General features: G+C 42.5%; 4 protein-coding genes, 2 long non-coding RNA genes and 2 pseudogenes across 18 annotated transcripts; 3 read left to right on the top strand and 5 right to left on the bottom strand.

The window, feature by feature from the left end:
- Positions 1–1,789: 1,789 nt before the first annotated feature.
- DNASE2B (deoxyribonuclease 2 beta) lies at positions 1,790–28,423 on the bottom strand. Of its 2 annotated transcripts, XM_045028116.1 has the most exons (8): positions 27,985–28,423; positions 25,414–25,534; positions 16,676–16,741; positions 12,835–13,012; positions 8,836–8,917; positions 7,078–7,239; positions 4,968–5,165; positions 1,790–2,288 (listed from the first exon to the last, which is right to left on the bottom strand). In XM_045028116.1, exons 2-8 carry the CDS (start codon positions 25,422–25,424, stop codon positions 1,933–1,935), a joined length of 1,053 nt encoding a protein of 350 aa, XP_044884051.1. In that variant the 5' UTR covers positions 25,425–25,534; positions 27,985–28,423; the 3' UTR covers positions 1,790–1,932. The 2 variants fall into 2 exon arrangements, with proteins under 2 accessions (XP_044884051.1, XP_044884049.1); XM_045028114.1 differs by lacking the exons at positions 25,414–25,534; positions 27,985–28,423 and having other exon boundaries at positions 16,676–16,805.
- A 2,618-nt stretch (positions 28,424–31,041) lies between these two features.
- LOC123375785 lies at positions 31,042–44,225 on the bottom strand (annotated as a pseudogene).
- A 7,930-nt stretch (positions 44,226–52,155) lies between these two features.
- On the top strand, positions 52,156–52,626 carry LOC123376259 (annotated as a pseudogene).
- A 7,107-nt stretch (positions 52,627–59,733) lies between these two features.
- On the top strand, positions 59,734–93,287 carry LOC123375445 (uricase-like). Its single transcript, XM_045026327.1, has 8 exons — positions 59,734–59,774; positions 76,343–76,561; positions 77,800–77,916; positions 79,842–79,920; positions 89,347–89,533; positions 90,136–90,259; positions 90,662–90,745; positions 91,516–93,287. Exons 1-8 carry the CDS (start codon positions 59,745–59,747, stop codon positions 91,594–91,596), a joined length of 921 nt encoding a protein of 306 aa, XP_044882262.1. The 5' UTR covers positions 59,734–59,744; the 3' UTR covers positions 91,597–93,287.
- LOC123375447 lies at positions 66,756–95,629 on the bottom strand. The gene is made up of 5 exons (XR_006581453.1): positions 95,531–95,629; positions 84,438–84,542; positions 79,821–79,974; positions 77,449–77,556; positions 66,756–67,270 (listed from the first exon to the last, which is right to left on the bottom strand). It is a non-coding gene; the product is annotated as an uncharacterized LOC123375447 (long non-coding RNA).
- Positions 95,630–105,089: 9,460 nt separating this feature from the next.
- On the bottom strand, positions 105,090–131,486 carry SAMD13 (sterile alpha motif domain containing 13). 6 transcript variants are annotated; one of them, XM_045028655.1, is made up of 5 exons: positions 131,037–131,174; positions 126,000–126,084; positions 114,453–114,564; positions 107,952–109,513; positions 106,093–106,228 (listed from the first exon to the last, which is right to left on the bottom strand). In XM_045028655.1, the coding sequence occupies exon 4, from the start codon at positions 108,645–108,647 to the stop codon at positions 107,967–107,969; it is 681 nt and encodes a 226-aa protein (XP_044884590.1). In that variant the 5' UTR covers positions 108,648–109,513; positions 114,453–114,564; positions 126,000–126,084; positions 131,037–131,174; the 3' UTR covers positions 106,093–106,228; positions 107,952–107,966. The 6 variants fall into 6 exon arrangements, with proteins under 6 accessions (XP_044884597.1, XP_044884590.1, XP_044884591.1 ...); XM_045028656.1 differs by lacking the exon at positions 131,037–131,174 and adding an exon at positions 127,483–127,602; XM_045028662.1 differs by lacking the exons at positions 107,952–109,513; positions 131,037–131,174 and adding an exon at positions 130,041–130,077 and having other exon boundaries at positions 105,090–106,228.
- Positions 131,487–157,553: 26,067 nt separating this feature from the next.
- PRKACB (protein kinase cAMP-activated catalytic subunit beta) lies at positions 157,554–283,366 on the bottom strand. Of its 7 annotated transcripts, XM_045027405.1 has the most exons (12): positions 217,848–217,940; positions 217,554–217,747; positions 209,972–210,042; positions 198,089–198,150; positions 196,970–197,098; positions 190,161–190,259; positions 183,503–183,585; positions 182,762–182,888; positions 172,244–172,339; positions 170,440–170,562; positions 167,396–167,560; positions 157,554–159,788 (listed from the first exon to the last, which is right to left on the bottom strand). In XM_045027405.1, exons 3-12 carry the CDS (start codon positions 209,997–209,999, stop codon positions 159,663–159,665), a joined length of 1,038 nt encoding a protein of 345 aa, XP_044883340.1. In that variant the 5' UTR covers positions 210,000–210,042; positions 217,554–217,747; positions 217,848–217,940; the 3' UTR covers positions 157,554–159,662. The 7 variants fall into 7 exon arrangements, with proteins under 7 accessions (XP_044883340.1, XP_044883342.1, XP_044883341.1 ...); XM_045027407.1 differs by lacking the exon at positions 209,972–210,042 and having other exon boundaries at positions 217,848–217,939; XM_045027406.1 differs by lacking the exons at positions 217,554–217,747; positions 217,848–217,940 and adding an exon at positions 212,358–212,417.
- On the top strand, positions 213,098–246,971 carry LOC123375952. The gene is made up of 5 exons (XR_006581641.1): positions 213,098–213,127; positions 219,108–219,215; positions 238,347–238,456; positions 246,417–246,492; positions 246,838–246,971. It is a non-coding gene; the product is annotated as an uncharacterized LOC123375952 (long non-coding RNA).
- Positions 283,367–288,358: the final 4,992 nt, after the last annotated feature.

Here is a 288,358-nt window from a genome sequence, read left to right as displayed (position 1 = left end):
AATTACCTTGGCTAGAAGAATAGGGGAGATAGCAGCTTTCATAGGCACTGACTCTATTTTCTTCCAGGGCTGGAGCTCCCACAGGGAACAAATGTTGGGTGCTGAGCACTCACCGATGGCCAGCTCCCCGCCTTCCCCCCCGAGTGCCTCCTTCCTGCCAGTGACCCTGCCAATAAGCACCTCCACCTCCCTCCCAGTGCCTCCAGCCCATGTGAATCAGCTGTTACGTGGTGTGCAGAAGGTGCTGGAGGGAGGGAGAGGAGCAAGGGCAGGAAGAGACGGGGGTGGAGCAGGGCAGGAAGAGGCAGGGTGGAGCAGTGTTGGGATGTGGGCAGGAGGAGGTGGGGGCAGGGTGGGGGCTTCAGGGAAAAGGGTGCAGTGGAGGCGGGGGCAGAGCTGGAGGGTTGAGCACCCCCCAGGCAGATTAGAAAGTCAGTGCCACTTGCAGCTTTGATGGCGCATCCCCCCTATACAGCATTCTTTCCAGACAAGGTTACACTCAGGCCGCATCCACGGTTCATCCCTAAGGTAACCTCCCCTTTTCACATGAGTCAGTCAATCCACCTTCCCATTTTCTACCCCAAGCCTCTCCAAGACAATAGGGATGCTATATGCACACGGTAGGGGAGCCCTAGCATTCTACCTCAATAGGACAAAAGCCTTTAGGAAGTCCCTTAGACTTTTCCTCTCTATGCCCGAAATATCCAAAGGCTCAGCAATATCAGCCCAAAGACTCTCTAAATGGGTCTTGAATTGCATCAGACAGTGCTACCAAATTCGTAACGTGACTCCTCCTGCCTCGATCCGTACACATTCCACAAGATCGATCTCTTCATCTGTTACCTTCCTTAAGGATGTCCCTATCTCAGAGATCTGCAGGGTGGCGACATGAGCATCAGTCCACATCTTCGCTGGGGACTCTGCTTCTGATGCCATCTTCAGCTCCACAGTACTGTCATCTGTAACAGACTCGACTCCAAAGCCTAGCCCTCCAGGAGGGGTACTGCTCGGGAGTCACCTATTGTGGAACACCCATAAGGACACTACTTGAAGAAGAGGTACTCACCTTGTGCAGTAGCGATGGTTGTTCAAGATGCGTGAGAGCTCCACAACCTACTCTCCTCCCTTCTACTTTGGAGTTCTCGTTTATGACTCGGTGGTAGAGAAGGAATTGAGGGCTGTTAGCCTGGATGAGCTGACTAGCCTCGTGGTACAGCACAAGGAGAGACAACGCATGTGCGGGCCCAATGGATACTGCTACCGAAGTTCTCCAATCAGCAGTGCAGGGACACAGACACACCTGGAGTAGAGCACCCATAAAAAGTAAGCGTAAAACTAGCACCTTCTTACTCCACAGGTCTGCTTGCCTTCCTGTCTGTATTCAGTCATGTTTGTTAACTGTAGGACATGATCCAGGTCTCACTGAAGTCAATGAAAAGACTCCCATTGACTTCAGTGACTTCTCATTAACTTCACCTGAGCAGGCCACAGGTGACAAATATATACAGCAGTGTTTATTACGACCATTAATCCTGTACAACCAAAATAGTTTATGGAGAGTGAGCTGGATTCTGTTCCTTCTGATGCCTCATCAACAGCATTGCTTACTAAGCACCAATCAGTTACATCTATGCAATGGCAACCAAAGGCAATGGGGTTGTGTACGTGTGACAAGCAGAACCTATTGTTGAAAAGGTCAGAGAAGGAAACACCAGAGCTTGACTCTCAGAGTCCTGATTGAGCTTACTGGGCTAGAAGCTAGAAAAAAATCCAAATTTTTTACTTGTAAAAAGCTGAGCACTTTTATTGTAGAAATGATTCAAGAGGCAAAAAACACAGAACTTTACAATGCCATTTTTCAGAGCAGAATTGGAGGGGAATCTTCATACTCTATGTAATAAGTGCATACAGTGTTTGAGAACTGTGGTTCATTCATATCCATCTTCGGGAGTTATTACAGCTATGGTAATGGAAGATCGTGTGTCTGAAAGCTTTGTAAATGTACGGATTCTGGGTACAAATGAACCCACCGCTTCTCCAAGCCTGTTGAGGAGCACGGTTTAAGTCTCCAATGCATGTCCACTGATCTTCATATCTCCAGGAAACACACCATTTAGAGTGATCATAATAGGAACTGAAAGTGGAATTCCATGGTGTCTTAATGAGGTTTATGTTGTAGACATGGTGTTGGAGAGAGCAGTTTGACGGAAGCTCCTGTCCATCATGCTGCCAGGATTCTGCTAACAAATCTGTCTGCAACTGTTGAGCCATCCAGGCTACGTAGATATCTGTGTAATTTTAGGAGATGTGGGAAAATAATCTTTAACAAAGACTTTCTTTCTCCAAGACATTAAATTAGTTATAAGAGCTAAATAAGCGTTAAGAAAACTGAACAAAAGTACAGTTTGAAACAGTCTGACTAATATTTCCTTCCCTCTCATTTGCTCAGCTCTCAATCTCTTAGTTTTTGTGATGTCATTAGTCCTCCAGCCACCTTACAGTCTTCCAGAGAAGAGACAACCTGAATCTCTAATGCAGGCCTGCACAACTCGTAAAGCAGTGAGGGCCACATTACTCCAAAGAAAACAGCCGAGGGCCGAAACCTCCCGGCCCCGCAGAAACACCCCGCCCAAGGGCCGTCCAGCCCTGCAGAAACAAACCCTCCTTCTCCAGTGCCGCCCCACCAAAACAGCTGTGGGCCAAAAAGGAAGGTTGGGGGTGGGGAGGTGATACTTTATTTTAAATCAGCCGGGGGCTCCCAGCTGAAGAGGTGGCTGGGAGCCCTCAGGGTCAAATTAAAGGGCTCGGGGCTCCGGCGGCTGGGGGAACCAGGCAGGGCCGGCTCTAGGTTTTTTGCTGTACCAAGCAAAAAAATATTTGGCTGCCCCCCGTCCCAGCCCTGGGCTCCCCCCACCAGTGCCTCCCCCCCACACACACCTCCTGCCTCCCCAGCCCTGGGTCACTGGTAACGCTCCCAGGGCAGGTCATTCAGCAGGAATTTTGGATGTGCACAAAACACAGACAGGATTGGTTCCCATATGGTTACAGAGCTCCAGTAAAGTGGAACAATTTTCAGCTTGTGTGATTGGAGGATATCTGGATGCATATTATAAGACTGTCCTCCATAAATGAGGAAAAGTTGAGGTGCCTTTATTATTCTTTTGTTCCACTCTTTCTTTCTATGGGGAATTTGCCAATGCAATATCACTGGTTTCCTTTTAAACAAACAAAAAGGCAATGGCTGTTGAAAATAGCAATTCCAGTGCTAATAAGCATTTCTTGCTCAATTTTATCCTACTTTTTCTACAGCAAGTTACAGTGGATCAGTATATTTGATTTGGGAGAAATGAAGTAACAGCTGCCCAAACTGAGCTTGAGCACTCCTGAATTTTGAGGTGTTCAAATCTGGAAGGCAGGTGCTGGGGGTGGGGGCCCTGTGGGCTCCACGGGGGAGCATGGCAGCAATGTGCCTGGAGCTGCATGGAGCCAGACACGCTGGTCTGAGTGGCACGGTAAGGGGGCTGGGGGTTGGAGAAGGGGTAGGGGGTTCCAGGGGGCAGTCAAGGGACAGGGAGCAGGGGTGGTTGGATGGGGCAGAGGTTCAGGGGGGAAGTCAGGGGACAGGCAGCAGTAGGATAGGCATGGGAGTCCCAGGGGTTTATCAGGGGACAGGTAGGGGGTGGGGTCCTGGAGGAAAGTTGGGGGGGTCTCAGGAGGGGGCAGTTGGGGACAAGCAGAAGGGAGGCTTAGATAGGGGCTGGGGTCCCAAGGGGCAGTTGGGGCAGGGGTCTTGGGAGGGGGCAATCAGGGGACAAGGAGCAGCGGCATTTAGATAGGGGGTGGGGTCCTGCGGGGCAGTTAGGGGCAGGAGTCCCGGGAGAGGGGTATCAGGGGACAAGGACCAGCGGTGTTAGATAGGGGGTGGGAGCCCTGGGGGGCAGTTGGGGCAGGGGTCTGGGGAGGGGACAAACAGTGGCGGCGTGCCGGGATTCAAACGTCTCTGGGCTGCCCGCAGCCGTGGGGAGCCCTGAGCCCTTTAAATCCCAGCCGCGGCTGGGAATCTCTGTGGGCAGCCCAGAGCCCTCTGACTTCCCCCGGCTGAGATTTAAAGGGCTCAGGGCTCCCCGCGGCTGCCGGCAGCCCAGAGCCCTCTGACTCCCAGCCGCGGCTGGGATTTAAAGGGCTCTGCGCTCCTTGCGGCTGCAGGCAGCCCAGAGCCCTCTGACTCCTGGCCGTGGCTGGGATTTAAAGGGCTCTGGGCTCCCCGCCGCTGCGGGCAACCCAGTGCCCTCTGACTCCCAGCCGCGGCTGAGATTTAACGGGCTCTGGGCTCCCCGCCACTGCGGACAGCCCAGAGCCTTTTGATTCCCTGCCGCGGCTGGGATTTAAAGGGCTCTGTGCTCCCCGCGGCTGCGGGCAGCCCAGAGCCCTCTGATTCCCAGCCGCGGCTGAGATTCAAAAGGCTCTGGGGTGCCCGCATAGCGCCGTGTGCGGGGGATTTAGAATCCCTTCGTGGGCTGAACAGTGAGGGTCCGCGGGCCGTATGTTGTGCGGGCCTGCTCTAATGCAAGGAATAAGCAGGAAAAAGCAAGCAACCAACCAAACACTGAAAAATAAATCTTTCATACCTTCTTTTTACATGCTGAAGCAGCAAAAGAGAAATACACAAGCCCATTTTTTCCTATGAGTAGTAAAAGTAGAGTCGTTTTTAGAAGATCCCTATACTGAACACCTTACAATACAAAGTGCTATGCAGCTTTTATCTTTGCTCTGAATATCTTGCTACTAGTATATCTCCTATTTTGTGTATTTGTTAGTGGTTTCCAAAAGTGTCAGTATTATGATGTAACAATGTTCCCTACCGTCTGTTATGTTCCTGTCTGTGGTTGTACTTCTCTGTTTCCCTTCAAGAAAATGCTTTGTTCATTTCCCAAGAGCGTGTATTTGATAAGGATAGTTTTTCTTACCATCAACAAAAAAGCGTGATTTAGCAAAGTGGAGGAAGTTTTCTCCCTGGGCTGACTGGAGTTTGGAGAGGTGGCGCCAAGGGATTAGAGGCAGTGCAGAACCTACACAAAGCTTTTGCAGATTTGGGAGGTCAGGGTGAAAGATGTCAGGGATGGAACAGCTGTAGATGTTTGGATTGTAGCATAACAACTGTTTGTCTGAACAAAACCAAAGACATTAACAAGTACAAGATTAGGACTTATTAAAGATAAGCAATTAAGTTCCTAAAGTAGGTTCTCATCTGACAAGTAATTATATAAATGTGGTGCCTTTTCACTCCTCACATCCTCTCTCTTTAATATGTTCAAGGTCAGATTTACTGACTTTAGTGAAAAAACTATTTCTACTGCTTTTTATTCCTATGAACCCTGCCAATTCAACACAGCTGATAGTGTAAGCTGGGTTCTATTTCCTCTTGTGCATCACTGACAGAATGGTGAGTGAAGGCCTCAGTCCTGCAGACACTTCACACACACACAGTCCCATTGGAAGCAAGTCACATGTGTAAGCACAGGCATGTCTGCGGGATTAGGATCTAAGTTCCAATCAGTTACACCTGTGAAACCCCTTTCCCAGCAATAGGGCTGCAGAAGGGTCACTGAGGGTAGATCCACAAAAAGATGTAGGTGTCTAACTAAGATATAGGTGTCTAACATGCTGGCCGCTGCTTCCCACAGCTCCCATTGGCCAGAAACGGTGAACTGTGGCCACTAGGAGCTGCAGGTGGCCGTGCCTGAGGATGGTCAGTGTAAACAAACTGTCTTGAGGCCTGTCAGTGGATTACCCTGACAGGCCGTGTGCAGCCTGCAGCTGCAGGTTGCCCACCATCGCTATGGGTATCTGGGCTAGATGTTTCTTAGACCCTCCTGTTGAAGTTTGTACAAAATACTTACATATACATTGGGCCAGAGAAAAAGTGAGAATGACTCTATGGCCCAGTGGTTAGGGCACTCACTTGGGAGATTGAGGTTCCAGTCCCTGCTTCGGTGACACTGGGCTTAAGGGCACCATCAGTGGTTTTTGAAAGAAAAGACTAACCTGGTTTAGGCACCTAACTCTAGGAGAGTGAATCCCATGTAGCAGGATGCGCCTCCTGTTAGCTGCCTAGCTCTCTTTGAGGAACAGGGCATAAGCCCCGCCCATGTCCTCAGCGTTTCCTATTTGCTAATTTAGATGTGAATCCCATTCTTAGGTGCCTCTCTCTCTCCCAGGCATTGTACAGGGGCACCTAACTCAGGGCCGTGGATTCCAATAACTGGCAGGGCACCTAAAATTCAGGGCATTGGGACACTGAGTTTCTGTCCACCTTTGTGGACCCTTCTGCAGTCCTATTGCTGGGGAAAGGGTTTCACAGGTGTAACTGATTGGAACTTATACTGTGATCCAGGGATGTAAAGTGGCATGCAGGATCTTTATCACTGAAGATGTGTGAGCAGGAAAGAACAGAACTTGACTTTCAGAGTCCAGGTTGAGTTTGCAGGGCTAGTAATTCAGTGAGACATCTCTTGACTCATAAACTGTGCACACATGATATGAAAAGCATTGAGGGACAATGAACATTGCATCCCACAATGCTTTTTACAGTCACTTTTCAGAGCAGAATTATATTCTGAGGTGCATGCCAGTATTTCTGAATCAGGTGTTCAAGAGATTTATTTCCATTTGTTTTTAGTATTGATATTTTATGTGACAAAAGATACTTGTATAAATTTCTATCTACCCACCCCTGCTATTACTACATGCCATATTTTACCCGAAGAAGAGCTCGATGTAGGTCGAAAGCTTGTCTCTTTCATCAACAGAAGTTGGTTCAATAAAAGAAATTACCTCACCCACCTTGTTTCTCTAATACCTTGCAACCAACACGACTACAACAACATTGCAAACATACTTCTGATGTGTCAGTGCTATTACTCCAACTCCAGCAATGCCCATTTGATGTTATCAGAGTATTTTAAATCATGAAGAAAGTTTAAATTATTATTAATAATGACAATTATGCACTTTTACAAAGCTTTACATTTTCAAAGTCCTTTACACACAAACTGATTAAGGAAGAGCTTGCCATACCTATTTCTGCAAACTGGTTATATCTGAATGTTATACAGATGGCCATCTGTGCATTTTGCTTTCCGGTTGGTGGATATCCATAACCCTCCTCAGGAAATGGAGGGAACAGAGGGATGCTGTGAATCCCCCAGAGACCTTGTGATTTGTCCAAGAGCAGAAATCCTGTCAAAGTACAGTTATTGCAGATAAATTAAGAAACCCATCCAGGAAATACATAAGAACATTGTACTATTCTAATACCAGAGGGCAATACAATTCAAACTGGATGGTACTGTCCTATTTTAACTTTCTTTATGCTAATATTATATATTACCTTAATAGATAATAAATCAACAACAACGACACTTTTCACACCTAAGGTGCCTCCCATTCAAAGATCTGTAAATTTTTCACAAATATTAATGCATTCATCCTCATACCTCTTTTTGATGTAAGTATTAGACTCATTTTATAAATGTGGACTCTGAGGCATAGAGAGGGTAAATGACTTGACCATGGTGTCCCAGAAAGTTTATGGCTAAGCTAGAAATACAACCCAGCTATTTTAGTTTTCTTTGTATTGTCTTTCTACAGCATATTGTTTTCAAAGGATCCCAAAGCATTTTACAAACTATAAATACAGGAATCAGTTTGTCTACCACCAAAGTGCAGCCATCTCTATGGAACAGAATCACCGATTCATGACAATGCTACATGACATGCTAGGAAAGAAAGTGATTAATAAACTCTCCAGTGGAACCTGACTGGAGCTGACCCCCTACTTTGGGAAAAGTACCATGGGATCTTTAATGAGCGCAAAGGCCAACACCTCCTTTTTACTTCCCATCTAAATTATATTTAGAAATCTAACAGCATAAGAATAATGGCTTTGACTCTGTCTCCACACCATAGCACCTGATCCTCAGCCAGCCTGATAGGGATTCATCATGTAAGAGAAAACTCACCCTGTCAACATGGTGTCCACCACCACTGAGCAAATCCCCTCCCAAGCGTGGCTTAGAGGAGGCAGCAGGTGGGGGGAAATGGCTCTCACAGCAGGCATACTGCCATGGAGGTAGAGAAGAGACAAGGTTTCCAGGGACCTTATCACATCTGCAATCCAAAGATTTAGGGGGTCAAAGACTCTGCTCATTCTACAGGGACTCTGGCCAGATCTGGCCCCCTCCCCCTTGGAACAATTAGAAATTCACTGAGTCCCCAATTCAGAAACCACATAAGCATGTTTAACTTTAAGCATGTGCTTAAGTCCCAGTGACTTCAGTGGGACTTAAGCACATGCTTAAGTCATTTCCTGAATTGTAGGCTCAGTTCCTTACCCGCTATGTAATTTTCTATCTGTAGAGCAGAATTTGGGGGTTTGTATTTCTCATTCTGTCAGGTAGGATAGTTGAAAAGCTGTTGCTGTCCCAGCCAGTGTTTCTGGCAACACTGGCTGCAACTGGGCACAGGGCAGAGTGTGGCTTTCTACTTGCAAAAAAGTGAGGAATGTTAATTTCAGTGCCAGTGAGAAGGGTGTAAGAGCACTGAAGACGTGGAGCTGCTCTATAGCACAGATGCCATGAAGGGAAATCCAAAAAATGTAGATACAGCATTGGCATGTGTTAATATTACCTACACGACAAACCTTTCCACTCAAACTGCTCTTTCGCTTTGGCTCAAACAGGGGTTCCATTTTCAATATATAGAGATAGATAAAGACAGAAATTCTCATCCATAAAGAAAAAAGCAAAGAACAGTACTATAGGACTATCTCTGTACCTTTAGTGTGTCCTTGTTTCCAGCTGTAATGCTTTGAGTGAGGAACATCATCATTGTATATCACATAGGCAGTGCTGTCATTCTGCAGAGAAATATCCAATTAGTGAAACATTAAATTCAAAGAAAGGAAAGTACTTTTATTTGTAACAGAATAAAGAACTTCAGAGATGGAAAACTTCGGGACAAATTCTCCTCTCACCTGGCTGCAACTGCATTGATTTGAATGGGGTTAGCACTGGAGTAAATTAGAACAGAATACAGTTTTGAGATTTCAATTCTTTCACGTAATATGAAGTGCAACGAAAAATGCATGTTCTCCTGAACAATAGAAGAGGCCTTCCCAGAGAGATGGCTAGGTGAGATATGTGCAATAACACGATTTGTAAGGGCTTTATTGGGCAACAACCTGCAGTGCACTTTTTCTTTTGCAGTCTGTTGTTGATTTACAACCACATGTTGAGAAAATGTTTGTCAAATGCTTGTTTAGGAAATGCAGACGTGCCAACTGTTCTTCTTTAGGAGGACCAGTTCCTAATGTTATATTATATTAGTCGCATGCATATTCCAGCCTGTCCTTCCTAAAAGCGCTCTTTGCCTAATCCAGTGGTTCTCAAATGACGGCCCACAGTCCGTTTGCGGCACAATCAGCACATAGCTGCAGCCCATGTGACATCCTCAGGGCTATACAGGTAGTATATACTATGCAGATGTGGCCCATATAACACATAGAGAATTCCATATGCAGACCACAATGGTAAATAGATTGAGAACCACTGGCCTAATCATTTTCAGTAGAGTTTAGAGTTCTCCCCAAGTCTTGGCACACTGAAAGATTAGCTACTATTGGCTACAGTGTGGGATTGTAAACAGCATCTTCCACTTACTGAGCACAAGGATAATGCAAATATTTGATTAGCTTCTTGAAATCTCTCCCATACACAAATTCAAATAAACTAAATATGTTAAAATAATGTTACAGTTCTAACCTGAACCCACAAGGAAAATGAAAAGACATAGCCAAGATTAACATTCAACGTCTAATTCACCTCTTTGTGACCCAAGATAGGGGAAAGTGATGGTACATTCTCTAGATTATGTACAGTTGTGAAGTTACTCAGAACTGTAGAGCTAAGAACCACTGTGCTCAGAACAGTAAGGAGGAAAATTTACATATTAGATTATATGGACAGCAAAGAATAGTTACACACATAAAGCTCAATTCTGCCAACTGTATTCAGGCTGATCTTGATTCTCCACTTCCTTGTATAGTCATTTATATCTGTGTATAGTGGGTGTAAAATGTTTGGCTCTAATACCATTTTCAACCACTTTGCACAAGTCTAAATGACTATGCAATGTGCGGAGTGGAATACCAGGCCCATCAAATAGTATGTTGTATTGTGGGTAGTCATATTGATTTCAGTGGAAGTACATGAAGATTCAAATACTGCTCAGCATGAGTAAGGATGACAAGACAGGGCCCATAGGGACAATGTAAAAATCTGACTTTTGAATATTTTTTCTATTGGCAATATATTATTTAGCATAATACTTTATTATTTGTATTGCGGTAGCACCTAGGAGCCCATCATGGACAAGGAATCCATTGCACTAGATGCTGTACAAATACATGTCAAAAAGACTTTTCCTGCCTGGGACTGAGGTCCCAGGGGAGCCAGCTGAGGTCACTCAATTAGGGTTAACTGCAAAGAATGGGGCAAACAATCCTCAAAGCTGGTGGATATTCCAATACTTAGATCATAGAATTATAGAATATCAGGGTTGGAAGGGACCTCAGGAGGTCATCTAGTCCAACCCCCTGCTCAAAGCAGGACCAATTTCCAACTAAATCATCCCAGCCAGGGCTTTGTCAAGCCTGACCTAAAAAACCTCTAAGGAAGGAGATTCCACCACCTCCCTAGGTAACCCATTCCAGTGCTTCACTACCCTCCTAGTGAAAAAGTTTTTCCTTATATCCAACCTAACCCTCCCTCAATGCAACTTGAGACCTTTACTCCTGATCTGTCATCTGCTACCACTGAGAACAGTCTAGGTCCATCCTCTTTGGAACTCCCTTCCAGGTAGTTGAAAGCAGCTATCAAATCCCCCCTCATTCTTCTCTTCTGCAGACTAAACAATCCCAGTTCCCTCAGCCTCTCCTCATAAGTCATGTGCTCCTGTCCCCTAATCATTTTTTTACCCTCCGCTGGACTCTCTTCAATTTTTCCACATCCTTCTTGCAGTGTGGGGCCCAAAACTGGACACAGTACTCCAGATGAGGCCTCACCAATGTCAAATAGAGGGGAATGATCACGTCCCTTGATCTGCTGGCAATGCCCCTACTTATACAGCCCAAAATGCCGTTAGCCTTCTTGGCAATAAGGGCACACTGTTGACTCATATCCAGCTTCTTGTCCACTGTAACCCCTAGGTCCGTTTCTGCAGAACTGCCTAGCCATTCGATCCCTAGTCTGTAGCAGTGCATGGGATTCTTCCGTCCTAAGTGCAGGACTCTGCACTTGTCCTTGTTGAAGCTCATCAGGTTTCTTTTGGCCCAATCCTCTAATTTGTCTAGATTTACCAAGCCAGCTCAAATTAGCTTCTGCTATACCTCACTGGTTACTCAGAAATCCATAACACAGTTCCCTTATAGTAACCCAGCCTCAGGCCTCCACCTAGTTTCCCAAGTCAGATATAATGAAGATTAATAAAAATCTTATTTAATCATATAGAAGGAAAGGTTCTACCAATCCCAAAGGATCAGACACATTACCTCCCAGGTTAATGAATATTCCAGATATTACCCAAATACACATTTACAGCCAATTCTTATTAACTAAACTAAAATGTATTAAAAAAGAAAAGAGAGAGAGTATGGTTAAAAGATCAATATACATACAGACATGAGTTCAATTCTTGAGGTTCAGATTCATAGCAGAGATGGTGAACTTTGTAGCTGCAAAGAGTTCTTTTAGAATTTAGTCCATAGGTTATTGTCCAATGTCCAATATCATATTCAGGGTGTACCAGCTTAACCGGGATCTCAATCTTGTGACTCAAACTTCCCCTGATGAAGCTTAACCAGATCTGAGATAAAAAGGACTGGGACCTTTTATACAGTTTTCTAGCAGCCACTTGACCATACAGTCCTGGGTAAACAATAGGCTTTTGATGCAACTTTCTGTTCCCTAAGCACCACCAGTAATTAGTTACACAAATTAACATAGAGCAATTTATCCATTAGTCAGTCTATCACAGACTTCAAAGACACATATAGACAATGACATTATTTCACCCAAGATTCATCTAAATGTTAATATTCCCTTTTAATCTCTGAATTAATAATTATAGTGACAGACAGGAACTGTCTGTTTACATGGCTAATGTTTATGAGTACACACAGACAATTAGTATCATGTCTAACTTCTAACAATATAGGTTTGCATTTCAAAGTTCTAGCCAATCTAACATTGAATGGCCCTCATTACCATTTGCATACTTTCTAACGTGACTTTAAAGGTTGGCTTTGAGTCATTCAGCCTGCAAGATGTTTAATCCTTTCTGGCCATCTTTGTAGAAGATTTGTTGCAATTATATAACAGTGGTAGCAATAATGATTTGCATGATTATATTTTAATTAAACAACATCACACTGCCCCAAAGCTTACAGTCTAAGGAATCCTTAGCAATTTTTAAACTGTGTGAAAGGTTTTACAACTGAGAACTCACTCAAATACATAGGGCCTTCCAGTAAACCTGCAAGCAATCTGCCCTCCTCCATGAACGTTTGCAGACCTATGTTGGTGCAGATCAGTCAGTGTATTCCTCTTTTTATTAAAATAAGATGTTTTAGTTGAACCTCATCAATCAGGTCACACGATGGTTATATACACTTATTTTGGCTCAGTCACTGGTTTCATTTCATTTACATTTTAGAAGTATTTTTAAAACTAAAATATAAAGAAAATGTGTTACAAATGATAATGAAATATGCCTTGCCTTGGATTTATAAGCTTCATAAAGTTGGTTTAATGTTTGCCCCAGGGCACTTTGTGTCATATTGATCAGGAATTTACTCAATTGCCAAGCTTGCGTCAAAGAATCCATGTACATGTACTCCAGCCCAGTCCCGGGACTCGCTTTTCTTATATACTTTGGTAACTTGTAAAGAAGAAACCTGCAACAATGAAGGATTATTAGTAATTATAAATCATTCTGTTGGGATGGATAAGCCATAGCCCCTTCTGCCTTGTGCCACATGAGAGCTTTGAGTCAGCAGGGCCTCCCACAGAGAGAACTGTATCCATGAAAATAAACTTCAACTGAAAACATTTTAAAAGTATGTTCCAAAAATATATAAGATAGAAACATATCCACAGCATGAGTCAGTGTTCCGGGATTGCCATTGTGGATGGCAGCCCTACGCAGCTTTGTTTCAGAGGAAACAAAAGTCTTAGGCAACACTCAGCTCTAATGTAAGTGGGTGTAATTCCATTGAAATTAAGGGAGTTAAATCCACTTACAGTGGTGGGCCTGACTTTGGCCCTTAGTATTCTAGACACCCTGAAGCACGTCCATTGCTATGTAGAATACTTTGCAGTGCAATTCTACACTGAAAAATGACACTGTCTTATTCAACAATTCTGCTGTCTGTGTCACAGCTGCTGACAGAAAATCTTTTTTATTGCTTTTTACATCTGTTAGCCCTTCAGAGCCCTAACACAGCTAAAACAGAATGAGCTAGATTCTATTCCTCCTTGTGGTTCAGCAACAGAATCGTTCAGTAAGTTTCAATCAGTTACACCTCTGAAAACGTGCAGAAGGCAATAGGGGTTTCACAGATGTTGCTAGGAGTCTAGGGCTATGTCTACACTTGCAGAGTTTTTGCGCTGTAAATTTCACCAGTGACAGGGACCCAGTGAAAGTAAAGCGCTGGTTTGTGTACTCACTTAATTCCTCAGGTGTCAGGGAGTGTTTACATTAGCAGCACTTCCATTGCTGATGAGAGCAGCGCTGTAGGGCAGCTATCCCAAAGTGCAGCTCTCTCCAGTTTTGTGGGAAGGAGATGTGTGTGATCGCAGGGCATCCTGGGTCCCTGCACAGCCTCCTCTCCCCAAACACTGATCAGCTCCAGTAGCTCAGCATTGCGCCAAGCAGGGGATCATTTGGTCTCTGGAGCAGGCATTGTCACCTGGCCAGATAAGTGAGCACTTGCCAAGAAAACAGGAAGGGGAGTTTCAAAGTTCCCGGGGCTTTACAGCGGGAGGAGTGGACATCTGTTTACCTGGCATCAGAGCTGCTGGCCAGAGTGATCACCTAGGCACTGTGGGATATCCTCCGGAGGCTAAAAGCTGTGTAAACAGGATGAACGTGTCCTCACTTGCACATCACCACAAAAGCATCACCAGTAAGGGCTGTACACCTCTCGTGGAGGTGGTTTTCTTTTTTGTGGTAAAACTTCCGAGTTCATTCAAATGAATGAAGATGAGGCACATTCTGCCCTCATAAAAGATTACTGATTCTACAATCCTTTGCGCAGATTAAACTCTTACTGAGTACAGGGCGAGTTTTACATGAGTAAAGATTACAAGATGAGTTCCTAAATGTAATGTAAATACCTGGAGTCATTTGACAACTTATTCCCTTGATACAGAGTTTATTCCAGATGAGTTTTGGGAATATAATTGTTGCCATAGTAAATCAGACAAGTAATCAATCTAGTTTAGTATGAAATGCTGCAGAGGAAGCTGCAAGAATGCCAATAATAAGCAACTATGGAATATTGTAGAATGAAACCAAAGAATATTAAGTACTCAGTTCAGCCTGCTGCTAACTGAATACTGTAATTAGAATTCAGTGCAATCTGTTTTATAGCATGCAATTGTCTTTTGTGCAATAGGAAGTTTTATGCAACAGTTTCACTTCTGCTCCTCATTGCTACTTCAGACCACAGAAAATCGGAATCAAGTAACCCTTGAATATTTTTTTAGCAACAGGCCTGAATTACCAAAAAAGTGAAGCATGTGGCCTTCTTGATCAAGTAGCCGTACTTTGAAAGATATTTCCCACTTTTTACCCCTTAAAAACTTGATTCTATGTATCTTGGGAACCAATCTTATAAACTGATCTACATGGTTCACATCGAAGCAGGAGTCCACCTGCACAGGTCATTTTGCAGGGTTGGGGCCTTAGCTACCTGTCTCTGAACATTTGAAATGTCTTAAATAGTCATAGACTCATTGCATTGCCAATGCCCATGATTGTGTAATATAAACAATATAATTGAACAGCAAAAATGTACAGGCCTAAGGGATATGATGTCTCATAAATCTTTCATAACAAGCAGAGTAGAGGAATTTCCCTGAGCATTAGTGATCAGTAAGTTCATGTGTTTTGCCATTATATTATGATGAAATATGTTCTTCTTTTAGCCCTAAGACATGTACAAATTCTACGCTGAAGGGATTGAAAAGTGATGTGGTCTTTACCCCGTCGACAGGCTGTGCTAAGGATCTGACCCAGCAAACATTCATTATTATTTTTATTATTGTAGCACCTAGGACAAGATCCTATTGTGCTAAGCAGTGTGCAGTCACAGAACAAAGACAGTCTTACGAACTATAAAGTATTGACTTCAATGGCACTAGTCACGTGACTAAAGTAAAGCATGCGCTCAACGAGTGTTCGCAGAATCAGGGCCTAATTTTCCAAGTATGTAACTTGTATCCAGATTGATCATTGGGATAATCTGTAAGAAATGACTGTTTTCTTTTTAAAATTGGTTGATGTTTATCTTTGGTGATCAGTGTTTCTAACAGCACCTGTTCCATTGCTAAAACCTGTGATTAGATTTACGAATAATAATAATAATAGTTAACACTTTTCATGGTCAAGGTGCATTATCTGATCAATCAGTTTAGTGATTTAATACTGTAAGCACACTGCTGCCAGTTCTAGTGCTGGCATTTCTGGAGACTGACAGCCCCACATGACCTACAGACCCAGAAGATGATACCCTCTCTTTAATCACAGAACAGCACTTTCCCACACTCTGCTTGCCAATACGCTCAGTCTGGACCCATCTGGAGCGGGTTCAGTTTTATTTTTCAAACAATTCAAGGAAGGGGGTCAATTCACGCCAATGTTTTGTTATGATACCGACACCTTATGAGGACTGGCCTAAGACTGAGATAATAACAAAGACTCCCAACTTTTCAACCATGCTTCCTAGCCGGAGCCAGCTCCAGCTTTTTTGCTGCCCCAAGCGGTGAAGAGAAACAAACAAACAAAAAGGCCGCAATCGGCAGCACTTCAGCGGCAGCTCTACCGTGCCGCTTCATTCTTCGGAGGCAATTCAGCGTCTAGTCCTTCCCTCCGAGAGGGTCTGAGGGACCTGCCGCCAAATTACCACCGAAGACCCGGCCGTGCCACCCCGTTGCTGCGCTGGTGCCTGGAGCTGGCCCTGTTCCTAGCAGTGAAAAGTCACTTTCGCAACAACTCACTGTAACCTGGATGCTACCAATGCTGATTTAAATGCACCTACCTCCTGGAGGTTTGCCATAAGAACACAGCTTGCATGCTCACTTTGATCACAGGAAATTAGGGGGTTTTTTTGTCAACCAACGATCATTTTGCAGTTAGTCATAATGCAATGATGGATTAGTTACAATGAAATTCAATTAGATTTCAGTAATCTACATTTCACTCACCAGCCATGGTTCAATGGCTACCTCCAAAGTAGAAGAGACTGAGACACAAATTCATATGCATTACAGTTCTCTGATCCATCTACTTAATGATTTTACATTCCAAAACTTCTCCATACATGTTCTTTACCTACCAATCAACCGGGTCACCATCTTCACTTTTGCAGGAAATTTCAGCTGCCCACAGGGACCTGATGGAACTAAATAACAGCAAAAAAACACAACTCCATAAAGGTCCTGCAGTCATTTCTGGTCTCAGCTCTACAGAATGAGCAAACATCAGATTTTAAAAGGAGAAGTTGTTTTGTGAAGTGCATTTCTCTTGTCTGATTTAGTTTCCACCTCATCAGCTCTCAACACAATGTTTCACAGCCATAAAAACGCATTTCCCGACCAGCTGCAGTGCTGCAAAGCACGGAGTGTTCTTGTGAGATGCTAAGCTACTGGGTCATTCTCTTTTCAAGTACTGTTTCTTCATACAGAACATTGGCTCTCTCATCTGGTACACAAATGTGGATAATCTATTTAATATTTTGAAGAAATTGTTAGGTTTGGCTGATCTTTCCTATTGTGAATCTTTTTTGCATTTGATTGGACTGGACCCCTTGGATTTTGTAGCCCTGAACTTTGGTAAAAGTATGAATTCAGTTCTGGATCTGAACTTTGGAACTTGGGCCCTTCTTAAATTTTCTGGTGGAGTCTTTTGTATGACAAAGCCAACACTGTTCTCATACCTGTCTGAAAGTACCTTTGTGGTGGGACAGCTGTGCACTTTTTCGGAATATGGTAAATAATAATAATACTTAGCTCTTATATAGTTCTTTTAATCAGTAGATCTCAAAGAGCTTTAAAAAGAAATATTGTTACAGCCCTTTTACTTTCATCAGCTATCCTTTTGCTCTACCAATTTCATATAGTCTAATTATGCCACACTGTGGACCAAATTCTCAGTCTCATTAATGAAACCTCATCTTTAGCCTTCTTCAGATCTTATTGTTCAATCAGACCAGCCACCAGTAGTGTTTTGACATTATATCTTCTAACAGTCAAGTTCTAGTAGTGGATTTTTTCAGTCCATTGATTCTTGCTTGCCCTGCCCTTTTCTTGGGGTGAGTGTTACTATACTACAACACAGGAACTACACCACCATTGCTATGCTGGCATAAACCCATAGTGTAGATGCAGCCTAGACCAATGGAAGGGGTTTTTCCATCCCTGTAGGAACACTACTCTCAGAACAAAGTCTAAATCAATAGAAGCACTTTTCTTTAGACAAAGCTGCTAATTGGGGGTTAGTTGTGCTTACAGTGGTCAAGGGTGTGGTATTGTCAACCTAACTTTTAAATATAGATCAAGCCTCAAGGATAAGAGTCCCTGATAAATGCAACTCTTTAGTTATTGTCACCTACTGTGCATGCTGATTAGGTGTATAGAATGACATAGTCAGAATTCAGTGACATCCTCATCATCCACAAAATCCATTTTCATCCAAAACATTTACAGTAATCAGGACAAACTGTGCATGTTGTATTCTGTATGCCAGTGTACATTATCATGTTATTTATCTTCTTAGATCAAAACTAGAGAACAATGTATCCTGGGTATCTGCAAACACTTTATTTCATCATTTTGTTATGTGGTAAATGTCAAGAAATATCATGTCAGCGTCTAGAAAAGGTATATAAAAAGACTAGTATAATGCAGCATATTTATTCTGGATAAATTTGTTTCTTTCTCAGTTTATTTTTTAAAAGTCACACTACAATGCACTGCAGTTTTATTTACAAATGTATATTTAATTTATAGAATGCTGTTCCCCATCTCCATTAATTTATCTTTGTTCCTGAAGGAATTAACTTTTGTGAAGTCAAACAGAGTCAGTATGTTGAGCAAATTATAAATCATTTTCCAGCAGCATCATTACTACTTCCTTAATGTCTCTACTGATTAAAGACAAAGACGGGTTTAGAATGGTTACAGGAGTTAAAGCATTTAGAACACAATCTTAGGTTCACCAGAGCTCTAAAACAAAGTAGGAGCACTCAACGTTTTTCATACAAGTCTGATTTTGCATTCTTGACTACTAGATTATGAGTGAACAAGTAATGCGGGATCCAGCTTTTATATTTGTATAGTTTTCCGAAACACAAAACAATTACAATTGTACACAAAGCACTACTACTATAGATACACAAAATGTAACTGTCTTCTGAAAATGACCTGCTCAGATTAATACATTGTAGTATAGCCTATGATTATTAGTATTACTGTAACAGTAATTACACTTCCAAAGACATTTAAGTCCAACTGCCCAGTTTACACCAATACTGCAAAACCCAGGGGCATGCCTGGGCTTTATTTCTAACAAGATGCAATTTCAATATTACAAATCAGGCCAGAAGGACCTCATCCTAACCTCTAAAATTTCACCCATATCTTCATGCAAGCAATTTTTTGTGTGTAAACACTCAAATGTGTTTGTGTAAATTCTGCATTCCTTGCATAACCAAAACTCACATTGACTTCAGTGAGAGTTTTGGGGTGCTCAAGAAATGCAGAATTTCAGGCTACATTTACATATGTAAATTAGGGTGTTAATTGTCTAGCTACCAATTTAAAAATATATATTCCAATTAGGGCTGTCAAGCGATTAAAAAAATTAGTCGCGATTAATCATGCGATTAAAAAATTAATCGTGATTAACTGAGCTTTTAAACAATAATACAAAGTGTACAGTGCTCACTTTATATTATTATGTCCCTTTATCACTCACCATTCCAGAGGACATGCGTCCATGCTGCTGATGGGTTCTGCTCGATAATGATCCAAAGCAGTGCAGACTGATGCATGTTCATTTTCATCGTCTGAGTCAGATGCCACCAGCAGAAGGTTGATTTTCTTTTTTGGTGGTTTAGGTTCTGTAGTTTCCACATTGGAGTGTTGCTCTTTTAAGATTTCTGAAAGCATGTTCCACACCTCATCCCTCGGATTTTGTACTGCACTTCTGATTCTTGAACCTTGAGTTGAATGCAGTAGCTATTTTTAGAAATCTCACATTGGTACCTTTTTTTCCATTTTGTCAAATCTGCTGTGAAAGTGTTCTTAAAATGAACATGTTCTGGGTTATCATCCAAATATTTGTGCTAACACATGAAACATATGGCAGAATGCGGGTAAAACAGAGCAGGTGATATACAATTCTCCCTCAAGGAGTTCAGTCATAATTTTAATTAATTCATTATCTTTTTAACGAGCATCATATTCATGGAAGAATGTCCTCTGGAATGGTGGCCGAAGCATGAAGGGGCTTACGAATATTTAGCATCTCTGGCACGTAAATACCTTGCAACGCCGGCTACAAAAGTGCCATGTGAATGCCTGTTCTCACTTTCTCACATTATAAATAAGAAGCAGGCAGCAGTATCGCCTGTAAATGTAAACAGACTTTTTTGTCTTAGCAATTGGCCGAACAAAAAGTAGGACCGAGTGACCTTGTAGTCTACAGTTTTACATTGTTTCATATTTGAGTGCAGCTATGTAACAAAAAATATCTACATTTGTAAGTTACACTTTCACAGTAATGAGATTGTACTACAATACTTGTATGAGGTGAATTGAAAAATACTATTTCTTTTATCATTTTTTACAGTGCAAATATTTGTAATAAAAATAATAATATAAAGTGAGCACTGTACACTTTGTACTCTGTGTTGTACAGTAACTCCTCACTTAAGGTCGTCCCAGTTAACGTTGTTTCGTTGTTTCATGGCTGATCAATTACAGAACATGCTCGTTTCAAGTTGTGTAATGCTCCCTTCTAACGTTGTTTGGCAGCTGCCCGCTTTGTCTACTGTTTGCAAGAAGAGCAGCCCATTGCAGCTAGCTGGTGGGGGCTTCGAACTAGGGTGGACCAGCAGCCCCCCCATCAGCTCCCCGCTCCTCTAAGTTCCCTGTGCAGCAGCTGCCCAGCAGGCTACCAATTGCAGCTATCCCTCCCCCTACTGCCATGTGCTGCTCCTGCCCTCTGCCTTGGAGCTGCTCCCCAAGACTCCTGCTTGCTGTGCGGGGGGGGGAGGGAAGGAAGAGGGGGGCTAATGTCAGGGTGTCCCCCTCCCCCCTGCTCCTGCACCCCGCTTACCATACCCCATCTTCCATAGAGCAGGGAGGACACACCAGGGCTCAGAAGGGAGGGAGCTTGCAGTAGCTGAGGTCTCAGCAAGCTGATCTAATTAACAAGGCAGTGTACTTAAAGGGGAAATGCGCATATCTCCCTCCATTCTGCTGCCTTGTAGAGTGAGAGAGTTAACCCTTGAGGGCTCAGCCAATTGCTAGTTCATCATTTAGCAGTAAGGGAAATATCCCACCCTCTGACTTCTCCACCTCAACCAAGCTTCAAAATCATCATCACTGTAAATATTAAATTGTTTGTTTAAAACTTATACTGTGTGTGTGTGTATATATATAATATAGTCTTTTGTGTGGTGAAAAAAATTTCCCTGGAACCTAACCCCCTCATTTACATTAATTCTTATGGGGAAATTGGATTAGCTTAACATCGTTTTGCTTAAAGTCACATTTTTCAGGAACATAACTACAACGTTAAGTGAGGAGTTACTGTAATAGAAATCAATGTATTTGAAAATGTAGAAAAACATCCAAAATGTTTAATACATTTCAACTGGTATTCTATTTTTTTAACAGTGTGATTAATCATGATTAATTTTTTTGAGTTAATCATGTGAGTTAACTATGATTAATCGACAGCCCTAATTACAATTCATTGCTGTGACTGCCAACAAGAGTGCCCGTTAGATCCAAATGTGTTGGTGTTTTATGTGACGGGGTATGTAACTATTGGGAATTGGACTGAGATCACTACAGTGTTAAGCACAATGGGACTAGAAGTCCTAGGCAATGCTGCCATGCAAACAACAACAAAAAACTCATTAGCTACTGAACAGCCAACAGATAGTAACAACTTTTAATTGCTACTGATTAAGTCTGGGTTCAAACTCATAACCTAAAGATTAAAGACTTTATAGTGAATTACTAATCCTATTATGCATCCAGTCTATTGCCTCATTTGCAGTCTTCTTAGAACTGGAAGGGACCTCTTTGGGTTATCTAGCATGTCCCCTTGTATCTTAACAGGATCAGTTTCATTTGTGGACAGCTCTAAAAGGCTCATTCGGATTGTGTTTCTCATATTTCTACCAGTAGAAAAGGCAGAATCAGATAAAAATTTCTAGTGAATCTTGGCCTTGATTTTCTATAGAAAGAGATGTTTAAAATTCATAAAGACATTTAACTATTGCCACAAAGGAATCCTACAAAAAGTGGAAAGATGGACAAATTGCTAAGGATGAGTACAAAAGATTTGAATAGCAAGGAAGGCAGAAAGTCTAGGGCACAAAGTGAGTTACTCATAGCAAGGAATATAAAGGGCAATAAAAAGAGGTTCTGTAAATAACTTTTGAGCAAGAGAAAGATGAAGGAAAGTGTAAGTCCTCTACTTAATGGGGACAGAAGAACTAATAATGGATAACATCAAGAAGGCTTCAGTCTTCACTCTTTTGCTCCAGTCTCCAATAAAAAAGTAAATTGTAACAATATACTTAACACAGTTAATATTAACAACAAGAAGGAAGCCATACAAGTCAAAATAGGGAAAAAAGAGGTTAAAGACTGTTTAGAAATTAGATGTATTATAGTCATCAGGTCCTGATGACATTCATCGTAGGGTACTTAAGGAACTAATCAAAGTACTCTTGGAACTGTTAGCAATTACTGTTGAGAACTCATGGAGGACAGATGAAGCCCCAATGGACTGGAGGAGGGCAAATATAGAACCAGTCTTTAATAAGGGGAATAAAGAGAACCGTAGGGAACTACAGACAAGTCAGCTTAACTTCAATACCTGGAAAGATACGGAACAAATGACTAAACAATTGATTTGTAAGCATCTAGAAGATAATAGAGTTATAAGTAATAGCCAACATTGCTTTGTCAAGATGAATAATGCCAAACCAACCTAATTTCCATTTTTGACAGGGTTACTGGCCTAGTGGATAGGAGGGAAGTTGTAGATATGATATATCTTGATTTTAGCAAGGCTTTTGGCACAGTTCCATGGGACATTCTCATAAACAAACTAGGGAAATGTGGTCTAGATGAAATGATTATAAGGAGGATGCAAAACTGATTGAAAGACCATATTCAAAGAGTAGTTATCAATGGTTCACTGTCAAACTGGGAGGAGATATCTAGTCGGGCCTGTCTTGGGACCAATACTATTCAATATTTTCATTAATTACTCGGATAATGTAGAGGAAAGTATATTTATAAAATTTGTGGATGACACCAAACTGGGAGGGATTTCTGGCACTTTGGAGGACAGGATTAGGGTTCAAAATGACCTTGACAAATTGGAAAATTAGTCTGAAATCAATAAGTTGAAATTCATTAAAGACTAGTGCAAAGTACTACCACTCAGGAAGGAAAAGTCAAATGCACAACTAGAAACTGGGGAATAACTTGCTAAGCAGCAATACTGCAAAAAAGGGTTATAGTGGATCACAAATTGAATATGAGTCAAAAATATGATGCAATTGTGGAAAAGGCTAATGTCATATGGAGATATATCATTTTGCATGTAAGACACAGGAGGTAATTCTCTCAGTCTACTTGGCACAGGTGAGACCTCAGCTGGAGTACTGTGTTCAGTTCTGGGCACTGGACTTTAAGAAAATTGTGGAGAAACTGGAGAGCGTTCACAGAAGAGCAACAAAAATGATAAAAAGTTTAGAAAACTTGACCTATGAAGAAAGGTTAAAAAAAACTGGGAATTTTTAGTCTTGAGAAAAGAAGACTGAGGGAGGAACGTGCAAACAATCTTAATATATGCTAAGGGCTGTTATAAAGAGAACAGTGATCCATTGTTCCCAATGTCCACTGAAAGTGGAACAAGAAGTAAGGGGCTTAATCTGCAATAAGGTAGATGTAGGTTAGATATTAGGAAACAATTTTTTAACTATAGGGATAGTTAGGCACTGGAATAGGCTTCCAAGGGAGGTTGTGGAATCCACATCATTGGACGTGTTTAAGAATAGGTCAGAAAAATACCTGTCATGGATGGTCCAGGTATATGTGGTACAGGGGTGTGGACTAGATGACCTCTTGAAGTCCTTTCTAACACTACGATTTTGATTTTAATTTTTGGCGGCATGAACAGCATTGACTTTGGGTTCCTCGTCCTTCTGGGAAAATTCCTTTTTGAACTTCCTGGCAAAAGCTAAGAAAGAAACCTGAATGAAATTAAAGAAGATATATCATTTTCTGGAAAAGCTCCTGGTTTTAATACACTGATAGGATCTCACTTTTTCAATGTCTAAAGACTCATTACCACATGTATAAAAGCTAAAAATGTTAGCAAGCAAAACACATTTATCACAAGTCACCAGAATGCCGTACCTTTTATTGCCAGTCTCGCTATCATATAGCCCTTTAATAGTTCTTTGGGGCTTACTGCATAGGTGAGGAGTAACGCTAGAAAAGGTTTATAACGACTTCCTTTTTTTCTTGCAAGATAATTCTATCAAAATGTTCCTCCTACACAGCTTTGAAATTTACCTCTCAGTCAATGCTACATTTTACCTTTTCACTCTGCTAGTAAAAAAAGAGCTCTGTGAAAATTAATATAATCATAAGTTTATTTCATTGCCAACACATCAAATGTTAAAACGCACAAAGCTTTCATGAGCCAAAGGAAAGTCATGATTAAGTTAATTGATTCAACATTTAACAACTGATGGCATAAAATAGGGGATTTAATCTTTTAATAAACATTTCATAGATGCTGAGACAGCACTGTAATAAGTTTAAGACAATAGATAAGAAGATACGATAAGATAAGATAAAAGATAAAATAAAGAAATGCCCTGGGTAGCAAAGGAGCTGCTTAAAATCGAGGCAGTGATACTTGACAGTCAGGAACATAAACTAAAAGAATGGCCATACTGTGTCAAACCAAAGGTCAATCTAGCCCAGTATCCTGTCTTCCAGCAGTGGCCAATGCTAGGTGCCCCAGAGGGAATTAACGGAACAGGTAATCACCAAGTGATCCATCCCCTGACTCCCATTCCCAGTTTCTGGCAAACAGAGGCTAAGGACACCATCCCTGACTATTCTGGCTAATATCCATTGATGGGCCTATCCTCCATGAATTTATCTAGTTCTTTTTTTAACCTTGTTTTAGTCTTTGCCTTCAGCACATCCTCTGGCAAGAAGTTCCACAGGTTGACTGTGGGTTGTGTGAAGAAATGCTTCCTTTTGTTTGTTTTAAACCTGCTGACAATTAATTTCATTTGGTGACCCCTAGCTCTTGTGTTATGAGAAGGAGTAAATAACACTTCCTTATTTACTTTCTCCACGAGTCATGATTTTATAGACCTCTATCAGATCCCGCTTAAGTCGTCTCTTTTCCAAGCTGAAAAGTCCCAGTCTTATTAATCTCTCCTCATACAGAAGTCCTTCCATACCCCTATTCATTTTTGGTTGCCCTTTTCTGAATCTTTTCCAATTCCAATATATCTTTTTTGAGATGGGGGGACCACATCTGTACACACTATTCAAGATGTGGGCATACCATGGATTTATATAGAGGCAATATGATATTTTCTGTCTTATTATTTATCTCTTTCTTAATGATTCCCAACATTGTTTGCTTTTTTGACTGCCACTGCACACTGAGTGGATGTTTTCAGCGAACTATCCACAATGACTCCAAGATCTCTTTCTTGAGTGGTAAAAGCCAATTTAGACCCCATCATTTTATATGCTAGGAGTATGAAACTAGGAGTTTCATTGCTCATACCTGCAATGCATGACTATTTACATAGCACTGACTAAACTCCTTCAGTCCTGCCCATGCATTCACAAGGCTCTCCTTGGAAATATTATCCGAGGGCAGTCTTTTCTTTAGTTGCTCTGAAGTCCTGGTAAGAAATGAAGTAAATTATAGGAAATTATAGTTACAACTCCATAGACAAGTCTAAAACAGTAACAAAAATAATGCAAAGAATAAAAATTAGAATGTTATATGCAATATAAAATATGATTATTTCAGACGAGATAATCTGTTTTAATATACACAAAGTGGCCAATATTTCAAAAGTAAAAAATTCCATTACAGTCTTTTAAAAAAAAATTAATCTTACAAAGGCAAGAGCTACAACAGCTAAGAGATAGTGATTCGCACACAGGTTGACTTTCAGAGTCTATACAGAGCTGGAGTTAGGACTGTCCAAATACAGTTTTGAAAATCAATGACAGAATAAATATGAAACCTCATGATTAGAGCTAGTCAGGAAATTGGTTTTCTTCTAAAAAAAAAGTCAGATTTTTCTAAAAAAATGTATTTGGTTTTCTGCAAAAAAATTTCAACAAAAACAACATTTTATGTGGAAAGCAGACTTTTTTCATGAAAAATTTTGTTTTGTCAAAAATCCAATTTTCTATCAAAAAACAGTTTTGATGGAAAACCTTAAACCATCCCTATTCATGATGCCATTTTTACACAATCATTTTTCAGAATATAAGCTCCCTGGAAAGATTATATTCTGATTACCAGTCCCTTGAGCCATCCAGTCCCTACCAGCAGAAAGAAGTTTATCCGTGTCCGGTTTAGAAGAGTAAACTCCTTTTTGGACCTGTAGCGTCTCAGTTTTTGAGACATCTGGGTGTAGTTACATGGCTGATTCCACATGCTGTACATACATCGTATGGATATGTATGTGGGGCATGTGTTTCTCCAGTGCTTAGAAAATGAAATACTTCTCAATTGTCACTAGTGATAACTCTTAAGTATCTTAATAGAAAGATTTGTGACACATCAACCACCCATGCACCTGAAAGTTGCTGTCACCTGGGACCAAACGAAAAACTACCTTCTCTTGCTCAGAGAATAATCTTATTTCCATAGTGAAACAAAAGTTAATTTTCAGTTATCAGTGTAATCAAAAGGATTAGACATATGAAACTTCCCAGTGTGATCATCCAAAAAAGCTTCTCAAATAAAAAGTCCAGAAATCTCCTGGGTGATATTCATAGAATATCAGGGTTAGAAGGGACCTTAGGAGGTCATCTAGTCCAACCCGCTGCTCAAAGCAGGACCAATCCCCACACAGATTTTTACCCCAGTTCTCTAAATCGCCCCCTCAAGGATTGAACTCACAACCCTATGTCTAGCAGGCCAATGCGCAAACCACTGAGTTATCCCTCCCCTCAGAATACTATGATCCTCACAACACTACAGGGATCTGCAGTAGTAAGTTTTAGCTGTAGCACTAGAGGTGACGACTGAAAGTACCTACTGTCAACTTGAAGCTGTGGGTACAAAAACCAATATCTGCAAGTAGTCCAAATTGCAAGTGTTCATGTTGGCTACTTGCCATCCAAATGTAACACATGAGAACTCATACTGGAATAGATGTGAAAGAGGAACTTTTGACAGGGTTCTAGTCTATGTATAGTGTATTTCCTACAATACTACTTTCCATTCATAGGTAGGAAAAGCCCTCCTAATCACCCTCTTATGCCACATCACTAATGGCCAATTCAATTCCCATTGAAGTCAATGGGAGTCCTTCCACTGATTTCAGTGAGAGCTGAAACAAGTCCTAGCTCTTTCTAACAGGCTGATCTAAAAAGGTAAGGTGTGGAGTGCTCTCAACTTCCATTGACTTTAATAGGAGCTGGATTGGGAGTTTGCCACTCCTTAAAGGAGGGCTCAGCACCTTTTTAGGATTCAACTCTAACTTCTAATGTATAGAATTTGGTTCTCAATCACATATGTCTGTGTGCTTAATTTTTAAAAATACCTAGATATCACACAAATGCATAAAATTGCACCTTGGAGTGAATGCTCTATGGCTGGGCAATTGACATCAGCTTGCTTTTTGTTATGATTAAAACTGCCTTATTTAAATTCTCTGGGCCTAATTTTCACAGCTGCTGAGCACCCACAGCTCCCATTGACTTCAGCTGAAGTTGTGAATGTTCAAGCGTTTCTGAAAATAAGGCTCTGAGTGGTAGATTGTCAGTTGGTGTAAACTGGCGTAGCTCCAATGTGGAGTTGTGCCAATTTACACCAGCTGATGATCTGGACTGAGCAGTTTGTATTTGAATACAGAGCACCTCTGCAAAATATGAAGTTGCATCAGAATTGCTAAATGCTTTAAATAAATGCTTATTTGCAATATTATAGGGTTGGGAGATTGTCTGGGCAGGAAGGCAGGGGAAAGGGCTTAGTACCAACCCTGTGTACAATAAAATGTTTCGTCGGTAATTTTAGATCTTTAGTTTCAAACAATATTTTTAAGGGACACTGTTCACAAGAGTGTCCTTGAGGCATTTTCTGGGCCACCAGACTCTGGGGAATACTCACCCTCTCACCAGAAAACTGTCAATGATATTCAGATGCTCACTCTGGCGAGAGTTCCACAGGTATCTTTTTCACCATTTAATATTTAGCTCATGAAGCAAGTACAGTCGTGGGATCCATTGAGAAGTTCAGGCTGAGCCTATTTGTCTAGATAACCTAAGTAAAATATGAAACGGCCTGAAGAGGCAGCTAGCTGTTTGGGAAAAATGAGAATGCAGAGAAAATGCAAAACACTTCCTACAAAGATAATGGGAGTGAAGGGCATTCAGCACTTCACAGGAGTAGACTCAGAAACGAAAGGGAAGAATGCCACAGAATAATGTTCAAGTGTTTCTAAAACGGGTCTATTTTATCCTCTGCTGCACTCCCCTTCCTTTTGTGACCTTTCCATTGTTTTTCTTTACAACTGATGGAAACTTTATCAGACTGTCATGCTGGAAAGTAGTGGCACACCTATTTTATGGTTTCAGATACAGGAGACTGAAGTCATCTTGAACAACTTTTATTATGACATCATAGACCTGAAAAAACAGGGACTGACTAACAACAAGATGGTGAGGGAATTTTTAAAATATTAAATGCATGGGGTCATCTACAAAACACGACCCACTAGAAAAGGAACTGTAGCCAGGTAATTTAAATAGAGTAGACATAAAGGATTAATACTCACATTATGAGGGGAAGGGTGGGGAAAATGGAGTCTCTCTGTCTCTGTCCCACAAGGTTCAATCTTGCATGTAAGGGAGTTTGCCCGCATATAGAGGGCAGGATCACGCTCTTCATCTTCAAGGTGCTGTTGATAAGGGCTCATATAGATTATTGTAGAATGGAATCCACTGTAGATCAAAGCACATTTTTCTAATTGCCACTAAGGAAAGCATTACTGAAATAGAATTAAATTACTCTTCTCTCTATTGAATTTGATTCTTAATGAGGATGTTGACCTGCAGGTGCTTTGCTCATAACAAATCCTAAATAGGTCCTACACATTATAATTATTGTTAATTAATGTTCATACATGAATGTATTCTTCCTGTTAACATTAACATTAATTTATAAGCATGAAACCAAATCCTTAGGTGATGTAAACTGGCATAACTTCAATGGACTACACTGATTTACATAGCTTAGGATGTGACACAATGTTTGTAAATTTAATAAGAGAGAATTATTACTTGCATTTCCAATGTAAATTCAATTGGACACTGATTTCTTCATGAAGCAAATGATTAAATAAAACCAAATTTACCTACCTATATATTATATATTCTTTACAATATTAATAGTACAAACTGTGATGGGTTTCCACGTAAGTGTTCTGATTACACAGCTGTTGCATTATTGCTAATCAAACCACCAGTTATGGGGATTATGCAGCTATACAATTGTTTCTGTGTTAATCACTGAAATGCTTAAAGGTATTGGGCTATCTCTGTAGGGTTCTTCAGACCTTTTTTAATTTCATAATATTGTCATGATTTTTGAGCAGGCAGGAGTCAACCGAAGAAGCGAGCTAGTGCATTTTTTTTGTGGGGGGAGGGGAGGCAAATAGGTAGACAGTCTTATTTACTACTCAGTTAAAATGTTTAGTTACACCAGCACATACCTTTGTGCAGAGATATTAAATAGGAAGATAATCCCTTTTACACCTACGTTCTCACGATATGCAGCTGACACATCCACAAGCTAAACTGCGCTCAACTCCCATCAGCTTGTAATTGCTGCCTTTAGTTTCCAAGGGCAGGATTTTCAAAAACGCCTCAGTGACACAGGTGCTTAAATCCAATGTGACTTCTGCGTAAGTCACTTAAAAGTGCTTTGGAAAATCCGAACCCCAAAGCCTTTGCACGTTAAATTCCTCACACAATACATTTAGACTTGTTTTCTCTACTGTGCAGGATCACATGCAACGGGTGACACTGGAAATTGGGGAACACATCCTGAATGGATGCTTGGGAAACTGAGGTTGCTTTGATGTTACACACCTGTCATAAACAGTTAGTTAAGGGTTAAGGTTTTTGTCTACCTGTAAAGGGTTAACAAGCAGTACCTGTGGACACCTGACCAGAGGACCAATGAGGGACAAGATATTTTCAAATCCCGGTGGAGGGAAGTTTTTTTTTCCTGTTCTTTGTTTCTTAGAGAGTCTCTCTTGGGAGTTGAGGGAGTCCAGACATCTTAATCAAGTCCTCCCAGGTTTCTGCAATAAATTCTTCTATTCAAGCTAGTGAGTATTAGCAAGGAACTAGTATTCTTATACTTTTATTTCTGTATTTGCAATTCTGTGTTTGTTATTGAATATTCTTTAATTCTGCTGTGATTGGTTTTACTGAGAAAGAAAGGAGGGGGAATTCTCTCCAGAGATTGATAAGTTTATACCCTGTATATTGTTCCAGCTTGGTTACAGAGACAGTGACTTTCTTTTTTATTCTTTAATAAATTCTTTTCTATTAAGGACTTGGTTGGTCTTTCCTTGGGTGGATTCTCAGGGAAAGAGGAGGAGGGAGGCTACTTCCCTGTGTAGTTGGATCCCGGTGTCGCTCCTAGGAAAAGGGAGGGGGGAGGAAGAGGGGGGAATGGTTTATTCCTCCTGGGTGTAAGAACTCCATGGATTTGGGGCTCTTGGGATCCCCAAGGGGGGAAGGACTGTGTCCCAAACCACGTACCTGATTGGGTGGTGGCAGCTTTTACTAAATCTAAACTAGGATTTTAGTTTAGAAGAAGGATTCATGCAGGTCCCCATTTTGGAACCCAACAGCTCTAAGTGGGGGTGAGACCTATGACAACACCCCTCCCAGGTCTGTTGCATGGGCAGCACAATTATGCTACATGCAAAGATGGGCCTGCAGGGCCCTGAAGGTTAACTAATCCAGACTGCTGTGACTGGGGGAGGGAAGCTCATAAATCAAAGATACGGTATCTCATGAAGAACACACCCATTGTCATCAGCGTGCATTCTTTAATATTGAGGGTGTGTCAGATGATCTCCATTGATCTCAAATGCAGTAGGATGGCATGGGGAGTTGGTGATATCTTACAAGTCCTAAACTGTTTAGGACCTTATAGGTTAAAGTCAACAACCTGGATGCCATTTGAAAGCTTATAGGAAGCCACAGCAATGGTGTAATACTTTCTCTTCAGTTCATATAAATCTTTTGCTCCTGATGTAAAACCGCATTTGATAAGCACAGTATCGACAACCTGAGAGATCAAAATTTAGAAGTCGGACCCCTCAAGAGATCAAAAATAATGAATTATGGAATCCTTCCCCTTAAATTTCATTCCTGAATATATTCCAGATACCTAAAGATTTCCTGGCAACAAGGCAGCTTTGGTTGCTAAAACACTGATTCTGCAAAAATGGAAAAGTCAATCCCCATCAAATGTTGATTCCTGACCCAATGATATGGCTGACCACACAGCTAATGCACAACTGGCATTCCACAGAAAGGGAATGCCTGAAAAATTCAAAGGGATTTGGGCTGACATTTTAGGGGTCTGTGTTTAATGTGACCCTGAAGATAGATATGTTGCTTCCCCTTCCCTTCCTTTATCCTAATTCTCTTCATTTACTTTGTGTACGATGAATAAACTGGTATTTTGGTATATATTGTAGTAGTTGAAAAAAAATAAAAAAATCAGAAATCCAGAAATTAAGAAAGATTCAATTGTGTGTTTTTGGTGTGTCTTGATTTTTGAATTCGCGCTGCTCATTCCCAGTGTGGCTGTGCCAATTACTGATGCCCACTCTACCAAATATATTAAAGTGACTGTGCCCCCTGTTGCAGGAGTTCTCAACACCACATCTGCTCATCCCCAGCTCAGCAATTAATATCAACCTCAATTTCATAAATTCAGTTCCCCCACTCTGTTCGCCCTGGGCATCCTTCACTCCCCTCCCAGGCTTGGAGGGGCTACAGTGGGATTCCCTCTCCCTTTTCCCAGGCAGAGAGAGGCAGCTCCATGGGCATTTCACCTTTGAAATGCAAAAAACCTGGCACCCCCCAGTTCTGATCAGCGCATTTTGCCAGACAGTTTTTGCAGTTGGTTTTGTTTAGCCAATTGTCACTGAATATGCAGTTTCTGATGTGAGCTCCACCCCGCCATCCCGGGGTGTAGTAGAATCACTTGCACCATCACCGTGAACTTCAATTATTTAATATTCCTCGCACGTCTCCTCACTCTGTCAGGGGCAGCTCTAGCAATTTCGCCGCCCCAAGCAGGGCGGCACGCCGCGGGGGGGGGGGGGGGGGGGGGGGGGGGGGGGGGGGGGGGGGGGCTCTCTGCCGGTCACCGGTCCCACAGCTCCAGTGGACCTCCCGCAGGCGTGCCTGCAGATGCTCCACCCCAGCCGCGGGACCAGCGGACCCTCCGCTGGCACGCCTGCGGGAGGTCCACCGGAGCCGCCTGCCACCCTCCCGGCGACCGGCAGAGCACCCCCTGCAGCATGCCGCCCCAAGCACACACTTGGCATGCTGGAGTCTGGAGCCGCCCCTGCACTCTGTGATATCAAACTCTCTCTCTCACACACACGTGATATGCTTGCATGTTGCTGGGCACTACAGCCGCTATATTTTCAACAGTTTTGATCTGTTATTGCTTAATCTCTGCAATTGGGAACACTGCAGCATCTTTAGCTGGACACAGAAGCTTTTAACATTAGAAAATTAAAATCCCAGTGTATTGTGATGATCATGCAAATCTTTAGAGAGATTAAATTATTTTTCTGGCAACTGGCAAATCCATAAAAAAATGGACAAGCCTGTCAAATACCAGCCAGGTAGTAACCCCACTTCACCACCCTCTGTCCCTTCCCAGGCTGGGTGCTGCAGGAAGGGAGAAAGGAGGAGAGAGGAGGAGCAGAGGCCCCATCCCATTACCATTGCTCACAGGAGGAGAGGGGGTGGATGGAGTGAAGCCATGCTGAGCTACTGGCTCTTTAGTTCCCTCCTCCCTTCCTGTGAGGATCCTGGGGCAGAAAGAGCTCTTCCTGTTGCTGCTTTGTTTGGTTGCTCAGCACCAGGAGGCAGCAAGTGGGCAGGCAGGCAATCAGAAGGCTCCAATTTACAAGAGGGCTGGAGCATCTGTCATCACCAGACTGGCTCCAGCCTCAGCCAAAATCATGTCACAGGTGAAAAATCATGAGAGCTGGCAGCACTATAAGCATGCAGCTGCTCTTGCTTCTGTTTCTGAGTCACTCACCATGCAGCCCCTTGTAGAGCACCCTGCAGCAACATAATCACGTGAGAAAAGCATGGGAAATGATGGCAAGGTCAGTGAGAGAAGTTCACGTTTGCCCCACCAAGCACAGATGGAAAAAAGTGCTCTTGGCTTCCTCTTCTACTTGGATGACCAGCCCCAGAGCTAATAAAACACCTTAGCAGGAAGCACCTTTGTCACATCTGGCAGTTCTACACCCTCCAATACAGGCACTGATACAAGTTCGGCCAACTCTTCTGGTTAGTTCCCCCAGTCCACTAACATCTCTGTCTTGTCTGAATTGAGTTGCAGCCAGGTAGGCTTCATCCAATCTCCAACCTCATCCAGGCACTGGCATAATAATTCCACTGCATCAGCCAAATCAGACCCTGATGAAGACGTACAGCTAGGGATTAAACTCTGAGGGCGAGTAAGAAAGCAGGCATCCCCTTTGTCTGCTAGCAGCAGAGGGAGAGCTGATGAAATGAGGACTCACTGGGCAGGGAGATTTAAAGCAGAAGCAGCAGAAAGTGAGGGTGCCTGCTCTGGATTTTCTGGTGCTCCCAACCGTTCTGCCAGTAGATGGAGCAGAAGTACCCGATGAAAGGTGACCCAGCCAGGTTCCCTATCCATCTCTTCTTCTCCACAGGAAAAATATCAGTCTTCCCCCTCTCCATGGTGGAGATGGGGAAGTGAGAAGAATTCCTTTCTTTAAGGGGGCAGATGATGAGCAGTGAACTCCTTGTTCCCTCTGGGGAGCAGCTATTTGCAAGAGTAGTGACAGTCAGGGCCGGCTCTAGACCCCAGCGCGCCAAGCGCGCGCTTGGGGCGGCATTTTGCCGGTAGGGCGGCAGGCGGCTGCAAGAGGTCGCCCGGAGCCACGGGACCAGCGTGCTTGGGGCAGCCAAATTCCTAGAGCCGCCCCTGGTGACAGTTAAATCAATAATAGAACTGTCTCTGCAACTCATTGCTCACAATAGGCGTGTGGCACTAGATGGGGAGGTAGGCAGAAGGGCATGAGGTTGGAGTAGGAGAATAAAAAGGAATGGAGGGAGGAGGAGGAAAGAAAAGAGACAACTCCCACTTCTATAACTATCTGGGTTTGTCCTTTATGTTTTATCCCCCAGCCAGGCTTGGCTTTGGCATTCACATAGCAACAGATGACCATTAGCCCATGACAACAGTTGATTCCACTGATGATCTTTGTTAAGTAAATTTGAGTGGGCCACAATTCATTTGTGAAATTCATAGTTGAGTGAGTTGGATCTGGAAGTTGTGGACCAGTGTAAACAGTACCACATCAGTTCACGCTGGGTGAATGGGGAAATACACATAAAGATCTTAAAAGTACAGTCTGGGGTAAATAGCACTAGTGTCTTTCATCCAGTGCTAAGGTGGGAGAACTATACTATGGAAGACCTCATAACAGCTGAGCAGGGGAGTAAATAATGGCATATCACAATGTACATGGCCAGAATCCACACTAAGATCCAAAGGCTGTGAACCACAAGCATGGGGAGGTGGGATCCACAAAGATCTCAGGGGTTCAGGTGGGGGTAAATAGGGCTACATCATGAGATGCAGGGATATGGGCATCCAAAGTCCTCCAAACTGGATGGAGGCATAAAAAACTCAAACAAAGCCTCTGTCTTACTACATATTTTGCAATCACCAAAAGACACAGGAAAAAAAAAAACTGGAAGAGGAGGGGAAAGAATAGCTCATGCCAGGGGGAGAGAAATGACTGAACATTGAAAGGCAAGGAAGAGGCGAAGGGGGCTCTGATGTGTGTCAGGGTGGGGCATTGGGGGTTTCCATGTTTCTCCTCTTGAGCAGGATAGCAGACAGCATAGAGTTCCCTCCACCCATGACTCTCTGTGTGCTTATGGGGGTTGCATTTGCTGACAGGAGCACTGTATCTAATTCCTATAGAAAGAAAGAAAATTAAATAAACCCACTCAACTCTAGTACTAACATGTTCTGACATCTTGTGTCAAGTTACTTAAGGGATACTGTTTACGTTTAAAATTTAAAATTTTAATATATATTCTTATTTTGTTACTAACTCTTGAATACAACAATTAAAACAACTGCAGAAAGATCTAAATAACTTTCTATCACTTTTTTTTGCAGTTAACCAAGCTTGGAATAGATCATTTGACTTTTGGAAAGAATCTATTACAGCAAGGCCCCATGAATTTAATACTGCACTTGCCTGGGATCTAGCGGTGTTACCCCACTGCAAATAATAGACTAGAAACTGACTTTAAACAGGAGTGAAAGTGACACTTTGAAGTCACAGTATTGCCAATCCCAAATGTTCAAAAATCATGAATCAGGCTCACCAAAAATCATGGGATTGGCTTTAAAATCATGAGTTTATGTAAAAATAATAGATTTGGTGTTCTTTTTATTTGCCTTCTGCTTTTTGAGCCTTGAGGGTGCACTGGGATGACATTTTGAAGCTTTCTCCACAGGCATGAAGGCTCGAAATTTCATTTTTCTTTAAGAATTAAGGCTGAAATCATCACATATCCACTTAACTCCAGGAACTGGGCTTTAATTAGAACAATAATTATCATGAGACGCATGACAAAATCACGAGAGTTGGCATCACTGCTTTTACTTCTGTTTCAGGCTAGTTACTTTCCAGAAGGCCCTTAAAAACAACACTACAGTGATTGAGTTACAGGAGAATATTTAAAACCAAAACTCAAGAAAATTACTCAGTTTAAAGTTGAGAAAAAAATTGAGCCAGCTGTCGGTGAGATATATCAGGGCCACTGCAGGCAGGAAAGGAAAATGAACAGGCACAGGAGCTCTGGGCAGCTCTTCCTCTTGAAAGACAGTTGGAGGGTCAAATCTTCTAATCCTTAGTCAAGTAAAACTTCTATTGCCATCAACACCTCCACTAATAGATATTAACATCACAGTGAACATGTGGTAATATGCTCTATACACTTTAACTTTACACTTTGTAAAGTATGAAGTGTATTTAACTATACACTTCATACTTAAATATCTGAGCCAACTTATCCAGGACTACACATCGTATACACGTTGGCTCAGGAACTACATTTTCTGGCACATTTTAAACAGTACTGAGCACACAGATGGTGCCCCAGTGAATAATACAACTCATGACAATACTCGTTGACTTTATGGATGAAATTTCTGTTCTTTGCTCTGGAATTGGTCTGGATACAGCTGAAACCCTAAGAATTTGAGGCATAAACACATCTGATACTCATATGACACTTTCTCATTCCTTCCTTTTCTCAAACTCAGAACAAAAAATGACAAAACAAAATGGTTTTCAGTTAAAATCTAAAACTGCACAGCAGGCATTGCTCTACAACACAGCCTGGGGCAGAACCTGCCACCCCTTGTGAGTTAAGTGATCTCCTCTCATCTGACTCTCATTCTCCATCCTTCCTGACCTCTGTGCTGCTTTTCATGCTATCAAACATGGCATCCTTCCTAATTGCCTGGAACAGATTGCTAGAGTCTCAGAAAACTGGCCTTCTTGGTTTTGCTCCCATCTGTCAGTGTTCTCTTTTTTTGCAGCAGGCTGGTCCAGTGGATAGGGAGCTAACCCTGAGAAACCTGGGTTCTGCTTTCCCCATGGACTTCCTGTATGACCTCAGGCCAGTCACAGTGCCTTAGGGACCAGGGCCGGCGCTTCCATTTAGGTGACTTAGGCAGTCGCCTAGGGTGTCAGGATTTGGGGGGGGGGGGCATTTTGCCAGGAGGGCGGCAGGCAGCTCCAGTGGACCTCTCGCAGGCGTGCCTGCGGAGGGTCCGCTGGTCCCGCGGCTCCAGTGGAGCATCCGCAGGCACACCTGCAGCAGGTCCACCGGAGCCCCGGGACCAGCGGATCCTCTGCAGGAACACCTGCGGGAGGTCCACCAGAGCCGCAGGACCGGCGGCGAAATGGGTAGAGCCGGCCCTGCACCTAGGGCGCCAAAAACCCTGGCACCACTCCTGTTAAGGACAGAGTTTCAAAGGTTTTTAGGCATCCAGAGATGCAGCTAGGCATCAAGTGGGGTTTACAAAGCACCTAACCTTCTAGGCACTTTTGAAAATCTAGGTGCCTAGATACCTTTGGAAAACTGGTCTCTAGTCTGTGTGTGCCTCAGTGCCCCATCTGTACAATGGGGATACCAGCACTGCTCTACCTCACAGAGGGGCTGTGAGGAGAAATAGGTAAGACATTGTGAGGCACTCAGATACTGTGGTGATGAGGCCACATAAGTACCACAGGTAGAGTGGGAACCTCTCTTTACCAGTGCTAGCCCTTCCCTGGGTTTTGGCCCCTTCTTTTCACTTGTACAACATCCCTCCCTCTTTTCAGAATATAAACTTGGCTCATAGGGCTTGGTTGTATTTCTTCTGAGGGCTTGGCTACACTTGCAAGTTGCAGCGCTGGTAGAGGCTTTCCAGCGCTGCAATTAGTAACTGTCCACACCTGCAAGGCACATCCAGCGCTGCAACTCCCTGGCTGCAGCGCTGGCTGTACACCTGATCAGGTTGGGGTGTAGCGATTGCAGCGCTGGTGATCCAGCGCTGCTCATCAAGTGTGGACACACACCAGCGCTTTTATTGGCCTCCAGGGAATAAGGAGATATCCCAGAATGCTTTAAACTAAATTACTCCCTTTGTTTTGTTATGCAGCCTCTCTTTGTTTTGTTGTGAACCTCCGGGAGCTGCTTATCAGCTCCTGTTTGCTGTGATCAATCTGTGAACAATCAAATGAGATCCTCCTCCCTGTTGTGAATGAGCTCTGTGGAGCTCCTCCGTTGCTGCTGCTATCTAAAAAACAAACACAGCTCCTGTTTGCTGTGATCATCTGTACCTGGCTGTAAACAATCAAATGAGAGGCAGGCAGGGAAACAGTGGGGAGTCGTGTTGCCTGCATGCTGTTTGCAATTAAGAGTTAAGACTAAGGGGTCGGAAAAATGTTCTGATTTTTCAAGTCAGGAAGCTAACACACAGTGTTGGCTCCAAAAATCCACTCTCTCTTTCCCCCCGCTCCCTGTCACACTAGACCCCACTCCACCCCCCTCTTTTGAAAAGCACGTTGCGGCCACTTGAATGCTGGGATAGCTGCCCATAATGCATCACTCCCAACAGCGCTGGAAATGCTGCAAATGTGGCCACACACCAGCGCTGGTAGCTGTGAGTGTGGCCACACACCAGCGCTGCTCCTACACAGCTGGATGACCAGCGCTGCAAACTACCAGCGCTGCAAACTGTAAGTGTAGCCAAGCCCTGAGTCTTTCTTCAACACCCATATCCCTGCAGAGGGATTCCTGTTTTACAGGCTTATCTAAGGACTTCCAGATCCTTAACTTAATTACCAGCCCTTTCTTATCTTAATCACCCTGCACCTCTTTGTAAACGAAATACTGACTCCCTGCCCCAGGGGCACAAAGTGGTGCAGCAGGTCTCCTTTGCAGAAATCACATTCCACATTAATGCTGTGCAGTCAAGAGCTCTACCTGGGAGCCCACCTCCTGTACGAAATTCAGAGTGGGGCAGAAGCCGCCCCTGCCCTCCCAAATGGCACGTCTGGCTGTTGCCTGTGTCCTTGCAGCTCAGCTCGGGATCAGGGTGGTAGGATTCCAGCTGACAGTGGGCATTCTTGCACAGCTTGGGGCTGGAGGAGACGCAGCAGGCAGTGTTCCCCATCTTCCTTCACCGCTTAGCTCCAGCTACCCGTGCCTGGGAGGATGCAGGGGAGCCCATCACCAGTGGCGGCAAGAAGCCATGGGCAGTAGTGAAGAAAACAACAAGTAGGAGAGGAAAAGGCAGCTGCTGCTTCCTCCAGCCACACTCACCAACTGATCCCCCCACTGGCTCATCCAAGAAGCCTTGCCCCAAACACGGCCAGCAGAGCAGAGGGTGCAGCAGCTAAACCGTCCTGCCCTAGCATCATGAGATTTTTTTCTGGCGTCCCCCAAATTGGCCAGGGAACTGTGCCATTAATTTTCCACTAAAATATATATTAAATCTATATAAATCTATACTACTAATAAATTGATACTAATATGCACTTGTCAACAATTATTTTGGGCTATTTTCAATGATATGTCCCTAAAAATGAAAAACTGGTCTGTACTGTGGTTTTCAGCTAATACAATAACTGATACTTTAAATAACACCTGTGAGTGACAGGGCCAAGGGGGTGAAAAGACGGTGGGGTGGAATGTGAAAGGAGAGGGAAAAAAGACCAAGTTAAACAAGCTGATACCGTAGAGAGGAGAGGAGAGGGATGGGGGGGGATGGGACTGACTGGGGAAATGAAAATGGTCAAAGATGCAATGGAATGTGAGGAATTGTTCATTTAAAATTGTGATGATTCACAGTGAGGCCCCGGTTTTATATTTTGATCTAAGCCCTGTAATCCTTGTGTGACACATAAACTACATTCCCTTCCACATCACCTCTGAATGAAAGGAGAGAAATGCATCAATTAGGGCAGTGAACCATTTTTAAAGTGAATAATAAAATATATGGGCTGGGGAATGTAGTGTATATAAAAAACACATTGTCCTGTAGGTTGACAGAGTGACCCCCAGTGAGTAATTATGGCCATAGCTGGCAGCTTTTGACATTATATCCTACTGCTGGTTGCCTTTTAAAATCATGGGGCAATAGTTTTCTACTGTGAACCTAAATTCTAGCCAATATTTGTAGGTACACAACACAGCATCTATCTACATATACACACAGAGAATATGTAGGGTGTTCAAGAGCACACGCATGCACAGAAGATTAAATGGTCTGTGCCAGTCTGTATGAATGCGTGTTTGTAACTAGAGAGAGGTAAATAGAATTTATTTGTACAGTATCTTCCTCAGCATTACATCAATTACATTGTTGGTGAGGGGACTAGGAGGAGCAGTTAGCTGAAAAACATCTGGCTTTGGCTTCCTCTTTCAAAACACTCCCAATCCGTTGCTAAGTGGATTTTTTCAAAGGCACCAACAAGTGTTTATCAAATCAAGCACAGAATGTAGAATCTGTGACTGCACAAGAAACACTATTGCTAAACAGGAAGAAAAAGATACACAATAAAATAATGGACAGTAGCAAACTTGCTTCTATACTGTACATTCTCCCTCCGAATTTTCTTCCATGCTGCTAGTGTGCTTTCCGTTATGTTTCTGCTTGTATGAGCTAGTTAGCAGTACGGATCAAAAGAGGAACAGAAATTAAATGAAGCTGGGTTCTTCTGAATCCAATTCATTTCCGGTGGCCTTTGGAAAGTCTGCATGCCTTATTATAAAAGCCGTACAAAGACAGGGATTTATTTGCTTGAAAACATGGCAACAGCTACTGCAAAACAATTTATGAGCAAACCAATGTGATTGCATTGTGGACATTTTCACTTCCCATTTTGGAGTTTTTTGTACTTTTCCCACAAAAATAACAGCATTTATTGATTTAGAGTTGGCTAGCAAACTAAGACTCAGTCCATTGCCTTTACTCATTGCTATTTGCCCATGATTATAGTGGACTAAGCTGCCAGCATTTATTTGAAACAAAAAAATCATCCCACCAGAAATGCATTCTTGTTTTTTATTTACATCGTCTAATGCTACATTTTTCTTTACAAATTGTCCTGGGAATGTTAACTTCGCAGCACATTAGCCATTTCACAATTCAAACATAAAGAAAAGCATAAGATTCATGGTAGTTTACGTATTGATTGGCCTGAACTCTGATCATTGTTCACGTTGAATAAATCTTAATAAATACAAAGTGCACAAAGAATTCACAACAGTTTTAAAGATAAAATATAAGCATTAATGATAGTCCAAGAATTAACTGAAAAGTCAGTGGCACCCATATGTATTGACTTTGGAAGAACTATTTATTTATAAATACTTTCAATTAGGCCACAGTAAGTCGAAAGCAGATTTTGGTTGAAATCTCCCCCATAGCCCCAATATTCCTGTTAGTCCCTCAAATGGAGCTCATCATAGCTTAACATTTCTGGTAAACATGTGTTATCCAAGTATAGCAGCTGCTTCTTACCAATTGTTGTTGAGAACTTGAATGGTCAATAATGGCTTCTACTCTCTCTTCTCCATTCATCACAATTCTTTTTGTCGTGATTTTGATGCCATTAACTATTTTGTTGGTCGTTATGACTGATCTGAAGTTGCCTTCCCACTGTTGTTCAATGAGGTGATGGAGGATGAAGAATAGCCCCTAGCTCACTAGGAACCAAATGAAGTAAATCCAATACCTGACATGTCTCAAAAATACAGAGAACATCCTTTGCAACCTTTGCTTCTTCTTCTATGGAGTCCTCTCTAAAAGCCAGAAATGCTACCAAGTAGATCATCCCAGAGTTTCCCTGAAAAAGAGTCCATTCCTCTCAACACATCTGTGTTGGGGCTACTGAATGGGAATTCAGAATCAAGGTGACTTCCATCCCTGCCTTTACCTTTCCCTCCACCTCTTCTTTTCTATTTACCCTCTTTCCTAAACATGTCATAGATATTGCTTTTTTGGGCATCAAATAAAACCTAGTCCAGGAGAGCTGGCTGTATTTTAAAGAAGGCTTATGGAGGGCGCAGGAACAAACCATCCCAATGTGCAGAAAGAATAGCAAATATAGCAGGTGACCAGCTTGGCTTAACAGTGAAATCTTCAGTGAACTTAAACTCAAAAAGGAAGCTTACAAGAAGTGGAAACTTGGACAGATGGCTAGGAGGAGTATAAAAATAGTGCTAGAGCATCCAGGAGTGTAATCAAGAAGGCCAAGGCACAACTGGAGTTGCAGCTAGCAAGGGTTGTGAAGGGTAACAAAAAGGGTTTATACAGGTATGTTAGCAACAAGAAGGTGGTCAGGGAAAGTGTGGGACCCTTACTGAATGGGGGAGGCAACATAGTGACAGATGATGTGGAAAAAGCTGAAGTACTCAATGCTTTTTTTGCATCGATTTTCACAGACTAGGTCAGCTCCCGATTGCTGCACTGGGCAACACAGTATGGGGAGGAGGTGAGAAGCCCTTAGGCCTGGTCTACACTAAAAAGGGGGTTCGAATTAGGGTACACAAATTCAGCTACGGGAATAGCGTAGCTGAATTCGAAGTACCCTAATTCGAACTACTCACCCGTCCAGACGCGGCGGGGTCGAACTCCGCGGCTCCCCCGTTGACTCCACCACCGCCGTTTGCAGTGGTGGAGTACCGGAGTCGACCGCGGCGCTTCCGGAGTTCGAACTATCGCGTCTAGATCAGACACGATAGTTCGAACTCCGAGAAGTCGAACTCACCGCGTCGACCCGGACGGTAAGTGTAGACTAGCCCTTAGTGGTGAAAGAACAGATTAAGGACTGTTTAGAAAACCTGGACATGCACAAGTCCATGGGTCCAGATCTAATGCATCCAAAGGTGCTGAGGGAGTTGGCTGATGTGATTGCAGAGCCACCGGCCATTATCTTTGAAAATTCATGGTGATTGGAGGAGGTCTGGATGTTTGGAAAACATATAGTGCCCATATTTAGTGCCCATAGGGAAGAAAGAGAACCTGGGGAACTACAGACCGGTTAGCCTCACTTCAGTCCCCAGCAAAATCACGGAACAGGTCCTCAATGAATCCATTTTGAAACACTTGGAGGAGAGGAAGGTGATCAGGAACAGTCAACATGGATTCATCAAGGGCAAATCATGACTGACCAACCTGATTCCCTTCTATGATGAGATAATTGACTCTATGGATATGGGGAAAGCAGTGGATGTGATATATCTTGACTTTAGCAAAGCCTTTGATACAGTCTCCCACAGTATTCTTGCCAGCAAGTTCAAGAAGTATGGAGTGGATGAATGGACTATAAGGTGGATAGAAATCTGGCTAGATTGTCGGGCTCAACAGGTAGTGATCATTGACTCAATGTCTAGTTGGCAGCCAGTATCAAGCGGAGTGCCCCAGTGGTCAGTCCTGGGGCCGGTTTTGTTCAACATCTTTATTAATGATCTGGATGATGAGATGAATTGCACCCTCAGGAAGTTCACAGATGACACTATGCTGGGGGTAGGGGTAGGGTCCAGAGTGCGCTAGACAAATTGGAGGATTGGGCCAAAAGAAATCTGATGAGGTTCAACAAGGACAAGTGCAGAGTCCTGCACTTAGGAAGAAAGAATCCCATGCACTGCTACAGGCTGGAGACCGACTGGCTAAGCAGCAGTTCTGCAGAAAAGGACCTAGGGGTTACAGTGGACGAGAAGCTGGATATGAGTCAACAGTGTGCCCTTATTGCTAAGAAGGCCAATGGCATATTGGGCTGTATTAGTATGAGGATTGCCAGCAGATTGAAGGAAATGATTATTCCTTTCTATTTGGCACTGGTGAGGTCACTTCTGGAGTATTGTGTCCAGTTTTGGTCCCCACACTACAGAAGGGATGTGGCAAATTGGAGAGAGTCCAGCAGAGGGCAACAAAAATGATTAGGGGTCTGGGGCGCATGACTTATGAGGTGAGGCTGAGGGAACTGAGGTTATTTAGTCTGCAGAAGAGAGGAGCGAGAGGGGATTTGACAGCAGCCTTCAACCACCTGAACGGGGGTTCCAAACAGGATGGAGCTAGGCTGTTCTCAGTGATGGCAGATGAAAGAACAAGAAGCAATAGTCTCAAGTTGCAGTGGGGGAGGTCTAGATTGGATATTAGGAAACACTTTTTCACTAAGAGGGGGGTGATGCACTGGAATGGGTTACCTAGGGAGGTGGTGGAATCTCCTTCCTTAGAGGCTTTTAAGGTCAGGCTTGACAAAGCCCTGGCTGGGATTATTTAGTTGGTGTTGGTCCTGCTTTGAGCAGGGGGTTGGACTAGATGACCTCCTGAGGTCTCTTCCAACCCTAATATTCTATGATTCATATGCCTTAGAGACTTGTATGAATTTCCTCTCTGATGCCTCTGTTCTTTGGGTTTTTATCAGGGTGCACCTTCAATGCCAGTTTTCGGTATGCCTTTTTTAAGTCATCTGCAGAGGCATTTCTTTGCACTCCTAGAATGTCCTAATAATTTACCATCTTGTCAGAGGTCTCAGCAGCAACATTCAGTCTCTGTCCTCAGAGAGCATTGGCGATCCAGTGAAACTCCTATTTCTCTCAGCACGCTCTATTCTCAAGTTGTATACGGCTGAGAAATATCACAAGTTTTTTAAAAGAAAACAGGTTTGTGTTAAAGTTATCTACACCGTGTCCCTCTGTGCTTCTCCATGTTTTTGTTAAGGTATATTTGACAGAGAGGCACACATGGCGAGGAGAGGGTCATGCGCACCGACCGGCCCCTGTGGGGAGGACCTGTTGGGTTCTGGGCTGTGTTCTATGTCCCTCAATGGCCCCACACTGATGGGGACTCCTGTAGAATAGGGCTGGGTGTGAGAGTGGGCTCTCAGTGGAATTGTGTAAAAATCCAGAGGCAGGCTGGAGTGGTTGGGAAAAACTGGCAGGGGTTAAAATAAAGTGGGGGCTGGGGTAGAAATCCTAGAAGGGAAGGTCTGTTTACAAATATAGGGAGCAAAGAAGCAGTGTGTATATATGTTTAAGAGAGGGGAAATTTTGTCTGTCTAAAAGGCCCATTCAAGTAGGGAAGGAATGAATCTGGGTGAGAGGGGAGCAGAGAAAGGCCTAGATAGCTTATATATAATGTACTGGGCTGGCTGGAAAAGTCTTTAAAAAAACCAACAAAAAACCAGCTATTTACAGAAGACAACAAAGGAACCATATACAGCTGCTGCATTTATTTTACTGCCTTTATTGCTTCAAATGAGTTAGAACTGCCTGTCTTATTGCAACTTGTTTAATAAAGAAAAACACAATGATTTAAAATACTTCAATTATTCCTGTTTAACATAGCTACTATATGTAAATTGTCCTTTTTAAGTGGTTTGAGAAGCTGATGTAATCAGAGCGTCTGAGCACAGGCTGTAGAGCCAGAAAAATTAGTTATCTTCCTCGCTAAGGGATCTTGGCTTGTTGCATAACTTCGCATTGCCTGAGTTTCCACATCATAAAATGATTTTTACTTACTTACTCACCTCCCTGCAGGGGATTAGGATTAATTATTTAGCTTTTATAAAGCATCTTGAAGTTTAAAACCACTACATATAACTAAGTATTTATTGGAAAAATACTAGATTGTAAACTGCTCAGCATGGGAACATTGGATCTTTACATGTCAAAGAATCGAAAACACTAATATAAAATAGGCAACATAGAAATAAATATGAATGAAAATAAACGGTTCAATACACTAAAAATGTGGCTGTATTAAAGTTGTCATCTTGTTAATAAATTGTTTGGTTTTGAATTAATAACCCTGCTAATACTTGTGACAGTAGTTGTGGAGCCAGGTGAGTGAATGTGGACAGCTACAGCTGTCTGTACACAAAGTACAGCATTTTTGACAGAGAACTCGGTCTACGTGCCAAATATTGTAATAGATGTGAAAGGAGGTTTATTATTAAAAGAGTCTGGTCTCTTGGTAAGTGTTGGAGACTAGGAGTTGGGACTCTTGAGTTTTCTAACCAGCCGTGAAACTTGATTCTCTTTGTGCTTGACTGTAGGGAATTTACTTAATCTCTGTGTGTTTCACTATACCCATCTGTAAAATAGGGATATTAATAGTTATTCTTCTGGCAAAGAACACTGTGATCATCAGATGAAAGGCAGTTTCTGAATGCAAAATATGTCATTTTTAACAATGCCGCCATCATAATCACAGGTCTATTCCACACTGTCTTATAATTTTCAAAGCTTTTTATTTTGATAATGTTCACCCAGCTGTGACATGTTCCTCAAATGGAAGCCAGAGGCATGTGTTTCCCTTCTCCTTCCAATATTTTCTAGAATGTGCTCACTGTTTCATGTTATTTTCTTACAGCACAACTCACCTTGTAGTGTTTGGATTTTTTTAATGAACTGTAGAACACTGTGGACATAATCTTGCAAAAAAAAAAAAAAAAAGACTGAGACCCCCCATATTCTCAAATCACTTAAGTGGTATTTATTTGTGTCAATGTATAAAAATCCATATTATAGATCAGTGGTTTTCAACCCTTTTTTCATTTGTGGACCCCTCAAAATTTCAAATGGAGGTGCGGACCCCTTTGGACATCTTAGACATAGTCTACAGCCCCCCAGGGGTCCACGGACCACAGGTTGAAAACCACTGTTCTAGATGAATTAGCATATATTTTAAATCATTATTTTTATCTGCAAGGAACGAAATTGTGCCAAGATGCTTAATTACTATGACAATGAAACAAGAGAACTCCCAGAACTAGAGATACTTCACAGCTTTATTAAAATCATGGGTGGTTTGATGTTCAAAAGGAAACCAAATATACTTGCAGGTCATCTTGGAATGTTTGTTCAGCAAGCCTTTTTGAAAATGTTAAAGGTTACAGATGAAGTCTATTTCACCATTACAACCGTACCATGGCTGCTGTGATGACCCCAAATCTTTTTACTTAGATTTATTTGGGCTGGTAAATCTTAGGGCCTACACATGCAGCTCTCATCATATTTGCACATAGATGCAATTAACTATTAGTTTTGAGGGTCTTGGGTTGGCCCTCCATACCACTTACATCCCTCATAGCAGTTGTTCTGGGCATTGGTTGGCTGAGCAGCCAGGCAGGAGTGTCTGCACACCCACATGTCATGGAACTAGTCTCCATACTAACCAATCTGAGGCCAGGACAGAACTGAGGTGGCTGCAGATCTGTGTTTGTGCAGATCCAATGCCCAAGGCAGCTAGAATAGGGAGGCTGAAACTGCTTTTCCTGTCCAAAGCAGCTTTAAGGGTCACTGCACAGCAGCAATCTCAGACTCTGGTGCTGGTTTGGGGAAGGTGAATTTTACCTTTCCACATTCCATCTGCATAGAACCTGAACTTTTAAGCTTCATGCTGTTGGAGAGAATTTCACCCTGAGAGTTCTCTTCTTTAATCTCAAACTCCAGAATAAGTTGAGGACAAATTCTGAGACAGGGTCGGACCATATAATTGCTCTCTTCAGGCCACTCAAGAATTGCTGCTCAGCCAGGGCTGCCTCCTACCTGCAGGCAGGCTTCTTGAGATGATCCAGTGAGTGATGGGGGTGGGGCATTAGGGGAAGACGGGGAGCACGGGCAGGACCTTTGGTGAAGAAGCAGCACAAGGCATGGGCCTTGGGGATCCAGTAACCAGAAATTATAAATATGGCAACCCTATATGGGGCTAGTGGAAAAAGGGTGCAGGCCAGAGTTCTCAGGCCTGTTTTTCCTGTCATGTGACCTGTTTTTACAGTGGTGTAACTCATATGATTTCAGTGGAGTTACTCCTAATTACTGCAGCTGTAAATGAGAAAAAAATTAAACAGGGGTTGCTTTTAAAAAAACAAAAATGCAGATTATTCTGGTGCAATGCCAGCTAATTTTGGTCCTGACACAGATTCTGCAACTGTTGAGCCCCATGAAAATCTTTATGGGCTTCACAACCAGAAGTGGCAAGGGGAATGGCTAACTAAAAGCCTTTAAGCAATGATATGTAGAAAAATAAATCATGTTTAACACAAACTATGTTTCCAATAATACTTGAAACTTATCAATAAAGGAAAGGTTGTTTTCTTCATTGTTGTATTATACAAAGCTATAAGGATGAACAAAATGATCATCTTAAAAGGAAATCCTGAAAGAAGCAATTGTGTTAATTTACACTGATAAATCATCTGATATAAAATTACAAAAAAGAAAAGAATTGGGAGTGCTTCTAGGAATCCAGAAACCATTTCACGTGGCTTAATAAGTATTGCCATCAGTAAAGGTGTTAGGCCAAAAATGCACAGATTTACTTGACTTGTGATGCCTTTCTTGTTGGAACAGGGGCTCTGATTACACATTGCAAGATGACAGGTAAGAAGCGCATTGCATGCTTGTGAAAAGACATCTGTACCCTGCTCAGCAAAACAGAAGGGTGGGCTACTAATGTCCCCAGGCTTTTCTTCCAAAAATTGCACCAAGCAACAACGATGTATATAAATGCTAAAACTTTCTGGAGCAGAGAAGAGGCCGTTAAAATAATTACAAAAACAAGAAAACGACACTGAACCTGGTAAGAATATGATCAGCTCGCTAACGAGGGTACAATACTTTAGTAAACGCCCTAACTAATGAATTAAAACAAACTACTGCTAAACAAACATTTCTTAAAAGAGACACTGTGAGCATGTCTACACTATAAAACTAAGTCGATATAATGTACGTCAGCATACAGCCGCCGCAGTAATTACATCTCTTGTCCATGTCTACACTTTACTCCTTGTGTTGGCGGTGTGCATCCTCACCAGGAGCGCTTGTATCGATTTTACTGTTAGTGCAGGGCTTTGTGGTATGGCTTTTGAAAGCTGGTAACAATGGATGAAAGCAACGCAGTGTCTACACTGACACTGCATCAACCTAACCACATCGACACTGATTCTATGCCTTTTGTGGAGGTGGAGTTATGAAGTCGGCATAATGGGGCAGTTACATCAGCAAGAGCAAAATTTTAATGTAAACACTTACATAGGTTGATGTAAGCTGCCTTGCGTCGACCTACCTCTAGTGTAGACCAGGCCAAGGTCTCCAATAAGCTTGTTGGGTCCTATGGTCTTGTGCTAATCCTAGTTACAAATGCAAAATAGCACTTATCCTAGAGTTGTAACTGTCAGATTTAGCTGATCCTATGGGAGAAGCTGCTTCTGGTCATGTAATAAGGACAGACACTGGGACTTTCATTTTGGGTTAACTGACCAGTGGCTGGTCCAGTTCTGCGTCATTTATGGAATAAACTGACCTTTAGACAGTGTCTACACATAAGAATGTTTTGGGGAAAAATCCCATAAATGCTACCTGTGGTTAAGCTGCATCAGTGGTAACACAAATTGGCACTGTAGCATAGATAAGGTTCTGATGGCTTCTGGTGTTTTTACCACAATGTAGGTTAAAGTACTTGGAAGTGAGTTAGGGTCAGGTTGAAAAAGAATGGGTTCAGCAGGGAAAAAAATATGACATTGCAAAATAATTTACAGAGGAAGTACAAGAAAATGAAAAAATGAAGGTTAATAGGGAAGGTAAGGCTTTGAAATAGCAACCACTATTTAGTGGTTAATAGATATGGAGAACTATAGTTAAAAGGGAATTAAAGTAGAACCTCAAAGATATGAGCACCAGAGTTACAGACTGATCAGTAAACCAGATACCATGCGAAACCAAAAGTAACCAATCAGGCGGCAACGGAGACAAAAAAAAGGAAATATTGTACTGTGCCTGTATTGCATCTTAAAGGTAGGCACATCTGGGCTGCCTGTCCCCACCTCTATCCCGCCCCCGCCCCCCCCCCCCACGTACGGGGCATCCACTTATAGCTAGGAGGAGTTGAAGACACTGAGATTCACAGGCAAAGCTGTGAGCCCCCACTGCCAGCTGGAGCAGGAGCACCACTGGGGTCTCCACTGCTTTCCTGTAAGCTGTGAGTGCGGTTATCGCTCCCCAGACCAGGAGGGGGCGCTCTTTTCACACACACACATGGATGGGGACAAACTATTTTCACCACCATCCCCCTCACCCCAGTTGGGAGGGGGACAAGCTTGCCCTGGAAAGAAGCTGTCTGCAAGGAAGCTGCCTAGCTGCCTCAGGAACTAGGCCCGGAGTGTTAACTGCTGGAGCCAGAGCTGTGTTTTGTTCAGAGTTACGAACATTTCCGAGTTACAGACACCCCCATTCTCGCGGTGTCCTTAACTCAGAGGTTCTACTGTACAGCTTTAACAAGGATTACAGCAATGAACCAAGAATTTGATTTTTTTTGTTTATTCTTTTTTATTTAATTACCTTGAAATAGATAGGTTAGGAATGAAATATAAATGCAAAGTGCCCTGGATCAGCAACAATCCAAAATACCAATTTCAAGAGGAACGTAAGGAGAGAATTCTGAGCCGAGGAATTGATCATTCACACAGAACATTGATCCTTATCCTCAAATGAACAATTAAGACAAAAATGTCTGTGCATATTAATAAAAATTTAAAAAACGGATTAGCTTTGTATGTACCTTTTTGTTGGTGATGTTGGCTTTTGGCTATTTTTCCTAGAATAACAGTTCCCAAACTGCGCTCCATGGGTATTTAGTGGTTGGTTGTAGTACAGACGATTACTACAAATAAAACAAAACACATGGAAGTTCATAATAATAGTCTAACCAGCATGATTTCTGTAATGGGAAATTCTTACTAAACTCTTAAATTTTGTTGAATGTTTCAGTTAAGTAGTACCAGTTGACCTTATTTAGATTTTCCAAAGGCCTTTGACAAGGTCCCTCACAAAAGGCTGCAAAAAAAGTCAAGTAGAGATGGGGTGAGAAGTTAAGTATTGTCATGGATTAAAAAAAAACCAGCTAGGAGAAAGAAAAAGTAGGATTAAAAGGTCAATTTTCTTCATAACAAAAACAATACAGAGGGATGCCTCAAATTTCCATGTTAGTTCCTGTGCTGTTTAATATATTTAGTAATGATTTGTAAAGGGAAATGAGTAGAGAACTAGCAAAATTCTCAAGTGACACAAACTTATTTAGGTTAGCCAGGACAAGAGAGGATTATGAGGAACTTCAGAGAGACCTAAGCACACTAGGCAAACATGATAACACGATGGCAAATGGTGCCCTGGGTCAATACATGCAAAGTAGTGCACACTTGAGAAAAAACCTCATATATTTTACAAGGTCCTAAAGTAACTGTATTGTTGTCTCTTTGGGTGGAATGGTTAGCCAATATTTGGAGCCTTGTTAGGTTGTTCTGGTGAGAATGCGAAATTACAGTAGAAGCCAATTATTTCTTTGGTCCAATCCTACTTATTTACAAAGATTGTTCACCAAGTCCAGTGTCATTGAACACAGTAGAAATAAACAGCAGCAGACGCTTCCTTGATCATAGTTTCCAAGCCTGCTTCTGCAGCAGCACTCAGGTGGTGCCAGAACACAATGGTGTTTAGCACTTTTTTCCAGAGCTGGAACAGCATTCTGGTACTTCTGACAGAGATGCACTGCAGTGAAGGGGAGAGTGTGGGGAGACCAAGGAGCCCAGCCCCTCACCGCAGCTGGCTCTGAGTGGAAACTCAGAAGTCATTGCCTCCCCTCCCAGTCATGCTTGACACAGCAGTATGGGGTGGCTCCACTGAGAGGGACCTTCTGCCCACTGTAGCAGAGCTCCAGCTTTGTCTCAGGGGGTTCTGCGCTTCTAGGTGGTTTGGGCTTGCCTCTGAGGTTTTCTGGGACCCTCAGTGTAGCTGCTCTCCCCTCCTAGAGGCAAGGTTTACAGCTTACTGATCCATCATCAGCCAGTCAATGGGTCTGGTGTAAGAGCCCTCTTTAGTCCCTGTCAGGGAGCATTTTTGTAGAGGTGTGAGGAGGGTTGGGGGAACCCAGGCCTGCCCTCTTCTCCGGGTTCCAGTCCAGGAACCCTAATGGCACCGACAACAGGTAGTTTTCCTATACTATCTGAGCTATTGCCCTTCCCCAGGCTACTTCCCCAAACAGACCCTTGTCCTCCCGGCTCTTTCACTGCACACCGTCTTTCTTCCAGTCTTCCCACAACATACCTTCTTACTCCCAGCTCCTACCAGCTAACCTCTCTGAAGGAGCTTCCTTTTAAACTAGTCCCAGCCAGTTCTAAATGGACTTCAGGTGATCTGATTAGCCTGTTTCCCTGGATTCCCTCTATTTCATTCTTAATTGGTTCCAGGTGTCTTATGGAGTCTCCCTGACTTAATTGCTTCTATAGCATCTTCAACTTAACAGAGTTTCTTTAACTATGTTAAAGTTTTCTGTGGGGGAATTATAGGTGAAGATGGCAGTGCCTCCTAGAGTTAAGATTGTCTATATTTCCCATTATAAGATCTCGTTTTCAGTTGCTCATAACTTTCTCAAACTGTAACTGTTCACAAGATGGTGGAAGTCGAACAGAAGAAGAAACGTACCTTTAGGAAATTCACCTAGAGAGGTGTCGATCTGGATCAGCTCCTCGATATGTCCTATGAGCAGCTGATGCAGCTGTACAGCGCTCGCCAGCGCAGGCGTCTGAACCGCGGCCTGCGTCGTAAGCAGCATTCCCTCCTGAAGCGCCTTCGCAAGGCCAAGAAGGAGGCCCCTCCCATGGAGAAGCCAGAGGTAGTCAAAACTCACCTGCGCGACATGATCATCCTCCCCGAGATGGTGGGCAGCATGGTCGGCGTATACAACGGCAAAACCTTCAACCAGGTGGAAATCAAGCCCGAGATGATTGGCCACTACCTGGGCGAGTTTTCCATCACTTACAAGCCAGTGAAACACGGCAGACCTGGTATCGGTGCCACCCACTCATCTACGTTCATTCCTCTGAAGTAAATGATGCTTCAGGAAAATGTTTTCTATATGTAAATAAAGAAAATGCTCCTGCCCCAAAAAAACAAAAACAAAAACTCTTCACACTGAAATTTTCCCTGTTGGGTGTTTGCATCAGGCTGATTATGAGGGTCAAGGGGTGGGGGCAGGGAAGGGACAGGTGTGAAGTAAACATCAATTTTTGGAAATGGTTACAAATAAACTGACAATAAAAAGGCAAAGGTTAATAAAAACAAATGGACAAACTAGGCAGGGGAAAACAGTTTTAAAAACAAAACAATATTGGGGTGAAAACTCTAGGTGTATAACCCATTGCTTTTCTCTGTGTAGTTTGTGTGTTGTCTATTTAAAGTGTAAACTCATTGTGGCAGGACCTTTCTTATGTGTCTGTAAAGTCCCAGGTACACTTTTTGACATTAATACTAATACTGAAATAACGAAAGGTAGTAAACGGTGTAAAACATTTATGGAAACATGTAATGCTCCTAGTGTGCACATGTAATGCACATGTATTTATTAATAAAGCTCAAGCTATACCTAATTACTACTAACAGAAAGTTACTGGCATTTACCTCCCACATATAAAGCCACACCTGCCCTTCAGGAAATCCAGGACCTGTTAGGAGAACAAGAAGCTGCCACATGAGCAAAAAGCCACAGAAAATCAGATGGTAGTTATTGACAGATGTTCAATGCCCAGACCGCCAGTCTAGACATCTGTATTTGTGAATTTTATGAAGTATCCATATTAGTTTGTGGCTGTTATTTTTAGTAGATATTATGTTTTATTTGGATTTGGTTTTCAAAAATAGGGCATATGTAAGAGGAACCACTGGAGGCAGTGAATGGTGACCCCTGCTATGTGATAGTGGTATCAACCTTATGTAACCAAGAATCATTTTGAGACTGAGGCCATGAAATAAATGTGTTTCTTAGCGACACTTGTGTATCTCACACCTTTATTGCTTTAATATTGTTATCTATTTCACTAACAATTTATTTTAGGCAAAACATTTAGCTGACCATGCAAACCCAAACTGCTTCACACACCTTTCAATGCACCAGAAATATCCAGCTGTTCCCTAACCAGCAGTCCAACTCTTCCTCGCCTCAATTCTCAGCATACAATTATGCATATTCAATACAATCCTGCAACACACTGAAAATTAAACATTTAAAGTCCATGAAACAAATGAAATCTAATATCAAATTAAATAACCAAAGGGATGAGGCACTGATATTAGTGTTCATTCCCTTATTTATTTCATTAATAGTCTCCATTTTAATGTATCTAAAGATGCCACTGAATCTGCAGGAGCCCCCATGGAAACTTGGAGGCCTTGTCAAATAATTTAGGTCAAGCTTGCTATGGAGCACATAGGGGCTTTGAATGTAGCCAAGTTAGCAAGCAGCAGCACTTGGCAAACTCATTCTGGAGATGTTTGTACTTTCCCCCTGAAAACGCTACTGAGTGGATTGATAGTGCAGCACCGTATGAAACACGTCTCATTTGAAAGGAGTGTAGGGGAGACAGATGAGGTGTACTCTGCCCTAAGCATTTTTTATAAATACTGCCAGAGTGGAGTCAAGCTCATTCTAAGGAAATAGAACTAGCTCTTCAGAAGTATTTTATGAGCAAGAGACACAAATCTCTCTGGAAAAGCTTTAGTAGTATCCAGGGAAGAGAGAACTCCTTAAAGGGCCTGGAAATCGTCCCAGTCCTCACGCAATTTGGTGGCAGAATTTTAACAAGGGCCTTCTGGGTGCCCCAAAGAGTCCCCTCCTGTACTGCACTGACAGACGAGGTCACGCAGGGACTCTGTACCGAGTGGTTAAAGTAAAGCCCAATAGAAGGGGGAGCTCAACAGTTCTACTGGCTGTAAGTAGTTGTGGGTGTTGCCATCATGTGGTGATGACATTGTATCATCTTGCATGACATAGGGAGGAGAATGGGACAAGGGGGAGCCCAGGATGGGGTGGATGGGGGATTTTAACTTTGCTTTTAGCAGAGGAGGGAGAGCCGGGCTCCTCCACATTTCTCCTTGCTGTCCAGGCCTGCTGCATGATGGGACCCACAGAGATGCTCAGGAAGGTGGGGAGCTCTTTCAAATGAGCTCCATGCCCTTGAATTTTTCCCAAGGACCCCTCCACAGATCTTCATTCCCATTTATCCTTGCACAGCTCCTGGGAACAAGGCCTGCAGAAGAACTGGGTGAGAAGAAAAGTGGATGAGGATGGTTCCCGAAAAGGGAGGAAGTGCCAGTGGGGAGCATTGGATGGAGGTGTTGTGTGGGGTGTCCTGGGCAAGTCATTTAGCTGCTCTGTGCCTCCGTTCTCCATCTGCAAAATAGGTTTCATAATTCCTTCCTTCCTCCCTGGGGTGTTGTGAGGGTAAATACAATTAATGTTTGTGGAATGCTCAGATACTATGGTAATGGGGGCAGATAAGGGACATGCACCCCTCTGAACTTCATCATGGCTCAGCATCAGAGTAACCTGCCCCTCTCCAGAACCAAGGAAACCGCACGTGCATAGGGCCTTTCTTGATGTCATTCCTAGCAGCCAGCAGGGCAGAGCCAGATACCTTCCGCCAACCTAACTCACCTCTAATGTTAACTTAATTACTCCACCTCTGTGAGAGACAGAACACTTAATTTGATGTTGATGAGCTGACAGAGAGGTGGTGTAGATGCAGCCTGGCGTAAATCAACTGAATTGGCCTCCAAGCTGTGTCTCTCAGTGCTCTGCTGTGACAGCTCTGGAGATAGTTTTCAACTCTGCTGCTTAGCAGCCAGGTACACAGGACACAGCCCTTCCCCTATTAAAGCCCCGGGAACTTTTGAATTTCCATTTTCTGTTTGAGCAGTGTGGAGAGCTTGCCAGCCCAGCTGATCATGGTGACTCAACACCCCAAAAATGCGCCAGCCTGGAAGCGGACTTTACTGGTCTGTGGGGAGAACAGTCTGTGTAGACACAGCTCCAATCCAGCAGACGAAATGTAGACATCTATGAAAAGATCACATGGGGCATGGAGGAGAAGGGATACAGCAGATACGTCCAGCAGGGCTGTGTGAAAATCAAAGTACTTTGGCAGGTGCACTCGATGACAAGGGAGGCGAACAGTCATTCTGGTTCTGCATCACAGACATGCTGCTTCTACAATGAGCTGCATTTGACTCTCGGCAGCAACCCCACCACTACCCCCAAAGGCAGCATGTACATCTCCCAGGAGTCTGAGTCCCGAGTTACCTCAGGCAAGAACAAGGAAGACATTATGGATGAGGAAGAGGAGAATGGGAGACAGGCGAGTGGTGGATCCATTCTACCCGAGAGCCAGGAGCTGTTTTTAACCCCGGAGCCCAGCCGGTCACAGGACAGCATGGTGGCCGAGCGTGATGCTAGGGAAGACACCTCTGGTGAGTATGCAATTCCAGTCAAACTGTAGGGGTTCCATGCTCTTATAGTTTATGTATAATCTGAAGAAAAAGTGAAGTGCAGTGGGTATCTGCTTCACAGTGGCCATTCCAGCTACGCAGAGGGTGCCCCTCGGAAAAGACTGTTTATGTGCACGGGGATGGCCTGGGAATCCTCCATGGAGATTTCTAGGAAACTTTAATGGAGGCACTCTACAATCCTTTGCAGAAGGTTTCTGGGGAGGGTTGCCTTATTTTCTTCCACCATGGTAGGGCACTTTCCCACACCACTCCAGTATTAGCTCTGCTGGCATCATTGCAGTACACAGCATAGCAGCATAAGGACCAGGTCTGCTCCCAAATGCTCACAGCATCTGCTCTTTCACCCTCAGGAGCCTGAGATCACATAGGGTCACCTAGCGGAAATGGGGGAAGTTTTCATTATGAGTGCTTGGACCACAAATAATAGAGCATGTGACCCACTACCCATGGTGACTTCTGGGTTCCTCAACCATGCTTTCACTGAGGCCTAACCTAGTGAGCAAACTGCACCAGCAACCCTTTAAATGCCCAAAGGCACATTCCACCACCATTCTCACCTGCTCAGCCTATTGTTGAACTGCTTCTTACTGCTGACCAGATGGGCAGCATATGGCTTCGTGAGCCATGAGAGCAAGGGGTAGACTGGGTCTCCCAGGATCGCTATTGGCATTTCAACATTATCAGTGGTTATTTTGCGGTCTGGAAAGAAAGTTCTTGATTGCAGCTTTCTGAACAGATCTGTTTTACTAAAGATGTGCACGTCATGCACCTTTCCTGACCATCCCACCTTGATGTCAGTGAAACACCACCTGGGATTCACCAGTGCCCATAGTAATCCTGGGAGACCCAGCTTACCCCTTACAGCCCTGGCTCATGAAACCTTACGCAGGACAACTGCACAGCAGCAAGGAGCATTTTAACAACAGGCTGAGTAGGTGCTGCATGTCAGTCGAATGTGCCTTTGGCCGATTGAAAGTCTGCTGGAGGTGTTTAAATGCAGGCTAGACCTTACCAAGGATAATATTCCCATGGTCATAGCCATGTGCTGCACTTTGCATAATCTGTGTGAATCTAAGAGTGAAATGTTTGCTCAGGTGTGAAGCACTGAGGCAGTTTGAACAGCCAGATGCTAGGGCTGTCAGAGGAGCCCAGAGGGCTGTTATTAACATCAGGGAGGCTTTGAGGAACCACTTTGACAATGAGGGGCAGTAACACATGTCTGCTTTGGAGTTGCATTCATGTACAATTTTGGGGCCCAAGATGCGTGCAACACAATGCTTTAGGAACCTGTTCCTGAGAGTGAATTGATTGCTCTATGCTTTTGTAGAACACAGAATAAAAATGCTGTACCATTAAATAACTTAGCATTTATTTATTGTTAAAAGGGGTAAAACCTCACAACTGTGGGTAGCTCCAGCTATCATTGTGCAAGCTGTGAGAGGGGGTGGAGTATTGGGGAAACTCAGGAGTGCTGTGAAGTGAAAAGGAATGTGTTGGCATAGAGGGGGGTGGAGACGGCAAAGAATTGTGCATCTGCTGCAGTGCCATTAAAACTCAGTCTTACAGCTGTATCAGAGACTTGAGCATCTTTGTCTAATCCTCCATAACTTTTATCATCCGCTCTGTCGCTTGCCTAGCAAAAGCAGCACTCTCTTTTCTGTCCCGCCTTTAGGCTTCCCAGCACTCTTTCCATTCCCTGGTCTGTCTCTCATCCTGCTGTATAACCTCGCGGAACAAGTCTTCTTCACTGCGCCAAGGGTTTTTTCTTATCTGCCGCAGCCGGTCCGGGGTGTGGTGTGTTCTTCCAGGTCTGTGCTGAACAGAAGAAGGATTCTTACATTCCAGCAAACAACTGAAATATTTTAGTAAAAAGGGTATTTTCCTAGTAGAAACCACATTCTCTCTGGTGAGACTCTAGGCAGGCACACAGCTCTGCAAGCACCCCAATCATGGCGAGTTTTGGGAATGCGGGGAAGGCAGTCGTGCATACGAACAAAAAGGTCACGGCTTGCAGGGGACTCATCCTAAAATTATCCCACACTTTTTCACAGGCGGCTAACCTGCTGGCTGACATCTCACTGCTGAGGGTGACCAGGGTTCAGCTGCTGAATGCTTGTGGCTTTTACCTTGGTCTATATGCAGCTCAGCTATGTGCCACTTTGGTCCCAGCTCCAGTGATTGTTAAATGGCATGGTGCAGTTTCCTACAATGGGGGCACTAACAAGGCTGCAATCCCTTGGAATCTGCAGCAGAAGATTAACAAGTACCTCTTGGAAACTTTCCAGAGCCTCTCTCTGGAGGATTCCCTGCAGGTCTCGATGTCCATCGACACCCTGCTTGGCCATGCAGATTAGCTGCACAGGGCAATGTCCAGCTCACAGAAAAGCCTACCTGCCTCCCACTTTTTGATTCCCTACACAAGCCACAGCAACTTACCCAGAGTCTCATCTGCTTCCTGCTCCTTGTTGAGCACTTCTGGAGTGGAGAAAAGTTCCTGGCTGCCTGCTCCACCAGGTGACCCGGCTTGAAGCACCACCTCCTCTTCTAGCTCGACATCTTCATCCACAATTTCTGCCTCTGGGTTAACCCCTCTTTCAGTTGCATGTGAAGTATGCATGTGGCAATTGGCAATGGAGGTGGGGTCACCACTGAGGATAGCATTCAGCTCCTTATAGAAGCAGCAGATCTTAGGTGCACCACCGGAGCGACGGTTTGCCTCCCGTGCCTTATGGTACACCCGCCTCAGCTCCTTTATCTTCACTCTGCACTGCTGCATGTCCCAATCAGAGCCCTTTTCACACAAGCGCAGAGAAATTTTCCCATATGTGTCCTGATTCCAATGGGTCACTCGCAGCTGTGACTGAACAGACTCCTTTCCCCATATACTGATCAAATTCAACAACTCAGAGGTGGTCCAAGCAGGAGTGTGTTTGGGGCGATGGCCAGCCATGCTCACCTGGGAAACTCCTCTGGGAAGCCAGCAAACAGGAAATGAGATTTAAAATTCCCCAGGCTTGCAAGGGGGAGGGGCGGGTTGGCTGCAGGGCAGCGCAGTTCAAACCACTGACCAGAGCGGCAGCATGAGAATTGTGGGATACTTTCTGGAGACCAATAAAATTGAAAAAAAAACCCTGTGGTGTCTACACTGGCTGTTGTTGACATAAAGGGAGGGGAAAAGACAAAAGTCTCTCGCAGGGATGAAAGTTTTTTGTCACCAAATCTAGGCCTTTTTTGTTCGGAAAAAGGGACCTTGCAGCATGTACGCTATTGCTGGTTTGTCGCCTAAAGGCAATTTTTGGCAACAAAACTTGCCAGTGTAGACAAGCCCTTAGCTTGTGTCACAGACCACAACAGAGTTAGGATTTCATCCTTGGAATTTTTAATAGTGATTGCATTGTCTTTGAAGTGTTGCTCCCGTTTAAATGGAGGGTAAATTCCCATTTACTTTAATTAGATTAGATCAGCTCCCTTGTCTCTATATTTGGCTTTAGCTTTCTTTTTTTGTCATAGATATTTTCTTTCATTAAAGTTTCTGCCCAGGGCAGAAAAAAATGCTGTGTTGCTGAATAAATTGTGAAATATTTGCATTTGTGAAGCCAACTCCTCCATCATTGCTCCTCCTCTGACATTAAGATGCCACTTCTTATAGTGCAGCAGCTGCTGTAGCTCTTACTCTTCTCAGCCGTCCAAGAGCTAACAATGCAGCAGCCTGCAGTGTGTCACCTGCCAGTAAGTTTGTAGAAGTTTTACAAATGTTCTCTCAATGCAGTGAGAAGCAGTGATGTTAAATGTTAAGGTATATTTTTGTGATCACCTATTTATTTTAAAGCTGTCAAATCAGTTTAGCAACACAGTTCATTGGCAATTAAACTTGACCTATTTAGCATCTAAAATTGAATGGAAAAGAATGTGTTAGGGGGCTAAGATGAAATAAGGTAAAACTTCTGAACAGCAGTGTTTATAACCTGACTTTGATTTTTATCTGTAACCTAAAAAGCTACCGGTTGTAAACAAAGGCATTTACTAACAACACCCACATGAAAGAATGTAAAGAACCCAGCTTGCTTATCATTATTTGTGCTCTTTATTTAATTTGTGCATTTCTCTCAGCCAGGGCAGTGCAAATGAATGAAGTTACTTTCATTTTCAGATTCTCTGCTGTAACGTTTGAGTTGCAAAACACTGCAGGGGAGTTGCAAAACCTACTGCTGTCACTGGAATGTTTATAAAACGGATCTGTTGGGTTTAAGCTTATTATTACAAGATTTTACTTTTGGGTCAATCTAAGTTCACACTAATGAATTGGTTTGTGTCACTATTTAAGTCATGGACTTTTCCTTCTTATTTTTAGCAAATTCAATTATCACTGGTGCTTGCAGATATAAAAAGGAGGATTTGGGGTTCTAGACAATTTTATCTATATCTCAGTTGATTTTTTTTCCTGTTTCTTGATGTCATCCCGCCCCGCACATTTAGCTTTTTCTGATCTTATATTCTTTTCAGGTGTTTATTTCTGTATTTATTTCTTAATGTGAAACCTTTTCTCTCTTTCTCCAAGATGTTTATGTGGAGACGTCTGGGTTCTACCCCTGAATCTGCCACTGAGCAGCACAAGTTACTTTAGTTTGTCTTTCATTGTCATCTCTTCTCTGCCTGAGCTTCTCCATCATTAAAATGGGGTGAATGATGCTTAACCATTTTTGTTAAGTGCAGTGAGTTATAGAGAAGGAAAGTGCAATAAACAGCAAGTGCTAATTGTTTCTCCTTCTCCTGGTTCTTTGCTATCCTGCCCCATGGCCTCTAACCTCTCCCATTCCCCGCCACCTGGGGGATTCTCTGTACATCTCCTTCATTTTTCTTTTCTTCAGGTTGCCTTCTCCCCTTCTGAGTCTGCTCTCCCCAGCCCTAAGAGCACTTTCTCTCCCCAGGTCCAGTTCCTTTCACTCCTTCCTTGGATTCTCTGTTACATTTTCCCCACCCTTCAGGGAGGCCTCCCCTTTCCATCTTGTTCTCTTCCCCCCTCTCTTGGGTTTTTTATTTCCCACATTGTCCGTCTACCCTCTGTATCTCTCTCACCCTCATTCCCCACCTCCACTGCTATTGGCCCTTCACCTCTCATGCCTGCTGCAACCTCACTCCCATCCTCTTGTTTCTCTCTCTCCATCAGTTGTCTTCTCCTCTCTTGTTTTTGTTTCCCTGACTTGCTCTCTCCTCCTCCAGTTCTCATCTCCTGAGTTCTCCTCTTCATTCTACTCTCCTCTTCACTCTCATTTCCCCAATCCCTTGCCTTCTTGTGTAACCCACACACCTCCTGGGTGTGGTGTTCTGTCCCATCTAGTGGCACCAAGACCACTTAGAGAGATAAATGAGTCTGCTCTAGAATTGGCTTTTAGCTCATGCGGTAGAGGCTCATGCACTAAGCTCCCGAGGTCCCCAGTTCAATCCTGCCTGCCGGCAACCGAGGTCTGTCAGTGTTACACTTGCACAGGTGACTGCAGAGCAGAAGGGAAGGCAGGGCACTTGGGCAACTGGGAACAATTGTAATAACTGCTCTCTCCTGCACACAGTGACCTCAGCAGAAGTTAGTGGTTTCCTGATCCTGATTCTGCCGTGCTACCCTTAAAAGCCAAAGAGGAAAGCAGGGAGAAGAAAATCCTTCCAGATTCAGGGCTGCTAAGTCAGTATCGAGAATGACCTGCCTCCTTCAGAGACTGGGGAACAGATAATATTGCAGCACCAAGGGAAGGGAGATCATTCATTAAGTCTATATGTTTTATAGAACCCTATTACATTTATATAGAACCATGCTGGTTTCATCTCTATTATATTCTATAGGACTGTTCTATAATGGGGATGTTCTTAAGCTGCTGCTTTCTGAGTTTTAGAGCATATCACAGGCAGTTCAGAGTATTCAACACCTCTCAGTCGCCAAAGCCCAAATCTGGGATACATTGTAGGACAATGACCCAAAACAAGGGATGCGAGAATCAAAAGAACACAAGAATCTTTAAACATTGAAGGACTTTTAAAAATATATAAATAACATTGTCTATCACTCCACTGTCATGAGTCAACTTTTCTGATGCCGCCAAATTACAGAAGGCAAGTTTTCCAGTATCAGCCTGGGATGGAGGCCAATCTGGGTTTTAAGAGAGGGGTGTCCCTTCTAATGACTTGCATCAGACTCCAGTGAAGTTTCAATACTGTAAAATGTATCCTACATGACTTAAAACACACACCCCACCACCATCCCCCTCACATCTCTGTTCACTTCTCCAATGAACAGCGGGTAGGAATCTGAATTACAGTTGCCTCCTTTCACATCCAGCTTTGAATGGTCCTGGGTAGCAGTGAGGACAATATTCTGCTCTTAGAAGCCTGCACTGTTTTAACTTTGTCCCAGCACTGCAAACTGGCCCGTTGGATGGGAGCACATTCCTTACTTTTACTTATCTTTCAAGAAACTCATAATTGTCCCCAAACATCTCATGTGCAAATCTAAGATCAGCAAAATTGTAAAAACAATGAAGTAAGGCTAAAATCAACAGGCATCACTGACATCACTTACACTGTACATTAACCTTTTGTCAACAACAAGCTGGATAATTTTTTTCCTTATACTCATTTTTATTATTTTACAATTTCATTAAAAAAATATTTAACACATCAAATATACCTTATAAAACATACCTCATATATCTAATATAAATATAGAAGGTGCTTTACACTTAGGTAAATGGATTAAAAACCCTATGGAAAAGTATATACTCAACAATTTAACCTACTTAAAATAGAAATGATCAAATTTAACTCATATATAGATCTCAAGTCTTAAATGTCTTTGGTGGATCCCTGAGCTGATAAGTAATATGTTCTATAGGGTACAAGTATACATGCCCTCAGGGAAAGGCCAGAAAGGTTCTGAGGACTTCCTGCTCAGAGCCTGGAAGAACTGGTCTTTTAATCCATTCTGACCTTGAAGATACAGGTTTCTTTGTCCAATAACTCAGTATAAAACTATCTAATCTAAACTGGTATTTATAAAGTACCTAATCACTTCATACCTAATCAAGGTATGAAGTTCCAGTTTGGGATCATAGAATATTGAATGGTCTCTACTGCTAGATATTCCCCCACACATTTCCTTGTGTTTTTAATTTCTTTTTCCCTTCTCTCTGTCATTTTCTATCTGTATCTATGGAGTCTGGTCTTTCTGTAGCCTTGTCATTGTAGGAAGGATGTTGTGAAAAAGCAAGTCTTGCATCATGTACTATGCACAGTTAGGCTTGGGCTGTTCTTGATCTCCTGTGGTGAGAAATCACACAGACTAGGCAGACTGCTGACAATGCTGTACTACCAACTCCTGGGTACTGATAGCTTCATGCCTTTTAATAAAATTAGGGGCTGAGTAATTCAGTGAGGTATTTTTCTCAGAACCTAAAAAGGAAAGGTATAATCAGAGCCACACAACAATTAATAGAAATTAATATGCGGGTGGAGTTGTTTCTGGGGATAATTATGGAGCGTGGTGATGTCTCTGGGAATGTGCTGCTAATATTCAAACAAGGGGCTCCCACTAAGTTGTTCTTCCTTCTCCCTGGCTAAATGGGCCAAGGGTGTATACGCTTGGAGAGAATAGACTGGCCAAGAATCCATTCATTGCTCACTTCAGGAATAACCCTCTGTCATTGTAACCGCAGCCAGAGCAGAATCACTGCTTAGCAAACAAGCTTACATGACATGCAGTTCACTAGAAATGTTTCTGCTTTGGTCCTGAGAATTGCACTAAGTGAACCGATAGTGAAGTGGAGCGTTCAGCTCGTGTAGTTTGAAATGGGGGAGGGAGCCCATAAGGGGGGTCCACACTGTCCTTCCCTAGATTTTTTGCTTTTTTAAATGCCTGAAAGTTGGTACAATCATCAGTGGAGAGGGGTTGACCCCATCTAAAGCAGGGGAAATTTCCTCATAACTCCTTTCCATTTGATGACAGAATTTTAGCAAGGAGCCCCTGTGAGCCCTCCAGCTCATCACTGAATGCTTCCATTGTTAAAGCTGCAATATCGTTTCTGTTATTCTGGAGGCACCTGGTAGCAAATCAGGAGTTAGGATTATGTTTTAAAATGGGCTTAAAAGGGGAAATAAATTCCTGCTTCTCTTTAAAAGTAGGTGGCCAATAGGTGTGAAATTTCATGCACTTTTAGTTTTTTTTCTGTGTGTTGAATTTGCTTAACTCTCCCTTCCCCAGCAAAGGATGGCAATCGTCCATCACCCCCATTTAACTGCCCCTTTGCCAAACTACCCTCTCCCAACACAATTAACTACTACACCAAACATCCACAACCACCAGTGCAGGGGAAAATAATCTGGTAAAGGCATGTGTGCAGAAAGGGTAGGGGGGCAGTGCTCAAGTTGTGGTGTGTGATCAGTGGTGTCCAGTAGTGGGGACGATGGTAAGGTGTGTGCTTATGAGAAGACAAGTAGAAGGTATGTACTGTGAGGTGGCTTAACTTTACATTTCCTTGCTTTTGTGAGTTTGTGTCAGACATGTTGGGACAGATCCTCAAGCAGTGTAAATTGTCATAGCACAGTTTATTCCAACTAAAGGATCTGCCCTCTTGTGTCTGATTTTGACACTGCCAGCTTTACTTTGTTTTCATATTCTCATTTTGTCTGAGGGGGACAGTGCCCCCCTGCCAGAACAGCCATGTTCACCTGGGCACTGAGGAGAAGTAGACTCCAGGGTTCCTAGAAAAGAAGCCAGGCAACCAGCTCTCCCCCATCTCCAGACAACGGGTCTGAGGCATCAGCCTTCTTGAAGCAGCAGCCTCATCTCAACAGGCTCCTCTCAGAGGCAGCCGAAAGAGGATGCTACTGGGTTTCTCCTCCAGCAGCAGAACCTTCACTCCATGGCAGAGGATGAGGTGGGCGGCAGAGGGAGAACAAAAGTTGGGATATTTTTTAAATCACCAGAACAGAAGATATTGTTGTGTTCAGTGTTTAACTGCTTGACAACAGAGTGGCAGATTTAAAAAGAAAAATGTACATGTATGTATTTAAAAAAAATGTAGATATTTAAAGTCTAGGTGACTGAATATAACATGTACTGGCTTTCTGAATCAACGAAGTACAATCTGAGCTTCACTTAGGTTGCCTGAGGTCCTATCCCTTTAAAAGATCTATTCAGTTTATCTCATTGATCCTAGAATTCTTCACAGAGTTCTGTTCTTTCTTAACATTTGTCTATGTTGACACTAGATACTTTCCATTTATCATGCAAATATACACAATGAAAGCAAAAATAGTCAAAGCTGTTTAAAATCGAAAAGAACCGGCATTGCAGCTACACCTGTTTCTACCCCCCCAAATGTGTGATTCATAAACCAAGCATCCACTTCTTCAGTGAAGCACTTTGTACACTTTTGAGTGCCGTGTAATAGTTTGGTTCTTATTTCTGAGGAGGAAAAGGGAAGGAAATCTATGCCTAGTTACAGATGGTGGGCATTGGCGTTTGCAATATCAGCTTCCTTTGCAGACATTCTCATGGGGGAATCAGTGGTTCAGACTGAGTGGACCCATATGAAGGCACAGAAACATTAGCAGTGGTGACAGCCCCTATGCCAGTAACTAATAGTGACAACTCAAATAGTGTATAACCCTGCAACTGAGATATCAGCCTGCACCTAAACCTAAGGTCTAAAGACTGCTGGATTTCTGAAATCGGAATCCAAATCTGTATCTAAATTTTGCAAATGATCCCAAACCTTCAGATTCAAATAACCCCTAAATTTGAAGTGCTGAAAACCCAGATCCAAACTGTGTGGGTTAGGACAATCTCTACTGAAATTGCAAATGAACTGACACATGCCTTTAAATAGATACCTATTTTTGCATTTCCCCATTTTTTTCTCTAGCATACACAGAACATTTCTGCCTGCTGCTTGGCTACAGTGTGAGACTGTAAACAGCATCTTCCCTTTATAGAGCACAAGGATAATGAAAATAGAAGAGATGAACAGATTGCCAGTACTTGATTGGTTTCTTGAAATCTCTCCCACACACATGTTCAAATACAGTAAACACATATGAAAAAAGTTACAGTTCTAACCCGAACCCACAGGAAAAATGCCAAGACACAGCGTAAATTAACAGTCTCTAACTCACTTCTTTATGGTCAGAGATGTGGGGAGGGAAGGAAGTGACAGTACAGTCTGTAGATTATGGACAGTTGAAGTTGCTTAGAAATGTAGGGGCTAAGAACAATTATGCTCAGAAGAATAAGGAGGAAGCCTTACATACTCAAATGTATGGATGGCACAAAACAGCTGTACACATAAGGCTCAGTTGTGCCACCCATACTCAGGTTGGGTGTAATGGGGGGGACTGTGCTGTACTCTACTGATTGACGTACGTAGCTATAATGAGAATTTCTGTTTGGATACAGCTTGCCACTAGTGCTGTATCCTGTGTTTATGTGTATTATTCAAAACGCACACTAGAAGATGATACAGTGACAGTAATAAAATTTCTTAATAAAATAAAAGCCTTTACTTGTATTACAAATACACTATCACAGCATTGCCAGGCAAACCAGCTTCACTAGAGCACCAAAACAACAATAATAATAAGCTACGATCACAACCAGTGACAAAGCAAACTGCATAAACCAAACATTGAACAGTGCAAACAGTGCCATCAAAAAAAATCCCCTAATTCTGTGTGTCCTCTAGCACGTTCTCCTTTCCTTTTCTTGTGTGTTTAGCATGTGCTTGCCACAACTGTACAGCTGTGGAGACCTGCAGGAGTGTTTGCGTAGAGGGGGAGGAATGCAGTGAGGAGGGGATCAGCATGAGGTTGGAAGTATGCTGGGCATAGATTTGCCCTGTCCAGCTTCTGCTAAGTACTGGTTGCATGAGCCATCCAACCACCGAATGGTCCATAGTGTTCCTGGCATGCAGCACATGGTAACATGGAGGGAACTTAGGCCCTGGTGAAGGCACAGCAGGAGTCTGCACTCTGCAGCCTGCCTGTGCCTTTCCACTTGCTCTGAATCCTCTCTCTGTGGTATTGCACCTGCTTATTGGCCCTGTCCAGAATGTCAACTGTAAGTTCTTCACAGAAATGATTCTTCCTGTATCAGTCCATGACAGTACAGAGACCCAGGCTTCTGCTGGAGAGCATGTGAACTGCCGAGGTACAATGGCCAGACGAGGTAGAGGTAGGAGTGCCTGCAAGCAAACATGAAGCAGAACTAAGCACGTTCTGAGTGATTCACAAAAGGTTCAGTGCATGAGTAAAAAAAAAAAAAATCTTTGCTGAATCACAAGGACAAAAAAAAGAATACTTTGTAAAACTGAGTCTGCCTTCAGAGGAACTTTTCAGATCCTAGAAGCTCTGTGGACATAAGAAATTAATACTTTGTAAACCAATGATAATTTTACAGTTAGTCATAATGCAGTGATGGGTAATTTACAAAGAAATTCAATCAGGTTTCAGTAATCTACATTTCACTCTGACATACAGCTCAAAGGTTACCTACAAAGTAGAAAAGATGAAAACACTGATTGATGTGCAGTACAGTTCTGTAAACCAGCTATTTAATAATTTCACATTCCCAAACGTCTCTGCATATGTTCTTTACTTACCGTCATCCTGGTTGCCATCTTCACTTCTGCAGGAAATTTCAGCGGCCCACAGGGACAATGGAGGAACTAAGGGTACGTCTACACTACGGGACTATTCCGAATTTGCATAAACCGGTTTTGTAAAACAGATTGTATAAAATCGAGTGCGCGCGGCCACACTAAACACATTAAATCGGTGGTGTGCGTCCACGGTCCGAGGCTAGCATCGACTTCTGGAGCGTTGCACTGTGGGTAGCTATTCCGTAGCTATCCCATAGTTCCCGCAGCCTCCCCCGTCCCTTGGAATTTCCGGGTTGAGATCCCAGTGCCTGATGGGGCAAAAATCATTGTCACGGGTGGTTCTGGGTAAATGTCGTCAGTCACTCCTTCCTCTGGGAAAGCAACGGCAGACAAGCATTTCGCGCCTTTTTTCCCTGGATTGCCCTGGCAGATGCCATAGCATGGCAATCATGGAGCCTGTTTTGCCTTGTGTGTGTGTGTACTAGATGCCGCTGACAGAGGCGATTCAGCAGCGCTACACAGCAGCATGCTTTTGCTTTTGCATGACAGCAGAGATGGTACCAGCCATACTGTACCATCTACCAATCCATAAATTGGTAAAAAGATGTTCATGGTTACCAGTCCTTTTGCACTGCACCATCTGTTGCTGTCATAAGTGCCCCTGGCTGCTCTTAGCCAGGGGTGCAAAATCCAAAATTGGGAATGACTCCCTGAGTCAATCCCTCCTTTTTGGTATCTAAAAATAGAATCAGTCCTGCCTAGAATATGGGCAAGTGTACTAGAGAACCACTGTATATCATAACCAGAGAGCACAGCTGCTCTGTGTCAGATCCTGCAGAAATTATGAGCTGTATGCTATTCACAGGGGGTGCTCCTGCAACAACCCCACCTGTTCATTCTGTTCTTCCCCCAGCCTTCCTGGGCTACCATAGCATTGTCCCCCCACTTGTGTGATGACACAGTGACTTGTTAGTGAGAAATGAGTGGAAGGCAGCCTCCAGCTGCTATGATAGTCCAGACAGGACATTAAGCAGTGTGTAGGAGAGGAGCCCAGCATCCCACTCCTAGTCCAGGGGCAACTGAATCTTTTCTTTACACATGAAGGGTGGGGGCTGATGGAGCTCAGCCCCCTGTTGCTATGATGAGGATGGTAACCAGCCATATTGCACCATCTACCAGAAAAAATTAGGGGCAGGGACCCTTGATCGACCTAACGGATGCTAGTCTGCATGGTTACCAGTCCTTTTGCACTGCCCCATGTGCCAATAGGCTGATGATGACAATGGATATCAGCCATATTGTACCATCAGACACCCATGGCAGGGGGGGAGCAAGGATGTTGGTGTTGAGTGCTGCAGCATCGTGTCTATCTGCAGCATTCAGTAAAGATAGGGAGACATGTAAAAGAGTCAAGAGAGGATTGTTTTCCCTTTCACTTCTGGGGGTGGGTGGGGGGGTGCGTAGATTGCCGAGCTATGCCCTGACCCACCGCGGACACTGTGTTTGACTCTAGAAGCATTTGGAGCTCAGCCAAGAATGCAAATACTTTTCAGAGACTGCAGGAACTGTGGGATAGCTTGAGTCCTCCAGTCCATGAGCGTCCATTTGATTCTTTGGCTTTCCGTTACGCTTGTCACGCAGCAGTGCGCTGAGCCCCTGCTATGGCGTCTAGAGATTTTTTTTAAATGATTTTGAATTTCGTCTTCTGTAATGGAGCGCTGATAGAACAGATTTGCCTGCCCTTACTGCGATCACATCCGCATGGTCCATGCGGGAGCTCTTTCTTTATTTTGATTTTTAACTGCATCACCACACGTGCTGATCGGAGCTCCACGCTGGGCAAACAGGAAATATTCAAAAGTTCGCGGGGCTTTTCCTGTCTACCTGGCCACTGCATCCGAGTTCAGATTGCTGTCCAGAGCGGTCAGTGGTGCACTGTGGGATACCACCCGGAGGCCAATACCGTCGATCTGCGGCCACACTAACCCTAATCCGATATGGTAATACCGATATTAGCGCTACTCCTCTCGTTAGGGAGGAGTACAGAAACCGGTTTAAAGTGCCCTTTATACCGATATAAAGGGCCTCTCAGTGTGGACGGGTGTGGCGTTAAATCGGTTTTACGCTCCTAAAACCGGTTTAAACGCCTAGTGTAGACCAGGCCTAAATAACAGCAAAGCAAAGCGACTCTCTAAAGAGTCTCTCTGTCAGCTGCACAGAATGAGCAAATACCAGATTTTAAAGGAGCTGTTTTCTGAAGTGCATTTCTCTTATTTGATTCAGTTTCATCCCCTGTCAGCTATCACCACAATGCAGTGAGTCGGCTATAACTGTCTGTGATACCACAGAGCAAGTCAAAGTAATCATGACAGAGCTACACAATTTGAACAGATGAAATTGAAATTGTTCAACAGATGTTGATGGAATGAGGAATGTTTCATATACACTCAAAGCGATTGCCAGTCGCTTCCCTGAGAGCTCAATGTGCTGAACAGAGTTGCTTGAATTTTTTTAATTAATTTTTTTGGCAATAAAAATTTTACTTTTGACAAAATGGAAATTTTTGTGGGAAATTTTTAGTTTTCATCAATTTTTTCCGGTTTTCATTAATGAACAAAAACAACCAACCCCGGAAGCTAGATTTTTATTTACACATACACTCTGATTGTTTCTCTTTGTTTTTGACCACTGGGAACTTTAGTTTTCTGACAGAAACCTGAAAGACTCCATGAAAAGTGCTGACGCAGCCAAAATGTTTTCATTTTTGTTGAATTTACTTGCAGAATTAAAAACACATTGCCTGAGCAGCTCTAGTGCTAAGCAGCTTCAACTACCTTTGGGTCTAATCCAGCAAACTGATGAATGTCCCTCATGAGGTGTTAAAGACCCTCAGCCTCCTGTAACAGGGTTCCCTTACAGTTTGGGCACCTCCTGGTAGCCGCATCTGGGGATTAGCTCCATTCAAGTCAGACGCCGCTTCCGGCAGTTGTTCGCACCATGTCCCTCTGCAATAACTCACCATACAAAGAATATGTAGGAAAGCAAATGGTACTATGACAACTGGAAGTTTGAACTTCATCTTCAAGTTCACATTGATCTTAGTAATTAATCTCAATAATAAAACAATTTGATTGATAGGTTTTAAAATATAAATATAAAATTATAATTATAAAATATAAAATTAGTACCAGCTGTGCTCAGCATTACACTTAATGTAATGCATCTGTTGCAAAATCTATGGAAATAGCCTATTTTCTCATTATCATATTGTATTCTATATTGAAGAAATAGGATGAATATACCATATAAAGTATATCGTATGAACAGCATGATCAGTAGTACAGAAAAAATTGCAATCTTATATTGGAGCTTGCAACCTTTTTTGTCCATGTTGTTGTACAGATAAAGCATTTACAGTCAAAACTGTTTTAAAGCAACCAACAAAAATTGGCTCATTATTAGAGGTTTTCCTTTTTATTAAAGGTGGGGCAGAATTGTACTGCAAACAGTTTGCAGTAGTTTAGGGTAATTTACTGAGGCAGGAAGTTGCCTGTTTGAGGTAGTCTCTTGTAGTGGTATCATTGTCCTATACCATGCTACCTCAAAGACACTGAATATGTATCTTTAGCATTTCTTCATCATCTTCTACTTCTTACTGAATACACTACAATATAGCACTTACATCTTATGCTATAGTACAAAGAAAGCAATGTAATACAGAGTGAACCTGCTGTAGACTTTTATAAATGGAGTATTTTCCTCCCACACTATTTCCATTACCTCTTCTCTCCATCAAGACTGATACCACCACTAGCCTCCCTACCACTCAGCTGAAACCTCCTTATCCTTCACTCCCCTTATCCAGCACCTCTGATCAGCTACTGCTGCTTCTTTCTGGATATTATTGAAAATAATCATTTTTTTGCTTTCTTTCATGATGCTCTAATCACTGTCCCACCCCCTTATCACCTCCTCCTAACCTCATCCCCTACAGATCCCCATTGTGCTGCTGACCATCAAGCTCAAACTTTTTGTCCTTACTTTCAAGATTGTACATCATACAGCCCCTTGTGACATCCCCCAGGGTACAATCTGGACTGTTGAACCACCGTGTCCCTTTAACGCTCCAGACCAGGGTGCCTTTTACACTGCTTTGCTAATGACAAGTGGCCTCTCCAAGCTCTGCTCATGCACAGCCATTAGCATTTAAAATCATTCCTAGCAAAGTTAGATGAATGTTCTCCCAGCCATTCATGAACTACATACAGGGCAACACCTGCAAATTCCACAACCCCAGCTTTGCCTCCCAGGAATGTGCGTCTTATACTGCTCAGTAGACCCCAGAGCATGAACTCATATTGGTCTGACATTCCAACAAAGGGTAATGTTTATATGCTCAAGTCTTATTGGCTGAAGTGGAGTCCCAAAGCACTTCAATCCAAATATACACTGGATTAGGTAAAAGAATAAAAAGTTTATGAACTAGAGAAAAATGTATTTGAAATGATTATAAGTGATGAAGGCATAAAAGTCAGAAGTGGTTACACAAGGGATAAAACTGCAAACTAATTCCTAAACTTTACCAAGCTAAACAAGATTTGAAATAAAAAAGGTTTCTCTCCCCCCAAAAAAAAACTTTCAGCAGTCCATACTAACTGGAAAGATTACCAATTAGGACCACTCCCCCTGATCCAATGATGCTGCTATCATCTTTCAAGTGATCTCACTGCCGTGAGTAGAGATGGGGGAGGAGAGGTAATGGGGTGGTCACTGTCTCTCTTTTTTTATACTCTGACCCTTTGTACTGGAAAAGTCTTTGCTGGGTCATGGGATCAGCAGTTCCATTGCATATGTGATCTGCCAGCTGTCCTTCAGATTAATTGTAAATACTTTGTTTACAACATCGCTGCTGGGGAATCTCCAGTTAAACAGGTAGTGACTAAGGCCCTACTTAATTTCCAATATTGCGGAAATTGCCGATCCCGCAATATTAGGCTTCCACCGCAATTTTGATTTTAATTAGCTTACTTTTCACAGTCCACTATTTTGCGTACATTTTGGCATTTGCAACACACACTTTTTCCCCCATTAGTGCAGTAAAACCTAATTTATCTGAACTGCCAGCAGCTGGGGCTCAGGCTGCCAGCCCTGTGCATGCGGTGCTCGAGCTGTTAGCCCTGCACATTAATGACTACAATATGGTTGCAGCAAAATGTCTGGTTATCAAAAAAATGATCAGGCATAACATAATACTTGAGTGTTTATATTGTTCCAGAAAACTTTTCTTATACAAGTAAAGTCTTCTCTGGCTTTTCCAAATTACCGCAATTAATAAAGGCCCTTTATTACTTTTCTGCAATTTTCCATATCTTGTCCGCAGCTCAGCTGCAATTATTTGACAACCATCCCATGATTCAAGAAGGACCTTAGTAATGACTCTTTAGCATTCTGCTGACCTGCAAGTGTCTTTGTCTCTGAAAAACTAGTTTGAGCCTTCTTTTCTAACTTTGTAACATGTTACTGTAAAATCTTTCCTATACAGTAGTCTCATAACTTTACATGCAAAGTTGCCACACACATTTTACCAAGATAATAATGGTCAGCAGATTATGAGTTTTCACATGATACCACACAAGGCATACTTTGTATAGGATATATCAAAATCATATAAAAGCTTTTGACACGGTCTCCCACAGTATTCTTTCCAGCAAGTTAAAGAAGTATGGGCTGGATGATTGGACTATAAGGTGGATAGAAAGCTGACTAGATTTTGGGCTCAACGGGTAGTGATCAATGGCTCCATGTCTAGTTGGCAGCCGGTTTCAAGTGGAGTGCCCCAAGGGTCGGTCCTGGGGCCGGTTTTGTTCAATATCTTCATTAATGATCTGGAGGATGGCATGGACTGCACTCTCAGCAAGTTTGCAGATGACACTAAACTTGGAGGAGTGGTAGATATGCTGGAGGGTAGGGATAGGATACAGAGGGACCTAGACAAATTAGAGGACTGGGCCAAAAGAAACCTGATGAGGTTCAACAAGGACAAGTGCAGAGTCCTGCACTTAGGATGGAAGAATCCCATTCACTGTTACAGACTAGGGGCCGAATGGCTAGGAAACAGTTCTGCAGAAAAGGACCTAAGGGTTACAGTGGACAAGAAGCAGGATATGAGTCAACCGTGTGCCCTTGTTGCCAAGAAGGCTAATGGCATTTTGGGCTGTATAAGTAGGGGCACTGCCAGCAGATCGAGGGATGTGATCATTCCCATCTATTCGACATTGGTGAGGCCTCATCTGGAGTACTGTGTCCAGTTTTGGGCCCCACACTACAAGAAGGATGTGGAAAAATTGTAAAGAGTCCAGCAGAGGGCAACAAAAATGATTAGGGGTCTGGAACACATGACTTATGAGGAGAGGCTGAGGGAACTGGGATTGTTTAGTCTGCAGAAGAGAAGGATGAGGTGGGATTTGATAGCTGTTTTCAACTACCTGAAAGGGGGTTCCAAAGAGGATGAATCTAGACTGTTCTCAGTGGTACCCGATGACAGAACAAGGAGTAATGGTCTCAAGTTGCAGTGGGGGAGGTTTAGGTTGGATATTAGGAAAAACTTTTTCACTCAGAGAGTGATGAAGCACTGGAATGGGTTACCTAGGGAGGTGGTGGAATCTCCTTCCTTAGAGGTTTTTAAGGTCAGGCTTGACAAAGCCCTGGCTGGGATGATTTAGTTGGGAATTGGTCCTGCTTTGAGCAGGGGGTTGGACTAGATGACCTCCTGAGGTCCCTTCCAACCCTGAGATTCTATGATTCTATGGTAAACATGGAGCACAGAGTGTCACATAGGGCACAGTGTGTCACAAACCTGCCTAAATATCTCACCTGATCTTCTTCTGCATTCTTGCCATACCCTCTGCTTTGCCAATCTGATACCTCTTTTGCCTTTTTTTTCCACAAGTGCTTCCACCCCTTCCTCCATCCTGCCCCATAGCTTGGCATACCTTTTTGAAATCCATTTGTCAAACCTCTGTCCTTGATCCATTCAAATCACTACTTAGGACCCTATGATCTCCCAAAATCCCACCCACCCACCCCACCATTTTTGGACCAGTACATATTTGTGTGCCTAACTGGACTAACAATATCCTCATATATTGATAACATGAGTCTTTTCTGACCACCTCTTTTCTTGGTGTATGTTATAGTCTCATTTGTGTAACAGATCTACCATTTATACAGCAAGGACTTTGGAGTAAAGACTTGTCATTTACATCTTTTCTGTGAAGTACTCAGCAGGCTGTAGATGCTTTGAAGTAATAACTAATAATGATTATAATATGTTCTTTTAAATACTTAGTTGGATTGTTACTAGAAGCCTCGGCAGTAACTGAAAACCATAAATATATTTTTAAAGGTAATAGGGAAAAAATGCCAACCAGAAAAATAAACCAAGTTAATATGTAGAAAGAAAACCTTAGTCTGAGAAATAAGTGTGTTCCAGGGCATTAGTAGCTTTGAAATAATGCAAGACCCTACTGCTTCTGCTTACATTTTGTTGCTGTTACAAATTTGGGGAGAGGTTTAAAAGGAGTTTGACACCTTTTGGCTGGTTGCATTCATTATTTCCAGGAGAAAGCCAGAAAATGAGTGTGTAGATCTGAGCCAATGGCATGGCTTGACGCTCCAGAGTGATCTCAGCTACAGGAAGATAAATCCAGAGTCACTCCATCAAATATTCTGTAGTCACTTAGAGTTACAGCCTGGGGTGTTTGTTACTCAAACATCTGAGCAATGTGCAGAAAGAGACATAATATCTCATCTCATTTTTTCCTTTTCCTCTCCTATTTGTTGTATTCATGGATTGTCTCTTGTCTTATACTCAGACTGTAAACTCCTTAGGACAGGGACTGTCTGTTTTTATGTGTTTGCAAAGTGTGTAGCACAGTGGGGTCCTGTTTCATGAGTAGGGTCCCTTGGTACTACCACACTATGAGGGATAGCTCAGTGGTTTGAGCATTGGCCTGCTAAACCCAGGGTTGTGAGTTCAATCCTTGAGGAGGCCACTTAGGGATTTGGGGCAAAAATTGGTCCTGCTAGTGAAGGCAGGGGGCTGAACTTGATGACCTTTCAAGGTCCCTTCCAGTTCTAGGAGATTGGTATATCTCCAATTATTACCCTTTCATCATCATCATAATGGGCCTCATTCAGCAGTGTATAATTTCTGTTTTAAGCTGATGTAACTCCATTGATTTCAGCCTAACATGTGACACTCCATATAAACCAAAAGTAACACAGTGGTGAATCAAGTCTAATAGCCATAATGGCATATTATATCTCTCCTTGTTCAGACAACAGACAGATTACATGGAGTACTTGTCCAGAGCAACAGGGCCTATAACAGTTGAGGCTTTTACAATAAAAACATTAAATATCACTACTACTATTAATAATAGTATCTCCTTAAAATGGTTTCTTTCTTCTTGCCAGAACCTCACACCTTCTTCTGGGTGTGACCTTACTGATTGTAGTATTCCAGGGTAAACACAAAAATAAAATGATCGCCATTGATAAAGAAACAGCTTTTTAATCCAGCTGAGCCTGGCTCTGGCTTCCTTTATAATTGTGTTCTCCATTGAATAAGAAATGCCTGTGTTTTCACTGCAGAATGAAGATGTGGAAGTCCTGAATTCCGAGTATGGAAAGAACGTGATTAAACTCCTTCGCATTAGAAGAGAGGACAAGAAACACTGCATTAAAGAAGTGGAAGCTTGTGTACATATTAGACTGGATTCTGTCAATGAGTACTTGCATGGAGACAATTCTGCAGTTATCCCTACTGACACCATGAAGAACATTGTCTTAGCTTTGGCAAAATGCAAAGGGGTATTTTTAAACGATTCTATTTAATATTGTACTGACTGGTATTTATGATGCTGCCCCAGATTTGTTTGGAAGTGATCGTTGTTCTTACTTTTCTATTGTCAACCTATTTCAAAAGATCCTCTCTCCTCTTGCATTGCCCTGTCCTATTCCCTTCAAAGCTCACCCAGGTCGAGACGCTCGTGTCTAGGCAAAAGTTGAAGAGAGTTTGGCTAATGCAAAATTCCTACTCTCTTTCATATGTTTTTCTTGCTTCCTGCTTTCTAGTTTGGCACTGAAGCTCCCTTCAAGATTTTGAACTGGATCTTTCCTTTTTCCAGTACTAAATTCTTCATACACAACATTGACTTTCTCATCTGGTATTTGGTGCATAAGTGTGGATAATCGTCATTTTATATGTGGAAGACATTTTTAGGTGTGGTTGACAACCCTGCCCTCCATCATGAATCTTTTTTTGCATTTGGACCCCTACGATCTTTTACCCCTGAACTTTGAAAAAGTATGAATCCAATTCTGAATCTTAAACTTGGAAATTTGGGCCTCCCTTCAGTTTTCTGTGTAGTCTTTTGTCTGACAAAGGCAGCACTGTTCTCACACCTGTCTTCAGGTACCTTTTGTAGTAGGAGAGCTGTGCACTCTTTCATAATAAATAATAAGAATAATAATACCTAGCTCTTATATAGTGCTTTCCATCAGCAGATCTCAAAAAGCTTTTCAAAGAATATAAGTATAATTACCCCCAGTTCAGTGGCTTCAGCTGTTCTTTTAATCTGCTTATTCCATATAGCCTAATTATACCACACTATGGACCAAATTCTCAGTCTCATTATGAAATCCCATCTTTACCCTTTAGCCTTCTGCAGTTTTTATTGTTCAATGAGACCACCTACCAGGAATGTTCTGATATTACATTTTCTAAGGATCAGGTACCAGGTGGCTTCTCTCAATCCAGTTATTCTACCTGCCCTCTCCTTTCCTTTGTGTGGATGATACTTTACCTAAGGAAAAAGGGATCGCTGATGAATGTGAATCTTTAGCTCCCATTGTAGTTTACAGTGCTGACTAGATGGGTAGAAAGACAGTCTTTATAAACCCAGAATTGAATGGCATCCATATCAACAACAAAATCCATTTTCACTCAAAATATTTACAGCGATCCAGACAAACTGTGCATGTTGTATTCTGCATGCCAATATACATTAGATAATTGGTGCTCTCTAATGTGTTATTTGTTTTCTTAGATCCAAACTGTAGAACAATTTGCCCTGGATATCTGCAATCACTTAATTTCATCATATTGTCATGTGGTGTACGTCAAGACCTATGTTCAAGAGGTACCCTGGCGGCGTCTAGAAAAGGTATTTAAAAGTACTAGGGCTGTCAAGCGATTAAAAAAATTAATCAAGATTAATGGAGTGATAAAAAAATTAATCATGATTAATTGCACAGTTAAACAATATAATACCATTTATTTAAATAATAATAAAATATAATAATAATTGGAGATATACCTATCTCCAAGAACTGGAAGGGACCTTGAAAGGTCATCAAGTCCAGCCCCCTGCCTTCACTAGCAGGACTAGGTACTGATTTTTGCCCCAGATGCCTAAGTGGCCCCCTCAAGGATTGAACTCACAACCCTGGGTTTAGCAGGCCAATGCTCAAACCACTGAGCTATTCTACATTTTCAAATATATTAACTTCAATTACAACACAGAACACAGAGCGTGCAGTGCTCACTTTATATTTATTTCGATTACAAGTATTTGCACTGTAAAAAAACCAAAATAGTATTTTTCAATTAACCCAATACAAGTACTGAAGTGCAATCTCTTTATAATGAAAGTTGAACTTACCAACATAGAATTATGTACAAAAAACAGCATTAAAAATAAAACAAAGTAAAATTGTAGAGCCTGCTAGTCCACTCAGTTTGTTTACATTTGGAGGAGATAATGCTGCCCACTTCTTGTTTACAATGTCACCTGAAAGTGAGAACAGGCAGTCTCATGGCACTGTTGTACAAGATATGTATGTGTCAGATGCGCTAAAGATTCATATGTCCCTTCATGCTTCAACCACCATTCCAGAGGACATGCGTCCATGCTGATGATGGGTTCTGCTCAATAACAATCCAAAGCAGTGTGGACTGACGCATGTTCATTTTCATAATCTGAGTCAGATGCCACCAGCAGAAAGTTGGTTTTCTTTTTTGGTGGTTCGGGTTCTGTAGTTTCCGCATCACAGTGTTGCTCTTTTAAGACTTCTGAAACCATGCTCCACACTTCGTCCCTCTCAGATTTTGGAAGGCACTTCAGATTCTTAAACCTTGGGTCAAATGCTGTAACTATCTTTAGAAATCTCACATTGGTACCTTCTTGGCGTTTTTGTCAAATCTGCAGTGAAAGTGTTCTTAAAATGAACAACATGTGCTGGGTCATCATCCAAGACTGCTATAACATGAAATATATGGCAGAATGGGGGAAAACAGAAATGGGGACATGCAATTCTCCCTCAAGGAGTTCAGTCACAAATTTAATTAACACACTTTTTTTTTTAAATGAGCATCATTAGCATGGAAGCATGTCCTCTGGAATGGTGGCCAAAGCATGAAGGGGCAAACAAATGTTTAGCATATCTGACAAGTAAATACCTTGCAATGCCAGCTACAAAAGTGCCACACAAATGCCTGTTCGCACTTTCAGGTGACATTGTAAACAAGAAGTGGGCAGCTTTATCGCCTGCAAATGTAAACAAACTTGTTTGTCTACTTGGTTGAACAAGTAGGAGGACTGAGCGGACTTGCAGGCTCTGAAGTTTTATATTTTGTTTTTGAGTGCAGTTATATAACAAAAAAAATCTACTTCGTAAGTTGCATTTTCATGACAAAGAGATTGCACTATAGTATTTGTATGAGGTGAACTGAAAAATACTATTTCTTTTGTTTATCATTTTTACAGTGCAAATATTTGTAATAAAAATAATGTACACTGATTTCAATTGCAACACAGAATACAATATATATAAAAACGTAGAAAAGCATCCAAAATATTTAATAAATTTCAATTGGTATTCTATTGTTTAAAAGTGTGATTAATTGAGATTAATTTTTTTAATCATGATTCTTTTTTTTGAGTTAATCACGTGATTTAACTGCAATTACTCGACAGCTCTAAAAAATACGAATGTGTTTTTCTGGATGTTTCTTTCTCAGTTCATTTTTTTTAAAAGTTATATTACACTGCATTACAGTTTTACTTACAAGTGTGTTTTAAATCTGTAGAATGGAATTCCCCATGTCCATTCCTTTATCTGTGTTCCTGAAGGAATTCGCTTTTGTGAAGCCGAACAGTGTCGGAATGGTGAGAAAATAATTGCTAATTTTCCTTCAGCATCATTACTCTTCCTTAATGTCTCTATTGATTAAAAACAAACACAGGTTTAGAGATAGTTGCAGGAGTTAAAGGCTTAGAACATGATCAAAAATTCTCCACAGTGCTAAAACAAAGAAAGGGGAACCCTCAAAGTTTTAAAGATAGGTTTGACCCTTTGTCCTTGCTCACTGAACCATGGGTGAGCAGAATCCAGCCTTATATTAATAGAGTTCTCCTAAACACATAATAATTGCAATTGTTCACAAAGCATTACTATTATATAAACTCACAGGACTGAACTGGCTTCTGAATGTGACCTGCTTCAACTAATACGTCGTAGTGTAGCCTATAGTCTGAATATTAGTGCTACTCTAACAGTCAATACGCTCCCAAAGACATAGTATTTTAGTCCAACTGACTAATTTAGAGTAACACTGCAAAACCCCATGAATATGGCTTGGCTTTGCTTCTAAAAAGATTCAGTTTCTGCATTACAAATTAGGTCAGGCTGTTAGAGGACCTCAGCCTAACCTCTAAAATGGCACCCATATCTCTCTGCAAGCCATTTTTCATGTGTAAACACTAAAATGTGTGTGCACAAATTCTGAATTCCTTGCATCACCAAAACTCCCACTGAGTTCAGTGAGAGTTTTGGAGTGCTCAAGTAATGTAGGATTTAAAGCTGCACCTACATATGTAAACTAGCGTGTTAGATACCTAGCTACCAATTTGAATCTACAAATTCCACCTCATTGCTGTGACTGCCAACAAGAATGCCAGTTAGATCCAAATTTTGTTTTATGTAACATGAGGATGTAATGCCAGGAACTGGACTGAGATGACTACAGTGTTAAGCACAATGGGACTAGAGTTTCTAGGCACTGCTGAGATAGAAATAGTAACAATAGGCTCCTTAGTACTGAACAATCATCAGATAGTAACAACTTTTAATTGCTACTGACTGAGGCTGTATTCAAATTCATAATCTAGAGATGAAAGGCTCTGTAGCTCATTATCAGTCTTATGACCCATCAAGTCCCCTTTCTGGTTCACAGGGTTGTTAGAATGGGAAGGCACCTCTATGGGTTAGCTAGCATGTCTCCTTGTATCTTGGCACAACTCATTTCCTTTGTGAACAGCAAAGAGCTCTGAAAGGCTCATTTTGAGTGTTTTTTCTAGTATTTCTACCAGTAGAACGGGCAGCAATAGACACAAATTTCCAGTGAATTTTGGCCTCAGTTTTCTATAGGAAGAGATGTTTTATGATCCTGAGGACATTTAACCAATGCCACATTTTTGGCAGCATGAGCAATTCTGACTTGGGTTTCCACATCCTTTCTTAACTTCTACAAGGAAATGAAAAAGAAACCTGAATGAAATTAAAGAGTTTATATCATTTTCTGGAAAAGCTCCTGCTTTCAATACACTGATAGTATTGCATATTTTTCAGTGTCTAAAGACTCATCATCAGACCTTGTACACCACATGCATAAAAACTGTGAATGTTTGTGTGAGGGAGCAGTCTGTCCCTTAAGGATCGTGGCGCCTACGGGGTCAGTCCATCCCTGTGACGTGGCATTGCCTTTTAAGATTTTGAATGGTCCAATGTATATACAAGGACCTAGGAGACATTGATAGAGCAGAAGCAGTGCCAGGAATAAATGGTGCTTGGGAGGAAATGCCATCACACTGTTTTTAAGGGCACAGGAGCCTTGCAGAGTGGGTGGGGCAAAGTTATCATTTCGCACAACCAATTGGGGATGAACTGGGAGAAGAGGACCAGCATCAATTCTGCCTCCTCCCTCAGAGTAGGGCAGATAGCAGATGGAGAGGGCTGACCTGCTGAACACATTGAGCCTGAGGACTAATTGGGGAAAAAGAGGCCAGCTGATGGAGAACCTAGCTAAAGTACAACCCAGCTCCAAGGACGAGAGTGGGAACTCCTATTTAAGGAGAGATGGAGGGACTGGCTACCTACTGTGAGCCAGGGCCTGAGTGAGCTCTCTCCCCTGTCATCTACTGATGAACTGGGGGAAAGTACTTCAGAAGCAGATGGCATTTGCACAGACACATCTATTGTGCCTAGGTGATCAGCAGACATACTGGCTTTGCCAAAGTGATCAATTCCAGCTGTTCTGAGTTAAAATGCACTGTCATCTTGAGTGAAGGGGTAATGGAATGTTTTCCTTATTGTAAAGGGCAGCAGAACTGAACCCAATATGCCTCAGCTGAGAGGGCCACCCTTACTTGCACTTCATGGCCAAGCAGGAGGTAGTGATGCCAAATCCATGTGAACGTGAGCGGGGATGGCATAACCGGTGGTGGTGCAGACTTTGTTTAAAGAATCCTAGATACCATTTGATCCTTTCCCTCCAGTGTTTAAAGACAGAGCTGATCAGACTCAAATTAGAGACTGTGTTTCTGTTCAATGATCACTAGAGTTGAAATCACTGATGAGCAGTTTTGGGGGCTGAGCCTTAGACCTGGTGTGGGGATAGTGTTGTGATGAAAGATAACACAGAGGACGCAGCAGAAGTGAGGTTCCCCACTACCCACTGATACCGCTAAGCAGTGTAACCTCAGAACACTACATCACAGCTAGAGGAAGAGGTGACAGTGAGCAGCAAGCAGAAGCAGGGACTGCGGTGGTGGCCATCAGCAGCAGCACTGGTGAGCAGTGGCAGCAGCAGAGGTGTTGCTTGACACCCACACCCTTTCTGGAGTGGGAGGTGAATCCTTGTGAATGCACCCCTGAATTTGGGGATGTCACTGATTTTGGACAACCAACCATGAGCAGGGTGCAGCAGAGGGAAAGGGGAGTAGTGTGTTAAAGTTATTAAGTTCCCTGTTCCTTTTAATAAACGTTTCCTTTTGCTATAGACAGACTTAGCGCTTGCGAGTGGGGAAGTATTATCTCTTAGCAGAACCCAGGTATGGCGTTTAGTTTTCCCAGATTTCTGGGTGAGGGCTCGAGACAGTTGTGTTTTGTAATGTTAACAGATATTGAAACTGGCCCTTGTTGCTGTTGCCGGGCAGAAGGGTTACATTTACAACCCAGCTCCAAGGAGGAGAGCTGAGGATTCCTGTTTTGAGAAAGTCACCATCTGAAGCACAACCCCAGGTCCTCAAAGGGGAGTAGGGATGGAGGTTGGGTGGGAACTCTTGAACAAGAACAAGAGCTGACCAGGACTCTTATATGAACCCAGAGTGGGGTGACTTATGGTCACTAGTGAAGTAAGTTCCCGTCCATAGAAAGACTTCATAAATTAGATCCCATAAAGGGGGTACATGTTTTGAACCAACCCAAGTCTGGATAATTGACTGAAAGAACCTGAGGGGGTGCTGAATGCACTGCATCTGCAGGGCCCACAAAAGGTCATGCTGGAGGGAGCACCCTATGAGAGTTTGCAAACAAAAAGCATGTACCAGAACTCGCCAAAATGACTTACCTTCAGTTTTCAGTCTTGCTATCATGCAGCCCTTTAATAGTTTTCTCTGGATTTCCTGCATAGGTGAGGAGTAACACCAGAGATGGTTTTCAACTATTTCCTTTTTAATTTCTTGCAAGATAATTGTCTCCATCTTTAATGTTCCTCCTACACACCTATTAACTAGACTTCGAAATTTACCTCTGGCAACCCTTGCATTTCACCCTTTCACTCTGCTAGTAAAAAGAGCTCTGTGAGAATTAATATAATCATAAGCATATTTCATTATCAACATATCAAATGTTAACAAGCACAGAGCTATTGTGAGTCAATAAAGGTCTTGGTTAATTTAATTGATTCAATATCTGGCAACTGAAAAGAAAACATAAAACCTATATAAACTGATAGCATAAAATGAGGTATTTTATCTTTCAATAAACATTGCATAGGTGCTCAGTCACCCACTGTAATGAGCTTAAGACAGTGGTCCCCAAACTTTTGAGGGTTCCACCCTGCTTACTCCATCAGTGCCCACTACCCCGACCCCTCTGAGCCAGGGCTTGGGGGGGATCAGGGACAGGGATACGGGGTCCGAGGCTGGGGCCGTGGCAGGGGCGGAGCCGCAGCTGGGCTGTGGTGGGGTCCGGCATCTGGGCCCGTGGCCAGGTGCAGCTCCACTCGTGGTCTTGGCCTAGTCTTGGCCTGGAACAGAGCTGCGGCCAGCGGCCGAGGCTGGGGGCTGGCACAGGGCTGGGAGCAGAGCTGCACTGAGGCTGGAGACAGGGCCAGGAGCCGGGGACGCAGTTGGGGCAGGACCAGAGCAGAGGTACAGGTGGGGAGGGTCTGGGTGCTCCCTCCCCGCCCCTTGTGGGAGCTGGTTTGGGCCCCGCAAGGTCCCCCCAATGTTCCTCCATGCCCCCTAGATTTTGGGACCTCTGGCTTAAAACGAAAGATATATCAAATATCTATATCCCAGGTTATAGGGGAGCTCCTTAAACTGAGGCAGTGATACTTGACAGTAAAATATATAAATTAGGAGTTTCATTGCTCATGCGCCTGCAGTGCATGACTACTTACGCAGCACTGACTAAACTCCTCAAGTCCTGTCCCAGCACTCAAGGCTCTGTATGAAACCTGGGAAGTATTACTGAGGGCCGTCTTTTCTTTAATTGCTCCAATATCCTGGTATGAAAAAGAGGGGAATCCCCTGGAAATTAGAGATACAACTCCTTAGACAAGTTTAAGACAACAACAAAAAAAATGCAAAGAATAAAAATGAGAGGAGGTCTGTATCTGCAAAATAAAATATGATTTTTATTTCAGATGGGGCAATCCATTTTAAATATCTCCTGTATCAAGTGGCCATTTTTTAAAAATTAAGAAATTCTATTACAGGCTATTCTTTAAATATTGTCTTATAAAGGCAAGAGCTAATACAAGTAAGGGAGAGTGAATCGGAGCCTATTCTGGCTTGCACATTATCAGCAGAATTATTAACTAAACCCAGCTGCAGAATCCATATTATTAAAGAACTCACAGTCAGAAAGAACCCACCTTGCCTTTCAGATTCTACACAAAGCTGGTAGCTAGGAAACGCTATCTTTTTCAACTGACCAAACGTGTGTGAAAATCACTTACACAGAATAAGTATGAAATTTCGTTATCAGAACTGGTCAGAAGATTTTTTTTCCCCAATAAAAATGTCAAATGCTAATAAAAAAAATTATTTTTGTTTTCAGCAAAAAGTTTTCAACAAAAGCAACATTTTGGGTGGAAAGCAGATGCTTTTCATGAAAAATTTTGTTTTGACAAAAAATCAGTTTGATGGAAAACTTTCAACCATCCCTATTCATGATGCCATTTTTATACAATCACTTTTCAGAGCATAAGCACCTTGAAAGACTATATCTTCCAGCCAATCTCCTGAGTCAGCAGAAGGAAATTTATCCTTATCTGGTCTAGAAAAGTAGACTCCCTTTTGGACTTGTAGAGTCTCAGTTTTGGAGACATCTGGGTGTAGTCACAAGGCTGGTTTCACATGCCATGCAGATGTGATATTGCTATGTATGTGGGGCATGTGCTTTTCCAATGCTTAAAAAAAATGAAATACCTCTCAACTGTCACTAGTGATAACTCTCAGGTATCTTAATAGAAAGATTTGTGACACAGCAATCATTCACACACATGAAACAGATTTGATTGTTACCTGGGACCAAACAAAAAAACTAGCTTCTCTTGCTCAGAAAATTTTTTCTATTGCATAGGGAAACAAAAGTTAAATGTTCAGTTGTCAGTGTAATCCAAAGGATTAGACACATGAAATTTCCCAGTGTGATCATCCAAAAAAGCTTCTCAAATAAAAAGTCAAGAAATCTTCTGGCTGGTATTCAGATGAAAGTTGTGATCCTCACATCTGCAATAATAAATTTTAGATGCAGCAGTCAAATCTGAAAGTACCTACTGTCAGCTTGAAGCTGCGGGTACAAAAACCAACGTCTGCAAGTTATCCAAACTGCAAAAGTTCACATTGGCTGCTTGCCTCCAAATGTAACACAAGCAGAACTCGCACTGAGACAGATGTGAAAGAGGGACTTTCAGAAGGGTTCAGTCTATATATAGTAGATTTCCTATAATACTCCCTGCTGTTACTTAGGAAAAAACTGACCTCATCATTCTCTTAGGCCACATCACTTATGGCTCAATTCAGTTCCCACTGAAGTCAATGGGAGTCCTTCCATTGCCTTCAATGAGAGCTGAAACAAGTCCTAGCTCTGTCTAAGGGTTTGGTTACACTACAAAGTTAGGTCGACATAAGCCCCCTTGCATCAACCTATTTGTGCATGTGTCTATACTAAAATGTGTCTCCCATTGACATAAGCACTCCATTACAGCGACGCAGTAAAACCACCTCCCTGAGCAGCATGAACCATGGTCATGCAGTGGGAGTGTAGACACTATGTGACCTGGCTCAACCCTAACAATTCTCCAGTAGCTGTCCCACAACGCCTTATTCCCTGCGACACAGACCACTTTGGTCACAATTGTGAACTCCGCTGCCTGTTGATCACAGAGACTGGAAGCTGCCCCCACTTCACGAATTTTTTAAATGCCTTTTACTTATTGCCCAGCTGACCATGTTGGGTCTAGACATTAGACATGCTCCTGCCTGGAGTAGACAGGAGATACTGGATCTCCTGGGTGTGGGGAGAAGAGGTTGTGCAAGCACAGCCACGGACCGGCCAGAGAAACATGGATCTCTACCAGCAGATTGTGTGGGGGACGCAGGCTAAGAGGTATAACGGGGACGAGGAGCAGTGCTGCATGAAAGCAAAGTAACAGCACCTGGCGTACCACAAGGACAGGGAGCGCAACAATTGATCTGATGCTGAGCTGCTACTTTTACAATGAGATATATGTCATACTTGGCCAAGACCCTACCCGCACGCTGCAGACCACCATGGATACCTTGGAGGAGCCTGAGACAGAGACCTCAGTGAGCAGGTGGAGAAGAAGTGGGGAGATGCAGCAGGGGGGCTCCAGCCATGCCCCAAGCCAGGACCTGTTTGAGATTCTGCCGCAGTCTAGTCAGTCCCATCAGCTAAGCACGGATGAATCAAGAAGGGGAAGGGATCTTGTGTAAGTGTGTTTATGCATTTTCTTTACAATGTTTAAGTTTAAAGATGGTACCCAGCCCATCCCCAAGCTAATAAGACACAGGTATCATCTTTTCATCAGTTAACTTGTAGAAGAGGCAAAAGGCAGAACAAACAAAGGTAGGAGTTGTATATGCTTTCATTGGCAGGGGGGCAAGCAAAGCGGTGTTTTTTTATGTACCCTTCCGAGAGAGCTCTATGAAACTTTCATGGAGGTGCTCTACACTTCTCCCCTAAAGGCTTTTAGGGATGGCTGCCTTGTTTTTCCCTCCTTTCCCACACCACTCCATGACGAGTTTGGCTGGCACCATTGCAGTATATAGACTAGCAGCATATGGGCTCGGGTGGCTTTGGGACACCAGTAGCAGCTGTGCTCTCTGTGCCTTTGGTACCCCCAGGAGTGAGAGATCAGCTAAAATCACGACCACTTGAGAAAAATAGTGACAATAATCAGTGCCGTTGCCCTATGCTCAGACCCATGGAATAGGGACAGAAAGTCTGTTGTTTCATGAAACCAAAATACCTTCCCACCCACCCCTCCTTGCCTCTGGCAGGCCATATTCACCAGCACTGGGGCTGGAGAATGGTGCTGTGCAGAGGCACGCCGAAGCCGAAGGGCCAGTAAGAATGTCTTCTTATAATTTTTTATTGGAATAAGGGAGGGAGTTTTTAAACGTATCTTTCCCTTTCCATTGTGACTGTAAATCCATGGTACGTTTGTCTGTTTTTATCAGCAGTTGCTGCTGTTGCTACCTTGAGGGGCACACGCCTTCCTCACTCACAGAATGCCAGATCCTGAGGAGGAGGAGAAGACGAGGACTAGGAAGGACATGTTCAGCATCAGACCCTGAACAAAGGGTCTGGAGGGCCATCATAGCAGACCGCATGAAGCAAGAGAGTGTGGACAGGAGAAAGGCCCAGGAAAAGGAGAGGGAGATGCACCAGGACATAATGGGTCTTCTCAGGCAGCAAATACAAATGCTTTTGAAGACCTGTTGATGTACAGATCCAAAAATCCTGGACTCCACACCTTTTGCAGTCCTGAGAGAACTCCATTCTAGCAGCTCCATGCACCATCCTACATTCCATGTGGCATAACAGCCACATCTGTATTCCTATCACTCCATGCAGGGTGCCAGCAAGGAAAACCACAGCTTCACGTACACTGACCTCTGAGAGCTACAGCTGGCATATCTGTAGGCACAACGGATTATATTTGTACACTGAAATGGACAGAAATGTTAGCCGCCTTTCCAATTTCAAAGTCCCATTCTGTTAATATATGTTTAAAGTTTATACTGCATAGCCTGTAGTTTTTTGCTCATGGTTTTTCTGCACTGGTTTTGCCACTCAATTTTCTATTTTTGGGGAATAAAATGATCGTTAATAGTACACATCAAACATTGCAGAATGCATTACAGTACTCAAAGCCACATAACTCAGAGGCTGAGGAAAACGGTCATAGCTGTAACTAGACAGCAAACACCAAACACGTCCTAACAGCAACCAAAGTTCAAAGCACAGAGAACAGTTCAGCACAGAACACATGTATGGCTGACTGCTAAAGTGTGGTACTTCTGTGCCTCTGCAAATACAGAGAATCATGTGTCCTGTATTTGTGATGTTTATAAGAATAGTGCAGAGCTCTGTATGCTCCATGCTTCTGTCAGAGATGGTGGAAACCAAAAAGTGACATGCGGGATTGTGGGGTTTTAAAAATAAGGAGCAAAAATTATGGGATATGGCTGGCATTATGGGGTGAAGACACTTGCATGCTGGGAACGTGGCCCCTAGTTCTCAGTGATCCATGGACAAAAATTTCCCAACAGGCATTGTGCCAGACAATGGTGCATGGCACACTGCACTTTGCATTGACACAAGCAGTCCTGGTGAATATGTGCAGTGCTGATGCAAGCAGCCAAGTATGCATCCACGTGAGTGATATACTAAGTTTGACGTCTGTATACTGATGTACATTGTGTGAAATAAAGTCTGTGGCATAGACATGGCTAAGGGGCTGATCAAAAAGGTGAGGTGTGGAATGCCTTTAACTCCCATTGATTTTAATAGGAATTGGATTGAGAGTGTGCCACTCCTTAGGGAAAGGACCTACAGCACCTTTCAAGATCACACTAACTTTATAGAAGTTGGCTCTCAGCTCCGTATGTCTGTGTGCAGACAATAATGTTGACCACCACCTAAGTATCACACAAATGCAAAAAATTACACCTCTGGGTGAATGCTGTATGGCAGTACATCACCGCAGCACAGAGTTCCCTTCTCCCTGCATGAATAGGAGCTGATCTTTCCCCTCTAATGTTTTTGGGTCACAGGTTGTCCACTTGTTATCTCTGGAATTAAAGAGCTGAAACTTAAGAAAACAACACAGTCTGGATTTCAAGGGTTCCACAGGGACAAATACACCACAATTCCTGACCGAACCGACAGGGTTTTAAGTGCAGAACTATTCTGCAAGTGGTCCTATGGCGAGTGTCAAGATATTGACTTTGACTGCGTATGGTACGTACTGAATTGAATTATGTCTGCTGGCAAATGTATTATCCTAGACTCCCTCAAAAACAAACAAACCAACCCTTCACATGCACAGACTGTGCTGTAAAAGCAACCCCAGTTTGCTTTTTGTTACCATTAAAACCACCTTATTTAAATTCTCTAGGCCTGATTTTCAGTTGCTGAGCACCCACAGCTCCCACTGACTTCAGCTGAAGTGATGAGTGTTCAGTACTTCTGAAAATAAAGCTCTGAGTGGTAGATTGTCAGCTGGTGTAAACTGGTGTAGCTCCAATTCAGAGCTCCGCTGATTTACACCAGCTGATGATCCGGACTGAGTAGTTCATATCTGAACACAGCGCCCCTCGGCAAAATAAGCTAAATAGCTTAAATAAAATGCTGATTTGCAATATTACAGGGTTTAGGGGGATTGGAGTGGGAGGGGGAATTGGTAAGGGGAGGGCTTAGTACAAACCCTGTGTTATATTGTTGTTAGAAAGAGACAGAGGAAATGAAAATAAAATATTACAGATAAAAAACAAGCATAACGGCAATTAATAACATGTTTCACCAGTAATTTTAGAGCTTTACTTTCATACAATATTTTTAAGGGACACTGTTCATGCGTGTGTCCTGGAGGCATTTTCTGGGCCACCTGACTGTGGGGAATACTCACCCTCTCACCAGAAGACTGTCAACAATATTCAGATGCTCACCCTGGCGAGAGTTCCACAGGTATCTTTCTCACCATTTCATATTTAGGTCATAAAGCAAATACAGTCATGGGACCCACTGAGATGTTCAGGCTGAGCCTATTTGTCTAGATAACCTAAGTAAAATATGAAACTGCTTGAAGAGGCAGCTAGCTGTTTGGGAAAAATCAGAATGCAGAGAAAATGCAGAGCACTTCCTGTGAGGATAATGGACGTGAAGGGCACTCAGCACTTCACAGGAGCAGACTCAGAAACGAAAGGGAAGAAGGCTACAGAATAATGTTCAAGTGTTTCTAAAATGGGTCCATTTTATCCTCTTTGCTCTACTTCCTTTTGTGACCTTTCAATTGTTTAAATACTTTATCAGATTGTCATGCAGGAAAGTATGGTGACAAACTGACAGTTTCAGATTTTATCATTTCAGATACAGGAGATTGAAATCACCTTGAACAACATTTATTATGATGTCATAGACCTGCAGAAATTTGGACTGACCAATGACAAGGAGGTGAGGGAACTTTTAAAATATTAAATGTATGGGGTCATTTAGAAAAACCCAGCCCACTAGAGATGTGTTTCCTTTGCACTTCTCTGGTGGTGCAAATTGGCCACAAAAGCTAGTTAACTGGGTTCCTATGGATTCCCTCTTGTGATGTAGGGCCAGTGTGTTGAGGGTGTGGTGAAGGAAAGGGGATGTGGTCAGAGCCCAGCTGTGCTCCAGAAATCCCCAGCTGCTAGAACAGCCTCTTGCTGTTTTGTGGCAGCTGGGTATAATTTAGACCTGGGCACAACTCTGGGATGGGAGGGGGACAAGGGTGGGAGCTGTACAGCATTGGTCTCCCTCCCCGTCAGCTGCTAAGAGTGGTGCCCAGGTGTGGCTGAGGAGCTGGCCTGATGAACTTACACTAGTATAAACCTGGTATAAATGAGAGGAAAATCAGGGTATTTGATTTTACGATTGCCACTTTAGACAGATGAATTAGTCTTCCCTTATGCTCTGTTCTCCTTCCCCTGGATCTGAGTCCCCTTCCCTCACTACTCTTATCCTGGCCCCCTTTAAATAGCCAGTATAGGTCTGCTCCTGCTCCCATTTAACTTCATAGCAAAATTCCCATTGACTTCAATAAGGGCAGGAATGGTACCTGGTGGCTTGATCTTTTGATGTGTTGAGTGCCCTCAGGTTCTACTGAATATTGATTTTAGTTCAGTGATACCGCTGAGGTTGATGGGTAGTCCAATTGGAGGAGAGCTACTCATGTATATGTCATTTATGTTCAGGTTCTGATCCCAGTGGACATTCCCTACGCTTCTTATACATGCACCCTCGGTAGGAAGAAGTGCTTAAGAGAGCAAGCCTAAGATGCAAGAGATGAGCAGCAAGTCAATTGGCTGGATGTTCTGACAAGGGACTAACTGAACATATGGGCTCTATTCACCAATATAGGACACACTTACCATGCGGCTTGCTTTTCAGAATGTATCCATTCCATTCATTGACCTGACTTTTCCCTCTACAAATTACAGAGATTGGGATTTTGAAAAGAGCCTAAGGAATTCAGCTATCCAAATCCCAATGAATCTCAATAGGATTTGTGCACCTAATTCCCTTGGGTTCCTTTGGAAATCCCAGCCAGAAACATTAAAATCAGTTCATTAGAAGACTATTATTTTTAGGCTTATTATGAAAGTTCCAGTTAATTAGTTAGTGTCTGTAATGTGCTTTGCACATTTATAATCCTAAATAGGTTTTATGCATTATTTATTAATGTGCATGCATTAATTCATTCTTCCTATTAAAACTAAAATTAATTTACTGGCATGAGACCAAATTTTTAGGTGGTGTAAACTGGTATGACTTCAATGGACTACAATGATTTACACAGCTGAGGATCTGGCCCAATATATAAGTAATAATTCTCTAATTTACATATTGCCAATGTAAATTCAATTAGATCCTGATTTCTTCATGAAGCAAATGAGGAAATAAAACCACATTCTACCTACTTATATATTATATCTTCCTTACAATATTAATAGTACAGATGTTGACTAATTTCTATTTAAGGGTTCTAGTTAGATGGCTGCTGCATTATTGCTCATCAAACAACCAGCTATGGGGATTATGCAGCTATATAACTGCTTCTATGTTAATCATTGAAATGCTTAAGGGGTTAATGCTCTGTGGGATTATTTAGGTCTTATTCTTTAATTTAGCAATACTAACATGACTTTTGAGCAGGCAGAAGTTAACCCAAAAAGTAAGCTATGGCTTTTTGGGGAGAAAAATGGGTAGGCAAATTCCACTTTATTTACAACTCCAGGACAAACCTTTGAGCACAGATATTAAATAGCAAAATCAGCACATCTTACACCTATGTGTTCCCAACCTGTTGCTAACACATCCACAATATAAAACCTGCTCAAATCCCATCAGCTTGAAACTTCTGCCTTTAGTTTCCAAGGGCAGGATTTTGAAAACTACTAAATGACATAGGACCTTAAATCCAATGTGACTTGTGCCCAAATCACTTAGGCACTTTTGAAAATCTCACCCCAAAAGACTTTGGGCATTAAACTCCTCACTCAATACATTTAGACTTATTTTGCCCTGCTGGATCTAATCACGTGCTTTGGGTAACACTAAAAATTAGGGAACACAACCTGAACGGGCATTTAGGAAACTGAGGTTGCTTGCAACATAGGAGCATCTCTCCCTCTCTCTTCCACAAAAGGATTCATCTGCTTATCTTAAACACCACATAAAATTGGAAGGCAGCTATTGCTCATCAAAATGTGATATCTTCTTAAAGACAATAGGACAATTTATATCATGGGATGGATTTGTTCCAGGTGTGCTTTTATTTGCCTGAACTGGTAACTAGTTGACCCAACTAATTGGTCTGTAGTTCTAACTCTGTGTTGGACATTACTTCCTTCCTTGTATGGAGTTTATTGCATTACATTTGAGGGTCTCATCTCTTTTCTATTTCTGCTACCTTATTATTTAATGACTGCATGGTCTTGTAGATTATCTATGTATCTTTGAATGGAAAAATAAAAAGCGAAGTTTAAAAGAAAACTGCTTTTTGACTATTATATTGAATTAGAGAAGAGCCCATATGGATTTCATTAAAATGAATACATACCAGATAACATTACTAATATTAAATTCAGATCAGTCCCCCCCCAAAATGATCCACCCCTTCCATTTAAGCTAAAAAAAAGGATTCCCCCTGACCATTGCATTACCCACCTCTTCCTAGGTTAAGCAGGTAGTTCATTGTGCGTGGACAGCCTGCTCATTGTGGTTTGACAAACTTAACGGAAGCCTTAAGACAGAAAGAAGACAACAAAATCCCTATTCAGACCTCCCATTGGTTCTGAACACACATCATTGCTCATGCCATGCAGTCTCTCTAGAGCTCTGTAGTCATGCAGGCATTTCAGCCCAGCTTTGAAAAGGTATTTAAACAGTGCTCTGCTTGCAACTGCAATGCCTAAGAGCTGGATTTTTAAAGGCATTTAGGTGTCTAACTTTCATGGATTTCAATGAAAGTTAGGCCCCTAAATATCTTTAAAAATCTGTCCCTAGGTGACTTAGATGGCTAAGTCCCATTTTCAAAAGTGACTTGGGAGCATAAGTCTCATTAAAAGTCAAACTAGGATTTAGCCATCTAAATCACTTAGACTTTGCAACGCTGAGCTGAGCAACACCTGAAAACTGTTATAAATCTGGCCTGTGTGTGTGACTCTTAGGCAGGCAATAGACTGATGAGTAGAAAAGTGCCAAACATCCAACAAGAACTCATGCGGGAAGAGGTGTTATATCTGAGGTCCTGACCAAACTCCAATCTGGATCATTACTTTCTATCTACACAGACTCCCATTAAGTTTTATCTTGCAGAATAATTCTTCCTCCCCGGTCCTAAAGGGTTACGGAGGTTGACTGCACAAGTTTCACTCAGACTTGGCTGTTGGCTGTATTTCTGTGGTGGGTGAAATGACTTGGATAAGTATGTGGCCTGATGCCAACCCTGGCTTGAAGTGGTTTCCATCATATACAGTGATTAGAGTTTGGTTCAATGGCTCTCAGTACCCCCACTGTAGAAATTGTTCCAGGGCCCCTGCAAGTTGGCTGGGGGTTGGACCTTGCATCTGTGGTCCATCCTCCCACATAGTTCATTAGTGGCCTATGGAGGGGGCCCTACCAAATTCACAGTCCATTTTGGTCAATTTTATAGTCATAGATTTAAAAAATTGTAAATGTCATGATTTCAGCTATGTAAATCTGAAATGTTATGGTGCTGTTATTTTTAAAAAGTTATGGGGAAGTCATAAGGTTATTATAGTGGGGGTTGCAGTACTGCTTTCCTTACTTCTGCACCGCTGTTGGCAGCAGTGCTGCCTTTAGAGGTGTGCATCTGGAGAGAGGCAGCTGCTGGCCAGGAGCCCAGCTCTGAAGGCAGATCTGCTGCCGACAGCAGCGCAGAAGTAAGGATGGCATGGTATGGCATTGCCACCCTGACTTCTGCACTGCTGCCTGCCGAGCTGGGCCCTCAGTCAACAACTGCCACTCTCTGGCCGTCCAGCTCTGAAGGCAGCAATGCAGAAGTACGGATGGCATGGTATGGTATTGTCACCCTTATTATGCACTGCTGCTGGCAGGGCTGCTGGCAGGGCGCAGCCTTCAGAGCTGAGCATCCAGCTAACATCCATCACTCTCTCGTCATCCAGCTCTGAAGGCAATACTGTAACCCCCCTGCAACTCCCTTTTGGGTCAGGAACCCAATTTGAGAAATGTGGGTCTCCCCTATGAAATCTGTATAGTATAGGATAAAAGCACACAAAAGACCAGATTTCACAATCTGTGACGCATTTTTCATGGCCGTGAATTTGGTAGGGACCTACCTATGGAGGCTTGCAGACTAGACTCCAAAACCTACAATTAATACTTAACTTGTAGTCTCAGATATGCACATAAGTTCCTATCATTTTGATTTCCATTCCTGTAACATCCAACATGTGGCCAATCCTGGTAGCTGGCCAGGAAGGTTTCACTACAATCCCCATCAACCATTGATTAAGCTCCAAATGCAATCAATTTTATATAAGATGTGTGTGCACAGACATTTTTTGTTAAATGGGCTAAGAACATAGAGCTGAAATTCCATTTTCAAAACCAGTACAATTACTCTCTATAAATTGACCATATCACAGTGCAGAATTCTATATTGTGCATAGCTAAGTGTGATAGGAAGAAAATTTCTCCTTTCTAAAATAAAATCTCTCTTACCTTTTTAATATCATTGGGCAAGTCTATTGCAGCTGCTTCAACCTTTAAAGAAAAAACCCAGGTCTCTTCCATCCTCCTTTTTTGGACATTAGAATATCACTTCCACATGAAGCCAAAAAAAAAAAAAAAAAGAAAGTAAAATCAAAGCAATATCGTGCCCTCATATTTTTTCTAAATGCTAGAAGCATAATCCTAAAATGAAGTGAACTGCTCTAAGATTTTTCAATAAAACTGTTGGCTGCAAATATCAATAGGAAAACTGTGTTAAGATAAAACTACCTGCTGTTTGGGGCACAACAACCAGCCAGCTCTCTCATGGGAAGTAGATAGCTGTGTACAAGAGGAAAAACTGTTCGTTGTATCTAGCTATAGGAGTAAAAATATTACACAGAACTCAGTAATAATTAGAATGTGAACTGTATCTGTGCATCTCACAATGAATACCTTGCATATCAAAACACGCCTAGAAAAGAAGGAAATTCATTCTCTCTCTCAGCTGGGCACTGACTTATGTGAAACAGGCCAGGTACAAATTGCAGCAGTGTTAGGAAGGACTTTTATGTGTAGGGTTCCCACAGCTTTGCAAAATTCTCCTTGCCTGCTCACACGGGCTGAGGTTTGCTGTTGTGTGTTTTTGTTTGTTTGGACAGGTGAGTAAAATCTCATTATTTTTACCTTTATTATCAATCATCATAGCAAAGGGTGAGTAAGTAGATTTTGAGACAGGGCTGGTAAATTTTTAAGACAATTTTGGGAGACTGAGTTTATATTGGACAAGACTGTGGTTTGCCTTATGCACCTGTGTAAGGGAGGAGAAGAAAGGCCCTTTTACTCCCCTTTACAGGCTGCCTCCATCATGGGTCACAGCACAGAGAAGGGAGTAGACTCCATGAGGCCACTTCTTCCCCTCCCCTGTAGGCAGGTGGTGAGTGGCCAGGCAGGGGTGGGCAAGGGGTGACATGTTAACTCCAACCCCCCCCAAAGCATAGGCTGGAATGGAGGAGATCATAATCTGGTACTAGTCTAGAGGCAAAGCCAGGGAAGGAACTGTGATGTCACAAACCCCATCTACTCCAGACCAGGGGCAGTGCAACTACATTGCAAGCAAAGATGAGCCTGCAGCTGGCCTGGAGGTTAACTAATCCAGGCTGTGGCGGACCACAGACAAGTTCCTAAGTCAAGGACCTCTCATGGAGAACACGCTGTCAGCAGCTTCCATTCTTTAATATTGAGAGTGCTCCAACTCAGGTGCCTCTGTTGATCTCAAATGCAGGAGGATAGCACAGGGAGGGAGATGATCTCTCACCAGGTAACCAGCTTCCAAAACATTTAGGGCCTTATAGGTTTATGGCCGTGGCTACACTGGCGCTTTACAGCGCTGCAGTGCTGTAAAGCGCCAGTGTAAACAGTGCCCCGGCGCTGGGAGCTAATCCCCTTGGGGAGGTGGAGTACATGCAGCGCTGGGAGAGCTCTCTCCCAGCGCTGGCGCCACGACCACACTCACACTTCAAAGCGCTGCCGCGGGAGCGCTCCCGCAGAAGCGTTTTGGAGTTTCGAGTGTAGCTAAGCCCAAAGTCAACAAGGATTCCATTTGGAAGCTGATTGGCAGCCAGAGCACTGGTATAATTCAACGGCAAAAAAACAGGTTAACAGAGTTAAGGTTGTTTAGTGTTATGTCATCTCATAAATTGAGCAAAACTCAAATTTCTGAAAACCAGGAAATGCACAGTTCAGGTTGTTCACGCATCCTTAACTCTGCCCTATTTCAGCAATGCCTGAGTACACCCTATTCACACACATACCTTTACTCTGCCAAGCCCACAGTTGCTGAAATGTACAAGCTCCTTTTACAACCCATTCACTCTCATCCACAGCAATCCATCTTACATTTTTAAGAGACAAAAAGAATGAGGGAAAGGTTTCCAACTTCCCTCTGCTGCACCACTATATGTTCTTAAAGTAAAACACCACTTATTAAGATCATCATTCACAACCTCCAGAGATCAAAAATCATGAGTTGGACTCCCAAAATAATCAGATATAAAAAAAAAAATTCTGTGGTTTTTGGGTCTGTCCTTTGATTTTTGAAATCCGTGTCCATCCCCAGTGTGTGTGTGACAATTACTGTTGCCCATTGTCCCCAATTTATTGGGTAAGATGCTCCCTGCTTCAGAAGCTCTCACTGCCACATCTCCTCACCCCCTGCCCCCACCCTCAAATTCAGCTCCCTTCTCTTCCCCCCTGGGGGTTCTGCCCTTCTCTCTCCCAGACGGGGAGGAGCTGAGTGGGGTTCCCTCTCCCTTTTCCCAGCTGGGGGCAGAGGGTGTCTGCCCCAGGGGCTCTTCACCCCCTCTGGAGCATCTGTCATCACCAGACTGGTTCCAGCCCCAACCAAAATCATTTCACAGGTGAAAAATCATGAGAGCTGGCAGCACTATAAGCATGCAGCTGCTCTTGCTTCTGTTTCTGAGTCACTCACCATGCAGCCCCTTGTAGCGAGCACTGCACCAACATAATCACGTGAGAAAAACATGGGAAACAATGGCAAGGTCAGTGAGAGAAGTTCACGTTTGCAGGGGCGGCTCTAGCTTTTTTGCCGCCCCAAGCACGGCAGTCAGGCAGCCTTTGGCAGCTTGCCTGCAGGAGGTCCCCAGTTCTGCGGATTCAGCAGCTTGCCTGCGGGGGGGAGGGGGGGGCGTGGTGGTGGTCCGCCAGTCCCATGGCTTCGGCATACCCGCCGCTGAATCTGCGGGACCGGCGGACCTCCCAGAGGCATGCCGCCGAAGGCTGCCTGTCGCCCTTGCAGGGACCAGCAGGGTGTCCCCCGCGGCTTGCCGCCCCAGGCACACACTTGGAGCGCTGGTGCCTGAAGCTGCCGCTGCACGTTTGCCCCACCAAGCACAGATGGAAAAAAGTGCTCTTGGCTTCCTCTTCTACTTGGATGACCAGCCCCAGAGCTAATAAAACACCTTAGCAGGAAGCACCTTTGTCACATCTGGCAGTTCTACACCCTCCAATACAGGCACTGATACAAGTTCGGCCAACTCTTCTGGTTAGTTCCCCCAGTCCAGAGGGAAAAGTGAAAGACTATGGAAGAAAGAGGCAGAGCAGGGGAAGGAAAAAAGGGAAGAGAATTAGGAAAGGAAAGAGGACACAGAATCCAAGAGACACAGTGAGGGGAGAAAAGTTTTTGGTATGTAGAAGATCTGTTACCAAAGTAAATACTGGCATTTGATTTATATTTCAGGGACTCAAAGGGGCTTCAGAAAGCTGAGCATGGGTGGCAGATATGCCCAATATTCTTACATTTAGGGGAGGAGTTTTTCACATCAAAATGCTGGCACTTAGCGTGGTTTTCAGTGTTTTAATGTGCATGTCTGATGGGAAATGTTAGAGAGTTTGGGCCTTAATTGCTTTGGTGCTTCTGCAATGTCTTTAAATCTTCTAAACTACAGGAAATTGTTTAAGATATTTCCAGAATGTCCAGGTGAGGGAATCCCAGAGCCCCATTTCTATTGATTGTACATCAGTAGCAACTTTCAACCCTGGTCATGTTTAAATGGTAGCATATTTATGGAAACAGGGACCAGGAATAGCAGGGATGTATCCTTGAGCAGCTCAGGCACTATGTGCACATTCACCCCTGCACTCTTTGCTTTTGCTGGCTATGGCTCTGCTTGGAGGTATTAACTCAGATACATTTCTCTCATCTCCATTCTTTTCCTCCTGTGGCAATCCATCACGAGAGGACACAACCCTGCATCAGACGACAATTCTGAGACCTGTCATGACAGTCACCAAATTGGTCAGCTCTCCCTTCTACTCTGATCCACTTTAACCATTGCACAGATTCGGGCATCCTCAGCTTACGGAATAGCACATAGGGTTACTATAGAAGAAAACCACATGCAAATACTAGATGCAAGCCATTCAAAATGAGGGATGCAATGAGATGAACATAGGAATGCCCATGTCAGCATGTTTGCTGTTGCCTTACTAGCAGGTAAAATTTCATAATATACCTGGACTTCAGCAAGGCTTTTGACACCGTCCCTACATGACATTTTGATAAATAAGCTGGAGAAATGCGGGCTCAACAGAACTACCATTAAGTGGATATATAATTTGTTAGACAACCCCGAACAAAAAGTAACTATTAATGGAATGATGTCAGATTGGAAGGAGGTCTCAAGTGGGGTTACCTGGGGATCTGTTCTGGGTCTGGTGTTGTTTAACATTGTTGTTAATGACCTTGAGGGAGGAACAGAGAGCATACTGATCAAATCCGCAGATAACACAAAGCTGGAGGGGGGTTTGCCAACAGTTTGGAGACTAGAGCTAAAATTCAGAGGGACCTTGAGTACTGGGTTGTAGACAACAAAATAAATTCAACAAAGACAAATGTAAGGTGCTAGACTTAGGGAAGAAAAACCAAATGCACAAACACAGAATGGGGGATAACTGGCTTGGCAGCAGCACTGCTGAGAAGGATCTGGGAGTTCTGGTGGATCACAGCCTCAATATGAGTCAGCAATGCGATGCTGTTGGGGGGAGGAGGGAAAAAAAAGCAAATGCAAATCTAAGTTGCATTAACAGAGGCATACTATGCAAGTCATGGGAGGTGATAGTGCCGCTCTACTCTGCGCTGGTTAGGCCTCAGCTGGAGTACTGTGTCCAATTTTGGTCACCAATGTATAGAAAGGATATAGAAAAACTGGAAAGGATCCAGAGGTGAGGGACAAAGATGATCAGAAGGATGGAATGCAGCCCATATGAGCACAGACTGGAGGAACTGGGTATGTTTAGTTTGGCAAAGAGGAGATTAAGGGAGGATATAATAGTGGTCTTCAAATACTTGAAAGGCTGCCATGAAAAAGATGGAGAAAAGTTGTTCTCTCTTGCCACAGCGGGCAGGACAAGAGGCAATGGCTTCAAACAACGGCACAGCAGATTTAGATTAAATCTCAGGAAAAACTTCCTAACTGTAAGAACAGTAGGACAATGGAACAGATGCTTCGGGAGGGTGTGGAAGCTCCTTCACTGGAACTTTTTTAAAGCAGGCCACATAGCCATCTGTCTTGGACTGTTTAGACACAACAAATCCTGCATCTTGGCTGGAGCTTAGACTAGATGACCTTTGCTGTCCCTTCTAACCCTATGATTCTATGATCTAACAGATGGTTCGTTCATATAATAACTATGCATATCAGCGCTACAATTCCGCTAAGCATTCCTACTGGTGCCCACAGGCAAACTCACTAGAGGTCAGAGCCCCATTCTCCAGTAGCAATGAAAGTCTCACACACAGAGATCACAGGCTGCTTAAGGCCTCAATGATGTCACCCTTGGGTTTTTCAGGTGCTTGGAGTTTACAGTCATGAGCAGGGGGTTGGACTAGATGACCTCCTGAGATCCCTTCTAACCCTGAGATTCTATGATTCTATGTCCATGTCCACAAGATTTACTCTTTCTAGGAGGTAGCATTATTTTGGGGGTAAGTGTGAACATGCAGCTGGGAGCCTAAAGAATAGCACAAGGTTTTCCTCACACAATGTTCCTAATTAGAAGGGTTTAAGCAAAACATTTTAAAATGACATTTTCCATTAGCATGCTCAATAAAATGCAGCCATTCCCAAAAGGAAAGAAAAGCAACTTACCAAATCAATCTGTCCCCATTATTCAGATGGATGACTCTTAACTTGCGCACTGCCTGAGGGCTCTCACAACTACACTGAATGACCCCAGGGTGGAGCTATTGTTTCATCAGAACGACTTGCTAGCAAATTTTTAAAGTAACCAGCCTTTCATTAGACTAGAGTGTTGGTGAAAGGTGCTGGACTGAACCTTGGCACCTGAACTTCTCAAGTCATCCACGGAGCTGGGCACTGGACAGCGAGAGGGCACGGTAGCTCACTCTCTATGCCCAGTCAGTCCTCATGTCTCTGCCAAGGCAGCAACGTACAACCCCACCAATGCTGTTGCGAACATCAGGCTCAGAGTCTCCCTACTCTCATGGTGCTTTTGGACTAAAATCAGTTCATGGGAGCCAGAGCTGCTCTTCTGATGCACACACCAATGTGCAGACTGGAATACTCACTAGAACAAAGTTTCTCTGCCTCAGCTCAGCCTCATACTTCAACATTTCAATTTAGATTTGAAACCGAAGGCAAAAGCTGGTTGACACATAAATATAAGGAATAGGCACCTGTCAAAATTATTTTGAGCCATTTTAAATGACATTTCCCTAAAAATGAGAAACTGGTCTGAATCATGGTTTTCAACTAATACAATAACTGATATTTTACATAACACGTGAGAGTACCAGGGCCAAGGGGAGGGACTGACAGTGAAAGCAGGAGATGTTGGGGTGGAATGTGAAGGGAGAGGGGGGGAAAGACCAAGTTAAAGAAGCTGATAAAAAAACAACAACAAAAGAAAAATAAAGGAGATGGGACTGAGTGGGGAAATGAAAATAGTCAAGGATGCAATGGAATGTGAGTTGTTCATTTAAAACTGATGATTCACTGCGAGGCCTCAGTTTTACATTTTGACCTGAGCCTTGAAATCCCTGTGTGACGTGTAACTTACATTCCCTTCCACATCACCTCTGAATGTCACCCTGTGAGAGACCCTTCTTCAAGATGGTAAGTCAAACTGCAGCACATTAGGACAATGAGCCTTTTAAAAAGGGAATAAAAAAATATGTGGGCCGGAGAATGTAATGTACAGAGAAAACACCTTGTCCTATGGGTTGATAGAGTGACCCCAAATGGGTTATTAGCTGGCAGCTTTTCACATAATATCTCACAGCTGGTTGCCTTTTTATATCGTGGGGCAATAGTTTTCTACTGTGAATCTAAATTTCAGCCAATATTTGTGTGGTAAACAGTATTTATCTACATATACACACATAATATGTACTGTACATGCATCCCTCCCCCAAAGATTAAATGGTCTGTGCCAGTCTATATGTGTCTGTAACTACATTAGAGGTAATACTCCATTTGACAGAATCTTCCTCTACATTACCTCAGTTACATTTTTGGTGAGGGGAAAAGGAGGGGTGGTTAGCTGAAAAACATCTGGCCTTGGCTTCCTCTTTCAAAACACTCCCAATCTGTTGTTAAATAGATTTTTTCAGAGGCACCAATAAGAATTTAACAAAACAAACACAGAATGAACTGTTGTGTAAAAACTATGATAGCACAAAAAACTCCAATGCTAACAGGAAGAGACAGAAACACAGTAAAAACCATGGACAGTAGCAAACTTGCTTCTATACTGTACATTCTCCCGCCAAATCTTCTTTCATGCTTTCCATTAGGTCCCGGCTTGTATGAGACAGTTAGCAGCGCTTATTAAAAGAGGAACAGAAATTAAATGCATCTGGTTTTGAATCCAAGTCATTTCAGCTGGCCCTTGAAAAGCTTGCATGCCTTATTATAAAGGCCTGATAAAGACAAAGGGTTATTGTCTCACTAAAACATGGCAAGGACAACTGCAAAGCAATTATGGACAGGCTAACATCATTGCACTGTGGACATTTTCACTTCCCATTTTGGAGTGAGGCCTTAATTTTACTAACAAACCTGCATGATTCTTTTTATATGTGTAGAACAGAATTACATTAATCACGGATTTATACAGATATAAAATCATGATTAATGTAATTATATCATCATCGCTGGCTATCCCTTGACACGAGGATCATGTCTGCTGAGGGGAAAATGTCATTGATGAGACTTAAGATGGCTGAGAAGTCCAATCTGTGCTCTACAAGTTATTCCACAAATGTGAAAGAAGGTTGCTTGGAGAGAGCACAACTTCTGGCTGGGATGCTGTACACTTTCCTTCCTCCTCTGCCATTTCTCAGCCTCTTGAGAAAGGTGATTCTCTTCAAAATGGGCTGAGGCTTGATGTATGATGCAATGCCACTCTAGTTTATGGTCAGCCAGCTCTTCCCAATTTGTGGGGTCAATGCTTCCCTTCTTAAGATATACTTTCAGGGTGTCCTTGTAGCGTCTCCTCTGTCCCCCGCAGGTCCTCTTACCATGACTAAGTTGAGAAAAGAAGACTTGCTTCGGAAGACGAATATCAGCCATCCGTACACAATGGCCTGCCCAGCAAAGTTGATATTTCATCATCTTTGCCTCAACACTGGTGATGTTAGCTGCAGAGAGAGTAAGTACTTCCCTGCTCCCATAGCCCAATCTCTGCAGTGAATACAGGATGAGGGATAGAAAGTGATCTGTTAGTTTAAAAGCTTGGTTCATACAGCACATTCTCAGAGTCTCAAGATCCAAATATAAATGTAATACAGTCGGGTTGCAAGCCACGCAGTTATGCACATCATCATATGAGTTTAGCCAACAGCCCAGATATAACTAAATATGCAGGGCCTGATTCCCCTTTCATTTTTATTGGCGTAAATGAGGAGTAACTCTCCTGGAGTCAAAGCGGTGACCATTCCACACCCCTTCCCAGCCTTACCGTGGTCTAGGTTTGGGGCACCATCGTTGCTGGACTATGAACATCTGTTTCCTGCTGTCTTCCACAGAATTCTATCCCTTTTCTCCTGTGCACCAGCCTTCCTCCAACTTCCTCCGACAGGTACCTCCTTCCTCCTCCACTCCCCCTCACCTTCTTCCCAGCCATGCAACGTCTTCCTCACAATCTCCTCCCACCACATCACTCTCCTCCTCCTTGTTTCCCACCACACTGCCATTAGTGTCTTCTCCTTGCTCTACCTCCTCTACTTCACCTCGTCTGTGCTGTATCTCACACTGTGGGTTCAGGGAGTGTCCTAGACTTTATGAGATGCTCAGAGAACTCTTTGTAGCAGGGATGGTAGCTGTCTTATACTTTTGGAAGGTGTCTAGAATGGTCATGGGGGCTCAGGGTGAAATTCACCCTTCTGTGGAGGGCCAGCATGAAGTATCTGCACTGCATAAACGGGGTTTAAGAGAAGTAAAGTGGAACAAAGGACCTTTGTGGGAACTTTAAAATTGACCTCTCTACACTGTTAATCAATAAATAATCATGTCAGTGAGAGGAAAGAGAATCAAATCCATTAATACATAGACACGTGATTTTAAAAAAAACTGTGGTACATATGCGTCATCTTCCCCCCTTCATATCAGTTCACTACTTCTACAGTTTCCCCTTCCTCTTAAAGACAATCCCAGTTAGGAAAGGCAAAAGATCCTAAGCGTCCCTTGTGTATTGAGCTCCACTTTTCATAAATCCTCACTGGGAACATCAAAACAGAAGGAAATAGTTACCTATGTAAGTATTTTATCCTTAGAGGGTAAGAAAGAATATCTCTGTGTCTGATTACTTAGATGTCAATGGAGTTATGCCAGCTGCACATCTCATCCAAAAGTATGGATGGACAGATAAGAAAGCACAAACATTAAATAAATACTACAACACTGAACAGTAAGAAATCTCCTGACCCCTAGTATTGGCTGGATGGAGAAAAAGAAATGTGATCCCTCCTATACCACAACGAAGAAAATATAGAGAGAACAGATAGCTTTGAAGTAAACGGAATCAAAACATAAGCAATGCTTTATTGCAGTAGCCAGTAGCCAATTAAACTGGGAACTAGTACAAACAGATTGAACGAGACTCTCTTTTAACAGAGATCTATGGTAACAAGACAACTTCTTTCACATTTTTGGAAACAAATATTTAAACCATAAATCAAATAAAACATCAACATTATTCATTGCAACACCATGAAATACAATATTTTTTAAAAAAACTGCAGAATTCTACTCTTTATACAATGTTCTGCAAAATTTGTAAGAAATTTTTATAAATTAAAATAATAAAATGAACTTTATTTTTGTTTTATAAAGCAACACACGCTGTTTAAAAACAAGTATACCTTACTTAGAACTGTGAATAAAACTGGGTGAAAACAAGCTGAAAATATGACCACCAAAAATACACAAACAACCATCACCTCTTAGGAAGGCCTTCTGCTATAGAAGGTGCTATGTTAATTGTACATACAGCTTTAAACATTGCAATATACCACAAATAAACCTTAATAAGGTCAAAAATAGGACCCTTTGCAAAAAGGGGTGAGTTGGCAAATCCCAATCCAGTCGCACAGTTACAAGGAGCAGTAACTTCAGCAGATATTTGACATAAATCAGAATCTACTTTTGCTTCCTCTCCTCAAATATATGTAAACTTTTAAGAGTACTTTAAGTAATTCTTGAAAATTAACCTCTTGTTTGGCTTAGAAATGAAGAACTCCCTTTCTTCACTTTTTGTTCAGAATCTGACTTTATCATCTCAATGTATTCTGTTTAGGGAGCTGGAGGAGAAAATCATTATGTACCATGTGAAAATCCACACCATCCTTCTCAGTTCAGTCATAGTACAGTATATTGCCAAATCTATCCAATAGGATATATATAATTTCCATTTGGTTTAAATTCTTAAGACATATATTCTCTCTTTACAAAGTTCCATCACATGAAACCAAATTGCTTATTTATTGTTATTGGAGGCACAACAGGACCCCAATTAGACCATTCGCTATAAAGAATTGTTCTTTAGATGTTGTGTCTGTAGAGGTTTTACGTGATATTCATAGATTTTCAGAGCTGGCCCCAGTTTTAATGCAAGTCCAGTCAATACATCATTTCTTGTCATCAGTAGCAATGATTTGCCGTCAATTTCCTAGAAAAAGAATTAACAAGTAATTAAGGGAAACGTACACATCTAAAAGATTACAAAACTATTCTCAACAGACAAGAGTTTACTAAAGAGGATCATTCATGAAAAACAGAAATACTATGCTCTATTTTTTCATAAACTGTAAACAAATGATGACATATGCTGATGGGCTGATTTTCAAAAGTGCTCACCCCCTGCAGCATCTATTGACTTCAGCACCTCTAGAAATCACGCTATTTATTCAGGTGTGTAACTAGAAGCATCCGCATTTGAAATTTTTCCAAGTTGTTTCAAATTCACAGATGCTGGTAAATGTTTTAATTACTAGGTACAGCAGGAAGGGTGGTCTTGTGGCTAATGCAGTGACCTGTGGTGCAGAAGATCTGAGTTCAAGTCTCAGCTCTGCCATAGATGGTTTTGTATGATCTTTGGCAAGTCACTTGATCTCTCTGTGCCGCAGTTCCCAGCTTTTTAAAAGAAGATGATAATATTTCCTTTCTCCCTTGCTTTGTCTGCCCTGTCTATTTAGAGTGTATGTCACTGTGGCGTTTTTGAAAATCCCACCCCAAAATCTGAGGCCACTTTTAAAAATTTGCCTCTAAGTGACATCTCTAAGGTCACAGAGCCAGGACAGAATCCACATCCCTTGTATCCCAGTCCTGTGCTTTCATCACAGGACCATCCTTCCCCTCACAATCCTGCAGGCAGTGCTTAATTTGTGCCAAGGCTTGCCAGGGCTGGGCCCCAGCACCTTTAGGCTTGGCAATTCATAGCCCCAGCACCTCTGGGCTTGCTGCATCAGTTATGAATGTAAATAAATTGCTTGAGCCCTGGCACCTCTTTCATTACAAATTAAGCACTGACTGCAATGATACTGTGTGGCACAAAACACTGAACGCAAGCTACACCTACAGGGCTCTATACATGCATCAAAGTGTAAAGAGCAATACCTTTCTGGCATCACATGGTGTAGCTGGAATGCTTTCTGACGTCAGCAAGTCCCAGAGAAGTTTATAGCTTTACACAGTTTGCCTACACTGTTTTATGTTCTTTTTTCCACAAAAACAACAGCATTTACTGATTTAGAATTTGTTAGCAAATAACGTAGACCCAGTTCACTCCCTATATTCATTGCTATTTGCCTATACAGTAATATAAATATACATAGCTAGTTATCAAAATGTACTAAGCTGCCAGCATTTAGGTGAAGCAAGAAAACGACCCACCAGAAATGCAATGTTATTTTGTATTTACATATTCCAGTACTACACATTTTTCCTTACTAACTGAAGTGAACAAAGAATGTCAACTTCAGAGCATATTAGCCATTGGGTTCACAATTCAGACAAAAGGAAAAACATAAGATTCATGCTAGTGTAAGTATTGATTGGCCTGAACTCTGATCATTCTTCACTTTGGATAACTATTAATGAATGCAAAGTTCACAGAGAATTCACAACAATTTTATAGACAAAATATATGCATTAATGATAGCCCAAGAATTAACTGACCAGTCTGTGGCACCCACACACAATAACTTTGGAAGAACTGTTTATAAATATTTTCAATTAGGCTGCAGCAAATCAAAAGTAGATTTTGGTTTAAACTTCCCCCACAGCCTCATTACTCTGATTAATCCCTCAAATGAAGCTTGTCATCATTTAATATTTCTGATAAATGTGTGTTTTCAATATCTCATTATCCAAGTATAGTAGCTGCCTCTTACCAATTGTTGAGCATGTTAATGGTCAATAATGGTGTCTACTCTTTCTTCTCCATTCATCACAATTCTCTTTGTAGTGATTTTGATGCCATTAACTATTTTGCTGGTTGTTATGATTGATTTGAAGTGGCCTTTCCCACTCTTGTTCAGTGACGTGATGGAGGATGAAGAGCAGCCCCCAACTCGCTGGGAACCAAATGAAGTAAATCCAGTCCCTGAAATAGGAGACACTCCAGCAATAGAGACAGAGTATCCTTCACCACTTCTGCTTCTTCTTCCATGGAGTCCTCGCTGAATGCCAGAAATTCCATCAAGTAGATCATCCCAGAGTTTCACTGTAAAGGAGTCCATTCCTCTCAACACATCTGTGTGGGGGCTACTGAATGGAAATTCAGAATCAAAGTGACTCCCACCCCTGCCTCTCTCTCTACCTCTACCTTTCCCTCCACCTTCACCTCTACCTCTTCTGTCTTTTTCACTTATACCTCCTTCACTAGACATGTCATAGACATCCCGTTTTTTGGCATCAGATAAAATCTCATATGCCTTAGAGACTTGTATGAATTTCCTCTCTGCTGCCTCTCTGTTCTCTGGGTTTTTATCAGGGTGCACCTTCAATGCCAGTTTTCGGTATGCCTTTTTAATGTCATCTGCAGAGGCATTTCTTTGCACTCCTAGAATGTCATAATAATTCACCATCTTGTCAAGATGTCCTCAGCAGCAAAATTCAGTCTCTCTCCTCAGCAACCATTGGCAATCCAGTGAAACGCTAATTCCTCTCGGCACTCTCGCCGTCCCTCAAGTTTAATATTGTTGAGTAATATCACAAATTTTTTAAAAGGAAAACATGTTTATATTAAAGTGATTTACAAAATGTCTCTTTGTGCTCCTCCATGTTTTTGTTAAGGTATCTTCATTAGAGAGAGACATGGAAAACTAGCTATTTTCCAACCAACAGTCTGCTTTCAGGATAGCTATGAAGAGACCTTTGTTGGAGTGGGGATTGTGACATCAGAGATAAGTCAGCTAATAACCATGCTGAGGACTTCAGTTCATTTGCATACTGCAATCTCATTGCTTAAAGTGCTTTACATTGGTTATGAAGAGTCAAATTTAGCATGATTGAAATATAACCCTCTGGCTACATGACAGCCATGAATATTATTATTGTTTCTGGTAGCTGGCACTGAAAGTTTTGCTTTCTCTGTTAAATATACAAAATCGTAACATGTGGCAAAGGGCTACATGCATCAAGTCACCCACACACACCAGCTGCATTGTCAGGACTTGTGTTTTCATCTGCTGAAGCAATGCAGGCATACTAGCAAAGCTCTTCAAATTCAGCCTTGCAATGTGTTGCAGTCTATTTTAGTGTCTTGCTCTTTGAGCCAATTGTTCAGAATGTTTATGGCTCAGATTTTCTGTCTCCGTACTTTGCATCTTCCTGCTTCTCTAATTCCCCTCTATCCTCAACTCCCTCACAGTTACAGCAACCCCGTTCCCTGCTAATTTGCTATTTTCACTTTTTTGTAGTAATTTCTTCCACTGAAATCGACTTACATCCACTGAAATCAGAGAGATATTAAGATTTAATAATACCAGCAGAAGTATAATCACCTTATAATTAACCACTTACACTAGTAGTCACAATATACAGTTTTTAAAAAAATGTCTTTTATTCATGTGAGAGAGACAAGGGGGGTGAGGTAATATCTTTTATTGGACCAACATCTGTTGGTAGAACAGACAGGCTTTTGAGCTTCACAGAGCTCTTCCTCAGATCTTTTTCCTCATCTGTAAGACATGTTCAGGTTTTAAAGCAGCTTGGAGCCATTTATCAGGGTATTTTATGGATGAGTATCGAGAAATGTACTATACATCTCATTACAAAAAAAGCGTGGACTCAGTTACTATTATGCAAAAAGTGGGATTCGAGAACAAAGCAAGCAATCACATTTTCCAACAATTCCCTAATACATATGTTGTAGCCAACCACTATACAAAAGAATGGCCCATGTGTTCCCTCTACTTAATGGAAGCAGTACAGTGGAGACCAATTTTCCATGGCAAAGGTAAGGCAAGGGGTTATGTGGGACGCTTTCCACCACAAACACACACTTTCCCCCACAAGTGTGTGTGGCTAGGGATGTGGGGAAAGAGCCACATTATATGCGTGCCTGCCCAGTCCTGCCCTCAGGCGAGTACATAAGTAGGGTGGAAAGTCCTGAGATAGCATTAACTCCTGGTGCAATTTCACAGAGGATAGCCAGGGGCAACAGCCAATGCCAGCACAGCTAGGGATCCCTCTGTGTTGCCATAGCTGGGTTCCTAATGATAAAGATCTGAGGACCCTCAGAGATCCAAGAATTAACACAAACACACACACATAAATGGAACCTGAACTAGTGGTTTTTGGAGGAAAGTTGCAACAGCTGTCCTACCTTCATCATAATAAAAACAGCACTTAGCACTTCTATACTGCCTTCCATCAGGTGATCTCAGAAGCTCTGCAGATATTCTTGAGAGTCAGCCTCACAAGAGTGCAGTAAAGTTGGCAATTATTCCTGCTGCATTATTGACAAGGCAACGGAGGCACAGAGAGGGTAAGATTCTTGACTGAACTCACCCAGGCACGTCTGTCAGAGGAAGAAAAGCCAGAGCCCCTGACTCCTTAGACTGTCTTTTTCTTAATCATAAAACCTCCTTTCGTGGGGTGGTGGAAAGGAGTCACAGGTGATGTTCTTGATGGTGTTAGAGAAGTAACAGACTCAGTCAAATCTCTTGTCTGTCCAATTCCTCATCTTTAAATGTAAAATATGCTGAACAGTTAGCAGCAGCTGTAGAAAGAGGCTCCTTGAGCCCTTCCAGAGAATTACCCCAAACAAGGCTTTTTTCCACAAGAATGAGACTAAATTTAGCCACCAGGCTGCAGTCATAAATCATCAGCTGGACTTCATTTCTCAGGCTTTAAGGTCAGTTAGATTAATTCAGTAGCAAGAAGCTAATTTTATTCCTTTTTGAATGCCACTTTTGGGGGGGGGGGAAAGCCTGCAATTCATTGTAGCACTGGACGGCTCTATGCTAAATAAAGAAGGCTAGAACGGAATTTTGATAGGCTTCTTGTCTGTGAGAGGAAGAGTTTGGAGCTGCAACATTTGAAACGCCTTATGGAGGTCCTGAAAGGATGGATGGATGGATGAGGTGAGACACAGAAGTTTTGTATCAAAGTTTAGAACCATCGCCATTAAATGACCAAAGTCTTTTAGTGCAAAGATATCAGGTACATCAGAATGTAACAGGCAAAGAGGCAGCCTACAGGTCCTGAAATCTGTTAAATCTTTGCTAAAACATGCATGCTATAAATATATCTCTTAAGCCAAATTAAAAAGGTGGTTGCTGAATTGTATGATTTTTAAAAAAAATGGTTTATATATATATATATATATATATATATATATATATATATATATATATATATATATATATAAATTACATATACACAAATTACATATACACACACACACATTATATATATATATATATGTTACATATATAAAAAGATTCCAGATTTCTATCCTCCCCTTCAAAATTGTTCTTATCAGCTGCAAAAAACATTGATTTTTACAATTTTTGCAAAATCAAGCAAAGAAAATAGGCAGAAATAGAATGTCAGGAAGAGATTATTACTATGCAGTTTTCACAGCTGTAATTTCTATCTGGCCAATATTTTGTAATTTATCAGATCCTCAACTAAATGAAATAAGCAGCTTTTAAGAAAACATCCCCTCGAAGGATGCAGAAAATAAAAATGAAACTGTTTCTAAGTAGGTACGTTCCCATATCTTCATTATGGAGAGATTTTCACAGAAGACAACATTGTTATTTGTTTGACTTTAGGTCATTGTTGTGACTTTTGTTGGCACTGAACCATGAAACAGTGACCTGTAGGAGAAAGGATCCATATTGCATTAACAGCTTACTGAGTGATCAGTCCCTGGCTACCTTTTTAATTGATTCTTCTTCACTGATCCTTCCCTGTCAGATCAAGACAGCTACTGTGGAACCTTTCATCCAAGGGGGAAGTGTCACCTTTGGCTTCACTGCTTCTACTCAGATGGCAGAAATGCTGTAGGAGTAGGCTGTTCCAGCCATCACCTTGTTTCCCCTGAGATAAAAAGCATACCAGTGTCTTGTGCCTCCTCTCCAGCAGCCCAACAAGTGAAGCACCAACATCTTTCTCAAGGCAATTACAGGACGGTAAGCCTGACTTCAGTACCGGGTAAATTGGTTGAAACTATAGTAAAGAACAGAATTGTCAGACTCACAGATGAACATAATTTGTTGGGGAAGAGTCAACATGGTTTTTGTAAAGGGAAATCATGCCGCACCAATCTACTAGAATTCTTTGAGGGTGTCAACAAACATGTGGACAAGGGGGAATCCAGTGGATATAGTGTACTTAGATTTTCAAGTATCAGAGGGGTAGCCGTGTTAGTCTGGATTTGTAAAAGCAGCAAAGAGTCCTGTGGCACCTTATAGACTAACAGACGTTTTGGAGCATGAGCTTTCGTGGGTGAATACGAAGTGGGCATCCGACGAAGTGGGTATTCACCCACGAAAGCTCATACTCCAAAACGTCTGTTAGTCTATAAGGTGCCACAGGACTCTTAGATTTTCAAGAAATCCTTTGACAAGGTCCCTCATCAAAGGCTCTAAAGCAAAGTAAGCTACCATGGGATAAGAGGGAAGATCCTCTCATGGATCAGTAACTGGTTAAAAGGTAGGAAACAAAGGATAGGAATAAATGGTCAGTTTTCAGAATGGAGAGAGGTAAATAGTAGTGTCCTCCATGGGTTGGCACTAAGTCCAGTACTACTCAACATATTCATAAATGATCTGGACAAAAAGATAAAGAGTGAGGTGGAAAAATTTGTAGAAGATACAAAACTACTCAAGATAGTTCAGTCCAAAGCAGACTGCAAAGAGCTACAAAAGGATCTCACAAAACTGGATGATTGGGCAACAAAATGGCAGATGAAATTCAATGTAGATATATGCAAAGTAATGCACATTGGAAGGCATAATCCCAACTATACTTATACAATGATGGTGTCTAAATTTGCCGTTACCACTCAAGAAAGAGATCTTGGAGTCATTGTGAATAGTTCTCTGAAAACATCCACTCAATGTGCAGCGGCAGACAAAAAAACAAACAGAATGTTGGGAAATTTTAAGAAAGAGATAAATAATAAGACAGAAAATACCATATTGCCTCTATATAAATCCATGGTACACCCACATCTTGAATACTGTGTGCAGCTATAGTCGCCCTGCCTCAAAAAAGATATATTGGACTTGGAAAAGGTTCAGAAAAGGGCAAAGACAATTATTAGGGGTATGAGGAGAGATTAAAAAGATTGGGACTTTTCAGCTTAGAAAAGAGATAACGAATGGGTGATATGAAAGAGGTCTATAAAATCATGACTGATGTGGAGAAAGTAAATAAGGAAGTATTATTTATTTCTTCTGATAACATAAGAACTAGGGGTTACCAAATGAAATTAACAGGCAGCAGGTTTAAAACAAACAAAAGGAAGTATTTCTTCACACAACTCACAGTCCACCTGCTGAACTCTTTGCCAGAGGATGCTGTGAAGGCCAAGACTATACCAGGGTTAGAAAAAGAACTAAATAAATTCATGGAGGATAGGTCCATCACTGGCTATTAACCAGGATGGGCAGAGATGGTTGTCCCTAGCCTCTGTTTGCCAGGAATGGGCGACAGGGGACGGATCACTTGATTACTTGTTCTGTTCCCTCTGGGGCACCTGACATTGGCCACTGTGGAAGACAGAATACTGGGCTAGATGGACCTTTGGTCTGACCCATTATGGCCGTTCTTAGGTTCATGTAGCAGAGCAATGTGCTGTTGCTATGCAAGAAGGCCACTGCTTTCCCCCCTACATTCAATTTCTCTGTCCTGATTACTTGTAATGACATTAATCAAAGAGCTTTTCCTCAAACCAAGAGAGCAAGACTCCCAGGCAACAAAGCAGCATGCAACTGAACTTGTGGACATAATTCTTTGAGAGCACCTTCCTTCTGAGGAATTCAGCATTTTATAAACATTAACAAACTTATCCTCCCCACACCCTTAGGAGGTAGGGAAGTACTATTCCCATTTTACATATGGTGAAGCTTAGGCACAGAGCGTTTAAGTGACTTTCCTGAGACCACACAGAAAAGGCTGTGGCCAAGGCAGGACTAGAGTTCAGATTCTTCAGCTCCCAGTCTAATGCTTAGATCACAAGAGCAGCCTTCCTCCAGCTACAGTGCATGTCCTGTAAAGTGAGAATATTGTTTAAAGATAATAATCCCAGTGGTTGCCACCCAGAATGTTCCCTTTCTAGGAGACTGACCATGCCCTAACCTTTGTACAACCAGCCCGTATAATGAAAATGTGAGGAGTCAAAGGGCAGTGACAGTCAATCCAATCCCATTTACCTGTTCTTGAAAAGCATTGGCTTGTTCTTCAAATCCTGCTGTTCTGAAGTAATTTACGACATCAGCGACAGCCCAGTCAGCAGGATCAGGAGGTCTCCCATTCTCTACTGAACTACAAAATGCAAATTTAGACAGGCAATCACTATGTGTGTGCAACCCATGTACTCTTTCCCCCAGGGGAAGGCATCCTCCAGGACCCTCTTAAAGAAATGACAGTCACTCACATTCTTCCCCACTTCAAAGACCCAGTGTCAAGGACACCAGAGAAAGGCAGGATACCTCTCCCTTGAGAATACATTAACGCTAGTCCTCACATTGGCCAGACGGGGTCAATAGAGACTCCTCATGCAGGGGCTGAACATGCTGCCTTCACAGCTCTCCCCAGCCCCCTACTGCCCTCGGAACACAAGACGTACCAAGTTTGGGATTGAACACCAGTCTCCCAAGACTTGGGCTGCTATTTGTTTCTCCTACCAAACTCTGTTCAGATGACTTCAGTATTTTCCAATGTGCATATCCCCAATGGACTATATACATAAACTCTCTTATGAATCAGGGATGCATCTGCACCGTTAAGCACTCTACATGCTCCCATTATCCAAGTCTTTCAACGTTGCCTTTAAGATTTAACAAATCTATGGATTTTCTAATCAGCTAAGAATCCTTGAAAACATCTGTTAAACACAGTCAGAATTGATTCCTTTCTGTGGCTGACCTCAGCCAATTGCTTTCAACAGCATCAGAAACAACAAATCATTCAGAATGTTACCCATTAGTTATTAATTCAGAGTGATTCCAGACAGCATTGCTTATCCCTAACCTACCTTCTTATCTCAGAGAACCTTTTTGGCTCTGCAAGTTGTTAATAAAACCTACACATAACTAGCTTGACTCTGGCTTTCATCCAGTAATTTAAGGACATGAACAGTCACTCACAGGAAACACCTGCTTTTATAAAATGCTTCTACAGTTACAGCTTTCAATGTACAAAAGAAGTTCAGCCACAGATATTTTCCATTTTAACTGTGCCATCCCTGTCAATGGTTCAGTTGTAGCATCAATGAGGAAATAACAAGAACTAATTTATATATATATATATATTTCTGAAATCAGGCAAAACACTTCCATGGTCTCAAATGATTAAAGGGGTTCCCAAGAGAGAAACAGAGCCACAGCCAAAGGTCTTTATAATACATATTTTGAATATGAATATAAATAATCAGAAGCCAAAATTCAGCCTTTAGATACGTTGCCCAAGATCTCATTGTAACCACTGGGATTTGCATGCATGTGTCCCAGGTCAGAAATCTGGCCCAGAGACTTACTGCTCTAGCTTCCTTTAGTTTGAACATGAAAGACAAGGCCATTTACAGTATCTTTCATCTTTGGGCAGTCTTTAGCCCTGGAGTCTAATCCCAGGTGCACAGCACATACATGCATATCTATGTATTTATAATTCACTCGTCACTATGGAATGCAAAGGCTATCAAAGCTTATGTGGTCATAAAAGTACTCAAGAAGACTGTACTATCTATCAGAGTGGATTTAGAAATTTAAAAAATTAATTCTCTTGCTTCACTTTTCCTTCTCTCGTCTCTTCCTGCATCTGTCTATACTGAGCTTGTTTGGATTACTAATAGGGAAAGCAATGCCCAAGTGGTGAATCTTGCATCTGACCTCAAAACTCGTGAGGTTCAGGATCACCGTGATGGAAGGGAGTTTCTGCTGCTGAGAAGGTCTAGTCCCTGCCCCGATGAGTGTTAGCTTACCACAGCAAAAGTATCTGTCTAGATATCTATACGGCCCCCATCACCACAGCAGCAGAAGGGCTCCACCATTCCTGATGACTATAGTGGTTGCTTGTGGTCTTAGGGAGCTATGTGATCCCTAAAATAGCAAAGGCCAAGTCCATTCTGGGCCTTGACAGTCAGGATTCAAGTTGTAGATTGTGGCCAGTATTGGACAGAGTCAAAACAGCATGTTGAGCACCCGGTGATGTGCTCAGGAGATTGATTTTGGCCTATTCTTCCAAAGGTTCCTCTTCCCACTATCACTGCTTCCATCTTGCGCGGGCTTAGTCAGGCAGCAATGCTAGACCACTATGCATTTCAGAGTGGCAGGAAGATCGATTTCACAGAAAGAGGCGGTAATCATCTCTGTCAGCACAGGGTCCACGGTCTCCTAACTGCTTTTGACCAGCCACAAAGAACAGGGGCACAATTGCAGATGGTGGCTCAAACTTCACTGAGTGCTTCGGGGGTCTCCCAGCTGTGTGATTGGCTGTTGCTTCTCCTCTGACTCCTGGGGTCTATATTTGTATATGACAGCAGAATTCTGGATCTTTGGAGTTGCATGGTAACATTGCTTGCACATTAGGATTTTAGCCCCTTTAAAATGTTTTGTCACTCATGAAATATAATACAAAAGCATTCCACAGCCGTAGCCCAAAAACCACAGTAAGTTAAGGGCCAGGCTGAGAGCCCTTCACAAACAAACCCACTGATTTCAATGGGGCTACTTGTGGAGTAAGATACTATTCACTGCAAGCAAAGGATTAAATACAGAATGGATTTTAGTTTAAGATTTTTACATAAACCTCTGCATTTTCCCCAAGGTGCAGAATATGCCTCTCACATCACATTTACAATCTGCATCATTGCACCACTTAAAATAAAAATTGAGCATTAAAAAAGTATGGTGAATTTTAAAAGTGCTTAATTTTCCATATTCTTTCTATATAGCAAACAAAAGATTTAATGTGCAAAAATGCCTATTAACATTTTGTTTACTAACAAATACATTTTAATTTCAAGCTTAATGTGCTTCAAGGCCTGTTTTAAAACATTTTATTTTTAGGTTTTAGTTCTCCATGCTATTGCTCTTAAATATTTATGCACAATGGTCCAGACTCACGCCAGGTATAAACACGTTAACTTCACTGGAGCTACACTGGTGATTAACTGGTCCCAGTAAGTGCAGGCTCCTGCCTCACAAATAGCAGCATCTTGCTCAAATGAGAGGTGGTTTCAAAAACTACAGAACTTAAAGCTTGGAAGGAGTGTGGCAGAATCCAGTTGAGACTGGCTGGATTTGTAACCTTTCTTGGCTCCCAGACTGTGGATTGAACAGCTTCCTCATTGCCTTATTACTCTTGTGCAAAGCTCAATTCTTTAGACAAGGAAAGGGAATGTGCGAGAATCATAGCTTAAGCCATAAATTCGTGTTTATGTCCGGCACACAGGGTGCCTTAAAACCTTAAAGGGGCTGGCGTTTTATGACCTGACAGGTTGAATTGCCCAGTACCAGATGCACTGATTACGAATAAAATTGTGGCCTGTTTGCTTTTCACCACCGTCTGTGTATTGTGCCTTTATTGCCATCATGTGGTGGAAGCAGAAAGGTCTGGAAAGATACAGCAGCATCTTGAAAAAACAGCTTTTACTAAAGCTATTAATAACCTCTTTAACATAGTGCCAAATGCTTATTTTGTACATAAGCACACACATGCTGTATACATTCACTTAGAAACCACAGCTTCTGTTCAATTTAATTACATTACCCAGCTTTAAATAGTCACCTTCAATTAGTAACTGAGCCTCTACCATTTGAGCCAAAAGGGAAAATAATTAAATATAAGCTGTCCTTGTTTTGATTACTTTCCCCCTGCAACACCTATGGCAAAGGTGAGGCTTCTAACTGAGGGTGGTTTCCGAATGGACATACATGGTATGATCCATGTATAGTTACTGCAGAAATGCAAATCGCTGTGCTGTAACCAGTGCTTAAAGTAGATCTAAATAGGAGGGGAAGCTCACCAGTTTTGATAGCTGTCATCAAAGGTCTTGATGTTACGTGGTAATAAGTTGTTGCATCATCATCTTATAGCGATGAGATGGAGCATGTGGGGAGAGATTAGGAACCATTTATCTAATTTATCTACCTGGTTTTATATCGTGCCCATCACCGTGCACGATATTCCCTTTGGGGGAAATGAGAAGGAATGTGTCTGAAAGCAGTTTATGTCCCCAAGCAACAGGCCTGCAGCCAACCGAGCCAAAGTGTGTGTCTGCGTGTATACACGCATGCACGCAGCTTATTGTTCCCCACCCAGTGCCACTATTTAGATTTGACCAGGGTGAAGAACCTGCACTGATGTCAAAAGGAATAAAAATAGCAGGTCCTAGAGGTTTTTAGACAGGAAAGTTGGAAGTACCTTATTTCAGACAAGACATTGCACCAAACGTATGTATCATCTCCATCTATCATCATCTCTGGATGGGCAGAAAAGCCAGCACGGGGTCAGAACTCTCTTTGGAAAAGGTGGATAGGTGCCTCCCAGCTGGGACAACTTCTCAGATCAGGCTGCTGTGCCACCCACTGGCAGGAAGCCTGGAAGCCCCAGGCAGGTACCTGGCCTGCCAACTACCCCTCTTCTGAGTCCCTACCTGAGCAGTTCTCACCCCCTCAACAGAGGAGGAGCTCTCTCATGCTATCTCCTTCGTCAATCCTTGGTTGTAAGGATGGAAGGTGCTGTGTAACTGCAACTTTAGATGCTTACTCTCAGCATTTGTACAAACAAATTCATGAAAGCTCTATACGACTGGTCATGCGAACAGCAAACATAAATAAGAAAAGAAAAGAAAAGTGAACTGCAAAGATTAAGGCCCAGAATTTTAAAGGTAGGTAGGCATTGCTGTGCTCAACAGTGCAACACCTAAATGATTTAGGAGCCTGAATTTCATTTTCAAAAGGGATTTAGGAACATCTACTGTCAATAGGATTTATGCTTCTGAGGCGGCGGATTCACTACAGATTGGAGAACAGCATGGCCAGTGGCTGCATCTACCCTAGGAGCATACACAATAGCACAGTGCTGGGAAAAGGTGCACACAAGTGACCAGGTGGTGCCCTTGCAAATGTCTGTGATGGGTAAGTTCTTAAGTAGGGCTACAGAAGTGGATTGTGCCCTAGTGGAACAGGCAGTGACCCTAGGTGTGGATGCATTTCCAAAGCTTTGTAACATGCTAAAACGCATCCTGAAACCCATTTAGATAGTGTTTGGGTGGAGATCGAACATCCCGTCACTCTCTCTGAGAAGCTGACAAAATCTGGGAGACACTCTGAAGAGGTTACTTCTATCAGGATAAAAGGCAAGAGCGCCTCTCATGTCCAAAATGTGAAGACTGGTTTCCTTCCATGAGGCATGAAGTTTTGGGTAGAAAAGTGGTAACTGAATGTCTTTGTTTATGTGGAATTCTAATGAAACCTTAGGTAAGAAATAAGAATGGGGATATAAGGTTACCTTGTCCTGGTAGAATACCATGTAGAGTGGATCAGCTACAAGTACTCCCAGTTCCCCTACCCTTCTGGCCAAGCCGATGACACACTGTATCTCGGGAGAACACCCTGCATCCCCATGTTCATTCTTATAATAGGATTGTGTGGTATCCAATGCAAAGTTTGTCAGGTCAGGTGTCTTTGGAAGGCTCACGATGCACTGGGCTTTCTTGTTATAGAAATGTTATAGGTTGTAATTTCATGTATATAGTTATGAGGCTAAAAATATGTCCTCATGTCTTAAAACAAGCCTAGGCAAAGCTCTCCAGGAACAGAGGGGCAGTTCACACCTCATCAGGGCATGTATGGGACAAACCTAGCCAAGCCTCACAGGAACAAAGGACACCGGCCTAGGCACCAACAAAGGATCTGGCGGACTCTTGAATGAGTCATCCCCCTTCCCTTGGTCAGTCAGGGACTACAATGAGGTAATGCTCACCTGACCCGGGGGGGGGGGGCGCAAAGCCAAGAGGGAAGAAAGAACATGATAGAAGGAAGAGACGTTTGCCATGCTCTCTCTCTCTCTTCCACCTCCATCTACAGACACCACCACCAAGCGACTGAAATGCTGATCAAAGGGGAGAGCCTGGCTGCAGGGCAACCAGCCAGCATCTAAGTTTACAAGGGCGCTGAAATCGTTAAGAACAGCTTAGAATGCATTTTGCTTTTATTTCATTTGACCAAATGACAAATCTCACTTGTTGTGCTTTGACTTATAATCACTTAAAATCCATCTTTGTAGTTAATAAATCTGTTTGTTTATTCTACCTGAAGCAGTGTGTTTGGTTTGAAGCGTGTCAGAGACTCTACTTGGGATAACAAGCCTGATACATATCAATTTCTTTGTTAAATTGACAAACTCTCATAAGCTTGCAGCATCCAGCAGGTATAACTGGACACTGCAAGACGGAGGTTCCTAGGGTTGTGTCTGGGACTGGAGATATTGGCTAGTGTCATTTGGTTGCACAATCCAAGCAGCTTACATGCCAGAGACTGTGCGTGGGGGTTCTCTCAGCAGAGCAGAGCAAGGCTGGCTCCCAGAGTCCAGGACTGCAGTGACCTAGCAGATCACCGGTCCAGATAACACCAGGGGAATGTCACAATGACTATGAGAAATGAGGTAACTGAACAAGGGAACAGCTCCACATGGATTCAAATGGGGGTTTTCTCAAGGCAGTGAAGTAGATTAAGGTTCCAAGGTGTAGTTGGTTTTTGTATGTTATAAAAATGGTTAGAGAAGCACTTAATAAACCTGGCAGCAGGAAGATGTGTGAATACTAGACATCCCTGGACTGGTGGGCAGAAATTTGTAATGGCAGTTAGGTGGACCTTACTGGAGCTCAGAGACAGGACCATAGTTTTTAAATGTAGCCAGTGATCAAGTATGCATGTGTGGAGAGACTCAGAAAGGCAGAGTGGCTGCTCTGCGCACCAGGATTGGAAACGCTTCCACTTTTGCCGGTAAGGTTTCAGTGGTGGTTTTCTGACTAGAACATACTCCCAATTACCCAAATAGTGTGGGGGTGACCGAAGGCACCACTGTAGTCACACCCTACACACTACTGTAATAATCTGTGTACATAATATGCCTTGTGAGGTATCATTTGAAAACTAAGAACTCACTGGTCAATAATATCATGGTAAAATGTTTGTAGTAACATTCTATGTAAAGTCATAAACATAACCTGAAATGAGGTCTGAAGCGTGTTTAGCAGATAAGTCTGGGTAAACCAGTTTCTCAAAGACAAAGGACAAAATGACACCTCTACCCAAATGTCATCAAAGCTGGCGGGCAAAAACTTCTCAAGTGGCCATTTATTGGCAAGGAAGGGGGCAGGAACAAAAAGAACAAACAAACAACAGCATGAACAGCAAACAACAGTATGAAACCTCTTTCACCTCAACACTCCATGACTCCAGCCTCACAGGGGGAGTGAACTTTATCTAGTGGTAACCCTCAGGAAAATCCATTTCAAAAGGGGACTGAACAGTAAAGTGAGGGGCAAAAACACCCCAAGGTATCTCCTCCTATTCGACTTTCTCTCTTTCATCTAAGACAACAAAAGAAACAAGCTTTGGGAGCAGATCCTGGCCTGAGAATTTGGTCAGCAATGTTCCTGGGAACATGTGGTACGGATTTCACCTTGACCAAGTCTGGTTTATTAAGTTTTAGCAATAGAAAGCGCTTTATCTTTATTTCTGTTGTAACCATTTCTTACTTTAATGCCTGGAACTTGTAGTCACTTAAAATGCCTGTGTAGTTAAATAAACTTGTTTTATTCTTTAAATCAAAACGAATCCAGTGTTGTGTTTAAACTGAATTGTGTGGGTAACTCTCCATTTAAAGTAACAAACTGTTGGATATTGATTCCCTTACAGGGGCAACAGACCTAAGATATCTAAACTGTCCAGGAGAGGGCTGGACAGTGCAGAACACACATTTTGGGTGAAAATTCAGGACTGAATTCTGGCCTGTGAGATAAATGGCTCCGATGTCTATGTGGTGGGCGATGCACTAGGCTCTGGATCTTGCTCCTCCTTGGCAATTTACATGGTAAATAGACCGCTCTGTAGACTGTCATTACTTTGACTCAGAGAATCTTTGGTCTTGGCTAGGCAGCGCTAGCAAGCATATCAAACTGCTCTGAGTTCGAGGATGCTGATTGGAGCAAGAGTCCATTTGCCTTGAGCTGTGCAGTTCTGAAAGTGGGTACCCTAACTTAACATGGAGGCAAGTAATTATGATCTTTGTGGGAGGTCAGAGCAAGAATGGAACTCCCACACAGAGCTTGTGGGGGATCCCTCAACCAGTTGAGAGAGTTGAGGACTCTATGAGGAACAGACAGCTTGTGCTTGTTGGGAGTATAGACAGATTTGAGCCAGGTTTGAAGACACCAAAAGTCCAGTCTTGCATGGAGTGTCACAAGCTGCCCTCTGTCCCAAAAGTTGAAGGGCTTGCTGTGGTTTGGGGGCTCTGATGTAATGTAGCAATGAGAGTGACTTTGTGGGGAACCTGTCTGGGGGGCAGGTATGCTCTGGCAGCTGCAGTCTAGAGTGGCTCCAATGCAGTCTATGTGTGGACAAGTATCAAGGCAGACTTTCTGGAATTGAGATGAAGTCCCAAAGAGTGGAAGAAGGGTAGGCCCTTGTTGGTTGCTGACTATACCTAGAGGAAGGAGCAACCCTTGAAGAGCGAGTCATCCAGATAGGGGAGGATGATGATCCCCACTTGTCAAAGATGGACTGTGATGACCAAGCGGACTTTTGTGAAGACTCTCTTGCTGGCTGAAAGGCCAAAGGGAAGAACCCAGTGCTGGCAATGGTTGTTGCCCACAACAAACCATAAGACTCATCAGTGAGCTGGATTACAAGCCATATGGAAATACTCATCTTGGAAGTTGAGGACAACAAACAATTCCTCTGGATCTAATGAAGTACAGTTGCTGCTAGCTGAGGAATCTCTCTTGCGGCTGAGAAGGTGAGGGGTTTGAGCTCTTTATCGTGAAGGGTCCATCTGGACCAGTACTATTTTTTTTTGTTAACAGTGTTGACCACTAGAGAGTTTGGGATGGGATGGGAGAAAAAGATACTCTGAACACTTGGCTGGTACTTAGTAGTTTTTGTTAGCCCTCTTGCAGGCAGGCAGGATGATCACTAGAGTCTGTCATATTGTACAGGCTGGTAACAGTACAGCATCATTGCTAGGCAAGGCAATCTTTCTTTGAGGGAAGGTATGCAAACCAGGGGGTGCTGAGGTTCCTATATCGCCTCCAAAGGGATCTGCAGGGCCTCTGATATTCTCTTCATTAGCTCTTGGAAGGTCTTGAAGTCATCTACATGGGATGATGAAGGGGGCATAACAGCCCTATCTGTTGAGGAGTAGGACTTCACTGAGGAGATACGTCCTCCTCTGACTTTAACTCTTGTGCCCCAGGAGGGTCTGGCTGGGGAAGAGGGTCCCTAGGTACCAGTGGCTGTTGTTCTGGTGAGTCCCACTGCGTGACAGCAGTCTGTACAGCTGATCACTATAAGGGGTCTGCCACAGCGTGCTCTACTCACCACTTGAGGTGCCTCCTCCTGGGGATTAGCTCTTTTCAGGTCCAAGGCCCCCTTCTGCTGGTCGCTGAACACTCTGCTGCCACTGTCTCTCCCGGGTGCTACTCAGGGTGCTCTGCCTTCAGGGCTTGGCCCACCAGCTTGGTCACTATAGTCCTCCCATTCTAGCGTATCAACGTTTTTTCTTACAGTCTCAGGAACTCTTCTCTTTCACTGCCCCAATGGTGTCACTCCCCTAGTGGCTGGTAGGGGAACCCAGGCCTGCCCTCTATTCCAGGTTCCAGCTCAGGGACCCTCTAAACAGCACCCGAAGTCTGTACCATCCTGACTTTTCCATGTGCCTTTCTTACTCCTTCTGGCTCCGCCACTCAAATTCCTTCCTCCCAGGGAGTAACTGCAAACTAAAGTCTATAGCTCCAAACATGCCTCTCTTCCCAACAGCAGTGACTACAGACTACTTCTTGCAGCCCCTTTCTGTTATCAGCTCCCTGGCTTCATAGAAGCCCCACCTGTTCCTAGGTGAGCTTACTGTAATTAAGGCTTTCCTTTCAGCCTAACTATCCCTTGCAGCCTAATAGGTTAATTGGCCCCTCTGGATGAGTATGGGAAAGATGCCCCATCATAGGGCCCCAGGGTTCACAAACTCACTATGGTGAGGTCCTGCCGAGGCTGATGGGACAACCACCAACTGGTTCCTGGGGTCTCATCCTTGGGATATACCTAGGGGAGCAGGAAGCTGGAATGGGAAGATGGTGGAGTCTTGGATGGGAAGTCTTTAGAACCTAAGAAAGACAGTACCAGAGCAGGGATCAAGAGGAATCTGTGTTTGGAGGGCTCCAATCCAGGTACCCATGACGGTGCTGCACTAGGATGCTTGCTGATAGACTCCTCAGTATGTATGCTGGAAGTCTTTTCGGTGGTACTGGCATGTTGATACTGGAAGAGGTAGAAGGCTTGGCAGTACCCATACTGGGATGTGGAGTTTCCCTGCTCTCTGGACTTTGGGGTGACTTTGCCTTTCTTTCAGGTTCCCTGTCAGGAGAATGGTGGCTTTCATTTTTAGAAGTCTTTGAAGCCTCTGAAGCTGCCCCTTGCCCCTCTGTGTTTATCAGAGCCAGAACCAAAGAAGCTAGAGCACCCTGAGAGGCTGATGCTGATGTACAGGAGGGGGAGGAGGGGTTTCAAAGCCCAAAGCTCAAGGAGCCCTCCTTAAGAAATAGTTTCAATCTATCCTCCCTTAGCTTCTTGGATCTGCTCTTGAAGCTGAAGAAGACCTTACCCTTTGATGGGATGTAAGATGTTCTGAGGCAGCTGGAATGCCCATCGCTGAGGGGAAAAGATCTGTGGCAGGTCTGGCAGGGTTTGTAGCCTGAGGTTTTGGGTATAACCTACATAGGAATAAGGGCCACAAACCCACAGAGGCCAAGGGTGATGGTGGCCCTGACCACAAACAAAAGAAGTGTGGGATGCTCCCCTGCCCCAGAAAGCACAATTTTGTGCTAGAAATTAAAATAAGGAAACAGCAAAGTAAATAAAGAAAATACTAAAAAATAAAAGAAGAAAACAAGCAGGCCGGATTAAGGCTAACAAGCAAACACTGTGATATTCTGACTCAAGCCGCAATGGGCTGAGAAGGAACTGGAGCAGTGACAGGTCAGCCTCTCCCTATATACCTCTGGACCAGAGCATCGGGATGGGTAGGGCACAGGTGCAGATCCATAGGCACTGCTGATGAAAGATTTCCAACCGAAAGTGCACGGGCACACATGCACCTGGCGTGGAGTACCCATGGGGACAGTTACTCAAAGAAGAACAAAGCATTTTCCCCCACAGACCATTATGAACTTGACATAATCAGGTACAAGGTGCGTATTTGCTTTATGTTTGTTTTCCACATGCAGAAAGCAGAAAGGAATTCCATAACAGTCTTGGTTGAAAAAAACCACAGCAGGATGCCCCCTTTAACCAATGTAATGTCTGAGACCTCTGTTTCCAGCTGGAATGCAATAAAGACAACTGCAAATGGGGAAGGCTTGCAAACCAATAAATACACCAGTTCCTCCACCCTCAACCATTAAAACTAATGGAGGAATTTAAAGAAATTTTGGTTTTAGTTTTTTGTCTACATATAACATACCCCAGGAATTCACTTACTTTTTGACATCCAGAGAGCCATTCTCCTTGTTTTCCATGTCAACAGACAGCATGGAGAGGGTAGAGGTTTCTTTAAGTTCAGCAACTAATCAACGAGGGGAAAAAAAGCTGTGTTTAATAATCAGTAAATACAAAAGAGAAATATAATGTAACAGAAATGAGTGTTCTCCTGCACAAAACCACCTGCCCTTTGGAGAGAAAAAGTGCAGTTAGGACCCTGCTTTCCTCAGAAGCTGATAACATCTTATAAACTAGGAAAAGCTGATGAGCAAACTGCAGAGGTGCTCTCTGCTCTACAGACAGAGACTGAGCATTCAACGTGACCCTTTTCCAAAATAAGTGTTTTCTAATACTTATTTATAGGGTTTTCTATGCCCCCCTCCCATTACTCTAGCATCTCACCTATGTGTATAGAATTTATTCTCACAACATCCCTGTGAGGAAGGAAGTATCGGTGCCCCACTTTACAGGTGGGGAAACTTCGGCACAGATGAGCTGGGTGATTTACCCAAGGTTACCCAGGAGGTTTGTGGCAGAACCAGGAATTAAATCCATGTCTACTGAGGCCTACTTCTGTGCTTTTCCCACACAACTATCCTTCCTGAGCTAGTGAAGCGTCTTCAGTAGCTGTAGTGAGTGCAGAGGAGAGAAGCAGGGACTCATAGTTAGAGTGAAATTGAAGAAAATCCAATTTATTCTCCCTTCTCCCCCCCCCACCCCCGCAGTATGCAGGGATATTTTTGCAGTACATATTTTTGCACCACTATTATGTTCATGGGAGAAGTGCAGAGGTGATCCAAGACTTTTTTCCTCCCAGCAATTCACTCCAGTTTCACAGAGCACTGGGTAACTACCTAAATATTCAAGATGTTCTTGCTGTGGCATTAATGGATGCCTATGACATGTCAGAGCCCTTTGAAGGAGAAAAGAACGGGAAACCATTACATCTATGTAAAGTTTACAAAAATCTAGGATATAAATTAACGTTTAAAAAACCACCGTTTGAAAAACCATTACTATATTTAATATATAATTAACAGGATGCAGAACACCAAATACAACTATTACAAACTAATCAAAAAGGTGTTCCTTTGTGTACTGTAGATCAGATCATTTAATACAATTCCCCCCAATCACGTCTCACTCCATCTAAGGACATTACTGCAAAATGACAAGTGCAACAATTATACTATTAGCAAAATGTTCTCCCCTGATACAGTGAAACAAGATGAAAAGAAGAAATAAAGCTGCAGGTGTGTGTATTTTCATTTACAGCACACACAAACAGACAAAAACTTGCAGTTCTTAATTACTGAGATGATCTGTTGAGAGTTGCTTTCTTTTTTTGCAATATACAAGGAAAGATTTTGGAAACTGAGTTACACACATTCACCATTTTATAAGCATCTCAGAAATCATTCACTAGGCAACATTACACCACATTGTCATTTTTCTAGGAAAAAAGTAAAAAAGAAAAACCTACCTACAAGCAACTAAAACAAATCATTTTTACAAGCTTATCAAGAACAGCAAAAGAACCCCCAAGGATTTCTTTCATAAAGTAGGCTGGCAAAGGAATTCAATAAGGAGGTACAATTTGACACAGTGAAATCAGATCAGGCTGGCTCAGAGCCAGCATGACGTTAGGAACCACATACAAGCTGCACCAACTGCCTTCTGTTTCATGGCTGACTTTTTAAAGACACAGTGTTCTTCTGCCTGCTCACGTTAGCTAAATACCTTCAGCATAATTATTTAATGCTATAAATCACACGTCTCCTGCTGCAGAATCCACTTAACAACTGCCTTGTAAAAGAGCCACAACTCTTTTGAAATTAATGAATCTTTTCCCCTACCCTCTTTTATCAAACAATTGCTTCCTCACAACTGCTTACACTGTTAAATATTCATAAGCAGTTTCCAACTAGTTTAACCTGAGTGAAAATAAGGAGAAAGCACATTTCAGATATTGCAGGAACAAATGTATTGCCGAGGCGCTAACAACATTTACCCTTGGAAAGAATCTCAGAGGGTCCAGTTTTAGCAATTTCTTTTTCATGAAAGAGTTCCTGCAAGGAGAGTAGAAAATCCTCCCAAATCATTAGACAGGGGAGTAATACACTTAATATTCAGTGTAAGATTCGTGATTTGCTTCTTGGGACCTCGACACTGTAAACCTTTCCCACTCACCCCTACGACCAAATGCAATGTATTTAGTAACAGTAAATTCTGTTAGGAGCAACTTTGCTCAAACTGTAAAGTAGCTGATCCAAAAAAGAGGTCAAGACTCACTATTAAGAACCTCTGCTCAATTCCCACTCCAAAGACGGTCTCTCCAGAGCAGTCCTGATGCTCCTTGGATAGGTGGTAAGGGGCAAATTTTGCACTACTGTTATCTGTGTCATAAATACTGTGTGAATGGCATACTTTGGTCTCCAGGCTATTAATCTGACATCTTCATGAATACTCCAGTCTCTGAAAACATGGTATTAGTGGTTTTGGCCAAAGTATTGTATGCAAGAGTTAAAGTCCATTTCCCTGGCAATTTCACTTTGCCTGCATTATGCAATGACAGGTAAATAAAAAAAGCACACACAAACCATTCAAACAGTACAATTTTGTGTTAAGACACTGCAAGTGGTGGTGGTACATGCTTTTTTGGTTTTTTAGAATTTATTTAGAATAAATAAATACACACAGATAAATCAAATGGAGTAATAGACACTTATTGGGCAGTGTTACACAGCAAAGGAACCCACCGCCATTTCACATCTCACTTAATGTACTGGAAAACGTGGCATAAATACGTGTTTGTTCGACAGTTTAGCTGCACAAAGCAATTCTCTTTGTTTCTCAAGAAGTGAGCAAGTTCTAAATGAGGACATCTTGAATTTGTTGCATCGGTTTGTTTCTAACTTTGGTAATGAACTGACATTTGAGGATCCAAACATCAGGCAGCTATTCCCTCACACCCTCTCATTCCTTCCATCATGCTGTTCAATTAATCCTCTGAGTATTTAAAATAAAGTTCACACTGCACACGTGTTCTGCCTAAAAGTCCTTTAAAAGCAGAGATATGAATCCAATACATTAATGGCCTATGGAAGAGTTCGATGCTGAGCCCTAATCTCCAGGTTCTGTTGTTTTTAATCAGTTATGAGGTAACTTAATTCAATTAACAAGGAGATACTGTTTGGAGAAATATTGGTGGAGAGGGTGGGGGCAGGCAGGGGACAAATATGGAGCCTTGTTGGACTGCTTGGTTTCTGTTACTGGTGAAAGGTATTTTCCAGGCCACACTGGGAATGAAGTGAACTAGGCAGTTCTCAGTTCCATGTCATGGGGTCAGCCCTGGGTGGCCCTACGTTTATTTTATCTGCACAAGATCAAACATTCAGAAATCAGTGCAGACATTGTACATTTATTAATATCCAAACATCCGCTTTCTACTGAGAAGCTTTCCATGTTCCTGGAAGAGCCTGCAGTACAAGAAAACCAAATACCTCACACATGCATGGCAGCAAAGTGCAGCAATCTTTCAGTGGAGGAGAGAGATGTTGGAATTTAGATCTGGGAGAGCAAGACAGAGCCAAATGATCTTTTCTTTTGCAATGACATGGGGGAGAAAATGTCAGCAAATTTGTTCAAAGAGAAATTCAAGTGAAACAAAAAATCAAATCACTTTCACTTTGGAACTCCAGTTTTCTGCTGGACTAGCTAGGCAAACTTCTCTTGAAAGAATGAAAAAATTACTGTTAAGCTGTGTGGAATGTAAACTCTTAAGAGTGTGATAATCCCCTCTTTTATTCTTCTTTTTAAAAATAATGCATGATTCTTTTTGAGCTCATCTTCAATCCAGCAGCAAGTCCTGGCTCTCCACACAGGACTGTTGTAAGTTGCTCTAAATATACTTCAGGGCAAAGCATGCATTTTTAAGGAAGCTGCTTAGGAGAGGAATACAGCAGTAACTGAGTCAGAAGAAGGAAACTGAATATTAAAAAAATCCCATTCCCTCTGAAGTGCACAGCAGACCTCACTTACCTTTCTTCATAGCCAGCAAAAGGCTGCCTTCCTCCAACACAGCTGCACCCACATGCAGAGTTCCAAATAGAAGATGCTCTGGCCAATCACAGACAAGCTATCAGGTAGTGTGGCATGCTGGGAGCTGTAGTCCATAACTCCAGAGCAAGAGTCGCAATCAAGATTTTACGGTCACTATGAACTCTCAATAAAAATATGCAGACCTACATCTGAGACCCACTAGTTGGGAAGGAGACTTCCTCCATGCTGCATTAATTTTTAAAGCATTGATTAAAGGGGCAGGGAACCTAATTTACTCTTTACTTGTAAACAACCTAGTAAATTAGCACTGTATAAGTTATTTTTACTATGACTATTTAAAATATACTTATGATCATGGAATAAATTATTATAAGAAAGACAGTCTGGGACTCCAGGAATGGAGGATTTTGTGGTGGGTGGGTGTGGGTGTCTCTCTCTCTCTCTACTGGATATTTAAAATCTTCATATTGGTTTTCCTTATATTTCCTTGCAGTTAGACAACCCACAAATTAGGAGTTTAACCAAAGAAGAGCAAAAATGCTCAGAGATTTTATCCAAATTTAAAAAGAAGGCAAAAATCCCAAATTCCCCTTCTTAATAAGAATCTTCCACAACCCTGTAGAAGATGAAAAATATCTGACAGTGAAGAAATCATCTGGCGGTTTTGTTGTTGTTAAAATTAATTCTTGCCAGGATGTAGATGGCAATTTGAAAGTGGCACAGATTTAGGCCAATCCATTGCCAGTCTACCTGCATAATACCCATAATTATCTCTTAGATCATTAATAGCAACAACAACAACAAGACTCCTAATTCACACAACCTGCTTTCTCATCCCCCTCCAAACTATCTGTTCTCTGACTCTAAATATTCATTAACTTGCCAGCAAGGGGCTGCATTTCCCCCTCAGCTCCCTATTTTCCTGTAGTTTGATTATCATTCCTTAATTGCATTAGGATAGAATCTGTTACTTACCTTGGCACACAGCTTTGAGACTTTAATATTGGTTGTCTTGCCCTACCAGGCCTTCACGAATGTTAATGTCCCAAGCCACACATGCCATTACATGTGCCAGGATCAAAAACTGCTGTTCCTGAATTGGACGAAGAGGTCACTGTAGGGGAGCATGAGGCACCCTCTCTTCCCCGAGGTCCCCTGCTGGCTGAGTGTTGTGCTGCTGCTGAGCATGTGTGTGTAGTGAGCTGGCTAAAAGCCAATGGCAGCAGAGACGTCAGTGGGTTTTGTGGGGCACTTCTCAAGTAGAAAACGTGTGAAGAATACAGTTGTGTAACTTGCACGAATCTGGCATTAAGTGACACATGGTGTAAATCAGGGCAGAAGGGAAGAGGTGTTGAAGGAACAGCAATGAACAAGCGGGAGGATATCACATTCTGGGGTGCAATCTAGACCAGTGAGGGGTTGTGTTACCACCTGCCCTGCAACCCGGGTGTCTCACAATGTTTTGCTGCTGTTGCTCCCAACTCGGGTGACTGCCTTTTCAAAAGGCAAAAGTGGGACACATGCAAGAGCCCCGCCCCTGCTCCTCCTCTTCCCTCTGAGGCCCCGCACCTTGGCCAGGCCAGAAGCCAGAGCCAGGCTGTGGTAAGAGCTGTCCAGGGACCCTGGGCCACTGTGGGGAGCTCCCAGATCCTCCACTTGCTCTGGGTTAGGGGCTGGGGTGACTGAGAGCAAGCTCCTGGCCTGTATCCCCGTTCCCCGGGGTGCACCCCAGGGAAGGTGGAGGGTCCTGGACACCCCACAGAGGCCTGGGCTCCCTGAGCAGCTCTTACTACTGCCCGGCTCCTGGCTTTGCCAGGAGGCGGGGCCTTGTGAGGGGAGAGGCCTCATGGTGAGGGGAGGCTAAGGCCCACCTCAGTTAACTGCTCCTTTTCCCCCCGGAAGAGGCTGGTGCTGACCCTAAGCCTCAGGCAGTTTATTACAAGATTATTATGATGGCATGTGTGGTGTGAATACAAGTGTGCGCTCAGTCACAGAGGAAGATAAAGGAAAGGGGCTCCGGCTATATCTTGCACCTGTTTTGTTGGTGTTGGAAGGATTAAGCACAAGGAAGTGTCTTGTCCCCCTGTTCCTTCTCATCTCTCCTGAGACAATAGTTGCTGTTTGTCTTTTTTCCCCATCCATTTTCTCTCTCATTTCTCTTCCCTGTCTATTCTCCTCCCTTGGTCTTTCATCTTGTCTATTCATTTTTACATTTGTAGTCTTGGTAGCCATTTTACTCATTGCTGAGTTCTCTTTGACCTCTGCTCACCCCTTCCTCCCTGGTAACTCTGATCATGTCCGCCCCCTTCTTCCACTCAACACATGGGAAAGTGGGTGTGTTTCCTGCTGCGTTACATGCACATTGTGTGTGGAGGGAGAAGGGGGTGAATATGGAGTCCTGCAGTTTTCTCACTCATTGTTCTCTTCCTCTGCGCTGTACCTGCCTTAGCTAGTTTGATGCCATGATTGAAGGTTGTTGAGGTAAGAATTGCTCCTAACTCCTGAAAAACTAAACAGCAATTGCTAATTTCTTTTGACAAAATGCACCTTCAAGTATCTTCCTTTACCTTAGAGACAGACCTTAACTTGTCAACACATTCCCTAAAGAGAGTCAAACCATTAACAAGTAGGTTCAGAATGGGTGATACCTGTAAAGAAACAGAGATTGAGCTAAGAATGGTTTTTAGACCCTTTGACCATAATTCCAATTTAGAACTTGCTGCAGTAAATGTTTTATTATAGGCCTTACAGCAAGGACAAGAGCCCACGATTGTCTTTGTTCATCCACTCCACCAGAGGGCCCCTTTTCCTGCACGTAATGTTTTGATATCTACATACCAAAATCCAGAAAGCCTTCAATGAAGGGCCTTATTCTTCCCTGGTGAAGAATCATTCTATGCGGGTTCTTGGGGTACTGCAGCAGAGTTCCAGACCCTTTAAATTGCCGACGGAGCCCCAGGGGGTCCCGGCTGCTGCCACTACCCCAGGCTCAGGATTCTGGTGGAGATTTAAAGGGCCCAGGGCTCTGACCGCCACTGCCGCCCTGGGCCCTTTAAATCGCCACCCGAGCCCTGCTGCTGGAGCCCCTTTGTAACAAAAGCACATGTGCTGTGTAATGTGAACAGCAAAGTTTAATGTGAAAGAGTGTACCCATTGTTCTCTAAAATGTGTCTTTTTAACTACCACTCTCCCTTTTCCTCCACCAGCTGCAAATGTTTCTCCTTCGCAGAGGCTAGCAAAGATTAGAAGGCAAAAAAAAAATTTAAAAAAACGCACTCGGGATGAAATGTTCTCTGAGCTCCTACTGTCCTCCCACACTGACAGAGCACAGCAGAATGCGTGGAGGCAGACAACATCAGAGTGCAGGAAAGCACAATATGAATGCGAGGAGAGGTGGCAGGCTGAAGAGAGTAAGGGGCGGGCTGAAGATGATAGGTGGTGTCAGCTTGCTGAACAGAAGGCAAGAGTTGATGCTCAGGCTGCTGGAAGATCAAACTCATATGCGCCAGCATATGGTTGAGCTGCAGGAAAGGCAACAGGAGCACAGACCACCGCTACAGCCCCTGTGTAACCAACCGCCCTCCTGCCCAAGTTCCAAAGCCTCCTTACCCAGACACCCAAGAACGCAGTGGAGGGGCCTCCGGCCACCCAGCTACTCCACCCCAGAGGATTGTCCAAGCAACAGAAGGCTGGCCTTCAATAAGTTTTAAATGCAGTGTGGCCTTGTGTTTCCCTCCTTCCCCACCCCTCCCGGGCTACCTTGGCAGTTATCCCCCTATTTGTGTGATGAATTAATAAAGAATGCATGAATGTGAAGCAACAATGACTTTATTGCCTCTGCAAGCGGTGACTGAAGGGGGAGAGGAGGGTGGTTAGCTTACAGGGAAGTAAAGTGAACCAAGGGGGGGTGGGTTTCATCAAGGAGAAACAAACAGAACTATCACACCATAGCCTGGGCCAGTCATGAAACTGGTTTTCAAAGCTTCTCTGATGCGCACCGTGCCCTCCTGTACTCTGATAACCGCCCTGGTGTCTGGCTGCAAGTAATCAGCAGCCAGGTGATTTGCCTCAACCTCCTACCCTGCCATAAACGTCTCCCCCTTACTCTCAGATATTGTGGAGCACACAGCAAGCAGTAATAACAATGGGAATATTGGTTGCGCTGAGGTCTATCTGAATCAGTAAACTGCACCAGCATGCTTTTAAACGTCCACATGCGCATTCTACCACCATTCTGCACTTGCTCAGCCTATAGTTGAACAGCTCCTGACTACTGTCCAGGCTGCCTGTGTATGGCTTCATAAGCCATGGCATTAAGGGGTAGGCTGGGTCCCCAAGGATAACTATAGGCATTTCAACATCCCCAAAGGTTATTTTCTGGTCTGGGAAGAAAGTCCCTTCCTGAAGCTTTTGAAACAGACCAGAGTTCCTGAAGACACGAGCGTCATGTACCTTTCCCGGCCATCCCACATTGATGTTGGTGAAACGTCCATTGTGATCCACCAGTGCTTGCAGCAGCATTGAAAAGTACCCCTTTCGGTTTATGTACTCGCTGGCTTGATGCTACGGTGCCAAGATAGGGATATGGGTTCTGTCTATTGCCCCACCACAGTTAGGGAATCCCATTGCAGCAAAGCCATCCACTATGACCTGCACATTTCCCAGAGTCACTACCCTTGATAGCAGCAGCTCTTTGATTGCGTTGGCTTCTTGGATCACAGCAGCCCCCACAGTACATTTGACCACTCCAAACTGATGTCCGACTGACCGGTAGCTGTCTGGCGTTGCAAGCTTCCACAGGGCTATCGCCACTCACTTCTCAACTGTGAGGGCTGCTCTCATCTTCATATTCTGGCGCTTCAGGGCAGGGGAAAGCAAGTCACAAAGTTCCATGCAAGTGCCTGTAACGCGTCTGACTCACCCCTGTGGCGCCTCCTGCTGGTCGTCCTTGGGAATTAGCTCAGTCCAGCGTCCAGAGCACACTCTGCAGGCCGGTGATCCGCCTTCCAGCTACTGGCCCCCATGTCCCTCCCAGGACCCCGGTGCCCCTTCAACTGGGTCTCCCCCTCCCAGGGGAGCCCCCACCCCACTATCCCCACTTTGCCTCAGTATTGGCTACTGCCCGGTCTCCATCTAGCCCCCATGCCCTGGGGCAGACTACAGTATCAGCCACTCATCATCGGCAAAGGGGTTTGGATCTGCTGCCTTTGCCTACCCCTGGGTTGCCCCCTGCAAACCCCAGTACCTTTTGGCCTTGTGCTAGGCCGCAGCCTGGGGCTTTCCAGGCCAGAGCTCCCCAGCTCCTCAGCCTTTCCCCAGCCCTACTCCACTCAAGTACTCTACCTCAGCTCCTAAGCAGCCAGGCCCATCTCCCTCTATAGCTAGAGAGAGACTGTCTTCCTTCTGGCTTCCCTGGCCTTCTTATAAGGCCCTGTTGCTCAGTTTGGGGCGTGGCCCCAGCTGCAGCCACTTCCCAATCAGCCCAGCCTAAAGCCCCTTCCCGGGGCTGTTTTAAAGCCCCAAAAGGGCAGGAGCGGGTAACCACCCCGCTGCAGTGCCCTTATGCATGCGAAAGTTTCACAGCCACTGGGAATTGTCCCAGACCTGCAATACTATGTGGTCCAACCAGTCTGCTTGTTTCCCGGGCCCAGAATCAGCGTTCCATGGCATGAGCCTGCCCCATTAACACCATGATGTGCTCATTGCTGGAGCCCATACTTTGCGAGAAGTCTGTGTCCATGTCTATGTCCCCATCACTCTCGTCACCGCACTGCCATCGCCTCCTCGCCTGGTTTTGCTTTGGCAGGTTCTGGTTCTGCATATAGTCCAGAATAATGCGCGTGGTATTTACAGTGCTCATAATTGCCGCGGTGATCTGAGCAGGCTCCATGATCACAGTGCTATGGCATCTGGGCTGAAAAAAGGCACGAAACGATTGTCTGCTCTGACGGAGGGAGGGGTGACTGACGACATGGCTTACAGGGAATTAAAATCCACAAAGGGTGTGGCTTTGCATCAAGGAGAAACACAAACAACTGTCACACAGAATGGCCCCCTCAATGATTGAACTCAAAACCCTGGGTTTAGCAGACCATTGATTTCACAGAGGGAAGGAGGGAGGAAGCAAATTAATACAAAACAAATCAGGTCTATTTCTTGTTTTGATCCACTCCATCTATCTTATACATCTTAGGCTGGCAGCAGACGATGCAGTTCGACTGCTAGCCATTATCATCTCCTGGTGCTCGGCAGAAGATGCTGCATTACGACTGCTAGCCATCATCATCTCCTGGCTGCTCACCAGAAGATGGTGCAGTAGGACTGGTAGCCATCGTCATCTCCTGGGTGCTCGGCAGAAGATGGGAATGACCTGGCTGAGTCACTCCCATGTCTTCCCAGATGCCCCGACTGACCTCACCGAGGTCGGTTAAAAGAGCACCCAGGAGTACGATGACTATGGCTACCAGTCGTAATGCACCATCTGCTGACAAAAGGCAATGAGCTGCTGCTGTGTAGCAATGCAATCCAACGTTTGCCAGCACCCAGGAGACTTACAGTGACGGTCAGCTGTGTGGGCTCCATGCTTGCCGTGGTATGGCATCTGCACAGGTAACCCAGGAAAAAAGGCACAAAACGATTGTCTGCTGTTGCTTTCACGGACGGAGGGACGAGGGGCCTGACGACACGTACCCGCGACACTGTTTTTGCCCCATCAGGCATTGGGATCTCAAACCAAAATTCCAATGGGTGGCAGAGACTGCGGGAACTGTGGGATAGATACCCACAGTGCAACACTCCGGAAGTCGACGCTAGCCTTGGTAGTGTGGATGCAGTCCACCGACTTAATGCACTTAGAGCATTTTTTGTGGGGACCCACACAATCGACTGTATAAAAAACACAGAATACAGAAGAAATCTCAGTCTTTTATCTCCCTGAACTGGCAATCGGGAACTTGTCCTGCTAATGCCAAATAAAGATGCACTAGCAGGACAAGATAGTCTATATGTTGAAGTTAGAAATTGCTGTTATTTTCAGCTGCATGAGAATCTCATGAAAATAAATATCTGGCAATCAAGTAAAGAAATAACCTGGGGCCTGATTTTGAATGGTGCTGGGTATTTCCAACTCTCACTGACTTCACTTAGACTGGGATTGGATGGACCATTACACAAAGTAAAACTATTTCCCCATGCTTATTCCCCCCCCCCCCCCGAACACACACACTTCCTTACATCTCCTTGTCAATTGCTGGAAATGGGCCATTTTCATTACCACTACAAACAGTTCTATTTCTCTCCTGCTGATAATAGCTCTCCTTAACTGATCACTCTCCTTATAGTGTGTATGGTAACACCCATTGTTTCATGTTCTCTGTGTGTGTATGTGTATGTGTGTATATATATCTTCCTACTGTATTTTCCACTACATGCATCCGATGAAGTGGGCTGTAGCCCACAAAAGCTTATGCTCAAATAAATTTGTTAGTCTCTAAGCTGCCACAAGTACTCCTGTTCTTTTTACTTGGAGTTGTGATGATCAGCACCTCTTAAAATTAGGCCCCGTGGCCCTGATCCAGCAAAACAGTTAAGTATGGGCTTAAAGCTAAGCATGTGCTTAAGTGCTTTGCTGGATCAAAACCTTAATGTAGTTGGAATTAATAAAAAAACTACCTTGGGAGACAATAAGGCTGCTAACTTGTATGTAACATCACCAATTCAGGTAAAGTAAATAAATAAATAGATAAAAAAAATCAGGAAAACAAATAGGTAAGTTACTACCATCAACATCCAAGCAAAAATCTCAACTCTCCTGTATGCACCTCAGAACACATTCCCTACAGAGGCATATTTTAGCAATCCAAATAATAACATGAAATGTAACTAACGAATATTCATGAATATCTCTTTTAACTTAAAAAAAATCTAAAATTTTAAAATAATCATCATAACCCTAAATGGAAAGATAACTATTTATGTTTCAACCTAATAATCATGACACAATAGTTAAGAAAATAAAAAATGTTATTTTCCACACCATCACTGGCTTGTGAGTGAACTGAAAAAATACAGAGCTTCCTATGTATGCAGAAAAACAGAGATGTGGTTAACTTGTTCCTAGTAAGGGTTTGATTCAGGACACACTTAAGTACCTGGTTAATTTTAAACACATGCTTAAATCTCATTGATTGAAATGGGGCTTAAGCATGTGCTTAACATGCTCTCCTGAACTAGGAAGTATATTAGCAGCAGAAAAATCTTAAACACACATAGGAACACAGCATGCCCTGTAAATATAATTAAGAGACATGTATAATTTATTTTTAAAGACAACACATGAGCCACATACAGGACACTTATTGGACTCAGAATTAACAACTGATTTTATTCAGATTGCAGAGTTATAGGGAATGTGTTCTCTGGAACATGCATTCTGGTTGATATTTCTGCATGGACAGTGATTTCTGATGTCTTAACTGTTCACATCCCTGTTTGTGAATATTTGTATTCATGGTGTTATGTAGCTTAGGCAACAGTAACTGTCTCACAGTGTAGTTTATTAGTTACGAGTTTACTATTTTTTTTCCATTACCTTAAGTTATGTGATGACAGCTATGTGAAGGGGTGCTCCACTCACTGCCAGGATATTGCCTTCTCCTGATCGTTCTGGGGAATAGCTCACAAGGTCAATGCCCCTTTCCGTCTCTCTGACTCTCTCTCTGGCTCTGTGACCCCTCTCTCGCTCCATGAGCTGCTGCTGCCTCTTCATGTCGTAGCCCTCTGGCCTGGTCACTTACATGTTTTCCCCTTCCAGGGTTGGAAAGTCTTTCCTTGCTAGTGGTTCTAGGCAGTTTCCCCATTCATTGCCTTGTAGAGCCACTCCCACAGTGGCTCTGAACATGGGCCCGCTCTCTACTCCAGGTTCCAGCTCAGAGACCCTTTAGCCAGCAGTCAAGGTCTGTTCCCTTCTAGACCTTACTGCCTTTCCCTGAGCCCTGTGCTACCTTCCTGGCTTCCCGCCTTCTCTGGGTTTGCCAGCGCAGATGCACCTCTCTTCTCCCAGGGAGTGACTGCAGTTTTTCCCAGCAGCCCTTTCTGCTTTGAATGTCCTGCCTTTATCCTCCCAGCCCAGCTTTTTCCTCATCAGCTGGGCTTCCTCATTCAATCAGGGGATTGCTTAGCCACCTGATTCTCCTCAGCCCTGGCTTTTTGGGTTAATTAGCCTCCTTCTTGTCTTCATTAACCCCTTCCAGGCAAGTGTGGGGTGAACATCCCATCACAAGCTGATAGACAAAGAAAACAGGGAGCAAGGATGGCACAATCTTTACCAAAGTCTTTGGGTTTCTCTTTGGAGAGTTATTGGACATTCTGCTTTGGGGGATATCCTGTGTTGTCTTTTTTCTGTATTAATTTTTCTTTGCATTGAGCAAAAATTTGGTACGTTAGGTCTTTTATCACTGGGTCACCTATAATGTTAAAATGTCACTATTTATGAATGACATGAACTGTTGACTTGGCTCTGGCTATAACCATAACAATTAGATGCAATAATAGTTAACAATGTAGCTTAATTCCTATTTTTTTCAAATGTAGCCTCTTCTTTAGCAGCGGTAACAATACAGTTGGAGTCAATTCAAATGTTCATATCACAAGTGTTATACTTGTCTTTAAGATGCTGAATCAGTATAATTAGTACTGCTTTTAAAACTGCAAGTGAATTGTTCTGTTAATTTCTAGGTTGATGTACAGCAGTTAAATTACCGAAGAAATGGTTAATTTAGGAACATCGGAATTGCCATAGCAAGATCAGTCCAGTGATTTGTCTAGTCTACTAGCCTGTTTCTGACAGTGACCAGATGCTTCTGAAGAAGGTGCAAGAAACACTCTGGAACAGCATGCAGATACAGTTTCTCATAACTCAGTCAGTCAGTGGTGGGCTCATGCCCCAAGTTAAGAAGATTTGCATCTCTCTTCTATAAAATCTTACCTTTCATTTTTGTGCTTAGATGTAATCTAACCTGACTAAAAAGTGGGAGTGGGTGAAATAGTTATGTTATACTAAAATATTTCATTTTTTACTTAACTGTAAATAAAGCTTCTGTATAAATGGTAGGTTGAATGTTAATTGTACCCAGAGACCAATTCTACTTTTCTTGCACACACACAAATCTCTCATTGGTTTCCATGGGAGTTCCAGGCAAGAAGGGATTGCAAGATCCAACCGTTAATGTTTAAATTTGTTAGCATAGGTTAATAACTGTGTTTTACATCCTTCTATAACAGTTGTTCTTCGAGATGTGTTGCACTTGTCCATTCCACTGTAGGTGTTTGTGTGCTCCAGTGCATAGTTGTTGGAGAGTTTTCACCCTTAGCAGTACCTGTAGGGTAGCCTGAGTGCCCTCTGCTGTCTCACGCACATTGCACAGGCATAAAGGGCCAAACCACCCCAGACTCCCCTTAGTTCCTTCCTACCAGAACAACTCGAATACAGAGAGGAAGGAGGGCTGGACAGGGAATAAACACATGCAGCACATCTCAAAAAACAACAGTTATTGAAAGGCTAGTATCCATTTTTTTTTCTTCAAGTGATTGCACTTGTCTATTCCACTGTAAGTGACTCCCAAGCAGTTCTATTTGGAGGCAGGATCAGAGTCTATTTGAACAAAGACTGGAGGACCACTCATCGAAATTTAGCATCATCTCTAGATTGTTGAGAGATTATGTAGTGCAAGGCAAATGCCTGATGACCAGGTTGCTGTCCTGCAAATGTTTAATATTGGCACATGGGCCAGAAATGCCACAGAGGCCACCTGAGATCTGGTCGAATGACCCAATACTGTATCCAGCAGCTCCATGTTAGCCAATTGGCAACATGGGTTACAATCGGATATCCAAACCAAAATCCTTTGTGTGGAAACTGGGCTGCTCTTCATTCTGTTCACAAATGCAACACACAGTGAAGATGAAGACTTGAAAGGCTTAGTCTGCTCCAGATAATATGCTAATGCTCTAACATCTAGAGTATGCAATGACTCCTCTCCCTTGTTACCACGAGGCTTCAAGAAGAAGGTTGATAAGTAAATTGTCTGGTTGATATGAAAAGAGATCTTTCATAAGGAACCTTACATGGGGGCAAAGGTAGACTTTATCTGTGTAGAACACCGTATATGGAGGATGTGAAACAAGTGGCCTCAACTCTTCTATTCTCCTGGCCAATGTAATGGCTACTAAAAATGCTATCTTCATTGAAAGGTAATACAAAGAGCAAGTTGCTAGAGGCTTGAAAGGGGGACCCATCAGCTTTGATAACACAATTCAGACTCCATAGTGGAATAGGGCTCTATACATGTGGAAACATCCTGTCCAAACACTTAAAAAAAATTCTTACAACCACTGGAAAAAAGGGAATGGTTATCCACAGGAAGGTGAAAGGCTGATTTAGCTTCCAGGTGTGCCCTAATTGAGCTAGTTGCTAATTCTTGATGTTTCAGACACAAACAATATAGTCCAGCACATGCTGTGTAGAAGCAAGAATGGGCGAGACCCCTTTCAGTCTCGACCAAACAGAAAACCTCTTCTACGGAGACAACTAAGTTGTCCTTGATGATTTTCTATTATTCAGCAGTACCTCCTGCACATCTCTGGAGCAGGACTCCTCCGCTGTTGTTAGCCCTACAGTCCATAGGCCATCAGGTGAAGAGCCTGGAGGTTGGGGTGGAGAAGGCTGTTGCTATTCTGTGAAACTAGGTGTGTGTGAAGTGGTAGTAAGAGGGGAACTGATTGAGAGGTCCAAGAGCTGTGAAAAAGAGTATTGAATGGGGTAGGCTGTGGCAATTAGTATAAGGTGGACCTTATCCTGTGTAACAGGGGCTTGGAGAACTTGACTTCCAGCCCTCTGTTTCTGTGGTTGAGGCGCCTCAGTCTTAAAGGCAGGGGGACATTGACCATCCCACTCCACAGCCTTGTGTATGTCAACCCCAGAGTAGGGGACCTCCCAGCAGTGAGTCTATATCCACTGCTCTGGGCTACTTTCTACCGCTGTCTCTTCAGTTTGGGGTGTAACCCCTACAGTCCAAGTTCCTGGGGTGGCTTGTTGCTAGTAGTGCCCTCTGGTAGACCCCGGGTGTTATCCTGTTGTGGTTCCAGGTTCCTCTGGGCAGGGAAGCAACCCCACAAGGTCTCTGAGCTTTGCTCATCTGGGTTCCTCTCAGGCCAGGTGCTCTCAGGCCTCTTTCTCCATCTCCTTTGGACAGTTGGTTCCTGGTGGCTACCTAAGCTGGCAGACAACCTTCCCCTCAGGTGGGAAGGCAACTAGCTCCTGCCTCTTCTCCAGTCATCTCCAAACTGAGCCAGGCTCTCTCCTTTTCTCTCCCTTCCAGGCCTGGCATGGCCACAGGTATAACAAGGAAGGGTTAGCTGGGCCCAAAAGCTCTTGTTAACCCCTTCTGTGCTGGCAGGCAATTTCTCTGCTTCACCACATCCTGCTTGACCTTCCACACAACTCTGGGCAGAAGAGGGATGGGGGGTGGGGGGTGGGGGAAGCATACAGCAGACCCTTTGACCAGTAGAAAAGTGTTCATTAGTGAACCTGGGCTGTGACCTGCTTGTTGTCCTTTGTTGAAAACAGATCCACTTAGGGAGTTCCCCAGAGCTGGAAAATGGACCTTGCTATGTCTGGGCGAAGGGATCATTCATGCTGATTGATATACAGCCTGTTTATGTGGTCTGCCAGTGTGTTCTGAGCCCCTGGGAGGTGGGCTACCTTCAGACATATAGAGTTGCTGATGCAGAAGTCTCAGATCAGGATTGCTTCCCAACAGAGTAGTGAGGACTGGGCTCCTCCCTGCTTGTTTACGTAAAACATGGCAGTTGTATTGTTAGTCAGCACCACTACACCCCTTCCCTTGACGTGAGGAAGGAATGCCATGCAAGCTAAATGGCTAGCCTGCAGCTCCCTGATATTTATGTGCAAACTAAAATCAAGGGGAGACCAGAGACTTTGTGTTTTCAGGTGCCTCCTACTCCAGCTCTGAGGCATCTGAAACCAAGGTAAGCAAGCACTGAAGTGGGGCGAAAGGAACTCCCCTGCATACATTGGTCAGGTCCAACCACCAATCTAGGGAGGAGATGTGACTTAGTACGTGCACTAAGATGTCTATTGTGGTGCCTTCTTGGAAAATAAATCTCTGTCACCCAGCCCAGAAGGAGTCTGAGGCACAGTCTGGTGTACTGGACCACAAGTGCACACTGCCATATGCCCGAGAAGCCTTAAACAGTTCCTCACTGTGGTGAGAGGATCAGTCTTCAGGTCCAGAATGAGGCTTTCCATTGCAAGAAACCTCATCTGTGGTAGCATGGTCCTGGCTGTTGTTGAGTCCAGGACAGCTCCTATATATTCTATTTTCTAAACTGAGGACAGGACTCACTTGTCTGTGTTGATTAGCAGGCCAAGCACTTCAAAGGTGGACCAGATTATGCGGATACTGGACATGACTAGTGACCTGGATTGACTATCAGCCAGTCATCCTGGCAAGGGACTACATGAATTCCTAGTCTTCAAAGGGAAGCTGCTTCCACTGCCATACACTTCGTAAAGACACAAGGGGCAGCCAGGAGACCAAAAGGGAGGACTATGAATTGATAATGGTGGGTGCCAATGGTGAATCTTAGATATTTTCTGTGGCACTGCTGAATTACCATGAGAAATTAGGTGTTCTTTAAGTAGAGAGCAGCATACCAGTTCCCCAGCTCCAGGGAACAAATAATGGAAACTAAAGTGACCACCCAGAATTATTATTATTAATATTTTTTAAGAACCTGTTTAACTATGTTAAAATAAAAAATAGGCCTGAGACTCTCTTTTTCCTTCAGGATCAGGAAGTATTGGGAGTAAAACCCCTTTCCCCTGAATAATGGAGGGATCCTCTACAGCTTCTACATGGAGAAGCTATTGGGTCTTATGCAAAAGTGCTTTCTTGTGAGAGGGGTCCCTGAAGGGGTATGGGAAGGTGGGTCAGGATTAAAATGGAGCAAATATCCCACTTCCACCATGCTTAGAACCCACCAATCTGTTGCAATGTGGGTCCAAGCATGGCTGAAATGGGACAAGCAGTTTGCAGAAATTGGAACAAAAGAGCATGGTGCACTCGGAACTGGTAGACTGTTCTCGATCTGCCATCAAAATTATCTCTGGAAGATGCCACCTGCCACGATAAACCAGCAGCTGCAGATGCAGAAATGAGGAATTTTCATCTCACCTTGTAACAGGATGCACTGACTCCATCCATACCCCCTGATGCCCCAAACCATCTCAGACTCTCCAGTGAGCAGCACTTCCATGTTATTTATTTATATTCCCACTAATACAGTCTTATGCAGCCAAGTATTTTCAGTGGTTTCTTGCCCTTTCCCAGAGGGGCAGAAAGGAATCTCTCTTGAGATTATATTCCCCAGTCAGCCTTCTCCAGGGGAACTAACTAAGAGATCAGAGGGCTGGCTCCCTTGTTAGCCTCCAGCACTGTCATACACCTCATCTAGGAGCTTGTCTTTAAATATCAAATCATATCCCACAGAGTGAAAAGATAAGATCCCAGCAAAGCTTGCTGATCCGCAATGTGAAGCCATTATTCATCCGTGGAATAAAGCTTCCTCCCCAATAAGTCCAACTTCTTGTCCTCTTTATTCTTTGGTGTTGAGGCCTGGTGTCCATTTTCCCCTTTCATTGGCCACGGCAACTACAAGGGAACCTAGAGGAGGATTGTTATGCAGGTGCTTGAACCCCTGGGAGGTGGCATAGTACCTTCTCTCTATCCCTTTCCCAGTCAGAGACAGGGAAGCTGTGGTCTGCCAAAGGATCTTGGAAGGCTTTAATATAGTCTCATTTATTGGCAGAAATGTTCTAGTTGGGCTGCAGATGTTAGTATGTCCACTGGCTTCCAAGATTTTTCCAGTCCTTCTCCGGGTGGATATCAAGAGCCACAGCCATCCTCCTCAACAACTCCTGATGAGTCTTAAAATTGTCCGGAGGTGGAGGAATAGGCTTCACCACAACTGCCTTGTCAGAAGATGAGAAAGAAGATGCCAATGGTACTGGGGTGGGTCCAGTTTCTGGTCTTCTTTCAGTTGCTCGTGTGAGGTATCACAGGTTTGATCAGTGCCAGACTCAGTACCGATGCCACAATGCTTGTGGCAATGATACTCATGATGTCCATAAGATGGAGCCAGCTGAGATAGCTGCGGGTATGTTCCTGACTGGGGAAAAAACACACAGGTCCCAAAATGGCCACTTGTAGATCCCTGGACTCCCGCTATGCATAGCCCAAGACTCCTTCCTGTAAACTCCCTGCTGGTACTGGGGTGGAAACCAGTCACATTACTTCCTGATGGGACCTGAAGGTGCTTCCAGTGGAGCTGCTTGGTGTGGAGGTGAAGGCATCAGAGGCGGTACTGTGGGCACCAGTGCCAGGCAGGACTCTTGAACCAGTGGTGATGGCAGCACCAAGAGGTTCAACAACTTTCTTGCAGCCTTAAATATGTCAGGAGTAGACAGCACCAGGTAGATACTCTGTGGTACCATGGCACGAGGAGATGCCAAGGAAGGTGCTTTGGGAGCTGGTCTCAACAGGCTCGCACTGGGCTCTTGAGACCGCAAACTCCTCTGTTTAGAAGTATGTTCTGGGGAGTGCTTCCTCTTTGAACATCTTTATCAGAGCTCATCCTCTAATTCCATTGACGACCTGATTTCCGAGGCTGCTTTTGGTACTGGGGACCTGATCTGCTGCTTGGCACCTGTAGCACCAGAAATGCGCTATTGACTGACACTGAAGTGCTCAGTGCTCAGATCAATATAGAGGGTTCAGATGGTGGCTGTAGTGCTAATTCCATGATCAGATATTTTAATCTGGCTGCCCTGTCTTTTTTTCATACAGGGTTTAAAGCCCTTATAAATGCTGCACTTGTTGCTCACATGAGCCTCCCACAACCACTTCAGGCTGCTGTGGTGAGGGCCCCTAGTTGGCATAGCCTTGGTGCAAGAGTGGCAGGGCTTGAAACCCAGAAAACATGGCATACCTCCGGTACCGGGGCCAATACCCCAAACTGAGTGCCGGGAACCCACATAAACAACAAAAACCACTTACCTCTCTATCTATAGATGGATAGATATTACTAACAAACAGACTACTAACTATACCTGGGTTCCATATATCGAGAAAGACTTGCAGAAGAAAGGAGAGAGAACACCAACAACGGTCACTGGCCGTAGGAAGGAACTGATGGGGGGCGGGGGGGTGTCTAGGGAGGTTCAGCCCTTTATGCCTGTGTGACATGTATGAGACAGCAGAGGGCGCTCAGGCCCCACAATGAGTACTGCTGGGACAGCTGTGCACTGAAGCACACAAACCCTGCAGTGGAATGGACATGTGCAGTCAGTCAAAGAAGAGCTTATAGATGGTCATTAGCTGCTGTGACAGAAATGTTGGTTAGAAATTTAACCTATTTTCCTGTCTTCTCTCACCATCCCCTTCTTAAAAATAAATAATAATAATAACACATAATAGGCATTATCTTAATCAGAAATGATATTCAAAAGCCAATATTACTGTTTTATGTAACTTACTGTTTAAAATAGTAAGGTAAATAGAAAGGAGCATAAACACTGCCAAATTAAGTAAAAATGTAATAAGAAAAGCCAAAAAGGAGTTTGAAAAACAGCTAGCCAAAAACTCAAGAAGTAAAACAAAATGTTTTTTAAGTACATCAGAAGCAGGAAGCCTGCTAAACAACCAGTGGGGTCCCTTGATGATTGAGATACAAAAGGAGCACTTAAAGATGATAAAGTCATTGTGGAAAAACTAAATGAATTTTTTGCTTCAGTCTTCATGGCTGAGGATGTTAGGGAGATTCCCAAACCTGAGCCGGCTTTTGTAGGTGACAAATCTGAGGAATTATCACAGATTGAGGTGTCACTAGAGGAGGTTTTGGAATTAATTGATAAATTTAACAATGACAAGTCACCAGGACCAGGACCAGATAGCATTCACCCAAGAACTCTGAAAGAACTCAGATGTGAAATTGCGGAACTACTAAATATGGTTTGTAACCTGTCCTTTAAATCGGCTTCTGTACCCGTTGACTGGAAGATACCTAATGTAACACCAATATTTAAAAAGGGCTCTAGAGGTGATCCTGGCAATTACAGACTGGTAAGTCTAATGTTGGTACCAGGCAAATTAGTTGAAACAATCGTAAAGAATAAAATTGTCACATAGAAGAACACATAGAAGAACATAAATTGTTGAGCAAAAGTCAACATGGTTTCTGTAAAGGGAAATCATGTCTTACTAATTAATCTATTAGAGTTCTTTGAAGGGGTCAACAAACATGTGGACAAAGGAGATCCAGTGGACATAGTGTACTCAGATTTCCAGAAAGCCTTTGACAAGGTCCCTCACCAAAGGCTCTTACATAAACTAAGTTGTCATGGGATAAGAGGGAAGATCCTTTCATGGATTGAGAACTGGTTAAGACAGGGAATAAAGGGTAGGAATAAATGGTAAATTTTCAGAATGGAGAGGGGTAACTAGTGGTGTTCCCTAAGGGTCAGTCCTAGGACCAATCCTATTGAACTTATTCATAAATGATCTGGAGAAAGGGTAAAAAGTGAGGTGGCAACGTTTGAAAATGATACTAAACTACTCAAGATAGTTAAGACCAAAGCAGACTGTGAAGAACTTCAAAAAGATCTCACAAAACTAAGTGCTTGGGCAACAAAATGGCAAATGAAATTTAATGTGGATCAATGTAAAGTAATACACATTGGGAAAAATAACCCCAACTATACATACAATATGATGAGGGCTAATTTAGCTACAACTAATCAGAAAAAAGATCTTGGCGTCATCGTGGATAGTTCTCTGAAGATGTCCACGCAGTGTACAGCAGCAGTCGAAAAAGCAATCAGGATGCTAGGAATCATTAAAAAGGAGATAGAATAGATGGAGAATATCTTATTGCCCTTATATAAATCCATGGTACGCCCACATCTTGAATACTGCGTACAGATGTGGACTCATCTCAAAAAAGATATACTGGCATTAGAAAAGATTCAGAGAAGGGCAACTAAAATGATTAGGAGTTTGGAACGAGTCCCATATGAGGACAGATTAAAGAGGCTAGGAGTTTTCAGTTTGGAAAAGAGGAGACTAAGGGGGGATATGAAGAGATATATAAAATCATGAGTGATGTGGAGAAAGTGAATAAGGAAAAGTTATTCACTTGTTCCCATAATATAAGAACTAGGGGCCACCAAATGAAATTAATGGGCAGCAGGTTTAAAACAAATAAAAGGAAGTTCTTCGCACAGTCAACTTGTGGAACTCCTTGCTGAGGAGGTTGTGAAGGCTAGGACTATAACAGGGTTTAAAAGAACTAGATAAATTTATGGAGGCTAAGTCCCTTAATGGCTATTAGCCAGGATGGGTAAGGAATGGTGTCCCTAGCCTCTGTTTGTCAGAGGGTGGAGATGGATGGCAGGAGACAGATCACTTGATCATTACCTGTTAGGTTCACTCCCTCTGGGGCACCTGGCATTGGCCACTGTCAGTAGACAGGATACTGGGCTGGATGGACCTTTGGTCTGACCCAGTACAGTCATTCTTATGTTATGTAAATATACATTTGTACAATATTGATGTGAAAAAATTAAAATGGATAATTTTGAGCCCCTCTTCAGTTACTGTTCTGTTCCTTAATTTTCTCCCCTCCAAATGCTTTGGGTCTTTTAGCATTTAGATTAACATTGATTTATGCTTTTTGCCTGTAATAATTATCCAAATAATTATATGGCCAAATATAGATAAATCTAAGTTTGATCAATTTTCAGTTGTTTATAGGACGTTTTTTACTCAGCCGGTTTCCAAACACTTTCTCCATAAGTTTTTCATTCATTCTTATACTGAAGGATTTCGTATTGTTTGGTGTCCAGCTTTGAAATAAATGTTCATTTAAAATTTCCAAAGAGTTTGCTGATGTGATCTCCTGAGTGCATCACCCCAAGACTCTACAACAGAGACACAAGGTATGTTGATTCTCTCCTATCACACCTATTTGACTGTAAAGTTAAGTACAGATATGGTAAACACAAAGCAGACAAAATGCACTAAGTTTCAGAACAAAGGGTAAGGCAAGACCACCTGGTAAGCAAAATCCCTTTAAAATGAAAAGATTTCCAAGATAAAAAGGATGTGGGATTAGAATGTATTTTATGAAAGACCAAAGAAATATATGAAGTGTCTAGGCTAACATTTTCAATGCAGGAACCTAACGTTTGGTGCCTAAATCCACATTTGGTCTCTTAAATAAAGGCATGATCCAAAAACATACTGAAACCAATTGGAAGATTCCCACTCGTTTCACTGGGCCTTGGACTAACTCAGGTTTTTAACTCAGTGGGAGCTGAACACTTTTGAATATCTGGCCACTTATTAAATTATTAAATGTGGATTTAGAACCTATTTTTAGGCTCCTGTATTTGAAATTTTGCCGCTGCTACCCCAGGGCTTGGGCGGAGATTTAAAGGTCCTGGGGCTCCACTGAGATAGTGGCAGCCCATTAAATCGCAGGCCTGGGGAAGCTGGTCCAGTCCGGCATGGCGTACCGGCTTACTTTCCTCTCTGGCTGTGTGTAGTATGTTATCTGACATACATGTCCAGGGAGGCAAATTTCTGTTCCCTACGATTCTTCAACAAGCATTTTACACAGGCTTGTTTGTTCCACACATAAACTCAGAAAAAGTTAATATGTGAACTTTTCCTATTTGTCCTGATCCAGATCTTAATGAATATGCCATCTACTGGCCAATTCAGTTTATTTAAATTGTATCATCTTGTTACAGAGAAGGTAAGCAGAAATAGAAGTATGGTTTTTGTTTTGATTGGATGCTAAAGTATTTTGGAACTTCATTTCCATAGTATGCCCCATTTACTGTATAATATTATGTTTGCCAGGGCCTGGAGGTTGAAACGGCCATGTTTTTCCTCTATAAAACAGTTGGAGTAATAAAAAGACATGAAGAATCAATTCACTCTAAGAATTCCCTTGCCATTTATTAAAGTGGGAAAATCAGATTTTTTTTAAACTATTTGCAGACCATTTATGAGAAGAGCACAGAGAATCTTAAATTGTGTCTTAATTGCACAAATATTATTTGGTATTAGCTGGAATATTATACGATTCATTAAGAGGACTAAACTGAGTAACTGCAAGGAAAAACTTCTTTTCTAAGAAGAAAAAGCGAAGGAAAGTGCACATACTAACAATACCATTTTGATTGAGTTTCCTATGTATTGAGAGATCGTTTTGGAGTCAGCTCTAACTATGTTTAAAAGTGGATTTGCAATTTCTACCCCTTTGAGTGGAAAGGCCACAGCTCTTACCTGATCACGACTTGTAGACACTTACCTTAACTGCTTGCTTGTTGCCCAGTCTGCTGTCTAGCTCTCCACAGGGCTGTTGATTAAGCAATTGATCAGACATATTATGCATCTCAACAAGCTCATTCCCAATCAAATCTTTACTAGCTGGTTTTAATTCAAAACAAAGCTTTGCCAAGGTTCTTTATGAATTCTAGAAACTTTACAGGCACAGCTATAACTACTGAAGTATTGCTTGGGCTAAAATCAAGGCGGCGAACAGTACAGGTCTATTATAACAGAAGCAACACTAGACTAGTATGTATTAAAATTTGAAGCACTGAAAATTAAAATTGGTCATTACTAATTAACAAGCAATAGCAGAATAAAGGCCACTTAATGACTTCCCTGACTCTGGCCCTAATTTTGCACCATGTTACTTGCTGATAGCTGACTGCTCTAACAGACACAAATATTAACACTGACTTTTTAAAAATTCAAGTAAAATTTAAAATCAAGTACTTTGCAAAGCAAAATGGGTTCAGCTGCTTTGAGTTGTGTTCGATTGAAAGATTACATGGTAGTCTCATCAATGGTTGTCTAGTTAGGGTGAAATGCACCTGCTGATGGTGGGCTTCCACATAAGGCACCCCATGCTATGGAATTCCCCAATGTGCCTTTATGCAGCGAGGGACGCTGTGGGGGAAGGAGGTGGCCATGAAAGGGGCCTCTCTATCCTTGACTGCCAGGGCGGAGGGGGGACTTCATGCCAACTCCAGATGTGCTAGTACAGAATGGAACACTAGAGGAAGGGGACAGCGATCAGCAGTTAGATCCAATAGACAGGAACCACCTTATAGGAAGAATTCAGGGATAGGGCTGGAATAGCATCATATAGTAGCTGTGGACAATGCCCTGTTCAAAGGCTGAGGGGTGGGGTGCATTCCTTCTTAGATGACCCTATTGGATTTTTCCCACAGAGCCCAATTACTCTGAGCAATGTGTGAGAGAATTACACCCTCAGACAATACAACAACATGATTTGACATACCTTGCCTCCCTACACATTACACTTGTGCAGTATAGTAATAGTAATGCCAGGCTGCTTCCTAGCAGGAGCAATATCCTGAGCCTCAGAGTTTATTAGCCCAGGATACAATTATGAACTCAAACGGGGGGCACCTTTTCCCAGTTACACTGAAATGTGCTCACCACCCTCTCACTCCTATGTTCCAGTTGGTTACTGCTTGCATCTGTTTGTCACAACCAACATGGCTGCCTCAGTTTCTGACACCCTCCTGACCCCATCACACAATCTAATTAGCTCCCCCCTTCTCAATCCAAGCTCCCCCCTCCACATCACACAATCATTTTCTTCTTCACCCAAGCTCTTCCCTGCTCCCCAAAGAAAGTCCAATTCTGTTTCCAATGAAGTAAATAGTAAAACTATTACTGATTTAAATGGTTCAGGATTAGTCTCAGATTAAGAGTAATTCTTTTAAAAGCAATTGCATTTAATACCTGGATTCAAGTTAGGAGACATGCTTAGAAATGGCTGGAGGTTGAGGCACTCATGTTTATTGGAGGAACACACACGTAGGAGTGGCCTGAAGGGAGAGACTTGCATAATGCACCATTAACGTGAGAAATAACAAGACAGTGAATATGCAAATCCCTGTTCCCCAATTGGCTAACAATATCCTCTGTCATCTGCATCTATAGTTCTGACATAACTGTAGAGTTATTAAAGAAATAAGAACCCTTCATCCACTAAAAGTGCAGGAAATGACATAGTTGAGAAACAACAGCTAGAGGTCAGTAATAGGACTGGTCAAAATTTACTAAAAATTTTTAATGAAAAATTGGATTTTTGACTAAATGAAAATGTGCACTGAAAATTTCTGCTTTCCTTAAAAATGTTTGATTTTTTCCCACTGGAAAACCAAAAAATTTTTAGCTGAAAATTGGAGGGAAAACCCCCCCATCAGTTTGGGGCCAAAAGATTTCCAGTTTTAGCAGTTTCCAAAAATGTTGGTCTTTGGCAGTTTTCTTTTCTCACTTCCTCTTTTTTCAAATGAAAAGTCAAAGTTTTCTGTGGAGAAATCCTATTTTCCAACCAATGCTAGTCATTAATAACTATATGGCAGCCCTGTGCTACAAGGGGCTGAGGCCAATCTATCTATATCAGTGGAATGCAAAGCTGACAGTTAAAAATCTCATAACTATTAGCTGCAGAAAGATGAACATAAAATAAGAATAGCTTGTCAATTTCACAAACATTTTAGATTTGGGTGAAAGGAAGGCTAGAGAATTAAAAAAATCAATGTGAGAAACTGAGAATACTTCAAATAAGGACATAGTCAATATTACTGGCATCATTACACTGAAATCCCTGTCTCTCCCCCCTACCCTCACCCCTTCATCCTTTCTCAGAGACTTTCAACTTGTCTTCCTCTCCTTCTGGACCTCAGAACAAGTGCATATATTCTTGGTGTATAATGCAACACTTCCTTCTTTTCCCCCCATCCTCCTTTCCTGTCCTTCCCTGAACAAGTTATTCCTGGTTATGTCAATATTTCAGTAACAAGATTTGTCCCACCAGATCTCTGCGTTGCCAGTTAAGTTATAATTTAGCTTATGTACTAATACTTCTAGTTCTTCCTGTTTATTCCCCGTACTTGTTGCATTTGTGTATAGACATATCTATGAACAGAAATTCTCCCACTGATTTCCCTCTTGTTGCTCCAATGACCCATTGTAATTTTTCATGCCCTGCTCCTCCCAACATTTAGCCCTCTGTTTAAAAAAAAAAAATCTACTTGTGGGCTTTTGTCATATGCCCCCTTTGAACACAGTTTAAAGCCCTCTTCACTAGGTTGGTGAGTTTCTACACAAAGATGCTCTTCCCCTTCTTGGTCAGTTGGATCCCATCTCTTCCCACTAGACCTCCTTCTCAGCAGACCTTGTGATGTCCAAATGCTCCTCTGCCTGCGGCGTCAAATGGTAGTGTGTGGAAATCAGTCACTTCTAGTGTTCTGGTTTTCTGACTGTCACCAAAACCACTAGGGTTCTTCCCAGTGATGCCCAAAATATTCCCTGAAATTTTGGAATTGATCAGATGTGGTCTTCAAAAGCTATCGCATTAGACACACAAACACTACTGAGCTGAATGTTCCGCTTCCCTTTGGTCGCCCAAACGTATCTCAAGATGTGCTTTGTCAAATCTTCTACAGGACCTTGGAAGCAAAGGAAATGAAGAGACATAACTATAACCGTATCTCCCAGTGAAGAAGAAAAGCATCTGTGACTGAGTTTGGACTCCAGTGTGCTCATGAATAGACCTCAGGCCTTGTGTGTTTATATTTCTTGCAAGCAGAATAACAGCTGGATGTTTCCATTTGACAAAGATTGAAGATTTCACTGTCCTTGAGAAACCATTCTAGTTGGTCTCTATCCACTCACCTTGTACTGTTGGGCCAAGTGTTCTTCACTTCTGCCACACACAAAGCCAAAGGAGTCATTGTTCTGGATGCACCATTCTCAGTCAGGCTACTTGTTGATATGACAGGGGAAATAGAGGCCAAACTTGGCAAATCAGATACTAGATTTTCACAGATAACACAGGGACAATCTGCACCATCTTGCCTCTGACTACAAGGAGGAATGCTTTTAGGACAAACCTTACAACCAAAATCTCTAACAGGTAGGGGGTGGCTTCGTGTGTGTGGAAGTAACTGAGTCTCTTTCTGCTTATACATTTCATGGGTCACAAGCTGACTCAAATGAGTACCACAAACATGTCACCTCTACAATCCAAAAAGAAAGGGTTTTGTACTGGTCCACCTCAGGAGTGATGTCTTGACCGCCTCAGATCATAGAACCATGTCCAGAGTGAGTGTCACCAACGTGCTGTACTGTGGGTACTGGGCTATATAATTGGTTATGTATGTTTTATAGTAAGAATTAAGGTATTAGAATAAATGAATAGGATAGTGGATACTAATATTAGCCATTTTCTTTTTATTCATGTCTTGCAAGTAACAGACAGGATCTTGTCTGTGTCTATGTTAATTAGATTAGAGGAATTTCAAAGGCCTAGGCCCCAATGTAGGAAAAGATAGTTGCAAGATTTAGTAAGGTCTAATTTACGATGCCTTTCTTGTTCAACATAAAACACTGCTATTTGTTACCTTTTGAAGGTCTCTGTAAAGAACTATTTCTGTGAGTGAGGACTGCATGCATCAGGCAAAGATAAGGTGTGAAGGCCATTGTTGAAGCCAGATGGTCAAGGGAGGAGGAGTAAAGAGACTGAAGAAACTTAAAGACACCAGAGAACCATCAACATAATATAATATATAATAGGAGATATACCAATCTCCTAGAACTGGAAGGGACCTTGAAAGGTCAAGTCCAGCTCCCTGCCTTCACTAGCAGGACCAATTTTTGCCCCAGATCCCCTCAAGGATTGAACTCACAACCCTGGGTTTAGCAAGCCAATGCTCAAACCACTGAGCTATCCCTCCCCGCACATGCATCCATGGTTCAGAAGGGGCAGATTGATGACCCTGAGGTGAAGGCTAGCACCCTTAACACACAAGATAATTGATTAAATTGAAACCAGACAGGTTGACCCTCCCGGAGGTGTTTTGGGCCAAAAGATAAACACCCACTGAGGAGTAACTGGTCATAAACTGACACAGCAAAATCCATAGACTCCAACAGAGGCTTCATGGGGCTTTGGGTTCGTCTTGCCAACAACTCCAGGAGCATCAGATCACGACCAACAGAGCCCGGCTCCCCTCTGTGACCAATCTGGCTGGCCACTAGATTGATCCAGACTCTGGACTGGTAATTATAACATCAACTGGCAGGACTGGGTGCATGGTGTGTGTGTGACTGAAAAGCATAAGCTAATTGCTGTATTCTCAATAAATGCAGCATGTTGCCTTTTCCCCTATAAAAAGATCTTTTTATATAAGCATAACAAATGTTTAAAACTGAAATAGATTCATTATCATTTGCATGACTTCACAGGAAAAAGTGTAAGTAGCCACCTAGTCTAGCACCCTTATTCAGAATTTGATTGGCGTGCACAGTCCTGATGATGCAAGGATGATTGCCCTAAATAGATCTACAAATTTCTTTGAAGCAGACAAGCCCTTCTGGAGTCTGCAGAAACCCCTGTTAATGTTACACAGTAGCTCTCAGATTCAACACAGATTTTTACTCATTCACCCTCAACCTCAAAAAGTGATAGAGAGGAAAGTTATCTTGAGAAACTAGATCACACCTTGACCCAATTGAGCCAGCTGTCCAAGTAAGGGAACTTCCATATTATCCCTGCGAGACCAGCTCTATAGATTCCCATCTGCAAGTCCGTTAGCAGTTTCTTATAGAAGGTGGTTTCCCTTAATAAGAGATGAGAAAGGGGAATTCAGTTTGGCAACTGAAAAGCATAGCCTCATTCTATAATCTTTGGAACCCGGCAGTAAAAAGTGACTGTCCCAAGTCTGATGGCAAATAGTCCCTTCCTAAATGGTAAAAAATTATAGGAGTCATTTCCAGATTAGGATGACATCTTCTAATCTGCTGCTTGACAGGCAGTGTTCATTCAACACAGTGCAGAAGAAGCATAAGACACATGTGGATCTAGAAGACTGCAACAAATTTGTCTAAAAAAAGCACAAACAAAAATCTTTAAACTGTAATATGGTGTTTATACTAGGAAACTAACAAATACAAAACCAAAGTCAAAGGCCTATAGCAGCATAAAATAAGCCTTTTCAAGTTCTGTGACCACAACCCTGTGAAAAGAGGAGCCGAGGTAGACAGACAGCAGTGCCTTTTAAAACATGAATTGTAGAACGCCCTGTGGATAAATGATAGCCAGCTCCCATAACAGTTCTTACTTTTATAAATAGTTTCATGGCTTATAAGGTACACAGTCTATACAACAAGAATCCACAGAGATTATTTCATAAGAGAATTATTTTAAAGAAATAAGGAATAAATGTGAGATGATAAATATGGAAAATTATTTGCATTTAATGACCAGCTTGGTGTCTCTGTTTTAAAAAATCCAACACTCATTGCACTCGGGCAGTGCCTTCAACCAGTACCATCCTCTTCAAAACACCCAACTTTAGCGTGAAATTTAATAGGCCCAACCTAGTATGTTCAGTACATTACTCAGAGTCTTTCCCTGCTATTAGTAAATTCAATTTTAAGAAACCATGTATGTGATGTCCTACAATTAATTAATATACAACATTCTGGTTCAAAAAGAAACAGCACAATATTTCATGCAGTGTTACAGATAATTTGCACTTTTGTATATCAATTTTTACTATATTTCACACTATTGCACCACTTAACATCTAATAATTTGCAAAAAAAAGTAAAATATTTTCAACACTATTTAAAAATAAGGGTTTTAATGCCACTGACAAGAGAATAAAAAAGCAATTTACTTAATGAGATACAATCCTTTAGGTTGGAAATGAAATTGCATATAACTAGAGTACAGTTCAAATGCACCATATAGTTCAACACTTAACTCCTCAACTGTGTAAAATTAACAAGCCTTTATTTTTAGATATACAATTTTTCAAATGGTAAAGAGAAATTTTTGAAATTAAACACAAGTATCATGATATTCTTGTGGTTATATTTTTATGGCTCTGTTTAAAGGAGAGGATTGCATAATATTCACATTGTCAAATGTACTCACTAATGCCATGGAAACTATGCTCCTTCTCCTCCCCCACACCCCCAAATAAAGTCTCATTTCCTTACTGACGTTTATTATGCCTAGTTGGAAATTTATTTTACTTCCCATAGTTAACTGCTTGTTGATACAATTCTGAAATAGCATATTATCATGGAATTATTAAGAGGCCACTTCAATTTATGCCCATCTAGAGTTTAATCTGGATATCAAATAGACATGTTAGAATCAATGCCCTAGATTCCTCTGTTTTACTGTACATCCAGGGTGAATGATCACTGTACTTCACAGAATAGAAAAATCTCTGACCATATTAGGTTATATATGACTGAAAATTAAAATAATAAACAATCAAACTGTGATCTCCAGCATTTATTAAAATCTTTTAAAGTTCATAAACGACAACAAAGTTACTGTAGAATTTATCGCATACAGCTAGCATACAACAGCATGTCCTCAGTCTAAATGAAATACAAAAGATTTTAACATTTTTTATACAAAGAGTTTTTCTTTAATTTATTAATGTGATGATATATTTTTATTACATAAAATTTGCTACAGCAAAGTATCTTATACTTTTCTTGTACATATGTAAATTTGGGTGGACAAAGGCTGCAATCAGTGTCAACCTCCTAATGACATTGTGCCAAAATGCTTGACAACCTAAAGACATACAGAATGTTGGATGGTACAGCTCATACTGGTTTGTAAAATGTCTACAAAGGCTTTTCTTAAAGGAGTGTCATACAGATTAAAAGGATGTAATGTCAATGGTTCATCTGCACTGACATTCAAACAAATACAATAGCTATGTATCAATATAGATCAGTTTTAATAAAAACGAGTCATCCTTGTATGCATGTAAATTGATCATAAAATATGAGCCTAGTTTATTTTAAACTGTTTAGATGTGCTGTTTTAAGGACAGGTCACTGAGATATCCAGAATCAAGTGTACAAATAAAAATAGTATGGATAAGTTTAAAAGCAAAAAATAATGTGCTGAGCGACTGATTATTAATAAACACTGAAATAAATGTGTAAAAGTGCCAAAAGCTAGTACATGGCAGCAGTATCTTAAGTCAGTTGGTGAGAGTATACAAGCCCAAATTCTTACATCTGTGTGATCATACATTCTGTTTCATTGAAAGGAAGTAGGTTAGAAATGAAGACGCAACGTAACTAAGAAAACAACTGTGGCAGTTTTTAACTATGTCTCTTTTACACATGAATGAAGCACTGTAATTAAAAATCAAATGATCATAGCAGTTCTCCATCCTCAGTTTTCTAATATAGTATACCAGAATAAAAACTTGGCAATAACCTCTTTTATTTTAACAGCTAACAAAACAAAACATCTGTATTAATCTAGCAATGCATCCATATTACTTCGGATTTGCTAAATCCACTTGTTTCCTCATAGCTAATGGCAGAGCACTTTTTGATTTTGGTTTTTAAACCAATGCCTTAAGTTAAAAAAAGGGTATTAAACTAGGAATACTTTAGGAGACACAACATTGACTTTTTTTTAGTTAGCCATATTCTGTTACAATACTGATCAAAACCTCTTTTATGAATTTAGGGTTTATGGTGTTAAAAACCCATTTAATACCTACCGACTGAAATGCTGATAATTTACTTGGTTAAATATGGTCTGGGACCTGGTGGAATGTTCCTGCTCAATGAGATTGTGTACTTCCCATGGCACAGTCAGGTTATGGCATATTTACTTACTGCCCAGCTGAGGAATACAAAGGAAGGAGGCAGTGAAGAGAACTGCAGGTATGTAGAAAACCAAGACACAGGGTCTAGCTACTGTCCCCTACTTAAGCTGTCCAATTTATGCTAATTTTGGTCAGGCTCCAAGAAGTAATGTTTTTAAGTTAATTTAGCATAGACTTATGTGGCGATAAATACTACCTTCAAAAATGCTAAAAATGTTGGCTAGATTTAGTCTGAGCTACCAAAAAAAAAATATATATATATAATCAACTGTAGTCTCAGATACAAGACAGACAAGAAGTATTGGCTGGCACAGACTAGAAGCAACACTTACCTTTCACTTCAGTCTAAATCACAGTAGCCGCAACACCTTCCATTTCACTCACACAAATATATTATTCAAAATAAAATGGAGCATTCTTGGGTAAAAAACTCTACTTCATTTTAAAAGGGGGAACTGAACATTACACAGAAACAAATGAAACGACAGAAACCAAAGATAAGTAGGAAAGTGGTCTAGTATTCTGTGATACAGCAAAACAGTGCTTGCTTAATTGTGCCTAGTCATAAGGGTTGGTGCAAACTGCACACATGGAAGATGGCAATAAAGACCTCAGTCAGCTTTGTGGAATGAAGTAACTAGGTAACTGTTTTGACATATGACTGTCTCAGCTTCACCTCATCAGTTAATAGAGTGCAAAGATCCCAATGTAAGTCCTGATGTCATCTTGTCCTCTTACACATACTAAAAATCAGCAAATTCTTTTGCACATTTCTCTGTTAGAGACACACGAATATCTTCTTCTTCATAGTCATCAAAGTTGCTGGTATCTCCAGCTCCTCTGCACTTTGGTATAAATGGAGCTTCTACCTATATTTGAGAGAAAAATCATGTAAAATGTCAGTTTAAAAGAGCAGACAAGTAAAAATCTACCTTTTAGATTTACTGATATGGTAAAAAGCATAAAAAAACCTTGATCCTCCACCAGCACTTCTTTAGCACTGACAAGTGAGAAAGCTTAATCAGAATAACTTTACCCAATATAATCCATTATCACATTTACTTAGGGCTTTCTAAAATGAAAATATCAAGAAGCGTTTAGATGTATACATAGAAATTTAAAATCATATCACTTATTACAAACGTCCAACAAAAATTACTTTCGTCCAGAGAAAGATTACTACCCTTCTCGGTCACCATCTCAGACAAAAGCCTAAGCAAATACAGCTATTTCTTATGCTGCACTTGGAATCTGAGGTTTTTTTGACCTTCCAACAGACAACAGGGGAAAATGAATTCCCTGTTGAGAATATTCTGCTTCCGGGAAATGATAAAGGTAGAGATAATTCAGTGAGGGCTGCACACAAGAGAATCTATCACAATGGTTGAAGAGATGGAAAATGGACTCCTGGCTAGCAGCACTACCTAGAAATCCTGGGACAATTTGGGATCCAAACCTTTCAGATTAAAAAAAATGCATCCAAAAGACTGGGCAATACCCAATAACCGGAGCACACATCACTTCAGCTGAAGCTCCCTGACACTTCTCTTACTTACTAGCACCTTGCCTGCATTGATCATCAACTAGTTTGCTCTTATTCATGCCCCAATCTCAGCCAGGCATTAGGAAAGAAGAGAGCTGGCACTGAGTATAATGGAAGGGTGTGTGTGTGTGTGTGGGGGGGGGTTATTGTGAATCATCAGTATATATACCGGCTCAAAATCCACATCTTTTCACTATCTCCCCCAGCAGCTTCACATACATGTTGTTCAAATACAACTTTCAGGTCCCCTCATGACAATTGTTCCATATTACTAAGAGATCTCCCGAAGATGAAAAAAGTCTGTTTAAATGAGAAGCGAGAGCCCATCCAACCAGTCCTAGAATTGGAATATAATCAATTACATGAAGGACTACTGAAAGATTAAAAAAATCCAACAAACTCCTTCGCTGTAGTTATTTTTATGAGAACAATGATGTCATCTCCATGACACACTCACAGCAGTTTAGCTTTAGCATGTTTCAAAAGGCTGACTCCTGTGATTAGATGAAGTACCGTATATACTTGTTCAGAAGCCAAATATTTCTGGTAAAAAAGTAATGCATCAAAGGCCTGGTCTACACTGGGGAGGGAGGGGGTCGAACTAAGGTACGTGACTTCAGCTACGCAAATAGCGTAGCTGAAGTCGAACTACCTTAGTTCGAACTGCCTACCTTCCAGACGCCGCGGGATCGAAGTCCGCGGCTCCCCCGTCGACTCCGCCACCGCCGTTCGCGGAGGTGGAGTTCCGGAGTCGATGGGAGCGCGTTCGGAGTTCGAACTATCGCGTCTAGATTAGACGCGATAGTTCGAACTCCGAGAAGTCGAACTCTACGCGTCGACCCGGCGGGTAAGCATAGACCTACCCAAAGAGCGAGGGTAGGCTTATAAACGGGTCTACACCAAAGTTTCATGATTTTAAACTCTATGGAATCATTGAATTGTCGTTTTGTTTACCTGGAGCGTCTGCAGGCATAGAGCCCCTCAGCTCCCTGTGGCCGCAGTTCACCGTTCCCAGCAAACGGGAGCTACAGGAAGTGGCGTGCCAGTTCCCGCAGCTCCCATTGGCTGGGAACAGCAAACCACAGACGCTGGGAGCTGAGGGACTCGGTGCCTGTGAATGCTCCAGGTAGACAAAATGTCAAGGCCCGCTAGCGGCTTACCCAAGTAGGCCAGGAGCCAAAGTTTGCCAACCCCTGAAATATAGGGTCAGCTTATGAAAGGGTCATACAGTTTTTGCTATTTTTACCTAACCATCTTGGGGGGTCGGCTTATAAACGAATGGGCTAATGAACGTTGGTTGGGTTCAACAGTTAGACAGGTCAGACTACACTGTTAAAACCCCCCCACAAGGTTGTTTCTATTCCTTTCAAAGATATTATTTGCACTATTAAATATAAATAAACTCAGTCTCCACTGTAATTTTCCCTACAGTTAATTCTAAGAGTAAAATTGAAATGAATGAGCAGATTCACCTCATCCATGTAAGTTCAATAATCAGCTCCTTTTTGCAGATGCTCCAAAAGACACATTACTGCCTCTTGTGAACGAAGAGCATTAAAGATGGATATTAGAAAGAGGTATATTTGAGGTTAGAAAATATGATTTATGAGGGAAGTTTGAAAGAACTAAGCATGTTTAGTCGAGGGAGGGCATGATAACAGTCTTCAAATAGGTAAAGGTTGTTAGAAAGAGGACAGTGATCAAAACCAAATATCTGTTGAGAAAACAACACAGCAGGGGCACAGATTATCCAATAAATTCTTGGAATGTATTAGAGACAATTTTTTTATGTCAGAAGGTGGAGACAGCTACTAGGGGAGAGGCTGTTCTAGATTTGAGTTTGACAAGTAGGGAGGAACTAGTTGAGAATTTGAAAGTGGGAGGCACTTTGGGTCAGTGACCATGAAATGATTGAGTTCATGATTCTCAGGAATGGCAGGAAGGAAAAGAGCACAATAAAGACACTGGATTGCAAGAAGGCAGATTAGCAAATTCAGGGAGTTGGTAGGTAGGGGGGGAAAGAGGGAATAACAAAAAATGTTGACATGACAGAAGTGCCAAATGACTTTTTTGTTTGTTTTCACCAAAAAATTTAATACCAATTGGACATCTAACTTAATGAAAGCCAGTGAAAATGAGGAAGGATCAGAGGCTAAAATAGGGAAAGAACAACTTAAAAATTAGTTAGACAAGTTAGATGTCTTCAAGTTACCAGGGCCTGATGAAATACATCTTAGAATACTCCAGGAGCTGACACAAGATATATCTGAGCCATTAGCAATTATCTTTGAAAAGTCATGGAAGACATGAGAGATACTGGAAGACTGGAAAAGGGCAAATATAATGCCAATCTATAAAAAGGGAAATAAGGACAGCCCAGGGAATTACAGACCGGTCAGCTTAACTTCAGTACCCAGAAAGATAAATAGAGCAAAAAATTAAGCAATCAGTTTGCAAACACCTAGAAGATAATAAGGCGATAAGTAAGTCAGCATGGATTTATCAAGAACAAACTGCATCAAACCAACCCAAGAGCTTTCTTTGACAGGGTAACAAGCCTTGTGGATGGAGCGGAGAAAGCAGTAGATGTGGTATATCTTGACTTTAGTATGGCTTTTGATACCGTCTTGCAAGACCTTCACCTAAACAAACTAGGGAAATACAATCTAGATGGAGCCACTATAAAGTGGGTGCATAACTGGTTGGAAAACTGTTCTCAGAGAGTAGTTATCAGTGGTTCACAGTCAAGCTGGAAGGGCATATTGAGTGGGTCCTGCAGGGATCAGTTCTGGGTCCAGTTCTGTTGAATATTTTCATCAGTGATTTAGATAATGGTATAGAGGGTACACTTATAAAGTTTGCGGACAACACCAAGCTGGGAGGGGTTGCAAGTGCTTTCAAGGATAGGATTAAAATTCAGAATGTCTGGACAACCTGGAGAAATGGTCTGAAGTGAACAGAATGAACTTCAATAAGGATAAATGCAAAATACTACACTTAGGAAGGAACAATCAGTTGCACACATACAAAATGGGAAATGACTGCCTAGGCAGGAGTACTGCAGAAAGGCATCCGGGAGTCATAATGGATCACAAGCTAAATATGAGTCAACAGTGTAACACTGTTGCTAATAATAATAATAATAATAATAAAAGCAAACATCATTCCAGGATGTATTAGCAGGAATGGTGTAAGAAAGACATGAGAAGTAATTTTTCCACTCTACTCTGTGCTGACTAGGCTTCAACTGGAGTACTGTGTCGAGTTCTGGGCGCCACATTTCAAGAAAGATATGGACAAATTGGAGAAAGTCCAGACAAGAGCAACAAAGGTTAAAGGTAAAAAAAAAAAATTACCTATGAGGGAAGATTGAAAACAAATTGTGTTTGTTTAGTCTGGAGAAGAGAAGACAGAGGGGAACGTGATAACACTTTTCAAGTACATAAATGGCTGTTACAATGAGGAGGGAGAAAAATTGTTCTCTTTAATCTCTGAAGATAGAACAAGAAGCAATGGACTTAAATTACAGCAGAGATGGTTTAGATTGTATATTAGGAAAAACTTCCTGTCAGGGTAGTTAGGCACTGGAATAAATTGCTTAGGGGGGGTTGAGGAATCGCCATCATTTTATTTTTTTAAGAACAGGTTAGACAAACAGCTGTCATGATAGTTTAGGTATACTTAATTCTGCCCCACAGTGAATGCTAGCTGACCTCCCGAGGTCCCTTCCAGCTCAACATTTCTATGATTACAGTGCACCCCAGAGGCCTAGTAAAAGCACAACATGCTGCCATGTGGGAATCAAGTAAATCAGTCCTGGGGAGGGAGGAAACTATTTTGTGTTTATACCCAGTGCAGCTTAGGAAGGCTCCAACTTCCTGCCCCATACCTGCATTGGGATGGAGGGAAGTAGCAGTTCTGCTTCCTTTCCTATATTGCCACCTTTGATGTAGATATATGCATGTCTGGACCACAGTAATACTAAGATTTGTGAAGCTAGAAACCACAAACAGGAACAGGGCTGCATTGCACATGGCTTTCTACAAACATACATCCGTGCCCTCAAGATAGGAAGGAAAAAGTGGGTGCTCAACAGCCTGAGTATATACCTAACCTATGTAACCACATGTTCCTATTGCCATTGCCCTCATTCTCCCTCCAGTTGTTCCCAAATTATTCCCTAACCAAAAACCCAAACAGACAGACTAAAATTGGGATTTTCAGCAGCATTTATCAAAACATGGGGCTTTTCTGAGGCCACAGCCCCTTGTGTGTGTGTGGGGTGGGGCGGGGGGTAACAGTCCCTCCCTCTCCCTGTTGCTCCTGGATGCACCACTGTGGTGCTGGTTGTGGGGCTGCCAGCAGGGGTTGGCCCCTGCTCCCGTCTGGAGACACCTGAGGCACAATGCTGGAGGAGCAGGCAGCCAGTGAGTTCCCCACCTTCCCAAGGCTGGTGGGGCTCAGGCTTTGGGCTCCAGTCCCAGGCTCCAGCTGCACAGTGGCAGGCCCTAGGCTCCGGTAGCAGGGCTTCAGGTTCTAGCCCCCCCTGCCTCCCCTAACCCCTTATCCAGGGCTTAATTTGTCCCCAGGCTTGGCAGGGCTGAGTAAATCTGCTGTGAAAAGTGATATTTGTATGTTAATATCACTTTTCTGCAATGAACTTACTAGCTAGCAATACATTACAATGATTTGGATGTGTATGTGTGCATATTTAATTGTTTTTCTTAAAGCTAATTAAGTATTTTAGGAAAAAGTGTGAGAGTGGCCACCAGCAAGAGTTGGTGGCCACACTCTGAGTGCCCCCCAAAAATTTGTCCTGGGAACCCCTGCTAGTTCAAATGAAAAGCCCAAGATGTTTACTTGCCCTTGCAATACAGAGTTATTTTTCACAATACTATTCTCAGATCCCTACCAGAGGAAATCTCTGAAGGTGAGCTCACAAGAGAACAGGGATATGCAATGGAAATACTTCTCAGCCTTAATTAAAGCCATATTACCAGGCACTGTTTTAATAAATACCTATGCATGTATAAAAAGAAAAAGAGGCTCTGATCTTTTCTGAAATATTAAATACTGACTGTATTATGCACAAGTGTAACACAACAGTACTATTCATACCATTTTAGTTACTAAGGAACTATTTTTTCATTATGCAGAGTAGGTCCAGTTTAGGCAAGTGACTTTACTATAAGAAAGCACTGGTGAAAACAGTCTGTGAAAAGATGGCATCAAACATAAGAGTTCATCTCTAGATTTCAATACAACCTGAAATATTAATATTGTACTCTATTATTATTGTTTTAGCCTTCTAATAATATTTCCTATAATAAATAATTGCAAAACCATTCTTCATTAGTATTCCAAATCCTTTACAAACGGTAATATAAAGTAGTGATATTTCTTGCTTCTGATGAAAAAAGTTTTCAATAACAATAGGAAGGTGAGGTTAAGCACATGTAACAAAATATTAAAATATTTAATTTATTATTATAGGGAAAAAATCAGATGAATCCCCACTGCATATAAATTGTATTCTAAATGGGCATTTAAAAACACAGCAAAGAGTTAATTACAATTCTGTAATGTTAAATCTTTTCTTAAAATGTCTCCACTTAACACAAAGAATGCAAGATGTGTTAATAGTACCCTGTCTCATAGTAATTAATACATTAGTGATTACAACAACTACTGTTCTGTCAATTTGTGTAACCAAACAACCAGTTTCTTTTTATAAACTATTGTTAGATTTTAGGTTTGGCCTTTAAAAGAATTTTTAAAATTATTATTATAGCAGCACTTTCACACCTCTGTTAGCATTTGAATAAGACACTAATATTCACTGAAGTATGTCACTTGACTGTAAAAACTCATTTGTAACCAATGTCTCAAAATAAATTATTTCTGCTCTCAAAATTTTCAGAAAAAAACCAATGAGATTTAAAAATTTTACTACTTCCTATTTAAAAGACAGAAAAATACTGGTTTAACCTAAGAAACTGTTCATTTCCTAGGTGTATGTCATCTGGGAACTGGCTAATTTCCAGGTGTTTAGTGATGCTACAAAAGTGGCACTATGCCAGAGCGGAGCAGACTCTGGGACCTGCTGGAAGGCAGGGCCTGCAGTAACTCCCACCCTGCTTCACTCACTCTGTCAGGAACCAAATCTTCCCCTTCCACCACCCTTCTCGGCAGTTGTATCTGTAATGAGAATTTTCTAAATGTCTCATTCTGGTACAACTCCAACAGTGGGAGCAATAATGGGAGCCCTAGCATAGGCTTGCTGCCAGCATTTTCTGACCCGCTCATAGAAAACACTATGGTAAAAATGCTGACATCCAACCAGCGCCAGATTTCCAATTAGGTACAGTAGGCATGTGCCTAGGGGCACCAGAGTTCTAGGGGCACCTAAAAGTGAAAAGTGGGTTAAAAGTTTCATTTTTTAAAGAAAACATGCTGTAGGAGGGAGGGGGAGATGGGATGGGGGACAGGGAAGAAGAGCAACAAGACCAGAGCATCTCCATGCTGAAGAACAGGCTGGCTTCTGAGAACAAGTAGGCAAGGAACAAAGATTTCTTAGTGGGAGGGACAATTTCAGTAGCCATTATATGTTAAGGATTAAGTAGAAGTTAGAGGTGCAAGAAATTGCTCATTTTGAAGATGGGCAAGAAAGAAATTAGAGTAGAGCGTGAACCATGCATTAGGGGAGCAGGGATGTGCATGAGGTGCCTAGGATAAGTATACTGATCCTTTGTAATTTAATGCATTCCTCAGGATTCAAAGAATATCATGCTTTTCTCAGAACATCTGAATTTGATGGGTCAAATTTGCTAACTTTTCCATTCATAATACAATTTAAAATAGCCAACTTTGACTTTGCTTAATGAAATCAGAAATGCATATAATTTTAATTATTTAGATGAGAAAGTGCCTTACCTTTCTCTGATAAATGGCAATCCAATCTGTTGTAGCAAACCACTTGTGGTTCTTTATGTCATTTACACCATTCTTTAGATTTCCATATCGTTTGGTCAAGTCTACCTGGAGTAAATTTCTTAGTAGGTCCTTCAGGTCTGAACTGAAGTGTGATGGGAACCGTACCTAAAAAAACACACCCATAAATTACCACCACAATATAGATTACATTTGTTTTTTCTTCCCCTTTGTGAAGTAAAGAGAACAATGCTCATATAAATTAAAACTGTGGAGTCATTCTACACTTCTAGTATCAGAAGGGTAGCCGTGTTAGTCTGGATCTGTAAAAAGCAACAAAGAGTCCTGTGACACCTTATAGACTAACAGAAGTATTGGAGCATAAGCTTTCATGGGTGAATACCCACTTCATCAGATGCATCTAATTAGTTTCTAATTAGTTGCTAATTGCACAGTCAGAAGTCATATGTGAGAATTCAATCTAGAAATTTATTTATACTATAATCTCTCTATAGATACCCATACATTGCCAATCAAGCTCTTAGCTGAACAATTCTGAGCATTGTTTAAACACATGAAAGTTTGTTTGCCTTGTCAAAGTAAATTTGTGACTATTTAACAGACCATCTCAAACACAAAATAGTCATATCCAGTCTGCACTGGCAAGGTAAACCAGGTTAGCATGAACTGTGCTTCAACAGTGTTTAAAAAAGATCCAGTTGATACAGGTTTCACTGCATAGTTTTACAGGGCCTTAAATGATCCAAGAAGAACCATCAGAAAATCTAATGCAGGATCTGAAATTGAAAAAAAAGTCTCTTGCTACGTCCACGCTTCCAGAATTTGGCACTCACTATGCCCAGTTGGTCAACGGTACTCTGTAGCTATGAAATGTCATTAAATAATTAACTTAAGAGTTAAATGCAGTGCACAGAATTATTTAATCTGTGAAGAGATGTGGCAAAATCATCAGCTCTGATAGCTAAGTATGTTCCTCCGATTTATCTGTGTAGGCATGTGTATAGCTCTCATTAGCGTAGTATCTGAGTGCATTACAATTACTAATGAATATTATCCTCAAAACACTCTGAAAGGCAGGAAAATATTAATCCCATTTTACTGATGGGGAATTGAGGCAGAGGGTAGGTAAAATGACTTGCCCACGGTCACATAGGAAATCTGTGGTTGAACTGAGAACTGAACCCAATTCTCTTGAGTTCAAAATCCAGTGCCCAATCCACTAGACCATCCTTCCTTCCCAGAGTCAGTAAAAATATCGAATGATAAAATTAGAGAAAATTTAGGTACAATAATGACTGCAAAAATCAACCTTCTTTTTCCAATATGAAGATAAATCTTTAATGACTAGGTAGTTTAAAGAATCTTTCAGTAAAGAGAGTTTTATTGACATTTGTGGTCATTCTAAAAGTCAATACTTTAGGCAAAATGTAACCAAGGAAATTAATAACCTATTTTTACAGGAAGAGCCACAGGAAATTTAGTAATCACGAGTGTCCTCAATTTTATATTTCATCCAAAAGATAGACTCCTCAGAAGCAATATTCTGTAACACCATGCTACAACATTGGTTCCATACTGACTTAGAAGGAGGAATGCCAGTATTTAAATCACCAGCACCACCTGGGTTTTCTCCAAGATCTTTTGTACAAGTGGTGAACCAGTTAAACATGTTTAAGTTAGGAGATCTGATGAGATCACTGAATGAAGTGATATGGCTGTTCATCATGGCAATGTCTTTTGTGTGCTTTTACCCTGTACTATAAAGATTTCACGGAGGAGACCAGCGTTTCTCAAATTGGATCCTGAACCAACAGGGAGTTGTGGGGTGGTGGTGGTGGTTTTGCAAGGTTATTTTAGGGAGTTCATGGTATTGCCACCCTTACTTCTGTGCTGCCTCCAGAACTGGGCAACCAGAGAGCGGTGGCTGTTAGCAAGGCATCAGGCTTTGAAGACAGCTCCCCACTAGTAGCAGCACAGAAGTATGGGTGGCAATACCATACCATGCCACCCTTACTTCTACAGTGCTGCTGCTGGGGGCAGCTCTGGCTTCAGAGCTGGGCTCCCAGCCAGCAGCCACCACCTCCAGCTGCTCAGCTCTGCAGGCAGCACTGCTGCCAGCAGCAGCACAGAAATAATGCTAGCAGTACCACAACCCCTCTCCCACCCACACAATAACCTTGCAACTCACCCCCCACAACTCTTTTTTGTGTCTGGATCCCTACAATTACAATACGGCAAAATTTCAGATTTAAATAGCTGAAATAATGAAATTTACTATTTTAAAAATCCTATGACTGTGAAATTGACCAAAAGGGACCATGAATTTGGTAGGGCTAACCGCTTTCTCTGTGCTAACTTAAGGATTCCCATTGCTGTGTTGACTAATAAACCCCATTGTTTTGACAACACTGAGTGTCACTGCAAATGCTTAGTGAGGTTCATAAGTCCCTGAAGAATACACAAGTCTCTACCAGGAGTCTATCTCAGTTGGATTTGCTCAGCAGACCTCCTGGTGTGAAAGAGGAGTGCTGGGGCTCCGGACCTTCGGTCTAAAGGAGGCAGTGAGGCCACATGGCCTACTCTGTGCAGGAAGAAGGAGACCCTTTGCAGGTTTGGCACATTGAAGGGGTGCCTCCTAGAGACTGTTCAAAGCTCGGGGTGTAGCACTGATCCTGTGGATTTGTGACATATTTACTGGATTATTTAGCCATTTTCTTTTAAACATGAAAACATAAAATTTGAGGTGTAGGAATGCAAGAATCTGAGTTTTTAAACTGTAAACACAGCAATATTTCAGAGACTTTAAAAAATGTATGCACTTTTAAAAAAATATTATTGCAGTAAGGATGTCCATGGATTCAAAAGTACATGTTATGGACTTTTCTAATTCTCTATCTAAATGGATCAACCTCTAATAAATCAGTGAATTGTAGATCTACTCAGTAGACAATCAGGTTACAGGAAAAGCTCTGCAAAGACAATGGTACAAAACAAAGATTTTTTTAAAATAGACCCTTTTTACATACCTTTCCAGAAACTATCTTTTCATAAATTTGAATTGGTTGATCTGCAAAGAATGGAGGATATCCAGCGGCCATTTCATAGATTAACACTCCTAATGCCCACCAGTCCACTGCTTTGTTGTAGCCCTGCGAGATAAAGGGGAAATATTAGTGTTTTACCATAGCTAATAAGATTTAAGAGTTCCTACACACTTATAAATACAAAATATATAGTATTAGTATAAAACATTAAAACACAGAATAGTTCAAAATTAATTGCCTCATGACTTCCAGTTTGTAGACGACTTAAAACACACATGGATGATGCACTATGAGATTTATTCACAGCTCAGTACTTGAAACTTCTTGCACAGATAGCTGTGCTTGGGCAGAGCCCCAGTGAAACAAGTGGGATTCTGCATAGGTGCAGCAACCCACCCACAGGCCCAGAAGAAAGCACAAATAGCACCCACATAGCAACCCACCCACAGAGAAGAAATATTGGGGCCCAGGTCTTTATTTGAATGCAGTCTCATCACATGAAACTTAGTTTCAGAGCAAATTAAAGACATCTCATTAAGTAAAATCATGCCTCTAGCAATGTTTCATACTGTTTCATTCTTATTATTTTAGTATCTTAAAACTTATTAGTTAAGTTAAAATGGAACCTCTCAAAGCTTTTAATAGAAACCAGTTTTAAAATATTTAGTTATTTAGCTGTTACTGATTCATCTATTAACTGACCTGTACTTAAAATTTATCTGAAGAGCTTTTTTTTAAAAAAGATGTTTACTCTGAAAATATAGATTACTATTACGTTAATTACAAATTCATTTGCAAACAGTAAACTTAAAAAATTTCTTTTTCCGAGATCTTACCAGGACCTGAGCTCAAGCTTCAGTGTCTTCCCTGAAAAAATTAATATCAATATGCTAAAGTGAGAGAGGAAGGAACACAGCTTCCTGTGCTGCTTTACATGTTAAGTGTATTAAGATACAAGGGCTAAGAACTATTATCACCGCCAAAAGTTTCAAGAGAACCATCACCCTGCACCAAGGCCTTGGAAGGTTACAAGTATTTTCAATTCACTTTTACAGACAATAGATAAGATATTGTGTAATAAGGGAGCATCGGTAAAACAGGGATAATGATACTTGCTTTCCTTTGTTAAGCACTTTGAGATATATGGATAAAAAGTTTTACATAAAAGCCAAGTATTTATAATAATTCCTTTTCCATTCAGATACTTGTTATATTATTTGAAGAAAGAGATGATGTGAGATAAGCCAGTTACGCTTAAAAAGTAGTGTCACATTTGATTTTATTTATACTTAAAAAGACCAAAAAAAAAAAAAAGGAAGACGATCTAATGCATAATCCTTACAGGTTGAAACACTCCCTCAGAGGGGTGATTCCCAAATGTCTATTGGTTTATCCAGTATGCAGGTCTGGTTACCTTCTGGAATTTTTTAACTAGTTCATTAAAATATGAAAATATACCAGAGCAGGCAAAACTGGCATACGCTTATGAAAAATGCTAGTGAAAAAAAACCTCCTAATTATAATTTGCTTCCTGTCCTGCAAAAAGTTACTTGCAAATGCGATAATAGAATTTTGCAAGGTTGCATTAAGAGTGTGTACTAAGATAATTTGGAGTATTTTTTAATAATTTCTAACACAGAGGATAGCATTTTGTGTACTTTACGAAGGACCTAGGTACTGCAACTGCCTCAGATGCCGATCATTAAATAAATCAATCTAAATTGGATCAAACGTCAAGCCTGAACAACAAGACAGTGCTTGTTCTTAAGATTATATATAGAAATACCTTGCTGAGAATTATTTCAGGAGCCAAGTATTCTGGAGTTCCACATAATGTCCAAGTCCTTCCTTTTACTCTTTTTGCAAACCCGAAGTCTGTGACCTGGGGCACAAAGAAAAGTACTTGTAATTATTTTTAAGTGTAGTTTAAAAAAAAAATTCAATTTGGGAGATGTTTTGAAAAATATCTTCATCCACAGAAGCAATTCACCATTTATGTCTTGTTCAACATGGTGTAAGACTTCATCTTGTTTAGCCAGTTATTTTGATCCTTTAATTAGGACAAAAGCTTATGAAAAAATTGATAAAACTAAACAAAAGAAAGATATGGCAGGTACTCCACCCTTAGCACAAGCCACTGTATTAAAAAATGTAAAGCAGTGAGAGTTAACCATGGATTATTATTTTACAGATGAATTATACTTGTATTAAATGTTAGTTCTTACTGTTACTTCAGTCTTATTAAATATAGCTGAAAATGTGATTATTGATAATGGGTCACAACTTCTGTAGATGCCATAAAAAACTCGACAACTGGATCAGAAAAAATAAGGTTGGTCAAGCGATCAGGAACTCCTTGAAAATCTGGGAGATTTTTACTGCAAAATTGCATAAGGATTATATGTACTGTGAAAGAGCCAGGCCAGTTGGGAACAGCAGAGTAGTCCTATTAGTATCCAGGAAGTGGGCAGGCGAAGCCCGCCCACTGCTAAAAGACCTCCCCCCAGCCTAAGGGGAGGATCCACAGGTCCGGGACACTAACTAATTACGTGGGACAACCAAGGAAAAAAACAGGAGCGGGAGTGAGGTCATAGGGCTAAACGAAGGGAACCAGATGGGGACACCGAGCAGAGAACCCCGGACAACGCCCACTGCTCCTCGAAGGTGTCAAGGAAGCCAGTGGACGCCGCCCAGAGGAACTCTGCCCGGGTACGTGAACGGACGGAGGAGCGGAAATAGGCCCCACAGTCGCAGGAAATCCCGTCGGCCAACCTCCTCTCCCTGGTTTTATAGATGGCCAGTTTGGCCAGGGCTAAGAGGAGGTTGACAAGGAGATCCCGCGACTTCGTAGGGCCACGGATAGGGAGTGCATAGATGAACAGGTGAGGGGAAAAGTGCAACCAAAAACGCAAGAGGAGAACCAAGAGGAGCCGGAACAGGGGCTGCAACCTGGCGCACTCTAAATAAACATGCGCCAGGGTCTCCTTCACGCCGCAAAAGGGGCAGGTGTTGGGGACAGGGGTAAACCGCGCCAAGTACACGCCCGTGCTCACGGCCCCGTGAAGGAGCCGCCAACTGACATCCCCGGCGGGCCTCGGGACTAGGGCAGAATACAGGCTGGCCCACCGGGGCTCCTCACCCTCGAGAGGTGGCAGGAGGTCCCGCCATTTCGTATCGGGGCGGGACGCAAGGGTGAGGTAGTGAAGCGTGTGGAGCACGAGCGCGTACAGATGTTTTCTTGGCGCGGTCTGGAACAGAACCGGCTGCAGATCGGGCAGCTGGCTCGCAGTGAAAGGGCGAGGGGGGTGATTGGGTCCACGGGGCAAGGGCCCGATAAAAAGATTCACGGGGCCCGGGGTGGAAGGTGGGCGGGGCGTGCCCTCTCGCAGGACCCGGTCAAGGTAAACCTGAGCAGCGGGCAGTAAAGCGGCCTTCACCTCCTGAAGTACGCGCCGGGGGGTACGAGGGCTGGAGAGCCCCATGCGCTGAGCGAGCGTCAGGGGATCCAGCCAGTCTCCCCGGTCGTAGTCCAGGAGGTCTCCGACCCTGGTGACCCCTGCCAAGACCAGCCTCTGGCGCACCGCGGGGGACTCCGCCACCTGCACACGGAGCTGGGGGTTATGTAGCAGGGGCTCCGCGAGGAGATCAACCCCCACGGTGGCCGCCACGGACCTGGTCGTTGAAAAGAGCTTCCAGGTCCGGAGGAGGTCTTGGTAGAAGACCGGCAGCCCAGAGAGGTCTCGCGGAAGACCTCTCGGATGGAGATAAAAGAGCTGCCGGTCGTATCGGAGCCCTCGGAAGCGGCGGAGGAAGGTGTGCGCCAATACGCTCCACGCCGGACTACCCACACCATACAGGAGCCTCTGCAGGGCCTGGAGGCGGAAGACGTGGACCTGAGTGCGCAGGCACTTCAGGCCCTGCCCCCCCTCCTCCAGGGGCAGGTGGAGGACCCCTGCAGAGACCCAGTGCGTTCCTGGCCAGAAGAACTCCAGAACCGCCGTCCGGAAGTTGGCCAGGAAATCCGGGGCCGGGACCAGGGTGTTGAGCCGGTACCAGAGCATGGACAGGACTAATTGATTCAGCACCAGCGCCCTCCCTCGAAGAGAGAGGCACCGGAGTAGTCCTGTCCATTTCCGGAGCCGCGCCCTCACCCCGCCCTCTAAACCATGCCAGTTCTCCGGCGGAGACGGATGTGTGGCAGAAAGGTAAACGCCGAGATAGAGCAGCGGACCCGCGCTCCACCGGATGGCCTGAAGCGCGGGTGGGAGGGAGCTCGCCTGCCACCCGTCCCCTACCACCAGGCCAGAGCTCTTGACCCAGTTGACCCGGGCGGAAGAGGCCGCCGAATAAATGGCCTGGCAAGCCTCCACCCGCGCCAAGTCGCCCGGGTCCTGGACCACGAGGAGCACATCGTCGGCGTATGCCGACAGGACCAGCTGCAGCTCCGGCTCCCGGAGCACCAACCCCGTCATCCTCCGACGGAGGAGACAGAGGAAGGGCTCGATCGCCAGAGCGTACAGCTGACCCGAGAGGGGACACCCCTGCCGCACTCCTCGCCCGAAGCTGACCGGCTCGGTCAGGGTCCAGTTGAGCCTGACCAGACACTCCGCGGAAGCGTACAGCACCTGGAGAAAACCCACAAACTGGGGTCCGAAGCCAAACGCTTGCAGAGTGCCCAGGAGATACCCGTGGTCCACCCTGTCGAACGCCTTCTCCTGATCCAGGGACAAGAGGGCGAACGACAGACCATCCCTACACCCTAATTCCAGAAGGTCCCGGACCAGATACAGATTATCAAAGATCGTGTGGCCCGGGACGGTGTAGGTCTGGTCTGGGTGGACCACGTCCGCCAGCACGGACCCTAGCCGCATCGAGATGGCCTTCGCAACGATTTTGTAGTCCGTGCTGAGGAGCGAGATGGGACGCCAATTCCGTAAATCGCGGAGGTCCCCCCTCTTCGGCAATAAGGCGAGCACGGCTCGCCTGCACGAGAGAGGGAGGACCCCGCCCCGCAAAGACTCGGCCCAGACGGTGACTAGGTCTGGGCCGAGGACGTCCCAGAACACGCGGTAGAACTCCACGGTCAGCCCGTCCATGCCCGGAGATTTATTGGTGGGCATGCGACGGAGGGCTTCCAAGAACTCGGCCAGAGTGAGAGGCAGCTCTAGCCGGTCCCGGTCGCCCGCGCTGACCGTCGGGAGTCCGTCCCAGAGCACTCTGCAAGCGTCAGGATCGGTCGGATCCGGGGAGAAAAGAGCCGCGTAGAAGGCCCTGGCCCTCCCGCATATCTCCGCCGGATCTGTGAGGGGGGTGGCGTCCTCCACCAGGAGGCAGGTGACGTGCTTTTTGGCCCCCCTCCTTTTCTCCAGGGCGTAGAAGAAGCGGGAGCCGCGATCCATCTCCCGAAGGAGGCGGATGCGGGATCGAACAAAGGCACCCCGGGCTCGATGATCCTCGAGGGCCCGGAGCTCCTCCCGCTTCTCCCGGCACGTTCCGCAGAGGGATGGATCCTCGGGGCTGGCGGCCAGACGCCTCTACAGCTTCAAAACCTCCCGTTCCAACCGCTCTATCGCCACATCCCTCCGTCGGCTGGCGCCCCGGGTGTAGTTGCGGCAGAAGAGCCGGGCGCGCACCTTCCCCAGGTCCCACCATCGCTGCGCCGAAGGAAAGGCGCGCCTCTGCCCTCGCCAGGCCAGCCAGAACTCCCGGAAGGACGCCACGAAGCCCGCATCCTCCAGCAAACTATTATTAAAATGCCAATAGGCCGGCCCCGGCCTCTCCGCGCAGAGAGAGGCCGTCACGGTGGCAAGGTGGTGATCCGAAAAGGGGGCCGGCCGAACGCTGGAGGAGTGGGCTCGTGAAAGGTGGAAACGTGACAGGTAAATGCGGTCCAGCCGGGAGTGGCGCGACCGATGGGCCTCCACCCGGACGAAGGTGAACGTTGAGACGTCATCCGGGTGGTGGTCGCGCCAGACGTCCACCAGGAAGTGCCATTCGATGATCTCCTGGAGGACGTCCGCGGCGGCCGGGCACTGCTCGGTCCCCGAGCGGTCCCGTTCCTCGAGGGTGGTGTTAAAGTCCCCGCCCAGGACCAGGCACTCACGAGGATCCAGAGAGCCGAGGAAGGCGGACGCCTGCTGATAAAAACGCAACCTCTCCAGGCCCGATGTCGGGGCGTAGACGTTGACGAGATTAACCACAAGCCCCTCCATGCGGACCCGGAGGTGCAGCAGGCGGCCCGGCACAGCCTCGGCGACCCCCAGCACCTCGGGCCGTAGGTCGGGGGAGAACAGGGTCGCCACTCCTGCCGAGCGAACTGAGAGGTGGCTAAAGTAGACCCTGTCCCCCCACTCCAGCCGCCAGCTAGCTTCAGCGGCTGGATCCGTATGGGTCTCCTGCAGGAAAACCACAGAGTACCCCCCGTCCCGAAGGAAGGAGAGCACCTGGCTCCTGCGGAGACCCATCCTACAGCCCCGGGCGTTCAAAGTGGCAAAGATGATCGGCGCCATGAGGAGTGCTGGGGGGGATCCTCGCCGGCAGACACGCCCACGGCCTCCGTCGGGCCGCGCAGCAATCCGTGACCAAACCCGTAGGTGTGCAGAGAGTCACGGAAGAAGCAGACCCGCCGGTAGGCCGTGGCGGCCTGCTTCCCGGTCCCCTTACCCTCCCCCATGAGGGCCTTTGCGGCCCGGAGGATCAGGTGGAAATCCCCCCACCGCTGGAGCGCAAGATGGACTTTGTTACGGGAGCCACGGACGTCCTCAAGGAACTCCCGCAGCTCCTCCCTCAGCACATGGGGGGGCGGGGTAACGGATCGATGACCGTCCCCCAGCGGGGCCCCCATCACAGCCCCGTGGCCCACCGAGGCGGGCAGGCAGGGGGCAGACCCTCGACGTGCCGTCTGATGGGCCGACGTCACGCGGTCCGCCCCGCTCCCCAGTTCAACAGGGGGCGGCGGAAGGAGAACAGCAGCCCCTGATGGGTCAGGGCAGGGAAAACCAACTAAGGCCGCGCCCTGGGGAGTATCCCCAGGGGCGGCAATGGCATCACGGGAAGTGGAGGGGACAAGGGTAGGGTCAGGGGTCGGTTGGCCCACACCCAAGAGGGACACCCCCTGGGAATCGGGTCCGGGTAGCGGGGCACCGGCCGTCGCCGCAATGGGCTCGGTGGCCGTCAGTGAGGTGCCACCTGCAGCCGGGCTGACGGAAGATCCCAGGGGACCCCCAGAGGCGGGAGCAGAAGCATCAGTCGGGGTAGGGAACCGGGGACAGGGGGACCGAGGTGAGGTTGCTCAGATCGAGGCCCGCTAGCAAAGGGTCGTCCTCCCCCTGCGTAACTGGGGTCAGACCCAGGGCCTCGATCTCCTCATAGATGGAGGAGAGATCGCCGTCTGCCACCCCGGGGCCCTCCCCGCCAACACCCGAAGCGACGCCCACCTCAGCGCTTGCGGGGGCTTCGGATGGCAAGGGAGTAAGAGGGGCTCCCTTGGGGGCTCCCTCGGGAAGGGACCCCGGAGGAGGGGCAGCGTCACCGTCCGGTGCTGCCACGTCGTGCCCAGCCAGCACCACAAAACGGGCGTCGTCAGGGGGCAAGGCGGAAGGCTCGTCATCAGAGACCCCTTTCCTGCTCTTCCGGGGGGGTTTCCAAATCCGAAGGATGTGATGGGGCCTGAGCCTTCCGCTTGCCCCGCTTCCCCTGCACTAAGGACCAGCCCTCCATGGCATCATCCGGGGGCTGGCTAACAGGGGTCGGGTCTGGGGGCAAGGGCGATGGCTCAGAGACTCGGGGAAGCAATGGAGGGGCAACAGGAACAAGGGAGGCGTCTCCCTGGGGCGGGCCCTCTCCCATGCCCGGCGGTATCTCCGCCACACCCTCCTCCACAGCGGTGGACTGAGAAGGAGGAGGGGTAGCTTCAGGTGCCGGGCAGCCAGGGGCACTGGCGGTGACAGGGCCAGTGCTTTGCCGGGGCTCGGGGGTCTCGGACGCTCCTCCGTGCCGGGCCAAGGGGCAGTCCCTCCGGACGTGCCCCATCGCCCGGCAGAGGTAGCACCGGGCCTCCCCCGTCGAGTAATGCACCCGGTAGCGGGCTCCCTGGTAGGGGACCACAAAGGACCCCTCGAGCGCCTCTCCGTCACGCGCCGCCGGCGGCAGTTGAAGCTGCACTTGCCGGCGGAACGAGAGGACGTGACGGAGGGCGGGGTCCTTGCAGCCCAACGGGAGAGGGCTGATGACAGAAATAGGACGCCCCAGGGCAGAAAGGGCGGGCAGCAGGGCGGCATTGGGCAGGAAGGGAGGGACGGAGGTCAGGATCAAGCGGACCCCCAGGTCTTCCAAGGGCTCAAGGGGCACGAACACGCCCCCCACCGCCAGACCCATCTCTACCGCCTCCTGGGCGGCAGCCTCCGACGCCAGGAAGAAGACTACCTTCCCGTACATCTTGGAGGCCGCCACGATGGCCGTGGGCCCCACCACCCTCGCCAATGCCCGCACGTAGACCTCCACGTGGGGCGAGGCGGACACCAGGAGGCAACGGACGCCGTGCTTCCTGGTCAAGGTGGGGAAGGGGCCCCGGCCGCTATAGATGGAAGTGGAAGTGGCGGTCGGAGGAGCAGCGGCAGGCGGGGGGGGCGCCGTCACCTGGGCATACGCCCTGGGGGCTGGGGAAGGGACACCCGCGGAGCTGGTAGAGGGAACAGCGGGGAGGGATGCTGCGGCCGGTAGCAGGGCCACGGCAGCGGGGGTAGTCCCCGCCATGGAGGGCTTGGTCTTTTTAGCGGGGCCCTTACCCTTCTTCCCACCCTGACCTTTCCCACCGGCTGGGGGGGCTCCCCCCAAATCGGAAGGGGTGAGGGACGTGGCAGCAGCGGACGCCTCCCCAGTACTTGCCGCTGCAGGTGCCCCAGCGGGGGCGGTGACAGATAGACCGGCAGCGGCGGTCGAGGTAGAGGCCTGGGGATTGGACACGGGGGTGTCTGGAGGAGGGGCGGTGGGAGCATCGCGAGGGGTCTCCCCCACCGCGTCCCCCGCCATAACGAGAGCGGGGAGGGGGACAAACAGCGAGGGGAGGGGAGGGAAAGGAGGCGACCACCCCTCCCCGCTAGGCTGCAGGCAGGGGAGGAGGGTGCCAGAAAGGGAAGGCTAAAGGGGCGTGGAGAACAATCGAGGACCCAGGGGCGGGAGGGTGGCAGGTCATCGACCCAGAGGGGAATTCCGGCTCCTCTAGTTGCACTAGGAGATCAGGGGGGCTAACAGCATAGGGGGGTGCAGTGAACAAGAGCAAACTCAAATGGGGGAAGAGCACAAGCGCATGGAAGGGGGCATGGGCGCACGAGGGGAGGGGCTAAACAGGGCTGGGGAAGCACAGGGAGGGGGGGGAAAGTTGAGCTAGGAGTGGGGCAGAGGGACCACGGGGCTAGCTGCAGGGCTGGGGCAGGACAATCAGGGCCACAGAGGAAATGGGTGGGGTAGACAAATGTGGCAAAGGAGAGGGGGCCAGGCCAAGGGGGTGGGGGTGGGGGGGGTGCGCCCACGGGCACTTGAGCAAAAAGTCAATTGTAGCTGGCTGCTGCTGCAGGCCCAAATGGTGGAAGTGGGCGTGGCAAGGCAGGTGAGCAGCTTAGTCCCAGAGGCAGGAGGCCGAAGCAGAAGGAAAACAGCCAGCGGGGGTGGTGGAGGGGGCAACGATGGTGGTGGGGGCGAAGGGGGACACGGATGGATCAGGGGCAGGCTCCACGCCACACCCCCGGTGTCCCAACAGACACAGTCCAAACCCCCACCACAAGAGCACAGTTCAAAAAATACTCAGTCCTTTAGTGCCCCCTCCACGGTGGTCTTCAGAGTCACCATGAGGTCCTCCAGCAGCAGACGGTCCTCTCCTCCTCCTCGGGGCTCCAGCAGCTCCCCAGCAGCAAACACAGCAGCTCCAGCAGCTCCAGGCGGTGGTCTGGTGGCCAGGCAGGAGGGACCCTGCTCAGAAGATGGTGGTGGTGGAGCCCTCAGCAACAAGGGCCGGAGCTGGGGTCCCTCACTCCCCTCCTCCGGGGAGCAGGCCAGCAGCCCCCCCCCCCGGGGCTGTAGGAGGAGTAACAGCAGCAACTGGGTGGTGGGGGGGAAATCTACTAGCCAGCCAGCAAGCAGATAGCAGAGAAAGGGGGTGGGTGGTGGTGTCTAGCCCAGCCAGGGGAGCAGCCGGAGCAGCAGCAGCAATGAGGGCCCAGCAGGAACAGCAGCAGCAGCAGCCCTCTCCCTCCTACCCTCAACAGCAGAGGAGTAGACGGGGGATCTTCTGGCCACTGGAGAAAGAGGTTTCTGTTCCCTGAGTGACCAGAGCAGGGGCTGCTCCAGGCTAATGAGAACACTTGACTCCAATTAACCTGCTAAGAGTCAGGTGAGGCTGTTAAGCACCTGACTCTAATTAAGGCCTCTCTGATGCTATAAAAGGGCTCACTCTAGTCAAGCCAAAGGGAGTCAGAGGAGAGGAAGTGCGCGCGAGGAACTGGGAACAAGAGGCGTGCAAGAAGCCGAGAGTGAGTAGGCATACTGCTGGAGAACTGAGAAGTACAAATATTATCAGACATCAGGAGGAAGGTCCGGTGGTGAGGACAAAGAAGGTGTTGGGAGGAGGCCATGGGGAAGTAGCCCAGGGAGTTGCAGCTGTCGTGCAACTGTACCAGGAGGCACTCTAGATAGCTGCAGTCCACAGGGCCCTGGGCTGGAACCCGGAGTAGAAGGCGGGCCCAGGTTCCCCCCAAACCTCCCAAGTCCTGATCAAACACAGGAGGAATTGACCTGGACTGTGGCTTCTACCAGAGGGGAAGGTCTCTGGGCTGTTTCTCGACCCACAGGGTGAATCTGTGAAGCGAGCAAATCCGCCAATAAGCGCAGGACCACCAAGGTAGAGGAGAACTTTGTCACAGTACCCTTTTGGCACCATCAATGTAACATTATGTAATAGAGTAAGCTATCATAAAGGAGGTCTTTTCAGATGATAGTAACTTCTGATACAATCCCTCTGAAATGCTCTCTCAGAAATTATATACTATTCAGTACAAACTCCTTCAGACGCAAAGAGATGCAAAATGGAAGAGGAACGTTTCCATAGCTCCACTACTATGGTATTTCTTTATGTGGAAGAAGACTGGAACTTTCACCTAGATAAACAGGGCATATATCTTTGTTAGCATTTCTTCCTCCACCAAAAATAAATAAATAAAATAAAATAATCTGACCTGCCACTGCTCAAAAAAATAATTTATGATGATCCCAAAACCACTTATTCAGTATAAGACAAATACATCTTCTTTCTTGCAAAGACAGATGGCTGTTACGAAGACTTTACTGGAAATAGCCAAATCACAAACACTGATCTTTGTTCTTTTCCATTCATGCTTTCAGGCTGAGTGGACAAACTATTGAGGTTTTCTGTTTTATAATTTCAGTCACACTGTTAATCAATCAAACTTATTAAGAGAGAACTTTTATTTGCAGTTAGGTTGTTTGAAGCAATGCACAGTTAACACTCTTGAGGCATATGTGGAAGGTGCCTTATGGGAGTTTCCCTGAAACTTCAAGAACTTGCTATTTGAGTTCAACAGTTGTACTGTGAGATTCAAATATTAATGTTTGCATAAACCTAAGTTTTTACCCCTTTTTTGTGTGAGCAGTTAGCCAATATTTGGGGTCTTGCAGGTTGTTTCCATTAGGAGGCGAAATTGATGATAGTGAGTTATTTCTCTGATGCCATTCTGTATATTTATAAATAATGTACACAAAGTTCTGTTTCCTTAAACACAGTAGGATCAAACAACAGAAGGCAGTTTCTTTGCTCACAATTCCAAGCCTCTTCCCAATCAGAACCTTGCCCCAAAAGCTCTCTTTTGGTTCTCTCTGAAGGCCAAGTCACCAGTGCTTCACTTATTGTCTCTCCTGGCTCTTTGCTTGCTTTCCTGTTGGCCTGTGTGTTTGTGATTGTGAGCCAGAAATAGCTCCACCAAACAATACCCACCCCTTCACTTGCATTCAGATCCAAGGAAAAACTTTTCAAACTGCATAGTTCAGCTCCTACTCCAGCCTTTCCATGATGGTCAGAGATTTGGGCAGTGGCTTCTTATTATTTCAGCCATTACTAAACATAAGGGCATTTAATCACTCCCTCATTTAGCCAGAATGGAAGATAACTGTCACATCTACCAGCTTCAACAAGGTTTGTGACTGCCCATAATTCATAGATGCATTTGCTAGGAACTACCCAACCTCCAGCATAATACAAAACTCTGAAATATATAAATGTTCACCTGCATCATACCTGGATATATCCTTGCTGGTCAATTAAAAGATTTTCAGGTTTTAGATCTCGGTAGATGAGGTCTAGTGAATGGAGGTACTCAAATGTTAGCACTATTTGAGCTGCATAAAACCGTGCATGTGGTTCACTGCAATGAATTAAAACATTATTATGCCTTTAACAATAGCCTTACGTAGTTATAATATAAAACGTCACATTCTTAAAACTGTAGACAATTTAAATATCAAGCAATTGTTTCCTGGTTATTTATGTGATAGAAAAAGAACAAAGAGAACCAACAAGATTTTAGTATCCAAATGCCCGTAATCTCAATCCTCCAGGATTTATAATATTTAAAATTGCACATGCAAGCCAAGGGGTAATGTGCTCCATAGGATAAATCTTTCTGTTTATTTAATTTTTCCTTTGTTGCAAGATGATGTTTTCATTTCACCTGGTCTTTTGGACTAACTTTTAGAAACCAAAAACATTGCCAACAACAATCTATACACTCGTCCCAGGATTCTCTCTTGTACAGATTATGAAAGCCTATATTAACTAATTGCAAACTAATAAATGTAATTAGGAGACTTCTATTGCATGATTTCAGCTCAATGACAAGGGGAAAAATTAAAAGGCATGTACCCATATTATGAAATTAAAACTCTTTTCCTTAATGATTACAGTTTCAAGAAAAAATATACACAAACTAGAAATTTAAGATTTTTATTTCTGAAGGAATAATCTAATTAAGTATCTTACCTGAATCTTCCAATTCTTCTTAGATGTGAGAACATTTCACCACCAGGGACATATTCCATAATCATGTATAAATTAGAATTGTCCTAAAAATCAAATAAAAAGATACACAAAAATATTAAGAATTCAACATTCTAGAATCTCTATAGAAAACAATTTTTCAAGTAAAGCATCTTTTACTTTTTACTAAAGAACTAAAAGATTAACCTCTAACCACATACTCAACATAATCAACACAAAACAGCATACTGTAGTTGGTGGAAAAGTCAGACACAGGAAACAGACATCACCACTGTGACGTTGCACTCCGTATGTTTTATGGAAATGTGCTAATGAGTGTGAATATAATGTTACTGGATATGCTTTATGCAAAAGGTCTCTTATAAGGTATCATTACAAAGCTTATAATCTATTGAGTAGATTGTAATTGTACTCAACAAAAGGTGGCATATAATAGCCAGAAAAGGCTTAGTTTATGTTCTGCCCTGCTACCACTGATCTGAAAGGTTTAAAAACCGTAAGCAAGAGGAGAGTTCAACCAGTCTCATGGTAAATTGTAAGATCCAGGAGTGCGAATCCTGTACAATGCTCGGCTGGATCCTTAGCTGGAATTAACTAACACAGCTCCACTGAAATCAATGAAACTACACAGAAATAAACTAGCTGAGGATCTGGTCTGATATCTTTAGAGAAGTATATTCCCTTAACTGTTTAGAAAGAGAGGGCAGCTCCTTCTAGTGGACCTCTAACATTGTTTGGAAAATACAACTAACCCAGGGAATGCACTTCAGTTCATGCAGTGGTCCAATGGTTAGTTTAATACCTATTCTGCTTCAGTCCTCTCTTAAAAAAGTTAATTGTGATCAGATGCTTAATACAATTAACATTAAATTACAATCTGGAGCATGAGCCAGAACAGGGAAAGAACAGAATAAAGAATAATTAGACAAAATATTCAAATTGGCAGGGCCTGATGAAATTCACCCAATTTACTTCAGGAACTAGCAAAAGCAATCTCAGAATCATTAGCAATTATCTTCAAGAACTCATGGAGAATGTGTGAGGTACCAGAGAACTGGAAAAGGGCAAACATAGTATCTATCTATATTTAAAAAGGGGAACAAAGAGGACGGGGGGGTATAGACCAGTTAGCATAATGTCAATGCCTGGAAAGACACTGGAACAAGTTATTAAACAATCAATTTGTAAGCATGAAGAGGGTAATAGGGTGATAAGTAATAGCTAGCTTCGATTTGTCAAGAACAGCTCATGCCAAACTAACCTAATTTCTTTCTTTGACAGGGTTACTGGCCTAGTGGATAGGAGGGAAGCTGTAGATGTGATTGTAGTAAAGCTTTTGAGGCTCTCCCACAATATTCTCGTAAGCAAACTATGGAAATGTAGTCTAGAAGAAATCACTATAAAGTGAGTGCATAACTGGTTGACAAACCATGCCCACGAAAGCTTATGCTCAAATAAATTTGTTAGTCTCTAAGGTGCCACAAGTACTCCTGTTCTTCATGCTCAGAGAGTAGTTATCAATGGTTTGCTGTCAAAATGGAAAGACATATCTAGTGGGGTCCAACAGGTGTCTGTTCTGGGTCTAGAACTAATCAATATTTTCATTAATGACTTGGATAATGGACTGGGGAGTATGCTTATAAAGTCTGTGGCTGACACCAAGCTGAAAAGCGTTGGAAGCATTTTGGAGGACAGGATTAGAATGAAAAAGAACTTTGATAAAATGAAATTAAATAAAGGTAAGTGCAAAGTATTACTGTCCTGCTCTATTTAACACTAATTACATCCCCGCTGGAGTAGTGTGTCCAGTTCTGGGTGCCACACTAAGAAATACATAGACAAACTGGAGAATCTAGAGGAGAGCAAGAAACATGAGAAAAGGTTTAGGAAACCTGACCTATGAGGAAAGATTAAAAATACCCAGTATTTTTTTTTTTTGAAGATTAAACAGACGACTGAGTGGGGACCTGCTAACAGTCTTCCAATATGTTAAGGATAATTATAAAGAAGACAGTGATCAATTGCTCTCCATGTCTACTGAAGGTAGGACAAGTATTAATGGGATTTATCTGCAGCAAGGGAGACTTGGGTTAGATACTAGGAAAAGCTTTCTGAAAGTACAGGAATATGTTACAAAGGGAGGTAATGGAAGTTTAAGAACAGGTTAGACAAACACCTTTTGGGGATGGCCTAGGTTTAGTGGGCCTTGGCTCAGTGCAGGGGGATGGACTACATAATCTCTTGAGATCCCGTCCAGCCCTACACTTTTGTGATTCTATTATTCTCATTAGGGCCATGCCTCCATGATATATATATAAATGTATTTCAGAAAACATACATGCAGACAATGTTAGCCTGAACTTAAGACATTCTTCCAAATGGAGCATAAAGATTGTCATTAAAGTAACTGATGTTCGTTTGAAACATTCCACCACACTGGAAGCTGAAAATTTCTCAAGTAATGTTCAAGTTCTCCTTTGCTCATCAGTTTATAGCACGCGCCCGTTTATCTGAATAGAATAGAATATCAGGGTTGGAAGGGACCTCAGGAGGTCATCTAGTCCAACCCCCTGCTCAAAGCAGGACCAATTTCCAACTAAATCATCCCAGCCAGGGCTTTGTCAAGCCTGACCTTAAAAACCTTTAAGGAAGGAGATTTCACCACCTCCCTAGGTAACCCACTCCAGTGTTTTACCACCCTCCTACTGAAAAAGTTTTTCCTAATATCCAACCTAAACCTTCCCTACTACAACTTGAGACCATTACTCCTTGTTCTGTCATCTTCTATCACTGAGAACAGTCTAGATCAGGGGTGGGCAAACTTTTTGGGGCGAGGGCCACATCTGGGTAAGGAAATTGTATGCAGGGCCGGGGCAGGGGGGGTGGAGTGCGGGATGTGGAGGAAGGGGCTCAGGACAAGGGATTGGGGCAGAGAAGGGGTGCAGAGTGTAAGAGGGGGCTCAGGGAAGGGGGTTGGGGTACAGGGGGGTACGGAGTGCAGGATGGGGCTCAGGGCAGGGAGTTGGGGTGCACGGGGTGCACGGGGTGCAGCAGGGAGCTCAGGGCAGGTGGTTGGAATGCACAGGAGTGCAGAAAGGGGCTCAGGGCAGGGAGTTGCGTGCAGGAGGGGTGCGAGGTACAGGCAGAGGGCTTAGGGCAGGAAGTTGGGGGGCGGGGGGCAGGAGGGGTTTGAGCTCCAGCCCGGTGCCGCTTACCTAAAGTGGCTCCGGGGTGGCAGTGGCGCACACCAGGGCCAGGGCAAGCTCCCTGCATGCCTGCCCTGTCCCCACACCACTCCAGGAAGTGCTGCGGCCCCTGGGGGGTGGGGCAGAGGGCTCTGCGTGCGCACATGGAGCCCTTTGCCTCCCGGCCCGGGGGCTGCTTCTGAGAGCAGCGCCGTGCCCGCAGCACCACCAGGGGTAATCCCGCGGGCCGGATCCAAAGCCCTGAAGGGCCGGATCCGGCCCGCGGGCCATAGTTTGCCCATCCCTGGTCTAGATCCATACTCTTTGGAACTCTTTCTGGTAGCTGAAAGCAGCTATCATTCTTCTCTTCTGCAGACTAAAAACAATCCCAGTTCCCTCAGCCTCTCCTCATAAGTCATGTGCTCCAGACCCCTCATCCATTTTTGTTGCCCTCCGCTGGACTCTTTCCAATTTTTCTACATCCTTCTTGTAGTGTGGGGCCCAAAACTGGACACACTACTCCAGATGAGGCCTCACCAATGTCGAATAGAGGGGAATGATCACATCCCTCGATCCGCTGGCAATGCCCCTACTTATACAGCCCAAAATGCCGTTAGCGTTCTTGGCAACAAGGACACACTGTTGACTCATATCCAGCTTCTCGTCCACTGTAACCCCTAGGTCCTTTTCTGCAGAACTGCTGCTGCTGCCTAGCCATTCGGTCCCTAGTCTGTAGCAGTGCATGGGATTCTTCCGTCCTATGTGCAGGACTCTGCACTAGTCCTTGTTGAACCTCATCAGATTTCTTTTGGCCCAATACTCTGATTTGTCTCAAAAGCCTCATCCACCTCATCCCCCTGATCTAATGGTCTATAGCAGACTCCTACCACATCGCCTTTGTTGCTCACACTTCTAAACTTAATCCAGAGACTCTCAGGTTTTGCTGTAGTTTTATACCGGAGCTCTGAGCAGTCATACTGCTCTCTTACATACAATGCAACTCCCCCACATTTTCTGCCCTGTCTGGCTTGGGGGCACCCAAAAGTTTCAGATAACGGGGCATTTGAACACACAGAAGTGCTATTCACTAACACAGGGCTGCATGGAGGACATGCTGTGCATTCAGGTAACTAGGATGGTCAGATAAAGGGAATTTGGATAATTGGAATTATATTGAATTTTACGTAGGGTATATGGCTAGTTTACAACAATATTTTGACATCAGTTTTGAAGACCTTTCTAATATAGAGAGGGCATCCTCAATTCCCAAGATGCTGATATGTAACTGACTCTTGGAAAGCTCATGCTTCTGAAGCATACACCACACACTGCGCACCACCCATCTATACACACACTTTTCATAGTTAAGAGGCACCTCTTGTTAAAATAATCTGAAGAGAAGGAATTTAAAATACCACCTAATCAACAAGATCATAACATTAAGTTCCCTCATTCTCTATAGCTTCTATTTCTTGTATGTCTGCCTCATTTTAGATGTTACGAAGCGTCATCAAGAAAAAAATGCGTAACATGGATCTCTCTGATAATTACTGAATTTTGGGCCTTGTCTACACTACAGAGTTTTGTTGACGCAAATTACACCGACGGACAGCCACTGCTGTAATTAAACTGCTGTTTCATGTCCACACTATGCTCCTTGTGTCGATGGAGTGCATCCACAATAGCACCTCTTGCATCGACACAGAGCAATGCTCTATGGGTAGCTATCCCGCTGTGCAACTGGACGCAGGGAGCTTTTGGAAAGTTTTGCAAGGCCTGACGGGGCAGGGGCAAGTGCAGTGTCACATGATGATGGCTTCTCAATCCCATCGTTCCACGGGCATCCTACTAGATTGACAACTACTTTTCAACTGCCCTGGTAACCTGCAACCCAATCATCTGTGTCAGAAAGCATGGATTCTGCACTGCTATTCAGTATTGTGCTGTGCATTATGAACACAAGTATATAAGAGTAACACAATGGGGGACTATTCGGCTGGAGGAGCATAACAACACTGAGCCTCAGTAATATGTGCTGCTGTAGTGTACTGAGCCTGGCATTGTTTGCTATGAACCTTGTAATGATCACTGTGTGTGCCTGAAAAGTGACACATTTTAAATCCCTTTTTAAAGTAGCACTCAGTAATATGACCAAACTGACACTGCTGAACACTAACACAAGAAGCCCACGTAAGTGTGTATGTGGTTGAGTGTGAGACAGTGAGTATGTGTGACAGAGTTACAGAGACAGAGAGTGTGTTGGGGGAGAGTGAGTGTGTTGGCACGCTGTCTATAAATTCAGACAGCAGCCAGGAAACAACCAATCCTGAGACAGAAGCTGATGCACAGACAACTAGCATAGCCTCCTCTCCCCTCAGACCAAGGAGATCCACCCACTTCCCTGTAGTCCAGGCAGGAGGGCGCTTGCTGCCAGTAGCCTGCCTGTGTAGCTGGCTACAGGGCAGCGGAGTTCAAAACAGTGAGCAGAGCGGTCATGGTGGGCATTGTGGGATGCATCCTGGAGGGCAGTTACAGTGACGTAATGAACGCAGTGTCTACACGGACTTTGTTAATCTAACTTTGCCACAAAAAGCTCTACGATTCTCATCAAGGTGATTTTATTAGGTCATCAAAGCGGGAGAGTTTTGTTGGTGGGAGGAGCATTGTAGTGGTACACCTCCACTATTTTATTGACAAAAGCTGCCTTTTGCCAACAAATTGTGTAGCATAGACAAGGCCTTATTCTCCCTAAGGAGAAAAAAAGACTTTAGCTTAGCAGATAGGAACAGAGGCACAAGGTTTTGAGTCTTTTTCAAAAACAACCAAAATGCCAACACACACACACAAGATAATATGCGTCTTCATGTAACACATATACTTACTTTATTGGTTATATATATATAGGCTGGTGTTGATAGTGGAAAGAAGAATGATGGAGAAAGACCAATTTTTTCTGCTTTAGCATAATTCTCCCCAGAAGTACACAGTTAAAGGGATAGCATGAACTTTAAATGTTACTTCTATCTGAAAGTTTTACCAATGATTTTTACAATTATCATTTAGATTATTACAACTGAAAGAGATTTGAGAAATTACATTAAAAAATGCAAAGCTTAACACGACACATTAAAAATAATTGGCTACATTTCAAATTGATAGTGTCCTTTCATGGAAAGGTTTTATGCAAAGTACATTTTACCAAAAGCATGAATTACTGGATATTAGTCATAATTTACTTAGTATTTTGAAAACAAAGCACATACTTTATATTACCCATCGCAGAGAAGAAAAATAATTTTGCATTCATAATTCTTAGGAGGATGTGATGTACTTTATCGTAACTACATTATAGTGCAATGGCTTTACAGATTGAGCAAGAAAGTTATCTGTACATATCTAAAATTTGAGCATATACTTCATTCACATTTTGAAACAACTGCTTTCAAAATATTTACCTTAAAAGAATACTCCAGTCTCACAAGGAAAGGAAAGTTCACTGCTTGCAATATTCTCTTTTCATTCAGCGTGTGTTCTATTTGCTTCAGTTTGACAACCTACAAATAATTTTTAAATTTTTCAGTCTAAACAGATCTTATGTTTTCCAATAAACATATTAAAGTCATTGAACTGAAATGCAAAACATGTAGATACAAATGGCTAAATGAAAGGCTTTCTAGTACAAGTCATATTTAGAATTTCTTTCCTTAAAATTTTAAGAGACTTTACAATTCTTAAAACATGGAAAATGGATATCTTTAGTAATTGGAGGACTTTTTATATCCCCAAAAGTGGAGCATAGGAACCAATGGGGCAAACTTAACACATCCATGACAATGTACCCAGCTGACCTGATGGCAGTCACCTGTAGCAGTGACAGGGTAGTGAATCTCCATAGCCATTTGATGTTGAGACTATCAGTAAGGGTGTCGATTAGTCCTAATGATGAGTTGTGGGTGAAACATACTTACTCACAAGGAACAGGACTGAGACCCTCTCATTTTGCAAAACCCACAGCCAGGAAAAGATAATGGAAAATTTGAGTTTAACTAATAATTTCCTTACTCAGAACAGTCGCATCTGCCACACTTCACAATGGGTTTCGTATATTCTACTGTATACAGTAATTCCAAGGCCTCCTAACAATAAATGCTTTACGGCGAAAGGCAGTAAATGATAGGTTCCAGCTCTCTGCTCTTCTATTGCTAATAGGAAATAGAATTATTTCCTTTTATTTAACTCCAGCATTAAGTAACCACCCAATTTATCAATACCCCATTGTGAGAACTGATGGACGTGCTTATGACTTGAGAATTACTTTCAGTTACTAATGCTCTGGGTTAGCTTTGAACTGGTTACCTAAAGGTGAAAGGCTTTGTATCCCATCTCATTATCAAGGTACTAAGCTACTAAGGTGCATTACTTTTATCAGATAATATAGGCTTTCTAAAGCAATGTTAGGTAGCATGTAACGATTTTTAAAAAAAACACAAAATGGAGCAAACAAGCCCACAAAAACCAGGATAAAATTGGAGCCACTCAAAAACAGTGTTTTTGTTAAACAGAAATCTGATCTTACTACTGCAAGATAACTGATATGCTAGGTTCCCAGCCAAGTCTTAAAATTTACTTGAATTAGTTATTTTGGTTGCAAAATAGCTGTAATATGTAGAAGCGCACTCTTTCCTCCTCCCCCCCCCCAAAATTTTATATGAGAAAGCTCTCTGGGGGGGGGTGTTGTTTTGTTTTAAATGTTACTTCCGCAAGAAATCACAAACCCAGATATTTATACTCACCAAATCAACTCAGTGTGCCCTTTTAAAAAAGTAATTATGTAATGAAAATAACCAAGCAACATCACTTTACAGATATGCTGTACCAAGAAAGGACATACTTCAAGTTTTTTTAATTACATTTTTAAGCTTTGATGAACGCTGACTTAGAATACAGAAAGGAAACACTGAATCACCCCTGACATTCAGGGTCCAACATGTTATGTTGTTATTGACTCTAGACAAAAGCTGCCTCCATGACCACAAACTCTGTGGACTTCCAAGGGATTTGTAACTGCTGAATCTGGTGGAGTTTTTGAGAAGGAAATATATCAAATTCATTTGTCTGTGGAATGGAAGGCAACTTTCTTCAGTTGACTGAAAACTGCACACAATTCTCTTTTTTAATCAGTCAGATCTCCTTCCCTCTCTCTTAGATGACAGGACATCACACACAGTGGCAAGATGGTAACTAGGATTCAACATGGAGTAAGGGTGGTGATTGTTTGACTGACCTCTAATATCATAATGATCTAAGAACTCTTGGCATGGCACAGATATACACTCTGCTGTCACAGGGATGTAATTTCTAAAGTCAAAATGGCTGAGAACTTAAAACCTGGATGGTAACAGACTGCAAATCCCAGTGATGACAACCTGGTAATATGCTCAACAAAAAGTGCTCTCAGCCATGTTTGTAAATTTCCGTTTCTTCACACTGACTCAGCCATTTTAGGCTTCAGTGTGATACACGGATTGTCATTTCTGGAATCTTATTATATAGATAATGCGTATGTGCAAGAAACTGAATTAAAATTGCATGGGCGAACTTAATTCTGACATTTCCTAATTTTGGAGCCCTTCACTTTGTAATGTTCTTTTAATGTATTTTTTTGCATTAAATTACTTCTATAGTATCATAAATGTGTTATGGTGCCTTACAAACAAATATGAGAAGTCTTAGTCTTAGGACCTTACAATCTGAATTACAAGTCTTATATTCCTGAACAAATTCTAGTTGAAAAATTATCTGCAAACCATAAAAACCTGTCACCATAAAATATGCTTTACCATAAAAAACAAAAGTTATAGATTATTTTAACAATATTACTTTGCATCCTAAAAGTCCAACTATATTTAAACAAATGATAGTGTTTATTGAATCTAAAGCAGATGTGATAAAAAACAACTATTAATAAAATGTAGAGTAGCATAACAGAAGTGATTCAAACCTTAGCAAGGCATTTCAATTTTCAATAGATAGCAAATGTATAAAACAGCAGCTCTCTCTGTAGCCTGTGGAAAGCTGTGCATAGTGTTGGCTCTCCTCTTTATTGCCAGCTGCTAAATCAGAGAGCTAAAAATATTTTCAATTCTTTCCTAGATTTACTCCTCCATCTAAGGGCTTGTCTACACTGAGAAGTTTCTGCGCAGTAAAGCAGCTTTTTGCGCTCAAACTGCAACCGTGCACACACTGCCAAGCCACTTTCTGCGCAGAAACTCCTCAGTTGCAGTACTGCAAAAAAACCCACCTCGACGAGAGTCATAAGGCTATTTGCACAGAGGCTCCAGCGCTCTATTGCCAGTGTAGACAGTTGATTGCTTTCTGCGCTGTAATTGGCCTCTGGAGCTGTCCCATAATGCCTCAAGTGATCGCTCTGCTCATTGTTTTGAACTCAGCTGCCCTGGAGATATGCGCCCCTCCCCTTTTAGTGTGGGGGGGGGGAAGGGGGAGAGAGAGCACGCACGCCCAGGGAGGAAGGAGGGGGCTGATGTTGTGTGTGTGAGATTAAGAGAGAATGAGCGAGAGTGTGCTGTAGAAAGAGGAAGGCGGGGGCTGATTTGGGGTTTCCCCCACCCCCAGGACTGGTTGCTTCCTGCTGCTGTCTGAACTTACAAGAAAGCATGCTGACACACTCTGTCCCCCAAAACACCCAGTCTCTTTCCTCTCCTCCATACACACGTACACGCCCTGTTACACAGTCTCTCCCCGCAACACACTTCAGTTGAAAAGCAGCTGGCAATGTAGTAGGATGCCCATGGAACAATGGGATTGGGAAACCTGCATCATGTGATGTTGTGCCTGCCTAATGAGGCATTGCAAACCCTTCCCAAAGCACCCTGCGGCCAGTTGCACAGTGGGATAGCTACCACAGTGTCTTTGCCGTTGCAAGAGCTGCTAATGTGGATGTGCTCCAGCATCACAAGGAGCACAGTGTGGACATGCAACAGTGACTTAATTCCAGTGTTTTAATAAAAGTGGCATAACTTGTGGCAATTACTATAGCTGCTACAGGTATGTTATATGATCATGAATGAACATGGAGTCTGACTATGGTATAAAGAATGGAGATATGATATGATCCAACTAGGCAATCTCTATTACCTTGTGGTCCACGCTATGAACAATTTGTGGACTCTTGATCCAAAGTGTCCTTCAAAGTTCTTGAGCTACATTGTATCAACATGTAGCAAGATAATTTTCAATTTTAGAAGTTCAATATACACCAGGTGTTCTCAAACGGGGGGTCGGGACCCCTGAGAGGGTTGTGAGGTTATTACATGGGGGGTCATGAGCTTTACGCCTCCACCCCAAACCCCGCTTTGCTTCCAGCATTTATAATGGTGTTAAATATATAAACAAGTGTTTTTAATGTATACCTGGGGTTGCACTCAGAGACTTGCTATGTGAAAGGGGTCACCAGTACAAAAGTTTGAGAACCACTGCTATGCACAATAAGTTTGCTTATGCAAGAATGTTTGAGCAGATTCCATCTAAACCCAAGTCAGTCAGTTACATCTGAGCAAAAGATAATTAAAAGCAAAAATGTTATCTTTAAAATCAGCTGTTTCTGTACTTTAACATGCTCTTTTTAGCATATTCTGTGAAACATCATTGCTAATGGCTGCTATGAAGCAAAGCCATTCCTGAACAATCATAATTGAAAAATGTGGGAACTACCTAATAAGAAACAACTAATTAGACTTTCTTTACACACTATTTGAACTGTCGATAGTACTAACTGTAGTAAGCAAAGAGTACTACACATAGTATATATTTAATCAGACTCAAGCCAAAACAAAATCTCTTAGTAATATCTAGTTAATAAATTGTGTATCAAATGCTCTGAACTTGAAAAGTTTTACTCTTTAAAATGTAGTGCCAGTACAATATATATTTTACACGCATATAGGATTACCCAATCTAGTGATACCAGACTATTTTAGTGGGCAGAGTAGGAGCAGTGAAGCTGTGCAAGCAGCACCACCCTGGATACAGGACATACAGCAGACAACTCCTTCAAAAATGACTGCCTTCCCAACAGTCAAAACTCCAGCAAGACATAGGAGGAGCTCACGCATACAGGGCTGCAAATTCAAACAGCCAACTGGCCCACACTGCTCATCGTTGTTCCCTTGGCACTAAGTTCACCTGTCCATGCAGCCTTCTGTTGAGTGGGGAAACAAGGAGGGGCAAAACCCAAGAAAATAATAAAAATTAGGGCTGTCAAGCAATTTAAAAAATTAATTATGATTCATCAGTTTTAATTACACTGTTAAATAATATTAGAATACCATTTATTTTATTTTTTTCAGGGGTTTCTATATTTTCAAATATAAGCTCAGGGCTGGGGGCTCTGGGCTTCAGCCCCCCTCGGGGAGTGGGACTCCACCCCCCCCCCCCCGACACACACACTAGGGTTGCCAAATTTCTGATTGCAGAAAACTGAACACGCTTCCCCCGCCTCTTCCCCAGGACACGCCACTGCTCACTCCATCCCCCCTCCCTCCTTCACTCGCTCTGCCCCACCCTTGCTCACTCATTTTAACTGGGCTGGGGCAGAGGCTGGGGTGCAAGAGGGGGTGAGGGCTCCGGCTGAGATGCAGTCTCTGTGGTGGTGCTAGGGATGAGGGGTTTGGGGTACAGGAGGGGGCTCTGGACGGGGAATCCGGGCTGAGACACTGAGTTGGAGTGTGGGAGGGGATGAGGGCTCTGGCTGGCGGTGAGGGCTCTAGGGCGGGGCTGGGGATGAGGAATTTGTGGTCCAGGAGGGGAGCTCCTAACTGGGGGGTGGGGCCAAGGGGTTCTGAGTATGGGAGGGGGCTCCCGGCTGGGGCAGGGGGTTGGTGGGTGTGTGGGGGGGGGGGGTGAGGGTTCCAGCTGGGGGGTGCGGGCTCTGGGGTTGGGCCAGGGATGAGGGGTTTGGATTGCAGGAGGGGGCTCTGGGCTGAGACAGGGGGTAGGGGTGTGGGCTCTGGGAGGGGGCTGGAGTGTGTGAGGGGCTGCGGGCTCCAGGAGGGAGTTTGGGTATGGGAGGGGGCTCAGGGCTGGGGTAGAGGGTTTGGGTGCAGGAGGGATCGCAGGCTATGGGGGGTGCTTATCTCAGGCAGCTCCTGGGAAGTGGTGACATGTCCCTCCAGCTCCTAGGCACAGGGGTGGCCAAGGGTCTCCATTCGCTGCCTCTGTCCACAGGCATTGTCCATCCTTGCAGCTCCCATTGGCCGCAGTTCCCGGTTGGCCACAGTGGCCAGCATGTCCCACCAGCTCCTAGGCGCTGGGGCAGCCAGGAGAGCTCCGTGCACTGCCTGCGCCCCAAGTGCCGACTATGCAGTTCCCACTGGCCGGGAACCATGGACAAGGGCAATGCGCAGAGCCCCCTGGCCACCCCTGTGCCTAGGAGCCAGTGGGACATGCAGTCCACTTCCGGGAGCTGTGTGGAGCCAGCCACTGTGGCCAATCGGACTTTTAGCAGCCTGACTGGAGCCGCCAGGGTCCATTTTCAACTGGCCATTTTGTTCTGGGGCCTAGGAAGCTGCAGGCTGGGGCTGCTCCAGTGCCCCTCCTGCCTGGGAAGCTGCAGGCTGGGATTGCTCTAGCCCTCCCTCCCCCGACTCCAGAGCTGCACAGCCCTCCTGCTGCTGATGCCTCTCACCCTGCCCCCAGGTATGCCATTAATGCATTAATTTTGCTTTAAGTTAATTGCAGGCGTTAACTGCGATTAATTAACAGCTGTAATCAAAATAGGTTATAAAAAAAGAGAGAAAAAAATCCACACAATAAAAAAAGAAAACATGAGAAAAGACAATAGGACAATGGACCAAAAAAAAAAAAAAAAAAGACGGGTGAACAAAACATTCTTTTCAAAACACTACAAATCCAAAGAGTCAGGGAATGAACTATGAGCATCCGCATACAAGTATGAAATGCTATGACTAGACTGCAGGATTTATTTTTTTACTTATGCCTTTTAAAAAAAATTGAATCCTTAGGACAAGGTAATTCTGTTGCAGAGTTGTTAAAGAAAAGCAACAACTCTATTTTCCTGTCAGAGGCAGAAGTGCCAGCTAAAATCCACCGTAACAGCATGAAACATGAAAATAATAGGATGCAACATTTTCAGACCACAGATAATGATTTCAGTGAACAGCATGCTCTCTGCTGGCAAAGACAGTTTTTAACCACACAAATTAGTATAATTATAAAATGCTCCAACCTTCTGTTTATCCAGTATCTTCATAGCATAATACTGTTCTGTGGATTTATATTTCACCAACATAACTCGCCCAAATGATCCTGTTCCAAGGGTTTTTTGTCTCTCAAAATCATCTAGGCCAGCAGTATTCTACATGTACACAAAAAAGTATAACAGATTAATAAATAATGATTACAGTTTTGGTACACAGAGACACTTAGTGATGGGAAATGTAGTCATTTATCAAAGAGGATGGATTCAATTTCTTCTGTCAAAACTAAAAAATTAGAGCGCTAACTAACGTTAATATAATTTCACACAATGAACCTGGATTGAGAGAATTGTAATAGTGCTTGCATTAAAATAGAAAGGGACTTAACAATATTTCTGTCATTTTTAAACATAAATTATCAAGATGTTATGCAGCAAGCAGTGAGAATTTAGCTGCAAAGAGATCATGATGTTAACAAAAGAAAAAAGAAAACAAAACCTGCAAAAGATTACAGTCATCATCAAGTTTCCAAAATTAAGTGCTAAAGAGAATTCTATGTGGGAATGTGTTGAGGAACTACTATTCATACACTGTCTAGAATTCATATTTGAACACATTTATCACCTCAATATTTGAATGCTATTTGAAAAGTCAGTAAAATTACAACTTTTTCTCCAAACAGGAAGCATAAACTATGCACTCTCACTCATCAAGAGGGAAACTTCTCCCTAAAGCCAAAGGATTACCAACCAGGAGAGAAATTTCCAAGGGGAATGTCCAGGATATACCACCGTGTCCTGTTACAAAAAAGCCAGTTGTAATAGGACATAAGAGTGGCGAGATTCAAACTATCAAATTGTCAGTGAGAATTAATTTCATAGCAATGAACCTATCACTAAAAATGCTCTTTCCCAAGCTTCTGAGACCAACAACCAAAGCATCTTTGCTGATCTCAACTGCAATTACAAATAATGGGGTTAAGTTCTTTGCATGGACACTCCCTCAACAGTTTTTGTACTCAAAATATCTTCAATTTTCTGTAGCACCCACCACAGTAGTATCTGAATACTGGATACTGAACTCATTTCCAGAAAAGTTACTAGTCAGAGTCATGCAATGTATTTGTATTTTAAATCATAATTCCTTACCTGAGGGGGGCTTTCCCATTTTCTTAAGAAATCTTCTTTGGCTTTGGCTAGAAACTCTTTCACTGAAAATACAAAAAAAGTTCTCAAGTTCAATTCACTAAACATGTAATGCAGCTGTTTGAAACATGTATCTATTAAGTATGGTTTCTTTAAATAAAAGTACATGATAAACTCCTCTTCAGTTCTCGTACACTAAATAGATGAATTGCCTTTACTAAACACAAAGCAAGCACCGGCATCTCTAAGATTTCTACAGTATCTCCAGTAGACCCCTAATTATTTTGGAATACTACATATTTCTATATAAATTACTTAATCTATTTTAAATCTTTACAATACTGTACACGCAAGCAGTCTTTAAGGTGATGTTAAGCATTCTCAAATTGATTGGAAAAAACCTGCACTTTGCAAATAATCTACATTCACCTAAGGCAAAGTTTTTTTTTAAAGTTATACTTTCAATAACTGGAGAACAAAATAGTTCTCATGGGGGGGGGGGGGGAGGGAAGGCAATCACCTTTATTTAAAGGCTGGTTGCAAGCAGAAGTACAAATTGTACAGCATTATTGCAAGCAAAGACAAAACACAGGGCTACAACATGGCACATTAGAGATGCCCACAGTCAGAGAATAAACTTTTAAGGTATTAACTTCCCATTTGAAATTAAAGCAATGTAGCAACAGTACGGTTCTGGATGACTGTTTAAAATGTGCACTAGCATATTGTAATCCAGGATCACTTTTCAGATATTTTAATCCTACATCTTTATCAGCCAAATCAGTGTAGGATATTTTATAGATGCAATGAAAAATGGGCTTTTTCAGTTTTTATTGTTATTCTGAAACATTCAAAGAATCACCATAACTCATGTTTGTTTTGTTTTCTTGGGGTCACTCCACATAACACGAGATTAGCAGTGGTAGGTTTTCTGTATTGATGAGTTTTGCTATAGGTAATTTCTAAAAAAATTCAACATAATCAAGCGTTTTCTGAGACGTATACAGAAACATATTATAACAAGTATATTGTCATTTCTGCGGCTAAAAAAGAAAATACTGTTTTATGATTGGCTAAAAACAATCATGTGATGAGTCAGGATGTTCCTATTGTTTGCTTACTCAAAGAATAGATATGCCTCATCTATACAGAATATTTTTTTAAATTCCCCTACCATTGTTGTAGTACTGGTGCAGCTCCAGCGGTGCTAGCAAATGGTAGGCTCCCTAAAGCAGACTAGCCAGCCACTGGTATTTTTACCACCATGCCACCTAGATCTGAAGTCAGACAAAACTAGGATAAAAATGCCAGTGGCTGGTTTGCACTGCTGGCACAGGGGGAGAGGCATCAGTGCAGGGGGAAATTCAGAAAATCCTCAGAGCAGATACAGTCTTAAAGATATGAGCAATGTTTAAAGCAGTGTTGCCCAACTTTATTGCGCAGGAGGGCCACATAAACCTAAGCACAACCTTGTGTGGGGCAACTGCTTCTACATATTTTAACAAGATTTAAAGTCACCTGGGTTGATTTATATTTTAAGTTCAGCTTGTTTTGTATGTATTTACATCGGTTGTTTCTATGTCCATTATTGTCTAATTACACATTAGTGTAAACTAAAATTATGTAAACATGATGACAGAACTCTTTCACCTAATCTCATTTAAGGAGAGTAATGGATAGGGCTTCCCCTGGCATGAAACTCCTCCTTACTACAAGAGGAACTATGAACATCTGATTTCACACCTGATTGTCTTTGAACCAGTAGGGAAAGAAGAATAAGGCAGTCACTTTTTGACAGTTTTATAAACCTAACATTCAAGTAACCTGAAATGTTACTTGAATAGGGCTTCCCCTGGCATGAAACTCCTCCTTACTACAAGAGGAACTATGAACATCTGATTTCACACCTGATTGTCTTTGAACCAGTAGGGAAAGAAGAATAAGGCAGTCACTTTTTGACAGTTTTATAAACCTAACATTCAAGTAACCTGAAATGTTTTATAAACCTAACATTCAAGTAACCTGAAAAAATATTTCATGTTAATAAAGATAAGGAAAAAAAAACAGTTCAGGTTTTGTTTTATTTTGGGTTTTTTTGGAGTAGGTGGAAGATCATCAAAACTTATGGAGTATGTAGCATTATTACATAAAGCACTTCAACCCTCTACTGCAGAGCAGACCCAGAAAATTAACAAAATGTTTTGTTATTCCTCACTGAATCATATTCTTTCATTGACATTTTTGGCCTCATTTTATACATTTTTATATTTTAAATTCTTTCATATTTAATGTCACAGAGACTTTATGAACTAGAGCATTTTACAAGTAAACATCCCTTTCTACTCTATTCTAATTATGGAATAAAACATGCTAAATATTAAAAAATATATAGCATTCTGGAGAGAGATTCAAGTTGCCTGAAACATAAGAAAAAATGCTGTTCAACCCTAGAACTCCAAGAGGCCATGGGAGTTCTTCTTCATATAAATCCTCTACCTTATCCTATGTTGCTTTTGGTCTGCTCTCTTCAGAGGCAATGTTAAAAATAGCTTCTTTAAACAAAGTTTCTGGATCCCACTTATTTATCCTTTAAATATGCATATTATAACATTCTTCATCTTTATAGTATGTTATGTTACATATAGTATGTTATAATTAACTGAAAAAAAAGCCCCTACTATTAAAAACATCTGGAGGTAAAATTTTCAAAAGCACCCAAGTGACTTAGGAGCCTAAGACTATATCTACCCTACAGACTTCTGCGTTGGTCAGGGGAGAGAAGAGAGGTGATCCCTGACTGACATGCTAACAAAAGCCCCTACAGTAAATGTAGCTATACCAGCAAAGCTGTGTTTTTACCAATATAGCTTGTTTAGCTCATGGAAGTTGGTTTTACTAGACTGGTGAAGAGCTCAACTTTATGAGTATTGCTGCATCTATACTAGTAGTGTTTTGCCAGCATAGTATACTGATATTCCTACACTGGTAAAGCACTTAACCTAGGTCCCATTTTGCAGCCCTACCAACACTCCACAGCCTCAGTAAAACACAAATGATTGTCAATGTGATTTAACCACTTAAATATCAAAGAAACTTTGGAAAATGGGAGTTAGGCACTTTTGAAAATTTTAACCCTGGTCTCAGAACACCAACACCTGCATTTAAGTTTTGTGGGTATTGTTTTTTAAATACATAAGCAACATTCATGTTAATGGGTTGATACCAGTGGCCAGTACCAGGAAAATATCATACAAAAATCACTTTTTGGAGTGCCAAACTGTGACAAGACCATGTAAAGTGAAAGATTTATCAAATGACTACTTCCAACTTTTCCTCAAGTGCACATTTTAGCCATTTTTCAATGTTATGATTGAACTTGTTTGTTATACAAACAATGAAGAATAAAAAACCAATCTGTGACTTTGGGCTCTAATGGAAGAATGAGCATACCAAAGGTCTCTATACGTTCACCAAGGGTTTGCAGGAACATTCACCCACACAGATGAGATGATCAAGAGAGGAAAGAAAGAGAAAAAAAAGTTTTATGCATTTCCACAACAAACACACAGAGAAAACAAATTAATTCTAACCTACCACCTTAATCCCCCAAGAATAGACTCCAGAAAGAGCCAATCTTCCCCCACATAGAGAAAATGGATCATGCTATATCACAGAATATTTAAGTAGAAGGTACTAAAGCAACACACAAAAAAACCACACCACAACTCACACAGCTAAATGCTCTTATCTAGGAAGAGAAGGTTGCATTAAAAAGTGAAAGTGAAAAGTCATAGAAATAAGCTGTTTGCAAAATTTCTGAGGTGATTGAGTGTTTTTGTTTAAGTTAGTCAGTCCCAACCCAATTATATAACAACCAAATAATAATAAATAAAAACTAGATGTACTGCATTATGTTGGATTACAACTACTATAATCTTCTGGAAATGGGGGACAGGGGGAGGGAGGTTCGCCTTCCTCTGCAGCACAGGGAACAGGCCACTTGCAGGTTTAAACTAGTATTAATGGTGGATTCTCTGCAACTTGAAGTCTTTAAATCTTGATTTGAGGACTTCAGGAACTCAGCCAGAGGTTGTGGGTCTATAGGCGAGGTTCTGTGTCCTGCAATGTGCAGGAGGTCACATGACGATCATGATGGTCCCTTCTGACCTTAAAGCGCATGATTTTTTCCCTGTCCTTTACCTTGTTCTAAAAAGACTATTTATGCGAACGGTACAGTGGGTGTTGGCTAGCACAGAAATAGAAGGCAATATCACCAAAATAATTCATAATAAAAATTTCAGTCTCATTATCGCACAGTAGAGCAAACTCCTTCCAAATACTGATTTGCATGAGTGAACCTAATTTGAGATGTGTGTGTGACTGATATTCAGCTGCACTGTAATAATTTATGAATATTATATGTTCTGTTTGATTACTATATGCATATACAGAGTTAATTCAATGGCAGGATTGTCAGGAAATGCACTCAGGAAGTTGGGGAGGTGGATCCTAATATACATTTTTCCAACACCTCATAGACAATGATATTCATTTTGATGCTCATGCTTGACCAACTGCAGAATTCACCTAAATGGTTTTGGACTATCAGGGCTAACAAATGCCTGGGAAGAGAGAACAATGAATGACTAAATTTAAAAGGACACGCTCTCTCCTGGGGTGTGGGAATTGTCAGAGACACTTAACAGGAACAGACTGAGACCCAGGCGTCCCAGAGGTCAAGTGTCTGAGGTAAGCTAGACCTACCTAAGATTCTATGTAAGACAAATGTGTGCAGACCTTTTGGAGTTTTTTTTAAAATCCCTTTTCTCTTGTGCTATGCTTTTTTCCTCATGTTAAGATTAAACAATATTCTGTTTTAAGGAGACAATTTGGGTCACTGTATTCACTGCTGGTCACAAGCTCCTGAATCCTGAGCCAAGTCAGGCCTGCTGGAGTAAGCACGATGAATACACAGGGTACTGCATCCTAGGACTTGGTGTAAGAGTGGGAAAATCATGGGGATTCCACTCAGAGAGATGAAGCCACGAGGCCTCACACATTGGGGGTGCACTCAGACACTACAGAAGGGGTCACAGGTACAGCTAGTACTGAACTATGACAATTTGAATTACTCTGCCTTTCTTCCCCTGCCTCCCTCACACAAACACTGAGAGATACGTATTTGTTTTTCTCAAGTACAACCCACCCACCCACCCCCACGAGCCAACAAGCCAGAAATTTGGGGGTGGGGTGGGGGAGGCAAATTTATGGATAGGATGCATGGAAAGAAAGCAAAAATTAAACTGATCAAAACTAAACACTGAGCACTACTACAAACACCCCATCTGCTGTGCTAAATGCCAGTTTCTGCTTGGCATTTAGCATGCCCTTTATCAACACAATTTAATTTCAATTCCAGGGACTGTGATATAATCATTTAAAATCTGCAAAGATAATCAGTGTCATAAAATGAAATACTCTATGAAATCTCTACTCTCCAATTACTGACACAATATACAAATACATACAGAGAATGCATAGGCTAATCTTGTTTCAGAAAATAATATATTTACTTAGTTTATTCTGTGAGCAACACCAATTGCTTAATTTTATAGCCCTAGAGCTACCCTTTATACAGATAAATATGAATGTTTTATGAGTGAAACATGGTACACTAACAACTGGAAGAGTGGTATGGTCTAAATATAGGACTTGACCAAGTCATAACCTCGCTATCTCAGTCTTCCCTCTATGAAATGGGCATAATTCGAAAACGCACATGGCTGAAGTGTGGATTTGTTAATCCCTGTAAAAGTCTTTGGAGATGAAAACAGACATAAGTGCTAAGTATGAGGATGTCTCCCAGGAGATGAATTAGCTTTTCAATTAATCTTCTCCAAATAGAAACCAAATGACCTCACTCAACTGATAACCTCAACAAAAGCAAAATATCTGAGTTTTGACAATGTGAAAGATAGTTGGTAAAAAATAAAAACCAATGAAAGATTGGAGCATGGTATGGGCAAGCTAGTCAGCTCATGCAAAGAGAGCTCTGTGGCTTCTAGAATTTTGGTCAGGGTCTTCCATGGTGGCCTTTTCTGGAAAGTCTCCAAAATTTTCATGGGTGGCTAGAAATAAGTGATATACACATGGTGGTTTCCTAAAGGAAAAACTTCTGTTTAAATACTGCCATTTTGAAGTTAGTAAATTATTTTATTTTAAAAGTAACAGAGTTTTAGGCAAACCTGTACATGTAGAACACTAGACTGAGAACTACTTAGCAATCCACAAAACATGCTCTTTGAGCCATGTAAGCCTGGAGAGTTCCTGGTCCTATTATGATAGACTTCCTTAAATTAGTGGGTTTAGCGCTCAAGCACCATGGTGACTGGTTCAATTTAAATACTGTACCTAAATCACATCTTGAAAATTAAAATGTACAAGACACCTACTGTTCATATATTGATAAGACAGAGGTGCAGGGGTCACACCAGCAAGCTCCTTAGACAACACCATGGTAAGAAGTACAGCATTCACTCCAGGCTGCTAGGGAAGGATGCTGGGGTTTTACAAGAATGCTTCCCTGAGAACCTTGCTAGTGAATACTGTCTTTTGTATCAACTTAGGTCTTTTGGGTGCCTCATAAATTTGAAGCCTTCCTTAATCCCCAAATCTGCCTGCCAGAAGAAGTGGTTTATGATCTCTCTCTCCTCGCCACTGCATTGCTCCTGTACCCCAGTCCTTTTTGGGGGTGCGGTGGGGAGGTCTCTCTCTCTCTCACGAATACTTCAGTCTCTGCCTTTCCTAGAGTTACCATTTTCCAAGCTCTAGTGCTCAGCTTCCCCAAGCAGCAGCAGACTGAAAATGACATAATTCTAGTAAGTTTCAGAGCTGCCCACAAGATTTTGAAACAGCAGCAGTGAAATTAGCCACAGTATTGTTTTAATTTTATTCAGCTGCTGCTTGAAAAAACAACAAGCAATAGCAGGGCTCTGTGGTTATCTATAGTCTCAGAAAGACAGCTAGCTCTGCATCAATTCAGCATTTGAATTAAGATCTTCACAATTATGGATACATCTTCACTGCAGAGTTAAACCAGGCTAGCCTAGCACGGGTGAAGCATCCTCAATGCAAATCCTACTCATGCCAGGCCTGCATAAATGTCTCCACAATAGTGCTGTATTAAAACAGTCTGCTGGGTTCTCCCAGTCCCATGGTTCTCGCAGTCCATGAAACTGTGCCACTTTAAGTATTAATCTGCAGGTTGTGCTCTCTCTCCTGTCTAGCATGGCACTGAAGGCTGTGGCAGTGATGTGAGAACAATACTTAAAGTAAATAAACTTCCAACTGGAGTTACTTATTACTAATGAAGTTCTGAAGGTGAAAGCAAATAGCATTTGGAAGCAAGAACTTTTAATTAAAATGTCATTAAGGAATTCAGTCTTCAAACCACAAAGTGTTTTGTAGGGCATCCAAATGACTTCTCTGCTTGTTTCTTTCCTGTCCACTAAACATAAAAAAAAAAGTGTCATTTGGGGTACATTTCCCAAAATTATGCATCTTATCGATATCACATCACAGATTTACCAAAAGGCTACCGTCAGCTCATCTGGCCAACTGGCAGCATGGGAGGTGGATTTCTTGGATAGCCTCCCTGTTCATATGTTGTAGAAATGGGGCAGGCAAATCTGAGATGAAAATGCTAGCCAGCGTGGGTAACTTCCAGTGAAGAAGGGAGGAAGTACACAAGAAAGTATAGCCCAGGTAAAATTGTAGGTTATGATTAGAGGACTAACAGAACTCAGGCTTGATTAGCCTGCCTTCTCACTGAAAAGTAGGCAGGTTGCAAGCCTGGGCTGAAGTAAAACCAAAGCTCAAGCCTATATTCTCACCTATGCCAGCTAGCCCAGGCTTAAAGAACCCTCAAATCCATGATGGAGGCTTTTCTGTGTGGATGGACAAGGGTTAGGGACAACCACTCAGGCTAGAGCCTGAGCTAACTCTGCACTGAAGACATACTCTATAAAGGGCCACAATTTGTTTAAAATTCTGCAATAATTAACAGTGTAGCTTCCCTCACTAGTCAGAGCAAACTTGCAGCTTGCCAGTCACAATTTCAAGCTCTGACATAGATGAATGGGACTCTTAAATCAAAACACATACGGGGAATGTCTGCAAGTCACCCATGTGCTGGAATACAAATACAAAACAAAAAAATTAGCAAGAGAATGGCTGGACCAAGAATACTTCACTGCATATAACTAATAGTAAAGGGATAGTGATATTAACTAATCTAATTACACCATTCTGAACAACCTCAGATGGAGGCAGAGGGCTAAGGTAGGGAGTAAGGAGCAGAGGGAGAAAATGTAAAGGAAAAATCTGAGGAACAGAGAAGGAGAGGGAGGCAAGATACAGTGATGAAGTAAGGGGGGAAGGAGAATAAAATGGCAGCTGCTGCACCCAAGGGGTAGGAAGTGGTAATTGGAACCTCTTCAGTGTGCATGCTCCACACATTTAGGAATGAATCTGAAGCTGCAATGTACACAAATTGAGGAAAACAACTTTCACTTAAAGGCTCAAAATCAGAAGGCACACAATTTGTTTTTCTTTGAATGGTCTCATTCATGAGTTTAAACTCTTGGCCTTGACAATACTGTAACCAAGTCTGCTTTGAGCCTCAGGCAGTTAGTTACATAGTTGTTAAAGGGACTCTTGTTAAAGAACCCAACTATTTTCAACTGTTACAGCCCTAATGCTATAAGCAGCAATTTCTTTTTAAGATTCAGTTCAAACAAAGCAGAAGCGTAATGCTCACCTCCCTAGTTTCGGAGTACGGAACTGCAATAGAGTCTTGTATGAGAAGTTGGACAGACCTGTAAACCTAATAGCAGGGTAGGTGCTGTTTCTTTAGCAACCATGGAATGAAAAGCTCTTTTACTGAATTTTAAACAGAGGATGTTTGGAGATCCTTGCATAAAAAGGAAAGGGTAAATTATACTTTCCTCTCCATTCCACTATGAGTTCTACAGCCAGACTGGCTTTTTCTTTGATTCGTCCATCCTAGCAGGAGTAGTGAGCTCAAATATACTTCCAATTGTGATCTCTGAGCATTACCCCTTTATTATTAATCTAATCTCTTTAGAATATATAATAGTGGTTCTCAAAACGAAAGAGGCAGTGATGCTGAAAAAGGTTAAATGTTAATGTTAACAACAGAGTTAAACCGTACAATACAATGTGGAACTGATTTTGAGCCTTTCCAGGGAGGCAGAACCAAACACAAATTAGCTAATGCTGAACAGGCCTGACTCAAGAAATGTAAAACCCTGGACTTAAAAACTCAAGAAATGAACTTTTCTGTATATGCAACATCAACTCATATGACCACAGAGACAACCAAGACTTGTACAAGCTTTGCTTTAAGAGACGTTTGTTGTACGCTTCAGTATGTTTCAACCACTACCCTTAATAAAAAAATTAAATTTAAATATATTACAAATGAACAGTAGAGATGAAAAAGTGATTATTTTCTTCAGTTCTAACATTACAAAGGATCTAAAACTAAAAGTGTTAATACCTCAAACAGGATGAATATACTTTATCAAATATTAAAACGTCTAATCTAAAAGAAATCATATTGGTCACTTAATCCTAGGTTTAAAAAAAAAAGGAGGCATTCATAATCTAAATGTTGCAACTAGCCCAGAATATTGAGAGTTGAAGATTTCCTGTGGGAAATATGACTGTCATCAGTTTTCACAACTCTCCCACCTAGCTTTATATCAATTCTCTTAACATCTCAAGCACTTGTTTCTAAAATACAGGTACATATTGTAGTGGTGTCCTGGAAACAGTGGCTATTTTTTTTTGGCTAGGTGATCTCTCTTGGGTGGAGGTTGTTTAAACTGACTGCCTATCCCAGATATATATGAATACAAAACAAGCCAATCAGGTTTTCTAGTACAGACAATAGCATTTAGCAGATAAAATGTATACAAATTAAATTAAATTTCTATTTATTTGAGCCATCCATCCCCCAAAATTTCCCACATCAAAAGATGTGGGCCAATGCAATCTTTTTCTTTTCTAGAGTACTATACCATCTCTGTACTAAGGGCTAGACCGTCTCTTGAAAATACAGACATTAAAGAACTATAGCTTGGAGGACTTGTGGGCCTGCTGTCACAGAGACCATTATTTAAGGTTACTGTATTAGAGAACATGTGTAAAGACCTACAGGTAGCTGATCTGTGTATGTCACTCACTGATTAACTTCCTGAAAGCAGGTGACAGTTGTATCCCACTTCTAACACAGTACATTACATACACCCAAATTTACACCCTTCTTGGGATTTATTTGACTGTTAACTTAAACAGAGAGAAATACTTCAGCCAGAACTTGCTTTAGAACTTGCTTGTTTCTCAGGTTGCTCCTTGGAAAACCCCTCTCCCCCAATCCATAGATACTTCTGCCTCAGATAAACACAAACTCTCATATGTGACTTCAAGCTAACAGGACAAGTCTGGTCAGGCTACCAGGGTAAATCAGTATAGAAGCTCTGCACCTCTATGGAGGGTTTCAGCAATTCACATCATGCCCAAATGCTGAAATATCCCTTGTGGAGTGTGCTTTTAATCTTTAAAGGAAATGGTTGCCTACAGTGACAAACTGAGAAGTATTAGCGGTCCGTTTATAGCCCTTAAATAGCACAGGGACTCTGACTTCCTGAAGAAGGAAGTCATGTGTAAATAAACAAATTTTCACATTTCTATGCACATCAAGTACACATCACAATTTGTCTTCGTCTACATGAGAAAGGGGTAGGCAGAAACTAGATAAGGCTACTTATTATACTGTATTGATAATAGAGCAACTACTTTAGAGAGAGAAATAGGATAAAGCCATAGTATGAGACTGTCCTGATAAGAGGAAAGGCATGAATTGAATAGAAAAGAACTGCAAGCTCACATGCTATCCTGCTAGAAATGACTGCTGCTAGAAAAATTATCTTGCAAGTGAAACATAAATAAGAATTGAGTTAACCAATTCTTACAGATCCAAATTATCTGCAGGGGACTCAAGGGGATATAAGATGGTGTCTAATGTCGAAGACTGCTCTAAAGAATCTGAATAATAGGAAACAGGAAACTTCAGTTATGTGTTGTGCCTTTAAATAGCATGATAAGTAGTTACCTGCACTCTTAGGGTATGTCTACATGGGGATAAAAAGCCCATGGCTAGCCTGAGTCAGGCTTGTGAAGTTTGGGCTCTGGACTGAAAAACTGCTGTCTAGACAGTCAGGCCTGGGCAGGAGCCAGAGCCCTGGGACCCTGTGAGGGTAGAGGGTCCCAGAGTTTGGACTGGAGCTCAAGCCCAAATGTCTATACAGCAACTTTTAGCCCAGCAGCCTGAGTCCTGCAAGATCAAATTACGGTAGCTAACCCAGGCCAGCAGTGGCCATGATGTGGCGCTTTTATACCATATAGACATACCCTTAAGGAAGTGAAGGCAAAGCATTCATAAAAACAAACCGGCCCATGTAAAAACTGTAAGCTGGAGGAAACAACTCTTTTGATGGAGAATATTTAAGAGATGCATGAGTGATTGATTAAGCCCTAGACTTTACAAGAATGCCACAGAAGTACCCTTCTTTCTAGAAAACAAGAATAACTTTATTTAAATGTAACCATTTTCTCTCTCAGACTCCAGACTAAGTGCAGTGAATTTCAGTATCTGATGACTGGGAACTCTGACATCTGTGTAGTCTCCTTAGCTGACTGCTCCAAGCATGCACTTGAGAGTTCATCTTTAATTCTAAAGTGCATGTTTTGATTCAGCTATTTTAGGTCCAATAGCAGGTAAGTGCACCAAGTTTCTCAAACCTGGCTTGTCTGGAACTGACCCCTTCATGGCAATGAAGTACTCAGCAACCTCCAGAAACAGAGCTCTCTATCTGAAAAGGGACACAAAATAAACAACTATCCTGGATGCATGAAGGACAATCAGGAATTCTATTAAATATCCTTTTTTTAGTATTGAAATAACCATTTATCCAACCTGATCAAAGCCCAAGCTGGCTGTTAAATTTGGTATGTTCCTTCCCATAGGGGTGCATCTCAGAGAAGGAGATATTGTCAGAATAAGCGTTTGCCTAGTTTTGGGTTTTTTTAGACTCAGTAAAGGTGCCAAATGACTGTCCAATCTTCCAAAAAAAAAAAATAGATAGGAACTTGAATTTAAAATGTTTTACAAGTTTTGAAATAGACAAGTTATGCTTAGGGCCGTACTGAATTCACAGCCATGAAAAACACGTCACAGACCCATGAAATCTGGTCTCCTCCCGTGAAATCTAGTCTTGTGTGTGCTTTTACCATGTACTATACAGATTTCACAGAGGAGACCAGCATTTCTCAAACTGACCCAAAAGGGAGTTGCAGGTGGGGTTTGCAAGGTTATTTTGGGGGGGAGGGTTGCAGTATTGCCACCCTTACTTCTGTGCAGTCTTCAAAGCTGGGCAGCTGGAGAGCAACAGTGGCTGGCTGGGTGCCCAGCTTTAAAGGCAGTGCCCCACCAGCAGCAGTGCATAATAAGGGTGGTGATATCATATCATGCCATCCTTACTTCTGCACTGCTGTCCTTCAGAGCTGGGCGCCCAGAGAACAGAGGTTGCTGATTGAGGGCCCAGCTCTGCAGGAGCAGTGCAGAAGTAAGGCTGGTAATACCATATCATGCCATCCTTACTTCCGTGCTGCTGCTGGCAGCGGCTCTGCCTTCAGAACTGGGCACCTGCCCAGCAGCTGCCACTCTCCAGCTGCCCAGCTCTGAAGGCATTATTGCCACCAGCAGCAGTGCAGAAGTAAGGGGAGCAGTACTACAACACCCCCTACAATAATCTTGTGACTCCTCCCACAACTCCTTTTTTTCGGATCAGGATCCTTACAATTACAACACCTTGAAATTTCAGGTTTAAATAACCACAATCATGAAATTTACGATTTTTAAAATGCTATGACCATGAAATTGACCAAAATGGATTGTGAATTTGGAAGGGGCCTAAGTTATGCTGTTTCAACTATTCTACTCACCAAAAGTGACACTCACTTGATTTGGTCTTCACCAAGCACTGCTCTCTCTCCTTCAATCTCTCTGTTACTGCATTCCCCCTGCCCATCACACTGTCATCAGCCTTCTTGTGATTTCGCATCTGCTCACAGCCCTCTCTTCTCTGCCTTCTCTTCCACTGATCTGGCTGTTGGCTCTCGCCACACCTCATTGTTCTCCACCCTTGACTCTTTGCCCCCTCTCCCATAGCAAGGTCCATCCTGCCACCCCACAACACAGGTTAACCCCCCAAACCCTTGCCTTTTGTTCCTCCTCTCATGCTGCAAAGTGTCTTTGTTGAAAATCCATGACCAGACTGATTCCTTATATTACGAATTCATTCTCTCTTCCTTCTCCTTCTCTTCTTCTATCTTCTTAGCTAAACAACTTTCTCCAACTTAACTGAATCCCATGTCCTCCATCTCAGCTGTTATTACTACACCACCTTTCACTCACTCCTCAAACCCTCCCCACTGCTCTTCCGGCCTCTGCTTCTCTCCACACAGGATCTCACCAAGAGAAAACTGACAAAATACAATGTGACCTTGCCCCTCACCTTCTGTTTGATTAAAAAACAGAAACAAAAAAAATAGTATTTTTCAATTCATCTCATACAAGTACTGTAGTGCAATCTTCTTATTGTGACAGTGCCACTTACAAATGTAGAATTTTTTTTTATATAACTGCACTCAGAATGTAAAAATGTAAAACTTTAGTGCCTACAAGTCCACTCAGTCCCACTTCTTCGGCCAAATCACTAAGACAAACAAGTATGTTTACATTTACAGGAGATAATGCTGCCTGCTTATTTACAAGGTCACCTGAAAGTGAGAACAGGCATTTGCATGGCACTGTTGTAGTCGGTGTTGCAAGGTATTTATGTGCCAGAAATGCTAAACATTTGTTTGCCCCTTCATGCTATGACTTACAGAAGTTATCTTTTTACAGTGCAAATATTTGTAATAAAAATAATATAAAGTGAGCACTGTACACCTTGTATTCTGCGTTGTAATTGAAATAAATATATTTGAAAACGTAGAAAAACATCCACAAATATTAAATTGGTACTCTTATTGTTTAACAGTGCAATATAACCGATATTAATCACAGTTTTGTAATCTTATGATTAATAACGGTTATTTTTTTAAAATAGTTTGACAGCCCTACCTTAAACTCAAGCTAACTGCCTTGTGAGAGTATGGGTTGAAGCATGAGTGCTGTCAGTGCTGGAACTAGTAATGCAGTGGTGATGCAGCAGTTCCAGTTACATTACCTCATAATATGCTAATCCAAACACCTTGTTCTGCTAGTCCAATTACTTTGTGTAGTTTGAGTGCTGTTTCAGAGTATGGTCAATTTTAACTCCACACACTGAAGCTAGGTTACTTGGAGTGGAGCAACTAAAACATACTAACTCAAGCTAAATGTTGTAGGCAAGACAAGTCCTTCAGAAGGAAAGGGCCATGGAAAAGAAAAGGTGATGCAAATGCAGGAAGTATCTGCACCAACCAGTTAGTTGTGGTAGCACTTGTATGCTTGAGCTTGAGAAATTAGTTGCCACCTCTGTTTAGGCCCCAAATTGTTCTTCCAGCTTGTGTAGTGCTGTGATGGGGAAATGGCCTTAGTGAAGGATGTGGGCCATTCTTTTGATGGGTTTGGGACTTTCTCTATGCCCGATGCAAAAGAATCTGGAGACGTAGGTTTGTGGAATCCATCCACAAACAAAATATGCAGCTTTTTTTATTCTAATCTACGAACAAAACCTTTTAAAAAAACCTAACAAAATCTATGATAAAATGCAATAAAATACCATACTTGAGTCACAAAATTCAAAGCTGATATAACTGACTCCATCAATCTAATCTTTGTGAAGTCACAAATCAAACTGGGGGGGGGGGGGGGAAAGACAGGAGGAGGAGCTACCCATCAGCCTACAAGTGTGTGTGTGTGTGTGTATGTCTGGGGGTGGGGGGGATTAAAAGACACAGAAGGAACAGTCTGGGCAAAATTTTTAGAACTAACAGGAGCACTTAAGGCAGACAAGGCTGTTGCAGAGAAGCTAAATTAATTATTTGTGTTGGTCTTCACTGCAGAGGATGTGAGGGAGATTCCCACACCTGAGCCATTTGTTTTAGGTGACAAATCTGAGGGACTAGCCTATATTAAGATGTCAATAGAGGAGGTTTTGGAACAAATTGATAAACTAAACAATAAGAAGTCATCAGGACAAGATGGTATTCAGCCAAGAGTTCTGAAGGAACTCAAATGTGAAACTGCAAAGGCTAACTGTGGTATGCTAATGTAACATTTTTTTTTAAAGGCTCCATAGGCGATCCTGACAATTACAGGCCAGTAAGCCAAATTTCAGTACCAGGCAAAATTGCTTGACACTACAGTAAAGAAAAGAATTATCAGACACATAGATTAATACAATATGTTGGGGAAGAGTCAACGTGGCTTTTGTAAAGGGAAATCATGCCTCCCCAATCTATTAGAATTCTTTGAGAGTGTCAAGAAACATGTGGACAAGGGTGATCCAGTGGACAGAGTATACAGGAACTCCTCACTTAACTCTGTAGTTATGTTGCTGAAAAATGCGACTTTAAGCGAAATGATGTTAAACGAATCCAATTTCCCCATAAGAATTAATGTAAATGAGGGGGTTAGGTTCCAGAGAAATTTTTTTCACAAGACAAAAGACTCATATATATATATATATATATACACACACACACACACACACACACACACACGCACACACAGTATAAATTTTAAACAAACAATTTAATACTGGTACACAGTGATGATGATTGTGAAGTTTGGTTGAGGTGGAGGAGTCAGAGAGTGGGATATTTCCCAGGGAATGCCTTACTGCTAAATGAACTAGCAATTGACCGAGCCCTCAAGGGTTAACTCTCACAACACTCTACAAGGCAGCAGGAAAGGAGGGAGGGCAGACAGAGACACACACCCTGTGTGTGAGAGAAAAAAATGTGCATTTCCCCTTTAAGTAGCTGACCCCAGGCTTAAGTACACTGCCTTGCTAATTAAATCAGCTTGCTGAGACCTGAGACAGCAGCTACTGCCTAGAAGCTCCCTCCCTCCGTCGTGTGTCCCCCCCCTGCTTTATGGAAGACGGAGTAAGCGGGGTGCAGGAGCAGGGGGGAGAGGGAGACACCCTGACAGTAGTTGCCCTCTTCCCCCTGTACAGCAAGCAGGAGCAGCTCCAAGGCAGAGGGCAGGAGCGGCACATGGCAGTGGGAGGAGGGACAGCTGCTGCACAGGGAACTTAGGGGAGTGGGGAGCTGATGGGGGGGCTGCTGGTCCATGCTGGTTCCAACCACCAACCAGCTAGCTGCAAGGGGCTGCTCTTCCTGCAAGCAGTGGACAAAACAGGTGGCTGCCAAACGACGTTGGAATTGAGCATTTCACAACTTTAAACAAGAATGTTCCCTAATTGATCAGCAACTTAACATCGAAACAATGTTAACCGGGAAGACTTTAAGTGAGGAGTTCCTGTACTTGGACTTTCAGAAAGCCCTTGACAAGGTCCCTAAGGCTCTTAAGCAAAGTAAGCAATAATGGATAAGGAAGGTAGGTCGTCTCACAGATCAGTAACTGGTTAAAAGACAGGAATGAAGAGAGGTATGAAGAGAGGTAATTTTCCTGGGCTCCCAATAATCTGTTTTGCGACCTGTGCTGTTCAACGTATTCATACATGATCTGGAAAAAGAGCAAACCGTGAAGTGGTAAAGTTTGCAGATACAAAGTTTTTTAAGACAGTTAAGTCCAAAGCAGACTGAGAAAAGTTACAAATGGATCTCATGATACTGGGTGCCTGGGCAACAAAATGGGAGATGAAATTCAATGTTAATAAATGCAAAGTAATGCATATTGGAAAACATAATCCAACTATACATACAAAATGGTGGGGTCTAAATTAGCTTTTTCCAAGATCTCTTTCTTGTGTCACTGCAGATAGTTTTCTGAAAACATGTGCTCCACGTATAGTGGCAGTCAAAAAGAGCTAGGAACCATAAGGAAAGAGTCAGATAATAAGACAGAAAATATCACACTACTACATAAATTGATGGTACACCCACACCTTGAAGACTGCATGCCATCCTGGATGCCCCATCTCAAAAAAGACATATGAGAATTGGAAAAGGTACAGAGAAAAATTATTAGGGGAATGGAACAACTTCTGTATGATGAAAAATTCAGACTGAGTCTGTTCAGCTTGGTGAAGAGATGACTAAGGAGGGATATGATAGAGATCTATAAAATCATAACTGTTGTGGAGTAACTAAGTGTTATTTACCCCTTCACATAACACAAGAACCAGGGGTCACTCACTCAAATTAATAATCAGCAGGTTTAAAACAGATAAAAGGAAGTACTTCTTCACACAATGCATAGTCAACCTGGGGAACTCATTGCCAGGGGATGTTGTGAAGGCCAAACTATAAGTGGGTTCAAAAAAGAATTTGATAGTTTCATGGAGGATAAGTCCATCAATGGTTATTAACCAAGATGGTCATGGATGCAACCCCATGCTCTGGGTGTTTTAAGCCTCCGAGTGCCAGAAGCTTGTAGTGGACAGCAGGGTATGGATCACTCCACAATTTACCTGTTCTATTTATTCCCTCTGAAGCATCAGTCATTGGCTACTGTTGGAAGATAGGATACTGGGCTAGATGGTAATTGGTCTGACCCAGTTTGGCCATTTGTATGTTAACTCAGCACAAGTAATTTCACATATAAATTACCATGACCACATGATACTGATCAGACTCAGTAAATATGTCTCACATCTGCACATGCAGTATTCTGAAAACTGGCCTTACGTTGTAAAAAACTTTATGCCAATGGGGAGCTGGCAACAAAGCATTTCATTTCTGGGAAGATGCCCACAAAACAAATAAGGTTACACAGAGTATCTAAACTGAAGTTATATCTGGCAGGCATGCTGTAACTTCACCTGTCTTTCCCATATCCTATGTCATCTCTGTGGGATAAATCTCAGTAGTACTAGTACTCTGAATACAGTAGATCCTCAGAGTTATGAACACCAGAGTTATGAACCACACACCTCATTTGGAACCAGAAATACGCAATCAGGCAGCAGCAGAGACCAAAAAAAAAAAAGAAAAAAAAAAGGGAGGGGGAGGAGGAATACAGTCCAGTTAAATGTAAACTACTTAAAAAAAAAAAAAAAGAAAGTGAAAGCAGCATTTTTTCTGCATAGTAGTTTCAAAGCTGTATTAAGTCATTGTTCAGTTGTACACTTTTGAAAGAATAAGCATAATGTTTTGTTCAGAGTTACAAACATTTCAGAGATACGAACAACCTCCATTCCCCAGGTGTTCGTAACTCTGAAGTTCTACTGTAATCTCAATTTGTTGAGTAAATAAATCTTTTTTTTTTTTTAAGGTTAATTTAAAGAAAAAGCTCAAGAAAGAAATAGATTATTTAAAAATTTCTCCATTTCTCCAATTTTCAAAACAAATTATTTTTGAGAAATAAAATGATGTGTATTTTGGGTTTATATATTTTGATTCAACTTTGACTGGTATGCCAAAATGGAATAGACTGCTTCACAAATCTTTATCTCAATTTACATTTATATAAAAGATAATTAGCAATATTAACAACCATCAAGTTTTTGGTAAACAAATATCTGCCTGACTAATTTACTAAATACGTTGTAATTCTAAGTGACAAATACCTTGATTTAAGTAAGACTCTCATTCCCTCCATGAATGACCTCAACAATTCTGCTGTCCCATTTAGACAGAATAAAAGCTATAGCAGAACAAGTTTGTTCATAGAAGTCAGTAGTAAAAGACTAAAAATGTCCAGAATTTGAAAATTATAATTATAAAAATTTCAGAAGGCTCTCCAGTTTGAAGTACTGCTTTGCATACATTCACATAAAATTGTAACAGAACAACTTAATGAACTACACCAAAGGAAATGATAAGATTTAAATAAAGTGATTTAATTCAGGATCACATTACAAATTCCTCATCTGAAATTTGATGCCTTCTATTTACTGATTTGGAATCAGATTATTTCTAATAAGAAAGCTTTAGTAATATTAAAATTTAAAATATTAATTAAATCTCTATTATACAAAGCAAAGAAGATGCATCCTCATGTTTGATACAAAACAAACCTTTATGATTTGTCATTTTGTATTACTCATACTGACTCAATTATGAAAAAAGCTTAATATATTAATTTATTTACTTTTGAATATGTGGGAAAGATTGAGGAACAGGGTAGATTTTTTCCATATTGTGAAGACAGTATTATTAAATAAAAACAGACTGTAGTGTCATAGGTAATAAAAAGACTTACCATTCATGTTGAAAAGCTAGCTTTCAGAAACATATTGCTCATAATATTAATCCAACATTTGAGGAAGTTATGTTCATCTCTAGAAATACAAGAGCTGATCCAGTAAACACACACACACACACGAACAGTAATAGATAGCACACAGAAATCCAGAAATCTTGTCTTCATTAAGAACTCCTTGAGATGTGAAACAACTATCAAATACAAAATACCAGTAATGAACACCAGATCAATATTCAGGATGTGGATGCTTAATTTTGCTCATTAAACTACTTGTTTTCTACCCAGCATTACCTCTACATGTCTAAAGCAACTGAAAATGGCAGGGGGAAAAAAGCATTAAAAAGCCAGGATGTTTTAAGATGTTCTCAATTCTATCAAGCACTGGTTGTTTCCATGGCAACCTTAGACCAGAATTATCTGTTGAGTTCTACCCAACCAGTAGTTACTGTCTAAAGCTTTAATCAATCCACACAACGTACCCCTCTATATTTAAGATTTAACATTTCTCCCCACACAGTTAGCATTTATCCTGCTGAAGCTCTATTGTGTTTTTTCAAAGGCTTACAAGACATTCTACGTTAATGCATATAATGTCTTTTAAACATATTTAGTGTCATGCTGAATCAGCAACCTAAATTAAATTCTCTCCTCTATTAATTACCCATACACTCACATTTTAGTGAGAATCCCAGTATTCGCATCTACTAAAACAATGTAATGTTAGTGACTCTAATGAGTTGTGTTACTAAGATTGCTAATGTCATCTAATTTTTCATAATTTTTGGAAAATGGAAGGTTAGTGTGAGTAATGGAGGTAGGTGATTTGGAGACTGAGATTTGCAGCATTAAGACATATCTTAACCACTCCTATCTTCACATTAAAAAAATAGAGTAGATGCTCAACTGATCATGTTAAATATATCTGGAACTGAAAATGAAATATACAATTCTGAATACTAAAATAATATTAATTTGGTACTGAATGTTTTACAACATTATAAATGTTGGCTAATGGGCAATTTAAATTATTCAAACACACATATGCACTCTGTCAATTTCCCCCCATAAAATTAAAGCTGTGCAGTATGAAGAATCAAATTTCCTCTCATAGGAATCTAAAAATGACACAAAATAATCTCATACACCATCTGAGGATCTAAAGACGCTTTTAGAAACATTTTACCTATTTTACAGATTGAGAAACTGAAACACAGAGAGGACAAATGATTTGTTCAAGGTCAAACACTGAGTCAATGGCAGAGCCCGGAAGAAAACCCAGGTTCAGAATACATACCCCATTACCTTACTCATAGCACTAAACCACAAGCCTAGATAACTAAAGGCACTAAAAAACCACAAAGAAGCAACTTCCTCTCTAAGTGCAGTAGTTGCATCAGAAATTGCTTTACAAAAGAGGTACAAGAGAAACAGAGCATTCAGGACATTCCATTATAGTAGAGGGTGTTATATTAACTAAATGTACTTTAAAATTGATGCCACTTCAGTACTTAATATATTTATAAGGGTTCTCTTGTTCATGTTTCTTTCTAGAATTATAGAGTATATTTGCTTGGGAGAGTTCAGGAACAAATTACCAGGTCTGCAGAATTTGGTGTCACCTAAGCAGTTAATAAGAACACTACAACTGCAGAGACACAGGTAGGAGGACATTTATGAACATTTAAAAATCCCTTATCAAAAAAATTACAGTATGCTGCTTATTTAGATAAGTGCTTATCAATAAACTTAAATTTTATGCTACATTATTCTAGAACATGAAGGAAAGCGATTATGCAGCCAGATATGATCAAGACTACTCCTCTTCTACTTTCTGCTGTACTCTGTGAAAGCACAACGAAAGAGTCAAATATTTTTAGTATTTTCTTCTCAAGAGGAAAAGCAAGACAATTTTCCACTCAGGGATAGACAGGCATTCTGACTACACCACTGCATTCACTGTTCCTATCACCCTCAGAACCATGATAGTAGTGAATTAAGAGTCCTAAATTTACCATATATACACAAACCCATATGTGGCTTGGCATTTATTCTTTGTCTATAGATGATCTAAACTGAGAGCAAAGATTTAGAATTAATATCTGCAAATTTCAACTTAAAATGACACACACATATCCATGACCGCTCGGCTACTAGTTCACAAACTTTGCTGATACAAAAATGCTACAACCAACATGCATAATTATTGTTTAAAATATGACTTTAAGAACAAGCACTCGTTCACTACGTTTATCATCAACAGACATGACATTCCATTTCCTCTTCAAACAAGTCATGCAATCAAGCTTGCCCTAAAATACAGGCTTGTACACAAACAGGTCCCAGTTTGTGAAGACAGTAGGTCAATACCGTTTTTTCGTTTTATTAAATGACAGTGCTGCAGTATTTTTCAAGCAGTGTTCTCAACATTATAATAATTTATTGGAAGCTTGAAATAGTGTCTGATGAAATGTATTCTCTCCCTCTTGTGAATACACACTTCTTTGGAGTGATACAGACACATTTAGGGATCCTAGGGCTTAGTGGTTCATTAGGTTTGGTAGTTTCTACTTAGAGTTTCTCTCCCTCAAAACTCATTCTTCTATCAATAGATGAGGTTTCATATTAAGTTATTTTTAGAGTATCTGACTGTGCCACGTACATTAATAAATTAAGCCTCACAACACAAGCAAGGGAAGTGTAAGGATGTAGAGAAGAAGTAGCCTCATTTTACAAAGGGAGACTCTGAGGCACAGAGTAGTTAAGTGACTTGCTAAGGTTCCCATAGAGAGCTTATGGCACAGCCAAGAATGGAACCCCTATCTCCCAATTCCCATTCTTGTGCCTTAATGACAAAGCTATCCTTCCATCTCAAAGTGTCAGACGTTTGGCCCATCCAAATCATGTGGATCTCAGGGAGAGAACAGAATCAAGGACCATTAATATCAAGGTCCTAAGCTTCCATTCTGCCTCCCTTGATAAACAGCAGCATGGTTCTGACAGAGCAATACTGAGAAGGCCTACCCCAATGCCTGTGGAACCACAGTGAATTTCATATTACAGAGAAGAAACCTGTGAAGTTACCTGTAAAGAAAAAAAATTAGTTTGTGCCCCATTTTTACTTTTTATGTATAAAGGTGAGGTGAAAAGTTTTAGGCATCTGAGGTCATGCCATTTCTCCCCACCATCACAACTCCAATCCTCTTGCCTTCCACCCCACAAAACTAGTCTGTCCATCGCCACCTGAGTTGGGAGATTTTGATTTAATTTATCTTCAATACAGGCATTAACAACTTTCTGGTTTCCATAAGTATCTTCCATTTTCCATCTTTTGAGGTTAGGGACATTCCTAGTCATACACATTCATAAATTCAAATTCACATTAGGCACATGTGTTAACTTGGCCTTTTTCACATGATGATACAATACTATGACACAAGCATATTTTGCTAAGGCCTATTACTTTCAATAGTCAAAATTGCTTGTGGTATTCCAACCCATTGCTGTATCCAAATTCATGTATGAAATTAATACAAGTTATATTTTAAAAAAACAATTTTAAGGTATATAATAATACAATAATACATTATTTACTTACATTATTTATAATAAGTTGCTCTAAAAATAGGAAATGGGGATAATTTACTTAAGATTGTGAAATACCTGGTATCTCTCAACTCCACTCACCCAAAAATATGATTGCAAAATGTATGGATACAAATTACTAAATAAACTGTTTTAAAGTGGAATATGTACAGAGTAGTGATGATGATTTTGATCTCATTAACTTTATTATTGTTTTCCTAAAATTATGAACTTTGCATATTTTGTGTAATGTAGAAAGTAATGGGGAGAGGGGATGCACCGCCTGAGCCATATTTCTGATCAAGCATGTTTTATGCAATACAAATAAGTTTGCCCCTTTCTCTCCCACAAATTAAGATTATAATAAAATCAAAATTATTGATAACTAGTGTTATAAATCAAAGTTACTACACTGAATTAATTTGAAATAGTAAACTATAAATGTCTGCTCCAGTTTTAGTGTTCAAACTCTCACCATAAAATGGATTTTGAAATATCCATTAAAAATAAAAGGACACTATAAATATTAAATAAAAGCCATGTAATTAAGGACCTAATCAGCAAAACATAATAGCCATGCTTCCAAAGTTTACGGCATTGAAAACCAACAATTTAAAACAAGTAAACTATCTATTACTGCTAAAACTAGCAAATTTAGATCTGAAATACTAGGAACAAAAGTTCACAAAAAAAACATAAATTAAGTTAACATTTGCCTAACAAAAAGGAAAGCAAACTCACAAGTGAAACTCTGTTACCAGATACCAATCCTTGCGAAAGAGAATCAGATTTCCACCTGCATGTTGCAATAGCTCTTTCTTTAAACCAATACTTTGTGTTATACTACAAAAAAGCTGATAGAATATACTCTAGTTTGTCTGTTTACTACATAAAGTCTTTTAATTAGAAATACGAACTGAATCTTGAGTATCTACAGAACACTTACTTGATCTGTCCCACAGGGCAGCAAGTTCGGAGAAATGATGGCTCTCATTTTCCAGAGCCACTTTCTGTTCTTGTAAAGCACCCTTAGAGTGCCTATGAAAAAGTCGGTTAGCAAACCCTTCAAGTTTCTGCAAAGCTGTGGATGTTCCTGTGCACTGGTTACAAGGTAGCTCCCGCTGCGCTGCCATCTATATACATTGATAATTTACTTTTAAAAAAAACCCAACCAAACAAAAGACAATCTAAAAAGGAGCTGAAACAACTTACACAGAAGCTAAGAGCTATGCATGTGTCAAACTTCCTGAATGCAATGTTTTCTAACCACTACTGCTGTTCTACTTCCTGTTAATATAAAACAGCACATTATAGTGTTTTTCTTTGCAAAACTCTCATGTATCAGCTAAAGGTGGCGATTAGAAGAGCTGTAATACTTGCCTTAAACTCTCAGTTTAACAGCTTTTTTCATATAAAAACACATGATAATGAGATAATGAAAATACACAACAGCATGGGATATAAAGTGGAGGAAAGAATCAGAAGCCAGATAAAATTAAAAAATAGTTACCATAAACATACAAACTAAGTGAGTTGCTGGAAAAAGGCAAATGAGTCTTCAAGACATCCTTCTCTTAAGATAGTTTTAGTACTACTGTAATTACATTATAACATTATAGGTAGTTAATTAAATTATGGTGTCCCTATATTTTCTACAAAAATATAATTTTCTAAGCAAGGAGGTTACTTGTCAAAACAAATGATGGTTTATATTCAACAAAACTGAACAAAGTCACCACTTTTTTCCTTTTACGTTTAGAAAGCCAGAATGGAGTATGATACAGAATAGTTCTTGTGTATATAAGAACAAGAAGCCAGATTCTTCCAACCTTACTCATGCTGAGTTTTACCTTATCCCAAGTGTCTATCAACAAGTCAGTGGGGCCACTTGCTGAGTAAGGTATTACCCAGTCAGAGTACTGCTGGCAGATCCCAGCCCTTAGTAAAGAAATAAATCCATTTTCCAGCCATCCCAGAAGAAAAACAGAAGGCAATGGAAAGACTTAATTAGCCTGAAACTTTATACACTTAACATATCTGGGAATACCAGGCAATAAGTTGTACAGTGCTGGTCATAGTTCTTTTCTTAGTGATTTCCACTTATTTGGGAGGGCTGCTATCAGTCTCCCCCCCCCCACATCTCAAACACACCTGGTCCTAGCCAGACCCCATCACTCTCCCCTCTATGAGAGTTCAGGGGACTGTAAAAGGAGGGTGGGGGGATTGGTTCCCTGCTGTACCCTTCCATAACCCATACCTGCATGGACATCTGCCACATTTTTAAAGTTACTAAGCTGCAATGCTTTAACCAAAACTCCCTGCCTACCCTACCAGAATCTTGACCTGCTGTGGGGAAAGCAAACAAACACACACCCCACCCCACCTTGGCCAATCGGGCTTTGAGGGGAAAATTCCTTCCTAGGCCCTAAGAAAAAGGTGATTAGTATAACACCCACAGTAGATCATGAAGAAGAAATCCACTCCCACTCTAATTCCATTGGTGGGAGGGCAGGTGCTAACCAGCTCAACTTCAGTGAGAGAAGGCTTCCCCAGAACTGCCCCTGGTATAAATACTTCCACCTCCCCTGGAAGGGCAGTGGTCACACCTTCCCACTCTTGGTCCAGCCACTTTCTGTTCCTCCCTGTGCTGTCCAGGTCAACTTTCCCTATCCTCCCCATTTGCTCACAAGATAGGTGGAAAGGACAATCAGAAATGTAATGTTACCAACTCTCATGACATTGTTTATTTTAAAGCCCCAGCTCCCAGAACTACATGGGAATCTCAGTTTTCATTTTAAAGGAGTTTTTAGTATTCCTGGTTGTGTATAAAGTTTGAATAATCTGATCCCTAGAGACTCAAAACCAAGGCAACCAAAATGTATTACTTTTAAAACCAAATAATTATTTATTCAGTTAATCTCACATTTTTGAGTCCTGACATACAATTTTTGAACACTTGAGGTAGGCAATATTGGAAATTCATTTTTGAGAGAAATAAGAGATATCCATCAGGCAAGTCTCAGAATAGAATGTATTTTCAACGTCTAATTCATACACCAAATGTCCCTATTTAGGAAAGATGATCTAGATTGCTCAAGATATAAATAAATAATTTTTTCCACTTTCCCCTCAAAATGCTCTTCTAGTTCAGAGAGACAAAGTGGATGAGGTAATACCTTCTATTGGACCAACTTCTGTTGATGAAACAGACAAACTTTCATGCTTACACAGAGCTCTTCTATGGGTCTGTGAAAAGTACCTTGAGCGTCACAGCTAAATGCAAGATGGAACAAACTGTTTAGCATAAGTAGCTAGCACATATTCTAAGGCAGTGGTTTCTCAACCTTCTCAGACTACTGTATCTCTTTCAGGAAGCTAATTTGTCTTGTGTACCCCAAGTTTCACCTTACTTAAAAACTACTTGCTTACAAAATTAGACACAAAAAGCCACAAGTGTCACAGCACTATTACTAAAAAATTGCTCACATTCTCATTTTAACCATATAATTATAAAATAAATCACAACCCCCAGGTTGAGGAACACTGATATAATATATAGAGCAGTATAAACAAGTCATTGTCTGTATGAAATTTTAGTTTATACTGACTTTGCTAGTGCTTTTCATGTACCCTGTTGTAAAACTAGGCAACAATCTAAGTGATTTGACATACCTCCTGGAAGACCTCTGTGTACCCAGAACCACTGTTTTAAGGGACCATTCAAGATAGCACATATTCTGGGCCACTCTAACTACTTCTGCTAAACAATCAGTTCCACCTTGCATTTAGCTGTCCCACTCAGAGTACCTTTCCCAGGCCTGAAGAGCTCTGTGCAGCTTGAAAACTGGTCTCTCTCACCAACAGAAGTTGGTCCAATAAAAGATATTACCTCACCCATCTTGTCCCTCTACTATCCTGGGACTGACAAAAATACAACTGCACTGCATACTTCTAGTTCAACTCTGTTAAAAGATCTGCCGCTATTTTTCTTCCCATAAAGCCCTATCTATAGCTTTCAAATGTTTGCAGATATACAAATCCCTTCCAGTCCTATGATTCTATGACACATTCTGGGACCTTACTTTAAATCAGAGGTGGGCAAACTACAGCCCGCAGGCCACATCCGGCCCGTGGGACTATCCTGCCAAGCCCTTGAGCTCCCGGCTGGGGAGACTAGCCCCCAGCTGTCCCCCCTTCCCTGCAGCCTCAGCTCACCATGCCGCCAGCACTCTGAGCAGCAGGGCTGCGAGCTCCTGCCGGGCAGCACGGCAGCATGGCTGGCCGCCAGGCGGTGCAGCTGCCAGTCCTGCTGCTCTCAGTGGCACGGTTAGGGGGCGGGGAGCGGGGGGGTTGGATAAGGGGCAGGAGGTCCTGGAGGGGGGCAGACAGGGGGCACTTGGATAGGCATGGGAGTCCCGGGGGGGCAGGGTGTGGATAGGGGTTGGGGCAGCCAGGGGACAAGGAGCAGGGGGGGTTAGATGGGTCGGGAGTTCTGAGGGGGGCAATCAGGGGGCAGGGGCCAGGCTGATTAGGGAGGCATAGCCTTCCCTACCCAGTCCTCCATACAGTTTCGGAACCCCGATGTGGCCCTCAGTTGAAAACGTTTGCCCACCCCTGCTTTAAATCCATTTTATAATGTCAGACAACTTTTGAACAACACAATCTATGACAGAATGGATATATTTTTAACAAAACAAAATCAAGACAATGTAGCCAAACATTTGGAGGAGAAGGGTTTTGGTTTGGTATTTGAAGGGCTGTTTGCATAGGGCTTGAAAATTCCATTGGCCCCTGGTAAGTAAGATGAGTTTTTGAGTGACTATCATCAACGTCAAGAACATAAACTTATACATTCCTCAAAGCAGCCAGCAGTCAAGGAAAGGTAGTACAGTAAAGACATCCTATCTGCCACTGTAGTAACCAAGTGACTCTAGAATTGAGGGGAAGAACAGAAATAGGTGGCATTTGAGGGTTGATGGGGGAAGTCCTTCTGAGAAAGCTTGATTAACAGCAAAGGTAAGGTTTATTCTCTGCACTTTTTCCATAGAGCTCACATTCTTCCTTTTCTCCTCCTCTTCTCTCTCTTCCCACTCCCCTGGTGCATCCTGAGAACTGTAATTCCTGGACTCAAAGCTACAGGAACCACCTAGGAACAAACTTACAAACACAAACTGGGGTAGCTATCTGCACATACCTAAATACAACAAATTGGTTTAAAATATTCCAGGAATCTATTGTGCTCCCAGAAAGAATCTAAATCAGCAAGCTAGCAGAAATCCCAGCATCCTTCTCTTTCCTAGTAACTAGGGGAGAGTGGTTTTTTTTCCCCAGGTCTCCTTTCTGGACACCCCCCTCCCTTACAAGCCCATCTTTCATACAATCTTGAGCTAATTATTTTAGTCCTCTGCTCAAGTTTCCAAACTATTTGTCAATGGAGAGGGTTGATGGGATGTGGAGATGGATGGATTTATTTAGGAGAAAGAGATTGTGTAGCACAAGTTAAAAATGAGATTAATGTATTTTAAAAGAAAGATTGTGAAGTGAAGTCATGAATGGTATGAAGGTGTAATAAACCCAAGAATTATGTAGAATGTTACGTTTTTTAAAAGTTACAGAGAAAGTTCAACACCAGTGTGTTACATTAATAAGGGCACACAACTAAATCCTTTAAATTATTTGATGGAGAATGAAGAAGGGACAGGGTTTGGGGGAACTTGGTAGCACAGATAGTTTCCATTCTGGCTAGCAGGCACTGGGTTTCAATAGGTTACTTAAGAGGTGGTGCTCTCCTGAAGGTGTAACTTATTTGGCTTTGCTTGTACCAGGACTTCAATTTGTCAATCAACACTTTTTCCTTACAAATAATTGAAATTTAACAGAGAGCCTGGTATATAGGGGAGAATGGGGACAGGCTACTTGGCTGGACTACATCTCCCATGATGCACCTGGAGGGACACACGACTTCCCTGATGTGGTCACCTGGAGCCACACTGCATTGTGGGAGATGTAGTCCTCCAAGGAGTCCAGCCCACAGGAAACAAGAAGGGCCTGAATTATAACTCCAATAAAGCAAGAGAAATGCAACTGAATGTTGACCTGACTCAAAATGAAGTATTTGGGTCAATAAAACAAAGTACTTCAATTTCAGGAATGTCAAAATATTTTGTTGCAATTGAATATGTCAAAAATAATGTTTCAACATTTCCAAATCAAAATTATTGGGAATCTGCATTTAAAAAAAACCAAACAACTCAATTCCAACATTTTGTGTTGTGGGAAAACAAATATTGAAATGTCAAAATTTCCCATGAGACAGAAATTGTGAATTTCAATCAGCTCTAGTTATGAGTGTTTAAGAATATTTTTTAACATATTCCAAAATTCATGGGAAAAAGGTTTATCAATACTGAAAATGAAAGCTGTTGGCATTAATGAGATTTTAAATAGAAATTTCTGCTAGATCTAAGGCAAAAGTTCTTTAGGTCTTTACAAAACTTTCACAATGCTAACAGCTGTAGGAGGAAGTTATCAGTGGCTCATTTAGCCTGAAGGAAGTCAGGAACTATTTGCACCTTTCTTGATCCTATACCCAACTCCCTCCAAACATCATCCAGTAGATGACTCAAGGCCTTGCATATATGTGCGCTTGACTCAAGGGATCTCCTTGCATATATGTGCGCTCGGAAGGATTAGATTTTTGTTACTACACCTTGATTTCGTTGTGCACTCACAAACCAACAAAACAAAATTTTTATTGATGATAATTGAAATGTACAGACAGGCAAAGTAAGAAAACTGATAACCTAAGAGTTTAATTTAACGATATTTACTTTGTATATTTTGACAATGTGTGTTTTAACAGTTATAAAGCTTTAAATTTAATTATTAAATAATTATTAAATTAATTAATTATTAAATAATTATTGTCTAATCCCTCTCATAATTTCCTGCAACTGTGAAAATTTAAATTGATAAAAATAAAAAAATATGCTTAAAAATAAACATCGATATTAACTATCACAATTATAAAAAATATAAATATGTCATTGTAGGTCAGTCTCCTGTTGGAGGAGAAATCAGTGACAAGGAGTCCGAGTATTTCCTTAGAGTAGTTTATTTTACTTCCACTATAAACCCCAGTCTTTGAACAGAGGTGGTCAGACACGCACACAGCCAATTTTCTTTCAGGAAACTCAACCAAAAAAAACAATGCCCAATTCCAGGGAGCAGCTCTCCCCCAAGAACTGAATCCAATTAAAGACATAAAGGCAGAGAGCAAACTCTCCTAATGCTTGCAACAGCTCCCCAAAATGAATCTTAATTACAATACAATAGTTGCAGCAACTTGTACAGCTATGTGTAAACAGCACCATCTGCAGACTCTCACCATAAAAGTATATATAAACATTAAGATTCATTGTTATGTACTCGAATCTTAAAAGAGACAAAATGTTTTTTCAATCAATACAACACTGTCAAAAAAGAAAGCCCTAAATTGTAAACAGAACACACAAGTAGACTTAACAGTTACAAATACATCCATAAATCAAAAGCACCAAAGGTATTTTACTGGCCAGGAGTTAATTTCAAAGTTCACTGTTTCATCTACAAGAACAGCTGACATAGCAAACACCTAAGTTATGTGATAAATGCAGCTCTTTGCTCCAGTAGGTGTTTGTGGTATCCTCCGATAAGAAATATCCTCCAGTTTACTTTGAAAAATGGTATATGTTAATTGTTAGGCTCTTAAACAGTGGGGGCTGTAAAATAATTTCAGTTCAGCTTTAATTAACTGATCTGTAGATCTTTAATCTGCTCCTGAATCTTAATATTTTGGTGGATGCATACAACATTTTTGAATCACCACATGACTACCTACGTTATTTGTGTATGTTTTAGTTTTATTGTAAGAGAGAAGTAATACTACTACTACTACTACTAGGAGATATACCTATCTCCTAGAACTGGAAGGGACCAAAGGTCATTGAGTCCAGCCCCCTGCCTTCACTAGCAGGACCAAGTACTGATTTTTGCCCCTGATCTCTAAGTGGCCCCCTCAAGGATTGAACTCACAACCCTGGGTTTAGCAGGCCAATGCTCAAACCACTGAGCTATCCCTTCCCCCCAAACTGAAACTGTGTACCCGTTTCAGTTTCTTTCCCTTCCAGTTAAAATCATTAGATTTCTTTTGTCAATTTCTCCCCTCATCCACAAGTAAAGAAAGAGATACTGTGGCACTTCTTGGATATCTGCATTTTTCTTAAGTGGACCTATCCTATACCCGGAATTTGAGGAAGGTGAATCGTCCAATTGTTCATACTGAAGGGTTCCTGCAAAGGGGACAGTTTTGGGGTTGTATTTTTGTTTGTTTGTTGAAGATAAATAGTTTTATTCCTTGATTAAGCATACATCTCTTCACTTTAAGGTACAATTGTTCCTAGGCCCTACAGGACAGGGCAAAGGCTTTCCATCAAACAAAACAAAACAAAAAACCTTGTGGGTAGAACAATGATTCAAATATATTAGTTCATGTACACAATCAATCCAATTTATGTTGGTTAAGGCTCATGAGTTTTTGAAAACCCATGAATCTTGCCAATTTAGCAAATCTCCCATTGACTGATAAAACATTTTATTGCTTAAAAGATGTCATCAACAATTACCACCGAATTATATAATAATGGGAAATTATAAAAAGGGGGAAATTGTTTAACATACCTGAATTACGAAATGCTGTGGGGTCCCTTTACAAGCAGCATTAACACAATTACAACTTGTTAAACCATAGGCAATATTATATGCCCTAATTTTATAACATTTTGTATACTGTATAATAATAAGAATACTAAAGTGTGTGTGTGATAATATATGTTTACTCATGTCTTTATGTAATAATCCCTTCCCAGTTGGGTTTGAAAGCCCTGAGGAAGTCATATAAAGCCAAAATAGTTACATTACTATTTTACAACTGAGAATAACAATTCTTCTTAGAAAATTTGAGTGAGTGTTAGTAGCAAGTATCTGAACAAGTGCAACCTTGCTTATGCTTCACAAGCTGTCAATTTACAAAAGAGACTAGAGAGAGTAGGGGGGATAGGTTGGCTACTCTTTGGAGAGGCAGATACTGCTTATCTATAAAGAGTGCTTCATTTTTGAGAGAGTGGAGTTTGCTTTTTTGTATGCAAAATGGACAGTATTTGCTAACACTCTACATATTTTACCTGTTTTCCATTTTAAATGCATGAAAATAATGCCCAAAGTTGGCATGCTGGTTTTGGCATACTGTAAAAGTATTAGTAATTAAACATGGTAATAAAAACCAAATCCTAGCCAAAGATTATCTGTACATAATATTTTCCCCTTTTTAGACGCAACATGCCAAATTTCAACTCCAATCAAGATTTATAATCAACCTGTTAATCTATTAAAGTAGGTTTTTAAAAGACTGTTTAATATAAAAATAAAAATACTACAGTAATGAGTGGTACAGAAATACCTATAAGTAAAATACATACAGCAAAATAAATAATCCCACTATTTAATAATGCCTGAGATTAAATCCATGCAGTTTTAGATCAAAAAATATCTTTTCCACAAGGATTTTAACCCTTGTTAGAAAGTTTCACTGTGATGAGTAATGTAAAGCTGGGCCTGCAGTACTTCTATAAATAGTAATGCTCAGAGGAAACTGTTGCTATGGAAATGGTGATCATATTTCTATTTTAATTCGGAAGAGCTCTACTGGCATCTACTGCAAGGAAGCTTAACTACAGCAGTCAGTGACAAAAAATGCTTACTTAGTAAATCCACCTATGCTAGGGGAGCATACAGGCTGTCACGTTCCAGTAGCATTAAACATTTCAATTTTACATGGTGGCTACAAAAGGAATGAGTAAGAATTTTGAATAGCTAAGAATATACAGAAGCAAAAAAAAGTAAAACCTGAACTGTATAGTGTTCAGCATGTGATAATAAAGAGCAAGCTAATAGTTATTTGCATTATTTTCCCTTTCAGTTTAGCTCTTAAGAATTTGATAAATTTACAATCCAAGACAATTAGGCTCTTCATTTGCCCACAGAACATTACAACCCGAACAGCAGGAGTATAAGTTTCCCCATCGACAGCTCTACTAATGGGCTTCACTTCTATCTTGAAGTAAATAGCCTTTGAGACAGAGGTTCTCTACCTAGGAATCATGATCTCAAGTTTAGTCACATGTGGGTAGCTGGGTTGTAGGCAAAATCCCCCATTAAAAAGAAAAAAAACTGACCTGTTTGTTAGAAGATGGCCACTAGCACCCAATGAGCATGTCACCGCCTCTTAAAGCTGCCACCTCAGCTTTAACATGACTCCCCCAACCACGCCTGGCTCCTGTGGCAGTATCGCTGAAGACTGCTCTACACCTTACTTAAGCGATACATTCCTCACACTTCAGTAGGATGGAGAAGAAAAAGAAATCTACAATTGAAAGAGTCAACTCTGGCGAGAGAAGGAAGCTAGGATGTCCTTCCTATTTCCTCCTCTCCAAAACGCCCAGCACCCATGAACTCTGACCCCACCCATAGCACCTACCACCTCTGACTTAGTAACCCCCACATCAAGTACTTCCTCAAACCCTAACCCAGCACCTATTGCATGCAGCATACCACAACCCAGTACCCACTTAGTAGCACAAACCCAGCATTTGTTTTCCAGCACCGTCTAATATCTCACCTACAGCACTGTCTCTTGCAGTAACTCCAAATGACTGTGGGATGCAATCACAAAGTATTGTGGAATTGGGTTTTAGGAAAAAACAAAAGTTGGCTTTGGGTTGACAGGTAGAGAAAAGTTGAGAAATCTGCTCTAGGCATCAGTTCCATCTCCAAGACAATTCAATCATCCACCACTCTGCTGAGATTGTTCAAAATTCTATTTTGTATGAAATGAGGTATGGATACATACCTATTAGAAAATGAACTAATACCATCAACTCATTCAATTTTTGGTCCCTAACAGTGTTGCCAACTTCTGCAACTTTTTTGTCTGATATTGGTGTTCTTAAAGCCCCTGCTATTGGAGTCAAGTAATTACATGAGAATCCAACCATTCATTTTAAGATACATTTAAATTTATAGCTTTCAAGTGGTGAAACCTTGAAAATGTGAACCCTAGACTCAAGACCCAAAAAGCAAATAAGTACTTCAAATTTATTATTTTTTAATATTAATTTTAAACTGCTATAGTAGTGTACAGTCAACCTAATAATGACTAAAAGTACTACCATTAGATCATTTCTTAGTTTGCAGTCAGTGATGTGAAGACAGTATGTGATCTCTGAGGACAGGATTCTCTTCCTTGTAACTGACTGACCTGTAAGCCGTGATGTAGGGGGAAGTTAAGGCTGTTCAGCATCCTTCAATTGTCTGTTTCCAGGATAACTTATTTTAAGAAAGTTTCCATGATCAAAGTTTTCTCACCCCCAAAAGAAACTCAGACATCTAGGACCTTAAGCTTAAACATTGGTTTTTGCTTGGGAATTTCTCTCTTCTTTGTAGTCAGAATCAGAGTTTAAGGCCAGAAGTGACCACCAGAATCATCTTGTCCTGTATATCACAGGTCACCAGCATCACTTAGCACCCTCACACTAAACCCAACAATGGAAATAAGACCAAAGTAAAAGAGACCCACAAGAGGCTAGATTATTATGTGCCACAAGCAGAAAATAGGAGGAACTGAGGTGCACCACTTCTTGAGGCCCCTGCAATGGCAGGGAAATTATTAAATAAGATATATCCAGATAATCCTGGCACGTGACCAGCGCCCACATGCTAAAGAGGAAGGTGATAAAACCCCAAGCACTCTGCCAATCTGACCTAGGAGAAAATTCCTTCCTTACTACAAATATGGCAAATCAATTAGACCCTGAGAATGTGAGCAAGACGCAGCCAGCCAAGCTCCTGAAAGAGATAATGCCCAGTACCACCTACTTTAGCACACGCAGGATTCGGCTCCTCCTGGCCAGTGCCCTGGGCCAGAGGGTCTTCGGCTTTCCCAGGGCACTGGCCCAGCCAGAGGCAGTGGGGGAAGGAAGGAGTCTGCCAGCCAGGCTGCTGGTGAGCTGAGTGCTCTGACCAGGGGCTGGTTCTCCGCACAGCACTGGGAGCAGCATGCGCCCTGCTGAGGGGATATGGAGGAGCAGCAGGGCTGGGGAGGTGAAGGAGCAAAGCAGGGAGAGGACAGCGAGAAGGGAAGCACATAAAGGGCTGATGGGTGGGCAGCAGAGGCAACACTTAACCGGATGCCGACTGGCGTCTGCCAGTACTCACCAGCCACTGCAGCTCACAGTGCACAGCCAGTGGGGGAGTGGGGCACTGCTGGCCAAGAGCCAGCACGCAGCAGGAGCTGCGCTGATGGACCAGCAGAGGGAGAGGCCTGGCCCCGCATGCTGCAGCTTCGCTCTGTCACCAGCTTTGCACACGCATCCCCATCGTCTGCCACTGGACCCTCCCCGCTCACTGCTGGTGGGTGGGCGTCTGGCAAACAAGGATCCAGCCCGCAGCAGGAACTGCCAGCACTGATAGGGTCGGGAGACCGAAAATATGGGACAATTTGCCTGTTTTTAAGAAAAAGTCAGGACACTTGGAGGAGGGCTTAAATACAGGAATGTCCCTTTAAAAATGGGATGTCTAGTCACCTTACGTTTATAGTCCTCTATGTCCTTTGAGAAGCATCTCCAACTGAGATTCGGGAGACAAAAGTCCATTTGGATAGGAACCCCATGCTGTTTCTTTCTAAAATGTAGATTTTTCTCCCAGGCTCCCTTCCCCATTTCCTGCCAAAGAATGGCCATTTAGCAGGTAATGGCCCATTGACCTTGTTTACACCTTGGTGAGGCATTAGTGTGCCCTTTGTCTCTGAGGAACTGGTTAGGCCACTCCCCACTTGGAACATGTTATAATATTTTATTGTACATGTATTACTAAAACATTACATACAGTGTTGCTACACGTTTTACCAGGACAATAGTGACCAGCAAATAATGAGTTTTCAAATGATACCTCACAGGCATACTTTTTGTACAAAAATTATTACAATAGTGTGCAAGGCGTGAATACAGGGGTACAGTCTGTTGCAGCCTCCTAAAGTATATCAGGGAAGGGGAATCTCTTCCTGACCCCCTGCTGGTGGCCAGCTGACACTATGACACGAGCTTTAGGGACATAAGATATAAACTGGAAGCGAGCCGCAGTGCTGTTGACCCATGCCGTTGTACAACTGCACTCAAATTTTTCCAGCTTTTTCTCAAAAATAATTAAGCTATTTGCCCCCACAACTCCTATTAGGCATCTATTCCTGAACGTTACCCTCTAACAGTTAGAGACATTCTTCTAATTTCCAGCCTGAATTTGTTCATGAACAGCTAACACCCATTTGTTCTTGTGCCAACACTATCCTTTAGCTTAAATAGCTCTTCACCCTCTGTTGCATTTACCCCTTCCTCCCACCCCCTCACCCCCAAGTGTATTTACAGTGAGCAATCATAACCCCTATCAGCCTTCTTTTTGTGAAAGCCAAGCTTTTCCAGGCGCCTCTCATAAGATAGGCCCTCCATTCCCCAATCATCCTAGTAGCTCTTCTCTGCCCCTGTTCCAGTTTAAATTCATTTTTCTTGAACATGGATGACCAGAAATGTACAAAGTATTCCAAATGAGGTCTTACCAATGCGTTGTACAATGCCCCACAACTTTCCAGAGAAGTTCTACCCCATAATAAGACCATGCCTATGAAACTTCAGATGGATCACTTCAGTTTGGATGAAGTTAGGAGGATTAAAATAAATTTTATCATAGGAAGATATCTTAAATTTAACTACTTAAACTTGTAAATCCACATTGTAAAAGAAAAATTCTCAGAGCCATCAAAGAGATAGCAGAATACCTCCACAATAAATGTTTAAATACTTGGGATTTCCAATATTCAGTCAACATTTCTGTTTCTTAGATTATCACTGACAATTTAAGAATACAAGTGCCACATTCCATGGCACACAAAGCATTACAAGTGGCACAAAAATTCAAATAAGAGTCAATAAAATTAATATAAAACTTTAAACTGACCCTAAAATCAGTTAATAATATAAACTAGATACAGTTTTATAGGGGATGTGGTGCAGCATCATAGGCTTAACTATTGACCTTTCTTGGCAGTGGTTCAATTTCTACAGAAAAACTGTACCTATTTTGCTCAACAAGGCAAAATTAATATACAAAGCCTTCCCTTTTATCTGCAAACTGAAATTTTAAAATAAAGGATTGTTTTAATTAAAATTTGCATTTCAGAGACTATTTCTGAAAAGACGCTTGTGACTCAGCAACATGGGAGTCTGACATAAAAAGTCTAAATCCATTTTTCATTCTGCTTTGCTCTGTTTCTCATCAAAAGAGATTTACATGTTTTTGATATTTAAACAAAATGTGTAACATTTACAAGTGGGTGAACAGTACTGTTTACATTTAATGAAACTACTGTGGGTCCTGTCAGGTGACCTGTGAACCCAGATATTATTAGTAGAGCCCTACCAAACTCTTGGCCCTGAAAAATGCATCATGGACCGTTAAAACTGGTCTTTTGTGTGCTTTTACCCTATACTATACAGATTTCAGGGGGAAACCAGTGTTTCTCAAATTGGGGGTCCTGACCCAAAAGGGAGTTGCAGGGGGGGAGGGTGTCACAGGGTTATTGTAGAGGCGTCACGGTATTGCCACCCTTACTTCTGTGCTGACTTCAGAACTGGGCAGCCAGAGAGCAGCAGCGGCTGTTGGCCAGATGACCAGCTCTGAAGGCTGCACCCTGTCAGCAGCAGTGCAGAAGTAAAGGTGACAATACCATACCATGCCATCCTTACTTCTGCACTGCTACCTTCAGAGCTGGGTGGCTTGAGAGTGGCGGCTGATGACTGAGGGCCCAGCTCTGCAGGGTGCAGTGCAAAAGTAAGAGTGGCAATATCATACCATGTCATCCTTACTTCTGCGCTGCTGCTGGTGGCGACACTGCCTTCAAAGCTGGACTCTCAGTCAGCAGCCGCTGCTCTCCAGCTGCCCAGCTCTGACAGCAGCATCACCGCCAGCAGCAGCACAGAAGTAAGGGTAGCAGTATTGCAACCCCCAGCTACAAAAACCCTTGTGACCCCCCCCCCAACTCCTTTTTGGGCCAGGACCCCTACGATATCAGTGGTATACCCAGGTGGAGGGAACAGAGAGAATGATTTAAAAAAACAAACAAACAAAAAAACCCGCCACCCGCTGCAGCGCTTTTACTCACCCGGCGGCGCTTTTACTGATGGGGCAGCACTCCAGGTCTTCAGTGGCTCCTCAGCGACGGGACCTTCGCTCACTTCGCGGGTCTTCAGCGGCATTTCGGCAGCGGGTCCTTAAGTGCCGCCGAAGAAACCCGGAGAGAGTGAAGGGCCCGCTGCCGAAGACCCGGAGCGCCGCCGGGTGAGTAAAAATTAAGGCATCAAGAAATTGAAAAGGCACCACTTGTGCTCAGTGGGAGAGAGGCCGCTGCCCCGCTCCCCCCCCCCCCCAGCTATGCTACTGCTACGATTACAATACTGTGAAATTTCAATGTTAAATAGATGAACTCATGAAATTTACCATTTTAAAAATCTTATGACCATGAAATTGACCAAAATGGACCGTGAATTTGGTAGTGCCCTAATTATTAGGCTTAGCCATGAAGGCCTGTGGGTAATCAGACTTTTCTGAGTTGGCAAAAGTCACTGAAACTGGATGAATGATTAGTCTGTGGAGTGGAACCAAGTCAAAGCAGATAAGAAATGCAAGTACAATAATAAAAAGGAGGAAGTTTCTCAATGCCTAGCAGAACTTGGATGAAGCTGGGACAAACTGTGAAAAGTGGCTTGCTTTGATCCATTCTGACTCGTCGTAATATTTTTTTCCATTGTATTAAGTCCGCTCCTCTAACAAGCACTTACAATGAAATTGGTGTAATGTAGACTTTTGTCATAAAACATGTTGCACACATGTTCTGAAATAGCATTTAATCTTGATTTGTAGTCTCCTAAAAATCCAAATAAGTAAAGTACTCCACCTCTGAAGTGAAGCAACACTTGTCATATCATCTTCAGTATTTTTTTCTGTTAAGCTCCAAAAGATTATTTTGCTTCCATAACCAAGTGTGTGAAAGCAGGAGTTAGAAATAATACTGGGTCACAAATTTGGGTCATAAATTCAGGTCATAATCAGACCTTCCTGATAAAGCAGTCAATAAATCTTACTCAAGCAACCACACTTATCCAACGTAATCAGCTAAATATAAGAATTTGAAATAGGACATGAAATTCATCTGCTGTATGGAGATAATCTGCTCTTTGAAACAGTCACTTTTAGTGTGTACGTAAGACAGGACTAGAGGGAAGCAAAAATCCAATAAACCACTTCAAATGTCTGAATAGCTGCTGAATGGAAAAGATATTAAGAAACTGTCTTAACAGTTTTTTAATGTTCTACAATTCCCAAGTTTAGAAGTAGTCACTACCTACATTCTACTAAATTTTAATTGTAGTCTTAAACCTTGTGCATAAGTGTCATGATAAATTCCAGATAAACTAGAACTATCGTGTCATCAGCCACAGTAAACATTTCATTGTCTCCAGAAACAAGAAACAAAATACTATTGAAAAGTGTCCTACAGGATCCTTAATGTTGCTTTTGCATATTAGTTTGTGAATTACCATAAATCCCTGGCATATTCTCTAGGAAAAAGGGATAGCTGTTTATGACCAAATAATTGAAAAAAAAAAACAATTTGTTTTTCTTTCAAACTGGAGTACTTCCTTCATACATTTGTACATCTCTGCATGCCATGATAGAATGATGTATATGAAATCCATGATGTATATGGGATTTTTAAAAACGTAACTATTAAAATGTGAAATTACCCAAAGGAAAAAGTCAGTGCTCACAAGGGTTTTGTGCATAAATTAAAGGAAGGAAACGTACTTTCTAATGGGTGAAAAAGCACATTCATGTCTCTCACTGCTCTGAAGCCCGGGACATTTACTTTTGTGATCTGGAGACCTGGGCCTCCCTGCTGTTATTGGGAAAGAGAACCTGTTATCCCACCATCCTAACCCCTATATAACAGGCTCCTCTAGAAAGGGCTGTCATCTCTCCCTTTTGACCATCACTGGTGTTTTCTAGGTATTGTGTGTGACAATAACAGAGCTCTCTCCAAGCAAAGGTAAAGCTGTTACAATCCAACCTTGTCCAACACCTGAGACGTGGAAGAGAAAACTTGGACAGTGTTCCTTGTAAGTATGGTGTGGCTTTATGGACCCATACCTGACATATAATAGGTATGAACGAGGCCACCTCTAGGTTCTACATGTCCTAAAAGAATAACCACTATGCTTGCTAATTGGGTAGTGCCACTTAACACGGACAAACACCATCCCAATACAACATCGATCAGTTAAAAGGCAGGGCTAACTGACTTGTGTTGCTGCTGTCCCCAACTCTAGGGTGTATAAATCAACTACAAGTCTGCACTTAGATAAAAATTAAAAAAATACAGTTATTACTACTAACTTTTTGGTTTATGATTTAATGAAGTGTGAGTCAACAATATTCTATTATAAAATCTTTATGTATTTTTGATTTGCTATTCTACATCTTCAAAGTCCTATACAAACACCAGCTAAACAATCATTTAAACAGCTTATTCACAGGGAAGAAACATTTATCTTATGAAATTCCTAATTGCTCACTGAGCAACTTGGGTGCAATTTTCCTTAATAAGATACTAACTAGAAAGGTGGATGGGCCTTTGATCTAACCTTCCCGCCCACCCACTACCACCATTTTCCCTTACACATCTTCGCATTTGTAAAATGTTTTAAGTACATTCTTCAATAATTTCTAAACGGGGAGGAAACAAAAATAAATGAAGTAATCAATCTTACAATTTTCAAATATGGGGGATTTTTCTGTTAAAATAAATTTCAGTTTGAAGTTTATATGGACTTATTACATAAAGGAGAATCAAAAAAGGGCTTTTCATCATTTAAACTTAGTATTTGCAGGTATATTATTTATTCTAAAGAAATAGCTTAAGACAACAAAAACAAAGCATAAAAATGTTTACATCCTATTTTTCCTGTTTATGAATGTTGTTTTCTATCTGCTACTGACTTCACTGGAAAGATAGGCATTTAAAGTTTTCAGCTTTTTTGCTCCTACTAGCGGCTGTCAGAGCTGCTTTTAAGAAAGTATCATGGAAAATCTGAAAAGGAGTCAAGTAAAGCCATATATAGATTGAAAGTCAGACAGTTCCGAGTGGAAGTTTCAATTGCCACTAGGAGGAGCTACAAGAGTCAAAACATTTAAAAGACAGGTCCATCTTTCTTTCTTGAACTCATTCAAAAATAGAAAAAAATATCAATTCAAAAATGGGTAATTAATTTATTCTGTCACTTATTCTTAGTACAGGAAAGGGATACAAATATAGAGAGAATCTTTTAGACTTATATTTTGTAAATTTTTAATCTCTTTTCTTTAATGTAAACTGCCTAAGATGCTGTGGCACTATATATTTCATTTGTAATTTCATTTTAAAGAGCACCTCTTGCTTCAGCGCTTACATTAAGAAAATAAATACAAATTCAAAAAATAGAGTTCTAAAAGATTTTGTAAAAATCTCCATATTCTGCACATAAAATAAGCCAGACTGAAGTAAAAAGCTTTATATCAAGCTGTATTAAATAACTTACAAAACTAAGGCAATTCACTCAAGAAGCCCTGCTGATATCTTCACCCATGAGAGCAGACAGCAGTCCTTAGTAGGTTTATCTTGTAACATGAATGACAGCCTAGCAAAGAGACAATTTGCCAGCATCTATCCACTCCACAGCCATCAACTGTTATTTGTACTTTTACTCTTTTAAAAACCGTAGAATGCCAATGAAAGGTTTTCAGCAACAATGAAAGGGGATTATTGGTATTTTCCATCAGAGTTTAGAGAAAAAATAAACTAAGTTTATGTTTTTAATATAATTAATATAAATATTTTGTTTTATTCTAAAGAACATATTATGATCATTGTTTCAAGACAAAGTTATGTATTTGAACTTTACTTTCCAAAATCTAGTAAGACTTGTAAAGAATCTGAATATCTATATTTTTTTAAAAAATAAAAACATTGCTTTCCTTTGTAATGAACAGCTTTTTATTATGCTATTTCAGTTACACTGTACAAACTGATTTTTCCATAATTATTTAAATAGCATTTGATCTGGTTCAAAAAGTAATTCAGTTATTAATTGACAAAACTTAATTTTCAGCTGAAACAGAGAAGTCTCATCAAATAATCTTGAAACTATTCACCCACTTCTTTAAATTGCAAGAACACATAGTAACTGAAATTATATTTATAATTAGTTTCACTTTTTAAAACAGAATAGCATATCATGTCTAAAATAATTAAAAATTCATGTTGTAAAGCTAATCATCCTACATCACGCTGTGTACAACTTTTCACTACAGGTTATCTCACAGCATTGTCAACACTAACCCCATTTCTCTTTTAATGAAAATACAGCCTGTTGTCACATTGTACACTAGTTATACAGAGCATGATTCTGCAAACTCTTACTCAAATAGTCACTGCTAGGGTAGCCAGGCGTCCAGTTTTAGACTAGAATGCCCAGTTGAAAAGGGACCATGGCAGCTCTGGTCGGCACCACAGACCGCACTGCTAAAAGTCCAGTCGGCGGCACAGTGGGGGCCAGGAGCTAAGGCAGGCTCCCTGCCTGCCCTAGCTCCGTGCAATTCCTGGAAGCAGCCACCAGGTCTCTGCAGACCCTATATGCATGGGTGGCCAGGGAGGCTCTGCACGCTGCCGCTGCCCTGAGGGCCAGCTCCGCAGCTCCCATTGGCTGGGAACCACAACCAATGGAACTGTGGAGGTAGCGGCTGTGCGTGCGAGGGCAGCACACAGAGCCTCCCTAGCCCCCCATATGTGTAGGGGCTGCAGAGACCTGGCAGCTGCTTCCTGGAAGCCATGGTAAGCGCTGCCAGGACCCTGCACTCCAAACTCTCTTCAGCACCCCAGCCCCCTGCCCCAGCCCCTCCTGCATCCCAAACCTCTTATCCCCAGCCTCACCCTAGAGCCCGCACCCCAAGTCGGAACCCTCCCACCTGCACCAGCTGGAGCCCCCTCCTGCACCCCAAACACCTCATCTCCAGCCCCACTCCAGAGCCTGCACCCCCCAGCCCAGAGCTCTCTCCCACACCTTGAACCCCTCATCTCTGGTCCGTCCCACCCAGAGCCCGCACCCCCAGCCCATACCCCACCACCCCAACCCCCTGCCCCAGTCCAGAGCCCTCTCCCACAGCCCGCACCCCCAGCTGGAGCCCTCAGGCCCCCCTCCTGCACCCAAACCCCTGCCCCAGCCCAGTGAAAGTGAGGGTGGGGGAGAGTGAGCGACGGAGGAAGGGGGGGTGGAGCGTATGGGGGCGGAGTGTCAGGGAAGGGGTATTTGGTTTTGTGTGATTAGAAAGTTGGCAACTTTACTTCAATGGGTCTTCTAGCACTCATACAAGTACCAAAGATTTGCAGAACTGAGCCCAAAGTGAGCAGTGCATTCTTTTGACATTTTACTTCTGGGGGCATTCTGCGCTAAAAAAATAAAAATTCTGCACCAAAAATTAAAAATTCAGCACACAATATTTTAAAATTCTGCATATTTTATTTGTCAAGATAACACTACATAATCAAGCCAGTTTCAATTATTTTGGTAATTTATTTCAAAATACCTCAGAGCAAGTATGTCTGTAACAATACAGACACACAAAAATTCCCCCAGAAGTAGAGAGTTAAACAAACCCCTATGACAACCTAGTTCCTGTTTCTCTGTCCCTCCCCGCCCTCAAAGTCCAGCTGGGGGGGGCTAGACACCCACAACCCCTTCGCCCCCAGAGCCCCGTCACACACCCCCAGCCAATACACCTGGACCCTGTCCCCCCAAGAGCCCAACTGCAGACCCCCCCAGCCCAGATACCTACCCCCTCCCCTCCCAGAGCCCAGGGATCCAGAGGGAGAAACAGCCTGATGTGGTACCAGGCTTGCCTGGAGTTTCCTGCGCGCCACCCTCGCCCTTCATCAGGGCATGCTGGGAACTGCAGCTCACGGGAACCCTCTAGCTTCCTCTCCCTCCCCCCCAGTAGTGTCTTCTATGTGTGAGCAGGGCTCTGCTAGGTCTAGTGGCCCCAAGTGGCAGCTAGCAGCACTGCAGCCCATTTCTGTGTGGGAAGGGAAATTTTGTGTGCACGTTAATTTCTGCAAAATTTTGCCTTGTGCAGTGGTGCAGAATTCCCTCTGGAGTATACACTCTGCTCTTCCTGAGGGGGAACAGAGCCTGCCCCACTCCTACTTCCTCAGAAACACCCCAAAGCCCTGCCTCTCCATGCCGAGCGTGCCGCAATAGCGAGTGAGAGGGACAGAGTGTCACTCTCTCAAACGCACGACTGTCCATCCCCCCCAGTGGTAATTTACATTTCTACCAGCTGCTCTGGGCACCCAAATCAACCTATCTGCACTGCCAGGGAGGGGAATGGGACTGCTCTTGCGGCTTCCCTTTGCCTCCCCGCCAGAAGTCATTTTTCTGCAGGGAAGCAAAGAAATCTGTGGGGGACATGAATTCTGTGCACGCACAGTGACACAAAATTCCCTCAGGAGTAACATTTAGAAAAATGGCAGCCAGTTACCTACCTGAATACTTTCTATGCCTTTGACTCAGCTCCTCCTAATAGCTCTCACCTTAGCCCACAGATTTTATAGCTGGAAGAACTGCGTAACAACCCATTCTTACTAATGTTATAGCCCTTCGAGATTAAAGAGCTAGAGGGAGAAAAAAAATGGAGATCTCCTTCAGAATGTGAACAAAAGGCTCCCTACCTCCCCAAGCAGCCTCTCTGCATACAAGAGATGTGTGAAAAGGAGATTAAATCTCTGATCCTAACTTGTATGATCTGGTGGATGTCTACACTGATATAGGCAGACTACAGAAAACAAGTACCTGTTAAGAAACTGTTTTTTTTCTGTGGTGCAGCTGCTGTCTGTGCAGAAGGGTTCTTATTACCAGTATTGGGGGGAGGGGGAGGAATCATGAACTCCACAGATCAGGCATGGACTGGTAAGAGTGCAATTCAACCAAATCAAAGCAGAACCAACCGCCCAAAGACTCTGCATGCAAACAGAGATGTCTACCAATATGTTAGCTCTGTAATGTTTTGTGGGGGTGTGAAGTAACTGCCATGTGGATTGCCTTTTAACAGATGCTTTTCCACACTCCATCAGGAGGTGGACACAGAAACGAGCTAAAAAAAGCCCTGATTGTTTTGGAGAGTGAAACAAAATAGGGTACTTGCCGGTTAATTTGTATAACTGGGCAATGTAAACCTTAATCTCTTTACAGGAGCTAAAGTGAATCTAGAACCTTGGTCATCCTGGGTGTGATAGAACAAATGTGTCCTTGGATTTTCTTTCTTTGACTGGAAAGTTAAATTATACCTTATTACATCACATTGTGGGTTCTTCGAGTTCTTAGGAAGCAAAAACTCTTTCCTATTTGGCAGAGGGTTGGAGGACAAAAGTTAAGGAAGATATTATCATAATTTTACTGAGCACCATTTTCAGAAGGAAAGAAAACGTAAAATTCTGTAATAAGCCAAAGAGTGCATTCCTTCTGGAGAACAAATGGGTGTTCAGGTCTTCATCAGATACTGCTGTTAACAAGCCCCTTACAGAGTTGGTATTTCAATTTTAAATGTTCCTTAAGCCTTTGCACTGGAATAAAGAAAACATTTTGCAATACCAAAGGGAGCAGAGAGAGGGGGAGAGAAGGTGGTTGGCAAAAGGTCTTTACAAGCAACTCCTGTCTCAAACCTGACAGACTCACTATACACCACTTTCATGTTATTTATCCATGAAGGATAGCATGTGAAGTCTGTACTTAAAGCTTGTAAATCATCAGTAAGGCTATATTTTAGTCACAGGTATTTTTAGTAAAGTTCATGGACAGGTCACTGGCAGTAAACAAAACTTCATGGCCTGTGGCCTGTCCATGATTTTACTATATATCCCTAACAAAAACTTGGGCTGGGGGTGCTCGGTGTGGGAGCAATCTGCGGGCCCAGCAAGTGCTGGGGGATGGCCCTGGACCCCTGCTGGTGCTGAGGGGAGGTGTGTGGTGACGCACAGCCTGGGTCCCTGCTGGTGCTGGGGAGGAGGCAGCGTGTGGTCTGGGACCTCCACTGACACTGGGGTGGGGTGCAGGCAGTGGCACATGCTGGGGGCCAGGCCGCAGCGCACAGCCCGGGACCCCTGCTGGTGATGGGGGGTGGGGGGAGAAGGATTGGTGGGGCTGGCAGGCTTCCTACCCAGCTCCAACCGATATATCCCTGCAGCTCCTAGGGGCATACATGCTTCTCCAAGGGGAAGCCAAGCACAAGGAGATCACCAGACTGCATGGATGTTTTCTGACTCCAGTGAGGTGGACCTGAGCCCAAGGATGCCAGAAAGGATACAAGAGTATCTTTTCAACATCTGCACAATCTATTGTGAGTGACTTCTCATGGGGGAAACGTTTATTTTGTGTGTGGTGTAACTTCACCCCAAACTGACCTCTGTGCACAAGATAGATTGTATTCATTCCTTTCAAAAAAATATCACTGAACTGCATGCACACATGGTATTGCACATATTTTTTAGTTTGTTCCCAGTGCTTTAAAAAACAGATGCATTATGAAATAGCTACAAGCTGAAAAAGCATTCTGTGCAATGGCATGCAAAATGAGTACATCAAGCAGACTACTCAAACAAGGTGTTAGAATACATAAGGAATAGGATGGACAATATCTTAATATCATATATATCAATGGTGCAGCCTCATCTGAACACTGTATCCAGTATTGGCCACGCCATCTCAAAAGAAATATTACAGAATTAGAGGGAATTCACAGAAAGGAGTTGGAAAAAAAATCATAGAATATCAGGATTGGAAGGGACCTCAGGAGGTCATCTAGTCCAACCCCCTGCTCAAAGCAGGACCAATTCCCAACTAAATCATCCCAGCCAGGGCTTTGTCAAGCCTGACCTTAAAAACCTCTAAGGAAGGAGGTTCCACCACCTCCCTAGGTAACCCATTCCAGTGCTTCACCACTCTCCGAGTGAAAAAGTTTTTCCTAATATCCAACTTAAACCTCCCCCACTGCAACTTGAGACCATTACTCCTTGTTCTGTCATCTGCTTCCACTGAGAATCACAGAAATGTTCCGCTAATGGGACCTTGAAGTTATCAAGTCCAGTCCCCTTTGCTGAGGATTATGAGCATGGAAAAACTCTCATATGAAGAGAGATTGAAAAGATTGGGATGGTTTACCTTAGAAAAGAGACGTGAAAATTTATATCTATTTTTATAGACACACACACACACACACACACACTAACTAAATGGTATAGAGAAAGTAAATTGGGAGAACAGAACTGTCCAGTCTCATAGCACAAATACAAGGTGACAGTCTATGAAATTAAAGATGGGAAATTCAAAGCCACTAAAAGGAAATACTTTTTCACACAATGTGTAATTAAATTGTGAAACTTCTTGCCACAGGGCCGAAGCACAAAGGAAGTAAAAAAAAAATAGACTTGGGTGTTAATGCTGTTTGGCAAGAGAAACTACACCAGTTGGCAGCACTCTGTATTAAGGGGTCTGTGATCACACTCACCTAAATACTTGCAATCTAGAGGTACTCCTGGGGTGAATAATATTCCTTTTATCATGTGCTTGGGTTAGGAGGTTAACAAGTCTCTCTGATGCAGTACTCAGCTCAAGTATACCTGTTTTTCTGACTCCCAGATTAAACTGCTACAATATTATTTACATTTGACTATCCTTCCAGAAAAAACCTATTTAAATTAGTGTAGAACATATCTGCTCACTCAAATGCTAACATGGTGCCAGCCATGCAGACATTTCACCTGTTCTCCTTAGACTGCATTGGCTTCTAAGTGCAGAGTGGACTTTGATCTGGGAAGCCCTATATAATTTAGGTCCTGGCTACCTTAGAGATTGCCTTTCCTTACATACATTCATAACCATTGAGATCAAATGGGTTGAGCTTCTGCTACAAGTTGCAAAATTTGAACTTGGATTCCTGGGGATAGGAGGAGCTCAATGGAAGTGTCAATTATGGAATCTGTTTCCCTTTCAGATTAATAAGCGCAGCAGTTTGTTGACCATCAGGGGAATGCTGTAAGGCCCAGTGTTTTACCATGTTGGAATGGCTGGTAAGATAAATTGGTTTGGTTTTGTTGTTTTATTATTGGCTAAGGTTTTTTTTTTTTTTTTACACTAACAGATACATTATACAAATTTTGTATGTGCTGCCAAAGGCTTACAACAGGTACACTTTATATATCTACAGATAAAAAAAATAAAAAAATAAAAATGAAAATTTCATTATCGATTATAAATGAAAAATTCATGAAGTGTTTACATAAAATGAAATACCACAAAGTAATTCTGAGCTCACTATAAGTAGCGTATATTCCATTTTCATTTAGATATCAAAATACTTCCAAAACCATACATGACAAATGAGAGGAATTCTCTTTAATTTGCTTACTTTGCAGAAGCAGTAATTGAGAAGTAAGGATTTATACAAGTCACTTCAGTTCAACTTCAACTCTTTGAAACTGGGCCAAGGAGACCAATGGATAATTTATGACCCCTTTTGGAGACAATTTACCTGGAAATACATAGTGACAAAAAGGCAATAGTTTGCAATGCACTTTTCAAGAGTCTATTTAAATATTTTTTAAAATATCACTATTGTTAGCATGTGGCACATGTAGGGCAATTTCTCTTTTTGCACTAACTTAATAAGCACTTAGAAAAACGTGAAGTGAATTTATATCCTAATTGAGGTACAAGTTATGCTTCTCTGTTGTAACAGGCTTGCCAGTTTAAATATATGAGTCAAAAATCAAAATACACACTGTCATTTGGCAACAGTACTACACGGCTATACAATTCTCAAGAAATCTCCTCTGTATGTCTCTGCATATTCAACTTCATAATAGTTACTTAACAGGTTTAATAAATATTTGCAATGAGTTTCAAGATCCTCACATGGAAAGTGCTATTAAAAAGTGCCAGCTATCATTTTTATTATTTAAAAAAAAGCTACTATTAAACTCTCCAAAAGATATGCTCTCTCTGGTAGGAGATTCAGAAATAGTTAATAATCATCCTTCTGCTATCTCAAAACTATGTCATCTTTGAAGAGATTGACTGAGCTGCCTGCTCTGAATACACAAAGAGATCACTGAAGTGACTGAGAAGTACGGATTTAGATAAATCACATGACTCCAACATCCTACCTACAAAAAAAACAAAAACCACCTTCATTAAAACGTCATCATTCAGTTTGGGAAGTCAAGTACTCTAAAGTTAGGAAGTGACAAAAATGAAGGTTAAGAAACTAAGAATGGCCCCACTGGGTCAGACTAATGGTCCATCTGCCTCAGTGTCTTGCCTTCCAACAGTGACTAATGCCTGATACTTCACAGGGGATGAACAGAACAGGGCAATTATCAAGTGATCCATCCCCTGTCATCCAGTCCCAGCATCTGGCAATCAGAGGCTTAGGAACACCCAGAGCATGGGGTTACATCCCTGACCATGTTGGCTAATAGACACTGATGGACCTATCCTCCATGAACTTATCTAATTCTTTTTTGAACTCACACTTTTGGCCTTCACAACATCCCCTACCAACAAGTTTCACAGGTTGATCATGTGTTGTCTTAAGTACTTCCTTACGCTTGTTTTAAACCTGCTGACTATTAAATTCACTCTAAGACTCTTAATTTGTGTGTTATGTGAAAGGGTAAATAACAATTCCCTATTCATTTCTTCCATACCATTCATGATTGTACAGACCTTCATTATATTCCCCCTTAACTCATCTCTAAGATGCAGTTCCAGTCTTTTTTTAATCTCTCCTCATATGGAAGGTGTTGCATATCCTTAATCATTTTTGTTGCCTAATGTCTTTTTTGAGATGGGTCAACAAGAACTGAACACAATAATCAAAGTGTGGGCGTATCATGGATTCATATAGTGGCATTGTGATATTTTCTATCTTATTATCTATCACTTTCCCAATGGTTCCTAACATTGTTCAATATTTTGACCGCTGCCACACATTGAGCAGTTGTTTTCAGAGAATTTAGAATCTCTCTTTCTTCAGTGGTAACAGCCAATTTAGACCCCAATCATTTGTATGTATATAGTGTGAGTAGTGGGACTACATTTTCCAATGTGCATTGCTTTGTACTTAGCATAAATTTCATCTGCCATTTTTGTCACCCAGTTTATTGGGATCCACTTGTAACTCTTCACAGTCTGCTTTGGACTTAACAAATCTGGAGTAATTTTTCATCATCTGAAAATTTTGCTAACTCACTGTTCAACCCTTTTGTCCAGATCATTCATGAATAAGTTGAATAGCACAGGTCCCAATAGAGATCCTTGGGGAAACCTGCTATTCACCTTTCTGCATTGTGAAAACTAACGATTTATTCCCCCATCATTTATTTCCGCTCTTGTAACCAGTTACTGATCCATGAGAGGACCCTACCTCTGATCCCATGATTGCTTAGTATACTTAAGAGCCTTTGGTGAGAGACCTTGTCGAAGGCTTTCTGAAACTCCAAGAACACTATAGCAATTAGATCACCCTTGTCTACATGCCTGTTGCCATCCTTTAATAGACTGGTGAGGTATGATTTCCCTTTACAAAAGCCATGTTGACTCTTCCCAACATATCATGTTTAGCTACGTGTCTGATAATTCTGTTCTTTACTAATAGCTTCAAACAGTTTGACAGGTATCAAAGGTAGGCTTACTGGCCTGTAATTGTCAGGATAATGTTTAGGCCTCTCTTAAAAAAAAAATCATCATTACATTAGATAAATCAACCTCTGCACCAGATGAATCCAGAGTAAGTGATACCTTACATAGCACAGATAGTAGTTCTCTAATTTCATATCTGAGTTCCTTCAGAACTCTTGGGTGAATACCATCTTATCCTATTGACTTAAACTAAACAGTAATATCAATTTGTTCCCAAACCTCCTCTATTGATACCTCAATCTAGAACAGTTTCTCAGATTTGTCACTTAAAAAGAATGCCTCAGATGTGGGAATCTTCCCTATGTTCTCTACAGTGAAGACCAAGAATTCATTTAGCTTCTCCGCAGTGCCTTGTCTTTCTTGCATGCTCCTTTAGCGCCTTGATTATCCAATGGCCCCACTAACTGTTTGGTAGGCTTCCTGCTTCCGTTTTTTTTTAAATGTTACTATTAGTTTGTGTACTTAGCTAGCTGCTCTTCAAATTCTTTCTTGGCCTGCCTTATTATATTTTACATTTGATTAGCCAGAGTTTATGTTCCTTTCTGTTTTCCTCACTAGGATTTGACATTAGAGACAAAAACTCATCCTTCAAAAATATAACTACCTCTTGCACTCTGCTGTTTAGTCAGGGTGGCTTTTTTGTTATTTTTATTTATTAACTATTATTATTAGGGATATACATTTAGTTTGAGCCCTATTATGGTGCTTTTAAAAAGTTTCCATTAGGTATGTAAAAGTTTAACCGGTTAACAGATAAACTTGATGCTTATTGGTTTCTGTTAACGACTAAACTCCCCCGGGATCCTGGCTGCCAGCCCTGAGATCCCAGCCCTGAGCCCCCCAGTCTCAGCACGCCTGGGATCCCCACTGCAGGCCCCCAACAGGTGCAGATCCTGTGCTCCATTTAGGACTAAATCTGGAATTGCCTCTCATCTTGTGGTTTCCTGGATGAACTGCTCCACGAAGCAGCCATTTATGGTATCCTGAAATTTTATCCTTGTTGAGGTGACACATATCCAGTCAACATGAGGACAGTTGAAATCCCCCATTATTGTGTTTTCTGTCTTTGTAGCCTCTCTAATCTCCATAAGCATTTCACAGTCACCATCCTCCTCCTCGTCAGATCGTCAGTAGTAAATTCTTACTGCTAAACTCTTATTTTTCAAGCATGGCATTTCTATTCAGAGAGATCTGATTCATTTAAGATTTTTACTATATTTGACTCTATACTTTCTTTCACATATAGTGCCACTCCTCCACCAGCACGACATACTGTGTCACTCCTATATATTTTGCACCTTGGTATTACCATATCCCATTGATTATCCTCATTCCACCAACTTTCTCCAAATGCCTATTATAGCAATATCTTTATTTAATAACAGGCACTCCAATTCACCCTTCTTAGTATTTAGGCTTCTAGCCACTGGAGGAGAGTGTGTGGGTACAGATACATTTGTCCACTCCCCTAAAGCCTGACCACTTAACCTCCAACCTGTCCCTCTGCCAGTCCTGTCTCATCTCCACACCTGGCTCCTTGTTCCAGTGTTATTCTTTTTGCCTATCCAGACCCAGTCTCCACTCTGCAGGCTTCTCATCTCAGCCTCCTTCTCTGGCCTTGCTGTCCCAACTTCCTCCTCCTCCCCCAATCTCTCCCTCTCCGCTTGACTAGTCTCAGTTTCCCCCTGCCAGCTCCTAATCTTGTCTGTTTCTTTACCCACCCCTGCAGTGTCCTCAAGTCCTAGTCTCCCTCCCCAAGTTCCTCATCTAGTCCCAGTCTCTCCCTCTACCTTAGCTCCTTGCCCAATCTTAGTGTTCTCCTGCCAGCCAATTGGCTCCCAGTTGCCTTCCCCACCATTTCCCTCAGGTGCTCTCAGCTCCAATCTTCTTGCCCAACCAGTTCCAACCTCTTCTCCTCCACTCTGGCTCCCAATCCCAGTTCCCTTGTCTCCCCCTCCCCAACCACACACCCACCCAGCCAATCCCAGGTTCTGCCCTCATCACCCCAGCAAGCCAGATTCCCTGTCTCAATCTACTCCTTTCCCTCGTCTGGCTTTTGTCCTCCCTGCATTTAAATCAGACAACTTCTTCTGCCACACTGCCTTGGTGCCAGTGTGGTGTAGCGGGGGGAAGTGTCATTGACAGCACTAGAGAGACGGACTTCATTTCCAGACCCCCAACCCAGTCCAGAACATATGGGAGCGGCCATTACAGGCAAAGTCAGATCATATGCAGGAGCTATGATGGGATGGCACATGCACAGTCTGGTCAGCACGAGGAGATGCAGGAGTCTGAAGCATATTCAGTAAGGCCAAAATCATCTTTGATTTTTAACAGCGAAATTTTCAGAAGTCTACTAAGCATGTAGAAACTACAATTTTTCAAAGGCTTACAGCTGGGCCAAATTTAGCCAGATTTTCACAGGGACAGCAAAAGGTACATCCTTCATACAAGGCCAAATTTCAAGACTTTGCTCCAAAGCATGAAGGGATTTTAAAAGAAAATGTCACTAAAATTTAACATGGACAAGGTATTTTTTGCCAGCCTCATTCTCAGAAATGGCTGAACTACTTTGGTTGACATTTTCCCCCCCGAAAATCAGCCTTAGGCAGAAATCCAGCATGTAAAACAGTTAAAGTTTGGCAAATTTGTAAGCAACTGAAAACCATATTTTATAACAGAAAACGTTCAGCAGCCTTAATAATAGGTGGCACAATTCCCCCACCTATAATCTGACAGAAAGCCTAAAAAGGAAGAAAATGAAAAGTTAAGGATGGCTACAGCCCATACTGTCTATTCTTCCATCCAGAGAGATGCACCTGAGCACTGGCACAACCATCATACATGACCGAAAAGATGGTTACTCACCTTTGTAACTGCTGTACTTCGAGATCTGTTGCTCATATCGATTCCAATTAGGTGTGCGGGCGCCGTGTGCACGATCATCAGGAGATTTTTACCCTAGCAACACTCGGTGGGTTGGCTGAGGTGCCCCCTGGAATGACGTCTTTATGGCACCGGATATATACCCCGGCCGACCCAGCGTCCCCTCAGTTCCTTCTTGCTGCCTACTCCAACAGAGGGGAAGGAGGGCGGGTTTGGAATGGATATGAGCAACATATCTCAAAGAACAACAGTTACAAAGGTGAGTAACCGTCTGTTCTTCTTCGAGTGCTTGCTCATATCCATTCCAATTAGGTGACTCCCAAACCTTACCTAGGCGGTGGGGTCAGAGTGAGATGTCGCGGAGTGAAGGACCACTGAACTAAATGCAGTATCACCCCTGGACTGCAGCAGTATCGCATAGTGGGCAGCGAAGGTATTCACTGATGACCCATTCGCTGCCCTACATATCTCCTGAATGGGCACGTGCACCAGGAAAGCAGAGGATGAAGCCTGAGCCCGCATGGAGTGGGCGGTAAGGTGCGGAGATGGGATACCAGCCAAGTCATAGCACGCACGGATGCATGATGTGATCCAGGACGAGATGCGCTGAGAGGAGACCGGAAGGCCTTTCATCTGGTCTGCCACAGCAACAAACAGCTGTGACGTTTTCCTGAAGGGTTTCGTTTGCTCGATGGAGCAGGAGCCGATATTTGTCCTATCCGCTCCAGCAATGGACGTGGCTCCAACTGTGGTGCAGGAAGCGTCGGCAGCTGTCGCACCGACAAACAAGAAGTGGCCGGCACCTGCTTGGGATGCTTATTCTTCTGGCTCGGAGATAGAGACCTGCACCAGAGTGGTGGAGGTGCCGGGGAGATTTGGCGCCACGAGTCTTTGGTGGAATCCGAACGCAGTGCTGGAACAGTTAGTGCCACAGGGGCACTCCACACTGAGGACAATGGTGCCGAGTCTCAGCGCGCGGAGGAAGGGACCGGGCTAAGTGCCACCTCCATAAGGAGCTGCTTCAGTCTAAAGTCCCGCTCCTTCCTAGTCCTCAGCTTGAAGGCTTTGCAAATGCAGCACTTGTCTGTTTGGTGGGATTCCCCCAGACACCTTGGCAAGAGTCATGGGGGTCTCCCGTTGGCATCAGCCTCTGGCAAGCCGAGCAGGGTTTGAAGCCCTGAGACCCAGGCATGTGCCTGGGTACCGGGATAGGGGAGAAGACCCCGTTCCCCCCCACTAATTAAACCAACTATACCGATACTAAGTAATTCACAACTATTAACAACTATAACCAACTATTAACAACTAATTAGAAACTATTAACAGGTACTAAAGTGAATGCTAAGGAGAGTGGAGGTCAGCTAAGCTGTGCTCCACAGTTCCAATGACCTTCATGGGTGAAGCTGCATTTGGTTCAGCAGTCCTTCACTCCGCGACATCTCGCTCCGACCCCACCGCCTAGGTAAGGCTTGGGAGTCACCTAATTGGAATGGATATGAGCAAGCACTCGAAGAAGAAAGGCAGTTACTCACCTTGGTAACTGTTGTTCTTTGAGATGTGTTGCTCATATCCATTCCAAACCCACCCTCCTTCCCCTCTGTCGGAGTAGGCAGCAAGAAGGAACTGAGGGGGCGCTGGGTCGGCCGGGGCATATATCTGGCGCCATAAAGGTGCCACTCCAGGAGGCGCCTCAGCCAACCCACCGAGTGTTGCTAGGGTAAAAATCTCCTGACAATTATGCACACAGCGCGTGCACATCTAACTGGAATTGATATGAGCAAGCACTCGAAGAACACAACCTTAACTCTGCTCCAAATAGAGATGCTAGCCTCTCACTACTTTCTTCCCTAAACAACACCATCACAAACAGATAAGACTCTCCCCTTCCCCCACTATCATTCCTTTTGTTCAGTTCAGTGACAGTACATACACATTTAGGTTTTGGGAAGGAAGATGGGTGGATATACTAGAATCGCCATTGGATCTGCTCCTAAGCCAGCCAGTCTCTTTGATGAAGATCCTGCTCTTCATGAAAGGAATCATTGCTATACTGAAGATGCAGCCCTTTATGAACCTGTTCAGCTGGCTCAAGAGATCCAATCCTGAACAGAGCTCATCTCAATCATTTAAAATAAAACACTTATCAAGCAATGGAGTTTTTCACCCCAAAATAAGTATGTTCCATGAAACCCATTAAGGTCTCAAACTTTTTAAAAAACTATTAAATGAAAATTTAAGTCTGGTGAGATTGTTTTAATTTTGTGCTTTCCATTTTTGGTCTTCATGTTTGCTTGTCATTTCTTATGTGGTCTATGTAGTCCAGGAGGATCTTGGGAACCAATTGTCATATGTATCCTGGGTTGGGACCTACTTACCTGTTTTTCATTTGTTCATTTTCTTTAACAGTGCCACTGAACGCTTTCACAAAGAATATTTTCAAAAAAAATAGGGTACTTTGTTGAAGACTTTGGTCTTCATGTAATTATTATGGCAGTTGGAATCTTATGACTGCACACTTTCACTGAGGCCCTGGTCTTCATTAAAGCAATGTTTCTTCCTCAAAGATCCTAGTTTCTGACAGAGTAGCCATTCCTTTGTCGAAGATCTTGTCCAACAAAACACGAAAGCCTCCGGCTTAGCAAATTAGTCCCCAGTTTCAGATGCAGAGAAAGTTATTGGGGGCAAGTGCTAAAAGCTAATGTGGTTCTCCTCTCCTACATTATTCATATAGGCTTCCACACACAGAGTCAGAGAAAGAACTGACAGAGATTGTGATTAAAGGCTGCTTAACAGAAATACATAAGGATTCAGTTACAATGAACAACACTAATAACTGTTTCTTTCTGTTAAAATGAAATCACATAACTCTGTTTAGACACATGGACACCCTGTCACGGTGTACCAATTTTTATTACTTTCTACAATTTGTATTTTTTTAAAGGGGCCCAAAAAAATCATAATTTTGTGGGTTCTAACTTTTTATAGGCCAATTTTTAATTAATTGATTAGGATTAGAAAGTTAACAAATTTACTTGAAAATCTTGAGGAAATTCAACTTTATTTAAGAGATCATATGCTGAAAATTTGTGGCAAGCACACTGATACACTTCTTCCAGGACTTTGTCTACACTAGGATTTTTTTTCTTAACATTTTCTTCCATTGCTGTCGCTGGTTTTGTTGCAGCAGCCGCAAGGTCAGTATTTAATCTTTTATATATAAACATGGAAGTTGGGACTACTTCTTTAAAATACAGATACCATTGTAGTCATCTATGCCTTTGTTTCTCAAGACAAGATTACTTCCCTTAGGGATTCATTTTAAATCCCCCTAGAAACTGATGTTCGTGCAGAATTCAGCTGCCTGTTTATCAAGTGGTATATTTTACTGTGAGCATGTTACACTGGTGGTGGCTGTATGAGCTGCATTGCTTACAGATTGTGTTCTAGGTAGAATTTAATGAGTTCCTTTTGACTAAAGACTTGGCTACACGACAAGTTAGTGAGTGACAAACCAGGGTGCAACTCCCACTACTTAAGCACAACAATTATAACAATCATAGATTTGATGCAATAATTGCATTTATGTTTTTATATGTTGTCAAAGACAAGAAGAATTATAGATAGGTATTCTTATGTTTCCATAAATAAAAATAAATATATGAATAAAGTAAAATTGAAATTTAGATCATCTAAATTCTAAGTATGCCGTTACTGGAGCTACAGTTGCACATCTATGGTGTCATAGCTCCATAAAGTAGATGTTTCCTACAGCAATAGAAGGGGTTGTTCCACCACTGTAGTAATCCACTTCCCCAAGCAACAGTAGCTACACTGATAGAAGCATTCTTCTGTCAACATAGCTGCTTCCACACCAGGTTAGGTCAACATATCTATGGTGCTCAGGCAGTCTGAATTTTCTTCCCCACACTCCTGGCCACTATAGCTATATCAACCAAACTTTTAAGTGTAGACCAGGCCTTATTTATCATTTGTTTTAAAATTCATGTTTAAAAGCAAGATTTGTTGCATGTGGTTGTTAAATTCTGTCCATATCTATCGGCAAGACATCCAAGCACATAGTCACTATTCTAATGTTTATAATGTTAGATTTGTAGTTCTGGTTATTTTCTTTGCATCTGTTGATTTTTTTGCTCATTACAGTCTGATACACAGTCAATTCTCATAAATAAAGTGAACATACCATTTAACCTATTTAAATTTAAAAATTTAATTTATTTTTCAAAATGAAATTAGTTCTCAATAAACTAGTATTACTTGGATTACAGCAGCACCCAGAGGTCTAAAGAGCAATCAAGGCTCCATTGAGGTAGACACTGTACAAATATTCAGAGACTAAGATTCAGAAAGATTATGATTTGCCCAAAGTCATACAAGAAGTCTGGGGTAGAGCTGGGAATTGAACCTAGATGTCCTGAGTCCCAGTCCAGTACCTTATTCACAATACCATTTTTTCCTACTGAAGGCATTGGAGACTAAAATCACTGTGACTCTGCAAGTTTTCCCACATGGCCTTTCTAACATGTCTCAACCTTGGCCCGAAAGAACTACTTATAGAAGCAAGATGGGTATCAATAGTTTCAGTGTATATGTCTTGTTACTGCTTGGCGTCTCTCCACAGGGGAGAACAATTATTTTTGGAGTGTAGGTATTGATTTAAATGGCATACTGCGATCAGATATTCCCAAAATATAAAAAATGCATAGTATAAAAATCCAAACAAATTCCAGTTTAAGAATTCTTTAATGTTTTCTGAAATAAACAAGGCCTCAATGATGCCTGATCCTTCCACTGGATACTATAAACAGAAAAAACAACAAGGAGTCCATTGGCACCTTAAAGACTAACAGATTTATTTGGGCATGCAGTGAAAATTACAGATGCAGGCATAAATATACTGACACATGAAAAGAAGGGAGTTACCTTACAAGTGGAGAACCCGTGTTAATACTTGTAAGGTAACTCCCTTCTTTTCATATGTCAGTATATTTATGCCTGCATCTGTAATTTTCACTCCATGCATCTGAAGAAGTGGTCTTTTTTACCCCCAAATCTTATGCCCAAATAAATGTTAGTCTTTAAGGTGCCACCGGACTCCTCATTGTTTTTGTGGATACAGACTAACACAGCTACCCCACTCTGATACTTGACAATAAGAAAAAGTAACTGCAAACAAACACTAATTCAAGGAATTCATTCATCTTCTGATTGAGTAGATTATTAGACCATAAGAACACCCACTGTCACAACTGTAGGTGCGCTGAAACCTACAATTATATCTGTGCAGAACCATCAATCAAATTGTCTGCTGCTCCACATAAAGCTTACACAGCTTATCAAGACAGTAAAAAAGGGGAAAACCGTGATCTTGGTTATAAATGCTATACACAATATTACTATCCTTTTTGTAAAAATATCAAACCAAGGAAACTTGCTAGCAATTTTAAAAGCCAATAGTATCTGCAAGGGAATATCTTGCTTATAATTTGTTACTATTTAACACACTTCAAATCCCCAAAACTGTTTCCTATTCTCTGATGAGAACTAGAATCAGGAAGAATGACAGGCTTGAAGTAAGATGTATAAAAGTGTAATAGCCAACTAGATCTGAAGGCAGACTTAGAAGAACAGTACCACTAAAAATCTTTATCTCATGAGATTATTTAGGAATAGGAGAAGTGAGTTCAATCTATTAAAATAAAAGGGTTATTTAATAAGCTACTGCTTGATCCAAACTACTCTGAAGAATCCTCTGGTAGGTCAAAAGACCCCAAGACCATAAAAATTAATTTGCAAGCTCTCTTTTTGGTCCTGGTTGACAAAAATAGTGTCACGATTCTTAAAAAAAGAAGAACCTGAACAAATCACATAACTCAACTGTACTAGCTGTAGCAGAATGCCTGATTTTGCATGATATATGTTGTGCCTCAGTTTATCCGATGATATGCCTGAGCTCTCAGAAGCTAATTCCCCACCGGAGAAAATTTATATAGATGTTAATTGCTCATGCAAAGTAACCTGATACATCATTTGAAAAGTTTTTAACCTGCTTTGTGAGTAGTAAACCATTCAGTCACAGCCTGAGAAAGACAACTAAAATAGAACAGTAATGCTGTCCTGAGGCATCACATGCCCGTGGAGCTTCAGGTCAGCTGGGTAAGGAGGAGACTGTGATGTTGTTATTCCATACTAAATAAATATAGCATCAGGAAGAAGCAGCAACAGAAGATCGACCAAAGATTTGAATAAAGCTATAATCCAGGTTATTCTTAAATCAGAGAGTGTAGTTTTAATGCCTACTTCAACACTAAATAAATCAGATTTTTTTAATGTAATCTATAATCCATGCAGTAAAAACACACACAAAAAAAACCCCTCATAACGTACTTTTTCTGCATCTTGATAGGGACTAGAAATACAAGGCAATTTAGATGGGTGTTCTACTCAAAAAAAATATTTTTTCCCCCCCTGCAACTGGGAATCCCTTCCACCTATTTTTGTACAGTATAAGAGTCCGGTTCAGAAGAAGCAACATTCTGAGTAGTATTGTACTATGATTTAGCAGATGAAAAACACCATACACAGAACGAATAAAATATTATTAATTAAAATACAGAGAGAGAATGCAGACATGAATCCTAAACTTGGTAAATTTTATTATACTGACAATAATGACTTATTGCTGAAGTCTTGTAGATAATTAAAATTATCTGAGAATTTAATAGTGTACATTCATAAAATGAGTATGAAGTCATAATTTTTAATCTTTTATCATCTTGCCAAAATATAAACAAATATTAGGAGTGCAGTGCCTTGTAAATTTGTAAAATAATTTCTCTCTAAAATAGGTGGTCATTCATACACACTTAACCAAATAGTGCTGCATCCTATTACTTACGTAATAGAAATTTTCTATTTACATGGCTCAACAGAAAACCAAAAATGTATAACCACCAATATAGTAAATGCTTTTTTTTGCCCGTGATTAATTCATGCATACAGGTAGGTTCTCAGTTGCTATTCCAAAGCCAAATCATTTATATCTAAGTCTTAGTAATATATTTATATGAAGTAGAAGAAAATATTACTGGTATCATGCATTTCAAAATGAATTCGACTGTTGTATCCTACAAGCTCTGCATCTATCTGAAGCCAATAAAAGGATAAATAAAGTTGTTCTAAACAAGAATATAATTATTTCAAATTTACTTTTTTCTTTCCATTTATATATAAACCTACATATCTGATACACTATAGAGTTAAAAGTCTGTCCACTGACAATGTCTAACCTCTATCTGAAAACCATACAAAACTAAAACACAACAATACTTCTGAAATTTAAACAGGACAGCAATTGACCACTATTTCCAGTCCCATACACATACCTACCAAAGTATAAACTTTCAAAAAACACTGTTTGCAGTTTCCTGGTTTTGGACTTTGTGTATTACATGTTTTCTAAGATACCAATATTTGAGCTAGACATATTTTAACTAGAAAAACTGAACGTATGCTATCTATGATATTCAGTACCTTCACTGAAAATTTCTGACATTATTCTACTCCCAACTTCTAATGGATCATTTAACGAACAGCAGCAACATATTTGCCATCCACACAAATCAGTACAGGAGAATGCTAATAACCAGATTTCTTATGAAGAAATAATTAAAATAATATTTTACTTGTTTATGAAGAATTAAAACTTGTCTTTCCCCTTCACCTCTCTTTCTCCAACTTCAAAAGTCATATTATAGGAATAGAAACTACAGACATGGTTACCTCTTTAACTGTTCAAATGGAGACTGCCCTTCAGTTGCTGATGAAGTGATTCCTGTCTATACAGTATGTAAAGTGGTTTAGTATCCTTCTGGATAAAGAAGCTACAAAAATTTAAGATATTATTTATTATTATTAATCAGTTACTTTTAAACTACAATAAAATACCTTTTATGACCAGATTGTTTTGTTAGAATTCATCATTCAAAAGATGAATATCATTCTTTCTTATTTTACAAACTACCATCACTAACCAATAGTTAGCCTCTCTTACTTGTACAGAAATAATTTCTAAAAGTACTCTGACAGAAAATTAATATAGGACTTTAAATACAATGTTTTAGTACTTCAAACAGCAATTCTGGATGTTTGGTTTTATCTAATGCTGTGGTAATTAAATTGAGTATATACTTGTAGAACCATACCAATTAGAAGAGAGAATCACATAAGAAATAAATATTTTATTTTTGTGCTCCTAGATTTAAGATTGTCTGCCGCCAAAGAATAGTGTAAAGAAGCTGTATGCTACCGCAACAAAAATCTCAGAACATATCCCAGAGCTTCACACATAGGACTCTCCCAAAAAGAAACAGACATGAATAGCATCAATATTACCACCATGCGACAAAAGATAATATACCCTACTTTGTTCCCCCCGGGCAGTTTCAGAGGCAACCACAACCAAAAGGAGTCTCTACTAGGGCAATGCCAACATAACCATGCTACTAGGGCACTGCTGTGGGTCACAGCAACTACAGAGACAAACTGGAAACTACAATGGGATAATACAGTAGAAGTTCCACAATGGGAGTAGTTGTTCTTACACAAGAGGGAATGATTTGGCTCCACTACAGGAAACAAACTGATTTAAGTTGAGGGACGTTATGGTACTTGTATAATAAATGATCTACCACATCTTTTTCACCCAAGGCAAAAAGAAATTCCCCTTGGTAACAATACCTAAAAAAAAAATTTGAGTGAAAATAAATTACAAAATTGTATCTTCCATGTTATGAATCTTGTGTGTTCAGAGTTAATATTTTGGGAGAGAGAAAAAAATATTCTTAATAGGACTATCAAGCGATTAAAAAATTAATTGCAATTAACCACACAATTAAAAAAATTAATCGCAATTAATCGCACTATTAAACAATAATAGAATACCATTTATTTAACTATTTTGGATGTTTTCTACATTTTCAAATATATTGATTTCAATTACAACACAGAATACGAAGTGTACAGTGCTTACTTTATATGTGTTTTTGATTACAAGTATTTGCACTGTAAAAAAAAAAATAGTATTTTTCAATTCACCTAATACAACTACTGTAGTGCAGTCTTTGTTGTGAACGTGCAACATACAAATGGAGATTTTTTTTGTTTGTTACATAACTGCACTCAAAAACAAATCCAGGTAAAACTTCAGAGCCTACTCAGTCCTACTTCTTGTTCAACCAGTCGCCAAGACAAACAAGTCTATTTACATTTACAGGAGATAATGCTGCCCTCTTCTTATTTACAACGCCAACAGAAAGTGAAAATAGGCATTTGCATGACACTTTTGTAGATGGCATAGAAGGTATTTACGTGCCAGATATGCTGAACATCCATATGCCTCTTCATGCTTCAGCCACTGTTCCAGAAGACATGCTGATAGTGCTCATTAAAAAAAATAATGTGTTAATTAAATTTGTGACTGAACTCCTTGGAGGAGAATTGTATTGCCCCTGCTCTGTTTTACCCGCATTCTGCCATATGTTTCATGTTATAGCAGTCTCGGATGATGGACCAGCACATGTTGTTCATTTTAAGAACAGTTTCAATGACAAAACAAAAAGAAGGTACCAATGTGAGATTTCTAAAGATAGCTACAGCACTTGACCCAAAGTTTAAGAATCTGAAGTGCCTTCCAAAATCTGAGAGGGACAAGATGTGGAGTATGCTTTCAAAAGTCTTGAAAAAAAATTTAAAAAGTAACACTCTAATGAGGATACTACATAACCCAAATGACCAAAAAAGAAAATCAACCTTCTGCCTGTGGCATCTGACTCAGATAATGAAAATGAAAATGCATCCGTCTGCACTGCTTTGGATTCTTATCGAGCAGAACCCATCATCAGCATGGACACATGTCCCCATGAAGGTGGTTGAAGCATGAATCTTTAATACATCTGGCACATAAATAGTACAACAGTGCCATGAGAGCTCCTGTTCTCACTTTCAGGTGACATGGTAAATAAAAAGCAGGCAGCACTATCTCTTGCAAATGTAAATAAACTTGTTTGTCTGAGTGAAGGGCTGAACAAGAAGTAGGACTGAGTGGACTTGCAGACTCTAAAATTTTACATTGTTTTATTTTTTAATGCAGATTTTTTTTGTACATAATTCTACATTTGTAAGTTCACCTTTCATGATATGGAGATTGCACTACAGTACTTGTATTAGGTTAACTGAAAAATAGCATTGCTTTTGTTTATCATTTTTACACTGCAAATATTTGTAATAAAAATATAATAATATAAACTTTGATTTCAATTACAACACAGTATACAATATATATAGAAAAATGTCAAAAATATTTAATAATTTTCAATTGGTATTCTATTGTTTTATACAGTGCAATTAAAACTGTGATTAATTGCAATTAATTTTTTAAATTGCAATTAATTTGAGTTAAACATGTGAGTTAACTGCAATTAATCAACAGCCATAATTCTTAATGATGTAACATTACTGGTTACTACCTAGTCCACTAATAATATGCTAAACAGGGCCCAATGCTGGCATATCTCCATCTTCTAAAAGGAGTTCTTCCTTCTGGAATATTTTACTACCTTGCTTTCCCAGAAAACCTACAGTATATGACTTGGGGTAAAGAATGCACTTAAAGTACTCCAACTCCCATAATGACAACATGTATTTTACTACACCCAGTTTCTGCACGATTAAGCAGAGACTCTACCTAAACCACAATTCATTAAATATAAGCTTTTTCCATCATCGGGTTACCCAAAAAACAGATTGGTTTCCTCACTATACTAGTTAACACCTTCCCTCAGTGAAAATACTACTCTGTCTTCTGCCCACAGAAATCTAAATTCCATCTGCTGCTTTATTTCCTATAAATGAACCAGACCCCCGACTGTGAATTACAGTCAACTTCTATAAACGTTTCTCAAGTGTTCCACAAATAACAAGTTGACTCTGAAGATCAACAGATTTGCTATTGTCGTGCTCAAGAAGCTGACACCAGATGTATGTGTCTTGTTAAAGAAAACATCTTATTAGGCATTGCTCACAATTCATAGGATTCCCCACCACATTAGATCCTTAATATCACAGAAGCAGCAAAGAATCCTGTGGCACCTTATATACTAACAGACGTTTTGCAGCATGAGCTTTCGTGGGTGAATACCCACTTCTTCGGATGCAAGTGGTGGACATTTCCTGGGGCAGGTATATATAAGCAAGCAAGAAGCAAGCTAGAGATAACGAGGTTAGATCAATCAGGGTGGATGAGGCCCTGTTCTAGCAGTTGAGGTGTGAAAACCAAGGGAGGAGAAACTGGTTCTGTAATTGGCAAGCCATTCACAGTCTTTGTTTAGTCCTGAGCTGATGGTGTCAAATTTGCAGATGAACTGGAGCTCAGCAGTTTCTCTTTGAAGTCTGGTCCTAAAGTTTTTTTGCTGTAGGATGGCCACCTTAAGATCTGCTATTGTGTGGCCAGGGAGGTTGAAGTGTTCTCCTACAGGTTTTTGTATATTGCCATTCCTAATGTCTGATTTGTGTCCATTTATCCTTTTCCTTAGAGACTGTCCAGTTTGGCCGATGTACATAGCAGAGGGGCATTGCTGGCATATGATGGCATATATTACATTGGTGGAAGTGCAGGTGAATGAACCGGTGATGTTGTGGCTGATCTGGTTTGGTCCTGTGATGGTGTTGCTGGTGTAGATATGTGGGCAGAGTTGGCATCGAGGTTTGTTGCATGGATTGGTTCCTGAGCTAGAGTTACTATGGTGCGGTGTGCAGTTGCTGGTGAGAATATGCTTCAGGTTGGCAGGTTGTCTGTGGGCGAGAACTGGTCTGCCACCCAAGGCCTGTGAAAGTGTGGGATCATTGTCCAGGATGGGTTGTAGATCCCTGATGATGAGTTGTAGGGGTTTTAGCTGGGGACTGTATGTGATGGCCAGTGGAGTCCTGTTGGTTTTTCTCTTGGGTTTGTCTTCCAGTAGGAGGCTTCTGGGTACACGTCTGGCTCTGTTGATCTGTTTCCTTATTTCCTCGTGTGGGTACTGTAGTCTTGAGAATGCTTGGTGGAGATTTTCTAGGTGTTGGTCTCTGTCTGCGGGGTTAGAGCAGATACGGTTGTACCTCAGTGCTTGGCTGTAGACAATGGATCTTGTGGTGTGTCCGGGATGGAAGCTGGAGGCATGAAGGTAGGCATAGCGGTCGGTAGGTTTTCGGTATAGGGTGGTGTTGATGTGACCATCACTTATTTGCACCGTGGTGTCTAGGAAGTGGACCTCCCGTGTAGATTGGTCCAGGCTGAGGTTGATGGAGGGGTGGAAGCTGTTGAAATCGTGGTGGAATTTTTCCAGAGTCTCCTTCCCATGGGTCCAGATGATGAAGATGTCATCGATGTAGCGTAGGTAGAGAAGGGGCGTGAGTGGACGGGAGCTGAGGAAGCGTTGTTCCAGGTCAGCCATAAAAATATTGGCATATTGTGGGGCCATACGGGTGCCCATAGCGGTGCCACTGATCTGGAGATATATATTGTCAGCAAATTTGAAATAGTTGTGTGTGAGGATAAAGCCACAGAGCTCAGCAACCAGGTGTGCTGTGGCATCATCAGGGATACTGTTCCTGACAGCTTGTATTCCATCAGTATGTGGGATGTTTGTGTAGAGAGCCTCTACATCCATGGTGGCCAGGATGGTGTTTTCTGGAAGGTCACCAATGCATTGTAGTTTCCTCAGGAAATCAGTGGTGTCATGGAGATAGCTGGGAGTGCTGGTAGCATAGGGTCTGAGTAGAGAGTCTACATATCCAGACAGTCCTTCAGTGAGAGTTCCAATGCCCGAGATGATGGGGCGTCCAGGATTTCCGGGTTTGTGGATCTTGGGTAGTAGATAGAATAACCCTGGTCGGGGCTCTAAGGGTATGTTGATTAGTTCTGGTGTTAGCGTAGGGAGTGTCCTGAGTAGATGGTGCAGTTTCTTAGTGTATTCCTCAGTGGGATCTGAGGGAAGTAGCCTGTAAAATTTAGTATTGGAGAGTTGTCTGGCGGCCTCCTTTTGGTAGTCAGACCTGTTCATGATGACAACAGCACCTCCTTTATCAGCCTCTTTGATTATAATGTCAGGATGGTTTCTGAGGCTGTGGATGGCATTGCGTTCTGCACGACTTAGGTTGTGAGGCAAGCGATGTTGTTTTTCCACAATTTCTGCCTGTGCACGTCGGCGGAAGCATTCAATGTATATTGATATATATTAATATATAATATATTGATATATATTAATATCACAGATGCATACAGTCTCTTATTACCCACAGAACCCGAAAAGAACGTATAAGGAAGTATAAAAAACAAATTCCTTCCCCCTCAAATCAGGATCAGCAATAGTCCAATTAAATTAATGGTAATCTCCATACCTGAGAGATGTAACTGGATTAGGATAATGAGATCTTAATGAATTTTGTCTATCACCAGGCAACGTAAGTGAAGTATTTCTATGCAGAAGTATTGTGCTACTCCTTTGCAAGATTAAGATTTTAAGGAAGAAAATTAAAGGAGAGACACAAATACATTGCCATTATCAATGCCACATATGGAGAATGAACTAGATTTTCTTCACAGCATGACTGAAGCACACTGAAAGGGACTGTATGTGGAAAGCTTGTACAGTAAAAGCTGTGTTATCCAGCCCTGTACCAACCAGAAAGCTCTAATAACTGACCTTTCTAATCTTCCTAGAAAGTCCGGTTTATAGTCCGGTTTGCGCGGGGCCAGCAGGCTCCCTACCTGGCTCCATGTGGCTCCCTGGAAGCAGCAACATGTCCCTGCTGCTCCTAGGTGGAGGAACAACCATGAGGGGTTCAGAGTGAGGGAAGAGGTGCGGGGTTGGGGCACAAGAGGGGGTGCCGGATCTGGGCAGCACTCAGATCCGGGTGGTTCCATGCAAATGTTGACCTGTCCCTGCTGCTCCTCAGCAGAGGTGCGGCAGCCGGCTCTGCGCTCTGCCTCCACCCACAGGAGCCGCCCCCGCAGCTCCCATTGTTTTCTGCAGCCAATCAGTTTCATTCGTATTTTAAAAGAAAGGTTATAGTTAATTTAACTGTAGAATAAAACTAGTAAAACCTTGCCCAAGTTATCCCCTTCACTTTCATAGACTGAGAAAATACATAAACAAACAAACACACACACATGTATTCCCAGATGGTGCAGAAATTGTAAAGTGCTCTTTTTGTTGCATAGATTTCCACTGCCCTAAGCCCAAGGATAAGACAGAAGACTGTAGGATCCATGCACATGGGAAAGAAAAAGAAATGCACAGTTCCTGTATCAACTTTGGAGAAATTCTGTAAAAACACTGAAAGACAATATCCTCTCCCAACACCTTGACTATACGGAAGGGGAAGGCTTGCAGGAACAAAAAGTTAGAGATATTTTGGTCCCAGCTGGAAAGAAAAGCAGGCTTCCTACCATCCTCATCCCACTCCCCTGAGCAAGCATAGACATACTAGTGTCTAGGAGATCTCCCAAAATTCCCAAAGGCCTCAGGTTATCAATATCTTCCCTGCTTCATGGATCAAGGAAGTGAGAATGCCAGAGGAACATGGGAGAGTGTTAAATCTCTCTCTCTCTCTGCAATGCAAAACTAAATGAGAAATACCTTGAAAGGAATCTCAGTTAGCAGCCCCCCCTACATGCTAAAACCTTATTTTTGAGACATTAACAATCTGGATCTATTCTACTGTCAGTGAAATCAGAAGCTGCTCTTACAGCACAAGTCTTGCATGCTAAAAAACTACAACAGTGCAATGGTACAGCCATTTTTTCAAAAAGTATAAGTTATAGCCACAGTTTATTATTATTATTCTGATGCAGACATTCAAACAAACAGGTCCTAGAATACTGCTGTAAATTACTTAGATGCTTTTCATCAAAAATGTTATTGTATTAAGTATATGACAAATTTATGTGATGCCCCCTCTCCACCCAGTTACCTTTTTTAATGCCAATCTGCTTACAGGTTTTGATGGACAGGTCTGGGGTTTTTTGGATCCCGCAACCCACTCAGCAGGGTGTATCTTCTTTATTTTTCCCTTATGAATTTATTTGGTGGTGCCTCCACCCCTCTTGATCCTTCTTGGCAGGTTACCAGAGCAGCTTGGGCGGAAAATTCTAACCACAGGGTAACCCCCACTTACTTGACAGATAATTGAAGACTCCCAAGAAATAACACAAATACATAGAATATATTCAACACAGTAATTATATTAAACAGGAGACAAATATAACATAACAGGGTAAAAACATTATTCTTAGGGTCACTGGTGCCCACGCTGATAATACCCGTGACTTTTCCCAATCATGTGATCGGAGGTAGAAAATGTAAGATCAGTGTCCCGTTGGTACGTGTACTTTGTTGAGGCCCTTGATGACCTATGACCATGGTATCTTATTTGCAGTGGTTTACAGTGTAGCTGACGGGGTTCAGTATAGCCCAAAGGACTCACAAGTGGGAGGAGGTGTAAGTCTCTCCACAGGTTTAATACGCAGCAGGTTATAAATCCCCAAACCCTTACTCCCTGGCTTGAGGATACAGTTCAGGGAATAGGGGGTCCCCAAAACAATTTCCCTGACTAACTAAAAGATGGTGCACTCACTTCATGAGTGATCCTCAGGTTCAGAGATGACTCTGGACTCCTCAGTCACAGCAGAGGGGCTGATCTCTCCTGGCAGGGATTCTCAACAGGCAGGAGTCAGACTGCTTCTCGCCCCAGGATTTCCCTTCACCACAAAGGGATGCAGGGTTCAAGGTGCAGATTACACAACTATACTAAAATTTAAACTCTAGTTTTCTATCCCAGTGTCCAGACACACTCACAGCAGGCAGCAGCACTGGACCAGCAGACAGAGCAGAGCTGACCCTGTGGTGAATTGTCTCACCTAGGGAGCTGGAGGGCTAACTCATCCTGGCTGGGGAAGCTTCCCAGCAAACCTCTACAAACTGGGAGTCATCAGTGGAGAGGGAAAAGCTGAGGGAACTTGCTTTCAGGTCCCTAGAGGCCAGTTCTCAGGAGGAACCCTGCCTGCAGACCTGGGACTTACCAGCTCCCCACACAGCCAGTCCTGCCCTTGCCCTGGCTGGCTCCAGACTGTCTCAAAAATGGTTTCTCCCCTTTCCTGAGCTCCCTGGAAAGGGCATCTCACTCCCTATTAGTTGCCGGGCAGACTCTGAGTCTGCCTTGTTCTCCCGCTCCCTACAAGGGACAGTGTGCCTCTCCCCGAGCTGCCAGCAGACAGAGGAATCTATGTAATCTCCTTGGAGGTTACACTTGGACGATGAAACAAACTTTTTATTCACTTATCAGCTTCTGAAAATAACATGATTTTAAAGGGACTGTCAATTTTAAAAAAAATTACTTCTGTCTGAAACTATTTGATCTATGTTTGTTATAAAAACATACAATTACCATAACTAAAGAGATTGGGGGGGAAGGTATTTTCTCTGTGCTTCCAGTTTGCTTGCTTGCCAAGTTAACAAGGAACCATACTGTATTACTTAAATATCTGGAGACAATCTGCTAATAGAAGACTTTTTGCTACTCTACATGAATTGCCTGGGTGAAAATAATGAATTTTTAACAAATTTAGCTTAAATGCAAGGGTGGCTTTGTAATGTGATCTAGACCGAAATTTTCAATGTATTTCATATCTTACCAAACACTCAACAGACTGTAATAAATATCAATTACTACTGGCATGGATCAACGTACACATCGCACTCCCCAGTTCAAGCCGGGGAAGCTAATGATCCAACCAGTGGACCAAATTCAGTGATGAATTCTGGTCACATGCCACCTGAGGCACATTGCGCATACACTAAGAAGAAGACGACGATTACTGGCCTTGCCTAAGCCATTTAATCTCCCTTCAGTGTTGCACATTTAATTTTAGAGTGAGGGCAAACCATCAGTTCTGAACAAAGAGGGAGATGTTTCTAAGGCCATGTCTATACTTACCAGTAGATCGATGCAGTGGTGTCGATTTAGCAAGTGGACTCTGGTACTCCATCTCCCCAAGAATTGTAAGGAAAGTTGGCGGGAGAGCATCTCCCATCGACCCAGCGAAGCGTAGACACCACGGTAAGTCAACCTAAGCTAGGTTGACTTCAGTTACGTCAATAACGTAACTGAAGTAGCATAACTTGGGTCATCTTGCTGCAGTAGTGTATAGACCAGCGCTAAGGGTATGTCTACACTGCAAAAATATAGACGTCCCCACCCCCCACCGCAGCAGCAAGTCTCAGAGCCAGGCTCAACTGACTCAGGCTTATGGGGCTCACACTACAGGAGTAAAAATGGCAGAGTAGCCTGTCAGGCTGGAGCCTACGCTCTGAAACCAGGCAAGCGGGGTGGATTTCAGAGGCCAGGTTCCAACCCGAGTGGGAACATCTAAACTGCTATTTTCAGCCCAATAGCGAGTACTGCAAGCCTGAGTCTGTTGACACAGGCTCTGGGATTCGCTGCCATGGGGTGGGTTTTGTTTTGTGTTTATTTGCAGCATAGACATATACTAAATTAGTGGGGGAAATCGGTCAGAATGCAGTATTATTGTTATACTATGAAAACATTTGGTAGGATTTCCATCTTTCAGGTTTTTGAGGAATCCTCAGTTTTCTTGTTTTATAAATGTAATTAAAAAACAATATGAAGTTCACTTGTTAAAACATTTCTACAATATGTTGTTGGATTACAAATTTATTTTCTATTATTTGCTACCTCAAATAAAAAACCATGCTATAGCAGCTAATTAGAGTAATGACACAAAGCATTACGTTCTGTTAAGGCGTGTACAGATAGCTGGGCAAACTTTTTGGAAGCTGACAGCATAAACGGTGAGTCTGAACATTCCCCATTAACATTGTTTCTTGACTAAAACTGTAATAGTAAAAGTAAGCCATCAACTTGAAATGAATATTGAGTTAAGACCATTTTTGTGTACTGAATACCCACTTACATCCTTTAAAGTAGTGTAGACAATTAGGGGTGGGGGCCATCACTTGGCAGCCGTAAGAACAATACTATTTTACTGATTTGTAGAGAACACTGTAGAAAAGTACAATGATACAGATGTATTCAAAATGGGCCTGATTCTCTTTTCACGCCAGTGAAAACGAGGGACAATCAGGCTCAAAGGACTTCCAAAGCTCAAAACAATTATTTTCATCAGGTAAATAATCTGCATTCACAAGCTTATACCCTTACCATACATACACAGAGACCTTGGCTACACTTGCAAATTTGCAGCGCTGCAGCAGGGTGTGAAAACACACCCTCTCCAGCGCTGCAAATTGCAGCGCTGCAAAGCGCCAGTGTGGTCAAAGCCCCAGCGCTGGGAGCGCGGCTCCCAGCGCTGTACGTTATTCCCCACAGGGAGGTGGAGTATGGACAGCGCTGGGAGAGCTCTCTCCCAGCGCTGGTGCTTTGACTACACTTAGCGCTTCAAAGCGCTGCCGCGGCAGCGCTTTGAAGTGCAAGTGTAGCCAAAGCCTAAGCTATTTTGGTACAGCTAAATGTTTATTTGTCCAATAAATCTACTACAGCTTTGTGTATTTCCCATCAATGCATGTATTACTTAAACATAAATTAGCCATTAAAAATTATATTAATTAAAAAAAAATCAAAGCTGTAGCACAAGTCATCAGAAATTTTAAAGATACTGCTGACAAGTCTATATTAATTCAATGTGTACCATTTTCCTTTGCCATACTGGTGCATGTTAAAAGACAGTCTCAAACTTTCACACTGGTACCACCTCCCACACTGATTTTAGCCCTGCAACACTTTCTCCCTTCCCACTCCTGCCCTATTTTTGTCAACTGGAATTATATGACTAGAACCTGTGTGTACCATACTGACCCATGTGTCAGTTAACACTGAAATGCCTGCACATTGCTAATTTGAATAAAACTATTGTCTTATTATAGACAGAAGTGTTTTATCTGTGATTAAGTTATACTTTACACTCATCTATAAATCCCATTTAGAAGATGAATACTTTAAACTTATTGCAAGTTTAAACTATAATAATTAAAATAGGGCTGTTGATTAATCACAGCTAACTCATGCAATTAACTGAAAAAATTAATTGTGATTAAAAAAATTTATTGCGATTAATTGCACTGTTAAAGAATAGAGTACCAATTGAAATTTATTAAATATTTTTGGACATTTTTCTACATTTTCAAATATATTGATTTCTATTACAACACAGAATACAAAGTGTAGAGTGCTCACTTTATATTATTTTTATTACAAATATTTGCACTGTAAAAATTATAAACAAAAGCAATGCTATTTTTCAATTCATCTCATACAAGTACTGTAGTGCAATCTCTTTATCGTGAAAGTGTAACTTACAAATCTAGATTTTTTTTTGTTACATCACCACACTCAAAACCAAAACAATGTAAAATTTTAGTGCCTACAAGTCCACTCAGTCCTACTTCTTGTTCAGCCAATCGCTAAGATGAACAAGTTTGTTTACATTTACGGGAGATACTGCTGCCTGCTTCTTATTTACAATGTCATCTGAAAGTGAGAACAGGCATTCGCATGGCACTTTTGTAGCTGGCGTTACAATTATTTACAAGCCAGTTATGCTAAACATTAGTATGCCTCTTCATGCTTTGGCCACAACTCCAGAGGACATGCTTCCATTAATTAATGCATTAACTAAATTTGTGACTGAACTCCTTGGAGAAGAACTGTATGTCTCCTGTTCTGTTTTACCCTCATTCTGCCATATATTTCACGTTAAAGCAGTCTTGGATGATGACCCAGCACATGTTCGTTTTAAGAACACTTTCACAGCAGATCTGACAAAAGGAAAAGAAGGTACCAATGTGAGATTTCTAAAATTGGCTACAGCACTCGACCCAAAGTTTAAGAATCTGAAGTGTCTTCCAAAATCCGAGAGGGATGAGGTGTGGAACATGTTTTCGGAAGTCTTAAAAGAGCAACACTCTTATGCAGAAACTACAGAACCCAAATGACCAAAAAAGAAAATCAACCTTCTGTCAGTGGCATCTGACTCAGATGATTAAAATGAACATACGTCGGTCCGCTCTGCTCTAGATTATTATTGAGCAGAATCCGTCATCAGCATGGACGCATGTCCTCTGGAATGATGGTTGAAGCATGAAGGGACATATGAATCTTTAGCACTTCTGGCACGTAAATATCTTGTGATACTGGCTACAACAGTGCCATGCAAATGCCTGTTCTCACTTTCAGGTGACATCGTAAACAGGAAGCAGGCAGCATTCTCTCCTGCAAATTGCAACCAAACTTGTTTGTCTGAGCCACTGGCTGAAGTAGGACTGAGTGGACTTGCAGGCTCTAAAGTTTTACATTGTTTTATTTTTGAATGCAGGTTTTTTGTGCATAATTCTACATTTGTAAGTTCAACTTTCATGATAAAGACACTGCACTTCAGTTTTTGTATTAGGTGAACTGAAAACTATTTATTTTGTTTTTTACAGTGCAAATATTTGTAATAAAAATAAATATAAAGTGAGCACTGTACATGTTGTTTTCTGTGTTGTAATTTAAATCAATATATTTGAAAATGTAGAAAACTTCCAAAAATATTTAAATAAATGGTATTCTATTATCAACAGCACGATTAATCGAGATTAATTTTTTTCAATCGCTTGACAGCCCTAAATTAAACATATCACCTACTGTTCCACTACCTTTGTAACATAGACAAAGAAATTAAAACTGCTTAATAGCACATTAATCAAAAGTCACCATAAATACTATTGGAGTTTATCTGTCTATTCATCTATGCATATGTACCATTAATTATGTCATCTCCAATTCACTTCTCAGAGACGAGAACAAAAAACAGATTCTAGGTGCAGAGAAAGTAATGGTATTTTTCGTGTTTAAATCTCAAGTTTGCTCCTTTGATACAATAGCTACTCAGGCTGCCAGGTTTTTCTTTCACCCTTCTTTAATACCACAATTAGTGTGTTTGTTTTTCAGTGCTAACAGCAAGGCGTGATTTACACTTAAAAATTAAATCAACCTAGAAACTACGTCACTCACAGATGTGAAAAATTTCACACGCTGACTTCTGTAGTTAGGTCGACCTAACCCTTTGGTGTAGACGCAACTAAATCAAGGCAATAATTATTCTGTTGACCAACCTACCACATCTCAGAGAGGTGGATTAACTAAACCTCTACCCCGACAGAATGCGACCCAATATAACACAAATTCGGATACAATGTGGTAAAGCAGCGGGGAGCCCCAGGCCCTTTAAAGCGTCACCTGAGCCCCGCTGCTTTACTGCATTATATCTGAATTTGTGTGGAGCCCCAGGCCCTTTAAATCACCGCCCGACCCCGCTGCCAGAGCTCCGGCGATGATTTAAAGGGACCAGGGCTCCCCACAGCAGCTGGAGCACCGGGCCCTTTTAATCCCCATCAGGGCTCTGGCAGCCAGGGTCAGGTGATGATTTAAAGGGCCAGAGGCTCCAGCCGCTGAAGGAAGCCCTGGGACCTTTAAATCCCCGCCAGAGCCCTGCTGCCAGAGCTCTGGCGGTGATTTAAAGGGCCCGGGGCTCCCCACAGCGGCAGGAGCACCGGGCCCTTTAAATCACCACGGGGAAGCCGGTCCAGTCCAGCACCCCGTACCCGCTCTTGCCGGTATGCTGTACCAGCCTGAACCCAATATAACGTGGTCTCACCTATAAGGCGGTGAGATTTTTTGGCTCCCGAGGACTGCGTTATATCAGGGTAGAGGTGTACACTGATGGACAAACCCCTTCTGTCTATGTAGGAAATGTCAAAACTACTGTGTCACAGCAACACAGCTGTAGTGCGGCTGCTGTAGCATAGGCTTTCCCCAAGTGCAATAGTTTACCAAGTATGTACTTTCTATTGGCAGTAAGAAATCAGAACTCCTGGTGCCCTGTGGTTAAACATTCCTAAATTTTTAACAGTAAGATAGAAATTTATCAGCTACAGTGTGATAACAAACCAAAAATGTACCCCTATAAATCAAACAGACCGAAAACGCTAGTACATCTGAGAATGATGCTTCAAGTTGAAAAAGGATTTTCTAGCTTTCTTGATTGTTTCAACAACTTAGATAAGATGGTCAATTATTTTAGCCTACCTTATTCTATCAAGCAGATACAACGCCTACCAAAAAAACAGCCACTACAAAGCACAACAACAGTTCCTCTATTGTTCTTATAGAGAAAACTTGGTTCAGGATAATCATCAGGATGTCACGCTTACTCTGGTAAAGAACAGCCATGTCATGGAAGAGAGACAAGGTGGGTGAGGAAATATCTTTTATTGAACCAACTTCTGTTGGTGAAAGAGACATATTTTTGAGCTACACTTCTCTTTCACCAACAGAAGTTGAAATACCTTTTATTGGATCCGCACCCACCTTGTCCCTCTAATATCCTGGCACCCACATGGCTACAGCAACACTGCAAATGTCAAAGGAGACATTTTATGTTTCTCTGTGTTATGAAGTGACAATTGTCTTCTTCTAGAATACCCAGTACTGATTTGTAGTACTTGAGATTCTCTTTGGGCTTGTCTTCACTGCTTTTTTTATGCTGGGGTAATTAGCATGCACTAGCTATCCTAAAATAAAAATATAGTGAAGACAAGGCATTCTAGTTTTACTGCTATGTAAACTCATGGAGGTCAACCTGGCCTCAGCAAGTTTATCTTGCAGTAAAACTAAAATGCCTTGTCTTCACTGTATTTTTACCTTAGGGTAATTCATGAATGTCACCCCACTGCAAAACATCAGCTTTTTACAGCAGTGAAGACAAACCTTAGACTGCACCTTCGCTGCAAGATACACCATGGTGTAAGCAATCATGGGGTTAGTCACCTCAGGTGGAGGCATGATTACATCTACTGTGCTGTCAATCCCTACAGCAAGACCTGCAACTGACACATTTTACTGGGTAAGAATACTAGAGTGTCTTAGCACAAAGAACCATGGAATATGCCCACAGGTACATGCCAGTGAGTGTACAAATAGTCAGGACACAGGAAAGCAGGTAGGGATTTGCTGTAGGAACACTAACACCTGGGCTAGGCTAATCTAGATGTTCAGATTGGTTGCTCAGTCACCCAGGGGTTGGTACCAATCACTGCAATAACTGTCCAGGGTAGACAAAGGGCATGGCTACACTGGAAACTTCAAAGTGCTGTTGCAGGAACGCTCCCGTGGCAGCGCTTTGAAGTGCAGTATGGTCGCGCTCATGGTAATCCACCTCCACAAGGGGATTAGCTCCGAGCGTGGCTCCCAGCGCTCGGAGCCTTTCTACACTAGCACTTGAAAGCACTCAGACTTGGCTGTGCTCAAGAGGGTGATTTTTCACACCCCAGAGCCAGCAAGTTAGAGCGCTATAAAATGTAAGTGTAGACAAGCCTAAAGCCTTAGTTACATTAAAAATGCCAAAAGCCAAGTATTCAATGATTCTTCAAAACAAGTTCATGACTTTTGATACTGACATGCTTCTGAGAGTGGAGGGGTGGGTAAATGAATGGGCACTACTAACAAATACACAACAATAATGCATCAAATTTAAGATATTTTAAAGTGAAAAACAATCTGAGCCCACAAACAGGAGCAAGGGACAGTAGCTAAATGCTCGAAAGGACAGAACAACTCCAAAATGTTAATATAAATCTTTTCTATGTATTATTTTAAATTACTGTTATGGAATTTTGAGCTGCGAACAGTTTTTGTTTTTTTTAATTACATCAAAACAAAATAAATTGTAGTTTATGGACAGGCAAACTATGAATTGGCATTGCACAAGATTTCCCACACATTTCAGCAAATCTGGCTCAATGCTAACCTGAAAGACCTCTGTTCCTCTAATCTTGAGTCTCTTTTGAAAGGAGACTCTCCTATGTGACCATCCCCAAAACACTAACTAGGATAATTCCACTACAGATATTTTTCAAATGTTAATTCAGCAAGTAATTGGAACTAGTGTTGATTTTCAGAAGGTGAAACAATAATGCTGAAAGCCCACCTAATAAATAGCAGAGACAGTCTGAGCACAAAATATAGGACAACAATTTTAAATCTATTATTTGTGGATGGTAGATGTATAAGAAACATCACTGGAGTAAAGATTTTCCTCTTATGTACCCTTCAGGATATACTCCCTATGTCTAATGTATTTAAATGTGTAAACAAGACTTCAGAAGTTGTCAATTGGCAATTTCAAAGTCAAGGAGCATAAGCTCACTGTACAAAAGGATTATTACCATTGAACAAAATTACAGTCAAACCCTAAATATCACATCCAAAGGTCCAAAAGACTATTGTTACAGGGGACTGAGTGGCTCAGTAAATTAGAAATGAAGTATAGAACTTTTCACTTCTATATCACTGGTGAGTAATGACATAGCTGTGTATTAGCGAATGGCTGTTCAATGGCTGTATGAAATGAACTAATGGTCTGTCCAATTTTTAGTAAACAAATATCTATGTTACAGGAACTGCCAACATTACTACTAACTTGTATTGGTAGTCTCAACGGAGGGACCAAATAATGACTGGACATGAAGAATAAACAACCCTCCACATCGCCAAAGGTAGCTTCTTCAGAACCATTGAAATTGACTGGTAAGGCAGCTTGGGGAAGGTCACACTGCATCTACTTATCTGGCACCTTTCAAACAAGCACTACTTACAAAATAATTCAGGGGAATGCAAAGAAGGGCTGACAGTAATAGGTGCACCCTCATACAGAAGATATTGCAGTGTTGCTAGTTTGGAGAGGGGGAGAGCGAGCATGTGACAGATGCGCATTGTCCCAGACACATGGAAAAATAAATACAAGATGCAAGGCACATGGTTTAATTAGATGACAACCTTATTACCTTAATTCATCTGGGAATTACCAGGCACTCAACATTATGAATCATTTCAAACTGGTGGAGAGAGGCCCCTCAACCCTACCCCTCCACAGCTGGTCCCCAAAACATTGTTAGGATCCCAATGCCCTCCCCTCACATGAAGGTTAAAGAACTGGGTTGTTTCCTCACTGCCCCAGACCTTAGGAATCCCAGCCCCATTTCCCAGCTTCTTTAGGAAATACATTCCCTTAAGTCTATTTATAATTCTAGTTTAATCAGGGAACAGGACTCCTTATGAAATGAGCACCTGCATCAGAGGCCTGCTAAAGTGTCACAACTTGACCTTTACCCCCTAACTCCACTGTATCCCCGCACAGCTGTGGGGAAGACCTGAACAGTCACCCCATCCTGGCCAATCTCACCATAAGGGGAAAATTCCTTCCCTGTCCCAAAAAAGGCTACTAACACAATGTCCACAGCAGACCTAAAATACTGGTTCTATGCTAATCAATGAGAGGGTGCTCAGGCTGGAGGCACAGGGTCTATATATACTTTCCCAATTGTGCAAGGGCCAATGACATATCTGAGCAAACCAGCCAAAGCATCCTCTCAGGTGATACCTTCCCACCCCACCCTCAGTGAGACAATCCTTCCTAACCTTCGGGGACGGAGACCCTTAAAGGAGACACTATCCATCTCCCCCCCGCCCCAAACATGTACATCTGAAGATCATAGAAGTTTGAGCTTGTAAAGATCTGTTAGATCATAGTCCAACCGTCCCTGTAAATGCAGTGTATGGTTCTCAGATAATGAGAGGAGGTATTTGGAATTAAAATTAAACTATACCTAATCGTCAGAGCTTCCACATCAACTCTAAAAAAGTTAAAAAAAAAAAATCAAGCAACTCCATATCTCACATTATTGTTAAAAAAAAAAAAGAGGCAAGGACAAAGACTAGTGAAATTGAGCAGTTTCAAAATGAATGTAAAAAGTGTATAAAACTTTCAATTAAATAGCAGTTAAAGAGTATTCTAATCACCTAAGTGTTCTTTAATACAATTTAGTAACTAACATTAGTATAACCAAAAAAGGTGTGGGGTTTTTTTTTGGGGGGGGAGGGTTGTTAAGTTTAAGATTTTATTCTGAGATTCAAAACTGCAACAACTTTCTTCCCTCAGAGAAGATGGTAAAAGATTAAAAACCAATTTCTAAACTAATTCACATTGTAACTGCATGTGTGCACTATTTCATAGATAAAAAAAGAGCAAGTAATGCAGAGCTATACATATTACTTAAAAGCACTGGATTTCTCGTAATTTATAGAAAGAACAAATACTTTCTACAAACTTTGCAATTGATGTGGTTAACTTATTCAACACTATTTAGACTGGCCAGATAATGTTAAAACATTACAAAACTGATCATGTACTCTAGAGCAATGGTTCTCAAACTTTTGTACTGGTGACCCCTTTCACATAGCAAGCCTCTGAGTGCAACCTCCCCTTGTAAATTAAAAACACTTTTAAATATATTCAACACCATTATAAATGCAGGAGGAAAAGCGAGGCTTGGGGTAGAGGCTGACAGCTCGTGACCCCCCCATGTAATAACCTTGTGACTGCCTGAGCGGTCCTGACCCCCAGTTTGAGAACCCCTGCTCTAGAGCAAGAGATCAATTTATGAGATCAAATGTCATTTGTTGTCCTTGTTCTAATTCAGAAGTCTACAGTAAAGTCATATTTCCTTTATTAAAGCTGCACCCAAGACAAAGATTCATCTTAATAAAACTAACATTAAAATATAAATAAAACATAACTCTTTTCTTCCACAGATAGCTATAAGTTACAGTAAATCAACAAAGGGTTCTTTTTAAATTTAATTTGCTCCACGTTATATTTAAAATTGCGCTAAACCAGATTTAGCTATTTAGACAGTGGGGAAAACTTTGTTCTCATATACAGGAAATTCAATGGGGGTCATATAGATATAAAAAGAAAGACTTAGCCCATTGTGTCCTATTAAACGTATACAAAGACAAAAGGCCAAATGCAGAAATGCATTTAAGGAAGTCCAACTTTGTGTAATTTACATTATCTTCTGATCCACTCAGCATGCAAGTTATGAATGCTTTTATCCTGCAAGCTTCTCAACCATCGCAGACTTTTATACTATGTGGTGCCCCATGAAAGTCAACGGTATCCACCCAGATAAAGCAGCTTACTTTTTCTGTCTCACACCCCATAACACCTCACTTCTGATTTTGGCCCAATGATACTACAGATGCTATAGTGGCACAACTATAGCACTGCAGCCTGTGCCACTGTAGCACCATGGTGTCTCAGTGTTTCTCAAACCTGGCCACCAGGGGCTTTTCTTTCAGCCAAAGCCCCCTGGTCTGTGTGTGTGTGTGCGGGGGGGGAATAACAGCCCCTCACTCTCCCTGTTGCTCCTGGATGCACCACCTTGGTATTGGTTGCTGGGGCTGCCAGCAGGGGTTGGGACCTGCCCCACTCTGGAGACACCTGGGACACAATGCTGGAGGAGCAGACAGCCAGTGAGTTCCTCACCGTCCCAAGGGCAGTGGGGTCAGGCTTTGGGCTTCAGTCCTGGGGTGGTGGTCTGGCAGTGGGGCTTTGGGCTCCAATCCCAGGCTCCAGCTGCACAGTGGCAGGCCCTAGGCTCCAGTAGCAGGGATTCAGGCTCTTGCCCCCACTCTCCACCCCCACCTCCCCTAACCCTTCATCCAGGGCTTAATTTGTCCCCAGGCTTGGCAGGGCTGAGTAAGTCTGCTGTGAAAAGTGATATTTGTATGTTAATATCACCTTTCACAACAGACTTCCTAGCTACCAAGAAATAAATTATAATGATTTGGATGTGCATATTTAATTGTTTTTCTTAAAGCTAATTAAGTATTTCAGGAAACAGTGTGAGAGTGGCCACTAGAAAGAGTTGGCAGCCACACATTGAAGCCACCAAAAGATTTGTCCTGAGAACCCCTGGTGTAGACACTTGCTACAGCAACAGAAGGGATTTTTTCATTGCTACAGTTAATGTACCCACTTGAGAGGAGGTAGATTGAGTCTGTGGAAGAATTCTTCTGTTGACCTGTGATGTCTATACCGGGATTTAGGTTTGTGTGACTCAGGGTATTAGTTTTTCCACACCTCTGAGCGACGTGGCTACATCAACCTAAATTTTAGATGTAGACCAGGCATAAGTTTACTATATGATATGATAGCTTGAAAGAGAGGGGCATAGCAGAAAAAGGAACTAACAGTATAAAACATCAAGTGAAGTAGGCTACATACCACTTTTACATCCACCTGCTTACATACTAGATAGCAATATGATGTAAGTCACACCAATTTATGACTCCCTCTTAGACCCAGATACAAAAAGTATCTTATGCTACCTTCTACAACATAGTGCGGTAGATTGGAAGTTACCATTTTGATCCCATTCACTTTCAAGTCTTGTTTGGATGTAGTTTTTAAGATTATGTTTTGCATTGTACTATTTCAACTAACATACAACTATTTATTCTGCAATCATACAAAGTTCATTATTAGTTACTGAAGACATTTGTAATGAAGACAAAAAGCTAAATAAAACACCAAGACTACATTTCAGTGTATCAGGTTTTACTACATAAATGGACCACTCAATCATACAGTTATAATCTAAATTGACCAGAGACAATAAAAGAGCTCTTAAACTAAACTACATTTGCTTTTGCAAGTAGTAATCAGTACAAGCCAAGTTACCCTTCATTGTTCTTTCAGAAACCTCAGTATGCCCTTGATATGCACAATGCCATGAGCTGCATACTTGGATTAAGGGCATATTATCACCCTTTAGTAATCCCTGGGTATTTTTCTGCTGCCACCCTGCATAATTTATTCCATATTATTAAGTATTCTAGAGTTTGGAGTATATGATGCAAATCAAGCATCATATACTCTTCAGAAAAGAAGCAGAAAGACTGGGTGATCAAAGAAAATTTAGACCAGACATTAACAACAAATCCAAATCACTCTTTTTCCTGAGAGACTTTTACTCCTATAAACAAGGCTGAATATCCCTTTTTGCTTCCAATAATTTATTACTTACAAATTTACAATTATTTGATCCTACATAGTAAACAAATCCAGGTCTTATACAAGTGGTAGATAAGTAAGGGACTATTTCATCCCCTAATTACAAAAGTAATGTCACTACAGAAATTCCTAGAGTTAAGTATGCTGACAAATTACAAATCTGATTGCAGCAATCTATCCAGGACTTTCATTTTATAAGTGAACACTTTAAAAATGAGAGAGAGAAGTTCTGAAATACACTGTTTGTGTGCCTCAGAATTCCTAAATGCTTTATTTGGTGGTGTGTAAAAGACTAATGCAAGTCTTTATTACTCCCATTAACCAAAGATTTAATTTAACAAGATAAACCAGCAGAAATATGGCTGTCAAAGAGGTATAATGCAATGTTTTATCATTAGCATTTCAGAAGTTGTCCAAATGCAGGGTATTTTTATGTTTATAAAACCAAACAAATATGATTTTTTTTAAAAGATCAAAATAGTATTTAAATATCTCATAAAATATTTGTAATCAAAACTCTACACACTAGTGCTTTTGAACCAGAAACTAAAACTGAACAGCCTAGTTTCACTGTCCAAGCAAAGGTCCAATCCTGCAAATGAATCCAGAAAAATCAATGGAGCTCTGTGTGAGTGGTGGTGGTGGTGGGGTCTACCTGCATAAATCTGCAGGACTAAGTTTAAGGGATAAATAAATGGAAAAAGTAAACAAACAGTGACAACAACAACAAATTTCAAGTTCCTTCATTTATAATAATCCAATGGTATTTTTAGTGACAGAGGCAAGACACTGTTGTAAGAATACAGTGTTTGTAAAGGTTCAGTATTTCTTTAAATAATCAGTTTTACATTGGACCCTACCATGCAATTTACCCAACTGAAACTTATCCAAAGTTATAAAATAGTAAGCGAGCCAGTTAACAAACAAAAAAGAGTTTGGTGCATTTAATCAGCTTTAAATTATTTAACAATCACGATGATATACCTGGAACAAAACCCAAAAATCCACTAATTCACATACTGCAATATTGAGCTACCTCACTCACTTGTAAAAACCAAAAGTAACTTAAAATAAACATTTTACCTATATATCTAAACAAATACTTCAATGAGTAGAACTTGTACATCCCAACAATACAGACACACTAAATGGGATTCCTACATAGTTTGTGGGGGAGGAGATGACAGTGTTCAGCAATCCAGGAAGACTGGGGAGTTTCTGTCCTACATTCACACCAGTAGGATAAAAATACATATGCACTGATAAATCACAGCATAGTCAGGAAGCTGTATAATGATACCAACTCAATGTCGTCTCTGCAATCAAAGGTGTGTACAGGGGTGGAGAAATAAACGTTGTGGAACATTTGAAAGGCTGAAGACTAGGGGGATGACAGACTGCTCTAGATCAACCCCTCCTCCTCCAGAAGCAGAGGCTGGTTCTTTGGGAAGCCGACTAAGATGGGAGAAGCTCGCAGAGCAGCAGTTTGTGAGTGTGACAGACACCTGCTTTGGGACAGCCTGGCACAGCGGGTCGGCGCGGCACTGGCTCGGCGCTACGCTAGGCTGGGGCTGCTGCAGCTGGGACAAGGCGATTTAAGCCGCTTACAACCATGCTGCTCCAAACACTAAGCCCAGGGATGGGCGATGCGCCAGCAGCTGCGAGGCTGGAGGAGACGTGGACCCGGGCACCTTACAGCCTGGATCCCCCCGCTCCCCGCGGGGTACCGGGCACCTGGCTAAGCAGAGCCCTGGCTGCAAGGCCTGCGCTGGCCAGGGGGCTCCGCGCTGCAGCCCGCTAGGCCGCGGGGCCTGGGCCGGCCCTGTGTGCGCGCTGGGCCCAAGCCCGCTGGGCCCCCTCCCCAGGGGACGGGGTCTCACTCACTCACTCACCGCTCTCGATCTCGTTGCCCTTCTTGGCGGTGGCTGCGTTCCCCATGGCCGGGCCGGGGCGATGGGGGGAGGGAGCGGTGTCGCTCCGGCGGGAGGGGGTGTCTGGCGGCTCCGCCCGCGGGCGCTGCGGCTGGCTCGGCTGCCTCCCCTCCCTCACCCCGCGCTGGGTCTGTGTCTCCGGCCGCCGCGGAGGAGGAGGAGGAGAGCGCTCTGCCCCCCCGCCCCCACTCAAACACACGGCGGAAATGACGGCCGAGGAGGCGCCTCCTCCGTGCTCCACGGCCCGCTCGCCGCTGTCCTGTGCGGCCAGGGCGGCTGGGGACACGGGGCGGGCTACGCAGGGCGAGGAGCCGCGCAGCTGTGTGACACGGGGCACTACCCCGCCCTGCTGCTCCCACCCCACAGAGCGCCCCGTCACCCCACAGCTCCCCCACCTTGCTGCTCCCACCCCACAGCTCCCTCAGTACCGTGCCTCGCGCCCCTCACCCCACAGCTACCCCCGTCCCGTGCCTCGTGCCCTGTCACCCCACAGCTCCCCCCACCCTGCTGCTCCCACCACACAGCTCCCTCAGTACCGTGCCTCGCGCCTCGTCACCCCACAGCTCTCCCTGCCCTGCTGCTCCCACCCCACAGAGCGCCCCGTCACCCCACAGCTACCCCGCCCTGCTGCTCCCACCCCACAGAGCGCCCCGTCACCCCACAGCTACCCCGCCCTGCTGCTCCCACCCCACAGAGCGCCCCGTCACCCCACAGCTACCCCGCCCTGCTGCTCCCACCCCACAGAGCGCCCCGTCACCCCACAGCTACCCCGCCCTGCTGCTCCCACCCCACAGAGCGCCCCGTCACCCCACAGCTACCCCGCCCTGCTGCTCCCACCCCACAGAGCGCCCCGTCACCCCACAGCTCCCTCGCCCCGTCACCCCACAGCTACCCCTGCCCTGCTGCTCCCACCCCACAGAGCGCCCTGTCACCCCACAGCTCCCCCCGCCCTGCTGCTCCCACCCCACAGAGCGCCCCGTCACCCCACAGCTCCCTCAGTACCGTGCCTCGCGCCCCTCACCCCACAGCTACCCCCGTCCCGTGCCTCGTGCCCCGTCACCCCACAGCTCCCCCCGGCCTGGTGCTCCCACCCCACAGAGCGCCCTGTCACCCCACAGCTCCCACAGTACCGTACCTCGTGCCCCGTCACCCCACAGCTACCCCCGCCCTGCTCCTCCCACCCCACAGCTACCCCCGTCCCGTGCCTCGTGCCCCTCATCCCACAGCTACCCCGTCCTGCTGCTCCCACCCCACAGAGCGTCCTGTCACCCCACAACTATCCCCGTCCTGCTCCTCCCACCCCACAGCTACCCCCTTACCGTGCCTCGTGCCCCGTCACCCCACAGCTACCCCTACCCTGCTGCTCCCACCCCACAGAGTGTCCTGTCACCCCACAGCTACCCTCACCCTGCTCCTCACACCCCACAGCTACCCCGACCCGTGCCTCGCGCCCCTCACCCCACAGCTACCCCCGCCCTGCTCCTTCCACCCCACAGCTACCCCTGTCAAGTGCCTCATGTCCCGTCACCCCACAGCTACCCCCATCCTGTGCCTTGCGCCCCCTCATCCCACAGCTATCCCCGTCCTGCTCCTCCCACCCCACAGAGCGTCCTGTCACCCCACAGCTACCCCCGTCCTGCGCCCCCTCACCCCACAGCGTGCCCCTCACCCATAGCTATTCCGTCCCGTGCCTCACGCCCCCTCACCCCACAGCTACTCCCTGCTGTGCCTTACACCCCCTCACCTCACAGCTACCCCACCCCGCGCCTCCCTCACCCCACAGTTACCTCCTCCCGCTCACCCCACAGCTACCTCTGTCTTGCTCCCGTCATCCCACAGCATGCCCCCTCACCTCATAGCTACCGCCATCCTGTGACCCACAGAGCATCCCCCATCCCACAGCTACCCCATCCTGCTCTTCCCATCCCACAGAGTGCCCCTTCTCCCCACATCTACCCCCATCCCACTCCTCGCACCCTACAGAGCACCCCCTACCATGGCTACCTCCCATCTTGTTACCCTCTCCCACACAGCTAGTTCCCATCCTGTTTCCCCAGAGTGCCCCTTCACCCTCAGAGCTAACCCAATCCCATGCCCCCTCACCCCAGAGCACTCAGAGCCCCCCCATGCAGAGTGCACCCTTGCCTGACGCAGCACTCACCCACATACAGGTAGCACACGCTCACAAGCACATTAACACACTCCTACATAGACAACCTAGACTGGTATTACTTAGCACTTTTATAGCAATCGTACTAAGATATTTACATTTCTCTACAAAGTGTTGAAAAATTCACAAAGGAAGCTACCTGATGGGAAAAAGAACAATAATATTTCTTCTAATCTCTTCCTGCTCTGGGAATGCTGTGGATAACAACGGAAGCTATGATATCTTTAGATGAAAATGTGCTTTTCAAGTTGATGTCCCTGTAAATATATATTTTTATCACATCAGATTCTAATCTAGTTATGGTGGGAAAGGTTTAGCAACAGGAAGGTTGTTCAATATGCATTAAAGGTGGAGTGACTTTGAATTAGTCCATCCTCTATAGGAGCTTTTGCTCAGATTTGTACATGTTTTGTCCTGAGCTGCGTTATCCCAGAGGGGCACCTATGTCTTTTTGGGTTATGTATAGAGAGGCAGCAGTGATGTAACATGGTCTTGACCTTTTTGTTGGTCTTAAGATAAAGACCAAGATTTTGACCTGGTCATGGCCATGAACTGGAAGCCAATGGGGAAAGTGGATCACATAGATAATGTGCTCATTGTGGTGTAGTGTTAAGGAGATGGGCCAAAACGTTCTGCATAACAATGGAGCATCACTATTGTTTCCACTCCTAGGTACAGTGAGTTACAGTAATTCAGTCAGGAGGTGATGTACTGTGGCCAAATCCTCATTCCAGGAGGAAAAGTTGGAGTTTCCCAGCAAGCTGGAGGTAGAAGAAAGTGTTGCCTGGACACTACTTGGTTAATGAAGCTTGAAGAGTCTGATAGGATTCCTAGGCTCTGTAGTATTTTGAGAAATGTGGGAAGACATCCTCAAAGTCAGGGAAGGACATTTTCCCAGCTCAAGTTATTTTCCCAATCCAATCACCACCACTTTGGTCTTGTCCAGATTGAGTTTGAGCCATCTGATCTTCAGCCAGGTGCTGATCTTCTGCAGACCTTTTGATATCCCTGAGAAGGCATTGGTGGCATCACAAGAAAATGAGTTATATCAAAGGGTGTCATCAGCATATTTTTGGTAGCAAAGCCCATGTGCTCTCACCACCTCCCCAACTGGTCCTACATAGATACTGAAGGAAAAGGGATAAGATAGATCTCACATGAAGACCTTTGAGGGGACAGTTGCCCATCACCACTCTCTGGGTCTTGTTGGAGAGAAATGATTGGACCCATTGTCCATGTACTCCAACTGCATCATATATATACACACATACACATTACTCTCATATACATATACAAACATACATACCAAATTCCCAACCAAATGCACTTTGAACACACACTCACACCTCACTATCACATACATATATACACTCTTGTAGGACAAATACAGCATATTATCTCAGGCTAACACAAAGCACTCAATTTGGTACAACATTCATTATGAAAGACTGACTGTGAAGGTTGCAGGACCATGCATTCTCAAGCTGTGCCCATACACCAGTCTCATCACGCACAAAACATATTGTAATTAAAAGTTTTCTGCATGCATTAGTTGCAGAACAAATTAAAATTATAGTGACTATAGTAGCTCCTAGAGAGACAACTTTCATTTTAGCCCCCACTCCTCAGTTGGCTCTGGCTTTCTCAAACAAGCTGCTTTTGTGCTGAAATAGCCCATATCACTACTGATTTCAAAAGTGTGTGTGTGTGTGAGGGTTAATTTTTTTCAGCTTAATTAGTTGAGTTGTTTTTGAGTCACATGAACATAAAAAATACACTGTTCCCATATTTTACAGCAGAAAGTTGTGCTTCAATAACAGCAAAAGACAGAAACCTCAAATTTAGCTTGTTTTGGTAATCTCCATCAAAGTAAAAGATAGCTAAATTCAAAGAAAATCCATTCAGCTATTTTAGAGTTATGCATATCTAACATCAGCAGTTTCAGTCATGGCCAGTACAGTTTTTCTATTCAGTTTTTGTCTACATACTTGTTATACTATTGGGGGAATTCAGTGCCAAAATTTTCTACATTCTGCCACCAGTATTTTAAAATTCTGCATATTTTATTTGTCAAAATAATACAATATAATCACACTCGTTTAAATTATTTTGGTAATTTATTTCAAAATACCTGTCAGCAAGTATGTCTGTAACAATACAGACAACAAAAAAGAGTCAGGAAATGTTTTTGACAAATAGATGCTTACTAGGCATATTAATTCATGTAAACTACAGTACAGAACCGTATTTCCCACAGCCCTCAAAAGCTATGCAAAGGCTTGTGGGAGTTGGGGGTAATGGAGGAGCTGAGGGAGAGGAAAATAATTGCTGGGAAGGAGCCTGGGTTTGAACTTGAAGGGCTGTTGGGTATCAGTGGGAAAAGTATGGAACAGGTTTTTAGGGGGGCGGGAAGGGATTGTTAGGGAGCATCCCTCATGCAGACCCTGGCTGATCGCTAGCCTCTCCCATTCAGTCACGCACATCTGCTCCTGCATCCCCATGTATCCTTGCTCCCCTTATCCACACGTGTCCCTCCAGCCCCACTCAGACACCCACTCCCCCATCCCCATGTGGCTCTGCACCCCTTCCTGTGTCCCAATATGTCCATGCACCCTCTCCCCTGTCCACATGTGTCCCTGTGCCCTGCTCTGCCATCCCCCTGTCCCCACATGGCCCTACACCCCTCCCCATGTACCCATGTGTCCCTGCACCCCTCAGCTAGCCCCTTCCCCTCATCTCCATGTGTCCCTGCACCGTCTGTCCCCATGCATCTCTGTGCACCCACTTAGCCATCTCCCTTCCCCCTGTAGCTCTGTCCCCACTTTCCCTCTGCCCATGTGGCCCTGCGCCTCCACTCCCATTCAGCCCCTGCCCGTACTCCACTAGCCCTTATGAACCCCTCTCTGACCCACCAGGAGCCCCATGCTGTCTGTCTCCCCATATCCCTTGTCTCAGAATGTGGCCCAACAATAGAAAAAGGCAGGCTCTTTCTCTTCCCTGTCATAGCTGGGGCTGGCCAGGAGCGGCTGCTGTGTTCTAGCACCACAATGCCCTCTGGCGGCAAAAGGCAGAACTGCAGAAGTTATTTTCTTCTGGGAGCTGCTGCTCTGTTCTAGCACCACAGCACTCTCTGCTGGGTAAAAAGCGGGACTGCAGCAACTTTTCAGCAGAAGCTATTTTCTGCAAAAAAATTAAAA

The sequence above is a fragment of the Mauremys mutica genome, chromosome 8 (genome assembly GCF_020497125.1).
Source record: "Mauremys mutica isolate MM-2020 ecotype Southern chromosome 8, ASM2049712v1, whole genome shotgun sequence".
NCBI classification, from domain to species: Eukaryota; Metazoa; Chordata; order Testudines; family Geoemydidae; genus Mauremys; species Mauremys mutica.
The sequence above is the reverse complement of the archived record's forward strand: the minus strand, read 5'-3'. Positions and strand labels throughout refer to the sequence as shown.

Bases quoted from the DNA above. Each gene is read 5' to 3' on its own strand.
- DNASE2B (XM_045028114.1), bottom strand. From the start codon at position 16,788: ATGACTGCAGGACCTTTATGGAGTTGTGTTTTTTTGCTGTTATTTAGT. The intron at 13,013-16,675 runs GTAGGTAAAGAA...TCATTGTTGCAG, and splicing joins GATGGTGACCCGGTTGATTG to GTTTCTTCTTTACAAGTTAC. The intron at 5,166-7,077 runs GTATGGCAAGCT...GGTTTTGTTCAG, and splicing joins TAACCAGTTTGCAGAAATAG to ACAAACAGTTGTTATGCTAC.
- LOC123375445 (XM_045026327.1), top strand. From the start codon at position 59,745: ATGCAGCAGCCTGCAGTGTGTCACCTGCCA. The intron at 76,562-77,799 runs GTATTTTTAAAC...TTGTTTTCTTAG, and splicing joins CTTTGGCAAAATGCAAAGGG to ATCCAAACTGTAGAACAATT. The intron at 77,917-79,841 runs GTATTTAAAAGT...TTAAATCTGTAG, and splicing joins CCTGGCGGCGTCTAGAAAAG to AATGGAATTCCCCATGTCCA.
- SAMD13 (XM_045028655.1), bottom strand. From the start codon at position 108,647: ATGGTGAATTATTATGACATTCTAGGAGTGCAAAGAAATGCCTCTGCA.
- PRKACB (XM_045027403.1), bottom strand. From the start codon at position 222,271: ATGGCAGCGCAGCGGGAGCTACCTTGTAACCAGTGCACAGGAACATCC. The intron at 190,260-196,969 runs GTTGGAGCATTT...AATTATTTGTAG, and splicing joins AGATACTGGATAAACAGAAG to GTTGTCAAACTGAAGCAAAT. The intron at 159,789-167,395 runs GTAAGGCACTTT...TCTCAAATATAG, and splicing joins TTGCCATTTATCAGAGAAAG to GTAGAAGCTCCATTTATACC.